Source organism: Muntiacus reevesi, chromosome 2, assembly GCF_963930625.1.
Source record: "Muntiacus reevesi chromosome 2, mMunRee1.1, whole genome shotgun sequence".
Lineage (NCBI taxonomy): Eukaryota > Metazoa > Chordata > Mammalia > Artiodactyla > Cervidae > Muntiacus > Muntiacus reevesi.
In genome coordinates this window covers 211,164,762-211,444,406 of record NC_089250.1, presented here as the reverse complement: position 1 = coordinate 211,444,406, position 279,645 = coordinate 211,164,762, and the positions used below count along the sequence as shown (strand labels likewise).

Below are 279,645 nucleotides of genomic sequence, written 5' to 3'. Positions count from 1 at the left end.
ATCTTCCCAACCCAGGGATCGAACCCAGGTCTCCCGCATCGCAGGCAGATTCTTTACCAGCTCTCACTTTAAAATGCCCTTAAGGAGTAGAATTAACTGATCCCTGGTCTGGAGTTGATTAGGGCAGGTGAATGGCGGCCCTGAGGATAAGAGCTCCATAGAGGGGGTGGTTGAGGTGTGAACTCTGGATTGGCTGGTTTATATGTGAAAGTCCCCCTCCCAGGCAAGTTGTTTACTATCTATAGGAATTAGCTTGCCTGGGAAGGATGGCCCCTCCAGAGTCAGCAAGCTCCAAAGATGGCAAAGCATCAAAAATACTAGACAAAAAGACGTGATTGAGTCAGGAAAATAACACCAGCTGCTGACTCATTTGGAGATGAAATGGGTTACTGTTGCTGAAGCTCCCAGCATGAGGCCTGACAGATGAGGGGAGCACAGTACCAGCTGAATCCAAAAGCCACATCCCTCCTCTGAGAAGCCTTCCTGGGTTGACCCTACCTGACACTTCTTTGCTTGACAGGCCCCTGGTCCCCTTTAGCAGCATCAGATTTATTTTTCCTGACCAGCGAACTCTACACACACATGGTTCTGGAGGGACCGGGGCGCTCACCAGTCTGGGCTGATGGAGGAAGAGTGGGCAGCTTAGTCGAACACTGCCGGGCAGGGAGTTCTCCTAGATTCTGCCAGTCTCCAGCCCTGCAAGACCTCAAAGTGCGTTCTGAAAAGAGTGGACGAGAACAGTCCCACACCTGTCTGGATAGTTGGCCCATCTGGTAACACCCCGTGACCAGGAAAGAGCCCTTGGAGAAGCCAGCCCAGGGGAGGGACCTTCTGTCCTCTAGGGGACATTTTGAAATGTCATGTCAGGAGATCCATACAGCTCCTGAAACCCACCCTTCAAACCCAGGCAAGAATCAGAACCAGAGGGACTGCTCTCAGGAAAGGGAGCAGTGAGCATGTTGAGGGTCAGGAAAGGGATCAGAGCATCAGGAGAGCCCTTGGGGGAGTCTTGGGGGCTTTGGGGCCAGACGGCAGGCGTAGCGACCCTGAGAACAATAGTGACCCAAGCTTGGGGGCCAAGACCTCAGTTCTTAGCAGCTTGGTGGGAGCCCAACCTGTGGCCAGGCGAGGGGTATCAGGAAGGCGTGTAGGACTGGGGGGGTCTCCCTCCCCCCATTCAGCTGTCCACCTGGACGTCACTCAGTCACATCACAGGTGCCTCTTCCCAACAGCCCCCACCCCCCGCGCAGAGCGTGAGACTCGTTTGTAAATGCTCATGGTCATGGTGTCTCTCGGACTCTCTGTGAAACATGCAGGAAAAAAATTCATCTTCATCTAGGCCTCTCAGGCAAACACATGAAAACCAGACAAAAGATTTAAGATACAAGGCTGGTTTGGTCACATGTATCTTGCATCCCTTCTCTCCTCTCCTTCTAAAATGCTGTTCCTGACCCACTAAGTCAATTTTATACCCCATCAATGGGTCACAGCCTGCAATGTGAAAAGTGCTGGTAGAGTCTGAAAGGCTGAGCAGGAGGGGTCAGCATCCTCCCAGGGTCAGTTACTGGTGGCCCGAAGCAGGGTGGGGACCCCTGGGATCTACGTTTTCGGAAGCTACCCCTCCCCCACAGGCAGGCAGGCAGGCAGCCCGTGGGTGGGCTAAAGGGGACAGGTCTCGGTCAGGGCTTTCAGCCTTCCTGCTTCTGCAGGTGCCGCCCAGAGCACATCTCCCTTTGAGAGAAGGGACCAGCATGCAGCTCTGGCGTCATCTCCTCCAGGAAGTCTTCCTGATTGCGCCTCATTCCAGGACTGCTGGTGCTAGTGTTCTGTGAGTCCCCCACTCCCAAGGCTCCATGCTCAGCCAAAGCAGGCAGCTCAGGAATGTGAAGGACAGAAAGAATTGACAGAGTAGATAACCCCGGCCCAGCAGGACCCCTGGCCCGAACTCGCCTGCCTCCCACCCTTCATCCTGGCAGCTGCCCTGCCCACCCCGTGGGACCCGCCTGGCGCCAGAGGGATCAGACCAGCTAAGGGTTCCAGGCATGGGTGGAGGGGTCTGCTCAGGGCAGGGAGTGGCCCCAAACGTGGTGTAGAGATGGAGACTGGCAGGATCCAGGCGAAGAGAGATCCCTGCCTGGCCGTGTTCGCGGGTGAGGCTCTTGGAAGGGCTCCTGGGCACCGTGGGCTGGTGGAGGCGAGGTGATAAGGGTGTGCAGGAGAGAGTACTGCTGAGAGCCGGGCAGAGGGAGCCCGGAGGAGGGCGGGGTGCACAGACTGCTCTGCCCACCTGAGCCCTGCGGGAACCCCTGAGGGCAGACAGCTCAGCCCCAGACCCTACTATGTGCCCCACCCAGGGAAGAGGAGGCCCTGCTCTCCAACTGCTGAGCATCAGCATCACTTGATCAGAGGACAGGGTGCCTGAGGGGGTGAAATACTGCAAAGGACTCAACTCCAGGCCACAATGCCTTGGGTTGACCTTGGGCCAGGTGTGTGCTTTCTCAGGACTCAGTTTCCTCATCTGGGAAGCGGAATCGTTTATTCGGTCGTGAATACCTGTAAGTGTCAGTCCTGAATCCCTCCCCTCCAGCAGCTTAGCAGGCTGCTGGCCAACGTGGACTGAAGTCATCCTCGCTTTGAGTCAGAATCCCAGAGGGGCAGGAGCCCCAAAGGGAAGAGGTCCTTCTCGGGGACCGAGAGAGTCCCCTGTGACTCCCAGGAGGGGATTGCACCATGAAGGCCTCCCCAGGCCCCGGCTCCCCAGCCTCAGCATAATGCAGGGTCCACAAAGGCACAGAGGCTCCCCCAAGGCGATCATTGAGCCAGAGCTGATTCTAGTCTCCAGGGCTTAGCGGAGACGCCTGGATTTTGGTTGGGGGTGGAGGGAGGAGGCAGAGAGGCCCAGTAACTGGGATGGAATTCGCTGCCCCCGCCCATGTGACAGGGGCTCAGAGTTAAAATTAAATAGATCTGCAGGAGATAGCAGTGCTTTCTGGCGGCCCAAGTTTGTAGACAGGGCTCCTAACCCCTGTGTTTATAAACTTGGTTAATAATATCTCCGATCGAAAACGGAGATGTGCTTTTGTAAACTGTCAAGTGTGAAAGCCGTGAGAGGCGTGTTCTGGACTCCTCCATCCCGGGCCCCTGGGGAGGGGTGCTCAGAGCACCCAGCTCACGATGTTCCCCCCAGACGGCAGCAGACAGCCCACGAGGTAAAGTGGGAACAGCACGGGGCAGAACGGCCCGTCCAGGACACCCACCCCCCGGCTTGCACGGGCCAAGGACCCAGACTGACAGATGACTCAGACACAAACACCCGGGCCTGGGCAGAGGTTGCTGGATCGGAGACGTGGGCCTCGGGAGCTGGGACACCCTGGGGCGGCATGTGGCGCTGGGGCCTAGGGCGGGGGGCGGTCCTCCTGGGCCTTCTCCTCCCCCAACCTCAAACGTCTGCTTCAGTGAACCCTGTCCCGCTCTTGAGTACTTGCTGTGTGTGTGTGTGTGTGTGTGTGTGTCTGTGTGTTAGTCACTCGGTTGTGTCTGACTCTTTGTGACCCCATGGACTGTAGCCTGTCAGGCTTCTCTGTCCATGGAATTCTCCAGGCAAGAATATTGGAGTGGGTTGCCATTCTCTTCTGCAGGGGATGTTCCCAACCCAGGGATTGAACCCGGTTCTCCTGCATTGCAGGCAGAATCTTAAACGTTTGAACCACCAAGGACTAGACTCTTAAAGCCACAAGTTTTCCCTCTTAAGGGCTTGTGGAGACCCCGTCCCGTCTCCATAAAAGGAAACAAGTGCGTCTGAGGGTTAATTACTCTTGATGTCACCTTCATCAGGTATTATTACAAGGTGATCTGCCACAGCTCACACACTGATCAGCGTTAATCCCTGTCACAGGGACGACCACTGGCCCCTCTGCACGCCTAGGCTGCTCCCGGCACTTCAGCCTGATGGGTTGTAGAAATGCTAGCCTGCCTCCCCAACTCCCAAACCACACTCTGAGCACAGACTGTACTTCCCTTGGATTCACCCGGGTTTGAGTTGATCCCATGTGATGAAGTGAGATTCCACAAGTGGCCCAGATCTGCAGCGCTCAGTCTTTTTTCAGCTGCAGATGCTTTACCCCCAGTGAAGTCCGCTGCGGGGGTCCCAGCCGCCTCTGGGGAGGCCGAGCTGCAGAAGGCCGCTCTCCTCTCCCGGCTGAAACGCTGCCTGGTGCCCCTTGGTAGGAGGCCGCCCTCTCGGGCTCGGTCACCAACGCGATGGCCTCTGCCCTGTGCTGTGTGCGCCTCGGGCCTCCCACTGCGGGGCCCCCAAGGACTTCCCTCTTTTCTCTGTCCCTCCTCTTCATGCCCTGTCCCACTGGTAACCTTTCAGTAGCAGGAACCACCCTCAGTGTTCCCTCCTTGCTGGTCCCAAGTCAGGCTCATCCTCACCAGACCCAGACCCCTCGTGGTCTCGCCCTAGACCATATAACCTGCAGCCACTGGCCACAGGAGGCTGCTGAGCACTTGAAATGTGACTGACCCAAATCAAAGTGATATTCAAAGTGTATCCTATACTCCGGCTTGGAGACTTAACACAAAAAAGAATGCAAAATATCTCATGAATGATTTTTGTATTCCATTACTTGCTCCAAATACAATCTTTTAGGTATATTGGGTTTAAGTATAGCTTATGATGCAAATTAATTTTGCTTGTGTTTTCCTTCATTTCATGTGGCTACTTGTTATTGTTCGGTTGCTAAGTCATGCCCAACTCTTTGCAACCCCATGGACTGCAGCACGCCAGGCCTCCCTGTCCTTCGCCATTTTCCAGAGCTTGCTAAAACTCATGTCCATTGAGTCAGTGATGCCATCCAACCATCTCGTCTTCTATCGCTCCCTGCTCCTCCTGCCCTCAATATTTCCCAGCACCAGGATCTTTTTCAATGAGTTGGTTCGTCGCATCAGGTGGCCAAATTATTGGAACTTCAGCTTCAGCATCAGTCCCTGCAATGAATATTCAGGGTTGATTTCCTTTAGGATGGTTTGATCTCCTTGCTTCCCAAGGGACTCTCAAAAGTCTGGTCCAGCACCACAGTTCAAAAGCATCAATTCCTCGGCGCTCAACCTTCTTTATGGTCCAACTGTCACATTCATACGTGACTACTGGAAAAACCATAGCTTTGACTACAAGGATCTTTGTTGGCAAAGTGATCTCTCTGCTTTTTAATATGCTGTCTGGGTTTGTCATAGCTTTCTTTCCAAGGCTACTAGAAAATTTAAAATCAGAAGAGGGGAAAGCTCAAATCTTAATGTCATTGGCATCTGGGTCTCACAGGTGAGAAGGGATGAGCCAGGACCACGTGTGTACGTCAGTCCTTCACTCTGCCTTCCTGCTGATTCTCTCTTAGAAGGTCTGCACTGGAACCCACACTACCCAACCAGCATGCAAGTCCTTTCCAAACCTCACTTAGGTTGAGAAATTCTTGTTTTCACTATTAGTGTAACCTGGCCCTTATTTCCCGTGGGACCACCTAGGGGGACGCTCACTCACATGGAGGTGTAAATGACTGACAACTGAGGCCCCCTCATTGGGAGGGAACTCCAGTAGGGGGTCCTAGGTCTGGGATGACACCAAGCTCTTCCCAGGCTAACTGGCAGCCCATGCTTACTCTCTCTGGTCCGAGGTCCCGTGCAAATAGATAGCACATCCTGCACTCAATGGACAAAAGGACCACGTGTAGATAAGGAAGAAAATAGAAACCACACCTCCCGGGTTTCTGGAGGTCTGTCCCTATCACCAGAACTCTGCCCCCATCTCCTGGAGTGACATCTGCATTTGTCATCTCATACTCTTCAACCACGAAGGAAGTAGAAATGAGTCCGTTCTCACACTGCCTTCAGTGACGGCCAGGCCAGTGGAGGATAAGAATGAAGTACCAAGTTCAAGTCAAGAACCCTCAGAGAGCTTCTGGGGGCAGGGATGTCGAGACCAGCATACTCTGGCAGCACAGGTCCAGCACCCAGCCCTCCAGGATAAGTCCAGGTGCTGGGGAGCTGCTCCATCAGTCAGAAGGGAGGAGAGAGGCTGAGCAGTGCAGCCCGGTCAGGGAAGGCCCTGAAGGGCGTGCTCAGAAATCTGGGCTTTATCTGAGCGGCTTTATCTGAGGGTTTCTGAGCACAGCCATGACTGAGGGCCAGGTGGAGGCTGGGGCTCTGTCCTTCCTAAAGGTCTGGAGAGGCTGGTGACCCATCAGTGCCTCACCTGGATGCTCTGAACCAAGTGGGTGGGTAACACTTGTCAGTGCTAACAGTGAAGCCAAGCCCCTGCAACATTTGGTGCCCCAGGCAGTTTGACATTTTCTTTTTTTTTTTACATTGCTTAATCTCTACAGCTATGCAGGCAGGTGGGCGGAGAGCAATTCAGGACTATTGTGTCTCTTGAATGAATGAATGTTGGTCTATCACTGTAACCCCCAGTTCTTACATTATGCCTTGAATGCATTGGACTAAGTGGCACTGGATAATCAGTCTACCGGGTTTGATTCCTTGGAGGTGTACAGAAACCTTGTGGCATGTGAGTTCATGGAGCTGCTGTGATGTAGGATGCTAAGGAGAAGGGGGGACTCAGGGATGCAGGTGGGGGACAGGACACGGGAGAGGCTGGGCCCGGCAGCCTCAAGTCATACCCTGCAGGCGCCCCCACACTTCTCCTGGACCCCACCACCACCCCCGCAGCAAGCCCTCTCCCGCTGGCTCCAGCCTCCCTCCCAGTCCTGGAATTAATAAAGACTCTGAGCAGACTGCGGTTTGCGAGTCTGAAAGCCGGTTCCTGCCCACGTCACTGCCCTGAGAGGAGTGGGGCCCAGTTTCTCCCCAGCACCCTCGTCCGTCCCCCTCCCTGGGAGGGGGCAGGCACTCAGATCCACTCTACCCCCTGGCCTCCCCTCCCTTCCCCCAGCAGGCACATCTCAGGCCCCGAGCCTCAGCCCCTAACCCTGAGCATCCCCTACCCTCAACAATAAGGGCTGCCTTGGGCTCATCATCTCATCAGCGCCCCCGCCAAAGGACCCCCAAATAACATGCACAGGAAGTAAGAGCTGGACACTTGCTCTGCACGCACTGCTTCTAGACAATTCTGCTAGCGTGCACACCCACCGCCTTCCAGACTCCTGGAGCAGCCACTGCCTGAGACCAGGGAGAGGAAGAGGATAGCCCAGAGTCCCAGGGTGACCCAGCAGAGAGCCAAGTCTAACAGTTACAAGGAGTGGGGCTTGCGGAACTAATGTTAACAGCAGCAGCACTGGAACTAAGAGTGGGGGACAGAGTATTGTGGAACTGCAGACACGGTACAGAAACATATGACCTCATCTCACGCATCTTTGCAATAACCTCCCAGGCAGGAATATTTATCACCATAAGACAGATGAGGAACCCTAAGTCCTTTGAAGAAGTTACCCTGATAGAAAGTGCTCGAGCCAGAATTTTAGTCCTAGGTCCCACCAAGCCCAATGCCTGGCCTCTGGCCCCTGCAGTTATGGTCTCCCCCGCTGGCCTTGCCAATTGCCTCGGTGCTCCTGGCTGGAGAAGGGGTCCTTTAACTTCTGTCCTCGGACTTGTGGCTGAGTTCTCCTCTTAGCCTCCATCTGGGTGCAGGGAAAAGCTCTGAGAACTCAGAGCCTTGACTTTTCCCCATCGTAAGCTGTGATGAAATCAGGTACCAGTTTCCTTCTCCTATCCTCTGGCCCCCAAATTTCTTCCCCACTTAGGTGGGGAGGTGTGACTCCTCGTTTCCCATCCCATCTCACCGCCTCAATCCCCAGGGTCCCCATCCCACAGTCAGGCGAGGACAACCCAAGTCCTTCTGGAAATCCTGGTCCCAGTTGTTTTAGCACAGGGCCTCCCCCTCCTGGCCACCAGAGGAACGTCAGTCCCAGGCATTCTCCTGGGGCCAGGAGAGACCTGGAAGGCTGAGGGCTACCAGACCTGGTGTGGGTTCTAGGGATGCTCAGCATTGGGACAGGTGGGGGCCAAGTGATAGAGGTGGGGATGTTGGGCCACTTATCAGTCTGAGTGGGCTCCCCCACCCCCCTGGTTCTCTGCAGGGCACCTGGGGATCCAGCCTGACCTTGACCAGACATCGTGGCCTGCATAAATTGCAGGGGGCTATAACTTCATCCATGACAGACGGAGCCCCTGTGATATATCAGAGTCTCCAGTGTGACCCCCTGATGCCCCAGGGTCTCAACCCCCAGTCCATTCTGCCCACAGCCACCTGGCCTCCGCAGACCTGGATCCTAGACCAACCCATCACCCCCTCCCCAGCCTCAGGCAGAAGGCTGGGACCTTAACCCACAGAGAATGGAGCCCTGCAGGGCGTCAGGGTCCCCTTCCCTGCCCCCAGATGCCCCATGGGGGCAGCAGCAACTTGCTCTCACCTTCCCAGCCATTCTGCCCACAGCCCCTTGACCTCTCCAGACCCTGGCCTGGATGGACCCGGGACCCCAGGTCTGACCAACACCCCCCTCCCCAGCTTCGGCCTGTCTCTGGCCAGGTCTGGGAGTGTTGAGGGAGTCTGGAGGGCCGGGGTGGGGGCGCAGAGGAGCAGGACAGCTGGCCTCTGTCCCCACACTGGGCCCGGGGCCCAGCCGGAGGGGCGGGGGCCTGGCCACTCGGGCCTTGGCTGGGGCCGGGTTTTTGGCCGGGCTGCAGGGCCCTCCCTCCTGCTTCCTCTCCCGAGGGCTGTCCTGGCAGAGGCCCCCTCGCACTTTCTGGCGGGAACAGGGCCAGCAGCGAAAGAACAGCCGCAGAGGGAAAGCGGGAGAGAGATGGGGGGACACTCTGTGTGTGTGTGTGTGTGTGTGTGTGTGTGTGTGTGTGTGTGTGCGCGCGCGTGTGTATGTGCGCGCGTGTGTTTTAAGGGAAAAAAAAAAAGAGCCCACAGTCCAGTCCAGTCAGACCCAGCCTGGGAGGCTTGCGAGCCGGCCTTTCGTAATTGCCCCCTCCCCGTGGCCCCCTCCCCGAGGCCTCCCCCTTCTCCCGCCCTCCCGCCCGCCCTCTCTCCCTCCCTCCTTCCCTCGCAGCCGACGAGGCAGCAATTACGCTTTGGGGATAAAACGAGGCGCAGAGAGCGGGCTGGGGCATTTCTCCCCGAGATGGCGGGTCTGACAGCTGCGGCTCGGCGGCCCGGAGTCCTCCTGATCCTGCTGTGCGTCCTCCACCCCTCGCAGCCCGGAGGTAGGCCTCACCCTGCTCCCCCGAAGGGCCCGCAGCCCTCGGGCCACCCGCTCAGGTGGCTGGACCGACTGACGAGAGGGCGCCCTGCACTCCCAGCACCCTCCAGGGGGCTCCCAGGCAGGAGCCCCTCGGCCACTGGATCCTCGGAACCGCCCCTGCTGGGAGCCAGCCGTGCGGAGCAGAAACCTGTCATATGTTCGCCCCGAGACTCAGAATGGTCCCAGATCAGCGCAGGCTTCTGCTGCCCCGACAGGGCGGATGAACCTTGCTCTGTCCTGGGGTGCTCTCCCAGGGTGGGGGTCCCGAGTACACTGGGGAAGGGCCGGCGAGGTCCTGTCGGGTCTGTGAGCACCGGCGGTTTGCACACCTGTGGACCCAGTGGCTGTGCACACGTGCCCCGGGGACAGGGGACCTGGGCTGGAGGCCAGCTCTGCGGCAGTGAGCTCTCTGACCTCAGCAGGTTCCTCGTCCCCTGGGGAGTCGGGACCCGCTCCGGGTGATGTCAGGGTTAAGTTGATTACAGGGTTGCGGGTTGGAAAGCTGCCTCTGTGGTCTGTCCCTGGTGAGAAAGGCTGGGACTTCTGAGCGTTTGTGTAAGTGTGTGAATGTGCGTGTGTGCACGAGTGTGTTACATGCTCTTGCCCAGGCGTGCATGGTCTGTATGTGTCCAATCGTGTCATCAGATAGAGGAGGAGGTCCTCAGATAGAGGACGAGGGGATGAATGTTCACAGGTTTATCCCTGGACAGGTGTGTGTGTGTGTGTGTGTGTGTGTGTGTGTGTGTGTTGGAAGGAGGAGTGTTATAGGATATATGAAAGTACCCATTAACATGTGCAAAAGTCTGAACACAGAGGCGATCTGGTGTCCAGGTGTGTCACTGGGTGTGGTTTGTCATTGTGCATATGCGTGTGTGTGAGAGTGTGTGTGTGTGTGTGTGTGTGTGTGTTGGAAGGAGGCATGTCATAGGATATATTCATAGGATATGTGAAAATGCCTGTTAGCATGTGCAAAAGTCTGCCACCCAACAGGCGTGTACACAGAGGCGATCTGGTGTCCAGGTGTGTCACTGGGTGTGGTTTGTCACTGAGTATGTGTGTGCATGTGAGTGTGTGCATGCGAGTGTGTGAGCTATGGAACACCAGCAAGGACAATGAAGCTGGGGAAGGTATCCGTCTCCTGGCAGAGGGAGAGCCCAGCGTGCACTCTTGGGCCACCTGGCATATTCCCAGCCATGGTCCCAGAGGACGCCCCCTCAGAGCTGCCACACCTTGGGGGGACTCTGGGAATGGTCCCCCAGCATCCCCGAAGGTGCTCCTGGCTGTGGGGAGAGAGAGGTGCAGGCAGCTCATGAACCTTTGGTGGGGTAGCCTGGGTGGGGTCTGGTTTCCAGGAGGGTCCTCTTTGCCATGAGAACCAGTGGGGGCCAGTGTTGGGATGGGGGGTGGGCTCCGGGTGGAGCAGGGCCAGGCCGGAGGGCAGGGGCAGCAGCTGTTTCCGTGAGATTGACCGGCGGGGCAGGACCGCTGGGAGCGGGGGCTTCCTGCGCAGAGGTCAGCTCCCGAGTCTGGACAAAGCCGAGGGATGCTGGTGCAGCATCAGGTGGGGCCCCGTGGGGCAGAGAGACCATCCCGGGGGAGCAGCTGTCCCCGGGCCTGAGATGGCAGCTCGGGTCCCGTCTGAACCTCCTCCCCGGAGTCTGGCCCCTGAACACCTTCCTTCCCAGAGATGGCTCCCCACTAGAGCACGACGCATAGCTCCCACAGGAACCCTGAGGTTAGAGAATTTTTATCTATGCCCCACAAACAGGGAGATTGAGGCTGAGACAGGCTAAGGCAGCACCAGGGGGTGAGTACCAGCCAGCTCATCCCTGGGCTAGAGGATGAGGGAGGCGGGGGCCAGGTTCCAAGTGGCATTTGGGAAGGGGCAGGCCTGGGGCTGAGTACTCTGGGGTGGGCCTGCCCTAAGAAGAATGCACCCTCAGTGACCGGGCTAAATGTTCCCTGGCCCTGTTCTTTTTTTGCAAACATAAATCTCAGCTCTGTCCCGGGTGGTAGAGTAGCCGGGTCCAAATAAGGGGTGTGTGAACTGATGAGGTCTTCTGAGGTTTGTGCCCAGAGCCTCCCAAAGGAGGGCCCCCCCCCCACACACACACACATGCTCACACAAGCACGCACACACTCACACCTGCCCGGCTATCCTGAGGGATGTCACCCTCATGAGTCCCCCAGTCCCAAAGAACCATGTTGCCAGTGGAAACAGAAAAGGGACAACCCAGGAAGGCTGTGCGATGGAAGGGTTGTCTGGACCCATTTAAGATGGGTCAAAAGTAGCTTTGAAGATCATTTGCCCCAGACTCCCTTGCCATTTAAAGAGAGAGAGAAATTAAATCAGTTATAATTGGGACCAGCTGCCCCAAATCCCCAGAAATTTTATCATTTTAGCTTTGGGTGGTTTCTCGGTTTTGTTTTTCTGATTTCGGAACTGAAGATGGTTTTGAAACAGGGATTTTTTTCAGCCCTGACTGCCTATTGGAATTACACGGGAAACTTGAAACCATTCTGACATGGGGTCTCACCCCCAAAATTCTGGCTTTACTCGGTCTGAGGAGGGACCCAAATGTGTAGGCCTTGTTAAAGCCGCCGCCCAGGTGACTCTGAGGGGCCTCCGGGGCCTCGGACCCCCAGTTTAGGGGTTGATGCTGCTCTCTGAGTCTGCTGGGGCTGAGGCAGGAAGGCAGGCGTGCCCAAGGGGAGGGAGGGGACAGACTCAGTCACTGGAGGGCGGATTGTTTTTGAAAAGCCCTTGGCAGCCTTTCTCCATGCAAACAACAAACAGCTTCGTGTGGTCTTATCTGCTCCCCAGGCCGGCCCCCATGGACTTGAAATTGGCAAAGTCCCCGGCCAAGGCCCGCTGGCCCTCTGCTTGCTCCCAAACAGCCGTCTCCCAGCTCTTTGAACCTGGAGCCCAGGGCCCAGGCAGAAGGCCCTGCGTGTAACTGGGGTCAGCTGTGGGTACCGGGCCAGGCACTTCATCTCTCTGGCTCATGGATGGTTTCCCTGACTGTAAAATAGGGAGAAACATCTTTGCCCAGCATACCTCATAGGGCCGGTGGGTGGATCCAGCAATGTCACATTGCAAATAATGCATCAAGGAAGAGGACTATGGGAATGTGAATTTTAAAAACCATATATTCTCTTATTGGGACTTTGCTAGTGTGAGCTAATATCAACCCTTATAATTCATACACATTTATAAGGTTTAATTTTTTCTCTTGCTACTCATGCCACGCTTTGTCTAATGGGGAGGCAGCCCATGTGTAAATAGAGATGCAGTAATGGAGAAAGCTGACAAGACTGGGAGATGGGGTGGCGTAGAGGAAACCCAGGAAGGCTTCATGGCAGAGGTGACGTTTGAGTTAAATCTTGAAGAAAATTAAATGTTTGAGGGGCTTCTGTGGATGGGAGGTGAGACTCAATCTTTGAGGTTCTGCAGGGCAGAACTGGAGAGACAGAGGAACAGATTCTATCTCAATAGGAGGGAGATCTCTCTGTCGGTAGAGCTGACAGCATCAGGAGGTGGTGATTTGCCTGTCACTTGGAGGTGTGCAAGCAGAAACACAAGATGTTCACAGAGATATTTCAACCCAGGCCAAAAGACTGTTATGATCCCTGAGAGTCTAGGACCATGATTCTAAGATGTAAGAGACAAGTTCCACCCTGGGCTAGCCGGTGAAACAAGCCAAACCCACATAAAACAAGACAAGTACGCTCCAGGCCAACTGCTTTGGGCCAGCTGAGCAGTGGGAACCTCAGGCTCAGAGACGGCAGGGGGGAGACACTGAGCCCAGTCTTGGTGGAAGGGTAGGACTTGGAGAGAGGAAAGGGCATTCCTGGCAGCAGGAACAGCTCAGGCCAAGGAGGGGAGGTGGAAGCAGGATGACCCTTTGCATGTGGGGCAGGAGAGGAGACTGCCGCCTTTTCAAAGGCCTTTGATCACCACCCATCTTATTCTGTTTCACGTCTCCTGCACTCAAAGAGGGGCCCGGCGGGGATCCTTTACGCCCACTAAGCCTTCTCCTTTCCTCAGTGCAAAACGGGGATCAAAACCTTTGGCTCCGCGGGCCGTCATGGTTCAGGCACGGAGTTTGGCAGACACTGCTGGGCTCTGAATCATGGAGGTGGAGAGTGGGGAGAAGAGAGAGCTGGGGAAGGATGGGTAGGCCCTGGGCAGAGTGAAAGCAGAGGAGCTGGTCGATCCTGGTTCTGGCCTGACCCATGTGCTGAGGGGAGAGCAGAACCCCAGGAGAGGAACTGGGGGTTCAGCCAGACCAGCTTGAGGTGGGGAGACCCGTAAGCCGGTTGGGGATGGAAGAGGTCAGACCAGACCTCCAGGCTACCGTCTTGCCTCCCCTCCACCTAATTCATCCATCCTTTATTGAGCACCTACTGTCTACCTGGCCCCAGGCCATGTACTGTGAAGTAGAAACAAAGTGTCAGTCATCAATTAATTTATTTATTTTGGAGCAATTACTGAGCGCAGGCCCAGGCAGGTCTCTGGAACTCTTTGACAACTTCGCAGCAACCTGGCAAGGCAGAAGTTATTAGCCCCACATTACTACAAAGGAAACTGAAGTTCAGAGAGGTTAAGTAACTTGCCGGAGGTCACACAGATGGTAAGAAGTTGGCACTGCTGGGACTAGAGACCAGATGGGTCTGTCCTGAGCCCTTTGCTCCCTCCGCCCACCACATTGTTCTTGCAGCACCCCACCACCCACTCTGGAGCCAGAGAGCGGAGGGGAGAGGCGAGAGGAGGGGGAAGGGAAGGGAGGGGAGGAGGGAGAGAGGCTGAGGCAGAGAAAGGCCTGGAGCTACGAAAGGTACACGCGAGACAGTGCTCAGAGCTGGAAGCCCGAGCCAGAGGAGGCATCAAAGGATCATGTGTGCACTTGGCAGTCGATGACAGGGCCCGAGTGCCCATGCCCAGCAGCCCAGCCTCCTGGGCCACCGCTCTGAGCCCCTCGAGGCTCTGAGCAGATTACTTAGACACTCCAGGCCTGGATTGCAGTGCTTGGGGTGGGTCGTGGGGGAGTGTGCGGGGGGCGGGCAGGGGGGCGGCTCAGGGGCTCAGGCCCGGGGTGGAGGCGCGGGCGGCGCCGGGGCTTTGGCACAGGGGGACCATGACAGCTTGGCATCCTCCACCCTGCTGGGCCGTGGCTGAGGCTGCCCGGGCCCTGGGGCCAGCAGGCCCAGCTGTGCAGCCTGGCCACAGAGGCCAGATGTCTGCTGGGCACCTGGGGAGCTGCCTGACACGCTCCCCCAACCCGGGCCGTTCAGCCCTGTTCAGCTGGGTGGTGCTGGGGCTCAGGCTGGGGCACCGGCAAGGCGGCTTGTCAAGGGGCCATTCAGTGGTGGTGGAGTCAGGGGCCTGGTCTGCACCAGGATTGTCTGTTGCCATGACTACACACAGGCCGGGTCTGGGGCCCGGCCTCCCAGTGTTCCCCTGTGAGAGCTTCATGGGTCCGTGGGGACTGAACTCGTGATCTGGGCTGGGCAGACGGCCCCTTTGGCCCAGCCAGTGAATTAGCTTTTCCTTAGGAAACTATTCACTTTGCTCATTCATGGTGTCCCCCTCTGGGCCCCGGCGCCTCCTTAGACAGTTCCGTGTCAGACAGCCAGAGCCCCACCCAAGCTCTGCTGCCCAGCGGCTAAGGACTCTGACCTCACGCTTTCCTATCAGTGTGGGAATGGCTGGGCCTCGGCTGGCAGCAGCCGCGTTTCCTTACCGCTTGCTGTCACAGCCCAGGCCTGCTCTCCCACGACGCTGGATCCTGCCCACACCGCTCAGGGCTGGAGAGACGTGGCTGCCCAGCCAAAGGTGCTCAGACCCAGTCCCCGGCCAGGCCCTCCCCAGGTAACATAGCGCGAGCCATTATGCTCAGAGGAGTGGCCTGGCTTTGAATCCAGGCTCCATCTATTTGCAGCTGTGTGACCCCCCAGCCCGTGTCTTAATGTCTCTGAGCCTGAATTCACATCTGTTAAACTGAAGTTAATAATCCCTGCCCTTCCACCCTCACTGGGCCATTTTGAGGAGCAGGAAAGAGAAAATGCTTTGGAAACATAATGTGCTTGGGCAACATTGGTTACTTGGTAGACACGGTATTATTGCCATCATCCCCCTCTTTTATCATTAGCACGCTTTTATTCATTCTGGTTCATGGGGGACTCTGCCTCCTTCCTTCCAGGGGTCCCGGGAGCTGTTCCTGGTGGAGTTCCTGGAGGCGTCTTCTTCCCAGGTAATGTACATGAAATTTGCACGTGCCCAGGTAAGACAGATGATGATTAAATTTGCAAGAGACACACATTTGGACACTGCAGAAGGAAAAAATATTGGTACGCCAGCTGCAGAGGACTGATCGGTCACTCCTGTATTAAAAAGCAGTTTACATGATGCTGTTCAACAACTACTGAGCATAAATTCTCTAAAAGAGGAAACTCAGTGCTTGCAAATCCGTAGGAAAGTGGCCGCCTCACCAGTCCTCTGCTGTTTACAGTCTTCGAACCATTAACCCCACTCTTGGAAATCCATTCAAAGGAAATCATTGACAAGAAGAGAAAAAAAAAGCCATCTGCCCCAAGTTTCATAGGAATGTTACTAGCAAAAATGCAAAACAAGAAACCCGCTTGACGGGAGGGTGTGATTAAGTAAACTAAGGTTATGCAACTACTAAAAAGTATGAATGTGCTCTCTGACGGTCAACTGATTTTCAAGTAAAAACAATATAAAAGCAAGAACTAGGTGCAGATGAAGATGAGCCCCGCCTCAAGAAAAAAAAGGGGGGGGGGGCAGAATGTTAGCTCATTGGCATGGCAGGGGGCTGGGGTGGTGGGGGGGAGGCAATCTCTTCCTTTAATTTTGAAAAATAGTATGATGTTTTAACATAGATTGAAAAATCACAAGTAATGTTTTCAATACTTAAAAAGTGTTTAAGGGACTTCCCTGGTGGTCCAGTGGTTAAGAAACCATGCTTTCACTACAGGGGGCATGGGTTCTCGGTCCAGGGGACTGAGACCCCTCACACCACACAGTACAGCCAAAAAAAACAAAGAATAAAAGGGTTTGAGCATTCAGAATTGATGTGGAAGTGAGAGAAGCCACCAGCACATTCCCAGGCACACACAGAGGCAGGAGACTTTTGCCAGATGAGACAGATGAGGAGACAGAGGCTCACAGAGCCCAAGGCTTGCCCAAGATCATGTGGCTAGGCAGTGATGGATTTGACCGTGGGTCAGAGGATGGCTTCTTGGCAGGGACCTTGATGGTTTTCCCTCTCTCTCTTTCCTGTCAACACAGGGGCTGGTCTCGGAGGCCTGGGAGGAGGAGGTGAGTTCAAACACCAAACTTGGCTCCTTGCTAATGGGGTCTGAGTCTCCGCCTAATCCACACACATCCTTAGACCTCAGACCTCAGAAAACCCAGGCATTAAGGAGTCCCTCGTTTCCCAGACTGAGCGTCTAGTGGGGAGGGGCTTTTCTAAAACCTAGATCCCATGGGCCCCCTAAGCCCTTGCCCCCAGCCTCTTTTCCCTGGGGGCCCCCGCCGCCTTTCATATTTCTTTTGATCCTTAGTAATATCCATGCAAATCCAGCTGAGCGGGAACCATCACCCCCTTCAGAGGCCTGATAAACAGTGCAAGAGAGGGAAACCCCAGGTCAGGACGGGAGCTGGGGCCCCCACCCAGGCATCTGGGCGCTGGGCTCCCAGCAGCTCCTTGTATGCAGGGGAGGACCATTGCTGACCCCACAGTGCCCTGTGGGGATTGTGGTGAGACAGGTGGGCTGGGACTCCCCTTTAACGACCATCTCTTCCCTTCCTAGCACTGGGCCCTGCAGCCAAACCAGCCAAGCCAGGTAAGCTCTGCAGCCTCTGAGCACTGAGCCAGGGCCAGGGGGCAGGGGAGGGAAGGGGCCACAGAGCCGTGAACTGGGTCTGTGGATGGGAGGAGGGAGTGAGGTGGTGGACGGACCCTCCACTCTAGTGAATGCCTCCCAGGACCAAGCTAGGACTGAGCTCCAGGGCTTCCAGGGTCAAGAGGCTGGAGGCAGCTTACAGTCCTTCCTGAAGATGGGGTGTCCGGCCCCAACTCTGCCCAGGCCTCTGTACCCCCCGAGAGTCCTCTCTGCACCAGATCCCAGAAAACAGCCCTGTTGCTGGGGTCAAAGGTCAGGATTGATGCTCCAGTGGCCACCAAGCCTGTGCATGTCACTCTGGGCTCAGACATAGATAATTGGACCCTGGCCTCTGTCTGAATGATCCCTGACCCCCAAATGAAGCCCTCTCTTACTCCAGGCCAAGATCTTGGCTATCCTTGACTCTGATGACCCATTCTGAGCCCTTATCCTGACCCCAGATCAAAGCCCTGCACCTAAACCTAGGCTGTACCCTGACCCTAACCCCAGATGAGCTTCCTTCCCAGACCCCTTTCAACTGTGCTCCGACTATGGAGTTTTCCAGTAAGATGTGGTTGGCTCTGTCTTGGCCCACAGGGCTCCAATCCACTGCTAGGTCCACTAAGCTCCAGAGAATACACCCCCCAGGAAAGAGGGAGGGCGGCTTCCTCCGGGAAGTCCTGGTGGATAAGGAGCAGGTGGAGGAAGGGGTGTCTCCCTGTGGATTTATGATCTGATCCACATGAGATGTAGCCTCCCCCCCCCCCCCCCCCCCCCCCGCCCCAAACCGCCCCCCACCGCTCTGTGTCTCCTTGGGCTTTGAAGCCCGAGACTCCAGGAGAGTTTGCATGTCCAACAGCTCTTACGAAATCCACCCCCCCAACAATGTTCGATGATTCAAGTGCAAATGAATCTACAAGACCCAGATTCCCCTTCCCTGCAAGCCCATCTGTGTTGTGAAACTCTAGGGCTGGGGCCAGGCAAGAGAGAGAGAGACACAGGAGGGCAGGAAGCCTGGGCAAGGGGTTTACTGGGGTCTGTAGGAGTCTGCAGGGCTGGGAGCCCTTTGGGGTTCATTGCTTATCCCACCAGAACCTGTTTCCTATCTTCTCAGAGGAGTGAGTGATCTTAAAAGGGTCTTTGATGGTGGAGAGAGAACAGAGGAAAGGCTAGATAAGCAAGGGTGTGGAATTAGGATTGCACTTATCTGGGAAGACCCAGATGGAGGCAGTCGTGACTGCGGAGCTAGAGGAGGGACTGGTTGATCCCCCTGGCAGCTGGGGACACACGGTAGGTTGTGATGAAACACCAGAGAGAAGGCTGAGAAAACCGCACACAGTTGCAGTTGGTGTGAAACTTTGAGTAATAAAAGGTTTAGCTTGACTTCCAAAAGGACTTCCAGCCTGGGGTAAAGATGTAGACCAAGAGGAAAGTCAGGACCTCCGCTGATGAAATGGGACTGGACTCCATGACCTCCCAGAGCTTCTTTTAGTCTGAGGACTCTGGGCTCCAAAGGCCTGGACAGGGCCACAGTGCCCCCCACACAGGGCAGCTCCCCACATCCGGGCATGCCCAGGCAAGTGTCTTGCCTGGGAACAACTAATCCCTTGACGAGTAGAGGGTGGGTGGCCTGGCAGCTGCTCCTCGTGGGCCTCGGTGGGCTGGCCCCTTCTGGGCTCTCACGGGGGGACCAGGCAGCTGGAAGCCAGCACCACCCACACCCCCAGCACCAGCTGAAGGCCAATCACCCACCAGAGAGCCCAGGAAGGAGCAGGGGGGAACATCCAGCGGTCACCCCAACAGGCTGCAGACCCGACATGCTCTCTGCTCACAGGCCCTGTGGTCCCAGGAAGGTTGGGGACATGCGGGCCCTTTTGTATATGGGGAAACTGAGTCTTGGAAAGGGGAAGTGACTTGCTATTTCATGCAAGGAGTAGCGTGGGGCAGCAAGATTTAAATCCAGAGCTCAGTGACTCTAGAGATGACTGGATAAGCCAGGCCTCTCGGGGCTCCCAACCTTGGGCATTCTCACCCCTCTCTCCTCCTCACCCCTCTCTCCTGCTTTCCAGGGGCTGGACTCCTGGGGGCATTTGGGCCAGAGGAGTCCATGGGAAGAAGGGCAGCAGGGTGGGATGCTGCTCAGGCTGCAGAGTGACCCTGGGAGGGGAGCCCGGGAAGAGGGCAGATGGCTGCAGAGGGCCCCCTGCCCCCACCCCACCCACCCAGCCTCTTCTCGCTTCCTGTCCGGTCCCCATCCTCTCCTCCCGGCCCCTCTGTGGTCAGGAAAGGCCAGAGGGTGTCTGCTGCCCTGCTGGACCTCAGGAAATAGGCCAGGCTGGAGAGAAACACCCCCGACAGAGCTGGGGCGAGGCAGGGCCGGCAGCGCTGGGAAGTGAACCCAGGCACACCCCGGGCCCGGCCAGACCACACCACACCTGCCCGGAAGGGAGACGGGCTGGAGGCAGAGGCCCATCTCACAGAGGGCCTGGCTGGCTTTCAGACAGGCCAGCTCACATAAGTAGGAAGTGAGGCCAGGGGACCACACCCAGAGAAAGGCAGGTGGGCTCTCCGGGGCTCAGCTGTCCGGCTTGTTTGGTGTCAGTCCCCAGAGAGGCCGCTTCTGAGCTTGGGACCCTGGTGGCCAGGACGGGCACTTGTGGGAGAGATTCTCACATAATTGGAAACAAAGCCGGCACGGTTGTGAACTCCAACCTGATTGCCCATCGGTCCTGGCCAAAGCCATGGAATGTCTCCTGGAGGGAGAAAAGCAGAGATCGAGCCCAGATGTGGGAAGGAGAGAGCCAGAGGGACCCATTTGGCTTTTTATAAACATTTTAGCATCTGTCTGCAGGCAAGGAGGCTCCCAGACTGCAGGGCAGGCTAGATGGATGACAAAAAAGGGCTCCAGATACAAAGGACAGGGCGTGGGCTGAGCCAGAGGACTCCAGCAAGGAAGCCGAAGCAAGGCCTGGGGTGGGGCTAACGTGGGAGCAGGGCAAGGCCTGGCCTGGCCTTGCTGGCAACTTCTGCTCAGCTCCAGCCCTGAGAGAAAGCCCTCCTGGGTCCCCTGTTAGCTGGCGGGACTTCCAAGGAAACTGAGGTTCTGGTTGGGAAGTTGGGATCAACACAGTGGCATCCACATGGCACAAAGCAGTTGGTTACTAAACAGTGGTGACTATCTTACCAGGATTGGCCGCCAAGTACTGAAAACTTGAGTCCAGCTTAGAGACCTGAGTGGCCACACACAGATCCCAGCATTGCTGGGTTCCACGAGACCCAGGATGGGAACATCCTGGGCCCAGGAACGATGACCCACACCAGCCTCCTCTCACCTGGCTCTGTCTTCTTCTCCCTACAGGTGTCGGAGGGCTCGCCGGCGCTGGCCTTGGGGCAGGTTAGTGTCAACATCCAGACAAGATGCCCCTCTGCTTGCCAGAGCCAAGCAGTCGGGGGTACAAGATGCAGACCAGGCCTGTCCTGGGCACTGGTGTAGGGGGTCATGCTAAGACCACCTGCCCGGGGCCCAGGGAGTGACAGCTGGGTCTTGGCACTATTATAATATAGTGTTGAGGTGGCGCTAGTGGTAAAGAACCCGCCTGCCAATGCAGGAGACATAATGAGAGGCAGGTTCGATTCCTGGGTCAGGAAGATTCCCCTGGAGAAGGGCATGGCAACCCACTCCAGGATTCTTGCCTGGAGAACCCCGTGGACAGAGGAGCTACAGCGGGCTACAGTCCATGGGGTCCCAAAGAGTCAGACATGACTGCAGCAATTTAGCAGGCAGCGTGCAAAAAGAGCTAGAAGGAAGCAGCCCCAGGAGCCCAAAGGAGTCACCCGACTCAGCGGGGCCTCAGGAAGGCTTCCTGGAGGAGGGAGGTATGGAAGTCTGACCCCAAAAGATCCCTGTAGCTTGTCAGGCTGAGCGGAGCAGCCTGGGCCATACTGCATCTCTGACATTGAACCCGGTCCTGGGAGCAGCAGTCATGTCTTTGCGCGGAGCAGGAGAGCCTCAGATGTATCTCCTGGACTGGGCAGGCCGGGGCTGGGCTGGGGGCAGGACCTCACCCATCCTCCTCTCTGCAGGGCTTGGGGCTTTTCCCGCAGGTGCCTTCCCAGGGGCTCTGGTGCCCGGTGGCCCGGCTGGCGCTGCTGCCGCCTATAAAGCTGCTGCCAAGGCTGGTGAGTATTACCCTTTGGAATGTGCCATAAGCCCTCTGGCCTTCGTGGGCTCTCCACCTTGTAAAGAACCTTTCCTGGGTTCGGGGGCAGGTGAATGGAATCCTCAGCTCTAGTCTGCTGGGGGTGATGGGAGGCAACCAGCTACGTCCGAGTCTCAAAGTGAGGCAGAGGCAGGCCAGACCTCAGTCCAGGGTCCTCGTGCCTTTCGCGGCTCCTGGTGTGACCCCCCTCCACCTCCACAGGTGCCGCTGGTCTCGGCGGGGTCGGCGGCATCGGTGGTGTTGGCGGCTTAGGAGTGTCTACAGGTATGGAGGCGAGACCTGGGTGGCCCGGGGGGAAGTCGTGGGAGCAGGGGAGCCCCGTCTGATGTGGCCCCTTCCCCTCCAGGTGCGGTGGTGCCTCCGCTCGGAGCCGGAGTCGGGGCTGCAGCGAAGCCTGGGAAAGTGCCAGGTCAGTGTGGACCGAGTCCCTGGGGCTGGGGGCAGAGGTCAGGGAGGGCAAGAGCCCCCAAGGGCCCCGGGGCAGGAAGGGCAGGGCCTGGCTGCAGCGGGGCAGGCGTCAAGGGGCAGAGATAGGCCCAGAGCATGATGCCAGGTCCCAAACAGGGGCGAGGGGCTCTGGCCGTCCTTCCAGGCCCTTCCTCCAGGACCTGGGAGCAGACCTGAGAGACAGGCTCTGTGGCAGGCATTCGGGTGACCGATGGGGACACTGAGGCACAGAGCAGGGATTCGGCAGCAGGACCCGCCCGGTCCCGGCAGGGCTGGGGTGAAGCCCCATCCGGTGCCCGTCCCTCCGCACCGAGCCCTCAAGGAAGTGACTTCAGGTTCAACCAAAGGCGGCCTGAGTCCGCACAGCGGGGAGGGAACATCTGGAAGCTGTTAGCCCCGAGGTGGGCTGGGCCAGCCGTGTAAACAGGCTCCAGGAGACGGGACAAATCCACGCACAGAGGGATTTGCAGATGACTTCCGGAACTCATATGGTGGGGGCCTGCAGCCACCACACACATGTCCCCGGCTCTTCCCCGGGGCGGGGGGTGAACCTGGGGGGCTAGCTTGGGAGCCCTGGGGCTACCGCAGAGGGAAGGGCCAGGAGAGACTCCTGGAGGCAAGGCTGCTGCTCACGCGTTTTTTTTCGGCCATAGGTGTGGGGCTTCCAGGTGTATATCCGGGCGGAGTGCTCCCAGGCGCAGGTGAGGGCAAAGAGGAAAAGGGGGACCCTAGAACGAGGAGAGCAGCCCCTGGCAGCCTCCCGGGGGGCCCCCCAGCTCCCCCAAACTGTGGCCACAGGAGTCCTGACGGGCACTGTCTCCCTAAGCATCAAAGCTCAGGCCACAGACCTAAGATAGCTCTGGTTGTCTTTCCCCCAAGAAGATCAGCAAACTCCCCCCGGTCCCCCCCAGAACCCCAAGCCGACGCCCAGACCCAGACCATCGTCACAGCCTGCGGTGGGTCTTCGGGGACAAACCAAGTCCCCAGGGTGGCCAGCTGTTTCCCAAACGCCATGAGTCACCAGGGGGGCCCGCCCAGCACATCCGCCCTGCAGGAGACCCTCAGAGTTGCCCTCTCAACCTCCTTTCCCCGCCAGGGCCTGGCCACCCCACCCAACATGTGACCTCCTGAATTCCCCAAAAACCCCAGGCTCGGGCTGGCTCGGAGGGATTAACTGGCAGAGGGTCCCCCCACCCACACACCCCCAGCCCCTCCCTGCCATGGTGGCCCAGCCCCCTGGGGGTGGGGGGAGGAAGGGGAGGTGGCAGCACAGAACGCTGGAGACCGCCTGGCCAGAGCAGATGATAGCTCTGTGTTTGGTCGTGAAGCGCATCCAGTGAGAGCCCCCCAAGGGCACAGGCCGCCCTGACCTACAGGCCTGCCTTCTCTGATGAGGCTGGGCAGGGCGATGGGAAATTAACTCCGGTTTCAGAGACAGAACAACAGAAGCGCGGGGCTAGGAAATAGGATTAAAACTTCTGACCTGGGGGCAGCTGGGGCAGAGAAGTGACCACCAGAGTGGCGCCCCCCCCCATGAGCCACGCCAGCAGCTGACATCGAAGAAGGAGGCCAGCTGTGTCCCCGAGGGTGGGTGCGGTGCCTGGCTGGCCCTTCCAGGTTAGACCTTCCTGCCCTCACCACCAGCCCCTCTTTGCCCTCTCAGGAGCTCGGTTCCCGGGCATAGGGGTCCTCCCCGGGGTTCCCACTGGAGCAGGAGTCAAGCCCAAGGCCCCAGGTATGTGGGAGTGTCGGATCACCCTCAGTCCCCTCTGTCCTGGGTTGAGGAGGTTGGGGAACCTGGGCTCAGCTGGCCCAGATGGGCGGTGAGAAATGCCCGATGTGTTTGTGATGAGCTGGGAGGTCTGGGCAGAACTGGCCACGGCTTGGGCCAACACGCCCTTCACTGGTGCTGGGGTGCCCTGGGCCTGCGGTGGCCAAGCCACAGTGATGGTTCCTTGTCATTGCAGCTGGGGGCGGAGCTTTTGCTGGAATCCCAGGTAAGGCAAGACTGGGTCCCTCCACTCCAGGGAGGGTGGGCAGGCCCATGGGGTGGCGAGCCAGGCAGGGACTCCTGCCCTGGGAGGAGCTGAGCACTCCCACTGCACCAGGTCTTGGACTGGCTTTGGCACAAAGTGGCGTCCGTCACAGGCCTGCTTCCCCTGCCCCAATCCCCTGTCTGGCAACCCAGAGGAGCCCAGAAAGCTAGAACCTGCTAGAACTAGAGCTAGAGCCTTCACACTGCAACTAAAAAGCCCCCAAATGGCGAGAGGGCTGCGGTCTCCAAGTGTAGCCCGAGCCCCAGCAAAGGGAGCATCCTACAGCTTCCTGGAGGAAGCAGCCCATCGCTGGGGATTGTTCAGCTGACCGATGACATAAGGAGGCAGGAAGGCCCTCTAGGCAGGATGCTGTCCGGATTCCGATGCCATGGGAGCTCATTCTAGTCTGAGCAGAAAGTGGAAGGGGAGGCTGGAGGCTTCGCAGGGGCTGCTGGCCCACGTGGCTGGGGCCTGATTGTTTTGCTCTCCTTGTTCCCACAGGAGTTGGACCCTTCGGAGGGCAGCAGCCTGGAGTCCCGCTGGGATACCCCATCAAGGCGCCCAAGCTGCCAGGTAAGGCAGGCAGAGGATTTGAGAAACACCATTCACATGGGGCCTCCCTGCTGGGAGGTCAGCTTGAGAGGGGACTTGTTTGCCCACCTGTATCTTGGGGTGGCTGGAGAGGGTAGTCAGGAAACCTGGGTAATTTTGCCCACTTCTGGTCACCAGCAAAAGAAAGCGGGGAGGAACTTCCCTGGTGGTCCAGTGGCTGAGACTCCACACTCCCAAACTAGGGTTCGAGCCCTGGCCAGGGAACTAGAGCCTGAACGCTGCAACTAAAAATCCCCCATGCCTCAACTGAGATGCTGCACAGCCAAATAAATAAAGAAATATTTTTTAAAAAAGAAAGAGCAGAGAGACCAACATCTTGCAGGTGCTGGCCTCCCATACACACACACGCACCCATGTGCACACACATACACACGCACAGAGACCCGTAGCCCCAGTGGGAAACCATGTGTGTTGATGATAAGAAACACCATTCACTGGAAAGAAACCTCTGATGTCAACCCACCCCAGCTGTCACGTTCACACGATGAGAAGCTATTTCCTGATGGGGAAGTGAGTGAGTAAGGAAGACCCTCAGACTTGGGGGCCATGGCAGGTAGAAGAATCACCATCCCTTTGTGCCCTGGAGCGGGGCATCCTCTCCCCCACCTCCTCCAAGGCCTTGGCTCTCCTGAGAGCCTCTGGAAGCAGCTCAGTACTCTGATGGACGGAAGGAGGCCTCAGGCCTCAGTACCTGTGGGGACTAGGTCTGTCTGCCCAGGTAGTGGGGGCCCAGTGAGGCGTGGGGCTGCCCTGGGGCAGCCACTGAACCCACGCTCCGTCTCCTCAGGTGGCTATGGACTGCCCTACACCACTGGGAAACTGCCCTATGGTAAGGCCCTCTTAGACTGGTGGGCTTCTGGCTCCTTCCAGCCACAGGATTCTGGCAAGGGAGCTATGGCCCCAGTCCAGGGCTAGGAGAACACCAACTGGGGGGTAGGGTGGGTGTGAAGTCTCAGAATGGGAGCCCCCTAAGGAGGGGGACATGGAAATGGGACATGGAACCTGGTTCTCAATCCTGGCCCTCACACTTATCCCCAGGCCTTGAGAAAACGGGTTTTCTTCTCGGAGCCTCAGTCTTTTCATCTGTAAAATGGGAATAACCATTCCACACATGTTTCCATTTAACTCTGGCTGGGGGTGACAGGTGGAGGCTCTGGGTGGCCTTGTCCTTGAAGGGCAGGGGAGGGGCAGCCACCGTGAGATCGCACGGATGCCCACTGAGCCTCTCCTCTCGCAGGCTATGGGCCTGGCGGAGTGGCTGGTGCTGCGGGCAAGGCTGGGTATCCAACAGGGACAGGTAAGGAGAGCCTCACCCCTCCGCCAGCCAAATAACTCAGGCTCCAGAAAGCCAGCCAGCCCATCCTATATCCAGACCCTGGTCTGAGTTTAAAGAAGGACCCTGGTGGGGCAAGGCAGGAAGCTGGGGGCAGCTCTCCCAGCCTCTGCTTGCTATATGCCCCACATCCACACCCAGATATGAACCAGTTGGTTTTCTTGGGCCTGGAAGAGATGGACTCCGGAGATGCCGGGGCACACTTTCCAGGCTCTCCCCTTCCTCTTCCCCCAGGGGTTGGCACACAGGCTGCAGCAGCAGCGGCTAAAGCAGCAGCGAAGCTTGGTAAGTACCCCTGGAGCCCCTGCCTGCTAGCTGCCAGCCCTCCAGCCTCACCATGCCTATTACCACTGAGAGCCTGCCTCACAGATAACTAACCAAGGTGGCCCCTCCTTGCCACACCCCCATTTATCCAACTGTTTCAACACTACTGTTCTTCCCTCCCTCCGTCCATTCATTCTTCCTTCCAGCTGTGCATCTGCTCCACCCTCCAATTCTCCATCCCTCTATCCATCCATCCACCCCTCCACCCATCCATTCACCTATCCCTCCCTCCTTCTGTCCCTTCCTCCCTCCCTCCATCCATTCATCCACCCCTCCCTCTGCCCATCTATCCGCCCATTCATCTCTCCATCCATCTATCTACCCATCCCTCCATTCATCCATCCCTCCATCCCTCCCTCCTCTGTCCGTCCCTCCCTCCTTTTCAGAAACCAGGGACAGATAAGGGCTCTGCTGAAGAATGTCAGCACTGTCGTGGGACTCAGGAAGAGGGAGACATTGCTTCTACCTGGGGATAATCAGGAAGGGTTCTCAGAGAAAATGATATTTGATTCATAGCCTTAAAATATAGGTAGAGAGTTTGCCAGGTGGTTAAAATAGGAAGGAGTGGGTAGAGCAGAGGTTAGAATGATCATTTTAGGTAGTACATGTATGAGCATTTAAACAGTTTAATAGTTGAGTATCAATTTAATATGGACTATAAAACTTTTAAGTAGCTCCTCAAGCCCACGATCCCTTGGCTAGTCAATGTGGCATGGCCTTCTCTCTGCCTATGCATGGGCCGAGTGGGCCCCTGGTGATTCCCCAGTTCAGAGTAGATCATGGGGGTAAAGTCTTCACCTTCAGCCCCAGTCCCAAGGGAGCCCCTTCTTGCAGCCATGATGGGATGGAAGAATCCTGCCCACTAGCCTAAGGGGGTGAGGATGTGGAGGGAAGTACTGAGTTGGAGGCCTGCCCCACAGAGGTCCTCCCTCCAGGCCCCCGAGGCTGGAGGGGATGGCTGGAATGTGGGAGCAAGAGAGAGGGACAGCGAGGGGCTGCGAGAGCCAGGCGGCCCGGCGCTTGGATTACAAACTTGGCCGCGTGTTCGGAACACAGAGAGAGGAAGTCTTGAACATTCTTGCAGGGGCCCCTCTGGCCTGGGGAGCGGTCACTTGTGGTTTCTCAGTATGTGGCAGTGATTAGAATGGGATTTGTCTGAAAACATACGAGTCCCTTAATGAGAGTGTTGAAATGGACACTTTAGGGGTGAGTCAAGGAACAGTGGGGTGGGGGCCTCTTCCCAAGCAGGCCCAGCCGGAGATGCCTGGGCCTCATTCCCAGAGGAGATTGCAGCGGTGAAAACACCAGCGTCCAAGCAGCCTTCCTGCCTGGCTCCAGGCGGGGCCCCTGGAAGCCACATCCTCACTGTCCCCACTCCAAACAGGTGCTGGAGCAGCTGGAGTTCTGCCTGGTGTTGGTGTTGGTGGTGCTGGCATTCCTGGTGTGCCTGGCGCAATTCCTGGCATCGGAGGCATCGCAGGTAGGGTCCATCCCAGACAGGCGGAGGGGGGTGTCCTTGAGAAGGTCACAGGAAAAGGGCCTCACCTTCTGCGGCTTTCTCTCCAGGGGTCGGGGCTCCAGATGCTGCTGCTGCCGCCGCCGCCGCTGCTAAGGCAGCCAAATTCGGTGAGTGTCCCCGAAACGGGCAGTGCCAGGACTCCAGCCAGCCCCAGCCTCAGCATGCACCTTGGAAGGCTCCAGGCCTATAAGGCTGGATGGACTGTTCCCCTCCAGTCCCCCCAAGCATCATGGTCATGCCTCCTTGCCTCTGTCAGCAGGCTCTGTCCCCTGCTCTCCACTGATTGGCCCAGCGGTGTGGGCAGGGACCCTGCGAAGTATCTGGCTTCTCCCACTTTACCCCCTGGGCCACTCACAGCTGCTGTGCCAACTGCCTGGGCCCAGTGGAGCATTCTGACTCTGCTTTAGACATAGAGCGTGCTCCTTCCAGCCCCAGATCCAAACCCCTAGAGCTCTGTCGGGGTTCCCTCAGTTCCCTCCCCTTCTCTCTGGAGACGTGGATCCACGCAGAGGCAATGCCCCCCCAGCTAGCATCCTGCACACAGGACCCGTGACTCCCGAAGCTCCCCAGAGTCATGCCCCCAAAGGCCCCCCTGAGGTTCCCACAGGGTCCAGGCCAGAACAGCAATCCTTTCATCCACAGGTGTCCCAGGAGTTGGAGTACCTGGTGTTGGGGTCCCTGGTGTTGGGGTTCCAGGTGTTGGGGTCCCTGGTGTTGGGGTTCCAGGTGTGGTTCCAGGTGTTGGAGTCCCAGGTGTTGGAGTCCCAGGTGTTGGAGTCCCTGGTGTTGGAGTCCCGGGTGTCGGAGTTCCAGGTATTGGGTGCTCAGGCATCATAGGTGGACCAGCTGAGCTTGGCTATGTGTGCGCATGTGTGTTTGTGTGTGCAAGAGAGAGATGTTAGAAATTATTGCCAAGACTTTCTGATTCTCCTTAACACATCACCCTTCTATCCTCTTCTCTCCACACCCTTGGTCATCTTCTCTTTCTTGGGCTATAATTAACTACTGCCAGCCTCTTATCTTCTTCAATTTACCTTCTGGTTGTCAGTACGCTCCTGGGGGTAGGAACCATGTCTTTTTCATCTCTGTGTTCCCAACCCTTCACAGAATATGTGTTCAGTAAACGGTGGATAGATGGCTGGGTAGGTAGATGAATGGATGGATGTCTAGAGAGATGGATGGATGGATCAATGGATGGATGGATGGATGGATGGATGGGCAAATGGGCAGCTGGGGAGGTAGGTGAATGGCCAGGTGGAATGAGTAGGCAAGTTGATGGATGAGAGAGTGAGTGATGGGTGGATTAGTGGACAGATACAAAGATGGGTGGTTACATGGATGGATAAATAAGATGGGTAAAAGGGTGGATGGCAAGATAAACGGGTAGATGAAAAGAGAGATGGATAGGCAGGTGGGGACAAAGTAAGTGGTTAGAATGATGGATGGATGGATGGATGGATGGATGGATAAGCACATGTTTGGATGAGCAGATGAATGGGTGGGTAGAAGGCAAATACAAAATGGATAGTTGGTTAGACATTTAGATGAAAGGACAGATAAGCAGGTGGGTGGATAAATGGATGGATAAATGCATGTGTGGGTGGCTGGAGAGATGAGTGGTTGCGTGGGTGGATTGAGATCGAAAGATAGACAAATGGACAGACATTTGGGAAGGTCAGCGGATGGATGAATGGGTGACTGGATAGACAGATGGACAAATGGGTAAGTGGAGATATGAGTGGGTAAATGGATGGACAACCCTGTGTTGGCTCAATAGATAGAAGACGGACTGAAAGACAGAGGGATATATATACGCATCCTGAGAGTCCACTCCATCCTCCCCTGAGCGTTTGTGTTTCTCTTGGTCTCTCCAGGGGCGGTGTCACCAGCCGCAGCTGCTAAAGCAGCGGCCAAAGCAGCCAAATTCGGTGAGTGCTGAGCGGATAGCTCCGCCCCGCCCCGTTCTGGCCTTTATTCGGACTCCAGCACCCTCATCTTCTACTTCCCATTGTACAGCCCAGAGAAGGGGAGTGACTTGCCCAGGGCCACACAGCAAGTCACTGGCAGAGCTGGGACCTGGACCTGTTGGGCCCCAGGACGATGTGTCCCCCAGGTGTCTCCCACCGTGAGGCCAAGGGACTCAGTAGAGTCCCAGTATGTCACTCCCAGTGGAGACAGTGTCCCTGACCTCCCTGCCCTGGCCAGGACCCTCTCAGAGGACAGCCCAGCCTGGCAGAGGATAAGACTGTGCGCAGTCTGCCCATCACCAACAAAGAGGCCCTTCCCCAACTGCTCAGAGAAGAGAAGGGCGGGGCACACGCTAGGGGGTGTCAGTAGGGAGGAAGCTGGTGGGGCTCAGGCATCTCATGGTTTCCTGTCCTTCATGGACCAGACCTGGGGGGAGGCTTGCGTCCTTTCCCCCATCCAGCATCCCCCAGAGCCCGCCCCAGCCTCTCCCACTAGATCCTTTATCCCTTGATTCTCTTCGCTCCGCAGGGGCCAGAGGCGGAGTGGGAGTTGGAGGCATTCCCACATTCGGGGCTGGCCCTGGGGGCTTTCCTGGCTACGGAGACGCAGGTATTCTGGGAGCTGGCCTTTCCCTTGAGCCTTAGCTCCATGAAGGCGGGTGGTGGGGGGTGGGGGGACACAGGGAAAGGGATGGAGGCTCATCTTCTGTGGGTCATGGGAGGCTGGGGAGGGTAGACTGAGCTCTGGGAACTCAGGGAGGACCTGGGGGAGAGCGCAGGACAGGCCTCCTGTGCCCTTGGGGCAGATGCACTGTTAGCACAGTCCAGCTGAGATCCAGCAAGGTTTCTGAATCTCTTTCTTTCTCGATTCCTGATTCCTCGTAGCAGCAGCTCAGGCAGCTGCAGCCGCCAAGGCAGCCAAGATCGGTAAGTGCCCCAGCCACGCTTCCCCTACCCCCTCCTCCTCCCCTCCTCCCCCTCCCTCCTAGGGCCAAGCCCTCCCCTCCTCCCCTCCACAGCCAGGCTCTCCTGTCAGGGGCGGAGGCTCAAAAATCAGAGCAACCTCACACTCTTGGCCTCTGGGGCTGCAAAGTCCTGGCGTTAAGGTCAGAAGCCCCTGGCCCCATTTTCCAAAGCCACAGTGAACATTTCTGCCCTTTTCAATTGCCCACTATTGGGGTCACTGGTATCTGGCTCATTATCCCCCATCCCACACCAGTGAGTTAAAGATGCCCAGCCGATACCCAGCCATGATGTAACCCCCACCTCCACCCTTGGCTCCCCCAAGAAGGTGTTGCTTCAAGGGCAAACCTGGATGCTCTTCATCCCTCCAGGTGCTGGGGCAGCAGGAGCCCTGGGAGGGCTGGTGCCAGGTGCCCCAGGAGCAATACCAGCCGTGCCAGGTGTTGGAGGGGTGCCAGGTGAGCTGTGTCCCAGCCCAGACATGGGTTTGGTTTATCTCATGGAAGGGGCCCTGGAGTTGATGTAGATCAAGGGTCGCATTTTACAGATGGCAAGACTGAGCCCAGAGAAAGGGATTTCCTATAGTTTGGAGGGAAGCATCCCCACAGGATTCCAGATCGCTGAGTGAACCCAGAAAGTCCCCTCCCTGCTTTCAGGGATGCTCAGGATGTCAGCCTGTAAGGCAGCAGAACTCTGCTTGGCTGGGGTTTGGGGAGACCTCATTCATCCCCGGGTCCCATGGGGCCTTTCTGCTTTCTGATCGGGTGGGAGGGCCTGTGTCAGTCTTTGTTTACCCAGCACTCTTTCTCCAAAGGGAGGAAATGAGATTAACTTACAATCCTCTTTGTTGGTTTGTGTTTTCTTTTTCCCACCAGAAGATTTCTCTTCTGCATTTCTTCTTCTTTCCGGGTGGGGCGGGGGGGTGGGGGGGGAATTCCCCATTTGCATTTCTCCCCCAAGAAATGAGTCGTTTCCTCCAATAGCCGCAGAGTCAGAGCTGCTGCTCAGGGAGAGGACATGTCCAGAGCGGCTGGCGGGCCATCACAGTGCGGGCCTGGGAGAGGGGCCAGTTCCCGAGATGCGGACTCTGCGAAGTCTTTCTACCATGGGGGATGGAAGAGAGAGGGGAGGGGTGCTGGGGACCGCTGCTGATCCTTAATCTTCGCCTTCCCAGGGGTCGGGACTCCAGCAGCTGCAGCCGCCAAAGCCGCCGCCAAAGCCGCCCAGTTTGGTAAGAGATGTTGTTGTTTCATGCCTCAGTCATGTCCAGCTCTTTGCGGACCCACGCCTGTGACCCGCCAGGCTCCTCTGTCATGGGATTTTTCCAGGCAAGAATACTGGAGTAGGTTGCCATTTCCTTCTCCAGGGGACCTTCCCAACTCAGGGATGGAACCCGCATCTCCTGCACTGGCAGATGGATTCTTTACTACTGAGCCACCTGGGAAGCCCCCTGCCGATTTTGCCTCCGAACCTGATCCCAGAGCACTGCTCTCTCATATCTCTGCTCTGGAGTCTGACAGCACCCCCACTCCAAGCCGTCACATTCTGGGCCTGGGCCTGGGACTTCCTCACAGGTCTTGGCCCATCCGAGCACTTTGAGGGATGGGAGTGAAGTTTCTGAGCAGGAAGGCAAAGAGAGAAGAGATGCCGGGAGAGCCCTCCAGCACCCACCCCCACCCTTCCCAAAGCCCTTGCTGCCTTCCAGAACCGTTTCTGGAACAAACGCTGGGCTCCTCTGAGCTCCCACCCACCCCGAGCGAGATGAGGTTCTCCATCTCCTGCTTCATCCGAAGGCCTCCCTGGCAGCCCCAGGCTCCCACACCTTTCTGAATTCGGCACAGCGAAAGAGTTCACTTTAGAGCCCAGCTGCTTGCCAGCTCCGGTGCTGGGGCGGGGGCAGGGTTTTTTTTTTTCTTCCTGCCAGAGAAATCTTAACTTCAGGTCTATTTAATCGCTGAGTCATGCCTGACTCTTTGTGACCCCATGGACTGTAGCCCACCAGGCTCCTCTGGCCATGGGATTTCCCAGGCAAGAATACTGGAGTGGATTGCCATTTCCTTCTCCAGGGCATCATCCCGACCCAGGGATCGAACCTATGTCTCCTACCTTGACAGGCAGCTTCTTTACCACTGAGCCACCAGTGATTCCTCAACTCAGACATGGCAACTCGTTTTTGTAAAACTACCATATGCTGAGGGCTTCCCCAGTGGCTCAGACAGTAAAGAATCTCACTGCAATGTGGGTTTCGTCTCTGGGTCAGGACTCTCCCTCCTGTTTTCTTGCCTGGGAAGTTCCACGGATAGAGGAGCCTGGTAGGCTATACAGTCAATGGGGTCACAAAGAATCAGGCATGACTGAGCTACCAATACTTTCACTTTCACCATATGCTGAGGTAATCCTTACATCAGCCTTATGAGATTGGTTCTGTTGCACCCATTTCGCAGTTGTGGAAACTGAGTCTCCCGGAGCTTAAGTAACTTGCCCACACTCACATAGCTAAACGGTGGCCGAGCTGAGCTTTGAAGCCAGGCCTGCCTGTCTTGCCTTTACTTGCCTTTACTACATGCTGTTAGTTGCTACATGAGTCTGCCTGTATCACCCTCAGAGTCTCAAAGGGGTCCCTGGAACTCCAAAAGTTGAGCTCCTGATCTTGCACAGACCTCTTATTAGGGATGAAGAAGCTGAGGCCCATCAAGAGAAAGTAACTTGCCCAAGGTCACCCAGCAAGTCTGTGCTCTGCTGGAACAAGGATCCAGGGTTCCTGACCCCCCAGCCAGCTGCTCTTTCCATCAGCTTCTGTCCTTCCCGTCAGGACTCGGTTAAGGATTGGCTCTGCTCACTTTCGCAGGATTAGCCCCTGGAGTCGGTGTGGCTCCCGGAGTTGTGGCTCCCGGAGTTGTGGCTCCCGGCATCGGTGTGGCTCCCGGCGTCGCTCCCGGCGTCGTGGCTCCCGGCATCGGTGTGGCCCCCGGCGTCGTGGCTCCCGGCATCGGCGTGGCTCCCGGCATTGGCCTTGGCCCCGGCGGTGTCATAGGTAAGCCATGTGAATAAGCGGGCCTGAGTGAGGGTCCTCTGAATCCTCCGTGGGTGCCATCCTTAAACCTCATCCTCTCCCCCGCAGGAGCAGGAGCCCCAGCTGCCGCCAAGTCCGCTGCTAAAGCCGCTGCCAAAGCCCAGTTGCGTGAGTGTCCTGCCTGCCTTCTCGGTCTGGTGTGACCCCAGTCTGAGCCAGGTCCCTGGACACACAACCTCTCAGACCCGCCCTACAGCCTCATGAGGCCCCCCAGGCAGCAGACATGGGCATCAGAAACAGATTTAGCATAAGGGAGACCCACGTTCGAGTCCTGGGCCCCACACTAGCAGAGTGACCTCTGAGTTTCCTGTCTTCTTGTGTGGGGCCGAGGGCACCCGCCAGGGAGGCTTGTTAGGAGAATCAAATTAAGTTCATCCAAGAGGGAGGGACAGGAGGTGAGGCTGAAAGGGGCAGTGATGTCCGGCACGTGCGGCCCCGGATGCCGGTCTGGGGAGGGGCTGGACTTGGTGGTCAGTGTGAGTTTTAGGAAAACCTGGCGGCAGCGTAGAGGGCAGATGAAGGGGACAGAGGCCCCGCATGAGACTGGGCCCCTTCTCTTGGGGTCTGACTCAGCTTCCTGGGCAGGACACCCCCAAAAGGGCCTGTCTCCTGCCTGCCGCCATCACCCCACTCCCTCATCTCCCACAGGGGCTGCCGCCGGGCTTCCCGCTGGCGTTCCTGGCCTTGGAGTGGGTGTTGGAGTTCCTGGCCTTGGAGTGGGTGCTGGTGTTCCTGGCCTTGGAGTTGGGGTTGGAGTTCCTGGACTTGGGGCAGCGGCAGGTAAGGGGCCTTCTGGGGGCTGAAGAGCAATGCCCCCCGAGCCCCAAGGAGGCAGGGCTCTCTCCCCAGCCCATCCTCCAGTACCCTTGCACCGAGGCGCGCGATAAATGCTCTGTTAGGTCCTCCTGAGCATTCTGAGACAACTGGGATAAGAGAAGGGGGGCAGGCCAGCTGAAGAGCTCCAAGCTAAAAAGAAGCCCACCGCCCAAGAACGGAGGCTGGGGGTCCCTGGGGTCAGTGGGAGGGCTTGGGCCCCCCAGCTCCTCTTCAGCAGTGTGCAGGGGCAAGGGGGTCTCTGAGAGCTCTAGTTCTTCATCTCCTAGTTACGCCAGCCTCAGGCAGACCGTGCTGGGCCTTGAGGAGCCAGCAGAGGATAGGATGGAAAGAGAAGGCACAGTTCAGCCCTCAAGCACCCCCAGACTAGACTGGTAGAGACACAGTTAGATACCGGAGCTCTGTCCCTGGCCTGGTGAGCGCCTAGTGCAGAGCCACGGCTTCAGGGCTTTGAGAGAAACAAAGAAAGCTGAGGAAGTCCAGGAGGGCTCCCTGGAGGAAGCCGAACTCCCAGCAGAGAGCTCAGCTACTGACCTCCCCCACTCTTCCTTTTGCCGTTTTCCCCAGTACCTGGAACCCTGGCCGCAGCTAAAGCAGCCAAGTTCGGTAAGACCCCTCAACACACCACCCCGGTGGGTGATCCCCTAGTTGCCCCACCATCCCTGATAGCACCCGGTCCCCCCGATTCCTCTTCCCCTGGGCCAGGCCCCAGTGCTTGGAGCCTACAGCAAAGGGCTGGGATGGTCAGCGTGGAAAAAGGCAGTTTCTAGGACACATTAATGACAGCTCCGCAGACTCCGGCTCCCGCCCACTAAATGCCTAGCGTGCCTACAGCCCCAGGACAACCCCAACTGCCCCTCCCATTTCCAGCCCCCCCCCCGGGGGGGGGCAGTTCCACCTTGGTGAGGACCATGGTCCCGAAGGCCCTGATAGTTTCATGGGGCCCAAGGCCAGCGAGGGGCCAGGGCTGATGTCCCAGCAAAGCCAGGACTCCTCATCTGGGCCCCCGCCTTGCGGTCAGCAGGACTGTGCCCGCCACGAGGACGTGGCAGACCTGCCCGCCCCCATCCCCCGACACTTGGCACCTAGGCAGCCCCAGCCTGGCCAGACCCATGCTGTCTGTGTCCCCCCACATTCTGGCCTCCTAGGATCTGGGCCGGGGCCTCCGCCAGGGAACTGCCAACCAGGTCTGGCCGGTCCTCTTGGGACCAGTTTCCACGTTGGAAAGTGTTCCACCCACAGCGGGCCTGGTAACCCACAGGCCTCTCTCCTGTTCCTTACTGGCGGCCCTGCTGGTCTGAGCTCGACAGCCATTGCCAGGGAAACAGAGCCGCTAAGGGCTCTGGCTCCAAAGTCATTTCCTGCCCTTGAAGCCTTGAGCACATTGCTTAGCCTCTACTGTGCCTCAGTTTTCTCATCTGTGAAATGGGGCTAATGGTACCTACCTTTCTTGCTGCCTGGAACAATAAGCCGGCTAACAAGCATGAACCACTGACCACGAGTGTCCCCCTAAAGGGCTAGCTGTAATTCCTGGCAGCTCTGTACTGACAGTGGTTCACACTCAGAGGACCTTCACACAGAGTGTGTCCTCTAGGCTTCAAACACCTGTAGGTGAACAGGGAAAGGATCGTCGCCCCCTTTAGGGTCACAGAGGTGACAGCTATGATGAGCAGAGAAACCAGAATTCAAACCCAGGGCTGTCAGGGCCTGAGACTGGTCCTCCACCCTTGGCAGCTCATGGCCACAGCCACCACTGGGACCACCTGCAGCTCCCAGTGCCAGCCTGGGAGGAAGGGGAGGAGGTGGGCAGGTCGGGGATCGGGGGCGGGGGTCTGCGCTTGTCCAGTGGGTCAGGGCAGAGCCAGGACTCAGACCCGCGTGTCTGGGAATGGACCTCTGTCCTCTGCTCCTTCCACTGGGTCACGTGGCCTTCGCCACCTGTCTACTTGCCTAGTGACCTTGGGGCGGGGAGGCCTGGTCCTTCAGAAAGGAGGAAGGACTGACTTTCCACCCTCTCTCCACAGCACCAGGAGGGGTCGGGGCCCTTGGAGGGATTGGAGATCTTGGTGTAGCCGGCATTCCAGGTGGTGTGGCAGGTGAGTTGAAACCCCATGAAGCCTTGAGCACATTGCTTAACCTCTGCTGTGCCTCAGTTTTCTCATCTGTGAAATGGGGCTAATGGTACCTACCTTAGTTGAAACCCCAGGATGGGTTGGGCATTGAGGGAGACTGACCCATGGAGACTCCCTCCCTGAGCTCCCTCTGTGTCCCCAGGACCTGCTGCTGCCGCCAAAGCTGCCGCCAAAGCCGCCCAATTTGGTGAGCATGGGTGTGAGGTGGGGGCTGCCCCGGGACTTGGGGGTGTGTGTCTGACTACATGCCATGGAGCATATATTCCCTGGCCTGCTCCCCAAGGCCTTTAGGGGTATTGTCTCCAGGGGGTCTAGCCCACCTCCTGGTCCCTGGCTGCCAGCCCTGGCAGCCCAGGCTCCACGTGGGGCCTCCGATGATAGCCCCACCCCTCCGCGGACAGAGCCAGCTGCTCTCACTTGCAGGGTCTAATACACAACTCTCTCCACAGGCCTGGGGGGAGTCGGTGGGCTCGGAGTCGGAGGACTGGGAGTTGGTGGGCTTGGAGCTGTCCCAGGGGCTGTGGGCCTTGGAGGTAAGTTTGTTCTAGAATCAGTGAATGAATGGCGTGTGATGTGTGTGTGTGTTTGCACACACATGCACATATGAATGAGAGAGAGACTGACTTTCTTTCCCATCTGGCCACACCTTGTTCAAGCGTCCCTGCCCACACTTCATCAGCAACTCAAGACTATACTGAGCCCTGCCCCCCTCTCTGGACTCCTGCAGCATTTGGAGGGGCCCCAATGGCTCAGCGGGTAAAGAGTCTGCCTGCAGTGCAGAAGACATGGGTTCGATCCCTGGGTCGAGAAGACCCCCTGGAGAAGAAAATGGCAACCCACTCCAGTATCCTTGCCCGGGAAATCCCACGGACAGAGGAGCCTGACGGGCTATAGCCCACGGGCTCGCAAAGAGTCAGACACGACTGAGTGAATAAGCACAGAGCAGGTTTAGTGAGGGTTGCTCCTTGCGGCTGGGTGTCCCAATCTCTCCCTCTCCTCTCTCTCTCAACTCGCCCAACCACCTCCAGTGGAGGTTCATTAGGATAGTGATGGTTATGCCCATTTTCCAGAGAAGGAAAGCAAAACCTGCAGGGAAATTCCTTTCCCGAAGTCTCTGCCATCATGGCAGACCTTGTGTCAACGTCTCTCTCTCGGGTCATCATTGTGTCTCTGTCCCAGCCTGAAGTTTCTTACCCCATGTGCTCCACAAGTCCGGCCACACCGTAGGAGCTTAATAAAGATTTCTGGAAAGATGGATGAATAGAGGAGGGGTGGAGGGATGGTGGAAGGATGAGTCAGTGGGCAGGTTGCAGATTGATGGCAGTGGTCAGGAGGACACGACTCTGGGAGGGAGGAGATATTCCTAAGCCCTCCTGCTCCCCATCTTTCCAGGTGTGTCTCCAGCTGCAGCTGCTAAAGCAGCCAAATTTGGTGAGTTGCTCCCACTGCCCCCCGCCGAGCCCAGGCCTGCAAGCTACTTATACCCCACCCCCACTGCCTTGTCCATGAACCAGCTCAGGCCTCAGTCCTGCTCACAATACCCGTGAAGGATCCTTCCTGGAAATCCCATCCCCAGACCCCGGAGAGGATGCTCAGGGCCCCTTACATTGTGCCTCATCCTGACCCCTACCTGCCCTTGTCTCAGGTGCCGCTGGCCTTGGAGGTGTCCTAGGAGCCGGCCGGCCATTCCCAGTTGGAGGTAGGGGCCACCTCTGCTGTGAGATCCGCAACTGAGCCTGGCTGGCTAGCAGTGGGGACGCCGGGCCTGCATCAGCACAGGGACCCGAGAGAGAGGGTGGAAGGGACAGTTAGGGGAAGGCCTCAGGGCTGGGGGGACATGTGGGCCTCCGACACCAGGCTGATGAGGCTTTGTTAAGAAAGCTGCTTTGCCAGTGGGGAAGGGGCAGTGGGAGGAGGTGATCTTAGGTGGAGAGGAGTAGGAGGCCAGGCAGAGGTGGGTTCCAGGGTCCCATCCCACCCCACCCCACCCCACCCCACGCCCCCACACCCCCACGCCCCCACACCCCCACGCCAACCCCAAACCCCTCCTGCAGGAGTTGCAGCAAGGCCTGGCTTCGGACTGTCTCCTATTTTCCCAGGTACGGCCAGGTGCCCCAGCCCTGGGCCCCAGCCCTCCTCTTCCCCTGCCCAGAAGGGCTGAGGCAGGCTACAGAGTAGGGGGGGGTCCCACATCCTTAGATTGCACAGAGCTGGGCCTCCTCTTCTCTTCCTCCTGTGCCACATCAGGGAGCATCGGATTTTACAAAACATCACGTTCAGATGAGACAAGCTGAGGTTCAGAGAGCACCCAGGGTAACACAGTCACTGGCAGGGCCCCCGACGCCCCAGCCCAGACCTGGGCCCCTCTCAGACGAGGCCCACGCTGCCGGGGAGGGCTTGGTGGGCTCCCTAGAGGCACACACCCTCACCACCCCTCTGCTTGCCTTACAGGTGGAGCCGGGGGCCTGGGAGTTGGTGGTGAGTCTACCAATCTCACAAGTCGGGGCCCCATTTCAAGCAGGGGCCTGAGCTCCTTTGCAGTGTGTGTGGGGGGGGGGTGGGGTGGGGGGAGCAGGTCCATCCTATTGAGGGAATGGCTAGTGCAGCCACAGCCCTGGGCTGGCCTTCTGGTAGGGGGGCTTGACGGAGCCCGCAGGAGAATTGCCAAAGCTGAAAAAGTCAGCCTTGGGGTGTGGGGACCCCAATTCCTAGAGCTCCCAGCCTGGCACTTGACGGCATCAGGAGTAAGATGGGGACCTGGGTCATCCCAGATCTTAGGGTCTAACCAGAGAGGTTGACAAGTTCCCATAGAAGAGGAAAGATACTGTTGGGTAAGAACAGTGGTCAAGCAGGTGGTCAAGGAGGCTGAGCCTGGAGTCCCTCAATGGTGGGGGGGTGAAGCTGTCCCTGGGAAATGTGGCCTGGGGTCTGACTGTGGTGGGAGGGGCTGCCGCAGAGCTGCTCAGACCTCCACATGCTGCAAGAACAAGGCTGGACGGGAGAGTCAGCCTGGGGGCAGAGAGGCCTTCCAAACCTGCTGCTGCAGGGTTGGAGGCGCATGGGTGGGGCAGGGGGTGGTCTGGTCGAGGTGGGGAAGCCTGGCCACCTCCCCAACCCCCTGCCTTCCCTCCACAGGCAAACCTCCCAAGGCCTTCGGAGGGGCCCTGGGAGCCCTGGGATTCCAAGGTGAGTAGACTCTGCCCCTGGAAGAGGGCAGTGGTGGGGGGACAGCCTGGAGGAGGGGGCGGCATGTCAGATGAGGCCCGGCGGGGAGGCCGGGGGGGGAGCTGGACCCCTTACCCACTGCCTCTGCAGTCTCCGAAACAGATCCTCAGAGCTGAGAGCGGGTCAGGGACCCTCCTGGCTCTCCCAGGCCAGGCCTGGCAAGCCCTCCCTGCCTGGTACCCACACCCGCACTCCTGCCAGGAGAAGCAGAGAGAAAGAAAAGGGAGGGGGAGGGGAGGGGCTGGGAGGGACACAGGAGAGAGAGGATGGAGGTGACATGGGAGCCCTGGTGTCAGGGAACTGGAGGGGTAGACCCCGCAGAGGTCCTGGAGCCACGCCCTTGTTCCAAGGGGCAGACGTGCCTCTGGCAGTGTCTGATCACCACCCTCAAGGCCTCTCCCAACGATGCCCGAAAGGGACTCAGAGAAGCCCCAGCTAGCTCCACCGTGGCAGTCGCTCAGGCTGTGAATTCCCTTCCACCCGCACCTGCTTCCCAACCACCCAGACGAGAGGGAGAGGCCAGGGAGAGCCCAGGGAGAGGCAGAGGCCAGAGCAGCCCGACCTCATTCAAGGCGCCCAGCTCTCAGTCGGGCACCGGCTGGTGCTTGTGGCCCGTGACCCTGCTTGCTTTCCCAACAAACACCGTGGATGAGCTCGGCAGAGAGAAGGCGTCTCTACCACTAGGCAGCTCGCTGCCACCAGGTGGCGGTAACGAGCCACACCGCGCTCCTGCAGCGGTAGGCGCTAGTCCAGGCCCCACTCACCCGACCCTGGGGGCTTGATGGTTTGAAACGAGGTTAACCAGTCAGATCCTCCCCAGGAGAGGGCAGGAGCCCTGCTACCATCCACTTGCCCAATGGGAGTTTGCCCAATGAAAGGGCGCGGAGTTTGGCCTGGGGTGGTGGCCAGGCTTCCCCCTGGCTTCCTGGAGCCTCTGTTTCCCATGCTGATGATGCGGATGTGAGAAAAGCTTGGGGCTGGGCAGAGCGGACAAGGGCTTGAGCCCAAGCGGCCAGGACTGACTGTGGGGTTTGCCTCCTCTGCACCTAGGTGGGGCCTGCCTGGGGAAATCCTGCGGCCGGAAGAGAAAGTGAGCCCCCCAGGACCCCTGACTCACGACCTCATCAACGTTGGTGCTACTGCTTTGTGGAGAATGTAAACCCTCTGTGACCCCACCCCCCTTCCCCACGCCCCCCCCAAGCTCCCACCCCGGGTGGGAACAGGGCAGGCCGGGCGGCCTTGGACATCCACAGGGCAAGGAGGCAAGAGAGTGGTGGCCAAGCGGGCCCCGGGAGGCCCCCCTCCTTCAGAGGCACGGGCTGGGTGGGCTTGGCCCCCTGCCCCCACGCCCTTCCCACCCAGGAACTCCCCCTTCACACGCTCTCCATCTCTAGGGGGACTTGGTGCTACACGCTGGTGCTTTCACTCTTCCTGCGGGGAGGGAGGAGGGAAGGGCAGCCCCTTAGGGAACCCCCTCCCTGGGGCTCCTCTGAAGATGGTGCAGACACTTCCTGGGCAGTCTCGCCTCCCCCTGCCCACCAGGACCCACTTCTGGCTGCGGTCCAGCTGGTACCCAAGCATCGAAACCCTCACGCTGGATTGGGTCACGCCATCTCTTGGCCTCCTTGGCCCCCCTTTCCCCGACCCATTGCTGTTCCCCATGTCCCCCCCACCCTGTATTGGGAACAGCCCTCTTGCTCTTGTGGAATTCATCCGCCCGTCTGTCCATCCGTCCGTCCATCCTCGTCCCAGTTTGGCCGCCCGGCACCCCTGGCTGGCTGGGCGCCCCCATCATCGACTCGGTTAACCTGTCGTGGCAGCCTGGGCCCAGCCTCCACCCCATCGCACACACCCCTATGAAGGGGCCCCGAGCCTCTGGGTGTGAGGAGCTGTACCAGCCGGGGCCACAGGAATCTCCCCTCCAACCTGGGTCTCCCCCCACGCAGTACTGTATCCCCGTCCCCTCCTCGAGCCACTGTACTTCAGAGCATTTCTCCCCTGCCCCGCCCATCTCTATGTGTCTCGCTGTGATAGATCAATAAATATTTTATTTTTTGTCCTGGACATTTGGGGGTTATTTTTGATTGTTGATGTTCTCCTTTCCTTTCACTTGTGTGGTTTATGGAAAAAACAAACAAACAAAAAAACTTTTTTTTTTCTGATATGGGGAGCTATATCTCCATTAGAAAATTCACTTTAATCACTTTGGTATAACTCTGGATGAAACACACATTTAAAAAAAAATAAGAGAATTAACTGCTTCAGAAGAGACTAATAAATGAAAACCTTTTAAAGGAAACTGTCTCTTGGCCTCCTTTGTAAGCTCTCATCTGCCTTCAGTTCCCGGTCCAGGTAGGGAACAGGGCCCGGCCTTGGGGAACCTTGGGTCTTCCCAGGTGGCGCTTAGTGATAAAGAATCTACCTGCCAATGCAGGAGATGCCAGAGACACACATTCGATCCCTGGGTCGGGAAGATCCCCTGGAGAAGGGAATGGCAACCCATTCCAGTATTCTTGCCTGGAGCATCCCAGGGACAGAGAAGCCGGGCGGGCTACAGACCATGGGGTCGCAAAGAGTCAGACACGACTGAGCGACTAACAGTTTCATTTTCACACTTTTACCAAAATCATCTGCCATTGACTTCTGGTGAAAGGATCCTTCTTCAAGTTCAGCCTGTCCTTTAAAAACAATAATCCCTTTTAGGGGAAGCAGGGCAGCCAGTCCGACACACTCATCCCTCCGAGGAGATGGGCTCACCCAGACACACATTCCCCAGCCCTCACCCCTCAGGCCCAGGTCCTTGGCCTCTGGATGCTGCAGCTGCAGCTGCAGCTGGATGGCCGGAGGAAACAAAAATGACCCTTCTGTCCAGACCAAACCTTGACCTCGGTGAACAGCCAAGAGAGAAGAAATGCTCCAACCGAAGAAAAACAGAAGCCTGTTTCCCTCTCTCCACATCCCCTCACTGTCACACCTGGCATAAGGCACCACTTTGCTTCTTGACAAAACGTAACAAATGACACCCTGCTGGCTCAACAGGAGACAGAGTACCATCCTTGACTGCACCCGCTCCCCAGGGCCGTCCCCCTCACCTCGTGGACACTCATCCATCCAGTACGAGGATGCCCCCCGTCCCGGAGCCCACCCCTCCCTTCTAGACCACTCTGGGTACCAGATTCCAAACTTCCCTCCCCAAACCACCAAGTCCACTTCCAGGGCCCATATGGCCTCGCATCCGTCCACTCCAGAGAGAACCCCAGGGGCAGTGGGCACCTGGGGAAGTCACAAGGGTGGCAGGGAGGAGCTATGTTGGGAGTACGGGTGGGGTCTGCCCGTGTAGACGCTAGTATCCACACATTTGAGCACAAGGGCCCTCCCGCTGCCAGGAGTCTGGCTGGAAAGACACGGGGGTGGGGCGATGCTCAGGGATCCAGTCCCGGAGGACAGCAGAGACAGGAAGCAATTTACCAGGCCCAGAATAGCGCGGAGAGTAGGGAGGGTCAGGCCTTTCAGGGAGGAAGAGCAGCCCTCTGAAGGCCCGCAGCGCCTGGCTGGAGCGAGCAGAGCCCAGGAAAAATGGAGGAGGGGTCAGAAGGGGGTAGGGGGTACGTTCGCAGAGACTACAAGGAGCTGCAGTGACCATCAGTGAGGAGGGACAACCTGCCCCAGAGCAGTGGCAAACGAGATCCATTCATCACTTATTTGTTCATCGAGAAGATCCCTTGCTCATTCTTCCACAAGCTTTCCAGACTGAAATTTGGCCGGCTCCAGCATTCAGCCCTGGGGCCCCCCTGCTTTGGTTTCTCATAATTTATGGCGTTAAATACCATATGTGCATTAGCAGTTCCCAAACTGATTCCTCCAGCAGAGACCTCTCCCCTGAACTCCGGACTTGCACGTTCACAGCCAGTTCCTATCATCCTCACCTGAAAGTCTCATAACCTGAGTAGCATGGGTTCCCCTCTCCCACCCCCCACCCTAACCTGCTCTCCCCTGCCCCTCCCCACCTTCCCCATCTCAGTTCCAGGGATTCAGGCAGCAGCTTAGGAATCCTCCTCTCCTCCCATTTCACACACCAGATTCACCAGCAAACCCCGGGGCACCACCTTCAGAGGGTGACCCAGCCACCCCTCCCAACCTCCAGGGTCCAGGTCCTCGTCCACAGTGACTCTTGCCTAGACGACTGACAAGGCTTCCAAACTGGGCTTCCCCATCCTGACCTGGCTCCTTTTCAGCCTTCTCTTCACACAGCAGCCAAAACAATCCTTTTAAAACAGAAAGTCAGTTCAGGTCATGCATCTGTTCAAAATCCTGCAGTGGCTGCCGTCTGCCCAAGCCAGAGGCCCTCCCATGGCTGAGGAGCCCTTTACCTGAATTGGACCAGCTGTTCTGATCTCGCGTCCTGTTACCTGGCCCCCTGCCGGCCACCCAATTACCCTGCCCTGTCCCCACTCCTCGCGGGCAGTGGCCACCCCCTCTCCGGCCACCAGTCTGCTGTCTCCCCTGCCCAGAACGTCCTTCCCTCCGCTATCAACGTGCTTGGCGTCCTCACCTCCTTCAGGTCTTGACTCAAATGTCACCTTCTCAGAAGGTGCTTCCCTGATCCTGTTTCTGAAATTGCAAACTCTAGGGAATTTCCTGGTGGTCCAGGGGCTTCCCTGGTAACTCGGCTGGTAAAGAATCCGCTTGCAGTGCGGGAGACCCCAGTTCAATTCCTGGGTCAGGAAGATCTGCTGAAGAAGGGATAGTATTCTTGGACTTCCCTGGTGACCCAGCTGGTAAAGAATCCGCCTGCAATGTGGGAGACCTGGGTTTGATCCCTGGGTTGGGAAGATCCCCTGGAGAAGGGAGTGGCTACCCACTCCAATATTCTGGCCTGGAGAATTCTATGGACTGTACAGGCCATGGGGTTGCAAAGAGTCAGACATGAATGAGCGACTTTCACTTTCTTTTCCAGTGGTTAGGGCTTCCCAGGTGGTGCCAGTGGTAAAGAATCCACCTGCCAAAGCAGGAGGCTTGAGCCCGCAGGACTGAAGTGACCGAAGTGGTTAGGACTCCTGACTTTCACTGCTGAGTGCAAAGGTTCAGTCCCTGATTGGGGAACTGAGATTCCACAAACTGCACAAAATACATTTATTAATTAATTAAATAAAATTGCAAACTATACCTTCCTCCAACACGAGCCCTGCCTTCTCTTTTCTCCAGGCACCCGTGACCAACGCCCACTGTCATGCCACGGTGTAACACAGTACACTTTGTTGTTGTTTAGTCATTAAGTCGTGTCTGACTCTTTGCGACTCCATGGACTGTAGCCCGCCAGGCTGCTCTGTCCATGGGATTTCTCAGGCAAGAATCCTGGAGTGGGTTGCCATTTCCTTCTGCAGGGGATCTTCCTGATCCAGGGATGGAATCCACGTCTCCTGCGTTGGCAGACCGATTCTTTACCACGGAGTCATCAGGGAAGCCCATGGTACACTTTGCTTCTTTGTTGATTGTCTGACTATCCACACCAGAATGCAACTCCCTGAGGATAAACCTTGTTGTAAGGACAAAAGAGATTAAACTCCCTGCTTTCACTAGTTATACATGTTGGGAGAGAGATGGTGATTTAGTTGCTAAGTTATAGCTGACTCGAGACCCCCATGGACTGTAGCCTGCCAGGCTCCTCTGTTCATGGGATTCTCCAGGCAAGAATACTGTGCCAGGCTGATAATAGTCTCAAAGAGACCTGGGTCCTAATCCCTGAAACCTTGTAAATATCACTGTTAGTAGTGTATTCAGGCTGCCATAGCAAAGTGCCACAGGCTGCAAAAATTTATTTTCTCACAGTTCTGGAGGCTGGAAGTCCAAGATCAAGGTGTCCGCCGGGCCAGTTTCTCCTAAGGCCTCTCTCCTCGGCATGCAGGTGGCCACCTTTTACCTGGGCCCTTGTATGGTCTTCCCTTTGTGCATATATATCTCCTAACCTCCTCTTCTTATAAGGACATCAGTCACAGTGGATTTGAGCCCATTCTGACAAACTATTTTTATTTTAATTCTTGTATTCTTTTCATTTTTTGTGTATTTTTTTCAGTATTGATTTATTTGGCTGCACCGGGTCTTAATTGCTGTGTGAGGGCTCTTAGTTGTGGCATGGGGGAATCTCAGTTCCCTGACCAGGAATCGAACCTGGGCCCCCTACATTGGGAGCGTGGAGTCTTAGCCACTGGGCTGCCAGGGAAGTCCCTGATGACCTCATTTTAAGCTAATCGCCTCTTTAAAGATTCTATCTCCAGACACAGTGACATTCCGAGATGCTGGGGGTTGGGACTTCGACATATGAATTTTAAGGGGACATGGATTTTAAGCCCGTGGCAGCTACCTTAAATGAAAAAAAGAGCTTTTGTAGATGTAATTAAGAATCTTGAGATGAGGATATTATCTTGATGGGCCCTAAATGCCATCACAAGTATCCTTAAAAGAAGCTGGGAGACTCGTATGCCAACAAATTGAATAAATTCCTAAAAACACACAATCTGCCAAGACTGAATGGTGAAAAAAATAGAAAATCTGAACAAACTAATGGCAAGAAAGAATGAATCAGTAATCAATCCTCCCAACAAAGAAAAGCTGGGACCAGATGGTTTCACTGGTGAATTCTACCAAATATTTAAAGAAGAATTTATGCCAATTCTCCTGAAACTCTTCCAAAAGACTGAAGAGGAGAAACAGATCCAAGTTCATTCTAAGAGGCCAGCATTACCCTGATACCATTTCGTTACTCTGAAAGCCAGACAAAGATACCACAAGAAGAGAAAACTACAGAGAAATGACATGAGCAAGGTGGCAGAATAGGTCTTCAGCCCACATACCCTCACAGAAACAAGCCTGAAATTCACCCAGAACCTCAAAAGACCCCAAACAGTCAAAACAGTCTTGAACAGGAAGAAGAAAGCTGGAAGCATCACTCTTCCTGACTTCAAAATATTACAAAGCTACAGTAATAGAGAGAAAGAGAGAGTCCAGTGGAACAGAATAGAGTCCAGAAATAAACCCATGCATTTATGATCGACTAATCAACAAGGGTACCAAAAACACACAACGCGGGGTAAGGATAGTCTCTTCAATAAATGGTGCTGGAAAAAACTGAATATCCAGATGAACAAGAAGGAGGGTGAACCCCCATCTTACACCGTACACAAAAATCAACTCCAAATGGATTAAAGACAGCTGTAAGGCCTGAAACCATAAAACATTAGAAGAAAATAAACATATAGAAGAAAAACATGTTAGAAGAAAACATAGAGGAAAAGCTTCTTGACACTGGTCTGGGCAACAATTTTTTTGGATAAGACCCCAGGAGCACAGATGACAAAAGCAGAAATGAACAAGTGGGATGGTATTAAACTAAAAAGCTTTCTCACAGAAGAGGAATCTATCAACAAAGTGAAGAGACCACCTACGAAATGGGAGAAAATATTTGTGGATCATACCTTTGATATAGGTGAATATCCAAAATGTATTTGAAACTTAAGGAGCTCAAAAATCTTTTTTTAAAAACCCAATTTTTTTAAAATAGGCAAAAAATCTGAGCAGACATTTCTCAGGAGAATGGATCTAAGTGACCATTCGGTAAATGAAAAGGTGCTCAGCATCACTAATCATCAGGTGATGCAAATACAAGTCAAAACCACAATGAGATATCAACCCTTTCCTGTTAGAATGGTTTATTATCAAAAAACAAAAGATAACAAGTGTGGGAGAGGATGTGGAGAAAAGGGAACCCTTGTATACTGCTAGTGGGAATGTAAGTTGGGACAGCCATAATGGAGAAAAGTATGGAGGTTCCTCGAAAAAATAAAAAATAAGGACTTCACCAGTGGTGCAATGGATAAGAATCCACTAGTGGGTCAAGCCCTAGCCTGGGAAGATTCCACATGCCTTGGAGCCTGTACTCTAAAGCCCAGGAGCCACAGCTACTGAAGTCCACGTGCTTAGAGCCTGTGCTCCGTGGCAAGAAAAGTCACTGCTAAGAGAAGCCTGTGCACCGCAACGAAGAGTAGCCCCTCTTGGCCTCAACTAGAGAAAGCCCTGGCACGGCAACGAAGACTCATCACAACCAAAAATAAATAAATAAATAAATAAATAAAAATAGAACTATCATATGACTCAGCAATTTCACTTATGTGCATATAAGCAAAGAAAATGAAATCACTGTCTTGAAGAGATATTTGCACTCCCATGTTTATAGCAACACTATCCACATTAGCCAAGATATGGAAACAACATTGTTGTTTCCAACAATGGATGAATAAAGAAAGAAAATGTGTCGTATGTCTACTGTGGAGTATTATTCAGCCTTAAAAAGGAAGGAAACCCTAAAAATAAATAAAGGAAGGAAATCCTGTCATGTGCTACCACATGGAGGAACCCAGATGACACCTTGCTGCATGAAAAGCCCGTCACAAGGGAAATTCTGTACCATCCTACTTGGATGAAGCCTCTAAAGTAGTCAAATTCATGGGAAAAGAGTGTAGAATGGTGGTCACCAGGGGCTGGGGGAGACGGGGGAAGAAGATGGACTGTTTCATGGGTTCAGAGCTTCAGATTTGCAAGATGGAAAAGTTTTGCGCTCTGTGATGATCTATATGGGAAAATAGTCTTGGAAAATTTTTGGCTATATGTGCATATATCACTGATTCATTTTACTGTACATCTGAAACCAACACAGTATTGTAAATCAACTATATTCCAAATAAGTAAAGAAATAAAGGCATTTTTTTTTCCAGTTTTGGGGAATTCCCTGAAGGTCTGGTGGTTAGGACTCTATGCTTCCACTGCAGGAGGCACAGGTTTGAGCCCTGGTCAAGGATCTAGAATCTGGCAAAAGGCACAGCCCCCGAAAAAATGAAAATTAAAGTTTTGGAGATCTGTTTCACAAGAGTGTGAATGTACGGAGTTTACCCTGGAACAACATCCATTTCAGCTGGGAGTGTCCATTTATATGCAGACTTTTTTTCAATAAATATAGTACCTGTATTTTCATTTTACAGGTCTTTAATGAAGTGTAGGGGAAAGTTTGTGTTCGAGTAGAGATTGCAATTTGCAGAATCAAAAGGACAGGGAGTTGAGACCTGATTCTTTCCAGTTTCGGCTTCCTGGCCTGGGTGAGTCATCATCTATCAACTCTTTTGGCTTTAAGGCAGAGATAGCAGCGTGCAGATTTTACGACTCTGTGTGCGTGTATCTCTGAAGGCAGCAGGAGTGGGCGAGAGGGGGTGTTGGTGGGCCTAACTCCCTGAATTGTTCAAGCATCAACTGTACTTAAACCACTGAAATGTACACTTAAAAATGGTCAAGATGATTAATTTATACTATGTGTGTTTTTTTTAAACACAATTTTAAAAGGAAAAGAAGCCGGAAAGGGAAAGGGATGGATCCTCCTCTAGAGACTCCGGAAGGAATGCAGCCCTTGATATTGGCCAGTGCAACTGAGTTGGGACTTCTGGCCTCTGGCACTGTGAGCACAGTAATTTGTGATAGCAACCACAGGAAATGAACACAGGGAACAGACGATTAATTCTAACATCAGGCGAATCAGTGCTACGGGGATCAAAAGCCAGGGAAGGAGATGGAGAGTGAGGAAGAATGTTAAGTCAGTTGGGATGGTTGGGGACACCTGATCTCAGGTGAGAAGCCTTCTGATGACCCCTTGCTTGGGAAGTTACAAGAGCAGAGAGGTGCACTGTGGTTATTGGAAAAAGAAACAGGACCAAAGAAGTAACCAGGGACTAGTTCCCCTAATGGCTGCAGTAAGAGTTTTGGGTTTGAGAGTAAGGAAATGTCACACTTTGACCCACGTGTGCAGAGGCTCTGGAGCAACATGGGGGAATAACTCGGGGGCAGTTGTACTGTACACCCAGATAGACCAGGGAGGAGGAGAGTTGGAGGGAGAAGCGGTAGAAGTTTGGATCTACAGGGAACCAACAAAATCTGCCAATAGGATTTGTTGATGGATCAGGTGCAGGTAAGCGTTAGTGGTAGAGAACCCACCTGCCAATGCAGGAGACGTAAGAGATGCAGGTTTCAATTCCTGTGTCGGGAAGATCCCCTGGAGGAGGAAGTGGCAACCCGCTCCAGTATTCTTGCCTGGAAAATCCCATGGACAGAGAAGCCTGGTGGGCTACAGTCCATGGTGTTGCAAAGATCTGGACATGACTGACTACACACACACATGGGCGCAAGAAAAGGAATAGGGAGAGTGAATTTGAGGATGACTTCGAATTTTGGCTGAGCCACTAAAGGACAGGGGTGTCATTTACTGAGATGAGAAACACTGAGGGAGGAACAGATCCGGGCAACAATTAAGATCTCTAATCTGGATGCATGAGGTTTGAGGTGCCCATTCATCATCCAAGAGATGCCACAAAGATATTTGGGTCTTTGTGTCCACAGTTCAAGGAGAGGTTAGGGGAGTGACCGATCCATGTGTCTGGGTGATGTCACACAGAGTAGGCAAGGAGGGGGTAGGCTGCATCTGACAGCAGGGGTCACGTGATGCCAGCTCTCTGTTCCTCCCTAGGCTAGGACAGCTCAGGCTCTGGCCCCTGTCCTGGGTCACAGTCTTGGGCTCATCTTGTCGGTGTTCCTATGGAGCCTTTTGGCACCAGCTTGTGTTCAGCCAGGCCACAATTTGGCAATTTGGACAAATCCTAATCATTGACCTGGAGTAAAAGTGAAAGTGTTACTTGTTCAGTTCAGTCGCTCAGTCATGTCAGACTCTTTGTGACACCCTATGGACTGCAGCACACCAGGCCTCCCTATCCATCACCATCTCCCAGAGCTTGCTCACACTCATGTCTATTGAGTCCGTGATGCCATCCAACTATCTCATCCTCTGTCATCCCCTTCTCCTTCAATGTTTCCCAGGATCAGGGTTTTTCCTATGAGTCAGTTCTTCGCATCAGGTGGCCAAAGTATTGGAGCTTCAGCTTCACCATCAGTCCTTCCAATGAATATTCAGGGTTAGTCGCTCAGTTGTGTCCAAATTTTTGCGACCCCATGGACTGTAGCCCACGAGGCTCCTCTGTCCATGGGATCCCCCAGGCAAGAATACTGGAGTGGGTTGCCATTCCCTTCTCCAGGGGGTGTTTCCCAACCCAGCAATCAAACCCAGGTCTCCTGCATTGCAGGCAAATTCTTTACCATCTGAGCCACCAGACCTGGAGTAAGTCTTTCCCAAAGGGCTCTGAACTCCTAATCCCAAAACTTGTATCACAAACATGATCAGTAAAATATTTTTGAGCAAACACTACATATATATTTGCCACTTGGATGGCAAATGGGTACCTAAAACTTAACACCTCCAAGCCAGAGATCTTACTTTGCACCCAAATTAATATTTGGGGAATTCTGTGGCAGTCCAGGGAATTTAGGACTCAGCACTTTTGCTGCTGGGGACCCAGGTTCAATCCTTGGTAGGGAAACTAAAAGCCCATAATCTGTGTGGTGCAGCAAAAAAAAAAAAAAAAAAAATTAATATTTGTTCCCAAACACACACATAGACATATTCACTTACAAATTACATACCTTCTTGATTGTATAAATTATTTTAAAAATGTTCATCACATAACAATGCAAAAACAGAATTTAAGAAGAATATTCTAGAGATGAAAGTGAAAAGTGGAAGTGTTAGTTACTTAGTCATGTCCAACTCTTTGTGACCCTATGGACTAGAGAAGCCACCCAGGCTCCTCTAGTCCATGGAATTCTCCAAGCAAGAATACTGGAGTGAGTAGCCATCCCCTTCTCCAGGGGAATCTTCCTGACCTGGGATTAATCTGGGTCTCCTGCATTGCAAGCAGATTCTTTACCACTTGAGCCAGCAGGGAAACCCCTGGTTCTAAAGATGAAGTGAACAATATGTGAATGCTTTTATTTATTAGAAGTAAAAAATTGCTTTGTTGCTTTCCATTAAAAACAGACTTAACTTGGATGAGCAATGTGACTGAATATGTCCGATCTGATGAGCTGGTCCTTGGTTTCACGGGAAAACGCGGCTGCCAAGGAACTCCAACAAGAGAGGGAAATGTCAGCTCCGTCTTCTCATTCATCTTACAGCATCAGCATCATCTTCAATCTCTGCTTTCTTTTCCAGAAACTTACACAGCCACAAGTCTATTCTGTAAGGGTTAGTGATTGAAAATAAATAAATTAATTAATTAAATAAAATAAAAATGAGTGATTGTCTTCCCGCTAACTGGGCCCATGGCCCCTCCACATCTCCCTTGGTAGCCCCCTGCACTGGGGGGGCCTCTCCCAAGCCCCTTCACCCAGGAGTACTAGCTGCTGCCACATTGAGGCTGTGCCTGTCTTCATGGATTTCCCTTAACTCTGCCCAGTCCACTGTCAAATCTCCTTTATTAAACTCCACAGTAATCCCTGCTGACTGCTCCCGTTTCCTGTATCAGCCTGGACCCTGCCTGAATCATACCCTGAAGGAAACCAACCAACAGGCAAAGACATTGCTGTCCAGCCTCTGAGGACCTACACGCCTCCTTAAGACACTTTACTATAAGTACTTTAGGGCCATCTGGCCAGCATAGAGTGAGGACAAGCATCAACCTTGCATGTTAAGAAAGGAGGGAGGAGGGAGAAAGGAGGAAGGAAAGGAGGCAGGGAAGGAACAAGGAAGGAAGGGAGAAAAAGAAAGAAAGAAAAAGGGAGGGAGGGAAGAGAGAAGGAAGAAAAATTATGCTTTGTTTCCTCCCCCAGGTAGTTGTTTTGCACCCAGAGGTGACTGCCCCTCACTTAGGCCACTGGACAAAGCCCTGGCCAGAGAAAATCTATACACGCTTAATGGCTGGAGATGGAGCGTGAACAGCTCTGCCCCTTGTTCACTGGATAAACTTGGGTATGTGGGTCAACCTCTCCCCATACAGGCTCCCAGACAGTGGGATGAAGTGGGAGGGTGGGCCTCGGAGAGACAGTTGTAGGCAGGGGGCTCCACACTTCCAGGGCTAGAAGGAGCACCTGCGCTGTGAAAGTGAAAGTGTTAGTCTCTCTCAGTCCTGTCTGACTCCCGGCGACCCCATGGACTGTATGTAGCCTGCCAGGCTCCTCTGTGGAATTCTCCAGGCAAGAATACTGGAGTGGGGAGACAGTGCCTTCTCTAGGGGATCTTCCTGACTCAGGAATCAAACCTGGATCTCCCACAATGCAGGCAGATTCTCTACATCTGAGCCACCGGCCACTTCTCTCAAAACCCCCCGTTTAGCAGTACCTCCTCCTGAACCCTGGGCAGGGTGGCGCCAGCTCCAGGGCTCTAACCCTGGGAGGAGCAAATCCCTGGGCTCAGGTGTCACCGTCTCCCCTGCGGCCTGAAACTTTAGTAGCCTGCCTAGCTGATGAGGGCCTCACCTCTCCTCCCCACCTAGCACCCCACCTGCCCCTGGTGGGGCCAGCCCTCACTGCAGGCCTCGGAGAGGGAAAGGACCTGGCCGAGGCCCCTCCCCCAGGCAACTACTATGGACCTCAGGGTCGGTGCTACGTCTCTTTCCTGTCGGGTCCGGTTCTCAGCCTCCAATGAGCAGGCCTGGATCAGACGGGCTCTGCGCAAGGAAACTGCGGGCTTCTGGTTTTTCCAGTAGTCATGTATGGATGTGAGAGTTGAACCATAAAGAAGGCTGAGCGCCGAAAAATTGATCCTTTTGAACTGTAGTGTTGGAGAAGACTCTTGAGAGCCTTGGACTGCAAGGAGATCAAACCAGTCAACCCTAAAAGAAATCAGTCCTGAATATTTATTGGAAGGACTGATGCTGAACCTGAGACTCCAGTACTTGGCCACCTGATGCGAAGAGCCGACTCATTAGAAAAGATCCCGATGCTGGGAAAGACTGAAGACAGGAGGAGAAGGGGACGACAGAGGACGAAATGGTTGGATGGCATCCCAGACTCAACGGACAGGAGTTCGAGCAAGCTCCGGGAGATGGTGAAGGACAAGGCAAGTCTGGCTGTGCTGCAGTCCATGGGGTCGCAAAGAGTCGGACACGACTGAGCGACTGAGCAACTGCGGCTTCTACACCCTCTAGGTTGCCGCATCAGAGCACACATCTCACCTAAGCCGCAGTTTTCGGATTCCCTGTCTTTGCCTAGGGACGCGGAAGAGTGTTGTCGCTCTGGGAAAGATGAATGAAAGGAGAAGCGGGGCGGGGCGGGGGCCAGGCGGGGAGGGGCGTGGCTGCGGGCGGGGCGTGGCCGCGGGCGGGGCGTGGCCGCGGGCGGGGCGTGGCCGCGGGCGGGGGCGTGGCCGCGCAGGGCCGTTCCGCCGCTCGCCTGCGCCCCGCCCCGCCCCCGTGCCGCAGCTCGCAGGCCCCGCCCCGGTCCGCCCCTCCGCTCGCTCTCCAGGCCGCCGCGGCACTGAGCGGTTGCCGGAGCCGGTATCCGAGACGCGGCGGCGGCGGCGGTGGCGGCGGCGGCGGCGGTGCCGCGAGCCCCGAGCCCACCCCGGCCCGGCCCGCGCTCTCCGCCCCCGCCTCCCTGGCCGGCGGCGGCGGCTGCGGGCGAGCGCGCGGGGCCCGGGCCGCCCCCAGCCCCAGCCCCGCCGGGCCCCGCCCCCCGCCGAGTGCATGAGGTTGACGCTACTTTGTTGTACCTGGAGGGAAGAACGTATGGGAGAGGAAGGTGCGCGGGATGCGGGCCGCGGGGGCGCCGACCTGGGGGCCGGGCGGGCGGGGACGCTGCGCTGGGGGGGGGATACGGAGAGGCAGGGGGGCCGGGCGCGGGGAGGGGGCCGGGCCTGCCCGCCGCGGAGGCCGGGTCTGCCGCGAGGCCGCGCCCCTGTGTCCGGGATGAGCTCGTCCTTCACAAGCCCGCAGGCCCCTCCCTGAAAAGCTCCCATCCCGTTTCCCCGTCTTCGGCCCGGGTGGGATGCTCCCCTCCAGCCCGGCTGGTGGAGGGCCCCCTCCTCCCTTTCATCCCCGCCTTCTTCCATCCTCCGACCGCCGACCACCCCGGAGGAAGCCCGGGCACAGCTCACCCAGCCCTGGCCGCCATCCGCGCGTGCTGTGTCCATCCCGGGCTCGCCCTGGGCCGCCCCGTATCGCGTCTCTAACCGGCCCTCGGAAGAAAGAGTCGCTGAGAAAGCCTCATCCCTGGGTCCGAGTCGCAGCCCCATGTCTGGGCCGGCTCTCTGACCTTGAGCCAGGCGCTACCTTCTGGGCCTCAGTTTCCCTGTTTGTTCAGTTGGCCCCCGCATAGTTGGCATGCCTGGCGCTGGTGGTTGGGAGTCTAGGGGCAGGATGGGCAGAGCAGAGATATGAGTCCGCCGAAGCTTGTTTTGGGCAGCGGCCCCCACCCCCCTCCCTGCACCAAACCCAGCGCCTGCTGTCCGTCTTGGCTAGGAGGATGATCAGTCTTTTTTCTGCCTCTTTCACCTACTGCGGCCCAAGGCTTGGGCTTGCAGGACAGTTATGGTATGAAGACCCCCACGATTCCCTCCCTAGCATCTCCTTTCCTGGGTTTCCTCCTCTGAGCCATCTCATAGACCCACCTGGTCCAACAAAGCTTCTACTCTGCCGGCTCCTCCAGCCCTGCCCTCCCCCCAGGTCCATGAAGGCCCACTTGGAGCCACCTTACCGTAGCTCCTAGGTCCCTGAGTCCTCTTGAAGGAGCAGGCTGTGGCCTTGGAGCCTGGTTGGTGACCTTGCAAGCCTTATCTTCTCCAGGGCTCAGTCTCCCCATCTGTGCAATGGGAAGGGGCAAGCTTGGAGATCTTGCAGGGCCCACCCTGCTCTGAGGGTGCCAGGCCCCAAGGATGACTAAGCATGCCTAGTGGCCCAGCTTGAAGAGGTGCCAGGCCTCCCTGGAAGCCCAGCCGTGAGGCCCTGGCGCCTTGTGAGGCCAGGGCATAGCCAAGCCTTGCAGGGGTCTTTAATACAGGATGCACCAACTTAGCGCTGTCCAGTCCCTGCCCTTTGAAAGAGCTCCTCTTCCTGGGCCGGCGGGAGAGGAGAAGGGGCTGTGACGAGAGTGTCACCCACTGCCTTCCTTCTCAATCATGCTGCTTTCTTCCCGTTTACACTGCTGGACCCTGAGCTGAGGATGCTCTTGCTGGGGGTGGACCTCTGCTACTCCCGCCTCAGTTTACAGAGAGAGAAGCCGAGGCCCAGAGGGGCTTGGAGACTGAGCCATGGTCTCAGCAAGGCTCTCCTTCTGCCTCCTTCTGCTCTGCATGGACACTGCTCAGCTTGGGCGCTGCATGTGTTCGGGGGGACTTGTGGAGGTGTGCGTGGGGGTCCAGGAGGGCAGGCTAGGCCTACAGCAAACGGCCCCTCCTGAGTATGGTTCCTAACGCCCTTTCCACCCCTGCAGGAAGCGAGTTGCCCGTGTGTGCGAGCTGCGGCCAGAGGATCTATGATGGCCAGTACCTCCAGGCCCTGAATGCTGACTGGCACGCAGACTGCTTCAGGTAGGGCCGGCTGGCGGGGCTGGGGTGCCCGAAAGAAGGCCTGCCAGAAGCAGGGAGATGGATCTCTCTTTGGTCCTGGGCCTCAGTTTTCCCATCTGTAAAATGAGACATCTGGCTTAGAAGCTCCCTGGAGGCCTCTCTTTTTTGTCACTCTAGACCTCTGAAGAGAGAAAAGCAGAGACCTGCATTTATGCTGATAATCTCAAGGCCTGATGGCACCTTGGCAGGCGGGGGAGTGGAGGGTAGTCCACCTTTACCTTCTGGATGCTGGTGCTCCAGGGAGAAGAGGGAGACCAAGCAGGCCTTGGGAGGAGATGAGCCCCCTTCATGGCCCCAGGCTGGTTGCAAAGATGTGTAACCAGTAAGACCCATCCCTTCCCTCCAGGACACGAACTCTCAAGTATAGCAGAGTAGGATCAGGGTTGTGGCCGTGTGCATGGGGACTCAGAGGTGGCCCAGCAACCTAGTAGCACCATGCTGAGAAACAGGGCCAGGGGAGAGCCTTAGGGAGCTCTGTGGGGCCAGATCTGGGGTCCAAAGGATTGGAGATTTCTCAGGTGGAGAAGTGTGGTAAGAAGCAATTCCAGACAGCCCAGCAGGTGCAGAGGGTAGAATGAATGGTGACAGGGCCTGGCCCAGTCAGTGGCCAGCAGAGTTCAGGCAAAAAAAGCACCAAAAAGGAGGGGAGATAAAGTTGAGGAGGTCCAGCTGGGGTCAGGGCAACTACCACCAGCTGAAAGAAGGAGTTAACTTTGGGTACTGGGAGCCTCCAACAAGAATTTTTTTTTCCTGTTTTAAAAATAATTTCTAATATTTTCTACAATTTAGCAAGGGCCGGACACTGGTTTAAGGACTCTGTATAATTGGATGTGTGTGGTCTCCATTAACTGGGACACAGAGTGGTTAATTCTCTTGACCAAAGACACATAGCCACAGGAGTGAAATGAACACTGGCTGGGGAGCCCAGAGGAGAGGTGGGTTCCTTGTCCTGGGGTTCCCAATCAGGTGTTCAGAAGGTGGCCTTCGAGGAGGAAGGGAGCTCTGAACAGGCAGAGAAAACCACATGCACGGAGACAGGGAGAGGGGACAGTGCCAGCAATTGAAGGACTGGGAACAGCTCATCTGGTTGGACAGAGTGAGTCGAGGGATGTGATGAGGAGGCAAAGTTAGGACTGATTTGTGAAGGGCCCTGAATGCCAAGATAAGGAGCTTCTGAAGGCAGTAGGGAGCCAGCAGAGAGTGTCAGGAAGCAGAGGAGGGTTGTAGGCGGAAGTGCTACTGAAAAGTGCCATTGCCATTCCAGTGGGCAGATGGTGGTCACGTGACAGGGAAGGGACTGTCACAATGGTTCAGGGATCTGTGCTCATAAGACCCGACCTGGGACAGTGACTCAGAGCAGAGAGAGTTTCAGATCTGGAAGGGACAATATTTGGATTAGTCATATTAGCCACTATTCATCAGGGACTCCTGTGATGTCATCCTCAAGCCTTCACCATAACTGTAGGCGGTACCATCATTTGCCCAATTTCCATGTTAGAAACGGAGGCTCGGAGAAATCAAGTAACTTGCTGAAAGTTGCAACAGCCGGAGCTGGGACTCAAACCTATATCTGTCTCACTCCAAGTCACTGCAGAGTTGAAGAAGTCAGGGACCATGGGGGAGGAGCTGGGGGCTGGTGAGTGGCCAGGGCACAGTCTAAGCCATTTGGTTTTGTACCCCTGGGTGCAGAGACCAGTGGTCCGTTGGGTCTGGTGGAGCTGGGGGCCAAGTTGGTCATAAGTCATGCCCTGTCCTCGTTGAGTTGGAGATGCAGTAGCTAACCAGAGTGGCCCTGCCCTGCCCAGAGCTGGCTGAGGTGATCTGAGACCAGTCCCAGGTGGAAAGATCAGAGAAATCAGCCCACTGAGGGCCGGCAGAGGGGATTGAGATGAGACTGCGAGAAAGAACTTTGGGGGAAGAACTTTGGGGGTCCCTGTGTGTGGGGTGGGGAGGGAGTTAGAGCCTTGGGAGACATGGGAGAGGGGCAAGAGTGCGCCTGCAGAAGCCGTAGAAGGGCAGAGTGGGGCCAGACGCATGGAGTCCAACTTGGGGGGTCCCTGCCCTGTTCACCAGCAGAGGAGGGGAGCCCCAGGTGGGGACAGTAGGGCGGGGGCACGTTGGGTTTGTCCCTGGTGCGGTGGGGCCACAGGGAAGGCTCCTGTGGGGAGGGGCCCACAGGCAGTTAGAGTCGTGGCTTCCCCCCGGTCCCATGACTTCCACTGCATCTCGGGCCCCAGGCTGTGTGGTTCTCCCAGCAGTCCCCAAGTCTGGTTAAGGCCACCAGTCCTCACGCCCATGACAGGAAAGCAGCTCATAAAGGAGGGACTGGTTGCTGGGCGTCCTGGAAGTGCCAGCCGCCGGGCTTCAAGGCCTCTCAGTGGGAGAGTTGCTGTGGGCCCACAGAATGCCTCTGGTGTTAGCACTACCAGCCTCCTGGAAGGTCGGGGCCAGGCCCAGGGTGGTCCAGGCTTCCTTTGGCCCAGCTGCTACCTCCGGGAGGTCCCCTCTCAGAACATCGTGCCGCAGGAGCCCGGGGCTGCTGTAACTCTGGTAACATCTCTCTGGAGGCTGGTGGGGCCCGGAGGGCGAGAGCTGAGTGCACAGCTGGCACTGGGGGCTGGAGCCCGGGCTGGGATGCCCCCCTCTTCAGGGGACTTTCAGGGAAGCAGGATGGACTGTGCATGGAAGTCAGCCTCTCTTCCCTTGGGGGCAGCACCAGAAGCAGCAGCTGCTCCCTGTCCCCAGAGCCTTTGTCAAAGCAGAGGCTGAGGGGGACTTCCCTGGCAGTCCAGTGGTTCAGATGCCACACTCCCAATGAGGGATTCTCAGGTGGAGCTAGTGGTAAAGAATCCGCTTGCCAAGGCAGGAGATGCAAGAGACAGGGGTTCAATCCCTGATTCGGGAAGATCCCCCTGGAGGAGGAAATGGCAACCCACTCCAGTATTCTTGCCTGAAAATTCCATGGACAGAGGCACTGGCAGGCAACAGTCCATGGGGTCACAAAAAGTCAGACATGACTGAACACACACACACACACACACATTTCCAATGCAGAGGGTGAAGGTTTGATCCCTGGCCAGGGAACTAAGATTCCACATGCTGTGCAGCGAGGCCAAAAAAAAAAGAGGCTGAGGGGCGTGGAGGGTGCCCTTCTCAGATGTGTAGGGCTGAGGGCAGAGTGGCGGCCAGGCCTCCCCGTCTGCACCAGAGCCCAGGCAGTAGGGCCTTCAGCTGCTTCCTGTTCTGAGCTAAGACCAGGTCCGCTAGCACCCACACCGCACATCCTCCTCCCCTGCCTCGTGGCCACGCTCGCCCCTCCCTCGGCAGCCTCCAATCCTGAGTGCCTGGAGTGGGACAGGGAAGCAGCTCTGTCGGCCCACCCCTGCGCTTCCCGCAGCCTCCGGGGGCCCCCGAGATAGGCAGCAACGAAGGATGCTGGCCTCCCCCCTGAGAAGACGGCGCTTCTTCCTCAGAGGGGCCAAGTAAGTGGAAAGCCCTTCTCCCGCCCGACCGTCCCAGGACTCAGGCAGGGCCTGCGGTGTGAGGGCTGGGGCCGGAGGCCGCGGTAGGACAGGCCCACCTGAGGCTGGGTTCTGGGGCAGGAGAAGTGAAACTCCTTGGTCACTGTTAGCTGCCTGTCCGGGGGGGGGGGGAAGCAGGCCGGGCTGCGGCCCCTGGCCCTTCTGGTACAGGCTGCCGTCAGGCTGGTCCCCCAGCTGCTCTTGTGCACCCTTGGTATCCTGGAATATGATTCTGGGTAGAGGGCACCCCTAGGAGGGATTGCCCTTTCCTTGAGGGGGTCACCCCTGTTTCCCAGCCTGGCCTGTTCAGCTCTCCCTGCCCCACCCGATCCCTTCTCTTCTACCCAAGGTTGGCTCTGCCTTCACCTGCTCTCGGGGAGGTACAGTATCCTGGGTATTCCTCTCTGGACACCATTTGTAGGGACATGACCTGCCCCACCTGCCTCTGGCTCCTGCCCAGATGGAGGGATGAGGGGATGCCCAGGGTCAGGGGCTCCTGTGTGCCTGCCATCAGCAGAGGTCCACCGGGGCCCCAGGGAGCCAGCTACCAAGCTGCTGTGTGACCCTAGGCTGGGTCCGTTCTCGGAGGTGGAGGTGCCCAGGCCGAGGTAGAAGCTCCTGGGAGCACTCCCGAGGATGCTGAGGGATGAGAACTGTTCCAGGCTGAGTGTGTCAGACAGGAAACCCTTGTGTTCCCCTCCGGGAGCAGCGTTTGTAGGTACCTGGCCTGGGACCTCAGGGAGCCGGCAGGTTATGACGGCAGAGGCTGAGGGGGATGCAGGCAGCGTGGCGGGGCATCGGAGCAGCCTGCGAGGAAGTGGTTATTGGGGCGCTCACTGCACTCTCAGCGCTTGAGTGCATCAACAGCCGCATCTTCCACGGCTGCTGCAGCGTTGACTGTGTGCGTGAGTGAAGGAGTTCGCCGGTCGGCTCTGCCGTCTCTGCCATGGAGGAAGGTGGCCGCCGCCGACCCGCCCACTGGGGCGGGGGAGGGGGGCTCCCTGCTGCCCCGGAGTCGGGGGAAACTCCCGCGGGGACACTCCTGTGACGGGATGGAAGGGCGCAGTGACTCCCGGATCTGGGTGCGCGGCGGGCGCGCCCCCGCCTCTGTGCGGAGCCCGCTCCCCGGTCGCGCGCCTTCCCTTCCCGCGGGGTTAGAGCCCCCCGGGGACTGCGCTAGGGACCTGCTCCCCCACCCCGGGCGTCCTCCCGCCCCCTGGCTCGGTGCCTTCCTTGCCCGTCGCCCACCCTGCGGTAAGACGTCCACCCACCACGGGGCCGCGAGTGTCGGGGCAGGAAGGGCCGCGGGGGCGCCCGATGACGTCATGGCTCTGGTCCAGTCGCTTCCGCTGCCGCCGCCTCCTCCCACATCCCAGCGCTGCCTCCGGGGGCTCTCCCTGCCCACCCCCAACCAACGAGGTTTCAAAAGCTGGGCGTTTTGTGCTCCTCTGCCACCCGCCCCCACCCAAAGCCCTGAGTTGTGGTCCCCAGTGCCTCCCCTCAGGCTCCCAGACAACAGGGGACCCGCTGGATCCTCTTAAAGGGACAGCGTCCCATCAGCACTCTGGTTGCTGTCCCCTCCCCACCGCTTCTCCTCGCCAGTTGCCTAGTTCAGGAGCAGTCAGGGAGCAGTCCATGAGCGCTGCCAGCCTGCAGGCTATAGTAGAGTGGAGGCCTCCCCGGCTGCCTGGGGGGGCTCTCTGACCCAGCCCCAGTCTCTCCTGCCCTCCTCTCTCCTAGATTGATCCCCCACTGAGCCACGAGCTCTGAGCCTGGTCCTTCTACCCCTGTGTGACTTTGGCACTTCATGCAGAGCACCCAGACAGCAGCACAGCTGGACAGATTCCCTAGCGGTTCTCTGCAGGGCATGTCCTCAGGCTCAGACATACCTGTGCACGCCAGGACCCCGGGTCAGGCTTGACAGAACCCAGCAGGGCTCATGCCTAGGGTGGAAGGGCTGTTGTCACTCAGAGTCCATTCTTAAATTTGCTCAGCCTGGCTTAGCTGGGTTGCTGGTCCCCACCCCACCAGGACCCTTGAGCGTAAAAAAGCCAGGTGAGTAGGTCTAGCTCCTTCCTGGCCTGTGGAGTTGTGCCTAGGAGGAAACCTGTACATCATTTCTCCCCATCTGCCCTTCAGGGGCTCCAGCAGCCAGGCCTCCCTGCTCCCCATGCCAAACCCTGCTCCTGTGACCGGCAGCACCCATGGGGCTGCCTGGAGTCTAGGAAGCCAGGAGACTTCCCTGTCTTAGCTGACTGACTGGTCTACACTGAGCTCAATTCCTGTCTCGTATCTTAGTGCAACTGGGAGCATCTCTGTGGGGCCTGCGCTCCCCACCTGTATGACCTTGGGTGGAATAGAGCCTCTCAAGTTCATCTGCCTCGACTCTAGAAATGGGGATAGCCATGCCTGTCTTGTAGTGGCCTGTGAGGACCAAGTAAATGTAAGCAAGAAAATGGGAAGGTGAGCCTGTCATACGGGGTGAAGTAAGTCAGAAAGAAAAAAAAATATCTTCTGTCAACACATATCTATGGAATCTGGAAAAATGGTACTGACGAACCTATTTGCAGGGCAGGAATAGAGACACAGATGTGGAGAACAGACTTGTGGACACAGCTGGGGAAGGGGGGGGATGAAACAAAAGAATAGCTTTGACACGTATACACTAGGATGTGTAAAACAGATAGCTAGCGGGAAGCTGCTGCCTAACACAGGGAGCTCAGCTGGATGCTCTGATGGGTGCGGGGTGGGATGGGGGGGCAGGAGGGAGGCTCCAGAAGGAGGGGATGTATGTATACTTACAGCTGATTCACATTGTACAGCAGAAACTAAGAGAACATTGTACAACAACTATACTCCAATTATTTTTTTTTTAAATGGGAAGACACGAACACTTAATAGGTCTTCACAGCTCCAAAGAGTCACCTCCATTTACATCAGCAGCCTCTCCATTGCTGGGAATGGGAGGAGAGGGAGGGAGAAGAAGGCTAGACTAGATGAGTGGGGCTCACAGTCTGTTCCAGTTCCCCCTGCAACCTGAGTCCTGGGCTCCCAGGTTCTTCCCTGGGCCTGAGAGTAAGTCTTCTGCCCACACTTGGCCCTCTTCCATGCACAAGGGATAGGGGCCTCAGATGAGGAGCACTTCTCACCCCAGGGCTCACAGGCAGAGCAGACACTCTGGGTGCAGAACTGCCATGGTGGGGGCGCAGTGGTTGTGATTTGAGGTTGCACACAGGACCAAGGCTTCTGGCCAAGGGACCATGGAGGAGGGAGTGGGGTGGTCACCAAATCCATCCCTGAGTCCACTCATCAAGCCCTGTGCCCCAGCGTAGGCTGCCTCCATCCAGAGGGCACACCTTTCTCTAACATTGCCTGTGGACTGGCAGGGTCAAGGTGTGGGGGGAAAGGGTGGGCCCCTCTGAGTCCCAGCTCCCCTTCCACCCAGGTGTTGCGAATGCAGTGCCTCCCTTTCGCACCAGTACTACGAGAAGGATGGGCAGCTCTTCTGCAAGAAGGACTATTGGGCCCGCTATGGCGAGTCTTGCCACGGATGCTCAGAGCACATCACCAAGGGGCTGGTCATGGTAAGTACCCCCCAACCTCACCTGATGGTGCGTGTGTGTGTTCACAGGTTACTCCCTGCCCTAGATCTCTCTCCCGTCATCTCTCTTGTCCTTCTTTTCACTGGTTCTCTGATTCCCCAGTGCCTCCTGAGTCTCTTTGTCCGTCTGTATCCCTCAGTCCCAATCTGTGGAACCAGCTCTGCCCCCACATTGGTTTGGGGCTGCCCTTCTGAGAGGAGGCAAAGGGGAGAAGCTACAGGGGCTGAAGGAGCCGCTGAGCTGGGTAGTGGTCCCCCTCCCCGCACCACCACCACCACACACACACACACACACACACACACACACACTTCCTTCCAGGTGGCCGGGGAGCTGAAATACCACCCCGAATGCTTCATCTGCCTCACATGCGGAACCTTCATCGGTGACGGGGACACCTACACTCTGGTGGAGCACTCCAAGCTGTACTGGTGAGCGCCAGCCCCTCCCTGCTTCTGGCGTGCCCCCAGGTCTCCCACGCCAGGGCCCTTCCCCTTTCTGTGCGGGGGCAGTCACAGTGACAGTGCAGAAACCACGGGAAGTAAGACAGAGCAGTCAGACGGAGGAGGCCTGAGACATCAGCTCTCTTCCCGACATCACTGCTGTGCAACTCTGGCACCAGCGTGAGCACTCACCCTGTAAGCTCAGGACTCATCCCCAGCAAAACCACCCAGACCCCAGACCCATGTGCAGGGGTCCCCAGGCCACTCGCACCTCTAACCCACTGATTGCAGTCTGAGGGATCCCCGCAGCCCCCTCAGATCTGATGCTTCACTCAGCGACTCACAGAGCTCAGAGAGCACCACAAGCACAGTTTTTACTAAAAGCTATACTACAAAGCTACAGTCATCAAAACAGCATGGTACTGGCACAAAAGTAGAAATATGGATCAACGGAACAGGATAAAAACCCAGAAATAAGCCTGTGCACCTGTGGTCCATTAATCTGTGACAAAGGAGGCAAGACTGAAAAGCTGTGAATCAGGACCAGCCAGGTGGAGACACACAAAAGGCGAGGTCCGGGAGGTCTGGCATGCAGAGCTTCCGTGCATTCCACTCATAGAAACAGGACATGTGATCCGTCCTCCCCAGCATCACCAGAGTTTTTATTGGGGTTTCGTTATGTAGTGTAATTGACTGAATCACTGGGCATGGGGTTGAACTTGGGCTCCTTGAGGTCAGACTGGACCAGAGCGGCAGCCTGTCATCACGTGGTCAGTCTTTCTGGTGCCCAGCCTACCCCCACCCCCCAACCCCTGCCTGAGTTGGCTCATTAACATTAAGTCAAAAAAAGACAAAAAATAAATAAAAATTTTGGTTCAATGCATGAGACAGGGTGCTCAGGGCTGGTGCACTGGGATGACCCTGAGGGATGGGATGGGGAGGGAGGTGGGAGGGAGGGTCAGGATGGGGAACACATGTACCATGGCCGATTCATGTGAATGTATGGCAAAAACCACCACAATATTGTAAAGTAATTAGCCTCCAATTAAAATAAATGGATAAAAATTTTGAAAAAGAAAGAAAAACAAACAGACAAAAGCAAACACAAAAGCATTAGCTCAAGTGTGGGTTGAGAGGCTCATGATAAATGAAGACACACTCCTGTTGCAAGGATTTAGAACCTCTTTCCCAGGAACCAGGGACAAAGATCAGAGAAATCCTTTAGTGTGGCAGCAACTGATAAAGCTGGATTTGGGGGCAGCATGGCTTTTGAAGCTCCCAGATGGACTTTTAATGACTTCCTCCTAAATGGGATTTATCCCCAGGCCTCGTCCTGGCCAGCTGACAGTGTAGACAACCCAGAATGACTGAGCCCCGAAGAGGGGCAGGGCCTGCCCACTTCCTGCTCCCAGTCCACCAAGCAGCCAAGACCCTCCTCCTCCCTTGGGGAGTGGGAAGGGGAGGGTGGAAGGAGAAAAGAGCCCGGGACTGAGGGATCGTGGGGGGTGATGCTGGTGACTGCCCTGACGCACTTCTCTTCCCGCTCTTTGGGTCCCCACCGCCGGCGGCTCTTGCAGCGGACACTGCTACTACCAGACCGTGGTGACCCCCGTCATCGAGCAGATCCTGCCCGACTCCCCTGGCTCTCACCTGCCCCACACGGTCACCCTGGTCTCCATCCCAGCCTCAGCTCATGGCAAACGCGGCCTTTCGGTCTCCATCGACCCCCCTCACAGCCTGCCGGGCTGCAGCGCAGAGCACTCCCACACCGTCCGTGTCCAGGGGTGAGTGGCTGGCCTGCCAAGGCTGCAGCTGGTGTGGCTGTGGGCACGGATGCCTTAGGTGGGCAGGCCGACTCTGGGGCGGGGGCTGAGAGCGGGTAAGCGTGTGAGCCCAGATGGAGCCCAGCTCCAACAACCTGGTATACCAGATGTCTGATCCAATCATTCCTCCAAGAGAAAAAATTTGTAACAATTGCCAGATAAAATATTTAAAATGTTCTCTTGGCTTACTGCATGACCGAACAAGAAAGAGAAGTAACCAGGTCAGGAACAGGTGAAGGAGGGAGCCCGAGGGTGTCAGCAGAGCTCGGAAGGCAGCCATACCTTAAGGGCAAATGTAAATCGGGGGAATTAAGTTTCAGTTTTGAAGTCTTCTGGCTGAGCCTCTCTCAAAGCCCAAGTGACTAGCTCTAGGAAAGTGAGTCTAATAGGAGAACACTTCTCCCTTCTCCATAAAGTTGGGACCCCACCCCCCCCACCCCCCGCCGCCAAAATGCTCTCAACGTGAGGAAGAGCAAGAAATAAACCATGCTTTCCACCAGCGATTTCCAGCCCCCCTTCCCCAGAACTGGAAAATAAGCAGATTTGAACCTGAACAGAAGGGGAGAGGGAATCTCCCCTGAGAATTCAAACACTTGAGTTTGCCAACCAAGTTGACAAGCCTGGGTGGTTCAGAAAGCTTCCAGGAGAAATTGTAAAAGCTTAAAGTACTTAACTGGGAATGTCCCCAGGCCCTGACAGAAACAAATGCGGTGGAGCCCACCTCTAGGCTTCAGAGAATTTCCCGAAACAAGTGTCCCAAGAAACAGGGGCCATTCAGTCAAAAACCACAGAGCCAACAGCAGCAACAGGTGGCAGAAGCAGACCTACAGAAACTGCAGATAGCAAGATTATCAGAAACAATGTAAAATAAGTACACTCACTGTATTTTCTTTTTCTATTTACTCCATATGTTTTAATAAGTAAGAGATGCCTGGGAAAAGTGAGGAAAGAGCAAATGAATTTGGAAAAGAATCAAAATTCCAAAGAACCGTATTTCTAGAAGTGAAATACGGGTTTAGCAATAGAGTCGGGTTTTAAACAGCTGATGTGAGAAGCAGAAATACAAAATGAAAGTAGAGAAAGAGAGGCTAAGATGTGCTAAGAAAGTAGTGAGGCAAAGAAAGCAGAGAAAGAGAGGACAAAGTGAGCCGATCTGATTAGCCATCTAGAATCCCAGAAGAGAGAATGGGAGAGAGGCAGTATTTAACAGCTGAGAACTTCCCAGAGGGGATAAAAGATGTCAATCCACAAACTCAAACCCAGTAAATCCCAAACAGAAAAATAAGAAATCTACCCATGGACCATCCCACCTAGTGAAACTACTACACAAAGGCCAAAAAAAAAGATCTTAAAAGTAGCCATAGGGAAGAAACAAATTTCCTTCCAAAAAAGACCAGACTGTAGTTTGGTGGTGAAGACTCCAAGCTTCCATTGCAGGGATTGGATTCGATCCCTGGTCAGGGAGCTAGAAATCCTGCATGCCACAGCTAAGACCTGGCGCAGCCAAATAATTTTAAAAAGACAAAACAGAATTCTATACTTGATGAAAATGTCCTTCCAGAATGAAGGTAAGGGGCTTCCCTGGTGGCTGAGTGGTAAAGAATCTGCCTGCCCATGCAGGAGACATGGGTTCAATCCCTGATCTGGGAAGATCCCACATGCTGCAGAGCAACTAAGTCTGTGCACCTTAACTGTTGAGCCTGTGCTCTGGAGCCTGGGAGCCACAACTACTGAGCCCAGGCGCCTGAAACCCGGGCTCCAAGATGAGAAACCCGCGCACTGCAACATGTAGCCCCTACGCACTGCAACTACAGAAAAGCCAGCACGGCAACAAAGACGTAGCATAGCTCCAAAAAATAGCAAACAGATAAATCAATTAAAAATTAAAAAGAAGGAATGAAAGTGAAATAAAGACATGTTAAAGCAGACAAAACAGCATTTGATACCAGCAGATCATCCCTAAAGAAAATTCCAAAGGATGTGGAAAAGGGTCTGAGATGCAAGAAGAAATGAAGGTTGAGGGGCCAAGCCAGTGGCTCATAGGCTGCGTGACACTGAGCCGCTCCCTTGCCCTCTCTGACCTTCGAAGTCTTTGTCTAAACCATGAGGGAGTCAGATACCTTGGAGCCTTCTAAGATTTCTCCTGGGCCTTCATGCACCCTTGAGAAATAGTTGTCTGAGTGTAGGACAACTACCCCCTTGGAATCAGTGAACCATTCCTTCCTTGGGAGTCAGTGAACAGTTCTCACACACCTGCTGGGTACCAGGCCAGTGCCTGGTGAAAAGTGAAGATGGCTGGGGTGGGAGGGGGAGGGAAGCAGGGGAGAGGAGGAGGCTGGACTTGATGCTGTGTTTCCAGCCCCATCTGGAGCATCAGCCAAGCCAGCAGCTGCACACAAGTGAGCAGACAGACTGGTGAGAGAGACAGGGAAACTCCCAGACCAGCTGGACCCTGACAGCCAGGCAGAATTTTAGGAACAGAGAGTCAATGACACCTCCTCCCTGCCTCCCTCCCTGGGCGAGCATTCTTTCCAGCCAACGTCTGCCTTCCCAGCAGTCTGCGAGGGGCCACACCCTTCTCAAAAGCAGCCCAGCTTGCCCAAAGGCTGCTGGCCAGATTGAACTGTTTGTTTGAAGAGTCTTAGCTGACCACTTTTTATTTTGTTTATGTGTATTTTGTTTATAGTAGCATTGAAAGGGAAGTTAAATTTATCTTTGCCCCAGCCTTCCCACTACTTGAGCAAGAGACTGAGGCAAGGGAGACGGAGAGTCAAAGGAATATATATACGCTTTCCTATTGGTTTTTTGGCCACGCCATGTGGCTTGCGCGTTCTGAGTTCCCCTATCAGGGACTGAACCCAGCCCCTTCGCAGTGGAAGCACAGTCCTAACCACTGGACCATCAGGGCAGTCCAGGAAATATATTTTTAAGGCCATGTCCTTGGAAGAAAAATTATGAGCAACCTAGACAGCGTATTAAAAAACAGAGACATTACTTTGCCAACAAAGGTCCGTCTAGTCAAAGCTATGGTTTTTCCAGTAGTCATGTATGGATATGAGAGTTGGACTATAAAGAAAGCTGAGCGCCAAAGAATTATTGCTTTTGAACTGTGATGTTGGAGAAAACTCTTGAGAGTCCCTTGAACTGCAAGGAGATCCAACCAGTTCATCTTAAAGGAAATCAGTCCTGAATATTCATTGGAAGGACTGATGCTAAAGCTGAAACTGCAATAGTTTGGCCACCTGATGCAAAGAACTACTCATTTGAAAAGACCCTGATGCTGGGAAAGATTGAAGGCGGGAGGAGAAGGGGCCAGCAGAGGATGAGATGGTTGGATGGCATTACCTACTCAGTGGACATAAGTCTGAGTAAACTCCGGGAGTTGGTGATGGACAGGGAGGGCTGGCATGCTGCAGTCCATGGGTTCGCAAAGAGTCAGGCACAACTGAGCGACTGAACTGAACGGAACTGATCCACAAGAAGTCTCTGTGCAAATATAGTCACTGTTTTTTAATTTTTTATCCTGAAAAACACCAAATTTACAGAAGAATTGCTGAAATAATAAGTGTATTGAATACCTGTATACCCTTTCAGGCTTCCCAGGTGGTGCTAGTGGTAAAGAACCCACCTGCCAATGCAGGCGACATAAGGAATATGGGTTCGATCACAGGGTCAGCAAGATCCCTGGGAGGAGAGCATGGCAACCCACTCCAGGATCCTTGCCTGGAGAGTCCCGTAGACAGGAGCCTGGGGGACCAGAGTCCACGGGGTCGCGAAGAGTCAGACACAACTAAAGTGACTGAGCGCATGCACACCCTTTACCTAAGTTCATGATTTTTAACTTTTGTCACATTTGAGATATGTGTGTCTCTTCGTCCACGTATATCTAGGTGTGGGTGTATGAACTATATATGTTTATTTGTATATGTTTATACACACATGTACACATATTGCTATTATTTACTGAATCATTTGAGAGTAAGCTGTAGGCACCAGTGACCCATCCTTTCCCCAAATACTTCAGACATTCTCCTAAAAATAAAAGCACTCTCTCTATGTAATTACCCGCTGTATCCTATAGTGCAGCTATGACAGTTAGGAAATTGAACGTTAATGTAATACTTTCATCCAGTATACAACCCCAAACTCGGGTTTTGCCAGTTGTCGCAATGCTGTCCTCAAGTCTCTTCAGTCTCTTTTAACCTGCGCCAGTTCCTCGGCTTTCCATTGTCCTTTATGCCCTTGACATCTGTGAAGAGTACAGGTCAGTCGTTTAGGAGGATGTCCCCCTCCCCCTCCACTTGGGTTCCTTTTCCCTAGATTTAGGTCATGTGTTTTGACCACGTAACTGATGCGCTCTCTTTCTCTGTGCATCTTAGTGGTAGACACAGGAGGTCAATAAAGTGCATCTTTTACTGGGGATGTCAACTTCGATTATTGGGTTAAAGTGCAGTCTACTGTCTCTGCTGTAAAGGATTTTTTCCCCCTTTGCAGTGTAGCCAGTGAGTCCTCTGTGAGATTTGAGTCTGTAAATATCCTGTCCCCAACAACCTTTCACTAAATGGTTCTCACCTTCACGATAAGTCTTCCCTGTAGCTGTTACTACTGTGATGGCTACAAAATGATGACTTTTCTAGCTCTGTTCTTCCTGCTTCATTTGCTACCCAACTTCCCTATATAGGGAGGCGCTTCTCCCCCATGTGAGAATATACTCTCAATAATTGAAAAATTGCTAGGACTCTGTTTTTCTTAAAGCTCTGTCTCCTTTCTCTCCTGCCCACCACCACAACCATATCCCCCTGCCCCAGCCCTTCCCCATCTCAAGGCAGAGACAAACATTCCTTGGAAAGCTTTAATGAGGGCAAAATGAAATCAGATCATTAACACTCAGGAGGAGTTAAAAGAAGCAAAGGAGTGTGGCAAGTTGGCCGTTCTGTGACTTAGCTCATGGCCAGCTAAAGGAGGCCACCAGCCCCACCTCCCCTGCACCTGTGGTTCAGGGAAGGCTGGTCACCCCTTCCTGCCCATCTCGGAGGAGTGGGAGCCTTAGTCCCGTCTTGCAGGGCATGTTTGGGGGTCAGGCAGGAAGCCAGTGTGTCCAGACCCTCTTTGGCCTCTTGGCATACCTCTGCCCCAAGCTTACCGGGCAGCTAGAAGGAGGGACAGGGACAATGCTCTGTTGAACAGGAGCCCCCGAGCATCTCGCTGTTGCTGCTGTTGTTCAGTCGCTAAGTGTCCAACTTTTTTTCGACCCCAAGAACTGTAGCCCACCAGGCTCCTCTGTTCTTGGGATTTTCCAGGCAGGAATACTGGAGTGGGTTGCCATTTCCTTCTCTAGGGGGTCTTCCTGACCCAGGGATCAAACCTGCATCTCCTGCATTGGCAGGCGGGCTCTTTACCATCTGAGACACCAGGGAAGCCCGAGCATCTCGTATAGCGGGCAGATACCTCGGGGCATGGCACTTTCCTCCGGTTTCACACCCATGGCAGGCGTTGTAATTAACATAGAACTCTTCCCACCAAGCCAGACTTCCGTGTTCTGGACCACTGCCATCCACCAGTCACGCAAGATAGCATGCTCTGCCCCCATACTCCTGACCTGATCCCCTTGGCCTTGGCTTCCTGGGGCAGGCAGGAGTCTGACCACCGCTCTGTGCCCACAGAGTGGACCCGGGCTGCATGAGCCCAGATGTGAAGAATTCCATCCATGTCGGGGACCGGATCCTGGAAATCAATGGCACGCCCATCCGGAACGTGCCTCTGGACGAGGTACGGGTCCCAGGTTTGGCAAGCGGGGTTGGAGGTGGTGCCTTCATGCCTGCTCCCCACCACCTGAGACTCACCTGTTCACACGCCTGCTCTCCCCAGATTGATCTGCTGATCCAGGAAACCAGCCGCCTGCTCCAGCTGACTCTGGAGCATGACCCCCATGACACCCTGGGCCATGGGCCGGGGTCTGAGCCCAGCCCCCTGGGCTCCCCAGCTCACACGCCCAGCGGGGAGGCGGGCAGCCCCGGCCGGCAGAAACCTGTACTGTAAGTCAGCCCTGCCCCGTGACGCTGTGTATCTTGTTACTTTCACTGACGCTGGGCCTCGGTGGGCACGGGGGTGGGGGGGGTGGCAGTCTCTGCCCTCCAGTTGCTCACAGTCTGATGGAGGAGTCAGCCCTGCAAAAAAAACAAGAGCACGTCAGCGAGGGGTGCAGGGAGCTGGGAAGAAGAGTGAATGAGAAGGAGGAATGAATGAGAAGGAGGACATGGGGAAGCGGCGCCCCAGCTGGGGATGACAGGGCTCCCAGGGTGGACCAGAGCCCTGGCTTCAAGGAGCCGCTGGCCTGACACTCAGACTGCTGTGGCCTCCAGTGTGTGTGGAGAGGTGGGTTCCGAGGTGGCTGCTGGTGGCCAGGGTCTCACAGCACAGTGATGTGTCCCACAGAGACCACTCTGGTCCCTTTTGTGAGAAGGTGCCCAGGACCAGAGACAGCTGGAGGGCTGCGATGTGGGCCAGGCTGGAAGGGCCGGGGCACCTCTTAAAAGGAGGTGAAGGGTGCACAGAAGAAGCCCGGAGACAGCCTGGTCCTCATGCCACTCATTCTGGGGCCTATTCAGGATTCCTGGTCAGGGGGACACCTGGGGTGACAGCCTTTACGCTAAGGAACAGTGACCTTGAAGGCCTGTTTCCTCCTCTCCCGCATCTGTCTGGAGCTCAGGTCACCCTGCAGGGCCACCTAGGGGCGTCCTGCGCAGGTCGTCTGCCTCTGCACCTCCGGGCCCAGGACTCAAATGCTGGGAGACAAAGCATCTGATCCAGGGTTGTCAAGCAGAGAAAGCCGAGGGCAAACATTCCTTCCTAAACAGGAAGTCCAAGCCAGACAGGGCACTGGATGCTGGCATCAGGGTGGGGCAGGGGTCTCATGATGGCCCCAGGAGAGCTGCCCCGTGCCAGCCTTCCTGACTGTATGGGTGATTTACATGGACTGGCATCAATGGGGCGTGGCAGGCTGGGGGAAGGGGCAGGGCCAAGGCCTGGCCTCCCCCTAGGGGCCCTCGGCCAGGGGCCCACCTGCCGCCAGTGGCAACGGGTGCTGGTGTGTCCCCCCAGGAGGAGCTGCAGCATCGACAGGTCCCCGGGCGCCGGCTCGCTGGGCTCCCCGGCCTCCCAGCGCAAGGACCTGGGTCGCTCCGAGTCCCTCCGTGTGGTCTGCCGGCCGCACCGCATCTTCCGGCCTTCGGATCTCATCCACGGGGAGGTGTTGGGCAAGGGCTGCTTCGGCCAGGCCATCAAGGTGCGGGGCACGCCAGGGAGGGAGGGGACCGTCTGGGGGTGACCTGCTGGCCCTCCACCCTCTTCCCACCAGTGTCCCCAGGAAGCCACACTGGAAGGGTGTCTGGCTTCCAGACTCCCTGGCCAGGGCCCGCCTCCCCCTGGGCCTTGTCGAGCTAGCTGGCGGAGGGGCCCTTCTGTATGTAGGCAGACTGTGTGAAGGAGGTCGTGGGACAGTGGCTTCTCAGAGTTGGGATGGGAGGGCAGCCCAGACTGACCCTGAAGGCTTCCTCCCCCAGGGCCCCCTTACTCGGCCTAATGTGGGCCACTCACCCTCTTCACACACTGGCGACCAGCCCTCTCCTGCCTCTGATGTCACCTGCCTGTGACCACCCTAGAAGGTTCAGGTTTATATAAGAGGCATCAGCCAGGTCACCATGTCCCACCAGCCAGGCCTCAGCCCCCAGCCCCATGCGTCCGTCTGCCTGGGGAGGGGCGGGCCTCCTGCGAGGCGGCCTGGAGCAGAGCCCGTGCCCCGCGTGTCCCCACGCAGGTGACGCACCGGGAGACGGGCGAGGTGATGGTGATGAAGGAGCTGATCCGCTTCGACGAGGAGACCCAGCGGACGTTCCTCAAGGAGGTGGGTGAGGGGCCTGCCCCACCCTTGCCCATCGAGAGGGGGTCTGTGGCAAAGGGCTCCGGGAGAAAGTGACACTCAAGCCCTCATCGAAAGAAGACAGACTCTGCCAGGAGGGCGAGAGGGGCAGGGACATCCCTGGAGGTGGAGGCAGCCGGAGCAAAGGGCAGGGCGGCGGCAGGAGTGGCAGGAACCCCCGGGGTGGGGGAGACTCCCCCACCTTCGGAACTGTCCATGGCGGCTTCTGGTGGGACAGCAGCGGGAGAAGATGGGGGCGCAGCCTGTTTGCACCCTCCCCCAGGTGAAGGTCATGCGATGCCTGGAGCACCCGAATGTGCTCAAGTTCATCGGGGTGCTCTATAAGGACAAGAGGCTCAACTTCATCACCGAGTACATTAAGGGCGGCACGCTCCGGGGCATCATCAAGAGCATGGTGAGTGCCGGGCAGAACCACACCCACCCCCTCAGCCCCTCCACCTGCATCCTATTCCAGCCGCTCCCGCCGAGGGACCCGGACGGAGCGGCTCCTCCCTGGGCCCCAGTCTCCTAGGCTCTTCACTGGGGATCAGCCTCTGATCTCAAAGCCGCTTTGTCAGGAAATTGTTTGGAATTGTTCACCCACGCCCCTTAGAGGGGACAGTTGTGGGTGTCGTGGGGGGGGGGTGGTCATCAGCCCCTGCAGGACACTCGCCCCCTCCTGTCTCTCCCACCCAGTGTCCCGTCCCTGTGGCCCTGTTGGCTCATCCTGGACATTCTCCCCCCTCACCCCCACCCCCAGGACAGCCAGTACCCCTGGAGTCAGAGGGTGAGCTTTGCCAAGGACATCGCTTCTGGGATGGTGAGTAGGCTCTGATTTTGGGGGTGGCATGGGGTAGGGGACTTCTCTGATGGTCCTGTGGTTATGAATCTATGCTTCCACTGCAGGGGACATGGGTTTGATTCCTGGTCAGGGAACCAAGATCCCGCCTGCCTTGCTGTGCAGTTCCCCCCACCCTGACCCCTGCCAAAAAAATTCTCTACCATTCTCCTAAGTTCCATAGGCAGCTTCAAGAGAGGACAAAGGGAATCCAGTGGGAGGGGGAAGATGGGAGCCTTGCGGGGGACAGTAAGGGCGGGGCTGGGGTCCCTCAGGGAGGCTGCCCCCGATACACATGCCCCTCCACCCGCAGGCCTACCTCCACTCCATGAACATCATCCACCGGGACCTCAACTCCCACAACTGCCTGGTTCGCGAGGTGAGCAGCCAGGGCTGCAGGAGGGGCCGGTGGGACCCCCGCCGACCGCACTCCTAGTGGGTGGGAGGGGGGTCTGCTGGGACGGTGACCATCGCAGGGAGCGGGCCACACCAGGCTGCACCAGCGGCTGTGGGCCCGGAGGAAGGCCTGGACATGGGGGCTGGGGCGATCAGGGGAGGTTTGCTGCTGTTTAATGAAAGAGATTTGGGGCGGGGAGATATACTTCAGCGGGAGGCAATGGGAGCCGGCAGCCCAGGGTCTAAGGGGCAGTGATGGAAAGACCACAGGCTGCCCCCAGAAGGCAGAGGAGGGAGTGGGCAGGGGGTGGCGGGAGCGTGTCTCAGCATGGCCCTGCTTCCCCTCACCCCAGAACAAGAATGTGGTGGTGGCTGACTTCGGGCTGGCGCGGCTCATGGTGGATGAGAAGACGCACCCCGAGGACCTGCGGAGCCTCAAGAAGCCAGACCGGAAAAAGCGGTACACGGTGGTGGGCAACCCCTACTGGATGGCACCCGAGATGATCAACGGTGAGTCGGGGCTCCTGCCGGGCACATCCCCGGGGCCCCGCGGTCCCAGGTGGAGCTGCAGGAGGCAGAGGTCCCAGTCTCCTCCTCCTCCTCCTGGAGTCCTGTCATTAGTTGCCTTTTGCTGCTGCAACAGATTATCACAACTTGGCTTAAAAAAAAAAAATCATTCTAGGGACTTCCCGGGCGGTCCAGTGGTTAGGACTCCATGCTTCCAGTGCAGGGGGCACAGGTTTGATCCCTGGTCAGGGAAGTATGACCCCACCAAAAGTGAAAAGTGAAAATGTTAGTCATTCAGTCATGTCTGACTCTTTGCCCAAGGACTAACTGTAGTCCTCTGTCGTGAAATTCTCCTCTGTCCATGGAATTCTCCAGGCAAGAATACTGGAGTGGGTAGCCATTTCCTCCTCCAGGCATCTTCCCAACCCAGGTAGCGAACCCGCGTCTCCCACATCGTATGCAGATTCTTTACCATCTGAACCACCAGGGAAGCCCTACATGCCCTGAGGTGCACCCAAAAAGTTTAAAACCGCACAGGCAAATTATCCTATAGTTCTGGAGGTCAGGAGTCCAGTATCAGGCTTGGTGAGCTAAAGTCCTGTGTCAGCAGGACTATGTTCCTTCTCAAGGTTCGAGTGGGAAGGATCTGTTTCCTTCCCTTTTCCAGTTTCCAGAGGCGGCCTCGCTCCTTGGCTCCTGGCCCCTCCTCCAGCAAGACCAGCAGTGCAGTCTCTTCTTTCTGACACCCGTGTCTGCCGTCACCTCTCCTACCCTGACCCTGACCCTCCACCCTCCCTCGTGAGGACCTTTGTGATCAGAGGGCTCAGCCAGCTAACCCGAGATCATCTCCCCATCGCGAGATCCTTAACTGAGTGACACCTGCGAAGTCCCGTAAAAGGCAGCACATTCGGGTCCGAGGGGCAGGCGGTCCCTGGACAGGGTCTAGGGCCTCTCCAGGACCATTATTAGGCCTCCCGCAGAGCCCGCTTCTCCCACTCCATTTCTTTCCTCAGGCCTGTCACACAGTGATCCCATGTGTGCCCGGACTGGGGGTGATAAAGTCCATCCACAGGCGAGGGACATGCAGACACACAGGGTCAGGACAGGCAGATTCGGGGTCATCTTAACACCAACTCTGATCAAAGTTAACATAATCCACCCCCTAATAACGTAAGTGGTGAAGTGAAAGAAAGTGAAAGTGTTAGCATTAGTTGCTCTGCCGTGTCCGAATCTTTGCGACCCCATGGACTGTAGCCCACCAGGCTCCTCTGTCTATGGAATTTCCCAGGAATACTGGAGTGGGTAGCCATTTCTTTCTCCAGGTTATCTTCCCGACCCAGGAATCGAACCCAGGTCTCCTGCACTGTGGGCAGATTCTTTACCGTCTGAGCCACCAGGGAAGCCCTTGTAAAGTGGGGTTAATAGTCCCCATCTTGAAGAAAAGAAAGAGAATAAAATAAAGAAAGAAACAAAAAGAGTCCCTATCTTTAAGGAGTAGTATGAACATTGGATAAGATTTGTAAACTAGTCAGGAGTCACTGAGAGTGGTTGTCCTGATTATCTTTAACATCATCAGGTAGACAGTATTGTTCCCATTTTACAGCTAAGGCAGGCTGAGGCTCAGAGAGTCTGTGTCAGTCCCTGAGGCTGCTGTGACCGATGAGCACAAACTGAGTGCTTACACCAGTAGTCTGAGATCCAGCAGAGCCTTGCTCCCTCCAGGGATTTCAAGGGAGAGTCCATTCCTTGTTCTGTCTAGGCTTTGACCCTGGCATTCCGGGCTTGTGGCCACATCGGCCCAATCTCTGCCTCTGTTTCCACGTGGCTGCCTCCTCCTATGCATCTTCTCCTTTTTGGTCTCTCTTATAAGGACAGTCAGGGTGGCATTTTGGGGCTTCCACGATGACTCAGTGGTAAAGAATCTGCCTGCAATACAAAAGATGCAAAAGACTTGGGTTCAGTCCCTGGGTCGGGCAGATCCCCTGGAGGAGGAAATGGCAACCCACTCCAGTATTCTTGCCTGGAGAATCCCATGGACAGAGGAGCCCCGAGGGCTTCCGTCCACAGGGTCACAAAAGTTGGACACGACTGAGTGAGTACACGTGCAGGATGGCACTTAGAAACTGCCCAGATAATCTAGGGTGGTCTCATCTCAGGATCTTGAATCATATCTTCAAATCGATTCTTTATCTTTCCAAAAACGGTAGCACGCACAGGTTCTGAAGTTCTGACAGTTATCTCTCGGGGTCACCACAGGGTCCATAACATGCCCGGAGTCACAGAGTTGGTTAGTGACCGAGCTGGGCCTAGAACCCCTTGCCTAGGGCTTTCACCCTGACTCCCCCGCTACCAGCCACCACCACCGCCCCCCCGGCAGGCTGGCTCAGCTTGGGTGGGCCCAGGTAGGGTCAGAGCCCAGGGCCTGATCCCGCGGAGGTTGCTCGCATCTGCCTCCTGGTTAGCACATCCCCCGGCGGGCGGTCCCCAGCCCGTCCCCCTCGCCGGCTGGCACCCCCGGCCTGGGCACCCGCTGACCGTGGTTTCTCCATCCAGGCCGCAGCTATGACGAGAAGGTGGATGTGTTCTCGTTTGGGATCGTCCTGTGCGAGGTAGGCCCAGGGGCGGGTGGCAGCCGGCTCCAGCCCTGTCCCCACGCGCTCCGGAGCTGCAGGCTGGAAGCCTGCCAGGGCCCCAGGCCAGGGAGGCTGTGGGGACCGGCTGCCCACCACTGCCTGCATCCCCGTGGTCAGACGGGTGCCAGGCCTGGTGTGACCCACCCTCAAACCCGCCCGGGTGGCACCCAGCCCCAGGGCCCTGCGGGTAACTGCCGGGCCTTGTCTGGACAGATCATCGGGCGAGTGAACGCTGACCCAGACTACCTGCCGCGCACCATGGATTTTGGCCTCAACGTGCGAGGCTTCCTGGACCGCTACTGCCCCCCAAACTGCCCCCCGAGCTTCTTCCCCATTACTGTGCGCTGCTGTGACCTGGACCCTGAGAAGAGGTGAGCGGGATGAGGGGCTTAGGGCAGGGTGGGGGGGCGGATTCCCCAGCAGAGCCAGAACCCACCATGCCCCCACCTGTCTCCCACCCCCACCCCCCACCCCAGGCCCTCCTTCGTGAAGCTGGAGCAGTGGCTGGAGACCCTCCGCATGCACTTGGCCGGCCACCTGCCGCTGGGCCCACAGCTGGAGCAGCTGGACAGGGGCTTCTGGGAGACCTACCGGCGTGGCGAGAGCGGACTGCCCGCCCACCCTGAGGTCCCTGACTGAGCCCAGCACCCCCGGCTGCCCCTGTCCGCCTCCGGAGAATCTGCCCGGCACCAGATTCCTCTACAGGAGGCGGCCCGGGTGTGGCGCCCTCACCGGGGCGGCGGGCGCCCAGACCCTCCCCCGCACCAGGCCCTGCCTTGCCCCATCTCTGCCCCCGGCCCCAGAGCTGGTCTGGCCACACACACACCATCACCTCACCCTGCCTTACCTGTCTTGGTGGGGCCGCCCCCTCCCGCCTCTGCTTGCATGAGCTGGAGGGCCCGTGTGAGCTGCGCCCCGTCCCGCACCTGCCCCCCCGGCCCACCCCCATGCACACTCCGCTGTCTGCAGCTCCTCCGAGGCTGGGCTGGAGGACAGGCCGCCCCCCGACCGTGACCCATCACATGTGTTCCCGGGAGCAGACAGGGAGTCTGGGGCCCGTCAACCCCCCAGGGGGTTGCCTCAGTAGCAGCAGGTATAGATAATTATCCAAACCCCCAAAGGGAGAGAGGTCTGCTCCCCTGGGGCGGAAGTCCCGGGGCCAGACAGCAGCCCTGACTCACTTTGGGTCTTTTCCTTTCTTTATTGAAGCCACTTCAGTGGGAAGCAGGTACCAGGCCTCAGGGTGAAGGGAGGGTCCCCGGAGGGGGAGGGGAGCCGTGGTCTGGGGGCCAGAGCTGCTGAGGGGTGCCGCAGAGGGGGGTTGGGCAGATCCCCAGCCTCCCAGCCCCCTGAAGTTCATCTCAGCGCCCCCTCCGGGCCTCTCCCCAGGCTCCTCGCCAGTGGCTGAAGCAGCCCCTGCCCCTCCCCACGCCCCTCTGTCCTCTGGGTTCTTTCTGTGTAATCTATTTTTTAAGAAGAGTTTGTATTATTTTTTCATAACGGCTGCAGCAGCAGCTGCCGGGGGCTTGGGGTTTTATTTTTTTTCGGCGGGCGGGGGTGGGGGGGCCATTTTGTCACTTTGCCTCAGTTGAGCATCTAGGAAGTATTAAAACTGTGAAGCCTTCTCAGTGCACTTTGAACCTGGAAAACAATTGAAAGCAGGCCCGTGGGACTATGACTCAGGGAGGTGACAAGAGTCACCTCCATCCAGGAATGGGGACATCTAAGGAACAAAACCCAGACTCAGAAAAATGAAATAAACTCCGTACTCCCCCCCCAGATCCCGCATTGTGACGTGTGTCTGGGGGCCCCAGAGAAACAGGAAGAGAGAGGGACCTTTTGATTTAGAAGCCTGGCCTAAGCAAGCCTGGTCTGGGAAGACAGGAATGGAGGTGTGGGTGGGGACAGATAAGAGGGTGGGGATGGAAGTGTTGGCCCAGCTTTTCCAAAGTTGAGTTTGAGGGTGAGGGGAGGAGTAGGGGAAGAGCCAGGGGAGACTTGGGAATGAATTGCTCTTATTTCATGCTTGCTATTTGCTTCTTCCTAAAGTGTAAAAGGTCCCATCAGGAAACCAGAAACCACCCTAGTTATTTCAAATGTAGGTCATTTAATCCAGGGAATCGTTTAGTCCAGTGGCAGGACAAAAAGTGGATACTGAGATAACCATTTGTGTTGACCTGTAGGAAGTAGCGGCCACCCCTTGGCTGGGGCACTTAAGGAAAGAAGTTAATTTAGTTATCTGGTGTCAAGGTTAACAATTCACCCCTTAAATTTGGTGGCTTGAAATAACAGCGGTCACTCGTGGCTCAGAACTTCTCTGTTAAGAACTGGGACCAGCTTGGTGAGTGGTTTTGGCCTGGGGTCTCTCCTGTGTCTGTGGTCAGATACTGCCCTGGGACTGCAGTGCTTTGAGGGCTTCACTGGGGCCAGAGGGTCCATTTCCAAGGACCTCCTGTACATGGCTCAGGCTCATGGCTGCAAACTGAGCTGGCTGTTGACTAGAGGCCTTGGTCCCTCTCAGAGGCCTCTCCACAGGGCCCCTTGAGTGTCCTCACAGCATCAAGGGCGTGAGCATCCCAAGACAGCAAAGCAGAGGCTCCACCGCCTTTTAGGACCTAATCTCAGAAGTCACACAGGCTCGCTTCCACCATATTCCACTGGTCACACAGACCAACCCCAATCCAGCGTGTGAGCTGTCTACACAAGGCCACAAATACAGTCCAGGAGAAATCACTGGAGTCACCTTGGAAGCTGGCTAGAGATGTGGAGGACGGAGCCCCAGAACAGTGCTTAGATTTTTGATGTGTGTTAGGGGGAAGGGTTGGCTTCCAGTTGGTGCTGGAACTTCTTACTAAGAAGATAGATGCGGGACTTCCCCAGTGGTTAAGAACCCACCTTCCAATGCAGGGGACACAGGTCCAATCCCTGATGAGTGTACTAAGGTTCTGCATGCCCTGGTGCAACTAAACTGTTCCCCACATGCTCTGGAGCCCACATGCCACGACTTAGACCGGATGCAGCCAAAAATAATTAAAAAAAAAAAAAGTGCTAGAGCTAAACATTGGCTCCTGCTGGACAAGGGCAGAAGAAAGCCTCTTCACCTGCTCCAGTCTCCCTCAGTTGGCCCCTGTGAGCAGACCCACCTCAACAGGAAGCCAGTTGCAAGGAAATCTGGGAAATGTCGTTTTCAGCAGTCCAGCAAGGGTATCCCAGAACAGGCCGTGGAGCGGGCTTGGGGCTGAGGCACCATAAGCAACCCGCACAATCCATCCTTTTGGCTCCTCATCACTAACACACACCTTTCTACCATATTTGATTTCCATACAACTCGTAACAACTTAATGCCTCCACATAACAAGACGCAAATATCTTTTGTACACAGATGGGTCATTCTCTTTCTAATGCCAGAAATCAGAAACAGAAGAGGAAAATTATGCATGATAGTCATTCTAGAAATAGCTAAAAAGAATAATATACTATGACCAAGGAGGATTTACCCCAGGAATGTAATAGTGGTTCAGTATTTCAAATGTAAATCCGTGGAAAACCACAGCGAGATACCACTGTGCACCCACAGGATGGCCATAATTTTTAAAAGAAAGGAAAAATATGTTGCTAAGGACATGGATAAATTAGAAACTTCATTCTCTGCTAATGGGAATATAAAATGGTGCCGCTGCTCTGCAGAACAGTTTGGCAATTCTTCAAAATGTTAAAACAGCGTTACGGGGCTTCCCTGGTGGTCCCGTAGTTAGAAATTGCCTGCTAATTTAGGGGACATGGGTTCAACCCCTGGTCCAGGAAGATCCCACATGCCAGAGGGCAGCTAAGGCTGTGTGCCACAACTACCGAGCTGACACCCCAGAGCCCACGAGTCACAACTATTGAGCCCGAGGGCTGCAGCTCCTGAAGCTGGCCTGTCCTAGAGCCTGTGCTCAGCAACAAGACACGCCACCACAATGAGAAGCCCCCTTACCGTAAGGAAAAGCAGCCCCTCCTCACCACAACTAGAGAAAGCCTGTGCGCAGGAACAAAGACCCAGAATGGCCAAAAATAAATTTTTTTTAAAAAAAAATGTTAAACAGAGTTATGACCCAGCAATTCCACTCTCAGGTTTACAAATGGAAGAAGTGGAAATGTACACAGAAAAACTTGTACATGAAGGTGCATAGCAACATTATTTGTCATAGTCAAAAAGTGGGAACAACCAAATGTCCGTTGCCTGCTAATGGACAAACAAAAAGTAGTATATCCATACAATGGAATATTATTCAGCTGTGAAAAGGAATGAAATAGTGATAGATGCTACAACGGGGATGAACCCAGAAAACATGCTGAGAAAAGGAAGCCAAACATACAAGGTCACATATTGATTCTGTGTACATGAAATGTCCAGAATAGGCAAATTCATATAGACAGAAAGTAGATTAGCTGTGGGGAGGGTGGACGGGATGTGTGTGTGTGTGTGTGTGTGTGTGTGCGCGCGCGCATGCGCTCAGTCATATCTGACTCTTTGCCACCCCATGGACTGTAGCCCACCAGGCTCCTCTGTCCATGGAATTTTCCAGGCAAGAGTACTGGAGAGGGTTGCTGTGCCCTCCTCCAGGGGATCTTCCCAACCCAGGGATTGAACCTGCATCCCTTACGTCTCCTGCGTTGGCAGGAGGGTTCTTTATTACTAGCACCTCCTGGGAAGCCACTCCTACTGTGTTCCATATGCTGTTAAATCCACCCCTTGAGGGCTTGATCGTGCTCTTTCAGTGACTACATTTTCAGTTTTTTAGTAACTTTATTTGGTTCTTTGTCAGATGGAGCGGTTGTTGTCTTAAAATTTGGGTTTATTATTTTGTCTTTAAGAGTCTTCAGCATACTGAATTTTATGTTCTCTTTCATGCTATTGTTGTATATTCTCAGGATTTAGGGGCTATAATTGTTGTAATGGTAACTTCGATTCTCACATGTAAAAATTTAAGGGCTTTGGTATTTCTTTAAAAAAATTTTTTTTATTTTTTTTTGGCTGTGGTGGGTTTTCATTGCTGCACAAGGCTTTCCTTAGTTGTGGTGAGTGAGGGCTACCGTTGGTCATGATGCACAGCTTCTCTTTGTGGTGGCTACTCTTGCTGCGAAGCACGGGCTCTAGGTGCGTGGGCTGCAGTAGTTGCAGCTCGTGGGCTCAGTAGTTGCAGCTCACAGGCTCTAGAGTTCTGGGTCAGTAGTTGTGGTGCACGGACTTAGTTGCTCTGCAGCATCTGGGATCTTCCCAGACTGGGGGTCAAACCAATGTCCCTTGCATTGCAAGGCATATTCTTAACCACTGCACCATGAGAGAAGCCCTCAACACTTCTTTTTTTTTAATTTATTTATTTTTTAATTGGAGGATAATTGCTGTACAGAATTTTGTAGTTTTCTGTCAAACCTCAATATGAATCAGCCATAGTATACATATATTTCTTATGTGTATACGACATTTCTTTTTTTTTTTTTTCCAGTGGGTTTTGTCATACATTGACATGAATCAGCCATAGAGTTACACGTATTCCCCATCCCGGTCCCCCATCCCACCTCCCTCTCCACCCGATTCCTCTGGGTCTTCCCAGCCCACCAGGCCCGAGCACTTGACTCATGCATCCCACCTGGGCTGGTGATCTGTTTCACCATAGATAATATACATGCTGTTCTTTCAAAACATCCCACCCTCACCTTCTCCCACAGAGTTCAAAAGTCTGTTCTGTACTTCTGTGTCTCTTTTTCTGTTTTGCATATAGGGTTATCGTTACCATCTTTCTAAATTCCATATATATGTGTTAGTATACGACATTTCTTAATAATAGGTACAATGGGTACAATAATGGGTACAATTTTCATTGTAGGTGAGTCCAACTGCCATACTTAGCCCAAAACTTTATGTTCCTAAATTAGTCTGCATTTTTTTTTTTCTTTTAAATCTCATCTCCTGTCACTGCTGGTTATAGACCCTCACTAACATCTAAGGGAAGACACATTATCGACTCATTGTCGGTCATGTGTGGTGTTTAGTCCCCTGTTTCTGGACTCCTGGGTTTTCTCTTTCTTCCCTGGGAGCTCAGCTGTGCATCTAAAACAACTTTAATTTGATCAAACATTTCAAAGAGTTTTACTTGTTGAGTTTTCTGGTTATCCTAGCTGCCAAATCAGAAGCACATGGGAAGGTTTCTCAGAACATGTTTCCTAGTCCTCCTTCCCCTGCCAAAATTCTGACATTGCCTCCTAGAGAGTCTGCCAAAATCTGGGTGCATCTGGAGCCAGAAATGGGGTGACAGTGGGGGTTCTTCCTCTGTAACTTGAGAAGTGGCGCTAGTGGTAAAGAACCTGCCTGCCAGTGCAGGAGACATAAGAGATGTGGGTTCGATCCCTGGGTCGAGAGATCTCCTGGAGGAGGGCATGGCAACCCACTCCAGGATTCTTGCCTGGAGAATCTCATGGACAGAGGAGCCTGGTGGGCTACCGTCCTTAGAGTCGCAAAGAGTCGGACACGATTGAAGTGACTGAGCATCCACGCACAATTTGGGAAACAAGACAACTCACTTCCCCAGTGTTCTGAATCAGTTCCTGGTGTCTTAGACTTCTGTTCCTAATGCACCCACAGAAGATGCTGAGTAAATGTACAATGAATACACGAATGCATGAAAGATGACTGGCTGACGCCTGTAGTCAGCATAATACCCACTGTGCAGGTCTGATGTATGATTAAACCAGAGAGTAACTGCTCAATAAAGATCATTTTCCCTTCCCCTAAAACAGGAAGGAGGAGCTTACCACCACCCCCACGGGCTTGGCAGGCCCAGGTCAGACTACCCTCGGGGTGGACAACCTGCATTCCAGCCTCTGTCCTGATCTCTGAGGACCTGGATTCGATGGAGGTCATGAGGGAAGTATGCAGGTTGGCCTGGATTCCATTCTGTGGATTTACGCCCACATGTGCTTGATGAGTGGGTCAGTCAGCCTGGAGGACAGGCCCTAGGGGTGTCTCAGAGGTCCGCATTAGGCCCCACCTATTTGTCCGTTCTGGGTGTGACACAGAGTGGAGAAGGATTGGCAGGAGAAGAAGGGGATGACAGAGGATGAGATAGTCGGATGGCATCACTGATTCAATGGACACGAGTTTGAACGAGCTCCAGGAGATGGTGAAGGACCAGAAAGCCTGGCGTGCTGCACTCTATGGGGCTGCAAAGGGTTGGATATGACTTACCGACTGAACAACAACAACAACAACAAAGGACACCTTAGGTGACCCTCAGGGCCCTGTAGGGCCCCCTTTAGCCCCTTAAAGCCTCAGCTTTCCTTCTCCATCCCTTCCCCACTCATCCTGTCCTCAACCCTTTCCTGACTCTCCACAGAGATCTCCACCTGCACCACAGCTGCCCACCCTAGGGCCTCCAACTCCTCTCTCCAGGTCTCCAGCTGGTTGCAGGAAGACCCAAAGACTCCTCAAAGCCCAAGTGCCCAGACACAGACTTCCATTTCCCCCAAGCATCCTGCCCTCCTTCTGGGATGCCCAACTCCAAAGTGTCATCCTTACCCATCCAACCCACGCAGACACCTGGGAGTCACCCTGGACTCCACCCTCCTCTTTCTGAAAGTCTCCAGGACGGAATCTACTTCTGGGCATCTCTGCAATCAGACCTCTGCCTCCCACCTTTCCTCTGCACCATCATCTGAGGTCAGCCACCAGCATGGCCCTCTGGGTCATCATACCTCCTAACTCACCTGCAACCTATAGTCTGTGGTGGGCCCCTACTCAGGGCCTCAGACTCGCTTTGTCTGCCTCCAATGGTGGTTTGCTTTTTATTTTTTCTTAATTTTAAAAATATTTATCTGGCTGTGCCAGGTCTTAGTTGTGGCATGTGAACTCTTTAGTCGCAGCACGCGGGATCTAGTTCCCTGACCAGGCATAGGATCCGGAACCCCCGATTTGGGAGCTCAGAGTCCTAGCCACGGGACCACCAGGGAAGTCCCTGCTTTTACTTTTAAATGAGCTAACACCATACACTAGATTTCACATACAAGGAAAAAGAACTCTGGCTGCTCTTGAGTAATTTATTGGGCCCACGTGCATGTTCTTCCCTTGGAAGAACTATCAGGTGTCCCCAAGTGTCAGCCATACCCTGATGATCACATACCCCCAAAGACAAGTCTGTCCTTCAGGGCGCTTGAGGTTAAAGCTCTTCCCCTGTCCATCACCACTCTCTCTGCTCCCAATTACAGCCCAGAGTTGACCCGTTCGGCAGTTGGTTCAAGTCCCTGCAGAGGAAACCAGCCTCTTTAACCTGACATTTGAGGCCCTTCCCGACCCAGGCCACCCTCCAGCCTCACCTTCTTCCATGGAGAAGCACAGCTTGCTGGCCTCACAATTCCCAGACAGAATCTCCATAGAGCTGAGCTTTTTGTCTGCTTAGTTTACATAAGCTGACTGTACAGAACCACATAGACGAAAATGGGCACACGGAATATAAAACATAATTTCAACTGCCTTTTTTTTTTTTTTTTTTTTTTGAGACATTATAGAGTTCTGCTTAAAATATTCTATTTGGCTGCATTGGGTCTTAGTGGCAGCATGGGAACTCATAATTTCGCATGTGGGATCGAGTTTTCTGACCAGGGATCAAACCTGGGCCCCCTGCATTGGGAGCGTTGGAGTCTTAGCCACTGGACCACGATGGAAGTCCCCACGATGGGCTGTCTTTAAGGAAAGGTGTTTCTGCAAACTTTTCATTATGAGGAATTTCAAACATTAAGAAAACTTGAAATAATAAGTTAATGAGTCCCTTACGCCCACCACCTACATCCACCAATTGTTAACATCTGCCAGTGTGTGTACAAGGTTAGTCGTTTGGTTGGTTTTGCTGAACTATTTGAAATCACTTTGCAAACATCATGATATTTCACTTCCTGAACATATTGAATACTTCGGCAGGCAGACGCCTCCTAAAAATACATTATCTTCAAAACCACAAAGCCATGATCAGACTCAAGAAAATTAGCAATAGGGACTTCTCTGGTGGTCCACTGGCTAAGACGCTGCACTCCCAGACGCAGGGGGCCCAGGTTCAATCCCTGGTCAGGGAATTAGATCCCTCATGTGGCAACTAAGACCCAGAACAGTCAAATAAATATTTTTAAAAAGGAAAGAAAATGAAAATGAACAATAATTTCCAGTATGACTACTATCTAGTCCAAAGCCAGTTTCCCCAGTTTTCTCAGCTAAGCATTTTATAGCTGAGTTGTTATTCTTTTGCTGGTCACATCAGCAGGACCCAGTCAAGGCTCAGGGCACCTTTGTCTGTCGTTCTCCTTCTTCCTGTGCCCCCACCAATCCTTTCATCCCTGGTATTTTTTTTTTTTTTTTTTTTTTGTCCCAGGTCAATTGTCTTGTACAAAGTTCCATCTTCTGGATCTGTCATTTTCCTTGAGGTGGCACTTCCCTCATTTCTCCATCCCCTTTATTTTCTGTAAATGGGAAGACAAGTTAAATATAGAGACTTGACAGGGCCCAGGTGGTCGTTTTGACAGAAACATCTCATGGCTGGAGTTCCCTCGTGGTCCAGTGGTTAAGACTGCGCTTCCAATGCAAGGGGGCCTGTATTCAATCCCTGGTCAGGGAAGTAGATCCCACATGCTGCATCTAAGAGTTTACATTCTGCAATTAGAGATCCTTCGTGATGCTGGGAAAGACTGAGGGCAGGAGGAGAAGGGGAGGACAGAGGATGCAATGGTTCGATGGCATCACCAACACAATGGACACGAGTCTGAGCAAACGCCAGGAGATAGCGAAGGACGGGAAGCTTGGCATGCTGCAGTCCATGGGACTGCAAAGAGTCAGTCATGACTTAATGACTAAAAAACAACAACAACTAGAAGTCCTGCGTGCCACAACAAGACCCAGCACAGTCAAGTAAATAAACAAATAAACTGAAAACTTAAAAAAAAAAAACATCTCAGGGGTGCTGTGCTGCGCTCAGTCGCTTCAGTCGTGTCTGACTCTTTGTGACCCCACGGAGGGTAGCCCACCAGGCTCCTCTGTCCATGGCATTCTCCAGGCACAAATACTGGAGTGGGTTGCCATGCCCTGCTCCAGGGGATCTTACCGACTCAGGGATCGAACCCAGATCTCTTAAGGCTCTTGCATTGCAGGCAGATTCCTTACTGCTGAGCCACCAGGGAAGCCCCCATCTCATGGGTGGTGTGATGTAAATAGGGGAAAGGAGTTTGACTTACTCTCCATGTTTTGACTGATACCTGGAACTAACTGGTGGACATTACTGGGGGAAAGGAAACTATGTGGAGACAAAGCTGCTGAATGTGGCGCGGGCTGCCTGGGGAGGTGGTGAGCTCGTCGTCACTGGGGGGGTATCCCAGAAAGTTTGTGGAGCATCAAGTACACTGGTGAAGAATCTCTTGCTTTGGTTAGAGTGCCACAGCCCCCTCTCGCCCACTGGATAATTTAAGGGGTGCTTTTGGTTGTCATGGTGATTGCAAATATTGTTGATACACGGTGGACGCTGAGATCCTTGCAACTTGGAAGACAGTCCCATAAAAAGAGCCACGTAGCCAACAGGCTACTGAGAACTTCTGGGCAAGCGTTTCATTAGAAAAGGGGCTTTTGGACTCTTTTTAGCAATGAAGTTATTTTTCAAACAATAGCTTCTTAGAACCAAGTACACAGAATAGATTCACAGTGCTTACAGCTGGGGTCACGGCCACGGGGGCCCTTCTCCAGGCTCCTAAGGCACCAAAGCACACCTGTGAAAGCCACAGAGCTGGGGAGCCTGAGATCCAGAAGCTTCTGAAATTCTCCATCACAGGAGTGGGGGGTTCATGCCAGGCCTCACTGCCACCATCGCCCACGCTGTGGGTACCTGTAGGCAGGTGCTGGTCCTCTCAGGCTCAGGTGAGGAGCAGGAAGCATGGTCCAGCCAGTGCCTGGCAGGGGCCCCGTAATGTTTCAGAAATACATTCACGTGGCAGAAGTTCAGGAGGCACATGCGGTTATACTGTGGCTTTCGAGCAGATAAGAGTTCCATGCTCTTCCAAGAAAACAACTTGTTTTTAAGGGGCGTGCACTCTCTTTCCATCTCAGCCTTAGAGATCCCTGATTGCAGTAAATGGGAAGGTTTCTCATTTCTTTTTTGTAACTTCTTTTTTTAAAGTGTAATATACACATATAAAAGTGTGTGTGTGTGTATATATATATATATATATATATATATATGAAAAGCTCAATGAATTTTCCCACACCCAATTGACCAGCATCCAGATGAAGTGGTGGGTTCTAGCCTCCCAATACCAGCGTGTGCTACCCCAAAAGTAACTGCTCTCCTGACTTTTAACACTGGAGTTGAGTTTTGCCTATTTTTTGGATGTTTATTATATAAATAGATCCAGTATGTTCTTTTCTATGTCAGGTTTTTTTTTTTTTTTTTTTTGGCTGCACCGTGAGACATGTGGGATCTTAGTTCCCCCACCAGGGATGGAACCCGCACCCCTGCAGTGGACATGCCGAGTCTTAACCACTGGACCGCCAGAGGAGTCCCTGTGTCTGGCTCCTTTCATTCCTCCACATTGTGTGTAGTTGGAGCTGATTCACTCTCACTTTGGTGAGCTACTCCGCTGAATGACATGACTACTTATTCATCTATTCTACCACTGATGGGCTTCCAGGTGTCTTCTAAGGTTTTGTTATACCCATGTGTGTGTGTGCTCACAGTCCTGTCTGCTTCTTTGCAACCCCTTGGACTGTAGCCCATCAGGCTCCTCTGTCCATGGAATTCTCCAGAGTACTGGAGTGGGTTGTCATTACCTCCTCCAGGGGATCTTCCTGACCCAGGGATCAAACCTGGGTCTCTTGCATCTCCTGCATTGCAGGCGGATTCTTTACCACTAGTACCACCTGGGAAGCTCCTTGTTCTGCCTAATAGAGTGGTTTATGGGTCAGGAACAAATCCCTCTCCCACGCTGGGGCCCTGGGGAAGCCAGTGGGTGCATTCCCCGGTTGCACTGTCTTTCATTCTTGTGGCAGGGGTCCATGAGTTTGAGCTTCGGTCCAGACCCCTCATTACAGCTGTATATCCCCTCTTACTAGCCCTGTCCTCAGGTTGCGGTGGCTTGCCCAAGCATCAAGCCCTTCCTTAGCTTTCAGAGCGCTGTTTTCCAGGCAGCTGCTGTGAAATCCACACGGCCCTTGAAGAAGGGTGTTCACAGCCTTGAGGCACAGCAGTTGTCTCTGAGCTGTGCTACTAAGCAGAGTGCAAACCCTCAGTGGGACTCTTTGCGACCCCAGGGACTGTAGCCCGCCAGGCACCTCTGTCAACGGGGATTCTCCGGGCAAGAATACTGGAGTGCGTAGCCATGCCCTCCTCCAGGGGATCTTCCCAACCCAGGGACGAACCCAGGTCTCCTGCATTGCAGGCGAATTCTTTACAGTCTGACCCACCAAGGAAGCAGTTGTCTTTGGGAAGAGGAATTGGGTGGCCTGGAACCCAGGGCGTGGGGGAAACAAAACAAACTTTTTACCTTACACCCCCTGGGTGGATTCTCAATCTTATGCTATAAAGCTTACTCTTAAAAACAAATGCTATCCATGTGTATATGTACACACGCCTGTGTATATACGTATTAGAATACGGATGTGTATTAGAATATTTGGGGAGTAGAGAAGTTGGGCTTTCTGGGGAGGTGACATTTGAGATGGGCTTTTAAAAAAAAAAAAAAAACCTTTTTATTTTGTATTGGGGTATAACCGATTAACGATGTTGTAATAGCTTCAGGTGAATAGTGAAGGGACTCAGCCATACATATACATGTATCTGTTCTCTCCCAAACTGCCCTCCCATCCAGACTGCCACATAACATTGAATAGACTTCCCCGGACTGTACAGTAGGTTCTTGTTGGTTTCATGCTACGTGCGTGCTAAGTCGCTTCAGTCCTGTCCGACTCTTTGCAACCCCATGGACTGTAGCCCACCTGGCTCCTCTGTCCATGGGATCTCCAGGCAAGAATACTGAGTGGGTTGCTATGCCCTCCTCCAGGGGATTTCCTGACCCAGGGAGCAAACCCATGCTTCTTATGTCTCCTGCACCGGCAGGTGGGTTCTTTACCACTAGCGCCACTTTAAACACAACAGTGTGTACATGTTCATCCCACACTCCCTAACTGTCCCTTCCCCCATCCATTCCTCCCCCCGCCCACTCCTGCTGGCAACCATAAGTTCATCATTATGGCCAAAGGCCTGCAGGCTTTGGAAAGTGGGACCAGTTTGGGGAACCCTGAGATGTATGAGGCTGTTATCGAAGCATCCAGGGGAGCTGGAGCCCCTGGAGGAATAACTTTCCAGGGAGAGTCTGGGGTCAGGAAAGGGATGAAGACAGAATAGAGGAGTGGGGAGTGGAGACAGAAGGAACACTGAGGCTTTAGAGGACAAAAGAGGTCACCCAGGCTCTTGACTATCACCTAAGTTGCCATGAAAGTGAAAGTCACTCAGTCATGTCCAACTCTTTGCAACCCTATGGACTATACAGTCCATGGAATTCTCCAGGTCAGGATACTGGAGTGGGTAGCCTTTCCCTTTGTTAGGTAGTTAGAATAGGGAAAAGGAGTCCAAAATGGCAGTGGCTAAAAGACAAGGAAGGGAAAAGCCCACGAAAATAGAACACAGAAATAGATCAGAGGAAGGTCAAAGGAAGGTCTCTCTCTCTCTCTCTCCACCCCCCTGCAAGATGGGGTGCTCTTTGTGTCTTTGGATCGACGTGCCCTCACACCTCGAAGATGGATTTTCCTGCTATCTTCTAAATAAAATAGAGCTGTAACACTGATTTCTCTAAGAGCTATAACATGGTCCATTCGAGACCTGAGAGCTATAACATGGTCTGTCCAAGACCTGAGAGCTGTGAGGCACTGAGGGGCCTTTAATGTCCGTCACTCCAAATCTTTGTTGTGACGAGACAAAGAACCGAGGAGCATACACTCTGCCTGACACCTTCTCCAGGGGATCTTCCAACCCAGGGATTGAACCCAGGTCTCCCACATTGCAGGTGGATTCTTTACCACCTTGAGAAGGTGTCCTGATCCTTCTAAACACTCCAAATAGACATAAATAGGTGGAGCCTAATACAGAAAATACAGACCCCTGAGGCACCGCCCAGGGCTTGTCCTCCAGGTGGACTGGCCCATTTCATCAAGCACACAGGGGTCCAAATTCACAGGATGGAATCCAGGCCAATACAGGCCTGGTGCTTCCCAGGTGACCTTTATCAAGGTCCTCAGAGACCAGCACGGAGGCTGGAATGCGGGTTATCCATGCCCTGGGGCTAGTCTGACTTAAGATCCTCCTTCCTTTCAAAGGTTGCACTGTCCAGAATGGGAGCCACCAGCCACAAGTGCTATTTAAACTTCAATGTTGTTTGGTTAAAATTAAACAGAATTTCAAAATGAGTTCCACAGTCCCATTAACTACCTTTCAAATGCTCAGTACCTCCTCAAGGTGGACAGAACAGAAATTATTTGAACTGCTCAGCTGAGGTCCCGAGAAAGAGAAATCCCAGATGCCAGAAACAAGAGGGGGCTGCCCTGCCCAACAAACAGAGGACAGCTTGCCCTGCTTCTGGGGTGAGGATGGGGGGAACAGCAGGGGCTTGTGCTCAAGTGCATGTGGGGATAGGAGACAGCCTTGGGAGCATGCCTAAGCTCAGGGCAGGTCCTGACAGCTCTGTCTAAAGCTGGACCTTTAAAAAAGGGTGAACTTGAGAAAAAAATGCCCATCTAGGGGGCTTCCCCGGTGGCTCGGTGGTAAAGAAATCTGCCTGCCAATGCAGGAGACATGGGTTCGATCCCTGGTCTGGGAAGATCCCACATGCCATGCAACAGCTAAGCTTATGCACCACAACTGCTAAACCTGTGCTTCAGAGCCCATGCTCAGCAACAGAGAGAAGCCACCACAGTAAGAAGCCCACACACCACAACTAGTAGCCTTCTGCTCGCCAAAAATCTGAGAAAAAGCCCATGCAGCCACGAAGACCCAGCACACCCCCAAAATAAATAAATGAATAAAATTATTTTAACAAATGCTCACCTACAAGGAGGTGACAAGCAAGCTTGTCTGCTGCAGCCTGAGAATCAGAACTCCTCCCAACCCAGCACTGCACTAACCAGACAGGAATGGTTCAGAAAACTTCCAACTCGAAACAAAGACGTAAGTACTGAACAAAGCCTGAGGATACTTCTGGGGGAAAAACGAAAAGGGGGGAAAGAAAGCTTGGAAGTTGTGTTCCCCAGATCCAGGCTGCAACAGATTCTATTGCAGGGAAAAAACAAGAAGCAGCCACTCTAAGGATGAGCTCACAGTGAGAAATGTCAAAACCCCCAGGGGCACGATTCACTGGGGTGGAAACTCAGAAGACACAACAAACGGAAGACCAGAGGCCCCAGGTCTCCAGAACACAAGACAACAATCTGAAGGAGAAGACAAAATAAGTCTGTTAAAGGTGATCACAGAGTGGCTGCCGGACTTCCCTGGGGGCCCAATGGTTAAGACTGCACTGCCACTGCTGGGGGGGGGGGGGCGGGGGGGCCGTGGGTTTGATCCCAGGTCAGAGAACTAAGATCCCGAGTGCCAAAAAAGGGGGTAAAAAACAAAGAGTGGTTGCCTTTAGGGGTAAGGAGTGGACATGAGGGAGGCTTCTAGGGGGTACTGGAATACTCTGTGTCCTGATGCAAGTGCTGGTTACCTGTTATTTGTTCAGTTTTTGAATATTTAGTGACATGCATATGTAGTATTTCTGTACTTTTTCAGATGTATAATTTGATGGAATCACTGACTCAATGGACATAAGTTTGAGCAAGCTAGGGGAGTTGGTGACGGACAGGGAAACCTGGCATGCTGCAGTCCATGGGGTCGGAAAGAGTCGGACACGACTGAGTGACTGAACTGAACTGATGTTATAATTCAATACAATAATTTAACAAATGATTAAAGGAAAAATATTAGGAATTAGAAAGCTAAAGAATAAGACATTATCGGGGTGGAAACAGAGGCAGGGTGGTTTTGTTTTGTTTTGTTTGGCTGCAGCTTGTGGCTTATGGGACCTTAGCTTCTCAAAAAGGGATTGAACCCATGTCCTCAGCAGTGAAAGCGTGGAGTCCTAACCACTGGGCCAAGGAGACAGGTTTTAAGAAGAATCAAACAGAGTTTTTAAAGATAAAAATGCACTCAACGAAACAAAATTTTAAAAGGGAAATTAGTAACATAACAAGTTAAATGAATCCGAAATGAAGATGACTGACCTGGGAGACATATCTGACGAATAGATTGTGCTCAGCACACACAGGAAGGTAAAACGGTGGAAAACATGAAGCAGACCTTGGGAGACAGAGAAGAAAGAATAACAAATTTGCACAAGTCTAAGAAGTTCTATAAGGAGAAACAAAAAATGGGGGAAAGACAATATTTAAAGAGAGAATGATCACTAATTTTCCAGAACTGGCAAAAGAGTCGATGTTAAAGATTCAAGCAGCAGAAACCCTACTCTTGCTCAAAAGAGTAAGTCCACATTTATTTACTTTTTAGCCACCTGTCCAGCATGTGGGTCTTAGTTCCCCGGCCAGGATCCATCCAAGGCCCTGGCAGCGAAAGCGCCGAGTCTTAATCACTGGACCGGCAGCGAATTTCCAAAATTAAAATTTTTTTGTGCTTCACACAGCACCATAAAGAAAGTGAAAAAAAGACCCATAAAACTATGAGATGGCTATAATCAAAAAGACAGTAAAAAAAAAAAAAAGATAACAAGTTCTAAGGAGGATGGGGAGACACTGGGACCCTTAAGTACTGCTGGTGGGAATGTGAAATGGTGCAGTCACTTTGGAAAACAGTCCAAAGAAAGCTCCTCAAATCGTGAAACATAGGTAACCACACCCAAGAGAAGGGAAAACATGTTTCTACACAAAAACTTGTACACAAATGTTCATGCGACCTTATTCATAATGGCCCGAAATGGAAAGAACCCAAATGTCCACCGGCTGATGAATGGATAAATAACACACAGCATGCCCACACGATGGAATTTTATTTCACAATAAAAGGGAATGAAGTACTGCGCATGGATGTACGACAATGGTACAGCATGGATGAAGCTTGAAAGTACTATGCTGAATGAAAGAAGCCAGTCACAAAGGACCAGATTTGATTTCATTTAAATGGAACGTCCAGGGGAGGGAGGCTCAAGAGGGAGGTGATACATGGATAATTATGGCTGACCTGCCTTGTTGTATGGCAGAAACCAACACAAGGCTGTAAAGCAATTCTCCTCCAATTAAAAGACAAATTTAAAAAAAAAAAAAAAAAACAGCAATAATAAGTGGAACTTCCAGAGTGGACAAATATATAGACAGCAGATTAGCTGGTCTCTGACTCTGGGGTAAGATATGGGGAGTTAAGGCTAAGGAGAGCGGTGTTTCTTCTGGGGGTTGCAAACGTTCTGAAATTGATTGTGTTGATGGTTGCACAATTCTGTGATTGTACTACAAACCACAAAATCACACAGCTTAAGTGGGTGAACGGCAAGGTATATAAACGATATCTCAATAAAATTTTTAAAATAATACTAATAAAGCACATGAATGGTGCCATTATTGAATTACAGGGTCTTTTTTGTCTACAGAGCACCAGCAATGGCTGCGGAAGCTCTCTACAAGGTTACCCCTGTGGAGGGATGGGAGGAAATGGGAGGATGAAGGGTCTTAGTCAAACTCCAAATAGTTTCATCCGATACTCAGTTTTCATAGAAGCAACCAGTAGTTATTGAACTTCCTCTGCGAGTCAGGCCCTGCTTTCAGGTGTTCTGCCAGCAAAACAAACTCCCCACCCTCAGGGAAGATGGACTTTAGATAAGAAAATGATAAACAGGTAAGAAGTCAGGTTTCTAGACAAGCAGGGAAAAAACTAGTAGGGCAGTAAAGAGATAACTGGTATTGGGTTGGCCAGAAAGTTGGTTCAAGCTTTTCTGTACCATCTTACGGGAAAACCCAAATGAATGTTTTGGCCAAGCCAATATTTTGCATACAAGAAGTTAGGAAGCCTCCTTTGAGCAGAGGCCTGAAGGAAGCAGTGGTGGGTGCTGTGTGGGTATCAGGGGGCAGGAAAAGCAAAGTCTTGAAGTGGGAAGGTGATCAGGGTTGTTAGAGGAACAAGAGAGAAAACAGGGTGGTTGGGTGGATGAGTGATGGGAAAGACAGGGAGGGGTTGGGAGGGTGAGAAGACAGAAAGGCCTCTGGCTCCTTCCCAGGAAGATGGAAGGGTCCAGAGTACCCGACTTAGGTTTTAGAAGAAACACTATGACCGCTTTGTGGAAAATGGACCAAAGGGTCAGAGTTGAAGCATCCTTCTTCTCCAAATAGTTCCACCTCTTATTCAACAGATTTGAGATCTTTCTAAACATTTTTTTTGTTTCTTTGCTGCAAAGTCTGCACATTTTTAGTGCCACTAAGCTATGGTTTTGGTTAAAAAGAAAACATATTCAGTATTTTTCATTTTCATCATGTATAGATGGTGGCATCATTTTTTCTCATATTCAGATTCACTTGTTTGGAAAGTCTTTGACCTAAGAGTAACACTGAGGCTTGTAACAGAAGCTTGGCAGTAGCTCAATCCAGCCGCTTATTGAGATTCACATGGGCAGATCTGCATAGATTTATACAGTATCAATATGTCTTTTCACATCAATTGGCTAAGTCATTGATCTAAGTCTCAACATAAAAATGATTCACATTTGAGATTATTTTAGATAAGTTAACAGCATTTCACCAAGAAAACACCAAAGTTTCAGAACTTAAAAATAACTGAATATTAAGACTATTGTTCTTTTACAGGCAAAGAATTGACAGATTAAAACCACTTCTGGAGCTCACATAGCTAGTAGTTTAAATGGTGTAGCCAGGATTTAAACACAGGCAGTTTAAAATGCAACCCACCTGCTGGGAATATTTATGCTTGTATTATTTTTACTTTTCTAATAACTGCTTTTAATAGTAATTCCTTTGATATTATACATTTAGAAATAACTATCCTTCCAGATGAAATAGAAACAGTTTTATAACATCTGTTTGCTTATTAAAAATACTGTGGCTTAAAAAAAAAAATAAAAAAAAATAAAATAAAATAAAATGCAACCCACAAGGGACTTCCCTGGTGGTCCAGGGGTTAAGACTCGAGCTTCCAGTGCAGGGAGCACGGTTCAATCCCTGGTCGGGAAACTACGACCCTACACACACTGTGCAGCCAAAAAATAAATTAGTAAAATGCAACCCATTAACTTCACCACTACACGACAGGCACCTCCCAGAAAGAGGCATCTGAGTTGGGCCTGCTAGCAGGTTGCACCTCCCCACTCCCAGGATTAAAGGGAACTGGCAAAGGCTGGGATATCCATTCTGGGGAAGGAGTTAGGGAACAAATGAGGATCCCAGCTCATGAGGACCTCAGGAGAGGCTCAGCATCTTGTTTTACCACGGAGGCAGTCAGTGCATTTACGGAAATTCCTAGGATTGGCCTCAATCCTCCGGATCCTGTGTGGGGTGGAAGCTGTGTGGCTGGAGATCAAGGGAGAGGAAATTGCCTAGAGACAGTAAGGTCTTGGAAAATAGTGAGGATCAGGAGTGTGGCTAATCAGGAGATTAGCAGTGGGTGTTGGCTAAGAAGAGGAAGGGCAATTAAGGGGAGTGGGTGGCCCATGGATGGTTCTGGTGGTGGGAAAGCCCCAGTCATAGGCCTTCCTAGAAGTCCTCCCTCCTTTTACTTCATTCATGATGAATCACACCCTTCTCCCTCACACAGGGCCCTGTGGGAGATGACAACTCTTTCAACAAAGGCTCCTGGCCTTTAGAATCTCACCTTGAGGTGGTTGTGGGTATAAAAAACTTTTCATTTAATCTTTCCAATCTGAGGAGGTGGCTGGTAAGATACCACTTTAGGATAAAAGGATGATAAAACTGAGACCTTAAAGAAGCTAAGTGACTTGCTTGAGATCACACAGCTAGTAAGAGGCAGAGCCCGGGTTACTTGCGTTAAAAGCTGCTCTGTCAGTGCTAGCACTGGGGAAAAGTAGCAGAAAATGCTTAAATATATCAATAACGGACATGGAAGTGTTAATTGCTCAGTCTTGTCCCCACTCTTTGGGACCCCTGGAGACTAGTCCGCCAGGTTCCTCTGTGCATGGAATTCTCCAGGCAAAAATTCTGGCGTAGGCAGCCATTCCCTTCTCCAGGGGATCGTCCCAGTTCAGGGATCCAACCCGGGTCTCCTGCATTGCAGGCAAATTCTTTACCATCAGAGCCCTCACTGCAAAAACTCTATGGTTTCCAACTTTTCCTAGACACGGAAGGGTTTAAGAGCATCCGCTATTACCACAATCTCAATCACAAACCTGAGAAATTACCAGCATAATGAATTTCCATTGCCTCTCCATTCTGTGGTATTGCTAGAGGGAATTCACTCAGAGTAGAATTCTTTTCCAAAAGCAAGATGCAACAACTCTCTGGTCCAAGGACAAGTTACACTTCAATCACAACCTTCCCCAAGACTGATACCTAGATGACAACTAGAGTCTCGGCGGCAGGACTCAAAAGGTCATCCCCATTGCCTCGCACGCTCAGATTCTGACCCCAATCTCCACCTTCCAGGCCCTTTGCCCCTGTGCGTTCTCAACGGAATGCTCAGTTCGGGGGGGGGTGGGGGGCGCTCCATCCTGGGGGAGGCAGCCCTTACTTTGGTGTTAGCGAGCGACACCCTGGCCGGGTAGATGTTGGAGTGGGGCCAAGAGGAGGAGAGCTCTGGGGTCCCTGCCAGGTCTGGAATTCGGAACGCTTAGACCACGGAGAGCACCGCCGGCCCGGCGCAGATTCCAAGGACAGCCCGGAGAGGAGCCCTCGCTGCGCGCCGCAGCAGCCACCGGAGAGGTTCGGGAGCTCAGGCCAGGCTCACGTCCACTGGCGGGGCGGGGCGGGGCGGGAGGCGGCCGCGGGTGAAGCCCCTGTGCGGGAGGATAGCACACAATGGGCCGGAGCGCACTGCCGGGCGCGCAGCCAAAGCGCCACCGCACCACGTGGGCCGCAAAGCGCGCCGGGGCCACCAGAGGCCCGTCGGCCCAGGCCGGGCGCGGCGCGGCGTACGTGCGCGCACGCGCGCGTGCGTGCGTGCGATTTGCGATCAGGCGGCGCGGCGGACAGCCCCGGCGACGGGGCGGGGGGAGTTATATTGCGGGGTCCTTCCTCGCTCACCCTGGTTCCTCTCGGAGCGGAGACGGCAAATGGCGGACTTCGATACCTACGACGATCGGGCCTACAGCAGCTTCGGCGGCGGCAGGGGGTAAGGCGGGCGTGCGCGGGCCCTTGCCGGGCGCGGGAGGCGGGCGGGAGTCGGAAGTGGCGGGGTGGAGGGGGTGGCCCCTGGGCGGCGGCCTTCCCGCGCTCACACCAGGGGCGGCGAGCCATAGGGGCCAGGTTGGGCCGGCGGAGGCCTCGTAGAGGCGCCTAGAGGACCGGGGCCTGGAAATGGCGCGCTCGGGGAGGGTGCGGCGGCGGTTAGGCTCCCAGGGACTTGCTCGCGGGACAGACTCCTCCTTGTGTGTCCGCAGCCGCCCGCGACGTGTCTTTCCTCTTACTCCGCCTCGGGGCAGGGCTGCCGCGGCGCTGAGGGCCCGGGACAACGGGCTCCCGCTTCCAGCCCCATCCCCCAGGACGGCAGAACCAGCGCGGGGCTCTGCTGCAGAGCGGGGGTGGGGGCCCACTGCCTGCCCGGCTCCAGCCCCGGTCCCGGCCGCGGCTTCCTGTTGTCAGCCCGCGCTGCAAGTGTGCTGGGCCCAATTGGCCATGAGACCAGCGGGTTGGGTCGGGTCGGAAGGCCCAGAGAGAGGTGATTCCCTTCCGTTTTCGGGTGAGGCTGGGATTTGGCAGCTGGAGCCTAAGAAGACCAACCAAAACAAACACACACACCGTAGCGTTTTCCTTTTATCCTTCCTTAGATCAGAGTTACTTACTGACAAGTGCTACGTGCTTACTGGCAGATAAATGCTATGACCTGGAGAAGGAATCGCATTTAGCTTCGTTCTGATTCTGGCCATACACAGACTCTATGTGCACCTTGTTTAAAAGAAAAATCCTTGTCTAGTGAATTAAAAGCTTCTGGTGTTCAATTGCACGAACCCGCTCTGCATTTTTTATTTTATTTTTTACACGAGTAACCTCATACAGAATTTAGAAGATAGGCTATGAACATCTTGCTATTTGTCAAGGGCACACTTTGCCTTTGTGTGATTTGCAGAAAGGATTGCTTTCCCAGGAAAACACCACAATAGTACCTACTGAGGTGTCCAGTCTCCTGAGCTTCAATCCCAAAAGTATCTTTGTTTGGTGAAGAATGACCTTTTAATACCTCGGTTTGGGAATGGCTGAAGTAAAAGCTTGTTTGGGTGCGTGAGTGCACCAGGTATCATTCATGACTGTAGAACATGGAAGTTGGGGGAGGTGGAGCCACCTGTTATTTCAAAGAATACTTTATTTGCTAATAAAAAAGAAATAGATGTTGGATTACATGTACAATTATTGCCTTTGGGGTAGGTTTCTAGACATCAAATTTGTAGTTAAGTCATCTTGAAATTTTAATAACCAGTATTTTTTTTCTCCTAGTTTCAAAAAAACATTTGGAAGTACCCGGGAAAACACTTAAACAGTAGTTCAGATTAAGACAGATCCAAGGAATTTTAGTTGGTTTGGGACTACAATGTTAGTCGTATTATACAAAACCTGGGGTTTGTTTGTTTTGTTTTTTTTTTTAATTCTCGATTTTGACAAATTTACCAGATGTTCTGGTGACTTGAGGTGTTTGAGTTAGTCTTCCTGTGTGTATCAAGTTTTGACATTTGGACTGCCTTGAATAACAAGTTGATCAAAAGTAAAATTCTCATTTAAGATGCTATTTATCAGAATATCAGAAAAGACAGAAGACAGTGTTAGCCATTTGCCCAGATGCACTCCAAAAACTGATATGAGAAAGTGGTAGTTGGCAGAATACATTTCTTAAGCTTTTTAACAGAAAGTCCTTTTGCTATTAAGCACCTTCTACAAATGACCTTGGAATTTTCCGCTTGACTTCATCTAAATATAAAAGGCATAGGAGATACTGATCAGGTAGCTAAGAAGTAGTTTTAAAAAAACCTGTTGGTGAATTTGCGTGTTCTCTTAGGCCGTGTCTGGAGTGGGTCCAGAAACTTCACAGAGGACCAGACATGTGGCGGTGTGATCTGTGCCAAAACTTTGTTGTTCCAAATGGTTAATGTTAATTTCATCAGGTTGGAAGTTGTCAGTTATTGGGATCTTTGACATTTAACAAAATGATAGGATCAGATGATCTTCAGTGATCGAGTTATGTTCACGTCAGTAGTTGTCTCAGGGCTTCCCAAGTGGCTCAGCGGTAAAGAATCCGCCTGCCAATGCAGGAGCCACAGGTTCCATCCCTAGGTTCAGAAGATCCCCTGGTGAAGAAAACCCACTCCGATATTCTTGCCTAGAAAATTCCATGGACAGAGGAGCCTGACAGGCTACAGTCCTTGGGGTCGCAAAGAGTCAGACACGAGTGAGCGTGCATGCACAGTACACACCTCGGTGCTGTTTACGTTGGGATACAGTGCTTAACCATTATAGATGATCACCACTGTGGAATGGTCCTGTGTTGTTTCATGCTTGTTTCTTTTGTTTTTTTTTTTAATGCTCCAGCTTTTTGTTGTTTTTTTTTTTTTGCTTCACCCTGTATCACATGGATCTTTGTGGTTCCTCTACCAGGCATCAAACCCATGCTCTCTGTGGTGGGAGCACAGTCCTAACCGCTGGACTGCCTGGGAAGTCTGTGTTTGGCACTTTTGTAAAGCACCTTGTCCCTAGTCTGGGGTTCCCTGATGGCTCAGTTGGTAAAGAATTTGCTTGCAATGCAGGAGACCCTGGTTCGATTCCTTGGTTGGAAAGATCCGCTGGAGAAGAGATAGGCTACCCACTCCAGGATTTTTGGACTTCCTTTAATGGCTCAGCTGGTAAAGAATCTGCCTGCAGTGTGGGAGACCTGGGTTTGATCCCTGGGTTGGGAGGATCCCCTGGAGAAGGAAAATGCTACCCACTTCAGTATTCTGGCCTAGAGAATTCCATGGACTGTATGGTCTGTGGAGTCACACAGAGTTGGACACAACTGAGCGACTTTCACTCACTCACTTCTCTCTCATCTAAAACACCTTAGATAGGATGTCTTAACTCTATAATCAACTTGGGTCACAGGTAGAAGGGATGGCAGGTTTGTCAAAATCTAAAAACTTGGGTTTTAATAATTACTATACATTCCCTGTAAGTTTATTTTGTAGTTGTGTGTAATAACCAGTACAGTTGTCAGGAAGCAATGTTGATCAACTATTTTATTTCCCCAGCCTCTAAAGGCATGTTCCCAGCAGCAGAGGGGAGAACCAGAGACTGCATTGTTGCTCAGAAATCGAGTCAAAACAAAATTCCAAATTATCAGTTGATTGTACCAGATCTTGAGTGTATTTTTGTTTTGCACTTTGCTAACTTATCTTTCTGAGATTCTGATTTTTCATTTGCCTTTGGCAATAAAGTGCCATTGACACTAATTTTACATTTCTTTTTTTTTCCCCCCAGTGGATTTTGTCATACATTGATATGAATCAGCCTATTTTTACATTTCTAACTACAAAAGGCCTTTTGAGTGCTGAACCTAAAAAGAGCATCGATCTTGAGAATTAGATTGGAACTTAGAATTAGCAAGAATTGATATTGCTGCTGGAATGGTACCTGCTAAAAATGAATTAAACTACAAAGTTAAATATTCTCTATTAAGTTCCAGTGGGGGGAGGTTAGAATTCTTATCTTTGAGTCTTATAGGACTTAAGCTTGGCGTCTGTGTCTAAATATCTAAGTTTATTTTAAGTCTTATAATGCAGAAGAAAGTGTATGAAAGCTAACTAGTTTCACTGACAACAGGATCTGTAAAGGTGTTGAAAGGCATATTGTAAAAACGTATCAAATGGCAAATTGTTCAGGTTTATTGTCATCCTTCTCTCCCCTCCTTAGTCTCCAAATGCTTGATTCCAAATCATTGTTCTCTTCAAATACTTGGTTTTACCAAGAGGTCTTTTTTTTTTTTTTTTAATGAATCATTATTTGGTCTTTATTACATGTGCAGACCAAGAGATCTTTGAGATGTCATAGATGTTCAGGCAGAAGCCATGGCACTAGAATGAGTCAGACAAGAGCTTAAGTGTTCTCTCAGCTGTGTATTTAGCTATGTGATCTAGACAAGTTCCTTAACCTCTCTAAGCCTCATTTTCCCCATATATAAGATAGAAACTCCTCTGTAGGGCTGTTGGAATATTAAGTGAGATGTTAAACTGTAGCACAATATCTGGAACATAAATGCTTGATAATCGGTAGCTGTTGATTTGTAATTTTTTAATTCTTAAAATATTTCCTTTGGAGTTAGTAAGAATGGGGAAATTTCTATTGAGAGTTAGCTGGAGTGAGTTATTGTTTTCCTGGGTATATTTCTAAAGCCAATTAAGGGAATGCTGTTCATTTTATAGACAAAACACTTATAATAAGCATATATAATAAGTATCATAAATTAGTATTAAGTAATTCGTTCTCGTACATTATTGGTTTGTAACAGTTCATGCTTGAACTATTAAAATGCTTCTGAGATTTCTAAAAAAAAAAAAATTATGTACTTTTAAAATTTATATTTCTATTTGAAATTACCCTTAGTGTTCTAGAAAGACTTCACACAGAATCAAGACATCTTCCCAGAAACTTGGAATGTACAAAGCAGAATGTTTGGCTGAGGGAGGCGGGGCATGGGGGAGTCAGCCCTGGATCAGACCCAGCTTCCCCTGGTAACAGAAGAGTGTTGGGCAGGGGACCATGCCCGCCTCTCTGCCTTCCCATCATTTGTACAGGTGCTTAGATTTGCACACTCAGGGCACAAGTGACCAGCTGATTTTGATTGCACTTAATAGCTGTAATGTCTAAGTTGTGTTTGTGAATCATTGAACATCCTTGGGTTTTTTAAGTTTGCCAACCATATCATAGTTTTTTTTTTTAATGTTCTTGAGAGGACCCTCTGGATGTGTTCAAGTATACTGATACTCTGTTGAAAACATGGCACCTCCGTTGACTCCAGCATAGGGTAGATGGAGCTGGTGATCCCCTTTGTTCCACACACTATTCTTATATAATTGAAACAGTCAGTTGCATTTTTGGAGTGAGCCCCATCATTTTTTTTGGCCATGCCCCAGAGCCTGTGGGATTGTAGTTCCCTGACCAGGAGTTGACCCTGGGCCCTCGGAAGTGAAGGCACAGAGTCATAACCAATGGGCCACCGGGGAATTCCCTGGAACCTTTTTAATATCTAGTTTAGGAGAAGGCAGCTGGTTTCTCATAGCTGTTTCTGTATTCACTCTTTTTTTTTTTTTTTTTTTCCCTGTATTCACTCTTAAGGTATGTTGCTTGACATTCATGAAGAAAGTCCAGCCTTAAACAGATAAACAGTTGGAAGTGGGAGGATTGTTTTAATGGCCTTTTTGGATAGTTGTGGGTACTCTTAATTTTTAACTACCAAAACTTGCCAGGTGCTAATTTCCATAAAGGTTAATTGTAACAATAAACATCTCTTACGTCAAAATCCATATAGATTTGTCTTATATTTTGAGTGTATCTTTTACCTGTGCATTTTTTTGGTAACATGATATATTGGTCCTTTGGGAAATACCAGTTCTCACTGAGTTATGCAGAGCTTCCAAAAGTTGACATATTTCACTATACAGTAACAAAAATCATGTTCATTAATGTCACCATCGGTTTCATTAGAGGAATTTCAGGAATTGGGAGACTGTCAAGTGTATATTGATAGATACAGGTTTTCTAAAATTCTGGGTTTTGCTTGGAAGCCTGCATTTTGTCATTGGCAGCAAATAGTGCTGTTGGTTTCCTGAAAGGGACAAGACTCGCTTCATTTACATGAAAGTGTCTGCCTGACACCCAAGTCTGGACCCCAGTTGGTTAGTTCTTTCAGGTAAAAGTGTTGTTCCATGAAATGAATAGCTGGTTCAGCTTGTAACTCACCCACAGGAGTGCTTTTCCTCAAGCTAACCACATACTTCTGTAAGCAGCAGTGCTTCATTCCCATTTGGTAACAGGATATTTTAAAAGTGGGCCAGTATTTAGTAAAGTTAATCATTTTGACCACTTTATCAAAAAACATTCTTTGCTAAAGATGGCTTTTTATTTTTTGTCTGCACCACTCCCTTGTGGGATCTTAACTTAGTTCTCCTGCCAGGGTTTGAACCCAGGCCCTTGGAAGTGAAAGCATGGAGTCCTAACCAACCATTGGACTGCCAGGGAATTCCTCCCTCCCCCCCCCGCTATTTTTTGATTTAAATATTAAAAAAAAACTTTTACAATACTGTGTTGGTTTCCGCCATACAACAGTGCAAATCAGTGCATTTACACATGCCCCTCCTCCCTTTCCCCTCCCCCATCCCCTTCCTACGTCTGACAGTGTGCGTACGTTGATGCTTCTCCATTCGTCCCACACCCTCCCTTCCCTGTGTCTGTGTCCACAAGTTCCATTCTCTACATCCGAGTCTCTATTCCTTCCCTGCAAATAGGTTGTGGTACACACATACAGTGGAATAGTGTTCACCGGTTAAAAGAGAGCACATTTGAGTCAGTTCTAGTGAAGTGGATGAACTTAGAGCCTGTTACACACAGTGAAGTCAAAAAGAGGAAAACAAATACAGTACATTAGTGCATATATATGGACTCTAGACAAACAGTATTTGATGAGCTGATTTCTTTTTTTAAATACTGCAAGTGCATGAGTAATGATGCAGTTTGGTGCCCCTGTCTTGATTTACGTGATGGCCAGTGGCAAGATCAGTGGAGGTCTCTGCACTCTGACTTAACAGGACTACTACAGCTGGTTAGCCCACAGAACTAAATGGAAGAAAGGTTTGCCTCTGGGGAGACAGAGCCAGAACCAAATAAAGGATGCTTTAATGTTCTAGAGGCCATCTGAAAATCTAAATGAGTACCCATCTTGGTGAAAGAGGTTACTTGCAATCCTAAAGTAGTTGGCAGGCTTGTGGCTTCATTCCTTCTACCCTGATAAGTAGCAGATACTGTTGCAGTTTTGGAGATAAAGCAGTGAACAAGAGTTCCTCCCTCAGAAGGTTGCATTGCTTTTTGTATCTTTCAGATGTGACTGAATTAGGAAGCTCCCATTCACAGCTGAGAGAGCTCCTTGAAATAGGACTTGTTGAAGAACTCACCCCAGACCCCCACTGCCCCCCACACCACCCCCAGTGTTCATCAGAAACTTGGAGAGGCTTTCATGCACATCCTGTACTAATGACAGTTGTCAGGCTAAACGAATTTAATTTTGAGTGCTAACTGAAGGCCTTGGGAAATCCATACACTTAGAGGATGATCTACTTGGGAGTACAGTGTCTTCACTTGGTCCATGGGCTTATTTTTTAAAACCTAAGCTAAAACTGAAATGTAATATGACATCTTGAATGGGATCCTGGGACGTGAAAATGACAGACAGTAGGTGAAAGCTAAGAAAACCTGAATAAACTGAACTTTAGTTAGTAATGTATTGATGTTGGTTCAGTGATTATAACCAGTGTGTCTTACTAATGTAAGACGTTAATAGGTAAGGGGGCTGGCAAGAAATTAATGAAATAAGGGTCTGACTTTTGACAGCCTTACCTTTTTCGCTTATTGTCTCAAAAAGAAGTAAATTACACATTTTGACCTTTCTTTGCACGCTCAGAGGATTTTGTCTTTGTTCCTTGCATTTTATTCTCAGAAAGGCAGTCTTACTGGGATTTTATATAGGATCAAGGAAGAGTGCCTCATGCCACGTGATAGATGGCTATTAAGTGTTTGTGGGTGGCACGTGAAAGACCAAAGCTGTTGCTCAGCCCTCCTGGGGCTAACTCAGTTATCACCTAGAAGTACTAGAGGCACAGAACGCCTGATGTTCCAGTTACCCAAGAGGTTAGTACGCCAGGCCATGGCACCTTGTTACTGGTCTTTAAAAAAATGACAGCAGCAATACCTAAATTCTCTGTAGTGTTTATTTTTGGCTGTGCTGGGTCTTCACTGCTGCTCCTAGACTTTCTCTCGTTGTGGCGAGTGGGGGCTACTCTCCAGTTGCAGTCGGTGAGCTTCTCGTTGCAGTGGCTTCTTGCGTTGCGGAGCTTGGGCTCTGGGACACGTGGACTCGGGGGTTGTGGCACATGGGCTTAGTTGCTCCCACGGCATATGGAATCTTTGCAGACCAGGGATCGGACCCGTGTCCCCTGCGTTGATTGACACACAGATTCCTGTCCATGCCCCACCAGGGAAGGTCCTGTATAGTTTCTGATTCACTTAGAAGTCTTTGTAAAATGCTTCCCCACAAATAACAGCATGTGTCCTTCATTATTTATTATCTTACATACTTTGGGAGCAAATCTTGAGTGCTTAGTTTTATTTCATCCACTTACTGATTGTAATCCCTGTCCTAATACTCTCTCCTCTTCTTTTTTCTTAGTCACCCTTCCTCCAGTCTCCTCTCACTCCTGTTTATCTTCGCTTATTCACATTATCATGTTGAGTTCAGTGTTTTGTCTGCTGTCTGGAAAAGAGTTCAAGTGCCTTTTGCTCCACCCTGCAGAGATGGTGCTCATTACTGTCTCCTGAATTTTCTGTCATCTTTTACTTGGGATGTGATTTCTTCTTTGTAGATACCTGGACCCACTTAGCTGATTTATCAGCTCCTTGCAAGTAGGAACTGAGTCTTAGGTTTGTGCCCTTAATATGGTGCTCTGTATTTAATAGACATTCAGATACTTTGTTGACTTGACTTGAGTAAAGAAATGTGATCGGTCTGTAGGATTTTGGTCACACCTTGAGTTGGAAGTTGGCTTTCTGAAATGACTGAGGATGTACTTATTACTTTAAAACCTACACACACACACACAAACACGCATTTTTATCCATAGGCTGTCCCTGTCACACACACACACACACACACACACATGCATCACACAAACACGCATTTTTATCCATAGGCTGTCCCTGTCACACACACACATGCATTTTTATCCATAGGCTGTCCCTGACACACACGCGCACACACACACACACACACACGCATTTTTATCCATAGGCTGTCCCTGACACACACGCGCACACACACACACACACACACACACACGCATTTTTATCCATAGGCTGTCCCTGTCGGCAGCAGGCATGAGTGGGCAGGACCCTTGCTCCGTGGGGGCGGGTGACGGGCCTGGGAGCGCAGCGCGGACCCTCAGCTCTGTCTGAGTCGCAGCTTCGCCTGTCGCCTGTTTACAGCCACGGCTGCTAGTCAGCCTGCTTCTGCACGAGCAGCGCACCCTGCAGGGTGTTCAGTCTACCCACAACACTTCAGAATTGTTACTCAGCTTTTGTAAAGCAATCAGTCTTGTGAAGTATTTTTATGGTCAGTCTCAAGCTCCTCTATAACATAGAAATTTGAATATTTATAAAATAGCAGAAGCAAAAACGAAGCTACAGAGGTGATTTGGAAGAGGTCCTTCACCACACTAAGGGGCCAGATGAATCTTCTGTGTTTTAACCTATTTTAGAAAGTGCTTTCGTGTACACAGCTTCTTTAGAATAATAGTCCCCTCTAAACTTAAAGTGTCTCGTAAGAATTTTAGCTCAAAGGCTTTCTGACATTTGACTTTTTATTTGATTGGTTGATGACAGCGTGTATCGTTTTATTACTTGCCTGCGTTTGCTCTGGGCTTTGTCTCAAGTGGCTGGCACGCTGTAGGCTGGTGGAGTGAGTACGCTGACTTCTGCCTGTGCGGCCCCAGCCCCATTGCGCCGTAGTGTCTTCACTGAACTACTCAGTGAGAAGCTGAGCCCACTCAAGGCCTGCAGAGCTGATGGCATCAGGTGGGGCAGTATTTAGGACTGCCTCTGTGATGTCTTGAAAAAATCTAGTGTTAAACCACTGGCAGTTGTGTGAGGCTAGGGTGAAACGAGAGAATTCATGGGTCTGGGTTAGCTCTTTGCACAGCTCCTGCTCTTAAAGTCCTGCTTGCCTGAAGTGGGGCTCTTCAGTCTTCATCTTCCCAAAGCCAGAACTGGCTTCTGATCATCCTACATTCTTGCTAGCGCCCCCCAACTTCTTAGCATTCGCCTGGACCCCAATCCTTATCAAGGCTCAGGTGGCTTTCTGCACTCAGTCAGACAGAGGTCAGTTCAGCCTGCCTTTTCAGTCCTCTATCCCGCACCCCACAGAAGTTCTCACATGCCCCTTAAGCAAGCCTTTCTCCCTCCTGTTTTCTTGGTTCATTAAATGTGCACCTGCCAAATTTACCATTCCTTTACCCTCACCTTCTCGTTGGTTTTTTTTGAAAAGATCATTTTAGCCCTTTGCCTTTTTTTATGTACCTATCTATATATATATACACAAGCATGTGTGTATGCATTTACAATTATTTTTGTTTTATTTGTGCTACTCAGACATAAGCTACTTGAGGGCAAGGGGCTGTTTTCCATCAGGTGTTATTTTAAGTGTTATAAATTATAGTTGGTTCCTGGTTTTGACAGTTTTCCGAGTGTTTGTACCGTTTTTATACATTCAGTATCCCGTCCCAAGGAGTATCTTTCTGAAAATATTTTAGGTTTTATGGTTATTGGAATGCAAAATAAGCAACATTCACTTGTAAGTCTATTTTTCTCTTAGTCTTAGGACAGAATGTAGGGTTTTCTATTAGGAGGTAGCAGTTCTGAGTTAATTAAAAATACAGCCATCTAAGAGTTATATTATAGCCTGGTTCTTCTGCTTTAAAAAAAAAAAAAATGTTGTCTTAAGGATATTATCAAACATTTGAGGTATCTGGAATTCATGTCAGGCAAGTTGTGGAATTTTTTTCATGATATTTCTAGCACTGAATTTTAAGAGTCAAGTTACTTTCCAAGACCTGGTATTAACAATATACCCTGCAGAAAGAAGGGAAGGTTGACTTTGGGCAGATCTTTGACTCATGTGAGGAGACTCATTTAAGTGTCTCTTAAAAGCAGCACCTCCCTCTTATAAATTTTTTTCCTCTAAACATTTTATTTTGAAATCTTTCAGGTCTCCAGTAAAGTTGAAAGAACATGATACAATTGACAGCAGTAGATTCACAAGTTTCACAATTGTTTTGTCTTTATATATTCATGCACACACAAATGACATTTGTGCCAAACCCTTTGAAAATAAACGGCTGTCCTGACACTTCATTCCTAAGTAATTTGTCTTCCTGAGAACAGAGGCATCCTGCTAACTGTAGTACCAATTATCACTCCTAAGAGATTTAATGCTGACAATAATACTTACACACAACAGTTTCAAATTTCTCCATCTGCTTTTTCTTTTATGGCTGTTTGTTCTAGGATCCAAAGATCACACGTAGCACTGGTTGTCATTCCATTAGTCTCCCTGCCTTAAGAAGGTCTTCCATAACTTTTATGCATTTGAAGAGTCTGTGCTCAAATAGAGGGCATGTCATTTAAATTTGTCCCATTACTGGAGATACTAAGTTCAGTTGCCTGTTCACGGTGGTAACTGAGCCTTGCCTGAATCAGTCACTGCTGTGTTGGTGTGGTTTTCTAATTACATGATTCTTCCTGCATTTTTTAGCTGACATCATTATTAATGTAAAGAAGAGCTCCCCACCGTTTCATTAATTTTCGTAGACTAGTGTAGATTCAGAGCAAAATTGAGCATATCCCCCCTGCCCTCACAGGGGCACAGCATCCCCCACTGTTAACATCTGCATCACAGTAGTACATTTGTTCTAGTCAGTGAGCCTGCACGGACAATGTCATCACCCGGTGTCCACAGTTTACATTAGGGTCCACTCCTGACATCGCGCGTGCCGTTCTGTGGGTTTTGGCAAGTGTATGCTGGCCCCATTTGTTTTTAAATTGCCTGTAAAGCATTGTGAGTCTCAGGTTGTAGATGGCCGTGATGGTGGTCATTGTTACTCTACACCTGTGCACTGTGTCAAGCAGTGTATGCAGCACCTGTGTAATTTCTCAGTAACTCAGTGTCTTTTTTAGTATTGATACAGTGTTCCAAATAAAGCTTAGAGAAATTGAGTAACTCCTCCAGGTTCTATGGTGGGGTAAATATTGGTAGAGCTGGGATTTAAACCACTACCTCTGCACATTAGCAATGATGTGATGGAGTCAGGGTCCTGCCACTTGTAAGCTCTGTGAAAGGGAAAGTCACTCCGTCGTGTCCAACTCTTTGCGACCCCATAGACTGTAGCCTGCCAGGCTCATCTGTCCATGAGATTTTGCAGGCCAGAATACTAGAGTGAGTAGTGGTTCCCTTCTCCAGGGGATCTTCCCAACCCAGGGATCAAACCCAGGTCTCCCACATTGCAGGCAGATTCTTTACCGACTGAGCCACCGTGGACAAGTAAACATCTCGTCTCAGCTGAGGAAATGGCATTGAGGCTTAATTGAATTAGTCATATGCACATATATTTGAGGACCCAGTGAGGTAGTGCATGGTGGAGTGGAGAGTATGTATGTACATAGTACTTGCTGTACAAAAATCTGTATGAGGGCATGTTATCCATCATCAGACAATAGCAAGAGAGAGTTTTTTGTGAATGAGTTAAACTTCAGCTTCAGGACAGTGAGTTGGGCAGTTCGTTTGTGTGTGCAGTATTGTTAGTGGGTGTGATGGAGGGCTCTGGCTTAGGGTCTGCTCTCCTATGCTTACTTAGGGAATAGGAGAACCCCTGTTTCTCCTGTCTCCTAGGAGGATGTTCTGTTTGGATTTGATTCTCTAGGGATATCTATGTTTACACATTCTGTATTTCTGGACATTTTTGTCATCCAAAAATAGGCATGTTTTCCATAATGAATTTTGGAATACTCTGTCATTTCAGGATGATGTAGATGGGTTTATTTCACCAAGTTGATGTGGCTGAGTGGGAGACATTTTCCTTGGCCCTCTGGGGCAAGAACGCACGGGCAGACTTGAATCCTGTCTTTTTTCCCCCTCCTAGGTCCCGTGGCAGTGCTGGTGGCCATGGTTCCCGCAGCCAGAAGGAGCTGCCCACAGAGCCCCCCTACACAGCATATGTAGGTAATCTACCTTTTAATACAGTTCAGGGCGACATAGACGCTATCTTTAAGGATCTCAGCATAAGGAGTGTACGGCTAGTCAGAGACAAAGACACAGACAAATTTAAAGGTGAGTTAAGGGGATTTTTACTGTGTTATTGTAAGGGGGAGAGGGTCTAACGCAGAGGGCTCTAGTTATGAAAGTGTTTGGAACATTTGCCTAGTCCAGGTAGTTGAAATAAACAGCCCTTTAACTCAGAGGCCTTCAGTTCTATGTGGCAGGGAGGGGAGGTATATATAATCTAGTTTGTAGAAAATGTGGCTTATGCCAAAGTAAATCTGGAGTGTGCCTAGCCTGTGTAGCAATTCTGTCTCTGCCAGAGGAGGAGTTCCCAGGAACGAAATGAACAAATAGAACTCAGGACTTCTTAGGTGTACATCACCTTGGCTGACTCATGCATTTGGGGGGTGGTTTTCCTGTGATCAAGTTTATTATGAAGTCCAGAAAGTAACCTAGTACTTGTCACTGTACATTTGTGACTTCAGCGCATGTGTTTGGGGAAATGGTGGGGTCAAATTTCAGAGAAAGTTAGTGTCTGTGGATCAGTCTCTTTAGGGCTCTTGAGCAGAGAAGGACTAAGAATGGGGAATCAAATGGTATTGGCGTCTAGCTGAGTGAAGGGAGGTGTGCCTGTATTTAAGCGCATGATGCAGGGTCCAAGGGCATGTGGTTTGCTCTATGGACCCAGAAGTGCATCCATGAGAGGCGCAGAGAGGCTCTGGGGGGCGGGGGCCATGCAAGGAGCAGCAGCGCTGCTCAGCAGGGCGCGTCTGTATTTCTGTCGTTGGGAAAGCTCTCGCCTAAGAGCCTGAACCGTTTTCATCATAAGTGATCAAATAGTGAAAAACTGTGTGTCCGTTAAGCTTGTAGAAGTAAGTCACGCTGCGAGGAAGCGTTAAGGATTCAAATTTAAGGTACAAACGTGGGTAAGTGGTCATTACCAAGGCATTTAGAATGCAGTTTCTCATCTGCTGTGGACATGACCATAAAACATGATTCCCACTAGGTTTTCTTTCTGCGACTTTGTTAGCATTCAGCCTATTTGGGAACATTTTATCTGAGGGGAATGCAAATGTGGGGGTGAAGCCAGCCTCAGGGCCGAGCCAGTGGCAGCGGGTTTTATGAGTTCGTCTCATGCAAGGGCATCTTCTGCAGCTCTAGCATGAGGCAAGTGTGAGCTCTATCTAGAGTGACCAGGTGGCTGTTGCCTGTTTGAGTTTGGAAGTGGTTTTCTCAGTTCCTCTAAACGTTGAATCCACTTGGGAACGGCATGGATACGGAGGTGTGGTCCAAGCTGGGGACGGGGGACTCCCCAGCCATTCTTTGTGTAAGCAGATGGTGAACAGAAGTTAGGACCCAGGCTTTAGAGACGCTTGCCGTCCTAGTGCGGTGTGAGGGTGGATTGTAATCAGGTGGGAGGGGAGGGGAGGGGAGGGTGGTACTGCAGGTGCAGTGTAAGCATAGGGGCAGTCAGGAGGGGTGGGTCTTAACCCAGATTTAACCTGGAGGCAAGGAGAGGGCATGGACCAGGCTAGGGCAAGTAGAAGAAGGGAAGGCTGATACAGGGGTTTAAGTGGGGGGAGAGGGCGTGTGGTTTCCTCTGCCGGGAGTGTCCCGTTTACAGGCCTGTGTCAGAATCTAGCATCAAGGACTCGGGTTGTCAATAAAGCACCTAGACTAGCTGTCTTTAATTAATTAGCCTCCTGAAGAGGATACGCTTGTTGCTGAGGGTGTGTTTTTTAGCTTTGTAAAACAGATTTTATACCAACTTATCTGAGCAGTAAGTAGGCACCTTCAGTGCAGTATTCCTCTGAAGTATGTTTAGTATCCAGTTTGAAATCTGTGTCTTAAAGCCCCCGTTAGATGTATTCAAGTCATTCAGAAGTCAGAACTAACAGCTCTTCAATGATCCAAGCAAGGTTTTAATATTATGGTTAAAAGGTAAAGCTTTATAAAAGTAGCTACTATTTCAATACCTATTTGGTTAGCATTTTCTGATAGAATATAATTAAGAAGAAGGACTTCCAGGCAAATTCTATTTATTAGAAAGTAAAATATGCGCTTTCAGGTTCTGCACGTCTGTGGCCATCTAGGCAACAAAAGTGGTAGTTGTGATGTAGGGAAGTGGTACAGACAGGATCCCGCTGTATCTCTAACCTAGAATTCCTGGAGGAAGTCAGGGTTTGTTTTCTCTTCCAGGATTCTGCTATGTAGAATTTGATGAAGTGGATTCCCTTAAGGAAGCCTTGACATACGATGGTGCAGTAAGTATATTCCGGTTTTTCTCTGTGGTGGTAGTCTGGATTTTTTTCTTGCCAGTACTTACCATATTTTCCCCTGTTAGCTCTTGGGTGACCGGTCACTCCGTGTGGACATTGCAGAAGGCAGAAAACAAGACAAAGGCGGCTTCGGATTCAGGAAAGGTGGACCAGACGACAGAGGTGATTGGCTCTTCTCCAGCCGAACGTAAAAGTCGCTCTGTGCCCCTGGTTGCAAGTCTCTCAGGTCATAGCAGACCGCTTACCTCGTGGGTCTGACTCGGTGTTTGTGAGCTTCTGAAAACGTGTCAAACCTTAGAAAGAGTGCATGATGCTTCTGCAAGCCTGGGTTTTTTTTCGTCTTCCTTTTGGCAGCAAAAACTGTTGTAAAATTTCATTGAGCTTCCCATCACGAGTTGTATTGAATGATCAACTTCAACTTTATGTTTTTTGTGTATTCTCAGGAATGAGTGGCTCTTGAGAATCTCGTGGTAGGTGGGATTCCTGGTATCAATTCCAGTATCAGTATTTAGAGTGTCACCACTTACTCTTCTTGGTGACCTTGCTGCTGTTGTATGGTTCTTGTGAGGGGCTGCTGCTTTAGGTCCTCTCACAAAAGAAGCTTTCCCGAAAGGCACCCAGGCACGCATTAAACTGTTAGAGCCTCAGTGTTTTGGAGTAGGACTTGAAAGCTGCTACGTCGAGGCCAGGTTGAACTGATCCACCTTGTTTTGTTACCATTTCTTCATCTGCTGCTCTTACACATGCCTGTATCTCACGCTGAGTCTTTCTGCTTGGGGTCGAGTGTGTATGGCAAGGAGAGTGATGTTATTTCTAGAAGTAGTGTGGAGGTTCTAGAAGCTTACAGAAAGCCTCATACTGATGGTTCCTGGTGGCTGCCTCCTAGATAGTAAGAAGTAGTCCTATTGACCTCTCTGTTTTTTAAAGGTGGACATAGTCCTCTTGATAATTGCTTTTCTTAACTCACCGAAGCAGACCTGTGGGTACCTCCTTGTGTCAGTTCAAGAGATCAGTTTGCATGCCAGGCTTTGAAGAGTTGATGTCCTAAACATTTTTCATCTCCCTCTCTCTCTTTTTTTTTTTTAATGATGAAAGTAGTTAATATGTGATCAAAATGTCCATTGTAACCATAAGGTGGAAAATGAAAAACAGGTCTGTTTTCTTTCCTATAAACTGGAGATTATCTCTGCACTGGCCACCTTATAAGAGGAGAGCATTAGTGCCTCCCCCCAACCCTATCATCCCCCCCAGAACAAAACTCGGTAGAAGGTGACTGGTAAGTGTGGGAAGAATTGGTCTTGGGAGTCGAAATTTTCTTAAAGAATTTATTTCCAGTACTGCTTTAGCTAAACAGATGGCTATTTATCTCTCTTATAAGTAATAATTTAATTACCCCAAGTCCTATAGCCAGTCAGAAATGAGCTTATTCATAAAAGTACAGTATAATCCAGTAAACCTGTAATTTTATGTATAAGCTAGTCTCTGGTTGAAAAATGCAGCAAACGTCATCTCAGAGCCACCTCACATGTAGTTAGTGACTTGGTGAGTGGTGGCCGCCCATCTGCCAGTTTTGCGTTCCCTGGTACTGAAGAGATGGCACAGTGAGCTCCTAGCTCTGGAGGTTACCAGAGGAACTGATACCTTTCTACTGCTCGCTGAGCTTGGGGTTTTGTAACTCTGAAGCAAGACATATAGTGAATATAGCCAGAGACAGCACCTTACCAACCAGTGTAGACGATACTGTATTTCGGTGACAGTCTAAACCCAGCAGTGCCCGTGTCGGTGAAGTACGTCCTGTGTAGGTTATTTGTATAGGTAGACCTCTTTTATTCTTTAAACTAATGATGTCTGTTTTTGACACATGCTCCTTGGTAAAAAGAAGAAAAAAATACAAGCAATACAAAAAATGTGAAGAAGAAAGCAAATAAGGTCCCTGTCAACCAGAAATAGGCAGTATGTTAAACTAAACTTTGTAAAGAAAACTCAGAAGTTTCTCATGGATACTGTGCCTCCTAGAAATCTGTCCTCAGACTTGATGAAAAGATGGTTGTTAATGTCAGACCATGCTTTTTATCTCCCATTGCTCATATCAGAAGAGGTTTTGAAACGAGGTTGTTGTCACTTAATGTGAACGTTCGCTGGGTTGTTTTCTTCCCCCTGCTGTACTTTGATAGCAGTCGTGGTTATGTGCCTCGTCAGTATGGGTGTGAGCTGATTTATTTTATGCTAAACCCTGAAGTAAAAATTAATCTCATTAAAGGGGAATTTACTTTCATACTTAGTGAGGAAAGGTACACTTCACAGTTTAGTTTGGGGAAAATCTCAATTGTTTGAGTACTGATTAAGCTTGTTTAATGAATGGTGAATGCTCTGGTTGTTAAAAAAGATTTCCTAAAAGAACCTTACACTTGATTATATGCCCAAATAGGTTTTCCCGAAGAGCAGTGCTCCTGCCGGTCTAAGTCTTTTTACAGTTGTTTTCATTACTTGTATTGTTAAAAATGGAATTGTTCAAACAAGTAGTCTCTGAATTGAGTTTCAGATAGCTTGATCAACTTACAGATTCCTTGCTACCTTTATTTTTTTTTTTTTTCCTTGCTACCTTTAAAGACCAAAAAAATAAAAACCTTACCTACTATTCAAGGTAGTTGATTCTCCATCTTCACAATGTTGGGTTCTTGCAAACAACCAATTAGCAGATCCTGAGCCATTGTTCCTAGGGGAAATACTCGCCACAGTGAGGCCCAGTCTTGTGAGCCTTTGGTCATATTCTTGTCAACCAGTCGATACATCACCTTGTTTAATACATATGTAGTTGGTTGGTTAACGGTGAGCTCACAGGCGCCAGCGCTGTAACTCCTGCCTGAGAAAGGTTTCTCTAACAACGCACACCAAGCCTTCTTGGTCTTCGGAGCACTAGACGGCACTTGGGTGCAGTGTTTAGGTGCCATTCTAAACAGCAGGATCACTCACAAAGAGCACAGAAGAGCAGAAAGCCCGGCATTAAATAGGTTGTGAAAAGGGCACTCGTTTGTTTGAGCAGTCAGGGCAGCGTGTGGTTGGCTGGTTGGTAATTCGATGGGGAATATGTGTGTCAGGTGACAAGTCTTTCCCTGCTGTGCATGTCAAAATGACAGCAGAAGGCCTCAAGTACTGATTTCAGGATTACAAATCAGTTTTAGTGAGTAGACAAATTTGCAAACATGAAATCTGTGAATTAGAGGGACTGACTAATGTATCAGAAGACTGTTTCTTTCTCAAGCTCAGGATCCTTCTTCAAGGATAAGTTCCTACAAAGCTTTGAGCAGTGACACCATCCTTGGAGTGAATAAAAGTAGTCACCTTCAGGAGCTTAAACAGAGAGGGCAAGCGCATTTGTTTAATTACCATCTGAAATTTTCGTTGAAAGCTAAAGATTGTACTGTTAAAAAGTTACTTAACAATTTGCGCCCCCTCAGTGACTTTACTACAAAACAAAGTAAGGCTTAACGTTCTTAAAAGTCCATTGAGAAAATGTTTCTCACACTGATGACAGTTGCAGCTTACTCTAATTTTAAATAAGATGCAGTTTACTTGTGTTAATTATTTTAGCGGATGCACAAAGGATTGGGGGGGAAGCCCTTTGCAGCTGGACGAGGTGTGGGTGGGATGTGCCTTTCCTGCTCTCTTTGGGGAGGGAGTGAGCCTGATGACAGCTTTTAGAGTGATCCACCTGAATGGCAGCAGAAACTGGAAAAAGGGGAGTGGTCACCTACAGGTGACTTCGTGTATTTATTTTGTCTTCACATTTAGCTTTGTGAGTGTGTGTGTGTGTGTGATTTTGCGTTCTAAATTGTAACTTCTAAATTTCAGGTTTATCCTTTGATTTTTTTTTTTAACAACTATAGATTATAATCAAAAACAATAAAATGTGCTTTGAGGAGTTTTGTTTTAAGCCTTTTTAGGATATAGTCTTACTGGCTTTTCCTGCAAACTTAAAAAGCGTGTTCCATTTTTCTCTCCTAAGATTCTTTTTTTTAATCTTCTAAGATTCAAAAAGTCTGTTAGTGTTGAAATTGCCCAGCAGATTTACGTTTGAATCTGTTTTGAGTGCACTTGATTTCGGAAGAATTTCTGATGCTGGACAAACTAAATTTAAAATGGAGCGCAAACAGTTCACACAGCTATATAACCAGCTTTGAGGCCGGAGTATAAAAAAGCCTTTGTGGTTCTCTTCCTTCCACAGGTTTCAGGGATGACTTCTTAGGAGGCCGGGGAGGGAGTCGCCCAGGTGACCGGCGAACAGGCCCCCCAATGGGAAGTCGTTTCAGAGATGGCCCTCCCCTTCGAGGGTCCAATATGGATTTCAGAGAGCCAACAGAAGGTATGAGGGTAAGGTGTAAACGGGCGGCAGGAGGGCGCCTTCTCACGACGCCTTTGTAAACCACGCTGCGCTTCCTTCCCCAGAGGAAAGAGCACAGAGACCGCGGCTCCAGCTTAAACCTCGAACAGTCGCAACGCCCCTCAATCAAGTAGCCAACCCCAACTCTGCCATCTTCGGGGGAGCCAGGCCCAGAGAGGAAGTCGTTCACAAGGAGCAAGAATGAGCTTGCAGTGGGGAGGGAATGGGGTGTGGGGGGCGCGCGAGCGAGACCACAGCCTGGCTAGCCCCCCGGACCGGCAGTCCTGCAGTTACCATTCCTGCGCCTGACCTTCGTCCTCCTCTCTTACAACGGAAACACAGAGCTTGTGAGTGCATGTCAGCCGTTAACAAGTGGTTTTTAGTACATTCTTGGCTTCGCTGCATCTCCCTGGTGCCTGTTCTGTGCTTTTTTTCCTGCCACTCCTCCCCTTCTCCTTCTGTCCCTTCCTTCTCGCCCCTCGTCTCCTTCCAGCACACGCGTTGCTCCAGAGGGACAGAGGCGGCCGCCGTGCGGGCGTCTCTGGGCTAAAGTGCTGCCTCATTTCTCTCCATTGCTTTCTCCTTTTACTTCCGCCAAACCGGCCTTTTCCTTTGCGTTTTCTCAGTGCTTCTCTTCTGACCTGCATGTTGAGTTCTGTATTGCTGTGGCTTCCAAGGAAGAAAGCAAGTCCCACGTTGGATAGCCCCTTGTTTTTAGTCAGCTGTGATCAACAGACAGCGTTTGGGACACCTTGCTTTCAAAACAAGGATAAAGTATCTGTTGATCTCTGCAGATTCCTTCCTATAACTATTTATAGGTAGTCCTGACTCCACTACCCGCTTCCCAGAGGGCTGTTCACGCAGAAGAGGCTCACATTTCAAACAGCAAAACCTGAGAGAAGGATGTGAACTGTCGGTGGGGAGTGCACGTAGGAGATAGGCTGAGCGCCCTGCTGCGCTCACGTGATTTTATCACTCTGCCAGCAGTGTGTCCAAGCTGGTCTCCTCGGGCACCAGCCGTGTTAGAGGCCCTCTGTGGCTGGATGCAGTGAACTGCTGTCTGGCTGCCTCTCCGCTGGGCACAGAGGTGCTTTGGGGACCTCAGTGGGTGGCGCTGTGCTGGGCTCGACTCTGTGGACGCGGCTTCTTCTCGGACCCCCAGTGTGTGTCCCGCCTCACCCTCTGTGCTTATCTGTCCCCCAGTGTTCAGTCACAGTGAGATCCTGTGCTTCCCACCGTCCCTTAATTTTGGAATGAAAATGGGCCTAGAATCTGGCACTTTACTCTCTCGCGTGATGAATTGAGGATTTGACTATGCAGAGCCGTCAGGTAACAGGGAGGTGGCCCAAGGCTGCCCGGCCTCAGCTTCAGGACGTTCATTCCCACATGGAGTGTTCAGCGCTCACCCTGGGCCGGGCAGCTAGGCAGGAGCTTCTGAGCTCAGACACCTATGTGTGAACACATTTTTCAGCACCCGAGTCCCAGTTCATTCCACCGGGAGCAGTTCGGGCTTGGCTAGAGCCCCGGAAGAGAGAGACCCTCACCAGAAAGACTGGAGGGCCGGGGCCGCCGGGCCTGGGCGGTGTGCTTAGGAAACTGCTCCTCATTAGCTGCCACCCTCGGCTTCTCTCTGTCCCCAGGTCTCAGCAATTCACAGAACTCTGCCTCCTGTCCTTCCTTCCACCTGTCATCTTTGCTTCTGAGATAAGAACCATTTGTGTAACACCAATACTTACCTAAAGAAAGACATGCATTATGTGGTTGTAATCAAACCTGATGCTTTCAGATGACCTACTTACATCTTCAATGTGGAAAAGATTAAGAACAAAAACAAATTCATCTAAACTTCTGGGCAATCTAGTTGACTTTTAAATGTAAGAATGGAATTCCAAACACTTAACACATTCAGCTATATGACAGAAAGTAAATCTATGGATATGGTATTTTGTGAATGATCTTTTAAATAAAAGAAAACCTTACGTAATATTTAATGGTTGTCTTTATTTTTTGAGTTGTTTTCTAGCTGCTCATAAAGTTAACAATTTTATACTTGGAAAGTCAAGTCCAAATCTAGTAGGATGTTCGTTCAGTGGGCAAAGCCTCTTGCTTTCAGAAGTTACAAGATTTGTGAGCTTATTTTAGAAGCTTGTAATGATTAGAAATGGGATGCTGATCTTTCTCTTTTTTCCCCATAAAAATAATTTTTCTAACAAATCTTGCGTGGTGTAGCCATAGGTTTTAGCTGGGTAATCCTAGGCGTGGCCCTCAGTGAGTGCTGGGTGCTGCTTCTCGGCAAGCAGACTGTATGTTGAGGAGCCGCCGCCGTGTAGTTTGGTGGTTTCTGTGACCCAGTGGGCAAGGTGCAGGGCTGCCGGCTGCGTTTGGGAGAGGCCCGACTGCGGGGGAAGGTGCCGAACTGGCCTGCCTTGCGGTTAGAGCCTGACTGCAACTTAATCTGGAGAAATGAGTGGGGAGGGTGGGTGTGTTCCAGCAAGTGCCTGAGCAACTGTTGACTTCAGCTGCTCCCCAGCAAGAGGACTTGATGTCAGCTGGTGTTTTCGTTCAGAGGGAAGCAGAAGCATCCCTGAGGCTGAAAACCCTCTGCCCAGAGTTAAGCAAGTGGGACTTGGTCTCCTGGAGGGGTTTCCTGGGACTGGTGGCCACAGGCTTGAAAACCAGCTCTCAGGATGAGAAGCCTTCCCAAGGATTCTGTCTTGGCGGGCCCGTGGACCTCGGAAGGGTCCTCTAGGTCTCCCAGTCGTTCAGAGCTTTCTTGTGATTGAAATGAGCCTGCAGCTGACTCTGCCTCCCCCAGATATGGCTGTAACTGCAGTAGTCGCTTCTCACAAGCACCATTTTTAGAGGCCCTGGGGAAGCATTTTAGCACCTGTGTCAAAGGTATGTCTTTCCCCAAAATAAGCACCTGAATAAGTAGGGTCAGTGTCACAAATATTTGTACCAATTGTGCATGTTCCACAGGTCGGTTTAGATGGATCGCTGACCTTTGGTTTCTCTCTACTATTCTTGAACTGGCTTCAGAGAAACTGATTTTAGTAGAGTGCCAAGTGAGGCCCTTTTAATAAGGGGTTCAGGTTTCTAAGAAGGGTCTTACCTCAGAGTCCATTTTGTCAAGTGGCCGAATTGTTTCTCCAGGTCCCAGGAGAGGACAAGTTTCCACAGCAGGCTTCCAGAAGCCCGAGTTTCCCATCCTGTCCCTAATGTTCCTTCAGGGAGGTCCCAGTGAGCTGGGAGCAGAAAGGGCAGTGGTCAGGAGGGCTGTATGTAGAAGGAAGGTGTTGAAGTTGTTACCTAGTGTTCCTTCTCAATCTGTGATTGCTGAGGATTAGCCTGGTTCTCTGCATGAAGGAAACTTTTTGGTAGAGATTAAGTCTAGAAGAAGAACTGATTTGCTTGAGTTTTGTAAAGCCACTTTGGCTTGAGACATGCTAGAAACAGCACTTCTTTGCTGTCAGGAGATGGTGCAATGCGACCTCTAGAGACTGTATGCCTGTTTTGTTTTGTTTATTTTTAAAACAACCCTACTGTAATTCATCTCTTTTCACAAGTTGCACTTTGAGTACACTTTTGCTTCTCTTCAGTCTTCAAATTCCAAATGGCTGTTGAGGTCATGCGGGGTCACTCACACCATGACAGCTTCACTGTGCAGAATGACCACCTCACTGGGACCTGACGGGGCCCAGTGCTGTTCGCGGGGCTGCGCCGGCCTCGGGAGGATGGAGTCCGCGAACTGCTTCCGGCTCAGCTGCCGCGTGCTGTCCGCAAAGTGGGACTCCTCACCAGCACTTCTGTGGGGCCGTCAGGGTGGGAGACCGACAGATCTCGTCCTGAGCTTTCTGATGGCACGGATGGCTCTCCTGGTTCTCCCCACCCTCCCTAAAGAGTTTGCTCAGCCCGTGGGGCAGTGGATCACCCTAAAAGGTTCCCCTGAGGGGAGGCTGGGCGGGCAGCGGGCCACTCTGGGCCCCTGGGCCTGGCCACTTCTGCCCTTACTGGTGAGGAGCTTTGCTCTGTCTTTTGCATTTTCTTGGCCAATCTTTAACACCATTGAGATGTTTGAGTTACTTTTTTATTTGAGCAAGGCTAACAGGCTTAGAAACACATCTAGCATCTAAGAGTTTTCCTTTTGCAGTTTTTGGTCATGAGAATGAGCCAGAATAATGAAGACTGTTTATTTTATTATAACCTACGACTAATCTCTTCCCACATCTGTAACCACACTCTAACTGTAAAATATTAAAAATAACAAACAAAAGCATGCTCCTTTGCAGTGGTGGGCTCTTTGGTTTTCAGTTCAGGAACTTAGAGAAAATGTTTCCTGTACCTGTTCACCATGGGACAGAAGGCAATAAAATCATTCATGGCCTGGAAACTTGTCTTTTCTAAGCGGGATAGGGAGGCAGGGAGATCAGAGATGTTTTCCAGGTCACCGAAGTGTTCTGTAAGTAGCACCAGGATTCCTTGGAATTGGTAGAAGTCTCTCATGTATTATACTCTTGAAATACAGAATATGGTCACCACATTTAAAGTAAAAGTATCAAAAATATAAATGATGTTACAAACTAAAAACACATGAGGTGTAAGAAGATTTGCTGCAAATTGGTAAGAGAAAAAGAACTCAATGGAAAACAGCAACAATGAACAGGCATTTCACAGAAGAGGAAATAAAAAGTACTCAGCCTCATTAGCAGTCAAGGACCTGCAAATCAGGACTACAAAGAAAGTACTATCTTATACCCATCCAAACAGCGAAGATGGAGACGCCTGACAGACCAGTTGCTGGAAAATTTGTGGGTCTTCACGTGTTAACAAATGAGAGTCAGTGAGGACAGCCACTGTGGAAATTAATTTGAAATGAGCATTAGCCTGAAAATTGAATGGTCCCACACTCTAGACCAGTGGTTCCTCCCCCAGAGATGCACCCAAGAGAAATAACAGCCACAGAGCTGTGATAATTTTATACATTAAAAAAAAAAAACCGCTTTACAAACACCTATATACAGAATGGAAAACAAAGTCTTAACTATATATAGCACAGGGAACTATATTTATCCTATGATGAACCATAATGGAAAAGGATTTTTTTTTTTTAAGAAATGTGTATGTAAAGCTGAATCACTTTGCTGTACAGCAGAAAAGTTATACAACATGAAGTCAACTATACTTCAATTTTTAAAAAGTACTTTGAAGGCTGAAAAAAATACAGATGACAAAAACATCACTTGGTTGGGGGGCAGGCAGAAGAATGAAGGAATATTCCTGGTTCTGCTGGGCAGTGAGCTCATGGCCGAAGATAAACGTCGTAAATGCCTGGGCGTGAGGGGGCAAGAGTGATTCTTGTTCGTATCATCAAGGTGGAGGGTGGCAGACAGCTTTATAGTCAGACTCCAGGGGCTTCTAGAATGTTCTATATGCTGCTCAGTGTGCATATATCTGAAGAAAATCCATCACTTCCCACCAGCCTTTAAAGGATGTATGACCCCAGAAGATTCTCAGCATTAAAACTGCTAAGTTCTTAGAACTTAGCTTGCTTCTGTAGCAAATGTGCACTCAGCTCTGAGTTGAAAACCCAGACAGTCCTGTCTGGAGTGATGAAAACTCTGAAAACAAGACAGTGGTGATGGTCATATGAAACTGTGAATAATGAATGTCTCTGAGTTTCTCACTTAGAAATGGTAAAAATGGTGAATTTCATGTTACATATATTTTGTCACAACTTAAAAATACCAGAAACCATTGAATTGAAAGAAAGGGGCAAGCACCTAGTATTTATACAATTGGACACGAAATGTCTCATGGTGAAGAGGGGTTGAAATGTCTAGTTTTTTAAAACTTATTTTCTAACACATCTGAATGATCTATAAATAAAATAGAACTTGGAGGAATTGGAGAATTGCCTAAAAGGGGGCAATGGATCCTCCCGGATTCAGGAGTGGATTCAGATTGAGTGGCTTCTCCTCCCACTCAATCTCAAAAAGGGCCTTTGGGTTGACAGACCCTTGTTTTTATAGACGGAAAATGAGCTCAGAGAGGATCCTGGGTGCTACTGTGGACAGACCCTAAGACTTTGCTGGCAGTCAGCAGTCGACTCCACATCCTCCATGAATGAGAAGGCCCTTGACAGAAGCCAGCATGTGGGTGGAACAGAGCTCCATTCCCACTGGACATGTTGGACCTTCTGTCCATCCCTGCAGATAGAGAAACCTGGGCAAGCACACAGCCCACGGTTGGATGGAAACCAACACAGACTTGTCCCAGCGGGTGAGGAGGGATCAGGCAGGCAGTCCCAGCGAGCCCCTGAACTCATGAGTGGTGAAAAGACAGCAGGCTTTGGGGTCTGAGTTGAAATCCAGTTTAGCCCCTCGGCCTCCAGTCAGCTTGCCTAAGAAAACGAAGTTCTTCCTGCAAGAGTCGCCAAGGGGACTTACACACAGCGCTGCCCCCACATGAAACGAGGGAGGCAGCCGCGGTTCTCAGCCGCAGGTTGGCGAGTCAGGCGAGGTTGGCTTTAGCCCTGCTTTACCCCAACTTGCAGGGGACTAAGGGCAACCGGGGCTCCAGGCCTACGAGGTCTCCCAAGGGCCAGGTCCCCGCGCCACGCTTCTCCCCCACAGGGTGGCAGCAGTGAGCACCCAGCCCTGGCGGTTCTGTTCTGCTTCCCACTGGGCCTCCCGGCAGCACTCCCAGCATCACCTGGCTGGGCCGGACTGGAATCGGAAGAGAAAGCCCGTCCCAACAGAGAGGGGCCCAGAGCTGGGGAGCTCAGGCTCTGAGATGCCAGACAGATTGGGGGGTTGAGGGGCGGCCCCCAGGGCTTCCCTGGGGTCCCTAGCAGGTGGGGTGAGAGTTCAGTGGCCTTGGGCAGGTGGTTTGATGACCACTAACAGGAGGTGCTGGGGGACCCGGCCACCTGTCCAGCACTTCCTCGCCTCTTTGGCCGGATGCTGGGGCAGCAGGTGGAGGGAGTGGCCAGCTCTGCACCTCTATGAGCCTCATCTGGAAAATGGGAGTACAAGGGCGCCCGGGCCTGGAGGAGTGGCCGTGCGTGTCCTTCCTTCTGCCCTTGCCCTGGGTCTCCCTTCGTCTGGTGTCGATGTCTGTCGGCTCCATCTGTCTTTGCCTCTGGCCGTCCTTATGTCTGCCGTGGCAGGCATCTGCCATGCGTCTCTGTGTGTCTGTATTTCTTTCTCCTTCTTTACCTGCATGTGTATCTCTTTCTCTCTGTGAGTGTGTCTCTCTGGTTTTCTTCGTGTGTGTGTGTATTTTAGTGTGGACGTGTACTTCTGTGTTTGTGCGTGTTCAGGGTGTCCGTGTCTTACTCTCTGGCCGCCTGTGTGTGTCTGTGCAAGCACCCCCACTTCATCCTTCATCCCCTCTCTCCCTGTCTCCCCGTGTGTCTCTTCCTCTCTGAGACGGGTTCACACGTGTGCGTTCAGCGTGCATGTTGCGTGCGTTTGTTTCCATGTCTCTCTGCCTCTCTGGCTGTCTCCCCGCCTCCGTCTATTGCAAGCGGGGCCTGTCCGGCAGAGCAGCGGATGTGTGAAGGCTGATTCAGTGGCTGACAGGAAACCCGCCGCCCTGCCGGCTGCCCGCCAGTGTCTCTGGCGTTGGCATCGGCTCGGGCAGGTGTGTGGGCTCAGGATGAGGTGGCCGCAGTGAGGATCCCCCCCGCTCTCAGGTAAGGCTTTCCCAGGGGTGCCTGGAGCCCAGGCCTGAGCCGGGGGTCCTGAGGCTGCCCTCCGACACCCGGAGGGGATGGGAGAGGCCCTGGTGGCCTGGCAGGAGCATCTGGTTGCCTCCTGGGTGGGTCGGGAAGAAACCAGGACGCCCCGCACCTCCTTCCTCGGCCCCAGCTCTGTTCTGGTGCCCCCCGGCTAGGGGCCCCTGGCCCAGCCCCTGCGGGACCCCGGGGGCGGCTGTTTCTGGGGCTCCGGCCCCTCTCCTGCCCTCGCCTTCCCCGGCCCAGCCTGCACAGCCCTGGGAAGCACCCAGGGCAGTCCCATCACTTCCAGAGACTGCTGAGGGGCCAGGACAGGGCTCCCAAGGCCTCATGAGCTTTGGTTTCTTCATCTGTAAAATGGGACTGTAACAGCCCTGCCACAGAGCTACAGGAGGATGGGAGAGGCGCTCCGGGCGAGCAGGCCGAGGTCCTGCCCCAGGCCCAGAAGAAGAGCTATCCCGGCCGCCCCCACCCAGCCCCCAGCCTGGCCACCAGGTCCCTGCTGGGGGGGGATGCGGGTTGAGAAACTACAGGCCCTGGGGTGCTCCCAGTGCCCTGCTCTGTCAACAGGAGGCCATGGCCTTCCCCATCACTCTCCTCTGCCCAGAACAGGAGCTTCCCTGGGCCCTGCACCAGCTGCCCGAGCATCAGGCACCTCACTTAGAGACCTCTGGTCAGTCTCATCTGAAGGCCAAGGTTCTTTGGGGAAACAGAGCAGAGACCAGCAGATAAAGCCTTCCCAGGGCTGGAGTGGGGGGCTCTGACTCTATCCCCACCCTGCAGCCTGCCCCTTGGCCCCGGCGGGCCTCAGTTTCCCCATCCACAGCAAGAGGGGGGCTGGGGGGCTGGGCAGGAGGGTCGCCAAGGGCCTTTGGGGGCGGGAGACTGGGTGCTGGGGCGGCTCAGCCCATCCCCGAGAGCTCTTCCGCCATGGGCTTGTTGCAAACCTTGTTCATCTGAAAACTGCCCACTTCCCTTTCTGCTATTTTGGCCTGCAGGCCTGGGGCTGCGGCGGCCTCTCCTCCCCTCCCCACTCCACCCAGCTCGGCCTGGCCCCTGGGGGCCCTCCTGGTGCTGCGGGGGCCCAGCCCCTCTCTTTCCCCCTGCCACTTGTTCTCAGACCTGGGTGGGAAAACAAGGACAGAGGACAAATTGAGTCAGTGTCGGTCTTGGGGAAGACGCAGTCCTAGTTTCTTCCTCAAATGAGTAATTTTTTTTTCTTTTCCAAATGAATCTTTTAAAAACCATATTGTGTGATTCTTTTAAAAAATGTAATTTAAGACAGGATTTATGAGAAGGAGTGTAGGCGTTAGAGTCTCCCTGCCCTGAGTACGGGCCTTGGCTCTGTGACTGCTGAGCTGTGTGACCTTGGGCCGAGTACTCACCTCTCTGGGCCGCCCTCTCCCTTGGAGAAGACAGGAGCTGACCTCTCCGAGGTGACGCTCTGTGGTTCTGTGACAACTGCGGGGCTGAGGGCAACAGCCACGCTCGCCTTCAGATCCCAGGGTCCCCCAGGGTCCCAGCACGATGTCCCGCCTGAGGCAGGCTCAGGCCTGCGTGTCTGGGGGAGCAGGCAGGGGGGGCTTCAGGCACGGTCGCCCCACACGGTCCAGGGCAGGTCATCCAGCCAGGATGCAGCTACCCCTTCCCATCCCGCGGGCACCGTGATGATGACAAGTAGCGGCGGTCACAGCCAACTGTGCCCCACGCCAGCCATCAGCAGCACCTTCCGGGTGTCGTCTCAGTGCTGGGCCTCCTATGACGAACCCGAGGGTTGAGTGTCAGTTTTTCCCCCCGTTTAACAGCGTGACCGGTGGCATCGGGACTCAGCCGCGGGGGCAGAATTTGTGTTCTCATGCCCTGCCCCCTTCCCTCACGCAGTGCCAGGCCAGGGGGAGACGGACCAGGGCTAGGGGCACGCCTGACTGTGCGGCTCATCCCAGAACAGCAGAGTTGGGAAGCAAGAGGGCTTTTGGGTGGTCGGGGTCCTCGCAGAGGGAGGGCAGCAGAGCTCAGAGCCCAGATCCTCCGGCCTCGAATGCCAAGTGGAGCGTGTGGACTTGCCCCTGGGCTCTCAAGCAGACGCCAGGGGTGGCCAGTGCCGGACCATTGTCCCACGGGAGTAACCCCCCGTGGGTCTACCCCGAAACCTCCTTGGGGGCAGAAAGAGCCTTTGTCTCGACCAAAAGATAAATGTGTCAGGGGCAGGCGCTCAAGGGAACTGTCCAAACCAGCCGGCCGGAAGTGCGACACTCAGCAAGTTTCCCTTCCTGAAACCCTGACTGTGGTCCAGGCTGGACGTGTGTGTCCTCCCCACAGCTGTTGGAGGAAGGCCCTGGTTGATCCCAGTTTTACAGATGAGAAAATTGAGGCCAAGAGACCCTGAGATACAGGTAGGGGTCCTCTGTGCCCAAAACCAGGGGCTTCCAACCTCACCAGCCCTGGATGGACTTGGGCCTTGGCTGGAGGGCCGAGAGGGAGGCGGCCCTGGACCAGAGGGAGGTCTGCGGAGGGTGGAGGGGATGTGGCCCAGGAAGACGGTGCCCCGGCTCCTAGAGGATCCTCTCCTCATGCAGAGGCCACTGGGTCCCAAGGTCTGGGAATGGTGGTATTCCCGCTGACTCACTTGGCATTTGCGGGAAGGAGAGATGACTTCTGCATGACAGGCCGCTGATGGAGGCTGGGCCCAAACACGCAGATTCCCTGTCATCTTTGAAACGGGGATTCAGGAAGCTCGGGGTGGTGAGCGGGGCCACGGGGTGTGGTGCAGGCCTCTGGGGGAGCGGGAAAGAGGAGGCAGGCCCGCACAAACCTTGGGTCTCCCTCAGCCTCGCCTCCCACAGCTGTGAAGTGGGGAGAAGCCTCCTCCCAGGCGGCTGAGGCCAGAGGCACAGGTGTTCACAGAGGAGATGCTCCGTAGTGTGGGCTCCATGTGCCCACCGTGGGGCATAGGCCCCGCAGGACCCCTGCTGCCCTCTGTCACTGGCCTTTGCGAGGGGGCTGAGTCTCTTTAGAGTTGCAACAAATCTCCCTGGAGGGCCCCTCAAGAGGGCTGAACTTGCACTCAGCAGGCTTTGCTAGGTGGCTGCCTGCGGCTTCGATGAGGCCCTGAGCCTGGGACCAGCCACTGACCACAGAGCGGCCTCTTGACCCCACCTCCCAGCACAGTTCCTCCACCGGCCGCCAAGGTCCCTCTCTGCCCAGGCATCCTTCTCCCCGTCCTGGTCTCAGGCCCACCTTCTCCAAGAAGCCTTCCTGACCTACTTCCTCCCAGTTCCCAGGACAGGAGGAGCCAGAGCATCTGGATAGACGGGCATTTTAGGAATGGAAATCGCACCCCCAGCTTCCCCGGGCGGCCTTGGGTGGGAGCAGAGAATCACCCTAGGGTGGACGGGGGCTCCAATGTAGAAGGGGTAGTGGACTCTGAGCTTGGGAAACAAAGCTGGGTTCGCAGGAGGTTTCGTCACAGTATGAAAGAGCAGAACCAGCATCAGCGTCTGGAGCGCGGGCATGCGTGCTAGGTCACTTCAGTCATATCCGACTCCTTGCGAAACTGTGTGGACTGCAGCCCGCCGGGCTCCTCTGTCCATGGGACTCTCCAGGCAAGAATCCTGGAGTGGGTTGCCATGCCCTCCTCCAGGGCATCTTCCCGACCCAGCAATTGAACCCATATCTCTTAAGCCTCCTGCATCGGCAGGCAGGTTCACTTTACCACTAACACCTCCTGGGAAGCCCCTAGGGTCTGGAGCCTGGCATTCAAATCCTGCCTTTCCCCTTTGCAGCTGTGGAATTTGGGACTTCTGTTTCTCTATTTGTGAAATGGCGTGAGCCTCTCCCTCGAGGGGTGACTGGGTAGACTAAGCGAAGGTGTGCATGGGAGTGTGTGCTTACAGGCAGGTTTCCAGAACCTTCTAGCACTTGATGATGGCCCTGGGGGGCATCCAAGGCACGGGTCTGGGGTCAGATGAGCGGACAGGGCTGGTTCTGTCCCCGTCTGGTCCCAGAGCAGAGAGGGTAGGGGACGCTAGGCTGTCAGGGGGCAATGAGGGGAGGGTTCCTGGGGTGGGGGGCGTCCCTGAGGCCCCCACCCTGGCTCACAGTGCCCTCTGTTGCAGCCCTGCAGGAAGAAGAGCAGCCCGGAGTGGACATGAGCGCGGACACAGAGCTGCTGTGGCCGGGGGCGGCTCTGCTGCTGCTGCTGGGGGCAGCGGCCGGCCTGTGCGTGCGCTGCTCCCGCCCAGGTAAAGCCTGGGGGTCGTGGGCCTGTGGGAGGAGTGGGCGGTGTCCCCAGAGAGCCGCTCAGGCCCAGACCCGCCTGCTCGGAAGGGGCAGTCAGATAAGCCTGGGGGCGCAGAAGGGAAACCCAGGGGCCTGGCCCCTGATCGTTCTCTGAAGACCACGGGTCTGACTCAATGGGAGTGTTGGTTCTCCGGGGTCAAAGGCATCTGTCTGCGCATGGATTGCGCCGGACAAGGGAGGGGAGAGGGGGCTGGACTGCCTGCAATGTCTGCCTTCACGTTCCGCTCTCCTAAATAAATGGTGAGCAAACCTCGCAGGGTCAGGTGGCTCCCCAGTCATGAGAGGCTCAGCCCCCACGTCCGGTCTGAGGCCTGCCCAGGGCAACAGGGGAGATGGTTGGGCCTCAGATCTCAGCTCCCACCTGGCCCCGGCCGGTGGGGGTGGGGGCAGGGGGCGGGAACTGGCTAATCTGGTCCTGCTCTTGCAGGTGCAAAGAAGTCTGAGAAAATCTATGAGCAGAGGAGTCTGTGAGTGTCTCCCCAGCCCGGTGATGTTGTGTGTCCTGCCTGGGTGGGGGCCGTCCCTGTGGGCATCCCCTCGGGCATCCCCGCCCCCAGCCCTCACCCCTTCACTCTCACCTCCTCCATGCCGGGCTCCAGTGGGTCCTCAGCACTTAGGAGAGGGTGAGGGGGTGCCCAAGGACCGCCCAAACCCTACCCCAGACTAGTCGGGGAGGGTGGGGAGCACGCTCCAGCGAGCCCAGGAGCATCTTCAGAAATCCCCGCCGTGACCCCAGCCCGTGGAGTCTAGGCTGTGCTGTTGGGGGTTGACAGAGGAATCCCACCCTCCCGTTGCAGGGACAGGGACCAGGGACCAGATGCTGGGTCCGAGACAGGATGTGGGCATGAAACTTGGGGGATCAGGGAAGGCCTCCTGGAGGAGGCGGGAAGAATCTGAAGAGAGACAGAAGGGGAAAGGGGGACATTCCAGAGAGAGAGGGAGCAGTGTGGGCAGTCACTGACTTAAGGCCGGGGTGGACACCATCTTGGGGTTGGTGCAGCCGGAGTGAACATGAGAGTAGTGAGCTGAATTTGGAGGAAGGAGAGTCTTGACTGTGGCCAGAGGCCTTGGCCTTTGTCCTAAGGGCCTGGGGGAGTCGCAGGAGAGCTGGAAGCAGGGCAATGGTCAGGGGATGAAACGCTGTCACTGACCCCAGAGTGTCAAGACCCCGGCAGGAGGGCTTTGGCCAGCGGTGTGTTGGTGGAGCACTCCGAGACCTGCGTGCACACACGTGCACTGGCCTGCACGCCCACGCACACCCACCGGCTCCCCCAGCACTCATTCATGCATGCACTTCTCACACACACACAGGGCCTGCTTGCACGCCTGGGCAGGCACTCACATACAAACTCGCTCACACACCCTCTTCTCATTTCCTTTTGCAACTGAAAAACCACAGTGAGATTTGAAAATAGAATTTTCCCATCCATGCCCGCTCCTGGGGCTGGGGCTGGACCTTTCCAGCCTTTTGGGGTACCTTGGTCCTCTGGCTCGCCAGCCCACACCCTCCACTGGGGGGGGTGGACTGGACTCCCCTGGTGCCCTCCCCACTGCCCATACCCCTGCCCCAAGGCAAGTTCCTCAATATCTCCCTTCTCCCCTCCTCCCTTAATCCCTGCCCACTCCAGGCCCCTGATTAATCTTAGAACTGAAGATCCTCAGAGGCACAAGTTAAACCTCCCCATGTGGGAGGTGGGGAAAGAGGCCTGAGTGGGAGGAGATCAGAGAGGAGACGGGCTCTCCCCACTACACTTGGGTTCAGTCCTACCAGCCTGTGCCAGGCCCAGCTCCTGCATCATTTCCTCTGGGAAGCCATGCCAGACTCTCTTCTGTGGATTTAGGTCCTTGCTCCTAAATCAGGTCACTTTCACCCCTCGGGAGCTCCTGGAAGACTGGACCAGGTCGCCATTCTGGCCCATGGAAGAAACTGAAAAGGCTTTTATAATTAGCTAATCTGCTCCACTCTCCTTAGTGGTGGCATTCATTCCCAAAGGCACTTCACAGGCCAAAATGGTAGCTAAAGCTCCAGCCCTCATCTCTGCATTCCATGCAGCAGTAAGAATGAAGAAGGAAGACAAAAAGGGTGCATTCCAGTTGGCAGTGCCTCCTTTAAGGCGCTTTCCTGAAAGCTTGCATTTCATTAACCAGAGTCTAATTACATGGTCACATTTAGGAGCAAGGGAGGCTGGGAAATAGTCTTTTTTTAAAAAAAACAATTGAAGTAACATTGGTTTAGAACATTATTTAGGTTTCACATGTAGAATATTTTATTTCTATTTCTGTATACCCTATGTCAAGCTTACCAACGAGCATTTAGTTTCCACCTGTCATCACACAGTTCATCCCCTTTACCCATTTTGCCTGCTCAATTTTGGTAAACACTACTCTTCTCTCTGTATCTACAAGTTAGTTTTTGTTTGGTTTGTTCATTTATTTTGTTTTTTGTTTGTTTTTTATATTTCACATATGAGTGAAATCATACGGAATTTTTCCTTCTCTAACTTTTTTCACTTAGCATGATACCCTCAAGGTTCAACCACATTGTCACAAAGATTTTATCTCTTTATGGGTAAATAGTATTCCATTGTGTATATATGCCACATCCTCTTTACTCATTCATCTATCTGTTGATGGACACTTAGGTTGTTTCCATGATACATGTTTACATGATGGCCATGTATTGGCTATCATAGATAGTGCTGTAACAAACATAGGGGCACATATTTTGTTTTTGTTGTTCAGTTGCTAAGTCGTGTCAGACTCTGCAACCCCATGGACTGCAGCATGCCAGGCTCCTCTGTCCTTCACAGAGTTTGCTCAAATTTAAGTCCATTGAGTCAGTGATGCCATCCAACCATCTCATCTTGTGCCTCCCCCTTCTCCTTTTGCCCTTAATCTTTCCCAGCATCAGGGGGTTTTCCAGTGAGTCAACTCTTTGCATCAGGTGGCCAGAGTATTGGTGCTTCAGCATAGTCCTTCCAATGAGTATTCAGGGTTGATTTCCTGTAGGATTGACTGGTTTGATCTCTTTGCTGTTCAAGGGACTCTCAAGAGTCTTCTGCAGCACTATATATAGCTTTTCAAATTAGTTATTTCATATTCTTTAGATAAATACCCAGAAGTGGAATTGCAGGATTATATGGTAGTTTTATCCTTAGTATTTTGGGGCATCTCCATATTGAATTTATAGTGACTACACTAATTTATATTCCCCCAATAGCACACAAGGGTTTCCTTTCCTCCACATTCTTACCAACACTTTTTATTTCTTGCCTTTTTGATAATATTGTTGTTCTAATAGGTCTAAGGTGAAACTTCACCATGGTTTTGATTTGCATTTATTTCCCTCATAATTAGTGATGTTGAACATCTTCTCATATCTATTGGCCATTTATAAGTTTTCTTTAGAAAATGTCTATTCAGTTCCTCTGCCCATTTTGTTAATCAGTTTGTTCTTTGGTTGTTGAGTTATGAGTTGTTTATATATTATATTATAAGTGACATTAACCCCTTATCAGATATATCATTTGCAAATAGCTTCTCCTGGTCAGTAGATGGTCTTTTGGTTTCGTCGATGACTTCCTTGGCTGAGCAGAAGGTTTTTAGTTTGATGTTATTCATTTATTGGGAAATAAGAGTCTTATAGATGGTCATGTGACTGTCTAAATACAAATCAGGTTCTGTTTGAAAGGAAGAAAGTGATAGTTAGATGCCTAGCTGTGTTTGCTAAGCCCTGAAGTTGCCTCATCAGTTACTGGGGAATAAATGGCATGTTTGAACATCTCCAGCAGGCCATGCTCTCAAAGGAATCTTAAACGTCCCTGGGGTGGTAGGTGGTGGGGGCAGCCTCTTTGCTGCTGCTGGTTGAAGTCACCACCAGGTCCCTGAGCAGCTATCCCAGCCCTGCCACAGGCCCTCCTGACCGTCTATGTGTCTGGCTGGCTCCAGCCCAGGCCTGTGTGAGAAGGGTGGGCACCCGGTGGGCAGACGGGGGAGCTGTGGTCTGTCCCTCCCTGTCCCTCTGTCCTCTCTGTCCCTGGGGCTGTGGGAGGCCAGGCCCTGATTCAGCGCAGTTCTGTGTTTCCAGGCAAGAGAATCAGCAGAGCTTTGCAGTGGCCCGGACCTACACCTGTGAGTCCCCTGGCAGACGGGTCCCAGGCTGGGCTCAGGGTTGGGGGTGTCAGCCTCAAAGTCCCTTTCGTCCTCACTGTTCTGAGGCTGTGGCCAGGCCTGATCAGGCGGGGTGATAGGGGGAAGGGACTACACCGACCAGCTGGTCTGGGTCCCAGCCAACACCCCCTCATCCTTTGCAGTGGTCAGGGAGGCCTGGCCCGGGGACACAGCCTCCAACATGGAGTTGACAAGGTAGGAATGAGCCCCCAAACCCAGACCCAAGGGAGGTGATGAGGAGGGCCCTGGGGGGTCCCCACCTGGAGGAGCCCAGGCCGAGATCCTGCTCCTTCCTCAGACCTCAGAGCCCCAGTTCTGATTCTGAGGGCCCCACCAGGGAAGGCTGTGGGCTCCAGACCCCCAGAAACGCCAGGGGCCTCCTCCCAGCCCCTTCTCAGCCCCACCCCCCTTCCCATGCAGGAAGGACAAGATGTTGCGGTTCTCCCCCAGCCTCGAGGGTGAGTGACCTGGGACCCAGGGGTGGGGGCTGGGGCAAGGTGGGATGGAGACAGGTGAATACCTGATGGGACAGGTAGTAAGCATGGGGCCTTCCCAGAGGAGGGACATGCAAGCTGGGCTGCTGGGAGGCCTGATGGCTGGTCCAGCGGGGCGAGGGGACAGAGCAGGTGTGAAGGTGTGAAGCCTGGGGAACACCTAAAGGGGCCTGGGGTGGGGAACCAGCATTGAGCCAATGGGCCTGGACTTTCTTCCAGATTCTTCATCCCCCAGGTACCAGTATTTCAGCAAAGGTAGGTGGGTTCTGGGCAGGAGGGGGCTGCGGTGCGGGCCCACAGCCCCTACCACGGCCTAATTCTCGCCCCCTCCCGCAGGAAGCAGACCCAGATCAGAGGAAGCCTACATGTGAGCGGCCTTCTGCGGGCCCTGGCCACCTCCGTCCCACCCCCGCCCGCCCCCGCCCGCCCCCCGCCCTCAGCTTCCTTCCGTGAGAACGGCCTCCTGCCCTGGAAACCCGCGGGCCTGGGCAGGCTCCCGCAGCACCGTGGCCCCTCAGAGGACCGTGGCTTCGTGGGGATGAGGCCGGGGCAGGGACGCAGCCCTGCTCGGGGGCGGGGCCGTCTGGGTGGGCGTGGCCGTCTGGGTGGGCGTGGCCGTCTGGGTGGGCGGGGCTCACCCTGCGTCTGCAGACCCTCGAGAGGAAGGGCACCCAGGACGTCTCCTCCTGGACTCCCTGTTGGGCAAGCTGAGGTTCCGGGGCTGGAGGCGACTTGCCTGAAGTCACCCGGCGCGGTGACTGGAGCCAGACCACCACGCTCTCAGCCCCAGGGTGACTCAGGGGTGAGACCCTGGCCGAGCCCCCCACGGGCTCTGGGGGTGTGACGACTGTTGGAGCAGCCATGGTCTCACCGCCCCCTACGTGAAGCCCCCACCCTGCACCACGGGCCTGCGCCGCAGCTGGTGCTGTGTCTATGTTTTCTTGTCAGAGACCCGACCTCCACGGACTATTACAATTACGATCCGTTCCAGAAGCCCGCGGAAGGTGAGGCAGAGGAGACAACGAGGGTGGATCAGCTTCAGAAGCCACACCCCTGGGGCGGGGCCAGAGAGGGTTGGGAGGACCACGGAGGACGAGGCTGGCGGGGGTGGGGGGGGGGGGCGGGCAGGGGAGGATGAGGAGGACCTGGAAGGATGGGGAGGACCGAGGGAGGACCGCGGAGGGCCAGGAGGACAGAGAGAACCTGGGAGGACCTAGTAGGACCGAGAAGGACTGGGGGAGGACCGAGGAGGATCTGGGAGGATCTGGGAGGACCCAGGATCTAGGAGGACCCCAGAGGATCGCGGAGGGCCGAGGAGGATGGGGAGGATCTAGGAGGACCTGGGAGGATGGGGAGGATCGGGGAAGGACCCGGGAGGACCAAGGAGGACTGGGGAGGACCTAGGAGGACCTGGGAGGATGGGGAGGATTTAGGAGGACCGAAGAGGCTGGCACTGCAGGCAGGAGCTGAGATGCAGAGGAGGGCAGGGATGGGAGGGAGCAGGAGTCTGGGAGCAGAAGGGGAACTGAGGGCAGGGACCAGGAGCAGGCTGGTCCCCTTGTCATTCAAGGCCCCCCCCTCAAGGCTGGGCATACATGGGTCCTTGGAGGAAGGCCCTGGAGGTGGCAGACTTGGTTGAAGGATGCCAAGCCCTGCCAGCCCTGAGGGTACTGGAACCCTGGGCTCTTAACACCTTGGCTTTACAGAACAAGAGGGTGGGCAGTGCCTGCTGAAGGGGGCACAGGCCTGGGCCCCCTGCCTAGGCCACGCTGGAGTAGGAGTGAGGATCTTCTTCTCCCCCCCCACCCTCCTGTATTGGGGGGAAAGCCCTCACTTCTCAGAACCTCTTCAACAAAGATGGAAGCTGGATAGGGTGGTGTTTACAGCTTAGCTTCCTCGTTGGGGAGTGGGGATGGGGTGCAAAGCCAGGGTACCAGGCTCTGATATGCCACACCCAGCCTAGGCCCCTCAGCAGAGGATCCTAAGCCTGCCCCCACTGCCTGAAGGGTTAGGCAGGTTCCTGTCTCCTGCGCCCCCAGTGGCTCTGCCTGCCCCTCTTTGCCCACATAGAGATGGGTCTCCCTTCTCTTAACTATCCAGGGTGGGCCTGCCCCTCCCCAGAGCATTTAGGGGTAGCTTTGAAAGATAGAAGGAGCCCAGGATGGAAGCCACTGGAGACAGGCCTCTGCCCATTAAGAAGCTTGTCCAGGAGAATGTTCAAGGCCCTGTGGGACCCAGAGAGGGCTTGATGAGACAGAGGGAGGGAGGAAGAGCCAGGCTTGTCGGGCAGGACCCACCAGCAGCCCCCACCCTCTCCCCTTTCCCTGGCAGATGACGATGACACCAATTCTTATGAGAACGTGCTCATCTGCAAGCCAAAGAGAATGGAGTCAGGTAAGGTTGCACTGCTGGTCTGGAGCCCCCGCTGCAGGGTTCACCAGTACTAGACCTTGCATCCTGGGAGGAGGCCCTGTCAGTCCCTGGATCTCCCTCCCTCCCTCGAGGGCCTGCCAAGCACGTGAAGGATGCAGGCTGCCTCCCTAGAGGGGCGGCCACGGCACCTTGCTGGCCTGAGGAATGGCCGTGATGGCTGCCCCTTCCCCAGCCCCTGTCCGGGATCTTTCCCTGCAGGGGACGAGGGGTCTGAGGATTATCAGAACTCAGCGTCCATCCAGCAGTGGCGGGAGTCCAAGAAAGTCGTGGGTATGTGGCCGGAGCCCAGGCAGTCCCAAATGGTCACCTTCAGCTGGCTTGCATTTGGCGGGGCGGGGCGGCGCCCTAGCCTGAGACACACAGTCAGGGGGAGTGGTAGAGACAGATGCTTAGGGGATCTGGGAGGACGAGGCCAGGTGGGCTCCCCCGAGGCCCGTCCAGCTGATCCCACAGCGAAGCTTCTGGTGCATCAGTGGCTGCAGCAGCTTGACCGTGGCAGGACCTCCTTCAGGAGCACCGTGGCCTCTGAGGTCGGGTCCTCCTGGCCCACTGCCCATCCAGCGGCTTGAATGGAATTGCACCTGCCCTGCTCCGGGCAGGACAGACCACTGGCATATCGCAGAGGGGAAGGGACGGACACACCACCCAGTGTGCCTTTCCCGTGGGCTGCGTGGTACCTCCTGCGGAGACAGGGCTGAGCTGAGCGTGTCCGTGTGAACCCTCTGACCATCTGCCCGTGGATCCGCAGAGTCAGCCCTGCGGGAAGCACCGCTTACCCTGACAGGAAGCCCAGATGAGGACGGGGAGCCCGATTATGTGAACGGGGACGTGGCAGCCACCGAAGCCTAGGGAAGACCCGGAGGAAGGTACAGTCCAGTCTGGTGGGCCGCACAGGGGTGGGGGGACCACATCCCCTGGGGAAAGCAGAGAGCCGGGGCTGGAGGAGCCACAGCGGGGGCCATGGACAGCACCAATGTGTGCTGAAACGGGGTGGCTTCTTGGGGCGCTGGACCTCCCGACAAGTCCCTGCCCACCCCCAACTCTTGTGGCTGGCATGGTGAGGTGACATATTTACAGCGGACACAAAGTCTCAGCCCCGGGGGTGTTAGGCAGGGCAGGCTAGTGAGTCTGGGTGGGCCTCTGCAACCTTGGAGGGTGATTTAACCTCCCGTGACCCATTTCCTCCCTTGCAACGTGGAGCTACTGGGGCCTGTGTCTTAGATGGGACACATAAGACCCCCACAGAAAGCAGGGCCAGGGACTTCCCAGGTGGTCTGGTGGTTAGGACTCCGTGCTTCCGCTGCAGAGAGCCTGGGTTTGATCCCTGGTCGAGGAACTAAGATCCTGCATGCCACGTGGTACAGCCACAAAAAAAAAAAAGCAGGACCAGGATGACTTGCCCATGTTGGACTCAGGGATGGGGCGGAATGGGGGGCCGGTGATGGTGCCAAGTGCTCACACACCATCCCTTGGCGCCGCCCCCCCCCCCCAAGGCCCTGAGAGGACAAGCCACCTGCCGAGGCCCCCACCTAGAGTGTGTGGAGGAGGGGATGGACACATAAGTCCGAGGATGTAGGAGCCCAGGCCCTGTCTCTGGGAGGGAGGGAATTGACCCGAGGGCCCTGGAAAGGCTGCCTGAAGTCCCGATCTGGGGGACACGGGCAAGCCTGTCACTGGGGGCACGCCTGGGCTGTTTGAGAAACCAGCAATAGGATCAGCCACAGGCGTTTAAGCCCGAAGGGCAGAGCCCACGGTTCATTCATTCACCCAGCACCTAGGGGGCACCTGGCCGGGGCAAGTCCTGCCTTAGGGGCAGGGGACACAGTGGTAAAGAGAAGATACACAAATCTCTGTCCACTTAGGATTTCCATCCTGGTGGGAGAGAGGAAACCAGAGAGCTAGCTGGAAGAGGAGAGGCGAGACAAGGGAAGGGAGGAGAGGGGCGGGGAGAAAGGAAATCGAGCAGTGGATGTTAGGGGTGGGGAGAGGCAGGAGGAACATGGGGAGGGGGGAGGGTGCCGTCATTTAAGCTGGGAAGCAGAGAAGTCTTTCAGAGCGCCCCTCCTCACCCTTCTGGGGGAGGGAAGGACCCCCGACCAGAACCTGAGTCCAACAACAGGAGGGGAACAGAACAGAGCGATGGGGGAGTGGCAGAGGTGGAGGACAGGGCCAGCAGCTGGTTTTTTCTGAGATGGGGGATGTGCTCGGCAGGGGAAGAGTGACTTAATATTTCTCAGGTATCACTGCCATGAATACAGGGGACAGGGGAGGCAGGGACGCCAGTGCGTTCGGGCAGGAAGCCGGGAGGCCGCGGTGGAGGCAGACCCTGTTTGTGGAGCTGGAGGGGCTCCCTGGTGTGCCACGTGTCCACGGCCAGGTGAAGCGAGGATTGAGGAGGCCTGGGGGGTTTTCCCGAGTCAAAGGAGAGGGCATCACTATCAGCAGCTGAGGTCAGGGAGGCGACAGGCAGCGCGGGTTTTGTGGGGAAGGCTGGTTTATGTCTGGGCTTGCTAAGTTGGAGGAGGTGTAGGAAAGTTGCAGGAGGTTGTACGAAGTGGGGAGTTAAGAGACCTGCGTCTGGATTCAGCGAGAGGGCAGGAGGAGAGAGGCTGTACAGGTTCCTAAGAGGGAAGAAATTAGAGTACATTGTCTGACAAATGATACGGGGAGCTTCAAGTTTGGAGTCGGGCTACGGCTGGCTGGAATTTACACCCTCCACCTCGCACACAAGGTCTGAACGCCACAAGCTGGTGTCCAGAGTGGCCCGACAAGGCTGGAGAGGCCTAACCCTGATGTTCAAGGTGGGAGGGCCGCCAGGCAAGGCTGGAGAGTGGAGTTAGGGCCTGGTACCCCTGGTCAAGTCCCTTCAGGAATTCAAACAGAAAGCAGGCACTTCCCGGTGGTCCAGTGGTTTGAACTCCGAGCTTCCATGGGGGTTTAATCCCTGACTGGGGAACTAAGATCCCCAGCCTTTCACCTAAAATAAGAGGTAGAAGCTCCTGGCTCCTGGTATAAGAAACATGCTCGTTTGATGGGCAGGTTCTCTGCTCACTGACCATCACTGTGTATCCTCCCGGGGCTGAGAAGACAAAGCATCAGGCCAGGCAAACCTTTCCCTCTTTAACAAATACCTTTGCTCTTCATTGAAGGAGCCAGGGAACCATTTATCGCCTCCCCAGGATCCCTTCTCCCGAGCCGCTCAACTTCTACACTCCCTACCGCTACTCCTGGGAGGGCCATCAACTGTCCTGAGGACCAGCCGGCTGGCCACGGGGCACCCAGCCCTGGAAAGGACAGTTATGTGGAGCCAACCTCTGAACGGCTCCCACGGGCAAGGCAGGAGGAGCCTGGGGTCGGGCGGCTCTGGCGGTGGTCCCGTGACCAGAACTGAGGGCAGCCGCATCCCCCCTACCCGCATTGAAAACATCATACTACATGGGTGTTCGTGTCTTTTTTTTTTTTTTTTTTTGCTTTAGATTTTGATCCCAAATTGCTTACTAACGTTGGTTGCTGGGATTTCCTGATGGATAAGCTTGTACAGTTAATTTATGCAGGTGGAGTCGTATTTAATATTTTGCGTTTCAGGGTAGAGGTTGTGTAATAACTTGTCTCCTGTAAGCATTACGTGTACTTCAACAGTTGGGGGTGCCCCGGCACTCCTTTCTCTGGGCCTCGGTTGACTGAAGCAGAGATGAAGCCGAAGCTAACTTCGCGAGCCTCTGGCGGGAGCATCCGCTGCGGGCAGACTTCGGAAGGGGCAGGCGGGGAGAAGTAGCCTGGGGCCCCGGTCAACGGGGCAGGGACAAGATCATCTCATGGGACAGACGGGAGCCTGTGGGACCCTCTGCCTCAGAAAAGTCAGAATCAGGGAGACAAAGCGCCTCCTCCGACCGAAACGTCTCAATAAACATTTCCAGTTTAAGAGCAGTGATTCTCCTGTCTGCTTTCCCCGCCTCACTAGAACCTTCTAAGGAGATGATAAGGCTTGTTTCATAGAACGGGACTTCCCTGGTGGTCCAGTGGCTAAGACTCTGTGCTCACAATTCAGGGAGCCTGGGTTCCATCCCTGCCATCAAAGATCCCCCGGGCTGCAACTAAGAGTTCACATGTCACAGCTAAAGATCCTGCATACTGTCACAACGAAGATGGATGATCCGGCATGCTGCAACCTGGGCAGCCAAATATTTAAAACAACCCCAAAACTCTGAGATCTGGAGAGGAGGCTGGGAACAAGAACCTCTTTCCAGATGTCTCATCAGTTCTTTCCATGAGAAGTTAATGCTCCAAGTTAGGAAATTAGAGGAAAAAAACATCTAGAACACAACTGTTGGCAGCCCCTTCATGCCCTGAAGCCCGGCCTCACCTGCGGGGAGGACAGCTTAGGCCTGAGCACAGGTGTGATGGGGCTGCGCTGAGGCTCCAGCGGGGGGTGGGAGTGTGGGAAGCTGGGGTGTCACTTAAAAAAATGGGCGCAGGCATCCCTTTGCTTCCCAAGGATCCCAAAGCTCCAGACAAAAAGACTGAGGAGGCAGGCAGTTCTCTCATGGTCAGCGTTTTCCCTGCAGGGGCCCGGGTTCGACCCTTGGTCAGGGAACTAAGATCCTGCAAGCCACGTGGTGCAGCCAAAAAATTCGTAATAATAAATAAGATTGAGAAGATGTGCAGAAGTATTTTGTAAAATTTGTGCTTGCAGTTTTTGAGGACCTTAATTTTTTTCCCCCCTCTTAATCAAAACCCTAACCCAAAGGGCCAGTGGGTGACCTTGGAGACTTTCCTGTGACGGTTCAGCAACGTGGTCTCGACACATGTCTAACCCCACCCAGGGATTTGCTTCAGAACAATCTGGGAGTGGGGTGGTAGGGTTGCTGGGCAGGAATACAGAAAGAACAAGATGGGAACGTGTTGGTAAAATTGTTAAGATGAGTTATATGAAAGTTCACCATATCATTCTCTGTATTATCTACAATGATTATTTTCCGTAATTTTTAAACATGGGGAAAAAAATAGTTTTTTGCAAATAAACAAACAGAAAAGCAATTCTACAAAATTCACTGGGAAATTCTAAAGCAACAGATACACCCAGCTACACAGAAAACATGACCTGGAGGGAGGTTCCTCTTCGTCTATCTGCAACTATCCTCCTCGGTGACTTTTTTTTAAAAAATTTATGTTTATTTATTTTTAAAAATTTTCTGGCTGCCCCTCAAAGCATGCTGGATCTTAGTTCCCCGATCAGGGATCGAACCTGTGCCCCTGCAGAAGTGCAAAGTCTCCACCACTGGACTGCCAGGGAAGCGTTCCTCGGTGATTCTTGCCAAGCCCTTTCTGAAGGACTCAGGGCCCTGGGCTGTTCTGAGAGGCTGGTAAATTACAGCAAACCCTGCCTCACCTTGTGGGATTGTCCTTATGGCTTCTAGAAAAACTGAGATTAGCCTGTCCAATCTATTATCAAAACCACCCCTCCACCTGCAGGACGCTAGGGGTGTACATGGGAGACAGGAAGCTGGTTTTCCTTGTGGCCTGGCACTGCCACCTTTCTGCCACAAAACTGTAAGCTTTTATTAGTAAAATACCAACACAAGCACAGACCGGGGGCCATGTCCTGGAGGGTCTCTTCCACCCTCTCATCCCATCGTGAGTCTGAGGCTGAGTGTGAACACTCCACGAGCAGGGGAGGTGTGCTGGAAGCAAGGTGAAGACCAGGAAGATGCACTCCAGGGTCGGTCCAGGGCATCACTTTTTCCAAACCAAAGGCTGTGACTCTCAGCAATAAGGACTTTCGTAACCCAGCAAGAGAGGCTTCTGCTCTAACTGGCCACTGGGGCCATTGTCTTCTGACACAGCCTGGCCAGGAGCCCTGCCATCTGCAGAAGGGAGTTCACACCTTCTGCTATTTTCATATGCGTGTATCCAATTTCCTGGGGGGGAGAAAAAAATCCAACTTAAATCTGGTTAATAAGTGAGGGAGGAGTTTTAATTTTTAAAACCTGAATATCTGAACCAAAAGTTTGCTCAAAATTGATGCAGGGAACTCAAACTCCAGCTGGAAAATGAGCTCTGAGAAGTTCATCTTGTTTCCTAAAAGAATACAGATAGTTCTTTAATGGGTGCATGCATGCTCAGTTGCTCAGTCATATCTGACTCTTTGTAACCCTATGGACTGTGGCCTGCCAGGCTCCTCTGTCCATGGGATTATCCAGGCAAGAGTACTGGAGTGGGTTGCCATTTACTGCTCCAGGAGATCCTCCCTACCGGGGATCAAATCTGTGTCTTCTGCATTGACAGACAGATTCCTTACTACTGAGCCACCTGGGAAGCTCTTTGATGGGTACCGCTAAAATGAAAAAAAAAAAAAAAAAAAAGCCAGACTGCATTTGTCAACAGAATGCACCCAAGAGGTTGAATTTTACTCTTATTTAAATTACATCTCAATTAATCTCACTTACATGACAAGTAAATAAATACCTCTCTCTTGAACACAGACATCCTAGGGAACATTAGGTCACTGCCTGGCAGGACTGCCATAAACAAGCCCCTAGCCCCCGGGACGACCTGCCATTGACTGAGCATCTTCCAGGCGCCTGGCCTGTGAGTGAAACAAAACCTCAGCGTGGCCCACATGCTTGGGGGGAGAGGCACTGCTCTGCTCTTACTGACCTTGATAAACTCCAGTTTCAAGTATTCTGCCATCTGGAAGGTTTTACACACTCGAAAAATGTTGCTGATGATGTCTTCTGGGGAATAGCCAAGATGCCACAGGTGAGCAAGGATCTAGACAAAAGAAACCACATGGAGGCCGTGTAACTGTGGACGACAAGGATACGTTGAGGGGGACGGGGTGCAGCTAAACCCAAACCAGGGTTCGCCCGTCACACGGCTGGGCGTGGACAGACCATCCGAGACAGCACAGGTGCTTCTGAGAATCAGCCCGAGGGGCCAACCCGGCCGGAGGTCCATGCCCTTTAGGTCTTGCGGCGGGGGTGGCGGGTGGGGAAGGTAATCCATGTTCCCAGCAGGCAAAGAGAATACTGCAAATGTTTTAAACCCTACTGCAAGACAGGTCCACCACCGTGCCCTGTAACGTCTTAATCCAAGGCTCTTTTATTTTTTCCTTTCCTTGTGTTACTGTTTTTTAAATTGGAGGACAATTGCTTTACAATGTTCTGTTGGTTTCTGCCATACAACAATGAGAATCAGCCATACGTATACATACGTCCCCTCCCTCCAAGGCTCTTAAAACGCCTTATTAATCATCCCAGCAAGCACCCTGGAGTGACTACTGTGCTGAGTTATCACTTGTGACACACACTCACAGCACAGTTAGGCCTGAACACATCCTGACCGGGGCAGAGATGACCTCAGAGGTCGCAGCCTCCTGCCTTCTCAGCCGCAGGCCCCAGTTCCAACCCCCACCCCACCCCACCCAGCTGCAGGGCCTGGAGTCAGTTGCCTTGGCTCCCTGGGGTGCATTCAGGGTGGGGGAAGCTCCATGTCTATAAATCTGACAGCTCTCTCCTGACTGTGTGCCTGGGGGTCTGCCTCAGTCTCCCAGCCTCATGCTCGTTTCACGAGAGGTCTTCGTGCGTGTGTGCTCAGTCAGTCGTGTCCAACTCTTTGTGACCCCATGGACTGTAGCCCGACAGGCTCCTCTGTCCATGGGGATTCTCCAGGCAAGAATGCTGGAGTGGGTTGCCATTTCCTCCTTCCAGGCCCAGGGATTGAACCCACGTCTCCTGCATTGGCAGGTGAATTTTTGACCACTGAGTTCTAGCTCTGCCCTAAATCCAGTCAATTTCTAGCTTAGTTTGGTGGCAGGAGGAAGAAGGAAACCGGCTGCAATCAGACCAGTGGCCTCAGATCACACCACTGCTCCCAGGTGGATTGGAGGGTCACCGGAACCTCAATGACGCCCCTGGAATCGGCTCACAGGACCAGGCTCTGGGTCCCTGGGTGTCTATTCCCAGGCTCTTCAAAAGATAGGGGGGCACAGCTCCCCTCCACAGAGAGGAAGTTGGCTTCTCTACAAAGCAAGGAGTTGGGGACTCCCCTGGTGGTCCAGTGGTAAGAATCCGCCTTGCAGTGCAGGGGATGCGGGTTCGACAGTTGGTCGGGGAACTATCCCACATACCTTGGAGCAACTAAGCCTGCATGTCACAACTAAGACCCAACACAGCCAAATAAATAAATATTAAAAAAAAAAAAAATAGGTGAGGAGTTAGGCTGTTCTTTCCTCATGTCCTTGGTGGACAAATTTCTCTTATAGACAATCTAATTAGAGTAGAAAGGCATGATGCTGAATTCCAGGTTGATTACTTTTAAGCTATGTGGTTTACAGTAAGGCGTCTAGCTTCTGAGCCAGTTTTCTCACCTGTAGAGGGTACCCAACTCTTAGTATCAGTTAGGATCAGTTAGAGGATACCCAACTCCTAGCATCAGCTAAGAATGAGATGGAGTAAAGTGCCCAGCCCAGGGAGCACCCCCTCTGCCCTTCTCAAGGAGCCAGAGGTTTCCCCCGAGTAAGGAAAGGGCGAGGAGACCCACCTTGTAGGCCCCGTCGATGTCGGCGCTCACACAATGCTGGATCATCTCTTTTACCAGCAAGGGGTGGGGCTCGTCACAGACCTGCCCAAACCAGAAAGAAAGGCCCGTCAGGGGCGGACAGGGCCCATCCAAGGGGGAGCGCTGGCAGACCCACATCTGGGCATCCTAGGTAACCAAGGTCTTCACGTGCTGTCTGCATTGTCTCCAGCAAGCAGAACCAGGTTTGGGACTGTCTCTCTCACCACCTAAGCGAAAGCTGGGCGGTTCCACCGGCCCGGCAGGTAAACGCTGCCCTGGTGACTGTGATGGCCACGCCAGCTCTTACCTTGAACACATTCTCACTGTTGATGAAGCCAAATCCCGAGTAAGTAGACTGCAGGTTGTTCAACGCCTGCCGAGGAACAGAAACACGGCCAGGGGGACTATTGAGTCTCTGCCTGCCCCCGCTCTCCTCTTGGGAGTGCACGTTTAACCCCTTCCTCGCAGGCCTGCTCCCCCGAGGCCCGAGGCCCCCCACCAGTGTGTCAGGTCAACATCCCCTGGTCTATTTTTTCCCCGTGCAGCAGTCACCTCCCTCTCCCCGAAAAACGAGGAGGCGGGAGCGGCAGCCGCACGCACCTGCCTCATGTCGCCCTGGGCGGTGAAGATGATGGCTTCCAGGCCGTCGTCCGTGTACTGCACCTCCTCCTTCTCGATGACGCTCAGGAGCCTGGCGAGAATCTGGGCGTCGGTCAGCTTCGTGTAGCGGAGGACGGCGCAGCGGGACTGGATGGGCTCTGGACCAGACGGGAAGGGAGTCAGGCTCCGGGGCCATGCACAGCGGGACCCTGACGGTCCTTTAGTTACTGGGAAGCAGCCGCACTATGCCCGTGGCCCAGCCGGGCGGACGGCACTCCCCCCACCCAGCAGGTGCTTAAGGGGAGCTCAGCAATCAGGGCTCAACTTCAAATATCAACCAAGAAAGGCCCCAGCCTGCACTGCCTGGGCTGACCCTTCCCGGAAGGGGAAAAGATCTTCGAGGAGAGAGACATGCACGCGCCACAGCCTGCAGGGGGGTCACTACCAGCCCAGCTGAGCTCCGGAACCACCCTGTACACTGTATGTGTGGGCCCTTCTGGGCAGGTCACCACCCAGCCAGTCGGGGGTGAGCACGGGGCACCTGCCCGGCTTCTTTAAGTTTCCCTGGGAGACTCGGACGCACATGAAGACTGCCAGGCGGACGAATGCGGAATTCTGGGAGCCATCCCTGAATGTTGGTTCAGACTGTGACAATGATCTCCAAGTCCCTGGTGGGCTTCTTTCTGATCCATCCTATTCTGCTGCCCTACTGGCTCTCCTCAAAATGTTCTGATCCATCGTCGCTGCCTGCCCAGGCAAACCCTTCAGCCACCCACTGAGGTCACAGTACACCTCTGACCCTTGTATGTAAACTTCAGCCGTCTCCACTCTCCAAATGCCTCCATCCGGTACCACGCCTTCTCTTCTGCTACTAAAGAGCCCACGTGAGCGCCACATGGACCCCGAGTCACGCAGAGCTGACGCTCACCTATGATTTTATCTGACGCGTTACAAGCTAGAGCAAAGCGGGTTGTCTTGGAGTAGATCTCCATGGTCCTCCTCAAGGCTTGCTGCGCTCCATCAGTCATGCTGAGAAGAAGAACACAGGGGCGGCCTGCAGCTGAGACCCAGACCCCCTCCAAGGGACCCTGGGAAGCCTACCCTCCCGACTGAGCATGCTCAGTCTCCCTCCGGGACCCCGTGCGGGTCTCACGCAGGCAGGCTGCAGATGGACAGAGCACAGGCTGCCTGGGATCGCCCGAAGCCCCTTCATCCACTTGTGTGGGACCTCTGGGCTCATTATCTGAGCCTCAGTGTCACCGCCCATGAGGAGACAATGCTACTGCCTGCTGCAGAGGGCTGGTATGACGAACAAGACGGTAACACACACAGAGTGTGCAGCAGAGAGCCTGGCGTGACGCGGGTAAGGACATCTAAGTGCTGGATAAATGCTACTGCTGCAAGGGTTACAGTGAAACAGCTAATGCTACGTGAAATGGCCATGATGCAGCCCCATGATGGAACAGGATATAGCGATTAAAAACTATGTTGACGACAAGATTATAACAACATGGAACTCTACTTTTGATAAGAAAAAATCAGGATATAAAAATTATACTATTATCATCCCAATTATGTAAAAATGCAGAGTGTAGAAAAACTGTAGATGAAATAAAGCAAGACTGTACTCATATTTTCTAAAATTTCTTCAAAGAACACGAACTACTGTTATTTTTCTAAATGCCACCTAACAGTTCTTCATTTATACCGGTAATGAGTGCACAACACCATGAACGGACTCAATGATCAATGTCACTGAAAGTGAAAGTTGCTCAGTTGTGTCAGACTCTTTACAACCCCATGGACTAGTCCATGGAATTCTCCAGGCCAGGATACTGGAGTGGGTAGCCTATCCCTTGTCCAGTGGATCTTCCTGACCCAGGAATTGAACCGGGGTCTCCTGCGTTGCAGGCGGATTCCTTAGCAACTGAGCCACAAGGGAAGCCTACTCAGTGTCACTAATGGTATACTTTATTTTTTATTTTTTTTAATGGTATACTTTAAAGTGACTGGAAATGCTAACTTTTCTGTTAGTTGTATTTCACAAAAAAAAAAAAAAAAATCATTTAAATTACGCATGTCAGTGATGCTGGCACAGACAAACTGTTTTAGATGGATGTTTGTAAGTTACTTAATTAAGATCAGGTTTAAGGCTCAGGCCCCTAAGGAATTGCTTTTCAAGATGTGATGAGTAAATTGACCACAGAAGCACAAAAGCGTGAGCTTTTCCTCCTGAGTTAGTAAATCCAGGCAGGAGACTTGGGGGTCACGGTGACGGGTTCTCGGCGAGGCCCCTACCTGTCTGCTTCATCCAGGATGATGATCTTGTGCCGTCCTTTGGGCAGGGTGACTTTCTGCTGGGCAAACATTTTGATTTTGTTCCTCACAACATCAATGCCCCTGGAATGATGAGCCACAAGGTTATTGTCACTGAGACCAATTCAGTCACCTCCACGGGGGAACTTAAAACCCTCAGGACACCACCATGGACCCAATTTTAGTTTTTAAGTCTCTTTTTTTGGGCAACTCTCACTATTTATAAGGACTGACATTTCATTACTCTTATTCCTTCTTGGAGGTTTTCTGAAGAACAAAGGGAAAAAAAATTTACTTCCTTTTGAAAAATGGAATGAAAACATATTTTTGCGTATTTTGCAATTGCATATTCTTGCAATTATCATATGGGTCCACTGAACCCTTTTACAATCTAAGATATATTTTGGGGGTCTCCGAAATCTTACATCTCCCATTCTGTACCTGGAAACATTTGCTATTTCATCATCCCAGTAATTGTTTCATCATTAATTACTCATCAATAATTCCCAACTATGCTACAAAAGACTAAAATAATAAGAAAATGAAATGCTGATGGAATTGCTTAGAATATTGCAATATTGAGTGGAAAAAATTGTTACTAACTATTGCTCCATCCCTCAGTTTCTGATTGTTTTGTGAGGTTCTACATTATCTTTAGAAGATGCAAAAGTAGTTCAGATACACCATCTGAATGCTATCTTTGACCATAGTGGAAAATTCAAAATTTTTCATTTTCTACCCATGTCAGAGAAATGGCAGAGGAAGATGTTTCATCATTATTAGACAAGTCAGAAAATGAAGCAGTGAGACAGGAGTCTATACTCTGATGATGATGGTGAAATTGATCACATAATTTCAGAGTTTAAGAGTCCTCGGATGCCAAAATCCTCCATGAATTTTCTCAAACTTAAGAATCGAGGAGTGGGACTTCCCTGGTGGTCCAGTGGCTAAGATGCCAGGCTGCCAGTGCAGGGGGCCTGGGTTCAGTCCCTCATCGGGGAACTGGATTCCACATGCCGTAACTAAAGACTTCGTGTGCCTCAACTGAGACCCGGTGCATCCAAATAAATTAATTAATTAAAAAAAAAAGAATCGGGGTGGGGAGGTGGGAGGGGGGATTGGGATGGGGAATACATGTAACTCTATGGCTGATTCATGTCAATGTATGACAAAACCCACTGGAATGTTGCGAAGTAATTAGCCTCCAACTAACAAAAATAATTGGAAAAAAAAAAAAAAGAATCAAGGAGTGAACATATTTCTAAGGACAAAACCTAAACATATTTTCATCCAGTTAGTCACTCAACAGGAAGGACTTAGCTCCCCAATGTCTTATAAAAAGAACACAGACCATCCCGCTTTGCTAAAAGAACATTTGACAGTGTTCATTCATCTTTGATGAGGTTTGAACACCCACATTTACATACAGTCTGTAAGCGATCAAAAGCTGAAGGCAGGTGTGTTTGACAAGATGACTGGAAGGAAATAGATGATACAGGAACAAGAAAAAGCCATGGTACTCATCACTCTAATAAATCTAAAATTACATATATTTGCAATTATGGGGCTACCCTCTCTTCAACAAAATTAAGAGCCACCAAAGTTTTCAAAACTAGTGAGTTTGATGATACATGGGTGAAAAGAAAAGAAGGTAATGGTAAGCTTGAACCAATTCCTATCTGCTACCTGGAACTGGCATTTACAAAAAGGTTCAACTGCAGGTGTGCTCCTGATAGCTGATGAGCTGCATTTAGAGACTGTTTCAGGTCTACATACATCATCCAAACCAGGAAAACATTGCAGAGTGAAGATCCACGTCCTCAAGGGAATAGCCAAAGGCAGACTTTGCAGACATTATTCAACAGGTCCTCACTTCTAATCCTCAACTATCCCGTATCTAAAAAGTAAACCGGGGAGACTTCCCTGGCGGTCTGGTGGCTAAGGCTCCAAGCTCCCAATGCAGAAGGCCTGGGTTTGATCCCTGGTCAGGGAAATACTGAAGACTGTGAAGGCAGGAGGAGAAGGGGATGACAGAGGATGAGATGGTTGGATGGCATCACCGACTCAAGGGACATGAGTCTGAGCAAGCTCCAGGAGATGGTAAAGGACAGGCGTGCAACCATGGGGTTGCAAAGAGTTGGACACGGCTGAGTGACTGAACAATAACAGGGAACTAGATCCCACAGGCTGCAACTAAAGTACCCTGCATGCCTCCACGAGGACCCAGCACAGCCAAATAAAGAAATATATTTTTAAAAAATGGTTAAGATGGTAAATTTTTTTTTAAGATGGCAAGTTTCATGTGATGTGCATTTCAGCAGAATTAAAAGCAATTTTTAAAATCTCCCTTAAAAAAAAAACTAAAGCAATAAGTCAAGTGCATATGATGCCACATCACCAAGCCAGCAATCCCGGTTCTCTTTTGTTGGAAAGATTAAAGGGAAACATAAAGCCAGTGATACAAGCTCTGTGTGCTACAGACATCTGAAAATCAGCTGTTTCGATGACAACTCAAAATGTACAACATGCGCTACCCTTCAGGCCTAACTTCCAAGGTGTACCTGTCGTTTGAGGCATTGAGCTCCAAAACCGCATCCTTGAGGGCCGGGCCCAGCAGGGCTCGTGCCAAACACAGGATGCTGGTGGTCTTGCCGGTTCCCGGGGGGCCCTAGGAATGAGGTCTCCAGTAAGTGCTTCGACAGAATGAAGGTAACCGGAACTCCCCCTTTACAGCTCACCACTGTACCCGCTCACCCCCGCCTAGAACTGTCCTGACCCCAATCCGCACACACACCCCATCTCTACAGCAACCAGCCCGCAGGTGGGAGGGAACTGTCTCCTGTGGTTGAGGGGAGTGGTCTGGGCTCTGATCATGAGTCTCCTTGAGGAGGAAGATCCGTGAACAAGAATGTATCTAAGAACGGGGTGAAACCCAGACTCCAGGACGTCCCACAGGGCCAGAACCCGGTACTCACAGCGATAATGATGTTGGGTACATTCCCTTCTCTTGCAAAGACCTGAGGGAAATAAAGTTCGTGAAAACTGGTTCACCTGCCAACTTGACCAGCCAGGGCTGGTTTTCACATTTTTAAAGACTTGTTTAAAAAATAAGGAATATTTGGACCTCCCTGGTGGTCCAGTGGTTAAGAATCTGGCTGCCAACATAGGGGACACAGGTTCGATCCCTGCTCCGGGAAGATCCCACATGCCACGGGGCAACTAGCCCGGTGAACCACAGCTGAAGCCCAAGCGCCCTAGAGCCCCCGCTCGCCGCAACTAGAGAAAAGGCCCAGCACAGCAACAAAGACCCAGCACGGCCAGAAAGAAAGAAAGAAAACATTTTTTAAAAAACTTAAAAAAAAACCACAACAGAATATTTGACAAAGACCTTATATGGTTTCAAAGCCTAAAATACCTATTCACTGGCCTTTACAGAAAGTTTGCCACTGATGCTTCTGAAGAATACAAAACAATCTGGTAAGTCCTCTCCAATGAGCCAGCCTTTCAAACATTTGAAGTCACCCACTCCAGCTTCTAGATTTCTCTCCAAACTGAATACCTCCCATTCCCTTAATTCTTCCAGATTTGTGGCTGTCTTCCTCCAAATACCTTGAGCTTATAAAAGCCACAACAGTGAGATGTTTAAGATCATCTTTCAGGGACTTCCTTGGTTAAGACTCCACGCTTCCAATGCAGGGGTTAGGAGTTCCATCCCTGGTTGGGGAGCTGAAATCTCACAGGCTGCATGGCATGGCCAAAAAATACAAATAAAAATCAATCACCTTAAAAACTCACTCACCTCCAGCCTGCTCACAGTGTCTTCATTCCCAACAATTTCATTCAACTTCACTGGTCTGTATTTTTCAACCCTGTTTTTAAGAAAATGCAGAAAGATGTTCACGAGGCTATTTTCATGCTACCCAAAAAGAGGCACAAAAGGGCGATGCTGGGAGCTTTGTCAGAAGACGATATACTTTCAGTAAATATATAGCAAATGGTTGCAGGTTGTAAGAGGTGTCCTAGTGCTGTTTGAAAAGTCAAGTGCATGTGAATCATGTACCAAAGGTTTCAAACCCGCTTCAAACCCGCCACAGCAGAGAAACACCTGTTGATGCTGGAGCAGGACCAGAGCTGGCCATCTGGAGCAACATGGCACTGTGTGGCATCACAGTCTTCCTGTCACAACAGAAGTCGGGGGCACGTGGCACTGACATCATTTGCTCTGACAGACACCGATGTAGCAGAGCCCCCTTCCCACCCCTCACCTGCCAGTGTCTGTAGACTCATGCCAGGGGCCCAGCAGGGCCGGCTAGACAGAAACCACAGGCCTCTCCTGTCATCCTTTCAGGCTGTGTGGACTGGACAGGCTGGTGGCCTTAGGACAACGCTTCTCTTTCTTAAAAAATTAATTTTCTTTTGACTACATCACATGGCTTGTGAGACCTCAGTTCCCTGATCAGGGATCAAACTTGCATCCCCTGCATTGGAAGCTCAAGAGTCTTTACCACTGGACTGCCAGGGAATTCCTAATACTTCTCTCTTTTAATTAACAAGCAAGCTACGTGATGAGAGAAAAGTGACTTTCTTCGGCTCTGAGAACACAAGTGGAAGCAGACTTGCAGTGATCTGACCATCAGGACTCCGTCTGCCCTTCACTTTACACCCTGATTCACTCTGAGCTGGTCCCCCTCCAGGTACCTGGTCTTGCCCCAAAAGCAGCTGGATGCAAAGAAGCTTGTTTGCCACGTACTGCAGAAAATAAAGGGACAGCTCTCCTCCAGGGTCAGCAGATGAGAGCATGCTTGGTCCTACTCATTTATTCTTCACATGCAGCCCCCCTTTACCAAGTGCCGTGGAAGGAATCAGAACTCTCAAGAGGAGAAAAGTAGAAGGTGTAGAGATGAACAAGACACGGTTCTTGCTATCAAGGGCTTTCCCACTAGAGGGGAGATAGAGCTTAGCAAATTCTATGACAAAGCTAAGCTGCTTATATAAACCACAGGTTGAGGAAGTCGGGGGAAGCAGGACTTGTCACCCGGGGTTGTTTGGAGCTGAAATTTGAGCTGGACTTTGAACAAGACAAACACACTCCTCCTCAAGGGACTTCTCAGCTGGTCCCCCTGCCTGAAAGCTCTCTCTCTGCATCGGCCACATGGCTTACTCCCTGAATTCAGGTCTTTACTCAAATATCAACTCATCACAGGCCTTCCCTTACCACCACAGCTATTTGCGCCACAGAGCCTGTCACCATCAAATACTGTTGTTGTTCAGTGTCTGAGTCAGGTCTGACTCTGCAACCCCAAGCACTGCAGCACGCCAGGCTTCCCTGTCCTTCACTATCTCCCTGAGTTTGCTCACACTCATGTCTGTTGAGTGGGTGATACCATCCAACCATCACATCCAGTCACCTCCTTCTCTTCTTGCCCTCAATCTTTCCCAGCATCAAATATACTATATGTCTACTTGTTGATTTTTCACTTTGTTGTCTTTCTCTATCAAATGTGAGCTCTGTGACAACACAGTTTGCTTTGCACACTGCTTATCTTTAAGCATCTAAAATAGGGTTGTGCCTGAAATTTACAAGGCAAACCACGTATGTCATTTGACACTTTCTCGTAGCCACTTTAAAAATGTAAAATTGGATGAGCTTAATTTTACTAACATAATTTAGAGAACCTAATAAATTCAGAGTATTATTATTTTCAACATGTAATCAAAATTACTAGTGAGATTAAAAAAATAAAAACTAAGTAAGTCCTTGAAATCCCGTGTATGCTATACACTTACAATCCATCTCAGTTCGGACTAGCATCATCTCCAGTGATCAACAGACGCATGTGGCTAGTGGCTGGGGGACTGCACAGCGCAGCGTATATATTCCAATAAATTATACTGCCCTTTATTTAGATATCTGTTCTCACCCAGGAGTGGGGTGGGCTGGAGGGATGGGAATACACAGCGGGGGCAGGGAGGAAACCATGACCACGCCCAGCGGAGAGAGTTGTGAGAGGTGCGCACAGGGAGCCGGACCCCAGCAGAGAGCCTGCCCTACACCTGCACCAGCGGCGGGTGACTCCCCAAGTCACCATTTCCTCCCAGCTCCCCAGGATGCTGCTATTTAAAGTGAGCAAGCCACGGAGAACAGGCCGGTGCCTTCTGCAACACCATCCCCGATTCCGAACCTGCGTCCGACACTTTCCGCCCAGCGATCATCAGAGTCCCAGCTGGCAGAGCGCCTGGTGCAAGAGTGGGTGGTGGCCGGGGGTGGCTGTTATCAGTTAGCAGTGTTGTGATCAAAACGCCGCTTCCAGAGTTCAGACTGGCCACTATGCACCCCAGGTGGGCTCAGCGACCCACAGCTCTTGCCGCCTTCAAATAATAACCTACTGGACACAACCCTGGGACCTCCTGCTCTGCTCAGGTGAATGAACTCCTGCCCCTGCGTCACCCTGGGACACACGGCCCGCCGCTCGCCCACCCGCACGTCCAGGGACCCCATCGTGGATGGCCTGGGTCCTCACCACGGCAGCTCGTAGTGGCCGGCGCTGCCGGGGGCCTTGCTAGGGCCTGGAGCAGCGTCCTGGGCCCCGCACTCGCCCGTGCCACCACCGCTCTCCTGCGCCTCCATTCTCGCGCCGCCTTTTCCCGCCACCGTAGACCCCGGCCCGTGACGTCATCACGCAGGCCCCACCCCTATTTCCGAAGGACGCAGGGCGCGAACGGAAGCCGTGGGGCCGCCCCTCTCGCGCCTGCGCAGAGGGCCCGCCCGGGCTGGTCGCCCGTTGCTATTGGCCGCAGTTGCTATGGGAGACCTGGCGTCCGGCCTCCGGAGTAAGAGGAAGGCGAGACCCGACTGCGCGGCTTTTCCGAGATCGCTGGTCGCTCCGGGAAGGGACGTAGGTTGGTTTTCGTCTTTGATTTGTCTGGGAAGCCCTCTCCGCGCGGCACGTCGGGAAGCGCTGTGCTGAGATGGGGCCGCGCGCCGGGCAGGCCTGGAGGGGTAGGAGCATCCTACCTGGTGCGGGTAGGAACCGGGGCACTTGGACCTTCCCGCCAAACTCAGGACCCGACAGAGAACACGCGCAGGGACTGACGTCCTGAGGCCTTGGAAGGGGGAAGGCCAGAGCTGGGACGTGCTCTTGCCCAGTTTTCCCGATTGCCCAGAACACCGGCTTCCATTGGGTGGCCCTGCACTCTGGAACTTGACGTTTACTATCAGGGAATTCTCACAATGCTACAACATGGGACGTAGTCTCATTTTGGTGGGAAGGAACTGTCCCTCGGTAAAATGTGACTCAATTGCATTCCAGAAAAATAGGTACTGCATATTCACAAGTGCTTTGAGCATTCTTTTGGGCTGATTTTCTACCTGTTGAACTAATCTTTCCTCCCATAGCCTAATTGTCAATATATGACAATAATAATGACAAATAATAAAAATAATGAGTAGTGACTATGTTTACTGTCCTCTATTAGGTACTAGTCCCAAAGTGGGTACTCATAGTATCCTCCTTTTACAAGGTGAAGAAACAGGCTTGAGAATGATTAATTTGTCTGGTATCATGGGGTTGTATGTGGTGTAGCCAACCCACCATGTTGCCAAAAGAGTTCGTTTAAAATTCTGTTTTATTGCACTTACCATATTGCATCATAGTTTCAAGATAAAATCTGACTTTAATGTCTGAACTGGAGAATTCCCTGGCAGTCCAGTCTGGTTAGGCTTCTGTGCTTTCAGTGCCGGCGGCCCAGGTTCAATCCCTGACTGGGGAGCTTAGATTCCTCAAGACTGCCACTCGGTCAAAATGATAAAAAGTCTGAATTGAAGAAAAGGATTGGAACTTCTTTATCTCTATCCCTGTTGTTTAGCACAAGTCTCTGTAAGTGTTCAGTATGAGTATCTTTAATGAACAGTAAGGATCCATGTTTCCGCAACAGCTTGGGTCAGCTGTGAGGAACAGGGTTGCTTTCTTCAGAGAGCTGAGTAAAGCCTCATGGCTGTTTTCTTTCATCATGAGTTAAAATCTATACATTACAGAGAGACGACCTTATCTTCTAGGCAGTTGATTGGTCATTCAAATAAATATGGGCTCCAGAATCTATGAAGGCTTCCCTGGTGGCTCAGACGGTAAAGCGTCTGCCAGCAATGTAGGAGACCTGGGTTTGATCCCTGGGACAGAAAGATCCCCTGGAGAAGGAAATGGCTACCCACTCCAGTTCTTGCCTGGAGAACCCCATGGACAGAGGAGCCTGGCAGACTGCCGTCCGTGGGGTCGCAAAGAGTCGGGTACGACTGAACGACTAACACATACCAGAATCTCTATTGCAAGTAATTGTTTTCTCCTTTTATCCTTTCAGTTTTCTTCCTCTCAAGAAACCCTGCCCATTATGGAAATTTATTGGGAAAGACAATACTGCTGTTCTATTCAGTTTTCCTGTGTGATTTCTGTGCTTCATCTTTCCAACCTGAGTGTCTCTTTAGCTCCTTTAGGACGTGGTACCTGCCCCTCGATTCCTAGTTTTTTCCTCTGTACGTAAATAGGGGCATGAAATTGATGTCTGCCAATTGCTTATTCCAGTTATGCAGCCAGGCTCGCAAGTTCAAGGCAGTGGGCACAATCTACCATTGTGTTGTACAGCTGGGAAGAAAACATGTGCTTCCTCATTCTTTTCAAGTCATTGCCAGCTGGGCAAGAACCTCAAATGACTCAGATTCTGAAGCAGTTTGTTCTAATGACGGTAATTACTCAAGTCTCCAGGTTCAAAAACTAACTCAGTGTTTTTCTCCCCTCCTTTTATGCAATTTCAGAAAAACTACTTGACGTTGGCTATATCTCTTCCATTCCCCTTGAAATTACTGGAGCCATCCTGTGTATTTTTAGAATCACTATTCACAGGTCCTTTATTTCTCTGCAGGAGAAAATACAAATTTTCTTGAAATCTAAACTTTTTTTGAAATGTCTCTTTGTGGTTTTTTCCCTTTGGGATTGTTCCTATGTGGTTTAATATTCGTATTTTCCTTAGAGTCAGCTATCATACACACATACACACACACACACACGTTTCACCACATATGCAGTTTAGAAACGAAACATTTTCAATAAATGTAGAAAATGGTGTATAAATCTTTCCCCTTTCCTGCTTCTCCAAAAAAGCCCTCCACTCTACAGAGGGCCTGTTTGTGCTCCCAGGACCCCAAGTCTACTGATGTGCTTGGAATACCAGAAGAATCAGAAGGAGGCGACCTTTGGGGGAACTATACCATCAGGACATTTTTTTCTTTTTTCTAAACTGAGCCTTCTGTGATTTGTTGGAATTGGGCCCAGACAGAGCTTAGATCTTAAAAACTCTGGCCACTATTTCAGGGCCACACAGCCGCCACATGGGGGGTGAGGACCAGGGAGTGATGGGGAAACCACAAGTTCTTGTGAAAGGACAAGGGCTCTCAGACTCTTATCACAAGAGGGCAATTAGAGAAAAGAGCAAAGATGTAGAAAGGAAATAAAACTGAAAACAAAATCCTTTACCTAAAGGCAGAGGTTTTCAATCCCATTTATCAAACAGGACAGGCAACAAACCTTGGTTAAAGTGGCAGCTTGACTTTGACAGGTGAAGTATCACTCACTTCCCCTGTGATACGGCAGGATCTGGGGTTGGAAATCTGGTGGCATCTCAAGCCCAGGACAGGCAGACTCTCCTGCTTCCCACCCAGTCGTAGTCTTCATTGGCCCAGAACGTTGAACGGACTTGCTGCTTTACTTTGTTTACATTGAATTTTTTTTGTTTTTTTTTAAATTTATTTTTGGCTGTGCTGGGTCTTCGTTCCTGCTTGGGCTTTCTCTAGTGTCGACAACTGGGGGCTGCTCTCTGGCTGCGGTGCTCGTGCTTTCCATGGCGGTGGCCTCTCCCTTTTCACAGCAGGGGCTCTAGGGCAGGCGGGCTCAGGAGTTGTGGCTCGAGGACTTAGTTGCCCTTTGGCATGTGGAATCTTTCTGGACAAGGGATCGAGCCCTCCTGCCCTGCATGGGCAGGCAGATTCTCAACCCTTAGACCACCAGGGAAATCCTGCACTGAAGTTTTACAAAATTGTTTGTATTTACAAAATACAAACAAAATTCATTTGTTGTTGTCCAGTGGATTTCCTTATGAATTTTAGCCATCTTTCTAATGGTGATACTGTCACTGAAATAATTGCCCTCAGACACTGCAGCCTTCCATCATCAGTACAGTCTTCCTAACATTCTCATTAGCGTGTTCCGTATTAAAAGGCTCATTATGTAGTGAAAAAGCATATATCCTAAACATAGCTCCAGTAGAAGGATTTGTCCTCAGGAAGTGCTCTGATTAGAGGTGTGGGATTCGGAAGCTGGCAGCCATTTAGCCTGACTCTCAGTTGCTGTCTAACAATATGAACTGGGAGCCTGCATCCACTGTTAAAAGCACTCGATGGGTGAGCAGGGCACGTTGGAGCTATAGGAGGGGAAAGAGACACCCAGCAGCCAATCGTGACTATGATGTGTTAGAAAAAGCACTGATAAGGGCTTTCCTGGTGGCTCAGTGGTAAAGAATCCATCTGCCAATGCGGGAGACACAGGTTCGATCCCTGATCCAGGAAGATCCCACATGGCGCAGAGCAGCCAAGCCCGTGTGCCACAACTATTGAGCCTGTGCTCTAGAGCCCGGGAGCTGCAGCTACTGAGCCCACAGGCTGCAGCTACTGAAGCCTGTGCACCCTGGAGCTGGTGCTCCGCAGCAAAAGAACAAAAGAAGCCTCTCGTTGCTGATCATCCCAGGTCGATCAGCCTCTGTCTCTGTCGGTGGCTCATCCCTTCAGGACAAGTGGAGTGTCCACTCTGGGCCAGCACTACAGGCAGCGGGGAGAAGGGGTGACCAGGACTGACAGAGCAGCTGTTCTTAACAAGCTGCATTCTAGGAGGGGAAAGAAACAATAAACAAGGCAATGAGAAGCCCTGGAGCCTCAGCTAGAGAAAAGCCCACCCAGCAGTGAAGACCCAGCACAGCTAAATATAAATAAATAAACCCCGTGGACTACACAGGCCATAGACTTCTCCAGGCCAGAATACTGGAGTGGGTAGCCTTTCCCTTCTGCAGGGGATCTTCCCAACTCAGGGATCGAACCCAGGTCTCCCTCATTGCAGGCAGATTCTTATACCAGCTGAGCCACAAGGGAAGCCCAAGAATCCTGGAGTGGGTAGCCTATCCCTTCTCCAGCAGATTCTCCCAACCCAGGAATCCAACCAGGGTCTCCTGCATTGCAGGCAGATTCTTTACCAACTGAGCTATCAGGGAAGTCGTAAATATAAATACATAAAATTATTAAGAAAAAGGAAACGCACTGGTAGGCTGTTAGGATATCAACCCTAGGGTACCACCCCACCTGGGAGGGAAGGAAGGGCTTTGCTGGGAGGAGGCATTTACCTGAGATTTGAACCCTGAGCCTGAGACCTGAACATCAGTTGATTTTGCCTGGCAAGCAAACACAACACCACACCTCCTAACACAGCACCCTCCTCCTCTCCCACTGGTGTCTTTCCTTCACCCTATTTTTTTTTCACCCTATTTATCTATACTGTACTTACCCACAATTATCTGGGTTGATTCCCTTGTTTGGGCTTGCCTGGTGGCTCAGACAGTAAAGAATCTGCCTGCAATGCGGGAGACCTGGGTTTGATCCCTAGATGGGAAAGATCCCCTGGAGAAGGGAATGGCAACCCACTCCGGTATTCTTTCTTGCCTGGAGAATTCCATGGACAGAGGAGCCCGGCGGGCAACAATCTGCAGGGTGGCAAAGAGTCAGACACGACTGGGTGACTAACACACAGCCTTGCCTTGTTTATTGTTGGTTTCCTCCTAGACTGATAGCTTGTTAAGAACAGATACTCTGCCCCGGTCACCCCTTCCCCCCATTGCCTGTACTGCTGGCCCAGAGTGGATGTTCCATTTGTCCTGAAGGGATAAATGACTGAAAGCAAAAGAGGCTGATCAGTCTGGGATGTGTGGGTGTCTGGGTAGGAGGGAGATGAGGCCTGCAGGGGTCAGACCGTGCAGGACAAGAGCAGGGAGCCCTTGGAGGAGGTTGGGTAAAAGTCACACGACCCGGTTAATGATTCGATCATTCTGGTTGCCGCGCGTCAAGGGGTCTGAGGGAGGCAAGGGTACGTGTGGAGGAAATGTGCGCAGAATTGTTTGCTGTGCTCTCTTAATTTCTGAATTGTAAACTGTAAAGCGTTTCAAATATACTGAAAATAATATCACCATTCATGGACTCACTTCTAAGACAGAAGTTAAAGCTTTGCCTCCTTTAAAAAGAAAAAACTTTTTAAAAGAAAGAAAGACAGTGTTATGGGGGGAGTTCCCTGGTGCTCGGCAGTTAGGTTAGTGTTCTGTGACCCGGGTTCTTTCCCTGGTTGGGGGAACTGAGATTCGGCAAGCCTCGAGGTATGTCCAAATTAAAAAAAAAATTAGCTACAGTGATGAAAATAAGATTTGTAAAATGAACTTGAAAGCTTGAGGAAGGAACAGGGGTTTTCAAACGTGGACATTTCACCAGTCAAAGAAATCTTAGTAATTTTGCAAGTAAACTTTCCAACGCACAAAAATTGTCTCCGGGCCCACCAGAAACCCCACACGTCCCCTGGGTGCTGGCGCTGTGTCCCGCAGCAGAGGAGGAGCACACGCCTACCGCAGTGTGCGTGCTGAGTTGCTTCAGTCCCGTCCATCTCTCTGTGGCCCTACGGACTGCAGCCTGCCCGGCTCCTCCGTCCTACCGCAGCACCAGGAGGCAATTTTTTTTTAAACTGCTCTTCAAAGCTCCAGTCCTGTTACTACTACAGATGAGAGAGCCGAGGGTCACTGAGATTCAGTCTGCATCTCTGAGGACACCGTGGCCTCTCCAGGACCTCCCTGAGAGCCTTGATGACCCGGGGTTAGGGTCAGTCTGGTCTCAGAGAAGGCGCGCCGGCCACCTGAAAGGCCCTCCCTCCATGCCTGTCTCGGCCCCACTTGGAGTCTCTCTCCCTGAATCTGGCGTCTCTGGGGATGTGGCCTGCTCCTGTCATTCCGGATGACGAGGTCACAGAGTGACCTCCCGTCGGCTCTCCCCCAGGAGTCCCAGAGAAGGCAGTCCGTTGACCAGGATATTCGCACGGTCAGTCCACGAAGGACCGGCCCTGTGTGAGCTCTCTGTTCCGACCACAGTGAGAGATACAAAACTAAGTCCCATGAGAAGCCTGTGATCCGAAGGTCCCCGCACCTAGAGAGCAAGGGGAGGGAAAGGTCATTGGTGGCAGGAGCGGCCCAGGCCCCATGGGGAGATGACCGGTGAGAAGTGCGAGTGTTAGTTGCTCTGTCGTGTCTGACCCTGGGACCCCGTGGACTGTAGCCCGCCAGGCTCCTTTGTCCATGGAATTCTCCAGGCAAGAATACTGGAGTGGGTTGCCATTCCTTTCTCCAGGGGAATCTTCCCAATCCAGGAATCAACGACCTTTGAGCTCAGCTGTCAAAGGAAGCCCAGCCTGGGACTTCCCTGGTGGTCCAGTGGTTAAGACTCCGAGCTTCCAATACGAGGAGCACGGGTTCAATCCCTGGTGGGGGGACTAAGATCGCGCATAGTGCATGGCCAAAAATAAACAAATAAAATTATCATGAAGACAAGTCATTTAAAAAAAGGAAGCACAGGTCAAGTTTAAATCAACATTCCCGAGCAAACATGTCCAGAGAATGCGTGATTTTTAAAAGTCTACACCCCTCAGTGGAAAACCTCAGGTTCCAGCCCCCAGACATTTCCGTTTAGAGGGGCGGGGGCAAGATGCCTACATAGGGCCTTGAGATGCACTTTCTAAAAGGCCTTCGTTTTTCCTCACAAGGTAGCATTTTAGAAGCGGGTGGGGCTGGGGATTTCAGAGCACCTGTCCTGAGTGGTAAGAAACCCACCTGCCAATGCAGGAGACTAAGAGACTCAGGTTCAGTCCCTGGGGAGAGAGGATCTCCGGGAGGAGGCATGGCAACCCACTCCAGTATTCCTGTCTGGAGAATTCCATGGTCAGGGGGAGCCTGGCAGGCTACAGTCCATGGGGTTGCACAGAGTCGGACACGACTGAAATGACTTAGCGACTTAACACACACACACACACACACATGCACCCCTGAGCAGCAATCCTTTAAGAACCCTCCCAGAGAACCAGCTAGTCTACACAAATGCAGTTTCAGTTCAGTGGCTTTTGCATGCAAAGTTTTTCGCTTGGGAAAATTTGAAAAACTGCTTTACGCACTTCTGGCCTTCTTAAACAGGGACAAAAGTTTCCCCATGCCTTAGGGTTTTCATGACAGGAGCTGCCTGACTTGTGCGCTGTGATGGGGTGGGAGGTGGCAACAGGGTGGGCTGCCAGCCCCAGGGCTGCCGAGTCTGCCAGACCATTTGCTCCCACATTTGAGAGCCCAGATCATCGGTCCGTTTGGATTTTTTTTGCTTCTCATTTTATTCTGTTTTGTTTATCCATCCAAGCTCTCCCCACTTCCTGCTCTCAATCAGCATGTCTGCCCTGGCCTCCGTGTGACAGCCTCTCAATCCACTCCCATCTCAATCTGGTCTGGATGCCACACTCGAGCTTGAAGTTTGTTCAGTTTCGTCCTGGCTGTCCCCGGCAGCTCAGACAGTAAAGGATCTGTCTGCAATGCAGGAGACAATGTTTGATCCCTGTGTCGGGACGATCCTCTGCAAGAATGCGTAGCAACCCAGTCCAGTATTCTTGCCTGGAGAATGCCATGGACAGAGGAGTCCATAGGGTCGCAAAGAGTCAGACATGACTGAAGCGACTTAGCACTCGCACATTTTGTCTAAAGTCTCACCACTTCAGGTGTGGTCCAGGGTCCAGCAGCATCAGTACCAGCCGGAAACAGGTTAGAAATGCAGCGTCCCAGGAATCGCTCCACTAATAATGAGACCGGCAGAACACATCTCAGTTCTCAGTAGAGTGTAGGGTCTTCTGTCCTGGCGTGGAAAGAATTCAGCGAGAGGCAGAGTGACAAGTAGGAACGGGGATTATTTGTACAGGACGCTTGTGAGAGGCACAAGCGGGCAGGTGAGAGCGTGCCGCCTCGGGAATTTAGTGGGCTACAGTTTTACAATCAAAGGAAAAGTGGGGAGGGGGAGACGACCACCTACCTCATTCTTTTATTTTAGATTTTATTTATTTGGCCGTTCTTGGTCTTTATTACCGCACAGGCTTTTCTCAGTTTTGGACCCAGGCTCTAGAATGTTCGGCTTCAGTAGTTGCAGCTGGTAGGCTCACCGCTCGTTGTTGTGGTGCTCAGGCATCTCATCGCGTGGCTCCTCTTGTTGCGGAGCACAGGCTCTAGGGACACAGGCTTCAGGAGTTGTGGCTTCCAGGCTCTAGAGCTTGGCCTCAGTCGTTATGGCGCATGGACTTAGTTGTTCAAAGGCATGTGGAATCTTCCCGGACCAGGGTTCAAACCCGAGTCTCCTGCATTGGCAGGCAGGCAGATTCACCGAGCCACCGGGGAAGCCCTCTTCCTCATTCTTGAGTAGACCTCAAGTTTCCATCAACAACCCCTCCTCCACGTCAGGTGGAGGAGCTTTCCTGTCCCTACGTGGCCAAGCCAAGACTGTCAGGGTGCAATGGCAAAGAGCAAAAGGGTGGCAGCATATACTGAAACTCGGTGAATCATCTCAGGTTTCAGGACGTCCCCTTTTCCTCACATTTTTGTTTTGCATGGGCACCGAGAGGCATGTCCTAGGGATCATTACCCTACTGAGCTCACTGGGCAGAATGTGGCTTCTGAGCCCATCACTGTTTTATTGTTTGGGGGCATGTCTCATGCTCCTGCTGTGTGATTTTGTTGCTAAGCAAGCCTGCTTGGTTGGTGGTTAAGCAAACCTGCTTTCTTAAGTGATCATTAACTGACAGCTTCTCTCATACTTTTTTCTTTACTTACAGTCTCCTAGTGGGATTAACTGTTTAAACACCTACTTTGTCCCATTACTCTGTCCCTATTAGTAAGGTTAAAATGACTGCATTTTAACGCTATGAGGATGATTGCTAAAAGAGCAGGTTTTTGCTTAAGCCTGGCTGCAGAGAATCACCTAGAGATTTTACATAAGTGCAGAGGCTCGAATCCACTCCAGAGGTTCTGATTTAATAGGTCTGGGAGCCTGGGCATGCAGCCAGGCTGAACCCCTGCTAAGGTGTCAATAAAAGCAGGGGCATCAGTGCAGGTCGGGGAGGGGGACAGTCCCAACAAGAACGTCAGAGCCAGAGGCAGGCTTGTTAGGCTGAGCTGTGGGTTTTGTCTGTTTCTTCCTTCCTGTTAGGTACTCTGGCATGGGGTATGTGGACTGTCAGATCAGGAAGCCCACTGTAAGAAGTCCTGGGAATCCTCTAGTGGTCCGGTGGTTAGGACTCTGTGCTTTCACTGCCCAGAGTGTGGGTTCAATCCCTGGTAAGGGAACTAAGATCCCACAAGCTGCATGGCCAAAGAAAGGGGGGGGGGGGGAAGGTTCTATACTGAAGAAAATTGTGTGTCCTCACAGGATCAATTAGGGGTTGATTAATTGCACTAAAAAAACCTCATTTAAGCAGTTTGACATTCCTTTCAAAGCAATTTCCCCAGGACATTATTTCTCAAGTCCACTCTTTCCATACCACCTCCTCTGCAAGTGATTCACCTGGGTCCAGTCTGGCCAGCTGCTGCCCCAGTTTGGGGAGGTATATTTGATGTCTGCCCTAACCCCAGACATGGCAAAGCATAGATCTCATCTGAAGAAGGCATGCTGAACATTTTAAACAAAGCTGAGTCCCAGCATGCCCACTCATGCTCACACCAGCATGCCACATTCCCTGGGAAGCCCCGAGGGTGTCATTTCCAAGAAGAATGTCTCACAGATGGAAATGTTTTCCTCCTACCTGAGGCAGCTGGGTGCCTCCTGCCGGGCCAGATTCCAGCAAGACCGGGCCAGATTCCAGCAAGACCGCAGCCTCTTACGCCCCAGGAAGTGTCCTGGGTGCAGAGATGTGTGGTACACAGGCGGAGGTGGGGAGGACGTGAGGAGACACGGCAAGTGTAAGGTCATAGTGTGTGTAAGGTCCTAAAAGAGTACGGTCTGATGACCATGGAGCAGATGTGTGTGTTCCATCTGAGGGTGGGAACAAGAAGAGATGGCCACAGACAAAATTGGTAATTAAGTCACATCTTCACCCATCCATCCATCCATCTATCCATCCATTCCCTCCATCCTTCCCTCCCTCCCTTCATCCCTTTCTCCACCATCCATCCATGTATCTAACCATCCATCCATCCATGCATCTGTCCATCCATCCATCTATCCATCCATCCATGCATCTATTCACCCATCCCTCCATCCCTCTCTCCATCCATCCATCCATGCATCTATCTATCCATCCACCCATTCATCTATTCACCCATCCCCCATCCCTCTCTCCTTCCCTCCATCCATCCATGTATCTATCCTGCCCCCATCCCTCCATCCACTCATTCTTCTATCCATCTGTCCATGCATCTATCCATCCATCTGTCTATCCATGGCTCCATCCCTTCAGCCATCCCTCCCTCCCTCCATCCATCCCTCCCCTCATCCATCCCTCCCCTCATCCATCTATACACCTCTCCCTCCATCCATTCATTTATTCAATAAGTATTTCTCTAGTGAACAGGGCCAGAGAGTCTAAGCCCTGTTGAAGTGTGGGATATGTATGAGGATGGGCTTCTGCTCAGCAGAAAGTGCACCAGTAAGGGAAAATCCCAAGTCTGGGATGCGGGGAGGGGGACTCTGAACCCAGATTTGGAGGAAGCATGAGGATGGTTCTTTGCAGGAAATGACACCCCGGCCAGATCCTGAGAGATGAGAGGGAGCTATTTCTCCTGGGCAAGTCTCCCTCGCCCCCGAGACCGGGCTGCCCTGGGCACCAGGAAAGGGTGTAGTCCTTGCGAACATCTGGGGTAGAGGGGCTCAGAGGACAGTTGAATTCCACAGAGGTGAGTTCACACCCGGTGGAGCAATTGGAAGAAGCAAAGGGACAGTGCCTTGAGAAGGTACAGTTTGGGGGAGTGACGGGCGAGGAAGAAGGGGCGTTAGGAGCGCTCTGTGTAGCGGAGACAAAGGATGCCGGCAACAGGAAGGGCAGGTGAGGGGCTGGAGAGCCGACCAGGCACTTCTGCGAGGGCCAGAAAGCCAATCGTCCCACACCGAGGAACGCGGATGAAGGGAGTCGACGACTGGGAGATCGGGATGCCCCGGAGGGTTAAGCGGCATCCGGTCTGACTTGGAGGGCACGGGAGTCCCAAACCCGGTCTCCAATCAGGAGGGAGAGCCTGCACATGCCCCCCAAACCCAACCTATAGAGGAGATGGAGGTGGGCGGGTCCCAAGCAAGCATTGTCCTGGCGGCCACCACTCTGGACAGTCCCCGATCAAACGCCACCTCTCCCCCACTAGCCGCAAATGTTTACATCCTGTTTAGGCCGAGGCCTCCTAGGGCCTCAGTTTTCATGAATAAAAGATGAGTTTCCAGGCCGAGCCAAGAAGGGGAAGAAACCCCCGCCAGCTGGTAGGGACCAGAGACAGTTTAGCGTTTCGGTTGCTGTCGCCGGCCGCGTGGTATTTGGAGGAAATTTGAATTGGCCGGGTCAAGGTGACCCGAGGCGGGAGATTTGTTTTTTTCTATACTATCTGAGGGTTCCTGGATGTAAACTACTTGCAGCGCACGTACCCTGAACTTTTTTCATAGGGCTGTTCCCTGAGAAACTTAACACTCTGGTTTATCCTTCAGAGATGTTAGTCAGAGCATCTTAGAGCTGGAGAGGGTGTTTAGAGAAAATCTAGCACAGTCTCCTATTTTAAAGAGAAAACAGGCTCAGACGGCAAGGGGCTTGCTCAGCTGATCAGTGAGAATCTATCTCACTTCCCTGTCACTTGTTTCTTTCCACTGCATCACACAAAAACTTAAAATGAATACTGTATTCTTCAGAACAGTTTTAGATTTACTGAAAATTAAGTAGATAATACACAGTTCCCCTATAACCCAATTCCTGGGGGCTGAGCATCCCTTATTGTTAACATCTTGCTTTAATATGGTGCCTTAATTATAATTAGTGAACCGACATTGATACCTTATTATGAACTAAAGCCTATAGTCTACATTGAGTTTCATTCTTTTTTTTTTTTTTTTTTTGCCACACAACGAGGCTTGTGGGATCTTAGTTCCCCAACCAGGGATTGAACCTGGGCCCTTGGCAGTGAAGGCACAGTTCTAACACTGGACCACCAGGGAATTCCCAAGTTTCACTCTTTATGTTCATCGGTTTATGGATTTTGACAAAGATGTGATGTCGTGGATGTATTCACAATGACAGTAGCAGACACAATAGTTTTGGTACCTAGAAATCACCTGTGCTCCACCTGTTCAATCCTCCTCCCTTCCAGTCCCAGGCAGTCACTCATCTTTTTGCTTTTGCCATGGTTTTGCCTTTTCCAGAATATCCTGTAATTGGAATCACACAGTATATGGCCTTTTCAGATCGGTTCTTTCATTTGGCCATAAGCGGTGTATATGGGCTTTCCAGGTGGCGTTAGTGGTAAAGAATCTGCCTGCTGATGCAGGAGACATAAGAGATGTGTGTTTGATCTCTGGGTCAGGAAGATCCCCTGGAGAAGGAAAGGGCAACCTGCTCCAGTATTCTTGCCTGGAGAATTCATGGACAGAGGAGCCGGATGGGCTATAATCCATAAGGTCGCAGAGTCAGACACGACTGAATCGACTTAGCACACAAGCACGAATGAGTGATAGAGATCTTATAGGCTGATTGAATATTTCACATCCTTTGCTCCTTTCAAAGATGTGGAAATTCCTGGAAAATGACACAAAGTTCTCCGTTAATTATAGAGATGAATTCAGGTTGGTGCCTGGACTTGCTTCTTTGAGTCTCAGCAATTTTTCTCTCTTGTCTTTCTGATGACTCCTCTTTAAAAAGAATTTCTTCACCAGCCTTTCTTGTCATGAATTTTCGCCTCTTACTTGGTCTTGTTCTCAGTTTCGACTTCTGTACAAAACCTTAGTTGGGAGAAGTTTTGTTTTTTTGGACATGGACTGTTTTTCCTACGCCAGGCTCAGTGCTGGAAGCTATTTCCTGCGACATTTTATTTAATCTCTACAAGTTTGTAGCAAAGAAATCCTTCTTCCTATTTTTGTACAGGAGAAAACCAAACAAGTTCTTGATACATTAACCCACAGCCAGGCAGCTAGCAAATGCCTGGAATGGGGGAGTGGGGGGTGGGCAGTGTTTGAATCCAGTTAGATTTAGGCTTTAAACTTTCACTGCCTCCATTGTTGTTTGTTGTTCACTCACTTAAGTCACGTCTGACTTTTTTGCGACCCCATGGACTGCAGCATGCCAGGCTTCTCTGTCCTCCACTATCTCCCAGAGCTTGTTCAAACTCCTGTCCACTGAGCCGGTGATGCCATTCAGCCATCTCATCCTCTGTCACCCCCTTCTCCTCCCGCCTTCAATCTTTCCCAGCATCAGAGTCTTTTCCAATGAATAGGCTCTTCGCATCAGGTGGCCAAAGGACTGGAGCTTCAGCTTCAGCATCAGTCCTTCTGATGCATATTAGGGTTGATTTCCTTTAGGATTGACTGCTTCGATCTCCTTGCAGTCCAAGTGTTGCAGGAAGGGGGACCCCTTCCAGGGCCTGAAACTGGGCTCTTGTCTAACACTCGGAAATGAATTGTCCGAGGAGACACATGTTGACAAAGCAAGAGATTTTATTGGGAAAGGGCACCCGGGTGGAGAGCAGGAGGGTAAGGGAACCCAGGAGAACTGCTCTGCCGCGTGGCTCGCAGTCTTGGGTTTTATGGTGATGGGATTCGTTTCCGGGTAGTCTTTGGCCAATCATTTTAGTTCAGAGTCTTTCCTGGTGGCGCACGCATCGCTCAGCCAAGGTGGATGCTAGCAAGAGGGATTCTGGGAAGTGGACGGACAGGTAGTGTCTCCTTTCAATCTTTCCTGAACTCTTCCGGCTGGTGGTGGCTTATTAGTTCCGTATTCCTTATCAGGATCTCCTGTCATAAAACAACTCATGCAAATGGTTACTATGGTGCCTGGCCAGGGTGGGCGGTTTCAGTCAGTGTGCTTCCCCTAACAACTCCCCCCTGAGAGACTTCACACTCAAGATGCTTCTTGGGAATTGGGGCGAAGGTCTCTTTCTTCTGTAACTTCTTCCTGCTGTGCCTGGGCGTAGGCCTGCCTAGTAGAGTGGAAGTCTCTCTCTACCTGATCTAAGTTGGGGTGTTTTATATCTGAAACCAGCTTTCACTCTTGTAATAACAGTGACTGAGTTTGAAACTGTCAGTGCCTCTCAGAGGTAAAATAGACAGGGGCCAAACAGGAGACCTAACAGGATGGTCATCACTGGTCCCCAGAAACAGGAGGCACCGCTGGGATGATTGGCGGGTGGTCAAGCAACAGAGCTGTGTTCTAAGAATCTTATGTTTAGTCTGAAGTTACCATCTTTCACCTGGGTGGGGGCTCTAGTTCTGTAGAAGAACTCAAAAGACATTGTTATGCATATATTTTTTTTGAGTCGGAACCAGGACCCGTCTCAAGGCTGTACCACCGTTTGATTGTTTCCCCTCTGTTTCTGTATTTTTTTTTTTTCTTCTCTGATTGGTAATTGTTTGAATCTACCCTTTGGAACTCAGGGAAGGTCAAGGAGGCTGAATAAAGCCTATATTTTACAGTTCAGTAGATCTGTACTCCAGAGTCGCCACCCCGCGGAGTCCTGTTTAGTTTTATTTAGGGAACAGGGCAACTATGACTGTGATAACTTTTTGTCAAAATGGGGCACAGGACCGCCTCAGCTTGGAGAAGAGACACTGAATTGGAAGTATTCCTGAGTTCCAAGTCCTAGATTTGAGCCTTGTATGATTAAAATCTCAATCCCTTGGTCTTCCATTTTGTTGTAACATACCCAGTTAGTAGTAGCTGGAGAAGGGATAACTGGAGTTTTAATAGACAAAGTAAATTTCTTTCTTTTAGGAGAATAGGCCTGAAATCCAGTCTGGACCTGGCACTTCAGGGAGACTTGTAGCCAGGTGGCCAGTTGCCTAGTTTTATAAAAAGTAAGGTAGAAGTTACTAGCTTCCAGCAGACACTTTTGAGAATGGTAGCATCTAAGCCTGACACGACTCAGAAAACTCCAGTGTTTAGCAATACAATGTCTAATCTGAAATTACACCCATAGTAACACCTGGTTATTTTTCAGGATGTCTGAACCATAGCTGAGTACTCTATTTTGACTTTTAATTTAAAAATTTTTTCTTTAATAGCCAAAGCAGATGGCACCATTAATGATGTCAGTGTTTCTCTAGGTATGAGAAGATGCAAGAATTGGGACTCATAAAATCTCTTGAAAAGATCTAACTATCTGAAGGCCTGTTCTGCCAGTTTTTCCCAGAGCACGGAGCGCCTCATTCCTGATCTTCACCCTGAACTCCTTTCAGGGCCGTTGAAAGTCAGCAGTTGCAGTGGCCATGATATAATCACTGTAGATGTAGATGGCAAGTGTCAATCTTCAGTTGGCAAAGCCCCTTTTTGCTCACAAACTTGACAATGACTTTGAGGGGGGCATTTCATGACCATTTTATCCCATGGTGCTCAGAATGTCCATTCTCAGGTTTGGCAAAGATTTTGTCGACCAGCCTCTCAATGTGCTGTTACTGGATTAGGCCATAAAACAGTATCTAAAATTCTCTGGACCACCTGTCTTACTAGCCTCTGGTCCAGGAAAACATTCCCTCTTGTTGCTTTTTCTCATATCTAGAGTTACACTGTCATCATCATCGATTTCATAAGGAACTATATATTATTTTATCAGAGGCCTCAGTCACACATTTGGCAGTGTAAGAAACAGCAATTTTGTAAAACAGGTGAAATACAAAGAACATAGCCAGCAGTATTAGTAAAGTCACGAGTAAGACTTAAGAGCTTCTATTAGATGTAGCCCAGTATATCCCAGGTCGTCTGACTTAGTCTACTCTGTACGAATCTTTATCTTTCAGGGAAATTATACATTGGCACCACCATCTATAAGGCACACAGCCCAGTTTTCTAGTGTTACTAGACTGGTTATCTTTAGTATGATTTAATTGTTTTTAACACAGAGACTTTAAACCTAAATTACCATAGCTTAGTGTTATCTACATAAATCTATCTCATAATTGTGGGAGACTTTTTTCTTTTGCTAAAACTTCTTGTGTTTCTCTGATTGAGCTTGAGGAGTAGAAAAAGGCTCAAATTTATGGCCAGAGTCAGAGTAGGCATTATTAATTGGCCCAGTGAAGGGATCCCGTCTGGTAGTATCATAGTAACCTGAATATGACTATAATTTTTTTAAGTAAATTTCCTCAGGGCCAATCAGTTAGAGTCTTGTAGTAGAGAAATTTATCAAGGTAACCCGGAGCTAGACACAGATAATTGGTCACAAACCCAACAATCGGATTGATTTTTAAAACTAGCATAGTATCAGGCCTGTGATAGAAAAGCATTTGATTTATATGCAAAAGTCTAAGAAGTCAAGAAAACATTATAAATGATCATATGAATCAGGTCCAGCATCTTGGACAAGCTGTCTACCTCTGATGTTGTTGTCTTCTCATCCTGGTGTACTGTAGTTTCTCTTGTTTGAACATCATTTTAAGGTGAGATCAGGTCAGCTGTCTTCTCTATAGATTAATCCAGTGTAGGGGCCTTTGGAAGTGGGAATTAATCTAAGAGTTAATTTTCTTCAGTTTCATTGTGCAAGAGTTAGTTAAGAGTACCTGATAAAAAGTCCTTCCATCCACGTTGGAGACAGTCCCTTAAATTATGTCTTTTTCCAGTCCTGGTTGCAGGTCATGAGGCATCCAATTTTCATCCAAAGATAGATTATTGAGGTAAGCTTCAGAAACAAACTTAGGGTGTTCTTTAAGAATTTAATTAAATTTTGCATTAATATCACATAACAGCAAAGGACTATCTAAGAAATGAGTCTTACTACATGCAGACCTCCATGAACAAACTGGGATTTAACATTTTTTGAAATATTTTTTTTTTCCAAAGTTACCCTCATTTTTATCAAATATAACCAAATTAAGGCTATTTTGTTTGCAAAATAGGTCTGTTCTCACTAATTTTGGTCTGATGATTTATATAACCATAATTGATTATAGACTTTTTATTTTGCTGAAACACCTATAGAATCTCAGACTGAACTTTTAATATAAAACAGGGCTGGGAAACTCACACCAAAGGCTTATCACAGATTTTGAATAACAAATCTAGGTGAACTCTTTTCTTTTTAAGGTCTCAAAAATTCCTTGAGATTTTTGTACCTGTTAGTGAGATAACCTTTTTAGCTCATTTGATAAACTTACTGGAAACTTAAGAGTTTCAAATTTCTGGAGGAGTCAGATAGAGAGAAAATATAATTGTTTTGTTTATAACGTAATTTTACCAAATTATTTTTATAATTAGTTTGAGAGGAATGTTTTCCTTACTCCCGGAAAACACAAGATTTAAACCTGTAATTTTTCAGATAGAAACCATAAAAATTATAAGCATATTCGCTGGTTCATTCAGTCCTTTGTTAACTTTTGTGAAGTCATCAGGTTTCTCATTAGAACACCAAGACATATCAAAATGTTAAGAACTCCATATAATTTTTAGGATATCTGTATTAGTAATTTTACCATACATTATAACATGAGCAGATTTTTTTGCTCATTCGATAATCTTTTTCATGTAATTTAACCAACCAAATAAACACAGTTTAATATCTCTCTTTGGGATGTTTCAGGGGCCCTCTGAAGCACCCCAAAGTTAGCTAGAGGTCAAAGGAACTTTAAAAGAATTCGATTTAGGAATTTTTATCGAAAAGATCAATTAAAAGCGTTTAGAACATTTGGTCAGATTTAGTCAATGTTGATGGCTGTATCATTTAACTTGTTGATATGTCACAATGGGCGTAAATACCAAGGCTCAAGGTCTAGTGAAAGTCAGCTCCGCCATCTTGGACCTAATTGGCTCTAAGCAGTTTTCTTACACCCATGTCATTCCTAACAAAATCTACTTATCTAACTAATTGTAATCCAATTTTAGAAAATCCTGATTATGCATAACTCTTTTTAGTATTTTTTTCATACTTTTTTACTGAAATCACTCTTCCTGCTTTCCTTTAGCAACCAAGAGCTAACTTTTATATTAGCATTTTATAGATTGATGAACATAAATACCAGTGATAAATTCTAAAACCCTTGCTTTCTTAAAACATTTTAGGATGGCATCAAACATTATTCATTTATGGTCCCAAATCTCTTTAGTTTTTCTGTAAAAGGAAGTCAGTGTTTAGTAGTAAATGTTTTAAAATCTTATTTCATTTGGAAATGACCTAATTATTTAATAGACTTCTAATACTTAGTTTAGCACAACCCTTAGAAATTTAAGTTACGCCAATCTGGGGAGACTATTGTAGACAGATATTCTTAAAGAATACAAACTCATATCTCATTTACATTTTTTAGAAGTTTCTTCACTCGAGGTAATTTCCTTGTTGACAAACTTGTAACAGATATAATATTTAACTTATATTAAACCTAGGTTTAATCTTTTTCTTGATGTTAATTACTCTAAGACATGTCTATATTAGATAGGTCAACAAACAAACATTAATATCAGATATTTAATACTGAATATTTCCCAGTTCACCTGAACCTGGAATTTATTGTTTAATTTAGAATTATTTGATTTGTAAGCGCTTACCTTCTTTTTTTTTTTAAGCCAATTAAATAGAGCTCATTTACAAATTAACCTAAAAAATATTACCCAGAGACAAAAACATACCAAGACATATTTAGACAGACACACTGCAAGATCTAGCTTCATTTTCTAAGTTTGGTCATGAATTAGATATTACAATATAAAATTTAAATAACATTTTAAAAGGCTTTTTCTTTTTTCTCTCAGTCTCAGGAGTTAGAGATGGTCTAGATAAGTGTTCCTGAGAGCCCTGGTCTCAAGGCACAGGGAAAGAAAATCAAGTTTTAACAAAATGGCGGCAGGTCTAAATGGTGGCTAGACAAAGCAAAACGGCCGTCACAAATCACGACACAGAACAGAGTTAAAACGCACACATATAAACCTGGCAGTCCTCATCAGACACTCCCTTAAATACAAGAATGCAGTCTCTCAGAAAACCTTCTATAGAGACACAGAACTTGAGATGTCTTTAAAGATTTCAAAAGGAGGAAAGGAAGCCAGGTTGAAAGAAGGAGGAGGAGGAGGCGGGAAAGGGGGGCAAAAGGGGTGGCCTTACAGACGTCTCCTGCCACCTGCAGACACCCAGGCGTTACGGGACTTTTCCCTGGGCTTCCAGAGAAGGGAGGACTGGAACTCGGCCCTACCAGAAACAAGACCAGAATTCGAGTTCTCTGCCAAGAGGAGGTGATCAGTCTCCAATCCACAGCTCAGGCTGAGGCCCTTCGACCAGATTCCTGCGTCCAGGACCGGGGGACTAGAAAAACGGGAAGGATAGGAAGGGCTAAGGAGAGGAAAGAGAGAGGGAAGGGGAGGGAGGTCAATAAAATCTCTTGTTCCTTACCGGTCGGGGCACTCTGGCCAGTTGTCCGCGTCAGGAGGAGACCAGGGACAAAAGGGTCCCAGTCGCGGCCGCTGGGTCTGGTCCATTGGCAGGCAAGCTGGCCCCTGAGTACCCCGAGTGGTCAGGATGTCAGTCTCAGCGAAGAAGATGTCCCTTCGTGGTCGCCATTTGTTGCAGGAAGGGGGACCCCTTCCAGGGCCTGAAACTGGGCTCTTGTCTAACACTCGGAAATGAATTGTCCGAGGAGACACATGTTGACAAAGCAAGAGATTTTATTGGGAAAGGGCACCCGGGTGGAGAGCAGGAGGGTAAGGGAACCCAGGAGAACTGCTCTGCCGCGTGGCTCGCAGTCTTGGGTTTTATGGTGATGGGATTCGTTTCCGGGTAGTCTTTGGCCAATCATTTTAGTTCAGAGTCTTTCCTGGTGGCGCACGCATCGCTCAGCCAAGGTGGATGCTAGCAAGAGGGATTCTGGGAAGTGGACGGACAGGTAGTGTCTCCTTTCAATCTTTCCTGAACTCTTCCGGCTGGTGGTGGCTTATTAGTTCCGTATTCCTTATCAGGATCTCCTGTCATAAAACAACTCATGCAAATGGTTACTATGGTGCCTGGCCAGGGTGGGCGGTTTCAGTCAGTGTGCTTCCCCTAACACAAGGGACTCTCAAGAGTCTTCCCACAGCACCACAATTCGAAAGAATTGATTCTTCTGTGCTCACTGCTTCCTTGGATGGCCTTAATTTTAATTTGAATCCAAATAAAAAGTCTCCCGAGTTTCCCCTGGTTTCGAGTGGGGCGACAGTGTTCGTAACCTGAGGAAATATTTCTTGTGGGAAAGAAAGTTCTGGTTTAGAACTGCTGACGGAAAACAAAACAGGAAGTCAAGCATTCCTGGCTTCAGTGACCATCTATGAATCTGCTAGAATCTGGCCCTGCCGTGGGCCAGGCTGCAAGCTTCACCCTGGGCCCAGAGGAGAGGGCCGAGGGGCTCCCGTCTGCAAAACAGCCCGGGCTGGATCTGCCTTCCCACGGGGGTCAGGAGTCAGGGAGGGGGTGGGCGACATCTGGACTGAAGCCCCAGGCTCGGGAGAGAGAAGCCGGAAAGGCAGGAACCCTGGCTGCCCCATCTGCATAAGGAATGGGGGAGGGGACCCGGGGAGGGTGGAGACAGGGCTGATGGGGTGATGAATCAACATTGGGGGGCGTTTGGAGAACCTACCTGCCTGCCTGGGGCCTGGTGGACCCTTGCAAGGCACTGGAGTCATTCTCTCCCACTGTGTCCTGGGCCCCTGATAAATTTGATGGTAAATTTGACTACGTGTGTGTGTGTGTGTGTGTGTGTGTGTGTGTGTGTGTGCGCGCGCGCGCGCATGCGGTTGGGCGCTAAGTCGCTTCAGTCCTGTAGGAATCTTTGCGACCCCGTGGACTGTAGCCCACCAGGCTCCTCTGTCCATGGGATTCTCTAGGCAAGCGTACTGGAGTGGGTTGCCATGCCCTCCTCCAGGGGCTCAAACCCCAGGTCTCCTTCATCTCCTGCATTGGCAGGAGGGTTCTTTCCCATTGGCAGGCCACCTGGAAACATATTTAAACCTTCTGTCCCTTCACAGACATGATAAACAGAGTTGAATAACAAGCCACAAACTAGGAGACAATTTGTCAATTCATGAATAATCTGATGCCTTCTCTTTAAAAACACTTTCTTCACCAGCCTTGTCAAGTGTGAATAATCCTGCAAATCATTATGAGAAAAGACAAACCACCCCATAGAACAGAAGCACGTGCATGGATAACTATTTCACTGTGGAGGAGACTCACATGGCCCACCAATTTCGGTTTTTGCTTTTTTGATTGTACCACAAGGCCTGCAGGATCTTAGTTCCTCCACCAGGGATTGAACCCCTGGTTCTCAGGCAGTGAAAGTGCAGGATCCTAACCACCCGCTGAACCACCAGGGAATTCCCAGGGGTCGTACAATTTAACTCAGTTCTGACACTCTCTACCTGGAGTTAGCACTGAACCCATAGATTAAGGGTTGAGTCCCTCAAGAGTGTTCCAAAACCCCCCTACACACCCCGCCACCGAGATGGTAGTCATAAGTCCAGGTTGTCATCTGTGCTTCTGATCAACTGACTGTAAATTGGCTGTTCCCACACATCCTCCCCACCTTGGGTTCAGTCATTTGCTAGAAGAGCTCACAGAACTCAGGGAAACACTTACATTTACTGGTTTATTATATAACAGAGGATGAGATGGTTGGCTGGCTTCACCAACTCGATGGACGTGAGTTTGAGGAAGTTCCGGGAGCTGGGGATGGACAGGGAAGCCTGGCGTGCTGCAGTCCATGGGGTCACAAAGAGTCAGACACGACTGAGTGACTGAACTGAACTAATAGAGGATATGATAAAGAATAAAGATGAATGGCCAGGGACTTCCCTGGTGGTCCAGTGGCTAAGACTCCGTGCTCCCAGTGTAGGGACCTCCTGATTCCTGGTCAGGGAACTAGATTCCACCACTGCAACTAAAGATCCTGCATGCTGCCATGAAGGTCAGAGATCCCACATGCTGCAACTAAGACCCAAATAAATAGCGCATCCAAATAAAGAAATAAATATTTTTTTAAAAGATGGATGGTCATATGAAGAAATACCTAGGGGAGGACCAGAGAGGTCCCGAGTACAGAGGCTTCCATCCTCATAGAGTTGGGGTGCATCACCCTCCTGGCACATGGATGAGTTCTCCCACCCAGAAGCACCCTGAACTCCATACTTTGCAGGTTTGTATGGAGCCTTCATCATGTAGGCACCACCAATCATTAATTCCATTTTCAACCACTCTCCCCTTCTTGGATGGTGGAGTTAAAAGTTCTAAGCCTTTATCATGGCTTGGTCTTTCTGGTGACCTGCTCCCATCCGGGAGCTCACCCAGAGTTGGTTCATTAGACTGGAAGACACTCCTGTCACCCAGGAAACTCCAAGGGTTTCAGGAGCCCTGTGTCAGGGACCAGGGATCAAAGACCAAGTATCGGAGCAAAATATGCTGCTGGTACTCTTCTCACTCAGGGAACTGTAAGAATTTTAGGAGTTCTGTGCTGGGGACTAGGGGCAGAGACCAATATATTCTTTATATTATTTTACACCCACCCATTAGCACCCTGATCTGGAGATTCCACTACCCCATCCCCACCCTTGTCTAGGGACCCTCCGCCCCACTCCTACCATGCTCTAGATACCACCCTCCACCTCACCCCCTCCTCTGGTCTACAGGCCTTGCTATGGCTCTGGTCCAGGTGTTTCCATGAGGTTCGAGGGAGGAGACCAGGGTCAGTGTGCTGACCGGAGGCCAAGGGACCAGAGGGCGAATCAGTCCCCGACCGGTGAACTGTCCCCAAGGCACCCGCGCTCATGGGGAGCTGGCAGGCACGACAGTGGGGAGGTGGCGTTGAAAAACACACAGGGCCTCAGGCAGTAACTCGGGGAGACTGAAGCTGAAGGCTGGGTGTGTGCAGGCACCCCATGATTTGAGAGATGGAGGCCCTTTGGTAGATGATGCTGGGTGACCTTCAGTAGATGATATTCTCTTTCTTTAATATTTATTTATTTGGCTATGAAAGTGAAAATGTTAAGTCGCTCAGGCATGTCTGACTCTTTGCAACCCCGTGAACTGTAGCCCAGCAGGCTCCTCTGTCCATGGGATTCTCCAGGCAAGAATCCTGGAGTGGGTAGCCATTCCCTCCTCCAGGGGATCTTCCCGACCCAGGGATTGAACCTGGTCTCCTGCACAGCAGGCAGACTCTTTACCTTCTGAGCCACCAGAGAAGCTAGGGAGGGGTGTGTGGGCTCTTTGTTGTGGCATGCAGGCTTCTTTAGTTGTGGTAGGCGGGCTCAGTTGCCCAACAGCATTTGGGATCCTAGCTCCCCGACCAGGGATCAAACCACGTCTCCTGCCTTGGAAGGCAGATTCTTAACCACTGGACCACCAGGAAGTCCCGATGACACCCTCTCTGACTTGCTTCTGGGGCCTCTGGACACTTCAGGGCATTGTCTGGGAGGATGGAGTTGCAGAGAGAAAAGAAGCACATGGATAGGGGTGGACTTCCGGACCTGGCTCCCCCCACCGCCCTGCCCCGCACCAGCACCAGCTCTGGGATGTTGTGGGGAGGACTGGGAGAGCTTAGCCAGGAGAAGAAGGAGCTTTTCTGTGTGTGACGGGGAAACTGAGTCAGGGAGCTCTTAGGTGTCTTGCTCGGAGCCCCGTGGAAGGTTTGTGCATAAGCTGCTTTCAGCTCCCCAGGCTGGGGGAGGAGGAGAGGAACCAGCTCGCTGATGACATTCACAGACACCCTCCCTCCTGCCAAAGACAAAAAAAGGTTCCTTCTCCTCCTCTCTTCCCTGCTAAATCTTGCTCAGAGCTGCCCACTCGGAGCCAGCATCGTGGCTTCTGCCTCTCCTTGTCTGGCCAACAGGAAAAGACGGGCGTGAAAATGCTTTAAGGCTGCAGCCCCACTGCCCTAAATCCCCGAGCACACGACCTGACTTCATAGCCCCACAGCTGAGATGTAGACGTGACCCCAAGCAGCCTGACCATGCCTCCATCAGAGCACTCAGGCTTTGAACCCTTTCTGTCTGTCCATCTGTCTGCGTAGGCACAGTCAGAGCCTGTCATTCCCATTTTGCAGATGAGGAGACTGAGGCTGCCCCTCCACCCTCACCTCAGTCCCAGTTCCCTGTGGCTCTGTGGGCGGAGCCCTTCAAAGTTCCTCTCACATCTCTTTTGAGTTGCTCCCCCTGCCTGGCACACACTTATCCTTCTAGACACTTCTGGGCTGTCTCCTTCTCTAGGAAGCTGCCCTTGGCTCCATTCACCAAGAATTCGATGTGACCCAAAGCTTTCTGCCCACAACTTCATCAGAGCTCTCATCAGCTTTATACCAAGGTATTTGTGCCTAGATCTTTTCAAAGCAATTTTGTAGACACACACTGGGCAGAAAAGTGACAAAGGTATTCAAAAGCAGTGAAAGGAGTTTTGTGGTTGGGACACTAGCAGTTTGAATGTGAGTTCTAACTGCTGTCTATTATGCACACATGGACCACATCTGTGGGATGAGGGACCAGTTTGTGAATGATGAAGCCACAGGGGCAAGCTTTAGAGAAAGGAGGCTGTTATTTGAAGAGGGCTCATGGTTTTCCTAATGATGTTTTGTCTAATTGTACTTCATCTTTCCTGCTGAAAAGAAACAGGGGTTGGACAAATGACCTCCTAGCTTCTCCCCAAACATCTGGCTCATAGACACTGGGGTAGAAGGACACTAAGGCTCAGAGGGCGCCAGAAGGTGGGAATGGGGAGGATGGAAGGGTGTGTGGGTGCATCTGAGAAAAGCCAGATCAGGCAGTGCAATTTGGTAAGGCAACCAGGGCAACTGAGAGTGCCAGGAGTGGGCGGGACCAGAAAAGTCACCACCCGGGCCCGGAGGCCAGAGTGAGCCTCCTTAGGACACTGGTTCCCAAACGTTCCAGGAACAGCTGCCAATCTGGACCTCTATCTGCCTCGAAGTGAACAAAACAAAAATTTTCCAGAAACCCAGATTTACTTCATTCAAAGGGCTGTCCTTTATTCCAAAATGATACTCTTACCTTTTTCTGGTGCTAAAATGTCCTTTCTTGCAGGAAATGATGGTGATAGCCCAGTTTTTTTTTTCCCCACTAGTGTCTTTTCACGGTAAAATCACAAACGGGTAACCTTCTGTCAGTTTCGAGTTTTGTGTTTCTGGTGGGGAGGGTGACTGTAATTGGTGTGACTTCTCAGAAGGACACAGGAGAGCAGAAGAGATGTGCCCTTCGGTGGGGACTGCAGAGAAGGTGCAGCCTGTGCGGGGCGGGTGTTACTGGAGGGAGCAGGGGCCCGCGGCCAGCGTCCTGGGCAGGAAGACACTGGCAGGCTCCCCGGGCAAGAGGCTCCCAGAAACGGAATAAACATGATTCCAGGGTGTGTCACCGCCTCGGCCGATGATGCAATGCACAGATGTGCAAACTTGGGGACGTGGAGAGAGGGATGAGGAATAGCAGCTGGGGAGGGGGACAGGCTTCAGGCTGGACAGCAGAGGGGCCCGGCGGACAGCCCCTTCCAGAGATCTCCCTGGGCCAGGGGGGGCTGGGTGCTTGTGGCCCAGCCGGAGATCCAGGGAGGAGGAAGCCCAGGGGGTGTGGCGGGCACAGGGGCCTAAGTCTTCTTCCCAGGGAGGCAGATTTCCAGCCCAGAGGAACGACACCACCAGGAACCACGGTGGCAGCAAAGTCCTTCGACACACTTCACCTGATGCTCAATGAGTGGGGGCGTTGTCCACCCACGGAGGGGCTGGTGTCTTCCCTCCATAGTCCCCCATTTCCAAGGAGCCCACTCAGGAGTCACCCCAGGAAAAGTGCCCCCCAGTCAGGCCTCAGGTGAGGATTTGAGGACCCCCCTTCCCTCCTCGCAGGTGCCCCCCTGCTGCGTTCTCACAGCCACCGCTTCCCCCGAGAGGCAGGACGTGTCGGGACTAAAGCATGGGCCCTGGGGACTTCCCTGTGGGCCCAGTGGTTAAGAATCCGCTTGCCAAAGCAGGGCACATGGGTTCGATCCCTGGTCCAGGAAGATCACCCCACATGCTGCGGGGCAACTAAGCCCGGGTCCCACAACGACTGAGCCCAAGCTCTGGAGCCCGTGCACCGCAACGAAGAGGAGGCCCTGCTCACTGCAGCTGGAGAAAGCCCCCACGCAGCAACGGAGCCCCAGCGCAGCCAAAAACAAAACTCAGAAAAGAACACAGACTCTGGCTCCAGGCGGCCTGGATCCCACGGGGCACTGCTCCCTACCTGCCTGTGAGCTTCAGACCCTCACCCGTAAATGGGGCAGTTACGACCCCTGCTCCTGGGGCGTCCTGAGGAGGGTGTGAGCTTACAGAATCTCAGGTGCTTAGACGGGTGCTGGCCTACAGCCACTAATCAATGCAGCATACAGTAGGCAGTCGACATGTGCATGTGGAACCGGCACTTTTACAAAAGCCCTGTGGGGGAGGCGAGCTTCCTGTGTCACCTGCCCAGGGTCACAAAGCTGGGGGCAAGCAGAGCTCGGATTGGAGTTGTCAGTTTTTTAAATAAAATTTTTTAAGTTGATGTGCTGTATTTTCATTTTTATTCAGTTCAGAAATTTTCTCTCTTTTTTTGGGGCTGTGCAGCATGGAGGACCTTAGTTCCCCAACCAGGGACTGAACCTGAGCCCCTTGCAGTGAAAGTGCAGTGTCTTAACCATTGGACCCCCAGGGAAGTTCCTCAGATTGGAGTTTAAGGTGGCATGGCTCTCCCTGCTCTCTCCTTACTGGCAGGAGGGAGCCCAGCTCTGAAGCCTGGTGTGCATGTGTGTGCATGCGTGTGCATGTGTGTGCATGCATGCTTAGTTGCTCAGCCATGTCTCTTCTGTGACCCCATGGACTGTGGCCCGCCAGGCTCCTCTGTCCATGGGATTCTCCAGGCAAGAATACTGGAGTGGGTTGCCATTCCCTTCTCCAGGGGATCTAGCCGACCCAGGGATCAGATTCTCTACTGCTGAGCCATCAGGGAAGCCCCCTGAAGTCAGGGAGCCTGGCTAATCTTGCCCTCACAAGCTGTGTGACCTTAACCTCTCTGTGACTTGATTTCCTTTATCCTAAAATGACCTCATAATTACAGCTGGCTTCTGAAGTTTTTGCTTCGACTTTCAGCTTAGGACCAACCCCACAGCCAAACAGGCCTGTCTCACCAATCACAGAGGCGATTTAGTTTACCTGGCCTCCAGCCTCTCTGGCCAGCAGCCTCCCATCAAGGCATACTTGAAGGGCTCCCCTGTTGGTCCAGCGGCTAAGACTCCGCACTCCCAATGCAGGAGGCCCGGGTTCGATCCCTGGTCAGGGAACTAGGCCTTGCATGCTGAAACTAAAAAACATAAAACATAAAAATTAAAAGATCACTGAAGATCTGACTACAATTAGACTCGGCAAAGTCAAAAAAAGAGACATCCCTGTGCCTTCCCTCAGGTCCTCTCTGAAGCACGCCCACTCCCTGGAGGCCCATGAGTCTCTGCCAAACCCAAGTGATGCTTCTGACGCCCCTGCTAAAGCAAGCGCTGGACAAGCAGCCTTTGCTGCTTCTCCTCCGGGTGGTCTTTGTGGGTTTCCACAGTCCATACAACTACGCTGTAATAAGGGCTTCTCTGGTGTCTCAGCTGGTGAAGAATCTGCCTGCAGTGCGGGAGACCTGGGTTCGATCCCTGGGTTGGGAAGATCCCCTGAAGAAGGGAATGGCTACCCACTCCAGTATTCTGGCCTGGAGAATTCCATGGACTGTATAGTCCATGGGGTCGCAAAGAGTCGGACACGACTGAGGGACTTTCACTTTCACCCTGTAATAATTCCTCAGAAATGCCAGCATTGGGTCACTCACTGAGCTCGGGTATGGGCTGTTATCAACCCTGTATCCAGCGGAGGGAGGGGGCACGGCTTCCTCTTGAGGAAGAACAGGGCTCAGGCAACGTCCTTGTGTTTGAAAGTAAGGGTGTGGCTTTCAGAGTGAGGCGGCCTCAGCTGACGTCTCCATGGTGATATCACTCCCAGTCCAAGGCCACGACAACATCCAAACAATCATTTTTTTGTGTTTTTAACAGACGCACAACATCTAAGCAGTGGTTTGAACAGAAACGGGATTGGGTTTACATTTCTTTCGTTGGAAAAGGCAGAAAAGGGAAAAGTCCCATTGGGTCTCCCCACCCAGAGGTCACCACGGTTACAAGTTCCCCTCTTGATGGGTTACCAGGTTGAGATTCAACTGGACCACAATTTCATGCTATGCTTTTTTCATTTGACAGAAATCCAGGCGTGTTTCTCAGGTCGTTTATTACAAATTCCTTGTGAACAGCAGTCCGGAGCTTACAAAATATGCTATCAGGTGAATGTCCGGTTGGTTCTAACAAATTAAACAATAACACGTGTCTCAGGAGAGGGACTGCGCCCCCTGCAAGGACCCCCCTCCCCAGAGAGCTTTGCCCTGACCAGCCAGTTACTCCCAACAGGCTCTTCCCATGAAACCCCCCACCTCTTGTGGGGCTGCCAGTCACTGCCCGTGTCAGCAAGAAAAATGGGCAAATCAGCACTTTCTGTGGAGACAAAAGGGCTGGGTGAGAGGTCTGCGGGGAGAGCCCCTCCCCCAGCCCCCCCAGCCCCCCTCCCCAGGTCTGATGCCCAGGGCATCGTGCCCGGCTCCACCCTCCACATGCGAGCTGCACCAAGGTAGAAGCAGGTCTCCTTGCTCATTGGGAACAAGCCTGGCTTGTTCACTCCCAGCTGAGTCGCCCCTTTGCAGCCCCGCCCACCGTTCAGGTGAGGAGAAGCTAGTACCCTGGGGTGTTTCTTGCTGTGCTGAATAACTGGGGGTGGGGCTGTCAGTGAGGAGGGGGCTGGTGGGGGCTGAGGTGGGAGGAGGCGGTGACAGAACCTGCAGGGCGGCACAGGTGAGCTCAGGTGTATCGTGGTGGCACCTGGGTAAACCCTTGCCTCTCTTTTTTATTTTTTGCCACGTGGCATCTTAATTCCCGGACTAGGAATCGAACCCATGCCTCTGGCATTGGGAGCACAGAGGCCTAAACGCTGGACCACCAGGGAAGTCCCCTTGCCTCTCTTTAAACCTTGGTTTCCCCACCTGTGCAAAGAGGGGCCAGGAATAAATGGTGGTTTCATTTCCAGCAAGGAAACTTGGACTTCTTAGTCTGTCCCTGATGGGCTGAGGTCCTGGGAACTTTGGCCAATTTTCTGGTTCCGGAAGCCTCGGATGTCACAGAAGGGAGAGGTGCCCCCTGGGCCCAGGTGTCATTTGATCTGGGTCACCCCCTTCCCCCCCATCCCCACCGCCCTAATTTGGACAAATCACATAGTTTGTTACATCCCACTGACCCCTGTCTGTTCTGAGCTCTTTCTACCACCCTAGAACCTGGGTGCACAGACCAGGTGGGCTTCCAGGGTCTGTGAATGTCCTGAACCTGCCTGCAAAACTCTGTGTGTGTGTGTGTGTGTGTGTGTGTGTGTGTGTGTGCATGTGTGAACACATGTAGGCGGGTAAGCGTATTGCAGGTTTCTGGGGAGAGTCTCCATGGCTTTCAGAGTTCCAAGGCATGTGTCTTTATACTCTAAAGAGGTATAAGAAGCCCTGATTTGGCCCCCTCCCTTTGTCTCCTGTGTTGTCCTCCTCCCCCGAAGCTTCCCAGCCCCCCAGCTCCAGCCTGGAGCCCCACAGCCTTCCAGCTGGTCTCTTAGGGCTTCAGTCTGCCCCCAAGAGCTGCCCGGAGAACTTTCAGAGTCGTTGCTGATTGAGTCCTACCTACTTTCCGTCATCCGGAGCCCCCTGGCCTCCGTGATCATCCTGGGCTCCCTTTCTGTTGTCGTTGTTGTGTTTAGTCACTAAGTCCTGTCCTACTCTTTGTAACCCGTTGAACTGTAGCCCTCCCGGCTCCTCTGTCCGTGGAATTCTCCAGGCAAGAATACTGGAGCAGGAAGACATTCTTCTCCAGGGGAATCTTCCCAACCCAGGGCTCCTGCGTTGCAGGCAGATTCTTTACCAGCTGAGCCAGCAGGGAAGCCCAGGTTTAAGGACTGCATCGACTATTGAGTAGCTGTGGGAGGGCAGTGCTCACAATATGCACTCAAGTCCTTTTCTAACCTCGCCCTTTGGGGAAAAAGGTCACATTTCATGAATGCAGGCGCTATTCATTCTTAGCACTTCACCTAGATTAATGTATTCAAGCTTGATAATGGCCGGCCCTCGCAGGCAAGTGCGTCACTAGACCATTTTACAGACGGAGGAAACCAAGGCCCAGAGAGGACGGCCCACTAGCCGGTAGGTGACGGAGCTGGATTCTCATCACTGCACTTTGCCGCTGGTCTTATTTCTTAGAAGCAAGACCGTCCATCCCAGCCACGGGGAACAATTCACTCCATGTTTCCTGAGCACGGCCCTCTCCACATCCTTGCCATCATGCCGAGACCTTCTCCAGAAGCCTGCAGTCCACCGGGCTCTCTGGGTACCCTCCTCCTGCCATGGTCTCCAGGTCTGGCTCCCCCAACCAGCCGAGGACCTTCTCAAGGCTGGTCCAATGCTCCAGCCTCCATCATCAATACCAGGACCGGTTTGCTGAGATGAAGGGAAACACTATCCCCAATTTATTATTGATCAATTTATGGGGAAACTGAGTTTAATAGGTTAAGAGGACTTCCTTGGTGGTCCAGTGGTAAAGACCCTACCGCAGGAGACACGGGTTCAATTCTTGATTGGGTAACTAAGATCCTGCATGCCATGTGGCACAGCTGAAAAAATTTTAAATATATATATATTTAAAGAAATTAACTCATTTCTCAAAGATTATGGATTCCAGTGGAGGGAAGTGTGTGTGTGTGTGTGCTCAGTCATATCCAACTCTTTGGGACCTCATGGACTGGAGCGAACCAGGCTCCTCTGTCCATGGAATTCTCCAGCCAAGAATTCTGAAATGGGTAGCCATTCCCTTCTCCATGGGATCTTCCTGACCCAGGGATCGAACCCGTGTCTCCTGCATTTTGGCAGACTCCTTACCATCTGAGCCACCGGGGATCAAACCTTCATCTCCAGCACCACAGGTGAATTCTTTACGGCTGAGCCATGGGGGAAGCCCAACTCCAGGATGTCATTATATGCTCTAAAGGCATGCTGGGCCAAGCTCTGCACTGGGTGCTTTAGGTCATATAAACAAGCCCGGGCCTGGTACCTGCCCTTCCCAGAGTCCTACTGTACTGGCCACACCTCCCCAAACACCCACATTCTCATACAGTAAGGGGGAGGTGAATTAAAGGTGGGCTTCAAGGGGATAGATGTCTTGTCAAACCGAGAAAATGGGAAGGAACCAGCAAGGGGCAAAGGCATTGAGGTTAGCGCCTTGAGGGGAAAAGAAAAGGAGAACAAAATGCAGAGACCAACCACAGCCAGGCACCTATGGGTGCTGGGACCCAGCTCCTTCTCACCCCTCGGCTGCCACTTAGCCTCTGCTTTTGACTTCCCCTCGGGGTGGAGGGGTAGGCGGGTAGCTGTATCAGCCGTCAGATATTCCGGGAGACAGCTCCTGCCTCGGGAGGATGGTGCAGGGTTCGATCTGTACCTGGGGACCACTGTTTCCAAACAAGCGTTGGAAGCAAATCACCAAGACTCCTGTGCCGTTTGTCCCCCTCCGTTTTGGCCTCAAGACCGTCCAGGAAGACCTGGAGTTTGCAGCTCCGCTACACTGTCACCTCCTCATCCTGTCCACTTGAAACGTCACCTCCCCAGTGAAGCCTTCCCGGAAACTCCAGGAACCTCCCCAGCCCTCTCCGCAGCTCTCCACCTCTCTCAGGGGTCTGGGACATCCTCGTGAGCCGAGCAAGGCTGAAAGACGCTCTCTTCCGTCACACACGATGGAAGCGCCGATGGGTGCCCGGCGCCGAGGTGCGGGGCTGGCAGGCCTCGGACGCCCAGCCACTGACCGCCTCTAGGAGTCGGTGGACGAGGTGCCGGGGCGTTTTCCGCCCGCCCGCCCCCTTGCGGCGCGGCGCCGCAGCCTGAGAAACGCGAGGCCGCGCGAGCGCCCTCCTGACCCCCGCCGCGCCAGGCCCCGCCCTCCCGCGCCCGCCCCAGCGCCGGCCCCTTTTGTTCCCTCCCGGAGCCGGGCCGCTCGCTCCGCTCCCGCTCAGCTCGGCTCGGGCTCCGCCGCCGGGAGCGCAGGCGGCGGCCAGGGCTGCCCGGCTCGGCGCCTCCCCGCTTCCCTGCCGCCGCCCAGCCGGCCGCACACGCGGCGCGCGAGGCCCGGACCCGGAGCGCGAACGCGGAACCCCGGCGCCGGGAGGGGCTGCAGGCGGTGGGCAGCGGCGCGCGGGGAGGGGGGCCGCAGCATCCTCTGCCCCCGCCGGTGCCCCGGCGCCGGGAGAGGACGGGGGTCGGGCGCCCCCGCCGCCCCGCCTGCTGCTGGAGGGGCGAAGGTAGGAACAGCCGGACGAACCCCGAGGGAGGGGGCTCGCCGGGCAACAAAGGACCGAGGGATTGCGGGAGGCGGCGGTAGCCCCGGGCCTGGCCGGAGCCGGGCGGCCGACCCGGAGGCATCGTCGGGGCGTGAGGGGAGGCCGAAGGGGTCGGGGCCCGGCGGGTGGGCGTGAGCGGGAGCTCGTTCTGGGTGCACCCCCCGCCCCAACTTCCCCGTCGCGTGCAAGCGAGGAGGGGGCGCTGCCGGCGTTGGGGAACCCTTTCCGAGCTGCGGTCCCCTCGGTGGAGGCATCCCCAGCGTCCTCGGTGTCCCTAACGGGGTTTCGGCACAGATGCTAGGGAGCCGCCAGTCGCTCCTTCCAAGGGCAGCGCTGGGCGGCTGGACGCGCCGCAGGGCTCTGGGCTCCCAGGCCCCGCGCGGGGGATGGGGAGAGCTGAGCCTGGTGGGCGCGGCCACACGGCCCTTCTCCTCCAGACCCTGGGTCTGGGAGGACACGGAGCCCCCGCCCCACGGACTGTGGTCGCTTGGCCAATGCCCTTTGCAAAACTTGGTTAAAGTGCATGGCGCAGGGGGAATAGAAGGATGAGGTGGGGCGTCTTCCCGCAGGGGTGCTCCCCCCCCTCCCCTCCCCAGGCTGGCGCTGGTGGCTGGTGAGGCAGCACATTTTCTGCCCTCCCTACGGGGAGGGGCCCTGGCCGCCCCGAGGATGCTACAGCTGGGCCTCCAGGGCCCGCCCGTTTGGGTCCTTTAGGCGGGGCCTGGGCGGGGCAGGGTGCCCACTGGTCACTGCCACGCAAGCCCCAGCCCCACCCTGGATAAGAGGGGGCACCTGGGGGGAGGTCACTCACCCAGCTGCGAATTCCCCAACCGCTGATTTGCCGCTTCTTCCCTTCTGGGTGAGAAGTGGGAGGTCCAGTTTTGCGCTGCCCTCGCTGCTGTGAGATGCCCAAGGGACGCCCATGGGGGATGGTGCTGGCCTAGGGATAGCAGGCCGAGGAGGAGGAGGGTGCTGGGAGGACCACGTGGGGGCAAGACTCCGCACCAGTTGTAACGTAAACAATGAGCCCTTCATTCATCCAGCTGCAGTCACCTGGGCAGCACTGCCCCCATGGAGCACAAACCAGCAGCTTTGGTGGAGCACGGTGATGGGGGAGCTGGGAGCACACCTGGAGGATGGGGTGGAGCAGGAAGCTTGGCAGAGCCCAGCATAGAAGTTTGCTGCCACGATCCCAAAGGCGGGGGCTCAAGGGAGAGGAAATGGCGTGGGCAAGGGGTGGGAGTCAGAAAAAGAGGCAAGAGACCTGATGGCTGGTGGGTCAGAAGAGCAGCAAAGGGTTTGGGTGACTGGAGCATGACGCCGTTCTCCATGAGCCCAGGATGCCTTGGCATCTGCAGTCCTGGCCTGGGAGGGATGGTGGGACTGGTGGAGGGGATGGGCTGGAGGGAAGTTTCAAAGGCAGAAGAGTCTGGCGGAGGAGACCTGGGGGGAGCCTTAGCAAGCAGGACTGTACACCTGTGGGTCCCCAGGTGCAGCCAGCGGGCTGGGAAGGAGGTGCCTGGAATTCTGTACCCAGAGCCTGAAGTCCCAAGTGAGGAACCCACTCGCAGAGGCAGCAATCCTTTTTCGGTATCTGCTCTCCCCTCTGGCAATTAAATTTGACTGCTGAAGCCTGACAGCCTGGGTTCAAAGCCCAGCCCTGCCACTTACTAGTTGTGTGACCTCAGACAAGTCGTGATACCTGTCTCTGCTTCAGTTTCCCCATCTGTAGCATGAGGATACTCAAGGTGTCTACCTTTTAGGGCTGTTGAGAGAATTGGATGGATAGATAAATGTGTGTGAAGCGTGTGTACTGCAGTGGAGAGAATGCCTGGTGTTTGCTGTCACTGCTGTCAGGGTGGCCCTTCAGCCTCCATCTACACCCACGAGTGGCCCGGCCCGTCCTCTCCCCAGCTGTTTGTCCACTGTCAGGCAGTCCTGCCAGTTAGCCTCACCCCAGGCCCTGCTGTTCTCTGCCTCAGCGCAGCCTCCTCCCTGGGCTGTTCTCTGTTATGGTCCAGCCTCCCTTGGTGATGCCATTCTTGCTCCCTCTGCTCCGGCCCACAAGGTGGGGGACGGTTTCCTCTTGACCCTTCTGTCCCTAGAGCTGCCACCCTAAAGATCGATCCTGCCTTCTTGGTGCCATCTCTCCCCACCTCTGCTTCAGCGCGCAGAGGAGAGAAGCTGTATTCTTGACGCTCCTGGTTCCCTGTTATCTTAGTCTGAGCGGTTCTAACAAACGACTGCAGACTAGGTGGCTTTAAACAGACCATTTACTTCTCACATCTCTGGAGGCTGGAAGGCTGAGATCCACGTGTCAGTATGGTTTGGGTGAGGACCCTTTTCCGAGTTGCACTTATTTTTGTGTTCTCAATCTGTAGAGGGGCTCGGAGCTTTGTGGGGTCTTTTACAAGGGCACTAATCCCATTCATGAGCGCTCCACCCTCCTGACCTAATCACCCCAAAGGCCCCACCTCCTAACACTGTCTCCCTAGGGGATAGGATTTCAACTTATGAAACTGGAGGAGGGAGGTCACCTTCAGACCAAAGCACCTGCCTAGTGGTCTTTGGGGAGAATGTCAGCCTTTGTTTAGGTTAAAAAACAGCAACAACAATGCATACTGAGTGCTTACTCTGCCAGGAACTGTTTTAAGCTCTTTGAATGTGTGTCTTAGTTTGTAGATATCTTGATAGCATTGCTTACATTTTATGGATGAGGAATTCAAGACAAGGAGAGGTTTCCCTGTTTGCCCTCCACGGATTAACATTTATTTATTTATTTTGCTGCTCCGGGTCTTAGTTTCAGCGTGCAAGCTCTTTAGTTCCCTGACCAGGGATCAAACCCGAACCCTCTGCATTGGCAGCTTGGAGTCTTAGCCACTGGACCACCAGGGAAGTCCCTCCGTGCATTTATTGAGCACCTGCGGTGTGCCTGGATGACATAACTTCCTTCCACCACCCCACCCGCCCACCTATCTGGTTCACTTCCTGAAAGCAAGGTTTTTGGCCATGACTTCCTCAGACACCTCCATCCCGAGGGCTCAAGTTCAAAGTCCAGACCCTCTTTGGCTCTCAGAGCCCGCTCCCAACTGGTGGGGCCCTACCTTTTATATACCCAGGGCCTCACCTTTTATAAACTGTCTAGTGACCTGGGCTTGATGGGCAGGCCTGGCCTTGAGCTGGTAGAAGGGGGAGGGCCCCGGACACCTCTCTTTGGATTATTCTGTCGCTGTGAACAGGGACCGCCTCCAATTAGGTTAAGTGAAAGGGGAGTTGAGAGGAGAGGAACTTTGCAGGAAACAATTGCAGGCGGCCTGGCTCCCCCAGGACCTGGGAAGCCGGCAGGCAGCCCCTCCTCCGGCCTTCCTCTCTCTGGATTTCATTTGATGTCTTCTCCTGGTGCCTCTGTCACGGCTCCTCTCTCTGAGTTGCTGGAGTTGCTGGCGTGGCTGCCCTGAATGGTGGCTTCAGCTGGAGGCCACAGGACCACCCAGGGGGCGCTCCCCTCAGTCTCTGGGTACGGAAGACCCAGGTGGGCCCATCTTGGGTGAGGGCGCCCACCCCATCTGCTGGGCTGCTGGAGGGCAGGCCGCGCCGTCTCTGGGTCTGCTGGTGGGGGGCAGGGCTGGGCACAGCTGGTATGGGGCTATGATGTGGGGTGTGTGGGCTGCAGGAGGATGGGGAGTGGGGGCTCGCCATCCCTGGGAGCCCACTGCAGGCCTCCCCACCCGGGCTTGGGGCCCAGGACCGGCTCCCCTTCAGCACCAGGGAACTGGGGTCGGGGCGGGGGGGGGGGGGGGGTGCCAGCAGGGGACCCACCCCATCCCACCTCTCCTTTCCTTGCCGGGCCTACAGAAACAGTAACACAGAGCTCCTGTTTTCAGAGGAAGTGCTTCAGAATGATAATGAAACATTTCCCCTCTGAATAGAAAGTAGAGCATAGCAGGTGGTTTTGATTAACAAGGCTTGAGTTTGGGGCCAGGTCCGTCCGCTTACTGGCTGCTGACTTCACGGAGTGCCCTGGCTTTGACCCTGGAACGTACCTCTGACTCCAGCCGCATCCCAGAGAGATGCTCGCCCCTCATTCACTTCCATCTTCGCCTTTTTGGTCTTTTCACCGGGGGAGGGGAAATTTGGGGCTCACGATGAGGGCCTGTTTTTCCAATCTCTTGTCCCTAAAGGAGGTGATGCAGGACTGATCTGCTCCTCCTTGCCCCCAGCCTGGCCTCAGCTCCCCTCCCGGGTGCCCCAGCCTCACTCTCCAGCATCCAGCGTGGTGGGTGGGAGTGGGTGATGGCTGAGCGGAAGCCAGCCCCTCAGCGTGGAGGGAGCAGAATGCACCTTAGTTTCAGAGCCCGCCTTCAAGAGGCGTTTGCCAAATCAGGAAGATGTAAGCCCGCTTCCTGAAAGTATAAATGACATTAGTACCTTTACGGAACATTTTTAAGGCCAGAGTAGAAGAGCCTCCATGCTCAATGGGGTCATTGCCCCCGAGAATGGTTCAAGTCCCCGAAGGTGACTCGGAGGCAGGGCACGGCGTGGGTGGGATGGCCGAGGGGGCTTTCTGGGGGAAACAGAACTGCACTGTGTCCTGAAGGATGGGCAGATTCGGGGTCGATAAGGAGCGCCTTCCTGAGGGGCACAGAGAGAGAAAAGTGAAGGAGAAGTTTGGGGGCAGAGGGTTATTGAGTATCCGGCCTGGGGGCTCAGTATGGAGCCCACCATTCCAGGCCCACTATGAGGTCGGGCATCTGGTTGTAGGACCCTTCCTGCGATGAAGGAGGAAATGACATTAGGTGTTTTCTGATTTTTTTTTTGCTACCTTGTATCCTGATTTTGGGGGCTTCCCAGGTGGAACTAGTGGTAAAGAACCCGCCTGCCAATGCAGGAGACATAAGAGATGCAGGTTCCATCCCTGGGTCGGGAAGATCTCCTGGAGGAGGGCATGACCACCCACTCCAGTATTCTTGCCTGGAGAGTCCCATGGACAGAGGAGCCTGGCGGGCTACAGCCCATAGGATCGCAAAGAGTAGGACTCGACTGAAGCGACTTGGCATACACACACATGCGTGGCAGATATCCTGATTTCGCTCCTGCTGTTCCTTCTTCTGCTATAGACTGTTCCCTGCCTAAGTTCATCTGCTTGTAGGTTCGCTTGCTCAGCCCGTATTCAGCTTCTCTCTGACCGAGGGCTGCACTGGGCCCTGGGAACACAGAGCGGAGGAGAGGAGATGCCCAGAAGGGTCTCCTGTGGTCTTTGTTCAATTCCAGAAAGGACTGGAGGTGATTGACAAAGATAAACGCAGTCTAACAAGATGGAAAAGACGTGAGACAATCGGGGCAGGGGGAGCCCGGGTTAGCAAACATCAGGTGAAGCTTTAGGGGCTGCGGCACCTTCTATTGGTAGTAATTTGACCCAGCTTTCTAGGAGCCAGATCCAGGGGCCATAAAGAGTTTGGAGTGGCTTTGCATTGTCACATTATCTTGTGTAAGCCCCTGCTATATATAACATGAAAGCCTGAGTGAGGGGCAGCAGGTCCTGGGAGGGGGTCCCTGGCAGAGGGAAGGGAGGACTGCAGCCACCTTGTGATCTTAATAACCCTCCTCCCGGAGGCTTCTGAGCAGCACTGCAGGGGAGCCGAGAGCTGGGGCTGATGCTCACAGCCAGTCCCCTCCACGAGGGCCTCATGGGCTCTAGGGGAAGGGGTGAGACCCCAGGAACCAGGAGCCCAACTGGCCCCTGCTGGAGAATCCTCATCCTGCGAGGATGCCAGGGAGTCTGTGATACAGGGGTGTGCAGAGAGCTCCGGACACACCTGCTGGGCCCCAGGACTTGGCTAAAGGATGGAAGAGGGGTGAAGGGCTTCCCAGGTGGCACTAGTGGTAAAGAGCTCACCTCCAGCGCAGGAGGCATAAGAGATGCGGGTTCAATCCCTGGGTTGGGAAGATCCTCTGGAGGAGGGAATGGCAACCCACTCCAGTATTCTTGCCTGGAGAATCCCACGGACAGAGGAGCCCGGCAGGCTATAGTCTATAGGGCCGCACAGAGTCGGACACGACTAAAGCGACTTAGCACGTGCACGGGAGAGGGGTGAGAACATTCCGGCATAGCAGGCAACTGACTGGGGTGTCTTCAGGAGCAGGGAGAAGCTCAGGGAAGCTGGAGCTCAGGGCGCTGGGTGGAAGGGGCCCAGGAAACAGGCCGGAAGCAGGAGGGAGCTGGCAGACACACTGTGGACTGTGGTCTCAGCACCCAGGGCCGTGGGGCGCCCTCCTGACCTCCTGCTTCAAACTGTGCCCTTGTTCTCCCAACCCAGTGCCTGGAGGAGCGTTGGTCTCAGTTCTGAGGAAGTAAAGAGCAGTGGTTAAGGGGGACTTCCCTGGTGGTCCAGTGGTTAAGACTCCATGCTTCCAGTGAAGGGGGCACAAGTTCGATCCCTGGTTGGGGAATGAAGATCCCACATGCTGTGCAGCATGGCCCCAAATAAATAAGTTTATAAAAAGAGCAGTGTTTAAGAGTGTGAACTCTACAGCCAGGGGACCTGAGTGGGAATCTCACCTGCCACTGCTCAGTTATATCATCCCCAGCAAACGACCTGTTGGCTCTTGGCTGCAGTTTCCCGGCTAGTAAGTGGAACTCATGACAGCATCTTCTGCACAGGCTTGCTCTGCACAGGTTGATATCTATAAAGGACTTAGACGTGCCTGTAGCAGAATGAATGTTACAGGTCTGTGATTCCTTGGACCAAAACAGCTTGGTGGGGGATAGAGCCCCAGCCCACCTGGACTCCTGCACCCAGCACACCACCCAGGTTCACAGTGCAGAGAACAGCTGCGGTGGCCCAGCCCTGGACTGGGGGAGATGCTCAGCAAGTTCTGGTTCATGTTGTTTTTGACAGTGATAATAGCCATGCCAGCTCACAAGAGCCTGTCAGGGCAGCAGAAACTGGTATTCTGAGAGTAGGCTTCAGTCTCTGCTTGATTACCCCCAGTGACAGGGGGCTCACTACCTGATTCTTTGCTTGTTGGACTCACTGGTGAGCAGTGGCTGTGTGCCAGGTGTGCTTGGCTCTGGGATTCTAGAAGAATGTGAGTTGGTCGGAATGTTGAGTTACTCCTCTCTCTGGAGATCACTCCAAGCTGGCCAGTGAGTGTGGCCATAGGGTGTAACAAGCTGCCATGGGCCTCCAACTCAACATGAGAAGGATGTTGGAGGCGTGCACGTGTGCATGCTAAGTCACTTCAGCCGTGTCCAACTCTTTGCAGCCCTATGGACCATAGCCCACCGGGCTCCTCTGTCCATGGGATTCTCCAGGCAAGAATACTGGAGTGGGTGGTCATGCCCTCCTCCAGGAGATCTTCCCGACCCAGGGATGGAACCTGCATCTCTTACGTCTCTTGCAGTGGCAGGTGGGTTCTTCACCACTAGTGCCACCTGGGAAGCTGATGGAGGCAGAGGAGGGCGTTTAATTCGTTCATGTATTCCTTAAACATCTTTTGAGCTCCCCTGTGGGTTGGGCGCTGTCCTAGGTACCAAGAGCCTACAACAAACAAGATATTCTAAGAACCTGCCCTTAAAGCTGTTCTCAGTGAGAGAGGCCAGGGATCTTGCCAGTGGATGAGAGGAAGGGATTCTAGCAGAAGGAACAGAGTGTGCAAAGGCCTGGAGATGTGACAGACTGTGCGTGGCTGTGCCTGGACGTTGGTGATATTCCGCCAGAATTTGGTGACTGGGGGGGCCTTGATGGGGAGGGCCTTCCTGGAAGCAATAAAAGAAAATACAGACTTTGAGGGCTTGTTAGTCACTGACCTCACCTCTGGGGCCACTAAATTCTGCCCCACCTCCCCCGTTCTTTGCACCGCCCCCCACCCCCCATCAGCAGGCCTGGCTGGCCCTTCAGAGGTGTAAGTAGTACCCATGGACCTCTGGCTGGTTCATCCCTTCTCCACGCCACCCACATCCTGGCCGTTCATCGTGGGCCCTGATTGGTGTCCCCTCCTCTCGTGTGGGTGAGGAGCCAGGCTCTGACAGCGGGCTCAGCCTCCCCCTACCCACTGCCTACAGGGGAAGGCCTGGGAGTGAGAGGATGCTGGGATGGGAGTCAGCGTGCCTTCTTTAGGGAAGAAAGCTGGTGCTGGAAGGCTGTTGAGCACAGAAACCCTCGGTGCCAGGTCCTGGGAGCTGGAGCCCCGTGGGGCCTGAGCCTGCCTCTCAGCAGTCCACAGGCCCTTGGGAGAGTCAGATGCGTCAGTGGGTCCAGATGGTTAGGTCCTGGCTGGGGTCATCCGTAGGGTGGGGGAGGCCCCAGAGCAGTAGGGACCACACCTGGTGTGATGATCTGGGCCTGCCCTGCCTCCTCCACTCCTGCTGCCACTCGCCCCAAGCCCAGGGAATTGAAGAAAACAACAAAAGCCTTTTTGTTGAAGTACAGCGTCCATACGGACAAGTGTGTGTATCATGAGTGTAGTATTTTGTTCAATTTCCTCAAACTGAAATACCTGTGTAGCACTCAAATCCAGAATCAGAACCTGCTAGCTCCCCCAGAGCCCCTCTTGTTTTTCCTTCCGGTCTACACCCCTGACCCAAGGGTGACCCCTTCCCCGATTTCTGGCACCATCAATACATTTTTGCCTGCCTTTGAACTTCTTTTTAAAAACTTTATTTATTTATTTTTGGCTACACTGGGTCTCCGTTTGCTGTGTGCGGGCTTTCTCTAGTTGTGGCGGCGAGCGGGGGCTACTCTCTAGTCGTGGCGCGTGGATTTCTCATTGCAGCGGCCTCTTTTGCAGAGCACGGGCCCTAGAGCATGCAGGCTTCCGTAGTTGCGGCTCACAAGCTCAGTTTCCATGCAGTATGTGGGATCTTCCCGGACCAGAGTTCGAACTGGTGCTTCCTGCATTGCAAGGGGGATTCTTAACCCCTGGACCAGCAGGGAAATCCCTGACCTTCCTTTTTTTTTTTCCTGACCTTCCTTATAAACGGAAGCATACAATCAAACTTTAAGCACTTCCACAGCTGCCCTCTTTCACTCGAGATTCACAAGGTTCACACATATTGTTGCATGTATTTGTAGTTCGCTCATTCTCATTGCTGTGCTTCATTCCGTTGTGTGAGTAAACAACCACTTATTTACTCACTCTGACGGTGATGTATATTTGGGTTATTTTCAGTTCGGGAATATTAGGAATAGTCCCTGTCTCCTGGTGCATGTACGTACACTTTTCTGTGGCGACGTACCTCGGAATGGGCTTCTCGGGTAGCTCTAGTGGTAAAGTGCCAACGCAGGACACATGAGAGATGCCGGTTCGATCCCTGGGTCGGGAAGATCCCTTAGTAGAGGGCGTGACAACCCACTCTAGTTTCTTGCCTGGAGAATTCCCATGGACAGAGGAGCCTGGCAGGCTACAGTCCTGGGGTTGCAAAGAGTCAGACATGACTTAAGTAACTGAGCACACATTCACACATAGCTAGGAGTGGGATTGCTGGGTCACGCTCAGCTGCGGTGTGTAACTCCAGACTGTTTTCCGCATTTTCTTAACACCAATTTCCACTTGTGCTAGCAGTGCATGAGCATTCTGGATATTCCACATCCTCACCAACACTTGGGGTCCATGCTTCCTTTTTATACATTCCAGTGGATGTAGTGTTGTCACGGCGACTAATGAAGGTGAACTTCTTTTCATCTGTTTATTGGTCATTCAAATACCCTTTTCTGGGGTGAAGTGCTTGGTCAAGTCTTGTTGAGTTTTTTCTCACTTGATTTGATGAATTTTTTCCATCTTTTGAATAGGAATCCTTTGCAGAATACAGGAATTACAAATTCATTCTGTCTCTCTCCTTCCCCCCAACGCCAGTGGTATCATTTGAGTCACAGAAGCATATTGTCCAGTTTGTCCATCTCTTCCCTTTCAGCACTTCCTGTGTAGAAATCTCTGCCTTACTCCAGCGGTAGGCAGATCCTCTTTCATGTCTTCTAAAAACTGTATTGTTTTACCTTTCACGTTCAGATCCTGCCCTCTGTCTGGAGCTGATTGTCGTGTATGATGTGAAGCAAGCATATTAGTTTCCTGTGGCTCTTATAACAAATGACCACAAACTCAGTGGTTTAAAACAACACAGATGTATTATCTTACACTTCTGGAGGTCAGAAGTCTGACATGGATCTCACCAGGCTGAAATCAGGATGTCAGCAGGGCTTCATTCCTTCTAGGAATTCTAAGGAAAAATCTGTTTCTGGAAACCTTTTCCAGCTTCTTAGAGGCCACTTGCATTCTTTGGCTGTCAGCCCCTGCCTACATCCTCAAAGGCAGCAATGTCGGACCAGGTCCTTTGCAGGCAGTCATCTCTCTGCCTCTGTCTCTCCTGCCTCCCCTTTCCACCTATAAGGACCCTCGTGATTACATTGAGTCTGCCTGGATCATTCAGAATAATCTTTTCCTCTCAGGTCAGCTGATTAGCAGCTTAGTTCTATCTGCAGCATTAATTCCCTTTTGCCACGTAAACTGAAATATTCACAAGGACCAGGGTGAAGCCATTATTCTGCCAGTCACAGAAAGGATCATGGGGTTTTTTGGTTGTTTTTTTTTTCCCTCTTGGCTATCCATTTGATCCAGCACCACTTACTGTAAAGACTCTCCTTTTGCTCAAGGGTCTTTTTGAGTTGCTTGTGCAAATCCCAACACCAGGGAGGAGGCCCAGCACGCTGGGTTGGGGAGGATAACCCAGGAGATGGATGGCTCTCCTGCAGCTGCCCTGGCCTGGACGGGTTAGATGGAGCTGCCATGGAAACCAGAAGGGAAGGAGGCAGGAGTGAAAGATGACTGGATCAGCATCCTGGCCGGGGAGGCAGGATACCAGAGCCCATTCCTTCCTGTTGCTCTGATGGCTGGGTGACCTCGGCAGCCCTGCCCTCCCCCATGACTCAATTCTGTCTTATCTCAAGGACCTTTTTGCCCAGCACAGCTCTTCTTCATTTGGGCAGTTGTCTGTTACTGTCCTGTTCACTTCACATTTCTGCCCTGGGCCTCAGTTTTCCCATCCCGTGAAATGGGAATAAAGGTGGGTCAGGGGGCAACTAGCCCTTCTCTTTGGGCCTGATGGGGGACCCCATCCAGCAGAGTCAGGCTAATGCCTGCCCAGTGTCCCAGACCAGTGGCGGGAGGATCCAAGCTGTCTGGTCACTGAGTCTGGGGGCGTGGCCACACAGCTAGGGTTGGGGTTCTGGGGCCATGGCTGTGCCCTGGTTCTGAGCTTGCCAGCTGCGGGTGTGTGTGTGTGTAATGCAGGGAAGTATATCCACATTCCTTCCCCTCACTGGACTGGCAGGGGAGGGAGGGGAAGCCCTGATCCCCTTTGCTGGGAGACAGGATCTGAACTCCAAGCCCAAGGGAAGATGGCCACACCCCAGTCTGTCCAGCTCAGAGAGGACTGACAGGCTGGCTGTTCCCAGAGCTCTGTAGTCGCCCTGGTAGTGGGCAGGACAAGGAAGATACTGACTTACAAATTAAGAATTGCAGCCCCAAGTTCAGGGGCTGTGAGGATGGCAGGATGGTAAGCAGGTGGGACCACATCCCGGCCTTCTAAACTCAGCCCCTGCTTGTGTCTCCCCCTGCAGGTACCAGGGAGACGGGGAGTCGACCAGGGCTCTTAGGTCCTGTGGGTGTGCCTGCCCTGTCATCTCCCCAGCTTCGTCCTCTCTCCCCACTCCTTGAAGCCTCATCAGCTGGTTTAGCCTGGGTTCCCACCCTAGCGCAGCTGTGAGGCTTGGGCCGGGTTCCTTCCGCACGTTTTGAATGGCTGCCAGGCATCCCCAGGGCGACTTGGACCCCAGACGGGGCCCACCACTGCCCCGTCCTTCCTGGAGTGTCCTGCCGTTGGCTGGCGGCCGTGTGAGTGTTGGGCTGTGGTCCCCGCCGACCGGGTGATGGGTGTGGGGTGGGGGGCACAGGCAGACAGCCTCCACCTCCCCGGCCCTCCCGGGCTTCAGGGGCGGCTGCTGTGAGCTGGCAGGACTCGCAGGGAGGGTGCCTCACTCTCCACTTGACCATGGGGATTCCAGCTTCACCACTGGCTGGAATTTCCCGAGCCTCAGTCACGTGCAAACAAATGGGCCTCCTTCCCCAGCTGGATGGGACGGGTACTGGCTGGGTGGAGGCTCATGGGGGTGGTGGTCACACTGGATTTGGGGGTTTGGTAGCACTGGGGTTCTAGTGCAGGTGTGTGTTGGAGTGTTGGGGCAGGGCTGGGGGCACTCATACCATGCTTGTATAAGGGCCCACCATTTGGAGCCTGGGGTTAGCACCTTGGGTTCACTCTGTTTGGGACCTGCCCCCCATTCCTCTTGGTGGGTGTGCATGAGGGGGTGGAAAGTGTTTTCTCTCCCTCTCTCCTTGTGTCTATCTTTAAAGAAAAATTTTTTTTTTTAATTTAAAAAGTATTTTGAGGGATTTCCCTAGCAGACCAGTGGTTAAGAATCCACACTTTTATTGCAGGGGCCACGGGTTTGATCCCGGGCTGGGGAACGAAATCCTGCATGCCTCACCAGGCAACCTAAATATAAATAAAAATAAATTTTTAATGTTTTGAAATATTTTTAGCACTCAAAAGAATAGACAGGGCACAGTGAACTCCCATGTACAGCATGCAGGACTGAAAGAAGCAAATCTTACAAATACTAATGAAGCAGGAATTGTGTGTGGTGGTCCAGTGGCTAAGACTCTGCACTCCCCAATGCAGGGAGGCCCAAGTTCGATCTCTGGTCAGGGAACTAGGTCCCACATGCCTCAGCTAAAAAGATCCCGCATGCCACAAGGAAAATTGAAGACTGAGAGTGCTGCATCAAAGACCCAGCTCAGCCAAATAAATAATGAAAAGTTAAAGTGTTACTTTCTCAGTCATGTCCGACTCTTTGCAACCCTACAGACTGTAGCCCACCAGGCTCCTCTGTTCATGGGGATTCTCCAGGCAAGAATACTGGAGTGGGTAGCCATTCCCTTCTCCAGGGGATCTTTTCAACCCAAGGATCGAACTCAGGCCTCCTGCATTAAAAAAAATAGATATGAAGCCCCAACTTGCCCCGCCCGAGTCCCATCCCTCAAGCCACATTTGCTGGGGGCGCTGTGGGTCCGCACCACGGAGGTGCCTCCTGGACGCTCGGCCAAGGTCCGTGATTGGATCTCCTCTGCACCCACACGGCTCCCTGCCCCCCCTCCGTCCCAGTGCCCACTGGTGAGCCCTACCCTGAGCCTTTCCAGTAACTTGGTATCACCTGGCTCTTTGACTTTGCGCCCATCTGATTGGGTGGGAAACAGGATCTCCTGGCAGCTTGGATTTGCATCTCCCTGCCGGACTGGGGAGGCCCCACATGTCTCCTCGAAAGCTGGCCTGCTCAACACCCTGCTGTCATCGGGTGCCCTCAGCTCAGTGCCCGGGGTCCCTTTCTTCCCCTCCAGCCCCTGACCCTGCACACCGGGTGCGTGCCCCAGACCCTCGTCACTTCACACCTAGCGAGCGTGTCCCCAAATGAGTGCCCCCCTCCTCACCCCAGCCCCTCCCTCCTCCCAGGTCCCTCCCGGCGTTGACTCTCCTGCCTCCCGCCATCCTTTCCTTAGCCCTCCCCACCCCACCTCCTCCCACCCCCCACCGCTGTTTGCCACCTGCTTAGCATCTGTCCCCTCTCTGTCCCCTCCAGCCCCTGCCTCTGTCTCAGTTCAGGCCTCCTGGAGTCCCTGTCTGTCACAGCAGCCCCCACCCCTCTCATCCTCATCAGCTCCTGGATGTTCCGTTAAAATGCTCATCTGGACACAGAGTGAAGTGCGTGAAGAAGAAAAATATATCGTATATTAACGCATATATATATGGAATCTAGAAAAATGGTACAGACGAACCTGTCTTTAGGGTAGGAATAGAAACGCAGACGTGGAGAATGGCCGTGTGGCCAAGGGGGGCAGGGGAGTCTGGGGCAGATTGGGGGAGTGGCATTGACATGTGTACACTGCCGAGTGTAAAACAGCTGGGGAAGGGGCTTCAGGATGGAGGGGACACATATACCTATGGTCAGTTCGTATTGATGGGTGGCAAAAACCATCACAATATTGTAAAGTCATGTCCTCCAATTAAAATCAATAAATAAAAATAAATTGCTAGTGGGAAGCTGCTGTATAGCCCAGGGAGCACAGCCCTTGTTCTATGCTGATCTAGAGGGTGGGATTGGCAGGGGGTGGGAGATTCAAGAGGGGAAGGATACATGTATCCTTTACTTTGTTGTACAACACAAACTAACACAACGTCCTAAAGCAGTTATACTCCAATAATACAGTTAAAAATATTCTTCAAAGGTGTAGAAAAATGAAACAGAGCAAAAAACTTTAAAGGATTTGATTAGAAATTCTCTGCATCGTATATACATACTTGACGTAATAAAACTGATTTCTTTGTGCCTTCCAAGGAAAAAAAAAAAAGCCCATGCAAACGGTTGGATTCTTTGCTTGATGTCTTCCCTGGCGCTTTATCCCCTCCCCGCCCGCATCCCAGTGTCCGGGTACCACTGGGAGACCCTCACCCCACCCCCACCCCCCGCCAGCCAAGTGTCCCTTTCAGTCTCTGGATACCCCTCACCCCCGCCCCACTTTAAGCACTCTAAATCCTCAGCTGCTTGGTCGGCCTGGCAGGGTGGGGTCTGTGCCCCGCAGTTTCCCCAGCCCCCACCGCGTGCTCCCGGTCACAGCACGCTTCCTCCCCTCCCCCACCCCACCCACGGCATGTTTGCGGTGAGTGGGCAGGGGGCCACACTGAGTCCATCTCTGGCTGCCACGTGGCTCAGAAGAGCAGGGGGAGCTTGGGCACCCCAGCCGCTGGGGGATCCGTGGGGTGGGGAGGAGGCGCAGCCCCCCTGCCCCACCAGCCACCTCTGTTGGGCGGAGGGGGAGGGTTGCCCTCCAGCAGGAGAGCCCAGGGTGCAGCTGATGGCTGAGCTGAGATCTGGTCCTGGGAGACCACTTCCTGGTGCCGCCTCCCGCGCCCTCTGGGCGACGCTGGCACGAGGGCATGGGCTTTCCCACTGTTCTATTTGGCACCTTTCCCCGATCTGCCGGGCCGCACCCTGGGCCTCCGATTGGCAGAAAGTTCTTGGGCCCCATTCCTCCTCCCCCGCAAACTGCAGCCGGCCACCCCCGGGGACCGCTGAAATGGAAACCCTGAAATGCAGCCCGGTTTGTCTTCGGTCAATGGCGATTGAAGCCGGCACAAAAGGGGCCTGTTGGTCTGAATGCCGCCCGCCCTCGCCCGCCTCTGCGATGCCCGCCCCGTCGTGGCCCCGGGTCCCAGGAGGCGGCGGTGTGTGCGTTCCGAGCCTGCGGAGAACATTACAGAGACCTGATGGTAGAGACGCCGCCCCTTCTGCACAGCCTGTGTGCCGGGCACAGAGGCACCCTCGTGGGGCTGCCTCCGCGGCCTCGCACGTCCGCGCTCCCCACGTGGCAGCCGTGTGCCCTCCCATTTTACAGGTGATGCCGCTGAGGCTCACACCGGCCAGGGCCCTACAGCTACTCGTGATGGGTCTGGAGTTTGGACTCAGTGACTGAAAGCAATACCTCCTCCCAGGCCTCACCCGTCGGCCACAGCGTGGTCAGAGGCCGGCGTGTCCCCACGTGCCAGCTTTTTCCAAGAAACCCCTCGCTTCCTGTATCCCACGAGCGGGGCTGAGTCATAAAGGGGCCGCCTCCCCCTCTTCCTGTTCCATTTCCCCCTCGCCGCGCCGGGGCGGGGGTGGGGCTGGGGGTGGGCCGCTGGCCTCTCCTCCCCTGACCCCAGCCCTCCGGGGACTGGGTTACACCCCCTGGGTTCTGCTCCTTTCCGACGGCTTCTCTGGTCTCCTTTGTCAGGGAGGCACGTGGGCGCTCTCCCCAGAGGCCAGGGGTCTCACAAATGTTATTCCAGGCCTGGTCCAGGCAGCGCCGGGAGGCGGGGCCAGACCTGGGTCTGACTCCCGCCCAGCTGCTGAGCTGTCTGTGGCTTTGGGTGCATCTTCGGACTTTGCTGCCCATCCGATGTTCACCTCTAGGATGCCCACTGCCTCACCAGGGCGTATAGTCTGGCACACAGTAGGTTCCTCATAGTGGATGCTCCCGGGTCATCAGGGCCTGGGAGTGCAGGAGGGCGACTATGGGAGCCTCCAGAAGCCTCCCCTGAGAGCAGTATCCCTGGAGATTTGTTGTCCTCTGAGCCACAGCAAATGTGCTGTCCTGTGGGGTTTCTGAATCATGAGCTCTCTGCCTGGCACTGTGCTAAGGCTAGGGTTTCCAGAGAGGAGACTGTGGCCCCACGGGGTGGCCCATGGGCTCTCGGGAGGCAGATGAAGATAAGAGAATAGTATCCTCTCTTCTTGGCTCAGTGTGTGATCCTGAAGTCTCTGTGGGTCAAAGGTCCTGGGGGACTTCCTGGAGGAGGCGGCATTGGGCCAAGTGTCTCATATGTGGTTGGAATATGTGAAGTGAAGCAGGTGGGAGAAAAAGGCACAGGCAGAGTCTGGGATGTGAGGGAGTGTCAGGTGAGAGGTGAGGAAATGCAGGGTCATCGTCAGCGAGGCTGGCTGGGGAGGCTGGAATGCCAGACACAGTTTTGATGCCTGGTCCCTGTCTCAGAGGGCAGGCAAGCTAGTGAGTGGACCAGCTCCCTGAAAAGCCACGGTGTCAGACGACCAGCTGGACTGATCATTACAAGCCACTCAATCCTGAAGGTTGGGCCCTGGGGAGGTGAGGGGAGCCTCCCGGGCCTTTCATCACTGATAAGCCAGTGTCATTAACCATTCAAGTGATTCACCAAGCACCAGGCCTACATCAGGACCAAGGATACCCCAGGAAACAAAACAGACTCAAGTCCTGTCCTCAGGCAGTAGAGAAATAGAAATCAGGAGAGGGGTGGGCAGGGGTTGTACTCTTCCAAGAGGACATGGAGCAGGTGCTTGAAGGAGATGAGCAGCACACTGGATGTCTCCAGGCAGAGGCAACAGCATGTGCAAAGGCCCTGAGGCCAGATCATGCTTAGCGTGAGCGAGTGTGGCTGGAGTGGAGTGGTTGAGGGAGGGCTATGGTGGGGTGCGAGGAGGGCCTGGAAGGCCATTTGCACTAACTTCTGTGGGGAGTCTTCAGGAATTTTATTTTTTGTGGATTTAAAAAAAATGTTGAGATCTAATATACCTACCATTAAATCTATCCATTTTAAGTGTACAGTTGGATGACTTTTAGGATAAACATATGGGTGGGCAGCCATCACCACAGTTCAATGTTAGAATATTTCTACCACCCAGAATGTTCTCTTGTGTCTGTTTGAAGTCAGTCCCTGCTCAACCCCTAGCAACTGGTGATCTTTCTGTGTCTGTAGTTTTCAGATTTCAAACAATATGTAGTCTTTTGTGTCTGGTTTCTTTCACTTGGCATAGTGTTTTTGGAGGCTCATTCAACATTGTTGCTTATATCTGTAGTCGGGGACTTCCCTGGTGTTCCAGTGGGGAAGACTCTGCCTTCCAATGCAGGGGGTGTGTGTTCAATCCCTGATTGGGAAAGTAAGGTTCCACGTGCCACATGAAGGTGAAAGTGTTAGTCACTCAGTCACGTCCAACTCTTTGCGACCCCATGGACTGTAGCTCGCCAGGCTCCTTTGTCCATGGAATTCTCCAGGCAAGAAGACTGGAATGGGTTGCCATTCCCTTCTCCAAGGGACCTTCTCAAACTTGGGTCTTCTGCATTGCAGGCAGATTTTTTACCATTTGAGCCACAGGGAAGCCCCAGTGGCCATGCCATAAGGCATGGCCAAAATAAAAAAGGATAGTTGGGTTCTGCATCTGCAGGTACGAAGGGCTGACTGCACAATATCATTTTATATGAGGGACTTGAGCATTGTCCCATTTGGGTATCTGCAGAGGGTCCTGAACCAATCCCCTGAGGATGCCAAGGGACCTCTGTGTACTATCGTATAAATGTGTTCACCAGTTGATGGACGTTTGGGGTGTTTCCGTGTTTTGTGAATAAGGTCACTATGAACAATTTTTTTTTTTAAACAAAAGTTTGTATGGATATATGTTTTTATTTCTCTTCGGTAGTTGGGTCATATAGTAGGTGTATATTAACTTTTCAAGAAACTGTCAAAAGCTGTTTTCCAGCGGGTTTGCACCGTTTTCCATTTCTCCCAACAATCTGTTCTGTTTATTCTATGTCGTCATCAGTACTTGATATTGTCAGGTTTTCCGATGTTAACCGCTCCAGTCGGTGCGAAGTGGGATCGCGTTGTGGTTTTGATACGTTTTACCCTCATGACTGATGATGTTGTTCATCTTTCCACTTGCTTGTTGCTGTTTGCACATCTTCATTGGTGAAGTGGGTATTCAGATCTTTTGTTCATTTTGTTTATTAGGTCTTATTAGTAAGTTGTCAAGTGTTCTCTTTTTAAAAACCATCCATTTATTATTTTTGGTCGCACTGGGTCTGTTGCTGTACATGGGGCTTTTCTCTAGTTGCGGTGTGAGGGCCTCTCATTGCGGTGGGTTCTCTTGTTGCAGAGCACGGGCTCTAGGGCACGCAGGCTTCACTAGTTGTGGGTGGAATCTTCTTGGACTAGGGATCGAACTGGTGTCCCCTGCATTGGCAGACGGATCCTCAACCACTAGATCACCAGGGAAGGCCAAGTGTTCTTTATACGTTGGTGATAGATGACATTTATTAGATACATGATTTGTAGCTTGACCCATGCCTAACAGCAAGTGACTCCCGGGCCCCAGAATTCCTGGGGTATTATGTAGTTGGTCAGGTGGTTAGGATGCTGGATTTGGTGGATTCTGGGGGCGGGGGTGTAGGTCAAGGCTGGCAGGTATGCCTCGCTCCCATCAGCTCACTTGGGCATGTAGGTGCCACCATTCTGTGACTTAGGGGAGTTCATTTTCCTCTGCTCTGATGTCTAGCCGCTCTGTGTGAGGAGCTGACTCTTCCCATGGGCGTGCCAGGATGGGCAATAATGTTGCTGGCTCATCTTGCTGGCCTGAGAGCCATTCTGGGGACACTTTTTGTATATTCCTGCTGGGAGCACTGTGGGTTGGTTTCTGTATTAGTCAGAACTTATTTGCTCGCGGGTGACGTGCATGCGTGCTCAGTCACTAAGTCGTATCTAACTCTTTTCGACCCCATGGACTGTAGCCTGCCAGGCTCCTCTGTCCACGCAGACAAGAATACTGGAGTGGGTTGCCATGCCCTCCTGCAGGAGATCTTCCAGACCCAGGGATCGAACCCACATCTCTTGCATTGGCAGGTAAATTCTTTACCACTGAGCCACCTGGGAATCGGTTGCAGGTGTCCCTCAAAGAGAATTAGGCAAAAAGATATAACAATGCCTGTGTGTGTGTGAGGATTTGTTGGCTGATGTGAATGAAGGGCTCAAGGGGCCACCTTCAGGTTCAGCTGGATCCAGGCCCTCTGAATCCTGGGACTCAGCTCTGCTTTCTCTGTGCTGATGCTGCTCCCTGGCAGGCTCTGCCGTGTGGCAACCCTGCAGCTCCTGGCTTTCATCCCACACCCAGGCAGCCCCGGAACAAGAAGGGCACCTCTTCCCAAAGCGTCCAGCCAGAGTCCGGGCCCTGATGCTCCTTGGGCCACACCACCTTCCTTCAGCTAACCATGGGGCTCTGGCCAGGCCTGGGTCGTGTGTCCTCGCTAGGTGTGGGGATTTGGGGTCAGCTCACGTAAGTCATGTGGGGCCTCCCAGGTGGCACTAGGGGTAAAGAACCTGCCAAGCAGGAGACATGAGAGATGCAGGTTCGATCCCTGGGTCAGGAAGATTCCCTGGAGGAGGGCATGGCAGCCCACTCCAGCATTCTTGTCTGGAGAATCCCATGGACAGAGGAGCCTGGCGGGCTGCAGTCCATAGGGTTGCACAGAGTCAGACACGACTGAAACGACTTAGCGTGCACACATAGATCATATGCATCAAGAATGGAGAGAAGGTGCTCTCCCTGGTGGCTCAGTGGTGAAGAATCCACCTGGCAATGCAGGGACATTGGTTTGATCCCTGGTCTGGGAAGATCCCACATGCTTTGGAGCAGCGAAGCCTGTGCGCCGCAACTACTGAGTCTGTGCCCTAGAGCCCGGGAGCCGCGACTGCTGAGCCTGTGTGCCCTAGAGCCTGTGCTCCACGACGAGAGAAGCCTGAACACTGCAACTGGAGAGAAGGCCCCCCTCGCCACAACTAGAGAAAAGCTCAAGTGCAGTAATGAAGACCCAGTGCAGCCAAAAATAAAAAATAAATAATAAAATTTTAAAATTGGGGGAAAAAAAAGAATGGAGAAAAGTGTTCTCTAAAAAGGAATAGTGTTCTATGACCGAGAGTGGGACGAGATACGGTGCCCCAGGGGTGGGGGGTGATGCTTTCTCCCCAGATCCTCTATCCATCTGTGGTGTTCTGTATCCCCTCTCCCCACAGGACAGTGGGCCCCCCAGGCGGAGGGCACATCCTGCCTGAGGCTCTGGGTGCAGGACAGGGCCCAGCGGGTGGTGAGTGCTCCACGGACACCCCGTACAAGAGAGGGTGTGCGCATAGGGAAGTGGGGATGGGGTAGGGGATGGTGGGCCTGTCCTTTCTGCTTCTCCCTAACCCCCCTGCAGCCAGGCCCGTCTTGCTGTCACCTGGTACCCTGGACTGATCACCATGGATACGGGGACTTCCCCTCTCAGGAGTCCCCTTTGTCAGACCCTAGTGCCCTGCATGCCGTGTGTATCGCATCCTTCTCTGCTTAGTCATAAAAGCAGGGAGCTGTAACGGTGGGAGGGCGGGCAGAAGGCATGCTGAGTCCATTCTGGTGTGAGTTTGGGGCAAGTATAAGCTTCTCTGTGTGGGTGTGTCCCTGCACTAGGGATGGGGTGGGCGGGTGCTGGACTCAATAGCTGGCGTGTGGCCTGCGTGGTGAAGCTGGTTGATTAAATTAGATGTTGCTTTGTCCGCCCACATCGAGAAGGATGTGAGCTGTTGGCTAGTCCTAGAGGGTCTGGGGTCCACTGGGGTAACCCGCTGGGTTACCCTGCATGTCAGAACCTGCCGGCCTGTGCTTTGGTGGTGAGACCGTATTAAGCTGTTGGTGGTCGTGATGACCCACGTGGTCCTGCTCTGGGGCGTCTGGGATTAATACAGCCAGTGCTGCAGACCCCCAAGACAGCTCACCCTTGATTCTCACCTCCTGAGCCCAGGACCTGGGCAGAGAGAGTGAGCCAAACCCAGAGTCCGGCAGACCAGGACACAAATCCTGACAACATCTGCTCATGCACAGCCCACACCTATGACCACTTCTCTGTACCTCAACTTCCCCATCTGGAAAATGGGGGCGACCATGGTCTCTGCTTCATGGGGCCAAGGGTGTGATGTCGTCTGGTGATATGACGTGGTTCCTCCTGTTGTCTGCCCACAGGTGAGTGACCATGGTGGAGAGCACGTGACCGGCACGGACCTTCCGTGCCCACCCAGTGGCACCGCCATGCAGAAGCCCAGCGGCCTGAAGCCCCCCGGCCGCGGGGGGAAGCACTCAAGCCCCATGGGTCGGACGTCCACAGGGTCAACGTCGGCCTCCACCACCGTGGCGGCCACCGGCTCTAAGGAAGGTGCGTGGGGCCAAGGGTGGAGGGCTGAGGGTCTGGAGGGGGGTGGTGGGTAGTGGTTCTTCTGGAAGAGCTGAAGGGACTTGAGCCACTTCCTGACCAGCCTGGAGGTCAGTGGCTCCCGGAAGTTCTTCTTGATGTCTGCCCACATCCCTCTGAAAATTAACTAGCGATGGGCAGGGACACGTGCTCTAGCTGCATTGTTCCTTTTGACACCTTTCCAGCTCCAGGAGGCAGGTACCGCTGTTGACTTCCCTCAGGGGTGAGGCAGTGGAGGCCCAGGGAAGCATGGCACCTTGCCCACATCACTCAGCCTGGAAAACACAGCCCCATTCACACTGCAGCCTCTGCCCACCTCCCTACCCCCACTCATTCCTCTTCTGGGGTCTGAGATGGTCTCCACCTTCCCATTTCCTTGTGTGCCATGCAGACCCATGCCCTTTGAGCTTTACTAATGTAACCTCCTGTGGGTGGGCACGGGGTACCCGCAGGGCAGAGGTCAAGCTGGGTGCTCTGGCTGGAGGCACCAGCTCTGAAGGCAAATGGGTTTGAGGACAGCTGTTAGCTGTTGGCTTTTTCTGGTGATAAAAGTAAGATAGTCCACTGTGTACTAGTTAAAGTTTGATGCAGGGGTAAAATTGCCAGTCATCCTCTCTAGAGGGAAGTGTTAGGTTGGCCGGAGAGTTCATTTGGGTTTTTCCATACGATATAACAGTAAAACCCAAAGAGATTTTTTGGCCGACCTGGTATTATTATTTTGGTTTTTATCTTTTCACTTTTTTCTTAGCTGTTTGCAATCATGTTGCATATACAACCTGAAAATCTGCTTTTTTCCTTTTAACATGATCTAGTGGGTCTTCTCATGTCACTAAAAATCTCCCATGTCCATCATTTATAAATGGTTGTGGAATATCCTGTTCATTCAACAAATGTAAATCAAGGGCCTGCTCTGTGGATGCAGTCCTAACCGCTGGAGCTCTCGTTTTGAGCAAAACTGGGGTCCCAGCCCTTAGGGGACTGCCGGCCTGGTGGGGGGCAGAGTGCTGAGTATCATGAGGTCGTCTAACTAGGGCCTGCCATGGTCCTGAAGGTCAGGAAAACCTTCCCTGACGAGGGCACGTGTGAGCTGTCTGAGGGTGATGGTTTACTAGATGAGGAGGGGAAGGCATTCCACGCAGAGGGAACAGCATGTGCAAAGGCCCAGGGGCAGAAGGGAGCATGGTGAGTATAAGGGAGGGGAAAAAAGTGAGTGTGGCTACAATATGACCAGTGGGAAGTGTGCCGGTGACATAGGGGTGGACTGGTTGCGGGGGACACGTTGGGGTTATACAGGGAGCTTCACTTCCATCCTAATGGTGGGAAGCTGCTGGGAAGTTTTCAATCAAAAGGAATATGATAGAAGGCATTGGGAAATGAGGAGTATGAGATGAGGTTGGGCAGGGCGGCAGAGGTAGGTGATGAAGGGCAGGGGGACTGGGTTTAAATGTGATGGAACCTGTTAGAAGATGTTATTATAGCAGAGAACATCTGGGTGTTGCTAAGCATCCTTCAGTCTTGGAGAGAGGGTGGCAGGGGTTAAGAACGGGATTGGGGAGATGGGTGAGGAGGCATGTGGTCAGCCAGGTGAGGATGCTTGCACTCACTGCCAGGGCTGTGAGAGGTCAAAGGACTGACCACCATGAGTGGGCTGCAGGGAAGACTTCCTGGAGGAAGTGTGAGTGAGCTCAGCCTGGAGGCTGGAGGAATGTAAATGTGAAGGCGAGTGACATGGGGTCTGGAGGAAGAGCTTGGGCAGAGGCATCAGGGGGGGCTGAGCTCAGTCTAGTGTGGGCAGGATTTGTGTAGCCCCTCTATTGGAGAGGGCTTCCCTGATGGCTCAGCGGGTAAAGAACCCGCCTGCCAGTGCAGGAGGCACAAGAGATGTGGGTTCAATCCCTGAGTCAGGAAAATCCTCTAGAGAAGGAAATGGCAGCCCACTCCAGTATTCTTGCCTGGAAAATTCCACGGATGGAGGAGCCTGGTGGATTGCAGGTCATGGGGTTGCAAAGAGTCGGACACAACTGAGTGTGCTTGCGCGTGCACACACACACACACACACTGATTGGAGAAGGGCTCAAGTGAGGCCCCTCACTGACCCTCTTCCCTCGTCACAAGAGTCCGTAGCACCTTCTAGATTCATTCTTCCTTGCCTCCACTCTGATCTAGACAGGCCTGAGTTCTGGCTGTGATCCAGCTCTCACGTCCCTCCTAGCTCTGCCCCTGCTGTGTGACCTTGGAAGAGTTACTTGACCTCTCAGAGTCGCAAATGGGATAATAACATTTCTCTCATGGAATCAACTGAGTTAATAAACGTGAAGTGCCTGCAGGCACAAGGCTCATTAGAGAGTAATTTCTTTTCCTTTCATCCATCCATAATCTCATTACGGAAAGATCTGTGTAATAAAAGAAGGAACTCCCATTACTCCTCCATTTAACCTAATCACACCCCCCCAACCCATCGTCCTCTATTTCCTTCTGGTCTTCTTTCCTATTGCACGTGTTGTTTCAGGCAGTTAAGGCATGGTCTGTACCCGAACCTGCATCTGACTGCTGGGCATCTCATTGCCTTCTGTGGCACGTGCCCCCTGCTCCGGCAGAGCCATCTTTGCCGTCGTCTTGAACGGCTCCATCATCATAGTCCCTGGAGGGAAGGGGATCGGGCCACACTGTGGGGCCTGCTGGTTGCCTCCTGGTCACCCTGGTCTGGGAGCCCCTGAGAGTCAGGGCTGGGTGGTCTGACTGCCTGGACCCCAACCCCGCAGGGGAGCTGTTCTTGGGAGAGGGGTACCACTCCATGCATGCCCGATCGATCAAGAGCCATGTCCCCCGGCAAGCGACACGCTGGCGGCCAAAGGGGGCGGCTGCGCTGGGTGCCGTCCTCCTTCCTGCTCTGGCACCTGCTGCCGTTGCAGGTCAGAGGGACACAGACCCCGGGCTGGGGGAGGGAGTAGTTGGCCAGGGCAAGGACCCTGTGAGAGGGGAAGGGAGTCGTTTTGGGCACAGCTCCAGGTCCCATAACAAGAGTCCCTCGCAGAGCCGGTATGGGGGGCAGCAGCAGGGGAGGACAGCGCCCGCCCCCCCAACTCCTGTTGGCCGCTGGGCTCCCTCACCCATACCATGGAAGGGCCATCGGCTCTCCCAGGTGCTGGAGGTGCCTGTCCCCAGAGGACGCTGGGACTCTGGGGGTGGGCACTGGGGCGCCGAGAGAGGGTCTGGCAGAAGCTGGAGCCTGGAGGTGGTTGGAGGGGGCAGTTGTTCTGGGAATCAGGGCAGTGGCAGCCTCCCAAAGTATGAGCTCAGCCTCCGGGCAGAGGGTCTGCCAAGGGCCGGGCCTGGACCGATGCCCCAGCCCACCCCAGCCTGCGTCGGTTCCCAGAGTGGTGACACAGGGAGAGGATGGCTGGGGTGGAGGGGGCCGTGGGAGGGGGTCTCCCGTACCAGGAGGTGGCCCAGAGGTGGTCAGGGCAGGAGCGCAGGATGGCAGTCTGGGACCCACCGGTGGACCAGGAGCCGAGTGGGGCCCGAGGTCAGGGAGGCCCAGCCAGATGGGATGGAACCCCAGCGGCTGCTTCAGATCAGGCAGGGGCGGGGGGATCCTTGCTCAGGAGGTGACACTGGTTGGGAAGATCTGAGTTGATGAGCAGGAAGCCGCCCAGCGGAGGTCAGGGGTAGGGCATCCCGGCAGAGATTCTGAGTCTTGAAGTCTCTGAGGACTAGAATGGACGGAGAGCTGCTCGAGGGGTCTTTGGAGGGTTGTGAGTGGGCCAGGGCAGGAGCGGGGCTGGAAGGGAGATGGGGCACCGAGACTCGGGCTTCCCCAGGGGTTGGGGCTCTATCCTGGGCCTGAGGAAGATGCGGGGGGATTTCAGGCCTCCAGGCCCCCAGATGCTGCTGGTGACGTTCCTTGCTGTGCCTCAGGAACAGCCCTCGGTGGTCCAATGCAGCTGGGTCATCCTGGGACAGATGGGACCACGATGGGCTTTCACAGGACCCTCCGGCCTTCTGGGTCCACTTCTGAGCCTCAGGTTGGGGGCAGGCCAGACCAGGCCGTGGGTGTCTCTCTGGAATAAAGACTGGCCGCGGGGACCTGGAAGAGACTCAAGGGCAGCTGAGTGAAGGGATAGACCACAAACCACTGTTGAGGTCCTTCTTCCCTTGCCCCCAACTGGGACTGGTGGGTCCTTAGAGGGTCTCTCCCCTCTCGCATCCCTCACACTGTGGTCCAGCCCCAGAGACATCACATCTAGGCGGGGATGGCGTTTGACACTTGCTTTGTTACAAGCCAGCCCAGCAGCAGGTGTCTTTTCACGTCTCTTTCTCGTTAACCAGCTAGTGAAAAGAACTGCTCTTCTGTCCATCTTAAAGATGACAAAACTGAGGCTTGGAGCTCTCAGCTGAGTTGCCCAGAGTTACAGGGCCAGAGAGTGGCAGGACTGGGGTTGTGAGATACGTCTAAAGCCATCCCAGGGGTCCTCCCTGGTGGTCTAGTGGTTGAGGGTCCATCTGCCAATACAGGGGACACAGGTTCGATCCCTGATCTGGGAAGATCCCACATGCTGTGGAGCGGCTAGACCCATGTGCCACAACTATTGAAACCCAAGCTGTCTAGAGCCTGTGCTCCGCAACAAGAGAAGCCACTGCGATGAGAAGCCTGTGCACTGCAACTAGAGAGTAGCCACTTGCCGCAACTAGAGAAAGCCTGAGCGCAGCAATGAGGATCCAGTGCAGCTACAAAAATATATAGAAAGAAATAAATGGAAAAAAAAAGCTGGTTCAGGCTGCCGGCACCCGCTGCCCCCCACCAGGGGTAAGGTGGCTGGGATGGTTGGAGTGCGGAGTCCAGTCCCACACTCTGCTCAGACCCAGGGCTGGTGGGCAGGGCGGGAGGAGCCATCTGTCTGCATTAGGATGAGATCTGTGTGACCTGTGGGCCTGTGACCTTTCCCACATTCGGAGTGTCGGGGACAGGAGACCAAGGATGGGCGTGCATGGGTGTTCCCTTCACAAGAGAAGTGCCCACTTGGGACGGGGTCTACCTCTTATTCTATGATCTCCCCCAAGGGACACAGAACTTTTCAGGTCTGGCTTATTGAGCTGGGGCCTGGATGCCCCCACATCCTGTGGGTGCTCCAGACAGCTCCAGAGAGCCAGCCTGACATGCCTGGGATGGGGCATTCATAGACCTTCACAGCTGGCCTCTGGTCCTAGACACCGACCCCCGCTCCGCTCCACCCTGGAGGTCTGTGTCTCAGCTTGGTCTCCATGCTCCTGAGAAGGGTGGGCGTGTGTGTGTGTGTGTGTGTGTGTGTGTGTGTGTGTGTATGTGTGCATGCGTGCATGCTCCTGAGAAGGGTGTGTGTGTATGTGCTCAGTCGCTTAGTCGTGTCCCACCCTGTGACCCCATGAACTGTAGCCCGCCAGGCTCCTCTGTCCACGGGATTCTCCCCGGAGAACACAGGCGTGGGTTGCCATGCCCTCCTCCAGGGGATCTTCCTGACCCAGGGATTGAACCCGAGTCTCCTGCATCTCCTCCATTGCAGGCAGATTCTTTATCACTAGTGCCACCTGAGAAGTCCCCCCTAGGAGGATAGGAGGCATCATGCCCATTTTAACTGACTTGTCCCAGATGCTTTGCAAGCCTGGGCGGAACCAGGAGCTTCCAGCCCTTGCTCATGCAGAGCCAGCGCTGCCCCGGGCGGCACGCACTCCCTTCAAGGTCAACGCTTCCACTCTCTTCCCCTAACCACATCCTAAACTTTTTTTATGCCCTCAGGATGGGGAAAGCCAAGCTGAGCTTTTCTGTGGCTGGACTGCGGACGGGCGGGGGGCAGGGCAGCCTCCTAATGCTCCTGCCGTCGCCCAGAATCGATCGGGAATGGTGGGGGAGGGGTGAGAGCGCTGTGGGGGGGCGGGCAGGGGCCCAGCTGCCACCGCCCGCCCGCCGTGGCTGGCATGGCCATAGCAGGGCTTCTCCATGGGGACCTGGCTCTGCTCTTTCCAGGGTAAGCCTCCCGTGTCTTTGTCTCCCTGGGGCCCCAGCCGAGTCTGCTGGGTGGGTGCTCTGTCTGCCTGGTTTGGGAGTAAGGGGAACGGAAAGGGACTTCTGAGTTCCCTTGGGCTCAGGAAGGATGCTGAGCGATCCCTAGGACTGGGACCCGCCCCTAGCGGGCTGGTAGAGGGTCCCTTCTTCAGGGGATGGATGGCTGGAGACAGCGTAGCAGGGGAGATGCCGGGCCTGTGGTGGCCGCAGGGGCTGGGCCCTGCCTTGGTCAGAGGGGTTGGGAGGGGTCTCTCCAGAGACATATGAGCGGGTGCTGTCAAGGAGCTGATGGGATGTGGAGTGGGCAAGGGGAAAGTTGGCCCCTTTGAGGAATGCTCTAGAGACCCCATCCCTTCCTTTCGACCTTTGTGTTGAGTACCTGCCGGGAGAGCAGGGGTCTTGGAGCAGAAAGCTGCTGTGGGGCTTGTGGGGCATTTATGTTTGTTGCTTCAGGGTCACCACGGAGGGGAGGTCAGGGTCTTGGCGAGGCTGTGTTTTGAGGCTCTGGGGCTGGAGAGGTGGTCTGTGTGGACCCTACCTCCCAGGACCTGTGTTCTGGGTGGGGCAGTGCAGACGTGTACCCTGGGATCTTGGGTGGCAGACGGTGCAAACCGAGGCAGAATGGAGCTCCGTGACAGTGCCCGTGAGCGGTGCTGGAGCTGGTCTGATGGGCAGGCAGGGTTTCCTTAAGTGACACAGAGAGGAAAAATGCTGTAATTTTAGGTCAGAGTGACCATGTACTGCCTGGGACAGCCCTGGTTTATGTTTGCAGTCTTGGCATGATACTGTAGGAATAGCACCGACTTTCTCTCCACAGTGTCTGACTTTGGATGATAAATCATGTAGTCACCTTATTCATTGCCCCTCCTAAGTCATCACACTGCTCATTCACACATTAAAGGCTCTGACAAGTCCTGCAGCAAAATCACCTCAGCTTTGCTTAAGTCCCTGCTTCTCGAGTTTGTTTGAATTTTGAGATTAAGGTTTTGTTTTCATGAGACCTATTAACACTCTGTAGAACTATGTTCTATGGGACATTTATGTGTGTGTTAATTTGCTTTAGTTGTGTCTGACTCTTTTCGACCCTGTGGACCATAGCCTGCCAGGCTCCTTTGTCCGTGGGTTTCTCCAGGCAAGAATACTGGAGTGGATTGCCATGCCTTCCTCCAGGGGGTTTTCCCAACCCAGGGATCGAACCTGTTTCCTTTCTATGTCTCCTGCATTGACAGGTGGGCTCTTTACAACTAGCACTACCTGGGAAGCCCCATGGGACATTTACAGATATGCTTTATCCCCTCTGGCCTTCAGGGGCAGAGGGCCGACTTCATCATACCCCTTGGTTCGTGTCGTATTGCCACTGTGGGTCCCTCCAAAGCCTGTCTTGATTTTTTTTAAGTTGATTCCTTTTTATCCTGTTCCCTGTTCCCATTTCCCCCACACCTAGATATTCATGCCCATGTACTTTGCCTTGGAATCCTCTTGAATCTGTTCTCACCAAATATCACATCAACACTTCCCCATGTCACTTGAAAGAAAAACATTTTTTTGAAAAAATTATTTTTAAAGAGTACTTAATAATCTGCAAGACTTGATCATAATTTATATAACTGCTTACTATTTTGGGAGTTTTGTTTTGTGAATGACAAGACACTGAGGCAGTTTTTTTCTTTATAGATGATTTCCTTGGGGAACGGGCCGCAGATGACATTCCCTAATTTATTCTTTTCTTTCTCAAATATTCTATTTTGTTTTTTATTGCTCATTATTCACTTTATTACACAAGTAATGTGGGCTTCTCATAAAAGCCAAAGGTTAACATAGAAAGTGATCCCCAAATCAAGAGTTAAGTGAATCAGGGGAAATGAGGATGTGGTGGGTTTGCCTTCAGGGACTGATGACTCTGGAAGAGGGCCTGAAGCTGGGGGCTGGAGACTGGAGGCTGGGAGACCCTTCTGGAAACTTCTTTGCTGGGCAAGGTGTGAAATCTCAAGGACTTGATCTCAGAAGGGGTCTCTGAGACCCTTGAGGGAGGTACGGATTTAGGAGTTATTTCTTCTGTGAAATTTCCAGGTCTTGATGAATAACTGAATTGGGAGTGGGGAGGTGGGGGGAAAGGGGAGAAGCAATGAGGGTTAGTGGCCTGAGAAAATGGGTGGGTGGGGGCACTCCTGAGATAGGGGGGACAGAGGTGGGGTCACTGTGGTTCAGAATGTGAAGTGTGAAGTCCTGGAGGACATCCAGGAGGAGGCAGCAGCTGGAAGGGCAAGTCTGGCGGCCAAGGAGGGGATCTGGACTGGGGAGAACAACTAAGGTCCAGCTTCATTCTCCATCTTTTTTTTTTTTTTTCCACTCTCCATCTTTTTGTGTCACTTGAATCTTTTTAAAAAAATTTATTTATTTTTAATTGGAAGACAATTGCTTTATAGGATTGTGTTGGCGTGCTGCAGGCCATGGGGTTGCAGAGTCGGACCCGACTGAGCGACTGAATGGAACTGATTGTGTTGGTTTCTGCCATACATTAACATGAATTAGCCATAGGTATACATTTGTTCCCTTCCTCTTGGATCTCCCTCCCACCTCCCACCCCATCCTCTAGGTTGTTGCAGAGCACCAGGTTTGAGCTCCCTGGGTCATGTAGCAAATTCCTATGGGCTATCTATTTTACACATGATGATGTGTATGTTTCATTGCGACTCTCTCAACTCCTCCCACCTCTCCTTCCCCCACTGTGCCCACATCACTTGGATCTTTTACAGGGAGAATTTATTAACGTCTTTTTTAAAAAGGCAGAAACATGGCAGCATATAAATAGGAGCTAACGGCGCAGGAGGGGGTTAGATTGAGAGGGTTAGATCACAGGGACACACAGTGTGGAGCAGGGTTCCCAGGTACTGACCACAGAAGAGGAATATTTTTCCTGCCTCTCACCTCCTGCCCACCCGCTCCCAGCGTTGGAGACAGGCCAGGGGTTTTGTCCTTCTCTGTCTCCTCTTCCTGTCTCTCATTCACAGGGTCTAGAGAATTTAGATGGGTCTCAGATGGGCCACTAGCCAGGGTGTGGGCTGGGACACGGCCAGTGGTGTGCTGGCGCTGGCCCAGGCTGGCTCATGAGAACCAATTGTGAAATTGTCAGGAATTTTGCAAGCCAGAGTCACAGCCCTTATTTAAACAATCAGATTGTGTGTGAACTTAAAATTAAGCACATTCTATTAAAAACAAAGGTAATAAATATTCCAACCTCATGACTTCTAGTAGTACTCCTAGCAGCATTTATACCCCTAATACTACTATTGTTTTATTGGTAAAATACTACTGTTTGCTACTAGTAAGATTTTTTAGCATCTAGGTCTTTGAGCTTGAATGCTTAGTCGCTTCAGTGAGTCTGACTCTTTGCCACCCCATGGACTGTAGCCCGCCAGCCTCCTCTGTCTATGATATTTTCCCAGCAAGAATAGTAGAGTGAGTTGCCAGCCCTCCTCCAGGGGATCTTCTTGACCCAGGGATCGAACTCACATTTTCTGCGTCTCCTGTATTGCAGGCAGATTCTTTACTGCTGAGCCACCAGGGAAGCCTGTTTTTGAGGTTATTTACCCTATATTGGAAGTACTATATATAATCTCTCCCCAACTCTGTGTTCAGTGGCATCATGCTGGCATCTTGAGATGGACCATGGTGGGAGAATTTACACTATGGGAATTGGCAAAGGCTAAAAATCAGGGTTATTATTATTATTATTGGGCAGGCCAAGAAGTTCATTTGGTTTTTTCTGTAGCATCTTACGGAAAAACCAGGATGAACTTTTTGGCCAACCCAATATTACTATTATTTTCTCTTGGAGAATCAGTTAAGCCTTTCCCAGCACACCACTGGCCAGAATATAGGTGGAAAGAGATAGATGGAGACCACCCCATTGGAGAGGACCACTGGAGTTGGACTGCAGTGGAGGAGGCAGAGGGGGCCCAGTCCTGTCATGGAGCAGGGAGCCTTGAGAGGGGCGTGGACAGCAGGGCCAGGCACCACAAGGCCGGGAAGGGTCTCCTGCAGTGAATGAGGAGGACTTGGCATCCTTCCAGAAGTTTCCAGAGCCAGGGGTGGAGGTGGGGGTCAGGAGCTGAGGGTCAGAGAGGGATGCGGAAGCAGAGTCCCGTCAGGGGAAGGAACCACTTCCTTCTAGATGCTGCTGGATGGAAAAACACCTGCTGCAAGAAGAGTAGAGGACTGTAGCCCACCAGCCTCCTCTGTCTATGAGTAGTAAAATATCTAACTACGTCCTGGCTGGTGTTTTGGACTTTTAAGTACTGTGTACACACACACACACACACACACACGTACATGCACAGGACAAAGCCTAGAAAAACAAAGCCCAGGATGATACCTGTGATTATGTTTATATGATGGAACTCTAGGTCCTTTTTTAAAAATCAGTAACTATTATATGTTTAAAATTTTTTCTGCAGTGTACCTGAGTGATCCATGTAATAAACATTTTAATAGAGAGAGAAAAGCTTGTTTTCTGGGAAGGAGAATGGGTGACAGCAGGAGCAGGGTGAGGTGAAGGAGGGTGTTTTGTAGGCCAGGAGGGTGTGCATGGGCTCTGTCCTCTGTCAGAGGGCTGGTGTGGGGAGAGGAGAGGGGTGGCGGGGAGACAGGCCCCAGGGAAGACCAAAGGGGGATGGAGGTCTGCTTCTAAAAGGAAAAGGAGGTTTTCAGCTTTCCTCTGAAAACACAGGGAAAATGGGAAGGACTCAGGGAGGTCCAACAGCAGGAGGGAGGCCAGGTGAGCCGGAAGCTGCCTGGAGTGAGCCTCAGATTCCCGGACTGACTCCCTGCAGCCCAGGAAGTGAATATTCCATGCACCCAGCACAGAGCTGGGTGGATCCCAGTTCCGTGCGGGCTGTGCAGAGTGGCTGGCGCTGAGGACCTGCTTACAGGATCCTGTCCTGGGTGCTAGAGAGGAAACACAGCACATTATGAGCTTCCATTTAAGTCTGGAAGACAGACATATGCTTTTTGAAGATGGGATAGATCTCTAGAAGAATGAAGCAGGTAAAGGGTGCTGCAGGTGGGTGGGCTTTTAGGTGAAGCAGTCACGGAAGGCTTCTTGGAGGAGGTGAGGGAATGAACAGGTGACTGTCGGGGCAGAGGTTCAGGGAGGTGCTTCCACCCCCATTCACAGTGAGCCTCTCTCCCCAACCCCAGGTCCCTATGTCCTTGGTGCCTTCTTGCCAGGTGGGAGGTCTGGCAGGCGCTGAGTGGCAGGCACTGAGTGGCAGGCGCTGAGTTGTAGCTGAGGTCCTGGTGTTCCCCACCCCTTTGGCTGAGCTGGCATTTGACTGGGTGCTCAGCGAATGGGGTACCTGGTGGCTGAGATACAACAGGTGTGAAAAATACCTGTGCCCATTGGACCATAAAGGCGGCTGAGGGCTGAAAAGTTGATGCTCTCGAACTGTGCTGCTGGAGAAGGCTCTTGAGAGTCCCTTGGACAGCTAGGAGATCCAACCAGTCCATCCTAAAGAAATCAACCCTGAATTCACTGGAAGGACTGATGCTGAAGCTGAAACTCCAATACTTTGGCCACCTGATGGGAAGAGCCGACTCATTGGAAAAGACCCTCGTGCTGGGAAAGATTGAGGGCAGAAGGAGAAGGGGGTGACAGAGGATGAGATGGTTGGATGGCATCATTGACTCAATGGACATGAGTTTGAGCAAGCTCTGGGAGATGGTGAAGGACAGGGAAGCCTGGTGCGCTGCAGTCCATGGGGTTGCAAAGAGTCAGACACGGCCGAGCGATTGGACAACAACAGCAATGGCTTCCCAGGGAGGGTGGGACCAAAGTCTTGGCTGAAAAAGGAGAGGAAGCACTCTCATCTGGGCAACCCCTCCCCTCCCATGTTGGACCAGACCACCAGCTGCTGTCTGTCCCTCCACATCACATCCTTTAGCCCTTTTCATCAAAGTTCTACTTTGAACTTGAAACCAGCAGTCACTTCCCTTGTGCCTGGAGTCTGGGGAAGGATCAGCTGCTGGTGTGAGGTTTAGGTCTGTCGCTGCTCTTTGCTTCCTTGGGGCTTTGCTGCTGGTCCCTGAGGGAATTAAGAGGGCAGGGAGTCCCAGGCCCTGCCTTCAAGGAGCTTCCAGAACCACCCCAGAGGCTCAGCCCATCAGCTAGCTCTGTGACGACACACCAGCTCCTCTGGGAGAAGAGGTGAGGCTTGTAGAATGTCTGTGCTTCCCAGAAGCCTAGCAATTTCTGACTTCACTCTTCATAGTCCCATGGGGAAACCAAGGCCCACACCTGAGAAAGGGCTTGGTCAGACCCAGCCAGCATGTGATTGATGGCTCCCTGGAGGGAAGGGGGTCCTGTGGGGTTGCCATGCCTTCCCCAGCTCAGGTGGCTGCCAGCTGCCCCGGGGTGAGTGGAGGATTTGATGAAGGTTTGTGCCTGACAGGCTGGGCCACCAAAGAGGAAAAACGCAGCGGAACACCCAAGTGCGGCTGCCCGGCTCCTGGCCTGGATTTTAGCAGCTGTTGAAACAACTGGTCCCTGGGCCTGTGACCCCTGGAAGGGGTGGGGTTGAGGAAGAATGGAGATTACCTGGGGGTCTGCGTGGGCCGGGACAGCTGGGAGGACAGCTGAGTAGGCAGGTTCTTGCCAAGAATAGCCACCCTGGGTCCCCCTCCACCAGCGGTCCCTGTTGTGTTCTCAGCATAGATGACAGGAAGCCTCTCACCTGGGCCATGGCTGTTCAGTTAAGCAGACATCACAGAGCCCCTCTGCTCCAGGAAGTGTTCTGGAAGCAGAGAAGGGAAAGGCACTGATACCTGGCGGGCCCCTGCGGGGCCTGCCTTCCCAGGAGGCTCTGAGCCGGACCAGCTGGGCCCGGCTCTGGCCTGGGTTGTTGTTCAATCACTCTGTCATGTCTGACTCTTTGCGACCCCGTGAACTGCAGCATGCCAGGCCTCCCTGTCTTTCACTGTCTCCGGGAGTCTGTTCAAACTCACATCCATTGAGTCGATGATGCCATCCAACCATCTCATCCTCTGTCGCCTCCTTCTCCTCTTGCTCTCAATCTTTCCCAGCATCAGGGTCTTTTCCAATGAGTCGGCTCTTCGCGTCAGGTGGCCAAAGTATTGGAGCTTCAGCAATATTCAGCAAAGTATTCAGCTTCAGCACCAGTCCTTCCAGTGAATTCAGGGTTGATTTCCTTTAGGATGGACTGGTTTAGCCTCCTTGCTGTCCAAGGGCCTCTCAAGGGTCTTCTCCAACACCACAGTTTGAAAGCATCAATTCTTCGGTGCTCAGCCTTCTTTACTGTGCAACTCTCACATCCATACATGACCACTGGAAAAACCATAGCTTTGACTAGGCAAACCTTTGTTGGCAAAGTGATGTCTCTGCTTTTTAACATGCCAGCCTGGGTAACTCTGGGCAAGTTTTGTAAACTCCATTTCCTAATCTGCAAGTTAAGAATATAATGTATAAAAAGCGCCCAGTCCATTGAGGGCGTGGGTTCAGCACTCCATGAATGGTAGCTGCTGTTTTAATGATGCTAACCTTGACCCCTCGTTAGCATGACCTATGGGCTACTTGGGCAGTGCTATGCGGGACCTGGGGTTGGAGCCGCATCTGATTTGTGGCTTCCTCCCGCTATGACTGCTTTTTGAGGCAGCTTTTTTTTTTAAGGAAGGGACCCACCTGACCTTGCAGGTTCCCAGTCCCCCAACGGGTGTGATCCCAGCAGAAGTTCCTGGTAACAGGATGGTCCTAGATGAGAACTGGGGCCCAGAGTTCACCCCAGGCATAGGGAACAGTAGGATGAAGTTGGCTGCTCCAGAGAGCGGGGTGAGGCAGAGCTATTGGTCCAAGGTCACCAGAATCTCCCTGGAAGCGCTTCTTCTGCCCCCTGGACCTTTTGTGACTTTAAATTTTTTCCAATCCTTTCTTTTGCGTATCAGTCATTCTTATCACAGTAAGAATGGTTGGCACTTGTTCACTCATGTGACCCAGGCACCCTTCTTAGGACTTTATGTGCATCATTGCTCAGCAGCCCCGTGATGGGAGCCAGGTGAGGAGACCGAGGTGGGGCTCCAGAGTCTGCTTCCTCAGCCACCATGGCCTCTACCTTTTGGGATCTCAGGGGTGGAAGAGAAGACCCTTGGGGACCCACCCACCCAGGGTCCCACAAGAAACAAGAGACATCCCTCTGCAGGAAGGAGTACAAGATGAGATTGTTCCCTATTCAAAGGGAACCATGGGGTTTGGCCAGAATCTCGGAAATGGGTCCATGCAGGGGAGTCCACGATTAGGGCGGTTGTAGTTTGGGGCTTGGCGTGGTGAATGTTTTGTACACATTTGTTGGATGAATGAAAGTGCCCTGCACCAAGAGCCAGAGGCCTTTGGTTGGAGCTTGGCTCTGCTGCCTCTTGCCTGGGTCCCTAGATAAAGCAGTTGATGTCTCTGAGCCTCAGTTTCCTCATCTATAAAATGGGATCACAAAAGCACTTCATAGTTAACCGTGAGGATCGTATGAGCTACTGTACGTCTGCCTCTTAGCATAGAGCATCAGTTCCTGGGTGTGATCACTGTGGTTGTTAATTAAGTTCAGTAGCAAAGCTCACAGATTTCCCGGGAGCCCAGCTCGCAGCTGAGAGGGAGGTCCTTGCCCCTCAGTTAAGACCCCCATTCTGACTGCCTAGGCCCTGGGCGGTCACGTGCTTTCCCACCGCTACTAGTACCCCAGAGGGGTACCTGCCTGCTTGGCCTCCTATGTGCGTCCTGCCTTGGAGTTTGTGACTTCCTCATCCTCTAGGAGCTCTGTCCTTCCAGCCTTGAGACAGCATGTAGCCAGGCCTATGGCCCTGGGCTCCTCAACCTTGGGTACTGGGAGGATGCTGGCAGAGCCGCTGCCCCTGTGACCCCTCTCCTGGCTGTCTGTGGAAAGAACCAGAAACACAAGCATCTCTGATAGGGGCATGGCAGTGTCTGCTTGCCTTCTGTCCCTGTCTGTGTTTGACAAGTGCGTCAGCCTCTGGAGTAGCGGAGAAAAAGGATGAGTCCTTCCCTGCCTGATACTTCGTCTGGCAGGAAGGAGAAGCAGCCTCCGAACCTTGAGGTTTAAAGGGTCAGGCTTTCCAAATACCCACTTGCACACGGGACCTTGCATGCGGCCCAGGAGCCAGACATGCACAAAGCATGGTGGGTTTGAGCTCTGCTCTGTCCGTTTGTGAGTGACCAAGCCTGCCAATGCAGGAGACATGAGATGCAGGTTCCATCCTTGGGTTGGGAAGATCCCCTGGAGGAGGGTATGGCAGCCCACTCCGGTATTCTTGCCTGGAGAATCCCATGGTCAGAGGAGCCTGGCAGGCTACAGTCCATAGGGTCACAAAGAGTCTGACACGACTGAAGCAACTTGGCACGCACGTGCACATATACAAGCAGGTTGTCCCCCTTTTATTCTTTTTCTGAGTTTACAGCACATCTGAGCCCAGGCCTGGGAGTCAGGCCCCCCAGTGAGGGTTTTTGTCCCCATTTCTGCTCTGTGGCTTTGGGCAAGGCCCATACCTGAGCCTCAGGGTCATTCTTTCTATAAAGAAGGGCAAAATCAGGGGACCCAGTTCAGGCCACAGAGCCTGGAGTTCAGTCCATGAATGAGGTTAAGTGCTTGCTTCCACCTCCCACACTCCTCACCCCCTCTTTTCCTGGTCTGTGCACCCTGAGGCTTGGGCTGCAGCTTGGGGATGGGGGAGGAGGGGAAGATAACAGGAATGGAGTAAAAGGGTTTACTGCCTTCTTCCTTGTCCTGACATGTCTGTGGCCAGCTGTCCAGGAATAGTTGGGAGCCCAGAACTGTCTGGGGAGGAAAGTGGGGGGCACAGAGATCCCCCCAACAAGATCTGAGTCCTACATGGGGCCATGGGTGGTCTCAGATTAACAGCTGAGGACCTGAGCCCACTGGGGTGAGGAAGTAGCCGCTTGTAACCCTCCATCATGGGTTCATTCTGCCCTCAGTTTTGAGTGACCCCGAGCAGTGGAAAGTCTTTTTTTTTCTTAATTTTCTAAAATTTTAAACTTTTGAAATATTTTTTATGTGGACCATTTTTAAAGTCTTTATTGAATTTGTTGCAGTATTGCTACTCTTGTATTTTATGTTTTGGTTTTTGAGCACAGGGCTTGTGGGATTTTAGGACTTCCCAGGTGGCGCTAGTGGTAAAAGAAAAAAACCTGCCTGCCAATGCAGGAGATGTGAGACGAGGGTTTGATCCCTGGGTCAGGTCGATCCCCTGGAGGAGGGCATGGCAACCCACTCCAGTATCCTTGCCTGGAGAAGCCCATAGACAGAGGAGCCTGGCGGGCTACAGTCCATGGGGTCACAAAGAGTTGGAAACAGCTGATGCGACTTAGCACACACGTGAGACCTGAGCTCTCTGACCAGAGATAGAACCCACACCTCCTGCATTGGAAGGCGAAGTCTTAACCACTGGGCCACCAGAGAAGTCCTCTGTAACTTTTATTTTGGGTGGGGGTGAGGGGGCGGGAAGGACCATACCTTGAGGCTTGCAGGATCTCAGTTTCCTCACCAGGGATTGAACCTGGGCCCTGTCAGTGAATGGCCATAATCTTAACCACTAGGACACAGGACACTCCCTATAACTCTATTTATTTACTTATTTATTTTGGGTGGAAAGCCTTCTGAGGAGACATTGTCCTGAGCTTTTCATCCCTAGAATCTTCCAGAGAGGTTGGCAGAATAGGGGAAACCCACACGGCCCAGGAGCCATGAGACCTGCCCCAAGCCCCACTCCCAGCCCCACCTGCCTCAGTTTCCCCATCCGTCAGCGGGCACCGGCCCCCTCCCAGCCAGGCCGCTCTCTGGGGGGCCGCCGAGGGTCCAGCTCCCCATTCCCCTCCCCGGACCTGAGCCCTAACCGCCACTTCTGTCCTCTCTCCACAGGCTCTCCCCTGCACAAGCAGGCTTCGGGCCCTCCGGCCGCGGCCCCCGCCGCCCCCGAGAAGCCCGGCGCCAAGGCTGCCGAGGTGGGCGACGAGTTCGCCGGGGACTTCGTGGTGGGCGAGCGCGTGTGGGTGAACGGCGTGAAGCCGGGCGTGGTGCAGTACCTGGGGGAGACGCAGTTCGCGCCCGGCCAGTGGGCGGGCGTGGTGCTGGACGAGCCGGTGGGCAAGAACGACGGCGCGGTGGGCGGCGTGCGCTACTTCGAGTGCCCGGCCCTGCAGGGCATCTTCACGCGGCCCTCCAAGCTCACGCGGCAGCCCGCGGCCGAGGGCTCGGGCAGCGACGCCCACTCGGTCGAGTCGCTGACCGCCCAGAACCTGTCGCTGCACTCGGGCACCGCCACGCCGCCGCTCACCAGCCGCGTCATCCCCCTGCGGGAGAGCGTCCTCAACAGCTCGGTCAAGACCGGCAACGAGTCAGGCTCCAACCTCTCGGACAGCGGCTCCGTGAAGCGCGGTGACAAGGACCTGCGCCTGGGAGACCGTGTGCTGGTGAGTCTGCCCCCGTCCCCACCCCACGTGGGCGGGCTGGATTCCCCACCCTGGGCGGGGCGGGGGGCCCACGGGGCTCGGGCGGGATTCAGGCTGGGGCACCCACACCTGGTCAGAACCACAGGGGGACCAGCGAGGCTCGTAAAGTGGGGGCCCTGGAGACTTGCTGTGTGCCCCTGGGGTAGTGTCTTAACCTTTCTGGGCCTGTATTTAGTTTTTTAAGCAGCCTCCATACTGTTCTCCGTAATGATGGTACAATTTACATTCTCTGGATTGTCTTTTCATTTTGTTTATGGTTTCCTTTGCTGTGCAAAACCTTGTAAGTTTAATTAGATCCATTTGTTTATTTTTGTTTTTATTTCTGTTATTCTAGAAGGTGGATCAGAAAAGATCTTGCTGTGATTTATGTCAAAAAGTGTTCTGCCTGTTTTCCTCTAAGAGTTTTATAGTGTCCAGCCTTACCTTAGTAATCCAATTTATCTTTGTGCATGGTGTGAGGGAGTGTTCTAATTTCATTCTCTTTCATGTAGCTGTTCAGTTTTCCCAGCACCACTTATGGAAGAGACTGTCCTCTCTCCATTGTCTATTCTTACTTCCTTTATCATAGATTAGATGATCATAGATGTGTGGGTTTATCTCTGGGCTTTCTATCTTGTTTTATTGATCTATATTTCTATTCTGTGCCTGTACCATATTGTTTAGATTAGTGTAACTTTGTCATAAGTCTGAAGTCGGGGAACCTGATTTCTCCAGCTTCATTTTTCTTTCTCAAGATTGCTTTGGCTATTCGAGGTCTTTGGGGAACACAGAGAATTTTTAGGGCAGTGAAACTATTCTGTATGATACTGTAATGATGGGTACATGTCATATATTTCTTGGGAATTCCCGGGCAGTCCTGTGATTGGGACTTCACTCTTCCACTGCCTAGGGCCCAGGTTTGATCCCTGGTTGGAGAACTAAGATCCTGCAAGCCCCCCCGCCCAAAAAAGTATATACAGATCATCCCATAATTATAAAGGGATCTGCCTCAGGGGCTTCTGAGAGAAACACTGATTGCTTTTCTGCTTTCCCTGCAGCTGCCTGTGGACTTGGTTGCCCTGGATTTCCAGCACTATGTCTACCATCTTTTCTCCTGTTCTCTTTGTCTTTGAGGGCTTAATACCTTTAAAAAAAAAAGAAAGAGTCCCTTCACTGTCTTTCTAGTGCAAATTCAAGAAAGGGTGAAAATAAATGTGTGTATTTATCTACCATGTTTGTGTTAGTTGCCCAGTTGTGTCTGGGTATTATGTGGCCCCATAGACTGTAGCCTCACCAGGCTCCTCTGTCCATGAAATTCTCCAGGCAAGAATACTGGAGTGGGTAGCCATTCCCTTCTCCAGGGGATCTTCTCAACCCAAGGATCAAACCCGGGACTTCCCACATTGCAGGCAGATTCTTTACTGTCTAAGCCACCAGGAAAGCCCCTACCATATTTATCTGAACCAAAATAGGACTTTCTAAAGGTTACCTTCTTTGACACTCCTAAGTATGCCTCAGGTGTGTGCCCCCAAAGGAACCAGCTCCCTGATTAAAACTCACTTCATTCCCACCATTTCTTAAGGACCGACTCTGCGCCAGACACATTGAAGATGTGAATACTAAACCTCGCAACTCAGGAGTTCTCTAGTGATCTAATGGTTAACATTTGGTGATGTCACTGCCTTGGCCCAGGTTCAGACACTGGTCAGGGAACTAAGATCCTGCAAACTGCACAGACAAAAAAGAAATTTTTTTTTCAGATAGGCAAAGGCTCAAATATTTTATTTCCTTGTGCACCTCGTCTTAGAAAGCAGTGGAAGGCTCTACCAAAGTAAGTGAATAAACCAAGAAAAAGAAGATATTGCATCCAAGAAATGGGAAATCCAGCCCAGGAGGGAAGAAGAGGGACTCCTCAGGGTGATGGAGTGGTGGCCTGGAGTGATGGCTACGCAGCAGAGGGACTCCCAGCTCCATGAGAGTCTTCTCCAGAAAGAATCTGATGGAATTCTCAATGCCTCTGCACATCTTGGCAGGAGATTCTAGAGGGCTGAGAGAGTTTGGGGTTAACCTAATGTGAAGGTGGTAAAACATAACAAACAATCATAGAAGACAGTTGTTATCTGTAGGGAAAATTGGTCGTGGGAAGGAAAAGTTTCTGTATCCACCCATCCGTGTCTGTGACTAGTGTTTACTTAAGTCCCAGCACCATCAGCCTGGAGTCTGATCAAAATTAAGCTGTTGATATGTGGAAAGAGTGGAGAGCCAGTCGGGGTGGGTTCAGCCTCCCCTTCCTTGACGAGAAGTCAATGGATGTCACTCCAAACTGAAAAATTGACAAGTAGCAATATAAGCGTGTCAATTAGAAATATGCAGTCAACACCAAAAACTTCATCGTAAGGAGTTAAAGTGCTTCTGGGGAGAGGTAGAGAAACTCTCAGGGCTTTTTAAGGTTTTGGAAGTATCTGACTCTTCATGTATACCTGTGTGTTAGTCGCTCAGTCATGTCCGACTCTGTGACCCCAGGAACCGTAGCCCACCAGGCTCCTCTGTCCATGGGCTTTCCCAGGCAAGAATACTGGGGTAGGTTGCCATTTCCTTCTCCAGGGGATCTTCCCCACCCAGGGATCGAACCCAGGTCTCTCGCATTGCTGGCAGATTCTTTACCATTTGAGCCACCAGGGAAGCCCCTTTCTGTATATATGTAAACTTAACTAAAAGTTTTTTAAACCATTTTTTTTTACAGTAATATTCCTGATTATTGGCCTGTTCGTTGAGTTCTTTTAACTGTGGTAAAATACACATACCAGGTGGGTGGGATGAACTGGGAGATTGGGGTTGACTTATACACTGTACACTGCTATGTATAAAATAGAAAACTAAGAACCTACTGAACAACACAGGAAACTACTCAGTGCTCTGTGGTGACCTAAACGGGAAGGAAATCCAAAGCAGAGGAGATATCTGTATGTGCAGAACTGATGCGCTTTGCGGCACAGAAAAAATTAACACCACATTGAAAAGCAGCTGTACTCCAATAAAAGTTAACTTTAAAAATTAAAAAAAATAAAATACATATAACATTTACCTTCTTAACCATTTCTGAGTACAATTCAGTGATGTTAAGTAATAGATTCATGTTGTGGTAGTACAACAGATCTCTTTTATCTTGTGAAACTGAAACTCATTCCTATTAAAACAATAACCCCATTTCCCCTCCCACCCAGCTCCTGGCAACCCCCATTCAAACCATTTTTAAGGATAACATTTATTGAGCTCTTGTATGTACCAGACACTGCACAAACAGTACTTAATCCTCACCAAAGCCCTTTTGACAGATGAAGCAGAGTTAAAGCTCAGAGAGGTTAGGTAACCGGCCCAAGCTCACACAGCTTGTAAACAGCAGCGTTTGAATACAAGTCTGTCTTTCTGACTCCAGAGCTGTCGCTCAGGACAGCCTTGGGAAGCATTGGTTATACCTGTATCCCTCCTAGCTGTCCTCGAGCTCCCTCCATCTCCCCTAAACCTTGCATACTGGAAGGGAGGGGTGGGATGAGCCTGGGCGCCTGGGTACCTGTACCATCTCTGCTCTTCTCACTGCATCCTCCGGACCTGAGTCTCTCTGTGTACCACCAGGTTGGCGGGACGAAGACTGGCGTGGTGAGGTACGTGGGGGAGACAGACTTTGCCAAGGGCGAGTGGTGTGGCGTGGAACTGGACGAGCCCCTTGGGAAGAACGATGGGGCGGTGGCGGGCACCAGGTATGGTGGGCTTCCCCTGGGCAGGAGGAATGAGGGGTCCTCTTCTGGGGTGGGTGCAGGGGACGGGGTTGGGGCATCTGGGGATGCCAGCGTGAAGCATCCGGTGGCTGTGCCTGATACAGGTATACGTGCTTCCATAGCAGCTCATGGAAGCAGGTGGTGGGACTGTCACTCCCACTTTACAGATTAGATAACCAGGGCCAGAGAGGTCATTTCTCAAGATGACGCAGAGAGTCACAAGCAAGTGCTAGGAGAGTCATCTGTCCCTGTGTTCCCTTCCCCATGCCACCTTGGCTGAGTGCAGTGGGGGTACCAGAAAAGGAGAGGCAGTGGTCCCTGCCTTCTGGGAGATGCCCTGGGTGACACAGGAAATAATCAGTGCTTGGTGCTCTACAGTCAAGGTTAGGTCACAGCTGGGTCGCAGGTTTCTCAGCAGCTCTCATTAAAGGAAGTTGACTGTCAGGAATTATGGATCGAGAGGATCTAGGACTGTTTCTGGGCCCATTGGGAATGGGAAGGGTGATGTGATGAGTGAAGAGTGTCAGGGGTGTGGGGCTAAGGAGAGGTGGCCTGCGAGCCTGTTTTTGTCCCTGGGCTGGATACTGGGCTCCAAGTGAGGCTGGGATAGCTCTGAGGAGGAAGGTCTGCTAGGTTGGGGGTCAGCCTGAACAAAGACCTGAATGCAGGAAGCGGCAGCATGGCATCGCAGTTTCATGGTGAGCCAGAAACTCTGCAGGACTAGTGCCCTGGTCCCGTGTGGAATCCCTGGCCAGAGAGCTTTTGAGAGAAGATGCTCCAGAGTTTCCATGACAACACTTGCCTTCCTGTTTTCAAGGCGAATGTTTCTTTCAACTTACTCTTGCTTTCAGAATTCAGAGGAAGGTTGGTCAGCATCACCCCTAAGGTGCTTCCTTCCTGTTTCTGCTTCTCCATGCAGGGAGCTCCGTGGACAGTGAACCTTGGCTCTGGGGGTCGTCCAGGGGCATCCAGGAGAGTGGGGTTGCAGATATGGCTGGGGGCCTCTAGTGTGTGAGCAGAGCCAAAGCATTGAGGGCTTTGGCGTCCACTGGGTCCAGTCTCAACTTTGCCATTTAATCAGCTGTGTGACTGTGGCAGGTTGCTTAACCTCTCTGAGCCTGCATCTCATTTGTGAAAAATGGATAACAATAGAGTGGTTGGGGGACTGACATGAGCATTTATGAAAGGGACTGGCAGAGAGCAGATGTTCATCAATTGTTATTCCCCCATTCCCCCAGAAATACGTCCAATGGCTGTGCAGAATAGCAGACCCTGCTCACCTCTGTTCCTTTTCTGGGAGTCCGGTCTATTGGTCTTAGGGTATGGGTGATGGGTCCCCAAGGAGGAACCCCTCTCTCTTTGCTGGGCTCTGAAAAGGTGGGGAAGGCAGGCCGGGGTCCAGGCTGTGGGGTGGTAACGGCAGCGTGGTCTCTCCTGCCCCTCCAGGTACTTCCAATGCCCACCCAAGTTTGGTCTCTTCGCACCCATCCACAAGGTGATCCGCATCGGCTTCCCGTCCACCAGCCCGGCCAAGGCCAAGAAGACCAAGCGTATGGCCATGGGCGTGTCGGCGCTGACCCACAGTCCCAGCAGCTCCTCCATCAGCTCTGTCAGCTCCGTGGCCTCCTCCGTGGGTGGCCGGCCCAGCCGCAGTGGGCTGGTGAGGATGGGGGACTGGGGGGGCTACCCTGGTATGGGTATGGGGGTATGGAGGGTGGGGCCGTAGAGATTCAGGTGTCTTCTGACTTACTGTGGCTCTAGGCATCTGTGTTTGGATTTTTTTTTTTCTTTAAATATTTAATAGAAGTTTCTATAAAAGAACATGGAAACTTGGTAACTTAGGCCCTTAAACTGAGATATACATTTCAGGTGCTAAGGTAGAAATTTGGAGTTTTTGAACAAAGATGAAAGTGTAAGGATTTCCCTGGTGGACCAGTGGTTAAGAATCTGCCTGCCAATGCAGGGGACATGGGTTCAACCCTTGGTCTAGAAACTAAGATCCCACCGGTCACAGGGCAATTAAATCCGTGAGCCACAACCACTCAGCCCACAGGCCACAACTAGAGAGTAGCCCCCACTCACCACAAGTAGAGAAAGCCCGCATGCAGCAACCAGCACCACCGACAAATAAATAATTTTAAAATAGAAAGTGTACACTTTTGTAACAGAGAAATTGATTCGTTTACATTTATTGTTATTTTTCTATGACTGATGTGTCAGTAGTCTCAACCCCTTTTCTAGGAATTAAAGAGGGTCATACAAATGCAGAGCAGGTAATACGGGTGGAGGGCAGGCAGTTTAGAAAGGCTGGTACCTCACCTGAGGTGAGGAGAGAAGGTGAGGTTGCTGTGCAGAGTTCTGTCTACACGGGGTTCCTCCTAGTCCAGGAGAGGGTTGGCCCCACCATGAGATGGAGTCCCGGGGCTCTAACTTTCCTGGGAACGGGGAGTTCCCTGGATCTCAAACGTCACGATTCCCTCCACGTAAGTAGGCAGAGTGTCTAGGGCCCTGGGAAGGGGGAGGAGCTGGACCCTAGGAGTCCAGGCACTTGGGCCCCGCGCCCCCCACCTGTGGGGTAACTGGGGGTTGTCTGGCTGGAACTACACACTCCTGAGTCCCGCCTGCTCCCGCGCCTCCCTGCAGCTCACCGAGACCTCCTCGCGCTACGCCCGCAAGATCTCGGGCACCACGGCCTTGCAGGAGGCGCTGAAGGAGAAGCAGCAGCACATAGAACAGCTGCTGGCTGAACGGGACCTGGAGCGCGCCGAGGTGGCCAAGGCCACGAGCCACATCTGCGAGGTGGAGAAGGAGATCGCCCTGCTCAAGGCACAGCACGAGCAGGTGGGTGGGCGGGTTGGGATGGTGGCGTCCCCAGCGGGGTACCGGCGGCCTCCTCGGGCCAGTCTTGTCCATCCCTCACGCTCAGAGAGGAGAACTCGGGGTGTTCTGAGATGCAGGTTACTAACCTCCCCCATCCTCCTGGTGATTTTCCTTCCAGTGGCAGGTCCACATTCCTCTAGAACCTTGATACAGATTTGCGTATCCTGCTTTTTCCTACTTCCTATAGTGTGAGCAGGGCTTCCCTGGTGGGTTAGATGGTAAAGAAATCCGCCTGCAATGTGGGAGACCGGGGATCAATCCCAGGCTCGGCAAGATCCCCTGGAGAAGGGAATGGCAACCCACTCCAGTATTCTTGCCTAGAGAACCCCAAGGCCAGAGGAGCCTGGCGGGCTACAGTCTGTGGAGTCGCAAAGAGTCAGACCCGACTGAAGCTATTGACACACATAGCCCGAGCTTGATTTCTAGGTCACGGAAAATTCTTCCCCGTTTGAACGGCTGCATTGCCATCTATCACAGGCTGTGTCCTTACCCACGTGGCCTATTCCCTGCTGGTGTTCACGTGGTTTTCCAGTTCCTCACTTTTTCTAAATAATTTCTAATACTAAAATTTTTTGAGGGTACAAATGTCCACATTTCAGATCACGTTTCTGAGCAGATTCTAGGCTGGGTTTCAGGGAAGGAAGGCATCCCCCATCACCTCGATTCTCCTGTTGTCACGTGTTCCTTCTTCCCTGGCGCTTGTCCCCCACCTGGGAGCTCCCTCCTGGGCCCCTGTCCTCATTTGGAGCCCAGCTCCCTCTTCCCTCGGGTTCTGGAATTATTAAGGCCAAGCTCACGTATGTGCTGTGACAGGGGCATTCACAAGACAGAAGGTCTCATAGGCCCTCAAGGGTGGAGGGAGGGAGCAGGCCCTGGGGGCAGGTGGACCTCACCCTCACTGGGTGAGGCTGGCCCTCTTCCCTCACACCTAGACCCACAGTTCCTGCCTGACTGGGCTGGAAGGGGCGTAGGGGTGGCTGGGATTCCAGGCCTGCCTGCTTGCATCTCCGCTGCCTCTCCCCATCCCTCCCCACCCTGGCTCCCAGTCCCCTGGAAGGAGGCCGACCCTGTCCGGGCCCTCGGCTCGGGGCCCAGTATGTTGCAGAGGCAGAAGAAAAGCTGCAGCGGGCCCGGCTCCTGGTGGAGAGCGTGCGGAAAGAGAAGGTGGACCTGTCCAACCAGCTGGAGGAGGAGAGGAGGTACGTGCCGCCCTGGGCCCTGTCCTGGGGGGACACTCCCAGAGCCTCATTGAGGATGGCTCAGGACCAACAGGCCCAAACCCCGCCTCCACCGCCTGTGTCACCTGGGCTGGTGACATGAGCCCTGCAGGCCTCAGTCCTCTCATCTGCAAAGTGGGGTGATGACCCCCATCTCTGCAGGCTGTTGGGAGGACTTGCAAGATAACCCCAGTGAAGCGCCTGGCAACAGCTCTGGGCACATGGGAGACAGCATGTCTGTTACTGCTTTCCTTCCTGACATGGGGTTCACCGTTCCCGCCCTGCCTGGCTTGTGCAGCATCATGATAACACCCAGGGAGGGCAGTGGGGGGAGACCTCTCACTAGGGAGACGTGTACCCCACGTGCACACGCCGTGACCCAGTTCAGCACAGGGGATACCTGCCTCTGCTCCAGGCAGGTCCTGCCAATGGAGTGTGCAGCCTGTGTCCTGAAGCTTCATTTCCATTTCCCGTGTCAGGAAACTGAGGCTCAGCAGCAGCAGGAAAAGGCCACTGGAAACACTGGGGGTCAGCCCCCAGGCTGGTGCTTTACCTGCCCCGTCTCTCTGTCTTACAGTGAACCCAGGAGGGAGGTATTGCCCCCAGCTCACAGATGAGAAAACTGAGGCTCAGTGCAGGGAAGAGACTCACCTGAGGTCACTAGTCTTATTAGTGGTGCCGCTGGCTCTTGGTGACCTGCCGGGGTGGGGATTGGGGTTTGTGTTCCCTCCGTGTGGGGTCTCTGGGCTGACTTGGTCCTGGAACACCTGGCCGGGCTCAGAGCCCACGAGGGCCAGGGTCTCCTCTGGCCCAGGAGCCTCTCTCTGTCTCCGAGCTGCTGATACACAGATTTCTGCAGCTTCTCCTGCTCCCCCGTGCAGCAGGCAGCCCCCAGCCCCAGCCCCCCACCTCCCCCAACTTGGGTCTGCTCTTGGGCTTTCAGCCCAGGCGTGTGCTCCAGGGGCTGTTGTTACTGTCTGACTCCGGGAGAGGAGGGCTTATTTATATCTGCCTGAGACCGTCAGCGGGGCCCACACAACTGGTTCCCATGGCAACACGCCTGATGCCAACAAAAACAGATCCCTGAGACATTGTGGGAGTTGCGTTCGGGAAGTCCTGGGTACAGGGGCCGGCATTGCCCGGCGCTTGCTGTGTGACCTTGGGCAGGTCACTCGCCCTCTCTGGGCCTCAGTTCCATCCTCTGCTGAGAGCCGTCACGAGGCCCCAGGAGCGGCCGCTTTGTGAGCTGTAACGGGCCTGTGTCTCTCCCCGGTGCTCTCTCGGGGATCGGGGGGTGGGGGGTGTCCTTGGGGTGGGCCCCACACCTGCAGCAGGGCGCTGGGGGCCCTCCACATCAGGGAGCAGCCCAAGCAGTGGGGGCTGGAACTCTGGGCCCTGATTCTGAGGGGAAGGAGGATGGAGTCAGTAGGGAAAGAAGCCCACCCTCCCTCTTTCCCCTTAGACTGTTTGATGCAGCCTATCTGCTCCCTGCTATGATGAAAGCAGAGCTGATTCTGCTTCATTTACTATCCATTCTATCATTTATTCCCACAACCACCCTAGAGGGGAAAGATGCTGCATTAAACACAGCTATTTTGCAGGAGAAGGAAGGATTTACTACTTGCAGCAAGTAAGAACACTGGGGACCTTTCCTTAACCAGTGTCTCCTGTACACTCCTATTTTAGAGAAGTCCATGTTCTCTGTGTAGAGCTTGGACCAGGAAGTTGGGAGAGCTGGGGATTTCCAGGAGGCTCCGCCCCCACCAGCCATGAGGCTCTGGGACGGTGCCTTCTGGGTACTCTTAATGTGGACTCGAGGCTTCTTGTGGCCTTGGCTCTCTCTGCCATTGCTGACTTGGCAAAGCCCACCCCTCTGGGTTGGGGTCCCTTATGGGATTCCCTGATGGCTCAGTGGGTAAAGAATCCACCTGCAATGCAGGAAACACAGGTTCAGTGCCTGAGTCGGGAAGATCCCCTGGAGAAGGAAATGACAACCCACTCCAGTATTCTTGCCTGGAGAATCCCATGGACAGAGGAGCCTGGTGGGCTACAGTCCAGGGGGTCACAAAGAGTCAGACACGCCTGAGCAGGAGCACGGACGGACCCCTCTGGGTGAAGCCTGCTCAGCCCCCTCTCTCCCCTGCAGGAAGGTGGAGGACCTGCAGTTCCGAGTGGAAGAGGAGTCCATCACCAAGGGCGACCTGGAGGTAAGGGTCAAAGGCCCCCAAACCTTCCCCTAGGCTTGCACCCCAGGCTCAGCCCTCAAAGGGAAAATCGTCATGAGGTCCAGGCAGCAACTCTGAGCCCTGTGGGAGGGGACCATGGGACGGTGAGGTAGACCAACTGGGGAAGAGTCAAAGGTCATACCCTGGGAGCGTGGGGAGGGGCCAGTCATGAGAGACTCATCAGAAGTGGGAATGGCTCAGCTCCAGGAGCCCCAAAGGGGCCACACTTCCCGGGTCAGCAGCTGGGTGGGATGGACCCAGGGCATCCACAGAGCTGGGCCTGAGGATATGGTGGTTGGGCTCCCTGTCCCTTCTTTCTTGGGCAGTATCCCTAAAGGTGTTCCCTGGGCCCTCCGTTCGTCTTAAATTCCAGCTAGACCTTTGGCGGGGAATAGTTTGTGGTTGAGTCACAGAATTTATAGATGAGAAAACAGCTCAGAAAGGCGAAAGGAACTCGCCCAGTCATGGTGCATGTCAGCAGCCAATGGGACCAGGACCCAGGACTCCTGACTCCCGAGTCTAACCCGTAAGGATGGCCAGTTACAGCACCTCCTCAGTCACAGCTCCTGGCCGAGGGGTCTGGGCCCCAGTGGGCCTTCCACTCTCACTCTCCCATCCCACTCACCCTTTCTGAGCCGAGGTGTGGAGGACACACATCAATCAGTAAGGCACCTATGGACCCCTGCCACCCAAGACAGTCACCAGCCTTCCTCACCAAACCATCCGGAGTCCGCAGGGCTCACTGGGCCTGCTCACAGTCGGGTGGGTTGGATTGCCTTTCTGCCATGACCCTCCCTGCTCCCTGGGAGGTGACAGAAAATGTGGACTCCCAGAGCCATCAGATGAGGCAGAGGGCAGTCAGCTCAGTCCCTCTGCACATTCCAGTCCTGACCCTGGTCTTGGGCAGTCATTTCCTCTCCCTGGACCTCCATTTGCTCCTCTGTTAAATGAGGAGGTTGAACCAGGTCAGTGATTTCCCAGCTTGAGAATTCGTCACCCAATAGGTGTGTTCAGACCCAGAACTCTGGACCCAAGTGGCTATACAGTAGATCTGGGTGGGACCCAAGGGTTTGCATTTCTAACGAGTTGCCAGGTGATGCTGACCTGGGGACCACACTTTGGGAATCACTGCCCTGGATCATTTCTGAGCTCCAATGGGAAACTATACAGTTTCTGATTTTGTGTTAAAACCCCTCTGACTTCCAGCATTCAGCAAAATTGTACAAATGGCTGTCCTATCCCTGAATGACCCTGGCTGGGGAGGGATATGTGTGATCTTGGGTCACTGACAGCTGCCCCTGTTGGGACGGGTTTTGCTGCCTGAGCTTTAAAGGATGGCTCCTGGGGCACAACCTGGTGTAGGAACCCCAGCCTGGCATCCAGTGTTCCAATGTAAATTTCTTGCTTAGCCAAGGGGCCGGTTATGTGGTTGACATTTAGCAAGCTCTTCCGTGGAGTGGCTGCCCTCCCGAAGGGATTGTGGGTGGAGGTCGCTCCCGGGAAAAGCACCTGTGATTGCAAAGACATCTGGTAACTGCTAACTCCAGTCATCACAGGGTCGGGGGCCGGTGGGCGGGTTCCTAAAAGGCTGCAGGGAAGTCTCACAGCACCAAGGGCAGGCAGTTCAGAGAACTGGAAGGAGGAGCAGCATCAGAAAGGGAGTCTCTTCCCCCCTCACTCGCCTCCCTCTTCTCATGACTCGTGGTCAGTCTGTCTGTCTCTCACTGTGTCTGCAGGTCTCTCGACCCATCTCCTCCCTTCTGCCCAGACATCCACTTGCCCGGCCCCTCCCAGGCTCAGCACTTACTGTCTCCCAGCTGTCCTCTTGAGAGAATCTGATTGGTCCGAGGCTAGCCAATGGGCTGTCTTGCTTTGGATCCGTGTCCACCCCAGATCCAATCAGCCCTGGCTGAGAGAGGAGGAGGGTGGGGCAAACGGTGACGGACAGCTAGTTCAGTCCAAGGGCAGTGGAGTCCCATTGCTGCTGTTTCTGTTGTGACCATATTCATGGCAACCGGAAGGCACATGGGCCCAAGTCCCTCTCATCCCCACCCCCATCTGAAAGTCAAAAATAAGCCCCCAGAACACCTTGAACTCCTCCTAGGACCCCTCCAGCTATGTGACCCCATTTCTCTGCTTGTCCTCCCTCTCCCAAATGTATGAGGTGTCCCATGACAACCTCTCACCGCCTTTCTGACCTTGACTGTTGGCCTGTGCAGGGGCTCAGTCTCACGCTTCACTCTTGCAGAGAGCGTCCAGTCTGTGGCACTAAATGCCCTGTATAAGCCCACGATTTCCTTGGTCCTCCCCCAAACTCCACACCAGCATACCCACAGGACATCTCCACCAGGAGAAGCAAATGACAGGCATTTGTAGCACCTTCTGGGGCTGCAGAAAGAAAAGCTATCACAGTTCAGCGGTGGCCCCAGCCAACACCCATTGATGCGCTCACAGTGCTGGAGGTCAGAAGTCTGAAATTGAGGTATGGGCAGGGTCAATTCCATGCCTCTCCCCCAGCTCTGGTAGGATTGCTGGCAGCCGCTGGTGTTCCTCGGCTTGTCGTGGCATCCCTGCCTCCGTGGTCACGTGACCTTCCTCTTTATGTGTCCCTGTGTCTCTTCACGTGACCTTAAAAGGAAGTCATCAGACCCACCTTAACCCAGGATGACTTCATCCTAACTGTTTACCTGTGCAAAGACACTATTCAAAACAAGGTCACATTCTGAGGTTCTGAAGTAGACAGGAAATTTGGGGGTTTATCATCCAGGGGGCATGTGTTATTGTTCTGTTGATTAAATAGCATCTCGCTGTTATTTTTCATTGGCTTGGGAACACCCACTGTAACAGGAAGAGACGGAACCCAGAATCAGCTGTTTGTTGGGAACTGGCTGTGCAGCTCGAGGCCTCAAGGGAGATGAAAAGAGGCGACGACCTTCAGGAGCCCCTTGTGCGGTTGGGGAAACGCCCTCCCAACCCCCCCGTTGATTGATAACACCAGCCCTCTGTTATCTGAGGGGCGTCCCAAGGCAGAGACTTTGTGCTTTGGAGTAGGGTAGACACTGTGCATGCAAGGAGAAGAGAAAAAATGGTAGGTCAAGGGCTCAGACCAGGCTTCACCGAGCTTCCAGGATTTGGACAGAGGTGGGGACACAGGGAGGCCCCACTGCTGGAGCCTCCATCACTGCTCCGTGGTGCTGCCAGAAGTCCATGTCTCCCCTCCGTGGAGCCAGGCTTGGTTTGGGGAAGGGCCCCGGTTCTGAAATCCAGACGTCTTGAGTTCTAGGCTTCACGCTGTCCCAGGTTGCTGGGTGATTCTGAGCCTGAGGGTGTCCCGCCAGCATGGCCTCTCTCTCCTGTGAGTTGGGGAGACAGCTGAGACACCGCCGGATGGGGTAGGTTCTAAAGTTGGTGTGTGAAACAAAAATTATGCCCATGCTTACACCGCCCTGCAGATAAGCGTGGTGGCTGCTGCTCCTCACGCCCTGGGCAGCGTCCTTGGAGCAGAATAAAAGCCAGATTGTTCATCTCATTAAAATCTAGCCTTTAGAGGCACTTTCCCTCCCCAGACTCCTAGGACTGAACTTAATTAAATTAAGCAAGCACCTCCCATGAGTTCCCCTGGGCCCACAGGGAGACCCCAACCCAGGGAACAGTAGGCTGAGGGTTCTGAAAGTGACAGAAGGGGGCTTCTGCGGTGGTTGGGGTACCAAATGAAGTTGACCTTGAAATTGTGAAGCTAGAAGCTTTTTCTTGCCCTGGGGACCACCAATATGGTATTTGTGATCAGGCTCTGTCTGGTGCCTGGGGTCGCAAAGAGTCAGACACGACTTAGCAACACTTGCACTTTTCAATTTAGTGGAATCCCAGGCAGGGTTGCCGTGCCCACCATCAGGGGGAGAGAATCAGGGGGGAACATGGCCCCTGCAAGGCTGGGGTTGAGTCACCATCTTTAGCCCTTAACTTTCCGAAAGAGATGGAGCACGGCTGTCTTGTACCACTGCGCCATGCTGCCCCCTTGGGGGAGAGAGACGCCTTTGTTCCTTTAGGAGAATTCACAGGAATGAGATTGGGAGGCGAAGGACATAAAGGTCTCTGTCGCTCTTGATGAATTGCATGCGTGTTTCTGAGACGATTCTATCAGTCTGCACTGTCACTGTCTGCCTTGCTTGTGCCAAGTGTGTATTCTTGGGTTTTACACAATAGCGCTGTGGTGCTCAGCCTGCCTCCCCAGAACTGCCGCTCGCTTCTTCTGTCACCTCTGTCTCTCCTTGGTGATGACGGGCTGAGCCGAAGGACGCAGCCAACCCTCAGGCTTCTCCCTGCTGAAAACTTGGGGTCCAGGCTCTTCTGGATGCCCTGAGCCTTGAGCCTCCTGGTGCCCCCGCAGATTTGTTGGGGTAAAATCGAAATGCCAGCCAGGATGCCCTGAGAATGTGGGGCTTTGTTAGCGTGTGAAGCGGGTGTTGTGAAGCTGGGACAAAAGTGCCCTTGTGCTTTTGGGAGACCAGGCATCCGCGGCAGGGGGCCCCGGGGAGTGGGCACCGCTGGGGCCAGGTTCCGGGCAGTGGATGGGAGACACAGCCCGGCCTCCATTTAGGAGGCCGGCTAGGGGAATCATGATGGTGTGGGTGTATTTGAAACCCTTCCTTCCAGTTGGTTCAACCTTCGAGACAGGCCCGGGGACCAAGAAACCTGGGGTCAGTTACTCATCCAGCCATCCTGGGGGTTTCCTGGGTGCAGGTATCTGTGTGGAAACGGGCTCTCGGCTCCCTGATGAGAGGTGGGGAGTAGGCGGGGCTCCTCCCCAGGAGCTGCGAGGGGAAGGGCCACGTGGCGGGGGCGGGGGGTGGGTGACAGAAGGGACCAGGGTGCCCCTTGTCGCCCCATCCAGGGGCCGGCTTGGGCAAGGTTGCTGCAGCCTGTCCTCTGCCCTTAAACAGATCCTGCTGGGGCTCAGCGAGGGGCGGGCGCCTCCCCAGACCTCCTCTCTTCCTTCCACTGCTCTCCTGTCTTGCGCACAGAAGATGACCTGCCTCTCTCTCTTTTTCTCTCTTCCTCCGGCTTCCTCTCGCCTGTGCTCCTCTCTCCTGTCCCCACCTCGCCACCCGCCCCGGGTGGACAGACCCAGACGCAGCTGGAGCACGCGCGCATCGGGGAGCTGGAGCAAAACCTGCTACTGGAGAAGGCGCAGGCCGAGCGGCTGCTCCGAGAACTAGCCGACAACCGGGTAATCGCCGCCGCCGCCGCCGCCGCCGCCGCCGCCGCCAGCGCCTTGGCCAGCCGGCGCCCCCGTCAGCTTCCCTGTTTTATTTTCTCTCTCTCTGGCTGCTCTCCTCCCAGTTTTGTTGGGTTTTTGTTTTTCCCTTTTGCATCCCTTCTAGGAGGACAGTGCCGGTTTAGGAACGTGCTTCTGTGCTCCTCCGCCATGTGATGCTGGTTGGAGGAGGGGGAGGTCTTGGTTCTCCGGGACTTTACGCCCCAACTCGTGGTCCCATTGGCTGGGGAAGGTCCCGTGAGAGCCTCTCCCGCCTCTCACCCATGCCTTGCCCAGACAATGCTCTGTCATGTTCAGAAATGTGGGGCTCTTGGGAACATTCCGCCCCTTGTGTGGACGACCCATCCACCCCTCCCTTCTCCCCAGGCTGGGGAAGGCAGTGGTCTGGGGACTGGGGATCCAAGGCCTTCAATAGGATGGCATGGAGCGGGGGGGTGAGGGGGTTGCAGCCTGAAGGACCTGGGGCTGAGGGAGTGGTGGGATTTTGGGGGAGTGGGGGGTCCCCAGGGTATATGATTCTCCATCAGCCCCAGGGTATGAGTGGTTCCTAGGTCAGGGAAAGCTCTGTGTGGGAGTGAGGTCCCCCTGGGTCCCAGGCACGATCTGAGACCAGTCTGTAGACCCTGCTGGCGCCTCCATGCCCACCATGCCCGTCTGGGGCTGGCCTCCTACGCAGGTCCACCTCCAAACAGCTGGCCAGCCCAGCTGCAGAGCCCCTGGTGATGGAGTTAAACAGCCAGCCGGCCGTGATTGACAAGAACCACTGCACACAGCGTGAGGGTGTGGGGCGGGTGACCACCGGCTCCTGCAGGTCGGCCTCCGCACACGAGTGAGTGTGCCTATGGGTGTCTGGAGACGCACACGGTCCCTGTCCACACGCTGGCCATTGCCAGGCGACTGCATGTGCAGTGCACGTGTGTACACGGCAGCTGCTTGCAGAAACCAAGTCACAGTTGACAGGCTGAAGCCCTCCACCCTGAGGCATCTTCCCCTGGGAAGGGTTCAACCCGACTTAAAAAGCCAAAAACACGTTTATTGAACTAAAGGTCACCTTCAGAAACAAATTCCCTAAGCTTATAAAAGATTTAAAACCCTCAAATATATTATTCTCAAATCTGTGACCACCGACTTGATCAAAGTGGGATTTGGGTAGGTGGAGCCTCTGATCTCAGAGTTTTCCATCAGAAGGTGGGTCTGGGGGCCTTTTTTTGTTGTTGTTCTGCATTAGACATAAAAATGGCAGACCCTTCTTTGGCTACCTGCTCCAAACAGCCTCTTGTGAATCCAGTCATTCTAATTGAGACTTTTCTAGAGCAGGATAGTGCAAAATCCCCTCTGTCATGTCCACCCTTTACGAATAACTTAAACTTGAAGAAAACCATAACCTCAGATAGATGGTTTCTTTTTTTTTTTTTTCCCTTCTTTGTTATTGTTCAGTCGCTCAGTCATGTCCAACTCTTTGCCACCCCATGGACTGCAGCACGCCAGGCTTCCCTGCCCTTCAGCATCTCCTGGAGTTTGCTCAGACTCAGGTCCAGTGAGTCGATGATGCCATCCAACCATTTTCTTCCTTGGCTGCTTTATTTATTTATTTTTGGCTGCACCACGCAGCACACAGGATCTTAGCTTCTCCATCAGGGACCGAACCTGCACCTCTGGCATTGGAGCATGGAGTCTTAACCTCTGGACCCACCAGGGAAGTCCACAGATGGTTTCTTTTAACCATGGATTTGTTACAAGCCGGCTAGGGCAGCGGGGAACCATTGAGTCCCCGAATCACTGGGGCCCAAGGCAGGGGGTGGCGCTCAGATGGGATGGGGCGTCATTCCCGTGACCTTCCCCTGTCGCATCCTCCTGCTCCCCCTGCCCCTGGGGGCCCACTGACTCCGGTCTCCCTCTCTCCCGGTAGCTGACCACGGTGGCCGAGAAGTCGCGGGTGCTGCAGCTGGAGGAGGAGCTGAGCCTGCGTCGCGAGGAGATTGAGGAGCTGCAGCAGTGCCTGCTCCACTCCGGCCCGCCGCCCGCCGACCACCCCGAGGCCGCCGAGACCCTGCGGCTGCGGGAGCGGCTGCTGTCGGCCAGCAAGGAGCACCAGCGGGAGAGCGGCCTGCTGAGGGACAAGTACGAGAAGGCGCTGAGGGCCTACCAGGCGGAGGTGGACAAGCTGCGGGCGGCCAACGAGAAGTATGCGCAGGAGGTGGTGGACCTGAAGGCCAAGGTCCAGCAGGCCACCAGTGAGAACATGGGCCTCATGGACAACTGGAAGTCCAAGCTGGACTCACTGGCCTCGGACCACCAGAAGTCCCTGGAGGATCTCAAGGCCACCCTGAACTCGGGCCCCGGCGCCCAGCAGAAGGAGATTGGGGAGCTGAAGGCCGTGATGGAGGGCATCAAGATGGAGCACCAGCTGGAGCTGGGCAACCTGAGGGCCAAGCACGACATCGAGACGGCCGTGCACGTGAAGGAGAAGGAGGGCCTGCGGCAGAAGCTGCAGGAGGCCCAGGAGGAGCTGGCCGCCCTGCAGCAACACTGGCGTGCCCAGCTGGAGGTGCAGGCCGGCCAGCACCGGCTGGAGCTGCAGGAGGCCCAGGACCAATGCCGCGATGCTGAGCTGCGCGTGCGCGAGCTGGAGAAGCTGGACGTGGAGTACCAGGGCCAGGCGCAGGCCATCGAGTTCCTCAAGGAGCAGATCTCCCTGGCCGAGAAGAAGATGCTGGACTATGAGCTGCTGCAGCGCTCCGAGGCCCAGAGCAAGCAGGAGGCCGAGAGGCTGCGGGAGAAGCTTCTGGTCACCGAAAACAGACTCCAGGCCGTCGAGTCCCTGTGTTCGGCCCAGCACACCCACGTAGGTGGCCGCCGCCCCTCCTGCCCACGGGGCGGCAAGCGGCCCTGGGCTCAAGGGCCTGGCTGGGGGAGGGTTCAGGCGTCTGTTGACCTTTTATTTGCAGCCCAGGGAAGCGTCCTCGTTGCCCACCCCACCCGGAGCATACCTGTCTGAGATCGGAGGGCACCTGGCTCAGAGGAGGAGCCCCTAGCCCCTCTCTTAGAAGGGCAGCAGGCCTGAGTGACCATGGGGCCCCCAAGCAGTCTGAGCAGACCTGGCTGGGTCCCCACAGGCCAGCCTGGAGAGGAGTGGCCCTGGGCACAGACAGCAGCCTTCTCCCCAGCTGGCAGGCACGTCCCACTGTGCAGGCTCCCAGGCCTTCCCAGGCCGTTGGTACTGGGAGCTCCAGCACTGGGCTGGCAGAGATGTGGAAGGCAAACCCTGTCCACCCCTGGGCAGGGGTAAGGGAGTCCCATTTCTGACCCGAGCACCGACCTCAGGGACCTGAGGGTGGCCTCCTATTTGCCAGTCCCAACAAGATGGAACAACAGTCTGGCAGTCACTTTCCCAAGTGGAGCAGTGGGGTGGGGGAGTGGTCCTGGGAGAGGGCTCTGCAAGGCCAGAGGGGTGTGACCCTGGGGAGACTGCTACCACCTGTATCAGCTTTGCTTCAAATCTAGAAGTCCCAGCTGAACACCCTGGGGAGGCCGGGACCCCAGGTGTCATGGTCGGGTGCTCCCGTGGGGCCAGGAAGGGCCTCATTAGTGGCTCTGGGCAGCACCCCTGGTGCAGGCCCTAGGATGCCCCATCTCACCTGGACTCCCTTGGGGTCCATATTGACTTCATTTCATAGATGAGCAAACAGATTCCAAAGCAGAGTAGCTTTCCTGGAGTTTCTTGCCCATCAGTGGCAGAGTTCCTGTTGAACCCCACTGCCTAAGGGCCAGAGAAGTACCAGAATGACAAAGTCTTAGATGAAGGGACAATTTGCAGCAATGTCATTGCCTCCTGCCACCCTCCCCCTGCCACCTTGAGGCTTGCAGAATCTTAGCTACCCAACCAGAGATCGAACTCTGGGCCCCTGCAGTAGAAACTTGGAGTCCTAACCACTGGACCACCAGGGAAATCCCAAGATGGTTGCCTTTTTATCAGCCCCCGTGGTTCTTGAGCTTCTGGTTCCCCTTGTACATTTAATCCAGAATGTAGCATTTGAGCAACCAGTGTTCAGGAGTTCTCCATACAGGAGGTACCTTTTTTGTAAAAGGAGATCTGTCCGTGTCATGCCTTGAGGCCCCACTGCACCAGCTATCTGCCCCCTTCTCCCAGGCGGGGGCTCCTCTTAGCAAGTGCCCTCCCAGGACGCTGGGCAGAGTTGAGAAGGAGAGCCGCAGTTAGCTGTGTGCACATGGCCTGGTTGGCTGCTCAGGGCGGGAGGGTCAGACCTGGGGCCCCAGGACCTGGACTCCCCCAGCAGGGAGGTTGGGGGTTGCTGTGGTTCCACAGGATGGTCTGCTGCCACTCTGCCACAGACCTCACACCAGGGAGTGGGTGGTGACCTTAGAAACGCCCATTGATTTCCACACACGTGGGACCTTGGTCTGGACCCACGTGCCCTCCAGATTCAAAGGTTTAAGTTCAAGGACAATTTGATTTTTGTTCTCATGTGTAAGTATGGGAATTAAAAAAAAAAAGTTTAATGTGTACCTCATTTTCCCTGCAATGTGTAAAAATAAAGACCTAGGGGGCTTTGTTAATCACACCAGACTGGCTGAAGCAGGGCTGGGGATGTATGAGCGGAGGTATGAGGGGCAGGCGGATGGAGGTGACTGCCTGCTCAACTCTGCGCCGCCCTGATACGCAGTGCTAGGGTCTGGCAAACTGCAGGCTCAGGGGACGGCCAGCTTCTCTTGTGCAGGAAGCCAGAAATTTCTGCCAAGAAGCAGCAAGGAGCCTGTTGATGTTTGCCACACAGATTTTTTTTTTCTTAGTTGATTTTTTGCTTCTTTGCTTCTGGGTGTGTTTTTTAAAGGAAGTGTTAGCTCCCCTGGAGGAGGGCATGGCAGCCCACTCCAGTATTCTTGCCTGGAGAATGCCACGGAGGGAGGAGCCTGGCGGGCTACAGTCCATAGAGTTGCCCAGAGTCAGACACAAGTGAAATGACTTAGCACACACGCATGCATGCACACAGAGAAAGAAGGTAGCATTTCCTGAAGTCCCTCTGGGAGCTGTCACTGGGTGTTCTCTGCATGCGCTGTCCCATGGCAGTCCATTCTTGTTTTGTGGACGGGAAACCGAGGCTGGGAGTCTTGCCTCTGGATAATGGTGGAAACAGGGTCCCAGAACCAATCTCTGTAGGCGTCCCCAGGAAGGAGACATCTAGTTAATATGATAGACATTTGCAAACAGGAAAGGACAGGAAGTGACCACATGGATGCTATGTAAGCAGCCTTGGGGGGTCCTGGGAGCAGAGCAGGGCTCCTCTTGTCAGGGAAGCCAGACCGAGAACACCTGTGCCCGCTTCTGCAGCAGGTCCATGAAGGTCTCCTTGTATTGGGGAGAGGTGGGCTGGCTGGGGCTGGGGGCCGAGACGGGGAGGTGAGCATCCACCTTACAGGGCTCTCCTTTCAGATGATTGAATCCAACGACATTTCAGGGGAGAAGATCAGGATGAAGGAGACTGTGGAGGGTGAGTGGCCACTGGGTCGGGCGGGATGTGGGGCTTTGGGGAAAGGCTGGTGGGTTTTGCCTCCAAGCTGGGTTTGACTTTGTTTTGCCTCATCTGGTGTTTGGTGAAAGCTGCCTGGGCTTCCCAGGTGGCACCAGTGGTGAAGAATCTACCATCCAGTGCAGGAGATGTAAGAGACATGGGTTCAATCCCCGGGTTGGGAAGATCCACTGGAGGAGGGGATGGCAACCCACTCCAGTATTCTTACCCGGACAATCCCATGGACCAAGGAACCTGGCGGGCTACAGTCATAGAATCACAAAGAGTTGGACACAACTGAAGTGACTTAGCACACACATGCAAGAGCCAAAGGGTGTTTATTGAGAACTGGACTGTGTGTTTAATTTTGTTCTTTTTCTTTTTTTCAAGATATTTTTTGATGTGGGCCATTTTAAAAGTTTTACAATATAGCTCCCCAACCAGGCATCGAACCCACGCACCCTGCATTGAAAGGCAAAGTCTTAACATTGGACCACCAGGAAAGTCCCTTGCCATGCAGATTTTTAAAAATCAATCTTTTGTTTTGGGGATCTTGGGTTTATTCTTTTTCTGTGTAAATCTGATTCACATAGAATTCTTACTCCAGGTGTGAGATAAGGATCCACTTTTATTTTTTTCCCCAAGAGTGCCCACTTATCCCAGCACCATTTTTGAAAACCTCTCATCTCCCTGTCTCCACTGATTTGAATGAACCAAAGTTACCATCTTTAAATTCCATCAGGTAATTGACTTTCTAAATATTTTATTCCTTTCCAATAACCTATCTGTCTGTTCATGCACCACTTTTACAGTGTTTTGAAGCTTCGTAAATATTTCAGTTACTGGCAAGGCTGGTCTTAGGCTTTTTTTTTTTTAAATTCTCTCAGCCGTTCTTTTTTATTTATTTGGCTTTGCTGGGTCTTCGTTGCAGCATATGGGATCTAATTCCCTGACCAGGGGTCAAACCCCGGGTATCCTGCATTGAGAGCATGGAGTCTTGGCCACCGGACAACTAGGAAAGTACCCCCTCCCACCTTTTATTTTTTTAATTGAGACAAAATTTAAATAAAATCAACCATTTTAAAGCAAACCATTCAGGGGCATTGATATATTCAGAGTGTTGTGCAATCATCTCTTCTGTCTAGTTCCAAAACTTTTTCATCACTCCAAGAGCAAGCCCCATATGCGTTATCAGTCATTCTCTTATTTTCCCCTCATCGCAGCTGCTGACAACTGCTAATCTGCTTTCTGTCTCTGTGGATTTGCCTCTTCTGGATATTTCATATAGATAGCATCATATAACACGTGGCCTTTTATGTCTGGCTTGTTTCACTCTGCATAATATATTCAAGGTTCACCCACGTTACAGCACGGGTCGGTGCTTCGTTCCCACGTGTGACCAATAGGCCATCGTATGCATGCGCCCGATTTTGTCATCCATTCACCTGTCAATGGACAGTTGGGTTGCTTCCACCTTTCAGCCATTGTGAATAATGCTGCTATAAGTGTGCACGTGGGGGTACTTGTTGAGTTCCTGTTTTCAGCTCTTTCAGGGTGTATACTCGGGAGGGGAATTGTTAAATTGTACAGTAATTGTAGGCTTCCCTGGTGGCGCAGTAGTAAAGAATCTGCCTGCTAATGCAGGAGACTCAGGTTCCTTGGATCAGGAAGATCCCCTGGAAAAGGGAATGGCAACCCGCTCCAGTATTCGTGCCTGGAAAATTGCATGGACAGAGGAGTCCGGTGGGCTACTGTCCATGGGGTCGCAAAGAGTCAAAGAGGACTCAGCAACTGAGCACGCATACCCATGATAATTGTGTGTTTAATTCTTTGAAGAAGTTTTTTGGGTTTTTTTTTGCTGCCAGATTTTCTTGGCTGATCTTGCTTATTTTTCCAAGTGACTTTGATTTTATTTAAAATTTTTTCCTTTTTTAAGTAAATTTTTATTTACTTATTTAAAAAAAAATTTTTTTCCAAGTGATTTTAGAATTAGCTTATCTGGTTCCACAAAAATTGCAATCTGGCTGGCATTTTTACTGGTATCGCATTGAATTTATAAATTCATGTACAGAAAGTTAATACAGTTCTAGAACCTCCGTGCATCTTTTTCATGACTGTCCTGGGCTATCCAGTATTAAATGCATGGGCCAAGTGACGTGAGCACCTTTATTAGCCCCATTTTTCACTTGAGGAAGTTGAGAGTCTGAGAGTTAAGTTGCTCAAGACCATACAACACTGGCACCTCTTCTTCAGGGTGGGTTACCCAGGCTTCCCTTGTGGCTCAGCTGGTAAAGAATCTGCCTGCAATGCGGGAGACCTGGGTTAGATCCCGGGGCTGGGAAGATCCCCTGGAGAAGGGAAAGGCTACGCATTCCAGTATTCTGGCCTGGAGAATTCCATGGGCTATATAGTCCATGGCGTCACAAAGAGTGGGACGCAACTTTCACTTCACCCAGAAGGTCGACTGGCTTGAGAAAGAACTTGGACTCTGGAGTGTGACGTCATTTTAGGGTTTGGCTGGGAGGGCCACCCCCTCATCCACTGGACTGCAGTGTTGGCTCTGGGATATTGATGGCCCCTCATCTCCCCCTTCTCCCCAGGCCTGCAGGACAAGCTGAACAAGAGGGACAAAGAGGTGACAGCCTTAACATCTCAGACCGAGATGCTCAGGGCCCAAGTAAGTGGTAAGTCTCCCTCCTTCAGGGCAGATGCGGGGGCTTTCACTGGGCCACGTGCTAGTCCAGCAGGGGAGTGGGAGATGACACTGGCCAGGGTGCCCTTCCCCACTCTGCCCCCAGGAGAAGTCAGCCTGGCCCAGGTGGCCTGCACTGGACTTCCATCTGGGCAGCAGTGTGGGGGGAGCGGTAGCCCACATTTCATCCGTAATATAAGTGGGGGCCCCAGGGATTTCCCTGGTGGTTCGATAGTTAGGACTCTGTGCTTCCAATACAGGGGTCAGTAGTTTGATCCATGGTGGGGGAACTAAGATCCCATAGGCCGAATGGCACAGCCACAAAAAACACCAGGGGACCCCAGCCACCTTCTCTCCCCAGAGCCAGGCCTCTGTTCCCTGTGTTCGGCAATTGCATCACGTCTTTTCTCTTTTTGGGCTTGAAGACCCCTGGGTTTCAATCTCTCTGCCTTTTGCTATAGTATTTGGGCACCAGCCCCTGGAAGAAATACCAGGATTTCAGATTTGGGAGGGGAAGGACTTTGGCCGCAGCAGAAGACAAGGCCCAGGGGAAATGGGGATGAAGCCAGAGGGTAGCCTGGTGGGGGCGGGGGGCGTGGTAGGGGGCCTGGAATCTGTGACTTGGTGACCAGCTGGCTCTGCTTCTTGTCCACCAGAATGTCAGTGGTGGTACCCATGAGTCGGCCCCCATCCTGGGAAACGGTTCTCACCCCCCTTCTCTCCACTCCCCATCACGTTCACGTGGCATAATGGGTCCCGACAAAGGTCAGTTGACCTCAGATTCCTCCGGGGCCAAGGTGAAGTTGTAGATTTCCCTTGTCCAGGCGACACTGTAAATGCCTCGGCCCTGTCTCTAGAAGGCTGGACTGCTTTCCTGACACCAGAGGGGCCGGCTGCTGTGTGGGGGCCATGGTCTGCTTTTCCTAAGTAGCTCTTCTCGGCCCCTCGCTGCCTGGCCCTACAGGACGAAAGAGGTCCGCTCAGTGAGCATGTCCCTGTTAACACCCCCGTTTCCCCGGGAAAGCCTGCTCCCCGCCCGGGCCTTGGCCCCCGGGTGGGACAGGTTCCCGTGGCGATCCCAACCCTCTCCCTCCTTGTCCTGCCGGCTGGCCTCAGCACTGGAGGGCAAGTGCAGGTCAGGGGAGAAGAAGGTGGACACCCTTCAGAAAGAGAAGCGGCGCTTGGAGTTGGAGCTGGAGGCCGTGTCTCGGAAGACCCATGATGCCTCGGGCCAGCTGGTCCTCATCAGCCAGGAGCTGCTCCGGAAGGAGCGGTGAGTCAGCCGTGGGTGGTGGTCAGACCAGCGTGACCCTCACTCCACCCAGCTAATAGCACCCAGTGTTTTTTGGAGGCGAGCCAGGGAATAGACCTGGTGGACAGATGACTGGCATCACCAGTGATCACCATACTGTCTGCTGCTAAGCTCCAACGAAGCCTCAGAATCCTTCTTAACACAGTTCTCCAAGCAGATCTCATAGGAAGGATTAGTGGTTCCCAAATATCTTGGTCTTGGGGACTCCTTGAAAGTCTTAAAAATTATTGAGGACTCCTACCTTCTCTTCCCTGAAGCCCTCTTTGGTTGATGTAGGTCACCATGAGCTGCTCCTTGCTTCTTTGGTACTTAGGATAGGAGTGGGAGATCAGCTAGAAATGTGTTGGCAGATTAAATGAGTAGAGATTTATTTTACTCACATAACAAGAAATCTGGAGGTAGCTACAGCTAGCATTTGGTTCAGTGGCTCAAGGTACCAATGCCAACACCTTTGTTCTCTTGAATTCTGTTAGACTCTTCCTCACAGACTTTTCCTCATGGTTGCAGGGTGGCTGCTGAAGCTCCAGCCATCAGGTGCCATCATTCAGAGTAGGAAGAAGGAAGAAAGGGAAGGGATCAGTGACAGCAAACTTCTACTTTATTCTTAACTACCCATGGCCCCCTAGAGAGGGAGTTTTCCCCTCCTCTAAAGTAGATTCTGTCTAGGGGAAGAGCTAAGAAGGGGTATGTCCTTTTTTCCCAGCCTCTGCCCATGGGAGACATTGCTAATTGATCACTGCACTCTTTTTCTGCAACGCCCAGATGTGGCCTCAGAATCAGTCTCACCACAGTATTCCAGGCAGCTACTGCCAGTTACTACCAGAGTTGATGTAGGAAATAAAAGTTATTTAATAGCAGGTATTTAAAATGTCTTGCCCTATGAGCTCTCTTGGATAAATACTTTATTTTTTATTTCATTTAATTTTATTATTACCTTAAAAATATATTTTATTGGGACTTATCTGGTGGTCCAGTGGTTAAGAATCTGCCTTGCCATGCAGGGGATACAGGTTTAATCCCTGGTTGGGGAACTAAGATCCCATAAACCACACAGCAGCTAAGCCTGTGTGCCTCAACTAAGACCTGATGCAGCCAAATAAATATATAAATATTTTTAAAAATAAGTAAATAAAAAGTAGTTTTTGGAAGTTACATTTATTTATAACATTATATAAGTTTGGTGTATACAATATTATGTTTCCACTTCTGTACTATTTTTAATTAAACAAACATTTTATTCTCTTTTTAAAAAAAAAAAAAAACTTCAAAAAAATTCTAAGAAAGGCTGAGTCCTCTTGACTGTCCGGTTCCCAAACCCGAGTCTCTCCCCAGCTGTGGTCGGATGGTTTCAAGCCTCACGCTTCCTCTCTGGCCCCTCCCGGCACAGATGCTGTGTGTTAGTAGCCAGTATCCCCCTGGGGTGGCCAGTACCGGCACCTGGCTAATTGTGGAGCATGAGAGATGAGGGACCCAGGCTGACTGCTGTTCTGTGCACCCCCCCCGCCCGGCTCCAGGAGTCTGAATGAACTGCGGGTATTGCTGCTGGAGGCCAATCGTCATTCCCCGGGGCCTGAGAGGGACCTGAGCCGTGAGGTCCACAAGGCCGAGTGGCGGATCAAGGAGCAGAAACTCAAGGATGACATCCGGGGCCTGCGGGAAAAGCTGACCGGGCTGGTATGTGGGGAAGGGGGCGCCCTGGGGATGGGGGACACCAGGGAGGGGCTGGGGTGACCTGCTGTCAGGCCATGGAGATTGGTGAGCTCCTGCAGCCACCCCAGGGACAGCCAAGTCACAGTGAGGGTTCTTAGAACCTAGAACCACTGGCAGGGTCAGCAGTGTGGCTGGTGGAAGGGCCACGGGAGGCCCCTTTTGTAGACATCATGGCTGGTTGTGTGGCTGTCTGTGTGATGCAATGCAAAGGAAGATTTCCTAAGAATCTGACCAGTCCAGAGGTGGGGTGGCCTACTGCCAGGTGGTGAGCTCCACATTCAGGGAAGTAATCAACCAGAAGCCAGCTCCTTGTTCAGGGTCCTGCAGTGGCGATTCATGCATCCATCTCAGGGACGAGAGGGGAACAGAGGCCTGACTGAGCGGAGTCCCCAGAAGTACAGGTGGGGAAGGCTGGTAGCGCAGGACAGAACCATCCCACTCCATCCCCCATTGGTCAGCATTCAAGACAAGCCTGTGGCTGGTTCCTGGGCCTGGTCAACTCCAGGGTGTGGACAGGTTAGGTCCAGGAGGACAGGCTTGCTGTCAGGGGAAGCTGCTCCAAAGCCCCTCACTGCCCACCCGCCCAGCCACAGGGGTTCAGCCACAGTGGAGGAGATGGAAGAAGAGGGGCCTCGCAGGCAGGAGGAGAGCCCAGGACCCGCCTGCTGCTGTGGGAGCAGCCCTAGACCTGTTCTGTCTGCACCGAGACTGTGGGCGTGGGGACCACCAGGCCTTTCGGTCCTGGCAGGTCTGCCCAGCAGAGAGTGGTTACAGACCCCTCTGTGGTCCTCAGGGTGCCGTGAGCCTGGGCGTAACTTGGAAACCAAGACCCCAGGGCTAGTAGGAACTTGGGAGTTACCATTCCAAGTCTTTGCCAGAGCTACATGGAGGGGGAGGAGCCACGCTGTCTCCATGAACCACAAGCTGCTTAAGTTTACACGTGACCAGCCTCTCCCCTGTCCCCCCTGTACCGTCCCCAGCACCACAGTGAACTAGGGATGGGCTTGGTGGTTAGAAACCTCCTGAAGTGAGGGAGGTTTGGATGGAGGAGGCTTGGGTAGAGGATTGGAGCAGAGCAGAAGGACCTAGAAGCACCCGCCCAAGGAGGGCAGTGCAGGGAGGGTTTGTGGTCTGCCTGTCTCCGGTACCGTGGTGGGTGGGGTCAGCTGCGGAGCATTTGGAAGGGAAGGGAAGGAATGTCCTATTGAGGCGGGCAGTGGGGGCGTTTTGAGGAGGGGTTCAGGGGACGAGGCTGTGGGTGGTCTAGGGGTGAAAAGGAAGGACCCACGGGGAAAGGATCCACGTGAAAAGGAAGGACAGTGTGGAGGGAGTCAGGGTCATGCAGGAAGGAAAGAAGGGAGGGAGGGGTCCTAGGTTTGGAGACTTGGGAAACGTGGAGCATCTGATAGAACCTGGGAATCCAGGGCAGGGAGCAGGAAAGATACTTCTGTGGGGACCCTCAGGTGAGGGAGGGAGGCTTGAGGGGCATCCTGGTGATGCCCAAGGCTGACCCAGAGATGACGTGGGACAGACAAGTTTCCTGCCCAGAGAAGAGGTCACACTCCTGCAGCACACACATACACGCGCACACACACAGACAACACACACACGCTCGTCCTCTCTCCTGCTGCTTCCAGGACAAAGAGAAGTCCCTGTCGGATCAGAGGCGCTACTCCCTCATCGACCCATCCTCATCCTCAGCACCGGAGCTCCTGCGGCTGCAGCACCAGCTGATAAGCACGGAGGACGCGCTGCGGGACGCGCTGGACCAGGCTCAGCAGGTGGAGAGGCTCGTGGAGGCCATGAGGAGCTGCCCCGATAAGTCCCAGGTGAGCTGGGTGCCCCCCAGATCTGGGGTGAGAGCCTCAGCCTTGCCCCCTGGAAGTCCCAGCCCGAAGGGTTCATGGCTTTATTCTGAGGAGCTCACACGAAAGGTGGAGATGCAGCCTTGCCCCGAGAGCCTAGATTTCCCCTTTTTAATGGGCTCTGCTCAGAGTTCCGGGCTTCCCAGGTGGCGCTGGTGGTTAAAAAACCCACCTGCAATGCAGGAGACACAGAGACACTGGTTTGATGCCTGGGTAGGGAAGATCCCCTAGAGGAGGGCATGGCAACCCACTTCAGTATTCTTGCCTGGGAAATCCCATGGACAGAGGAGCCTGGCGGGCTATGGTCCATAGGGTTGCACAGAGTCGGACACAACTAAAGTGACTTAGCACTCACGTACACACGCTCAGACTTCAGAGCCTGAGATGGTCCCATTGGGAAGACCTCGCCATCTAGTGGACGAACCAGGAAATGCTGGCTGGTGAACCTCGCTCAGCCTCTCGCCCTTGACTCTTTAACAGGCCATCGGCAATTCCGGTTCTGCAAACGGCGTCCACCAGCAAGATAAGGCCCACAAACAAGAGGTAAGGGGCACCCTGTCCTCGGGCGGGGGGAGTGGGGCTTGCTCCGTCACTCCCACGGCCCTCGCGTACAGGCTGATTTTTCTGGAGAGGAAACTTTGAAAAGGCACCACAGGTACAAAGACACATTTTGCAAGAGCCTTTGAATCACTCATAGAGGAGGGACCGTGGAGTCAAACTTGATTCAGTTCCCATCCTGCTCTTTTAACCTTCCTCTTTCCAAAAAAACCTTTAATTATAAAATAATATGTGCCTATTGGGAAACTTTTGGGAAAAACCTCAAAAATACATAAGGAAGAACACACTGGACATTCCCTGGTGGGCCAGTGGTTAGGACTCCACACGTCCACTGCAAGGGGCACAGGTTTGATCTCTGGTCAGGGGACTAAGGTCCCACAAGCTGTGCGGCGTGGCCAGAAAAAACACACTCACCAGTAGCTCTTCTACCCAGAGATGACCAAGGTTGACATTTTTAAGTGACACAGTTCCCGAACTTTGCTCATCATGCACGTGTGTGTATGTGTATGTATGTCCACATGTACAGCCAATCCAAACTGTTCCCTGTTTTCAGACTCACCTGCTTGGTAACATTTATCTGTAACCCCAAACTCCACACTGACAGCACTTCTGTGGTCATTCATGGACACGTGCAGAGCAGAGAAAAATGTAATCACCTGAGACATGGCATGTTCCCAGATGAGTTTGTACAAAGCAGTGTGCTTGTACTAACATTCTGCAAACAAGTGTCCTTTTCACGGTCTACTTAGTGACACGTTCCTCACATTTTCATGCTTTTTTTTCTTGGTGATTTCCACTGTTTAGAATGGCCCCCAAGCATCATGTTGTGTTCTAGAAGAGCCGTCTAGTGTTCCTAAGTGAAGGAAGGCTGCAATGTCCCTTCCAGAAAATACTTTAGAGAAGCTCCATTCAGGCATGAGTTATAGTGTTGCCGGCCTTGAGTCCATTATTAATGAGCCAACAAGATGAATTCAGTGAAATGCTTTAAACAGAAGCACGCATGAAACATGGTTACCTGTTGATCGATCGATGAAAATGTCAGATCAGAGATTTGCAGGAATCTTGTACTTCCATTGGGAGCAATGGTTCAGTTTTTGCTAGTTTCATGACAGTTTGATTCTGTAGAACAGAACTCTTGCAAATCATGAAGATTGTTATATGTCTGTAAATGTATGTACACATTAACTTAAAAAAAAAAATTGTATTCCTGGTGGCTCAGACGGTAAAGAATCTGCTTGCCAATGCAGGAGAGCTGGGTTCGATCCCAGGTCGGGAAGATTCCCTGGAGAAGGAAATGGCAACCCACTCCAGTACTCTTGCCTGGAAAATCCCATGGACAGGGGAGCCTGGCAGACTACAGTTCATGGGGCACAAAGAATCAGACATGACTGAGCGACTAATACATATAGTTGACATAATCATACTTTTTTTTATAATTGTATTTTTAAGATTTTTTTTAATGTGGATCATTTGTAAAGTCTTTATTGAATTTGTTACAGTATTGCTTCTGTTTTATGTTTTGGTTTTTTGGCCTGAGGCATGTGGAATCTTAGCTTCCTGACCAGGGATTGAACCTGTACCTCCTGCATTGGAAGGCAAAGTCTTAACCACTGGACCACCAGGAGAAGTCCCTATACATTCTTTTTATTTAGAAATAATTTTTAGTTGACAAAAAAGTTATAAGAATTAAAAAAAAGAACCTTGAGGGACTTTCCTGGTGGTCCAGTGGCAAAGACTCCGAGCTCCTAGTGCAGGGGGACCCAGTTCGATCCCTGGTTGGAGAACTAGATCCCACAGGCCACAGTTAGAAAACCCCACAGGCTGCAATGAAGACTGAAGATCCCTCGTGCTACACCTAAGACCTGGTGCAGCCAAATAAATAACTATGAAAGTGACAGTGTTAATTGCTCAGTTGTGTCTGGCTCTTTGTGACCCCATGGATTGCGGTCCCCCAGGCTCCTCTGTCCATGGAGTTCTCCAGGCAAGAATACTGGAGTGGGTTGCCATGCCCTCCTCCAGGGGATCTTCCTGACCCAGGAATCGAACCTTCGTCTCCTGCCTTGCCGGCGGATTCTTTACCACTGAGCCACCAGGGAAGCCCATAAATACCTATACACAGATACAAACTAAAACTAAATAGCACCTAGAGCATCAGCTCTCCTTCCCCACATAACACGTGGTTAAGATTTTGCCCCATTTGCTTTACTTTTCGTTCTCTATGTGTAGATGTGTGTTATATGCATGTAATATTTTTCTGAACCATTTGAGTATAATTGCATATTCAGTCCATATTCCCTGAGAAACAGGGCATGATTTTACATAAACATAGTACAGCTATCAGTCTCAGCAAATGTCATGCTGTTATGAGATTTGTTAATATAGCCAATCATACTCCCTACCTGTTTTCTTCATTTGACCCTGGCATGTCTTCACGGCTCTCTCCCTGTGGGTCCAGTCTAAGGTTAGTGAGGCTCATTGCATTTACTTGTTATGTCTTCTTTAGTCTCCTTACATCTGGAACATTTCCTCCATTTCACTTGGATTTTTATGGCATGGCATTTTTGAAACACAATCCCTCCCTCTTTGTTTAATAGAAGATTCCTCCTTTGGGGTTTGACTGTCCTTTGGGGGTGATTAGAGCCCGGTTCTGCAATTCAGGCTGAAATACTTGGTCAAGGTCGTGTTCTTCTCCAGGCATCACGACTGGGGCACGTGATGTCCATCTGCCCTTCATTCCAGGTGTGAATCTTAATCACCTGGTCAAGGTGTTGTCTGACCCCTACTGTATGGTTACTGGTTCTTTCTGAATGAACATTGAATGGAGACCCTGGAAGACCTTGTGAATTCTCTGTTCCTGACTCAAATGCCCCCTGGATTCATCATCGGTCTGTGAATCTTGCCTGAGCCGTCTTTATTGTGATGGTTGCAAAGTAGCACATAAATTATTTCATTTTAATTTTTTTGGCCATACCACACTGCTTGTGGGATCTTGGTTCTCCAACCAGGGATCTAACTTGGCCCCCTGCAGTGGAAGGGTGGAATCCTAACCTCTGGACTGCTAGGAAACTCCCTAAATTATGTAATGGAGTAGATGGCGTGCTCCAACTCAACGGATATGAATTTGAGCAAATTCCGGGAGATGGTGAAGGACAGGGAAGCTTGTTGCACTGCTGTCCATGGGGCCACAAAAGAGTCAGATGCAACTTAGCACTGAACAAGAACAAAGCATGAGATAATGTTCAATTTCACCTCCTGGTTTTTTTTGCAACTGAATATTTTAAATGTATCATCTTCTCTCTTTCTTAAGTAGTCTCTGTAAAGTCTACGTTTTATAAAATTGTGGGTGGAAAATTGGTTTCCCAGGGCTTTCATGGGCCTGACTCCCTTGCTGGGAATGTGTTTTGCTGGGTTCTGTATTAAGGGGGTGTCTGGTGGCCCACACCCCACAGTTAGCTGCTGCCATTCGCCTGCAGTGTTAGAGAGCCCACCTGGGGCCCAGGTGCCAGCCCAGTTAGGCTCTGTCTGTGGCTCCCTGTGTGACCTTGGGCCAGTGTGACCTTGGGCTGGAGGAAAGAACAGAGAGAACTCAGCACAGAGAGTGCTCCTGCCTCAGGGCCTTTGCACGTGCTGTTCTTCCCACTACCTGGCACTGGCCAGTTCTCCTCCCTCAGCCCTGCCCCACTCCCTCTGCCACTTGGCCCTGAGCCTCCTGAGACCCTTGCTTTCTCCAGGACAAGCACTGACCCTGAGAGACACCGTGGAGCGGCCCAGTCCAGACCAGAGCCCCTCCAGCCTGCCCCGGCGGCGCCCCCTCCAGGCAGGGGGCAGGACTGTCGCTTTGAAGACAAGAACAGTGTTTGTAACAATGACGTACCCGCCGCCGTGGACAATCCCCCACTCCCGACCCCCCTGCCGGACCAGGAGGCTTCTTCAAGCACGACCTTCCACGGAGAGCGGTACAGGCCTGGCCTGGCCCCTGGGACCTGCAGCCTGGGCGCCTTGGACACCCGGCAGTTTCTGGTGTTGGCTTGGGGAGGCCGGGGTGATCCGAACAGGCCCCTCTCCCCAGGAGGCACTGCCCTGAGGACCGTCTTGGCCCCTGGGCATGTCCCCATTCCCTTTCTTCCCTTCCTTCCCCTGCGGGTCCCTCTCAGACCCCCGAGAGCCATTGTCCTAGGAGGGGCCAGAGGAGGGCCCCAGCTTCCCCTTCAGGCGCCAAGGAGAGAAGCCCCGTCATTAGGAGGCAGGAGGCGACCCCCTTTCCTGCAGCCTCTTCCAGACTAAGGCAGTCCCCTGGGCTTCTTGTCCCCACACACGAATGAGCCTCTTTCAAACGGTGGTACAAGTTCCCCTCAGCCCATCTGCCCAGCAAGGCCCAAGGTTCAAGGTGCTGGGACGTGGGCCCTTCGTTCCAACCCCAGCGCACACGCAGCTCCAAGCGGCTGCTGTCCAGAGGGTGGTCCCCAAGGCCAGGAGCCACAGTATTAGGAAAGTCTGGAAGCCCCTTTCCTTCCCCAACCCATCCCCAGAGACCTGGCTTCTTGGAGCTGGGGCAGGGAGGCCCCAAACCAGTTCTTTGGGCGTGTTTTGACTGGTAGGTCATATGCGGTCCCCCAGGTTGACTTGATGTTCCGAAACTGGCCTCCCACTGGCACATTCACCCATGCAGACCCGGATGTATACACCTTCTGACCCTCGTCACAGGCACACTTAGAGGGGTCACGCATGCACACATGCCTTGTGGGTGGGACCTTTGCAGTCAGTCATGGTTGAACCACACGGACGCCCACCTTCGGGCTCCAGGATTAAGCCCCAGGCCTGGCAGGGCTGCGATTGCACACACCGCACATGTGCCTGCAGCCTCGTTGTGCACAGAATCAGCCAGGTACACGTGGGTGAGCCTTCAGGGAGGCGTGGCCGCACATGCGCATCTGAACACAGCCCAACAGCCCCCTTTCAGTGGTACAAGGCGTCTGCCTGGGGCATTTTAAGTCCTGTCTCCTGTAGCCAAGAAATGAACCCAAGGATTGACTGGGGAAGAAAAATCTCCCCACCTCCCCTCAAGGCTGCCAAGTTACTCCAGCCTCGTTTGTGATGGGAAAGCCAGCGTCTGCCCGAAGCCCCACCTCTAGAGCCAGGAGACCCACGGATGGTTGCCTTGCACTGCAGCATCTCTGTGGAGGCCTGCCCCACCTCCCCCAGCTTAGGGGCCTCTCCCCCTAGGGGTAGAGGGGGTGCCCGATGGTCCAGCAGAGTGTTCCCCAGTTGCACCAGGACAGGTATGCAGGTGGTGCCCAGGTTACCCGTGAGTGCTCCCAGGTACAGATGGGTGGTCTTCACGTCCTTGCCCAAAGCAGCCCACCCTGGGGGCGGCCAGTTAGTCCTATCGGCCCCTCTTTGCTCCCCGTTGGCTTTCGGTAGCTCTTGCATGCGGTTTCATTAACAACGGTCTAGAAGCAATGCTGTAGTGGCTTAACCGAGTCAAATACTACTCTTTCCAGCAAAATCAGGCAGCTGCCCTGCCCACTGGAGGCACTGATTAGTCTACTAACAGCCAAAAGCCCACTCTGAGAGGAGCTGAGCCCCCCAGGATGGGCTGGCAGGTGGCAAGCGCTTTCCCCATGAGCATCTGCGCCTGCCCAGTGTATGCTCAGCCGTGCCCCTCCCCAAGCCCTCCTGCACCCTCCCCTTCCCTTCCCCAAAGTGGAATTGTTGAACTGTGGCGAGTCTGTGCTTGAGACAATAAAGCTTGTGACTGAGGCCCAGGACCCCTGTGGTTTCCGCTTCTCTCTCTGTGAACCTCCTGGCCTCCCCCCAATGTCTCCTAGCTCATGAACACCCAGGTGCCAGGAGTCTGACTTGATCCTGTTTCTGGTGGACTGCTAGCTAATTCTTACTCAAATGCGAATGGCTGATAAGGGCCTCAGGGGGCCTGGTGTGGAACTGAGCTGCCTTGTCCAAGAAGTGGGGGCTCAACAAAAGTGGCAGAGAACCAGAGAAAGGGGGCACCCGTGGAAGCCAGGTGAGGCTGCCAGAGAGGCATGAGGGTTTGGATTTGAATCTGTTGAAGATGTAACTGGGCCCACAAGGAAAAATCGAAGTCTCCCCTGTACAAAATAGTGATGGATCAGCTAACAGATTGGATTTCAGTGAGAATGCTTAAGACAGCTAATGCTGTCTCCTGCAGTAAGATATCTTTAGATCATGTAGTCTCTGTTTTGCCAGCTTTATGGTCATTTTTCAGGCTGTGCAATTGAGGGTCCCTCCCACCCTCCACCCCTCACCCCTCTCCACCCCTCACCCCTCTCCACAGCGACCAAACAAGACTCTCGAGGTTAACAGCTGAATGGGTCCAGCTATGTGCCCTTTCTCGGGCACTGCATCAGCAGAGTCCTGGAGGAAGTAGTGAGGCTGTGCAGTGGGGGAATGAGAGTTTAAAAGGAGGGGCTGTGCGCTCAGGTGTGGACGGGGACCCACGAGGGACTCAACTGCAGCGAGAACTCCAGGGGGCAGCGTGGCCCGGTAGGGAAGGAGAAAAAAAAGAACGCGAAAGTCGTGTCCGACTCTGTGACCCCCATGAGCTATATATACAGTCCATGGAACTCTCCAGGCCAACACTGGAGTGGGTAGCCTTTCCCTTCTCCAGGGGATCTTCCCAACCAAGGGATAGAATCCAGGTCTCCCACATTGCAGGCGGATTCTTTACCAGTTGAGCCACAAGGGAAGCCCAAGAATACTGAGGGGGGTGGCCTACCCCATCGCCAGGGGATCATCCCGACCCAGGAATCGAACTACGGTCTCCTGCATCGCAGGTGGATTCTTTACCAACGGAGCTATCATGGAAGCCCTAGAACAGCAGCTGCCTCTCAACTCCCGCCCCTGCCTTCTGCCGACCCCTCCCATTGGCTGAACCTCTGCCGACCCCTCCCATTGGCTGAACCTCTGCCGGCCTCTCCCATTGGCTGAACCTTTGCCGGCCCCTCCCATTGGCTGAACCTCTGCCGTCTCCTCCCATTGGCTGAACCCAAGGCAAGGGAGCCTATTGGAGGCTGTGTAGGTCATTCCCTGGGGGCACAGCCAGGCTGGAGATGGGGAGGCAACATGGGGACTAACGCTGCGCAATGGACAATGTTCACCAAAGACCGATTGGGGGTGGGTTTTGTTGTCTTTGGGTTTTGTTTTTGTTTCTTTGCTGGTTTTTTTTGTTGTTTTGCCGTGCAGCAGCATGAGGTGTTTGGCGAAGGTAAAAAACCTGGTAAGTGACTGAAATTCAAAACCAGACCGTCCAATGCTTTTGGGGGATTTTTTTGTTTTCTTTGCTCTGACCATGCTTCTCAGCTTGTGGGATCTTAGTTCCCCTACCAGGGATCGAACCCTGGCCCTCGGCAGTGAAAGCACAGAGTCTTAAACACTGGACAGCCAGAGAATTCCCCAGACCGTCCAATTCTTAAACCTGTTCAGGTTCTTTGCATGTCCCTGGGATCCCTGACCAAGGATCGAACCCCAGCTCCCTGCAGTGGAGGCTCAGAGTCCTAACCACTGGACAACCTGGAAAGTCCTGAGGCTGGATTTAAACAGCACTCAATTCTTAGGCTTCCGCTGCCTCAAATATAAATGGTCTCTATTTTTCCAGAACTCATCATGCCAGTATTTTGGAATTCAGAGAGCTTCTGCAGAAAGATTCTTTCTTCTGAGCCCAAACACCACTGTTACTTATGTGTTTTTCCCCCATTTTACCCAAGGCACTGGGTTGGCCCTGTCCCCTGCCAGGTAATGACACTGAATGGGTCACTCTCCCCAGAGTAAAGCATTTCAGGGACTAGTTTAACCTTTGGTGGAAACGCTGGGGGCTCGTGGTCAAAGAAGAGTGAGATCCCTACCCGCTCATGGCTCCCAGGCCAGCAGTCAGCGGAACCCCAAAGCGGAACTGCTTTGAAGAAAGGATTGTGAGGGGTGGCAGGGAGGGACTGTCATGGGGAGGGTGAGCGGCCTGGTGTCTCTGGCCCTTACTGCCACCAGAGGGTGCATGGGACCTGAGGCAGGGTGGACAAGGGCTTGAATCTCACGAAAGGAGCTTCCTGAGTCCTTGTCTGCCCAGGGCTTGGCATCCAGAAGGTGGAGGATGGAAGGAGGGCACCTGAAGCAAGATGAGGGGGGCCCTCCACCAGGTGTGAAGCGGTGATGACAGTCTGCCTCACAGAGCTCTGCCCACAGGTTGCTCAGAGCCTGGGGGGGTGGGTAGGAAGCCCCAGGGCTGCAGCTGTGGGGGATGGGCAGCTTCAGAGAGGTGGCTACAAAGTCAAAGCCCAGGAGAGCAGCCTGGAACCCTTCAGCTGGTGGAGGGGGTGGGAGGAGTGGTCTCTGACCGCATCACCCTGGAAGAGATCAAGCACTGGGCACTCCTGGGGTTCAACCCAACCCCCCACCCTCTGACTGTGGGCCAGGCCCGTAGCTTCACTTCCGTAAGTCTGTTTCTTCATCTGTAAAATGGAGAACATAAAACCAATCTTGTGCACCGTGGAGTCTGAGTAAGTCCACAGAAACCCTTAGGTTAAAGGCTGCCCCCGGTGGTTTTCTTCACTCTCCCATCCAAGCAGGAAAGTTGCTCCTTCTCCATCTGCCTCGGAGCCCCCACCCCTGGCTTGCTGGGCCCCTGGACAGTCCAGTTTAGAGGGAGCAAGAGTGCTTCCGCCAGGGCCAGGTCTGGGGTATGGTGGGAGGGGGTGGGAGCCTACCACTCCAGACAGAGGGTGTCTCCACACCACCCCCTGGGTCGACTTTCCTAACTTTGAAGTGTTAAAATAAGGTCAGCCGTGCAGAAGAATTGAAGGTGGAATTCCCATATGCCCTTTACCAGCTTCCTCTCCTGTTAACTTCTTGCCCGATCATAGGACTGTGATCCAACCAGAACACTGACACTGGTAAGGTACTGTGAACCCAAGTACAGACTTTATTTGAATTTCACTAGTTTTTCCTCTAAATATCCCTGTTCTGTTCCGGAATTCCAACTAGGATCCCACAGGGCATGGATGCATCATCCATTCTGCGGTTTCTCAGACTTTCCTGGTCTTTCACGACCTTGACACATTAGAACACTCAACAGTTATCTTGCCCAGTGTCCCCCACTTTGGTGTTTTCTCAAAATTAGATGCAGCCCTGAGGTGATGTGCCTTGTTGGGGTGCCATATCAAGGGTACCTGATTGCATCTGTCTTATTACCAGTGAGGGTTAACTTGGATCACTTGGTTAAAGTGATGTGTGCTAGGATTCTCCACCATCAACCTACTCTTTTGTCCATTTATAATTCGTAACTGTTTTGGAGGAAATGCCTTGAGATGATGCAGATGCCCCCCTTTCTTCTTAAAGTTTCACCTCTGATTCTTTTCTTTCTATTTTTTGGCCATGCTGCACAGCTTGTGGCATCTTAGCTCCCTGACCAGGGATCAAACTCGCACCCTTGGCAGTGAAAGCTCGGAGTTGCAACCATTGGACCTCCAGGGAATTCCCTCACCACTGATTTTTGCTTCTGTCTGCAGAGCTTGCCTGCTGTAATTATTACTGTGATATTCTAGTAGTGGTTTTCTAGTTCTCCATTTATTCTGTCTTCATTTATTGACTAGAATTCTTCCTTAAGAAACAGTTGTTTCTCCTCCCCCACATATCTATTTATTTCGCTATGGACTCATAGGGCTTCCCTGAGAGCTCAGTTGGTAAAGAATCCACCTGCAATGCAAGAGACCCCAGTTCGATTCCTGGGTTGGGAAGATCTGCTGGAGAAGGGACAGGCTAAGCACTCCAGTATCCTTGGGCTTCCCTGTGGCTCAGCTGGTAAAGAATCCGCCTGCAATGTGGGAGACCTGGGTTCGATCCCTTGGTTGGGAAGATCCCCTGGAGAAGGGAAAGGCTACCCACTTCAGCATTCTGGCCTGGAGAATTCCACGGACTGTATAGTCCACGGGTCACAAAGAATCGGATACAACTGAGCGGCATTCACTTCACTTCGTGAACTCAGATAGTTATGCTGTCCTTTGTGTTATTATCCCATACAGTTGCTCTTTACTTTGTTGTTCACATTGTCCTGGCCCTGCCACTGGGCGTGCCTTTTGTTGGCCCCCCTAACTCGCCTGCAGCTCTGGGCAAGGCCTCAGCGTCCTCACTGTACATGGGGAGAACAGTCCTCAGGCGTGAGGAGTCAGGGTCACAAAGGAAATCCTGGGAATGGTGACTTGGGCAGGGATGGGGGGGTAGCATTTCTCTGGGTCCCTCCTCCTGGGGGCCTTTAATCTTTGGGAAGATTAAGACTTGGAGCAGCAGTGTCTGGGGTGTAGGACTGAGCTGCTGGGGACTGCAGAGAGGACCAGGGTGTTCCCACAACACCTCTACCCCGATATTCACAGCCCTGGCCCTTAGATAGTGGCTCCCAGGGATGTGCAAAGAACCTGAGCAGGCTTAAGAATTGGACAGCATGGGGAATTCTCTGGCGGTCCAGTGGCTAAGACTCTGTGCATTCACTACTGAGTTCACAGGTTCAGTCCCTGATCAGGGAATGAAGATCCCACAAGCTGCGATATGCATTAGTCGCTCAGTCATGTCTGACTGTTTGCAACCCCATGGACTGTAGCCCATCAGGCTTCTCTGTCTATGGGATTCTCCAGGCAAGAATACTGCGAAGCATGGCCAAAAAAATCCCCAAACAAACAAAAAGAATTGGATGGTCTGGTTTTGAATTTCAGTCACTTACCCACTTACCAGGTTTGTGACCTTCGCCAGACCCCTAAACCTCGCAGAGCCACGATTTTCCCTCTTTCTTTGGTAGGGACAGTGAAATACATCGCATGGGGTGGTTGTGACGATCGAATGTGACATCCTCTCCCCCCAACACAAATCTGTCTCCTGGAGGAAGCAGGTCTCAGGAACTGAGATTTCTCTTGACCCACTTCCTCTCTTTACTCTGCCTGCCCTGGGGAGACATCAGCCGGACCCTCGAGGTCGTTTGGGAGGCCTTGGCGTCTCCTCCAGAGGGAACTGGGGGTGAAACTGGCCTATGGATGAAACACACACCGCTGACTGCCTGGGGACCCATCCAACCGGCCAAGCCTGCGATGCTTCCTACTCACCACCAGGTGTTGCCCTCGGCCCTCTCACCGCCGCGTATCCATCCACTGACCGTGAACGGGGAGGAGACTGAGTCCCGGAAGGCACATGGCCACATTCACAAACCAGAATGAATGCGGGCCCAGACGTCCCGGCGTGTGTCCCTACAGCTCTGCCCCTGTGGCCTCCCGGTCTTACTTCCAGCCTCTATGCGAGTATCTGTGTGGGACCAAGGCCAGCTGGGGGTGGACATTCATTCCATCACCAGGACCCTGCAGCCCGGGACCTAACCCATCCCCGCCTGGCATCACCGTGGCCTCCCCACTCTGCAGCACCTAGGGTCTCAATGTGCCCCTCCTCACTCTAGGCCCTACCCCGCTCCGTGGAGCTGCCTCCTAGACCTAGAATCTCTGTCCTCAACCTTTTCATCCCGTCCCCCTGGCCAGCCCCAACTCGGGGTACTTTTTCTGTTCCTCCTCCTACTCCCCCAAAGGGGCTGGAAAATGTCTTAATTCAGAAGTTTGGGGCCCAGTGTAAATTTAGGAGGCAGTATGGCATGGAGTGAATAACAGGAGACTTAGTTCTCGAATCTTCTCTGGAACCTTGGGCAAAGCTTTCTGCTCTTTCCCTCGGCTGTCCCAGCAGAGGGAAGGACCCGCTGCCTCCAGGGCTTCCCCAGCACCCGTCTAGACACCCCTCACAGCCTCCCTCTCCCGGTCGCATCGATCACCCTGGCCTCTGACCTACACAGACAACTTGGCCTCCAATTTCCCAGAAGCCTCAAGCCTGAAACTTAGCAGGGGCATCTTCATCTTCCCCCTAACCGGGTGTGCATCCCTAGACATCATTAGGTTCATCCCTCCTTATCCTTTGTCCCTCAGTCCTGCGTGGACCTCGCCCAGGAACCCGTCACCCTCGTCAGTGCTCGGCCCTCAGATCCTAACTCAAACCCGACAGCCTTGGAGAAACCACACACACATGTTTTTCTCCTCCTGCACGCTCCCCGCCCCCTCATGGCAGAGACCACAGTCTGAACTTGTGTGTCACCTGCCTCTCCCAGAGGCAGGCACTATGTATTTATTGCTCATCCACATCCCTCACTTTTAGCCCAGTGCCTGTACATAGTAGATGCTCAGTAAACAATTGTCGGATGGCTCTATCCCCACCCTGAGACACACACCTAAATCTTTAATCTCTCCCTCCTCACGGTCATCTTCCTTGAGCTCCAAACATTCCCAGGTTTGCCCTCTGTTCTAAAAAAGGTAGTCCTTGGGACTTCCCCAGCGGGCAGTGGTTAAGAATCCACTTGCCAATGCAGGGGACATGGGTTCGATGCCTGGTCTAGCACGATCCCACCTGCTGCCAGGCAGCTAAGCCCACATGCTACAACTACTGAGCCCTCAGGTTCTCGAGCCCGTGCTCCGCAACAAGAGAAGCCCCTGCAATGAGGAGCCCTCGTACCGCAACGAAGAGAGCCCCCACTCTCCACAACTAGAGAAAGCCCACCTACAGCAATGACAATCCCGCTCAGGCAAATATAAATAATCAAGTAAAAATAAATGTACAACTGTGCATTGTTGTTCAGTTGCTAAGTCATGTCTGACTCTTTGCAACCCCATGGGGCTGTAGCCCGCCAGGCTCCTCCGTCCATGGGTTCTCCAAGCAAGAATACTGGAGTGGGTTGCCATTCCCTTCTCCAGACAATTGTGCATACTAGGTGTTTAAAAAAATTAAAAATGTAGCCACTTAAAAGTCTCTTATTTGTTCTCACTGACTTGTAATCTCAGTTTATTTGCTACATCTGTGATCTTCTCCAAGCTTTTTGATGTCGTTCCCTTTAAGAAGGTTTTTCTCCTAGTCCTCTTTTAAGGTTGCTTCTTGTTTAGAAGGTAAACAGCACTGTCTTCATTCTCAAAGTCACATCTTCATCCAGGGTCCCGGCCCCTTGAAAAATCTCTCTTCATCTCCTGGGTGGTCGTTTGCAACTTCTGTAACTCTTTACCTCTTTACCTTTCCCAAGTTTAATCTTTTAATCTCAGACTTTAGGCTTTGATCTTCGATCTTAAATCACATTCATTTTGTCACTTTATTTTATCATAATTTTAAACCTCTTAACTTTCATCTCTTGTTAAGGGTAACCTTTAAGCCCGATTTCCTGGTTGATTACAACTTTGTGTTATATATACACAATTTAAAGCTGTCATCTTCGTTTTCTTTCTCATTTCAAAAAATTCTCTACGTCTTCACTGGCTTTTGATTGTCTCAGTTTAAAGTCATGGTTTTCCTCAGGGATTATGTTTTCTTCATTTCTCAGCATTCGTCCTCATTAAACCCTATGCCACTGGTGTTCGAGGTTTGTCATCAACCCTGTTTGAAAGGTGAGCAGATGAGGTGCAAGGAGAATAAACAGTTGCTGGAGGTCATAGGAGTGACCTGAGCGGCCGGAGGGATGACCAACATGGGCCACATGGCCGAGTACAGGCTCTCACTGTCTGCTTCCCCCACTCCTGGCTCCAGCCTCTGCTTCACCCCAAGAGTCCACGTGGCCCTACTCGGAGATCCTGTCTCATTCCCCTGACTGTTCCGCAGGCCCCCTCAGGCAGCCCCGTGCATCTCCCTCCCCGTTCACTGCTGTTTTTTCCCAAAACCTCGTTCCAAGAAACTCGAGACTCCCCAGCCTCTTTGCAAATATCACCTTTACTGAAGCACGTGGTTGCCTCAAATCTCAAGCCAGGCCACCCAGGCTCTCATTAAGGACCTGCATGCTTTAGAATCCATGGTCTCTGACACCCACAGCATTGGAGTCAGAACAGATTCTGCCAGGAGAATGGCCGGACCTAGAGGCCTGCTGGGCGGGAGGTCCTACCCATGCTCCCTGGTCCTCAGTGGGGACTGATGCTGGGGTCCTCTAGCTGGTGATGGAGGGCAAGACTGTCTTCACCAAGAACATGGCCCAGCTTTACGCCAGGCTGCCCTGACACTCATTTCCCGGATGGTCCAGTCTTGTTCTCTGAAAGGCTGCTTGAAAGCCAAGCCACCGTGTTGCACAACTCCAGGGGGCACTATTCATGTATTGCCAGGCAGGGATGCTGTGTGAAGGTCCTCCCGGTGGGCCAAGGCTCAAGGAGCAGCTGGCTCTCTCAGAATTTATTGTGAACAGAGATCATCTTTGGGGTTCATGATTTAGGCCACCCCTAGATTACCTCCACATCCCCAGCCTTTTCCTGCCAGGACCAACACCAGTCACCAGGATCCCTTAGAATGTCCATTCCTTAGGCTTGTCTCACCTCCTTCCCACCCTTCACCCCCAGCAACAAAGAACAGAAGGGAAGTAGGCAGTTTTTAAAAAAAGGAATAGATCTGTTAAAAGGTGCCAGGCAAAACAGTGCATATTGTACAATCCCATTTGTATACAGAATAAAACCTGCAACAATAATCGATGCTGTTCGAAGTCAGGTGTGACTAGTAAGAGGTATGGGGGGATGTCTGGGAGCCTGGAAAATTCTATTTCTTCACCTGCGTGCTGGTTACATGCAAGTATTCAGTTTATGAAATCCGATATGTTGTACACGGTGTCGTGTGTACTGTTCTGTACGCAATACCTCAATAAAAATTTTAAAAAATTTGTAAAGCCTTTATTAAATTTGTCACAACATTGCTTCTTTTTTTAATGTTTTGGTTTTTTTGGTCAAGAATCATGTGGGATCTTAGCTTCCCAACCAGGGATCGAACCCGCACATCCTGCATTGGAAGGAGAAGTCTTAACCACTGAACCACGAGGGAAGTCCCTAAATTTTTTTTTAAAAAAGAAAGCAAAAAAGGAAGCATTCTCCTGCAGGCAAAGGATATAACTTTGCCGGGGCCTAGACCAGGTCTGGCCAGCCCGCTAATTATCGCAGTCAGAGGGCTCAGACCTACCATCCTAGGTCACGACTCTGGGAGATGCTCTAGGTTTTTAAAGACTTTTAGATAACAACCCATTTCTGCAAGTCACCCCGCTGAGTTTGGGGTCTTATTGAGAGCCTGGAAGCCTCAGGGTTCACACCCACACATGTATGACACCTTATTGTGTTTTTTTTTTGTTCTCTTTTTATTTTTTTAACAGCTTTCTTGAGATATATTTCATATACCATACAGCTCATCCATTTAAAGTGCTATGGTTTTTTCATATAGTTACAGAGTTGTGTGACTCATCACAACCAATTTTAGAACATTCTCATCACCCCCCGAAGAAACCCTGAGCCTGTCACCCCCTAAGTATCTCCACTGTTCCCAGGAACAACTGTGTTTACCTCATTAATGTTGTTGCTTAGTCAGTCAGTCGTGTCCAAATCTTTGCTACCCCATGGGCTGTAGTCCGCCAGGCTCTTCTGTCCATGGGATTCTCCCAGCAAGAATACCAGAGCCAGTTGCCATTTCCTCCTCCAGGGGATCTTCCAGAGACAAGCATTGAATCCACATCTCCTGCTTGGAAGTGGTCTGCTCTTACCTTTTGGATAAAAATAGATGTTTCCCTCCGTATATCAGATGCCAAAAATTTCATAGGGAAATTGTGGCCCGTCTCTGACAACTGCAAGAGCCACCACCACTGGTTTTTTCTTCTTTTCCTGCTCTTCTTTTCCCTAATTTCCTAACCTATTTTTGTTTATCTTTGCAAATATAACTGGAAAAACCTACATTAGGATTTGATTGGGGGTGGCATTGAATTTATAGATTAGTTGAAGGGAGAATTACCTTCCCATCCATGAATTATCCATCCATCTGTATGCATGGTGTATCTTTCCATTTATCTAAGTGTTTTTTGTCTGTTTGTTTTGACCAAGCTTCAAGGGCTTTGAGATCTTAGTTCCCTAATCAGGGATTGAACCCATGTCCCCTGCAGCACAAGTGCGGAGTCTTAATCCCTGGACCACCAGGGAAGCCCCTGTATTTAAGTGTTTTTTTTTATATTTGTGTCCCAAAGTTAATTTCACAATGCTATCTATGTGGGTCTTGAGTAACTTTTTACTAAATGTATTCCAAAACACCTTTTCCTTTGTTTTGAACTACTCAATAAATGATGCTGGGACAATTAGCTGTCCATATGGAAAAAGAATAAAATTAGATTCCCACCTCCCACATAAGCAAAAATCAACTGCGGACAAATTAAAGAAGTATGTGTGGAAAGTAAAGTTGTGAAACTTTTAAAAGAAAATGTAGGATAGGGAAATGTGTTCAACTTGAAAAACCCAAATCAATAGTGGCTTAAGTAAGCTCTCTCTTATTTAATATCATTTATATCTCAGGTATAATTACTCTAGATGTAGGCAGTGAAACAAAACTAAACAAAACCAGAAAAACTGTTATGACTGATTCACAGTGATACCAAGAATTAGGCTTCTAACTTTTACCCTGCTGTATTCAGTATGTTGCTTCCATTCTGAGGTTGCCTCAAAGTCCAAAATAACTTCTGGAGCTCCAGACATCACATCTACATTCCAAATGGCAGATTGAAGAAGGCAGGGACGGGAAATGTCCCAGAAGTCCCACAAAATGCATTCCCTCCATACCATCAGCCAGATATCAGTCTAATGGCCATACCTGACTGGGATAAGGACTGGAAATGTAGTCTCTAAGCTGAGTGGCAATATGTTCAGCTAAAAACTGGAATTCTGTTACTAAGGCAGAAGGGTAAAATTAATATTGGAGGCCACCAACACAATCAGTCATAGAGCATTTTTTCTGAAAAAAAAAAAATGCAAACAGTGCAAATGTTAAAGGAAAATGTTCACAACTATGACTAAAGATATAAAACTTCTACTAAATAAAATAATCAAATTATTTTAGTGAATAAATATTGAAAAGAAGTGAACATTAGCTCAATTTGGGGAAAGATTTGCAGTGCATATAGCTACACATTTTAAAATTTTACACAAAAGCATTGGGATCTATCATATATAAAGAATTCCTACAAGTCAGTAAGAAAAAGATTAAAACCCAGTACGTGAAACTTACCCTCATGTACCTAACAAAGACCAGAAAGGATGTGTTTTGTCTGAGCAGAGGGGTTCTAGGCAAACCAGCAAGGTTCACACTGAACCCCAGGGTACGCTGCTGGAGGGGGAAGTGATGCCTTAAGGGCCAAGCCATGGCAAAGGCACGATGTCATTTGATAAGGCACGGGGTGACCCCACTGACGTGAGTGCTATACACGTGTTGTTGAAAGTGGCCTTAAATCTTCTCTGAAACGAGGTACAGTTGAGATAACTGAATAAATGAAAGGGTGAAGATGCAACCGTTTACCACAGATGCTTACTTCTGGGGTGTCTCATCATTTCAGACATCCCTCTTCCCTGGGCCTTCTGTAGCCCCACCTTCCGGAGTGATGGTCGCTTAGTCATGTCCGACCCTTTTCGACCCCATGGACTGTAGCCCGCCAGGCTCCTCTATCCATGGGATTCTCCAGACAAGAATACTGGAGTGGGTTGCCATTTCCACCCTCCTCAGATGCTTCTTAAATAGGAGTCAATTTGAGAGAAATAGGAGATTCTGGCCATCTTTGCTCATGTTCCCCAAGGATTTGGGTACAAGTGATTGGGAGGTAACCCAGGATGACTGTGAAGGGGTGAAACAGGAAGAAAAGCCAGTCAAGAGTGTGTCAGTGAGCAGATGAGTTTGGGGGTAACTGGGGCTTAGAACATTCTGAGATCTGTGGCTGGCTTCATGCCTCAGGATCGTCCCATCAAGCAGCTTCCAACTGTTGCCTCTCCATGATTTACGGTCCCCCCTTCCAGGTAGTACCTGGAGCCAGACCCTACTTTCAGGTGGAGTCTCAGGATGCTGTTTGCAGTTGATGCCAGGTGGGTCAAGGGTACATGGAGAAGGACTTCCCTGGCAGCCAGTGGTTAAGCATCCACCTGCCAATGCAGAGGACACGGGTTCGATCCCTGGCCCGGGAAGATTCCACACGCTGTAGGACAACGAGCCCCGTGGCCACAACTACTGAGCTCGAGCGCCCTAGAGCCCATGATCTGCGACAAGAGAAGCCACAGCAACGAGAAGCCCGTGCACCACAACTAGAGAGAAGCCCCTGCTTGCTGCAACTAGAGCAAAGCCAGTATGCAGCAACGAACACCCAGAGCAGCCAAAAAACAAACAAACGTATATGGGGAGGACACCAACAGCAGAAGCGTCACAAACGGCATCGTGTCCTCCCAACATCAGGGCTGCGGTCCACCCCTGGCTCTTCCAAGTAAGCCTGCCACATCCTCTCTCCTCTCCCACATTTGGGTCAAGCTGGACCACTCACTACTTCTGATGCTTCCTCCACTGTCATTGCCTCCTGGATTGTCCTCGGGCGTTTCCTTCTGGTCTCTCCTCCCTCCTCTCCCATCATTTCAGTTCAGCTCAGAAGCTAGTGTGTGTCCCCAACCCCCTCCCTTGCTCTGTCTGTCATCCCCACGGCCTGTTAATTGCCCTCCTCAGAGCATCCATCCATCCAACTGCCCGGTATTTATTCCTGGATGTCCTGTCTCCCCAGCTAGCCTTGGGCTCTGAGAGGACAGGGATGTTCAGAGCCGTTTCCTCTGTGGGTCCCAGGGTCCGTCACTGGGCCCTGCACCTAGCAGATGCACCATGGAATGCTCGAGGACTCTCACTTTGCAGATGGAGACGTGGACCCGAGAAGCAAAGCAACTTAAATCCCAGAAGCCTTATGGATCACCAACAGCAAACTGAGCTGTGCGTGCGTGCTACGTCCCGCAGTTGAGTCGGACTCTTTGCGACGCTATGGACTGTAGCCCGCCATCCATGGGAATTCTCCAGGCAAAAGTACTGGAACGGGTTGCCACACCCTCCTCCAGGCGATCTTCCCAACCCAAGGATCCAACCTGTGTTGTGTCCCTTGTGTCTCCTACCTTGGCAGGTGGGTTCTCTACCCACTGAGCCATGGGAAGCCCATAAACTGAGCTGCATACATGGAAATCCTGGGGTAGGATTTGTTGATCAAAAAGAGGTGACCGCTTTGTCCCTGCCCTCCAGGAGTGTCCAGTCCGGCCATGAAAAGAGTGACCTATGTCAGTGCCTGAGGACTGGCACTCATTCAGGTGTCCAGGGCACAGGGGGCGTCCTGCCTTGTGTTGGGAATGCAGGCATTTGAGGATGACCAAATCAGGCTTCCTCAATGGCTCAGCAGCTAAAGAATCCACCTGCCAATGCAGGAGACTCGGATTCGATCCCTGGGCTGGGAAGACCCCCTGGAGAAGGAAATGGCTACACTCTGCAGTATTTCTGCCTGAAAAATCCCATAGATAGAGGAGCCTAGTGGACTACCATCCAAAGGGTTGCAAAGAGACAGACATGACTGAGCAAGCAAGCAAGCCCTGTCTGCTCAGCCACTCATGGGCTGTGATGCAGGAAGCCTGGAAACCTAGGGATACCTCCTTGCCCTCAGTGAAGACGTGGTCCATCAAGGAGATCAGGGCAGCTTGGGAGAAGAGGACCACCTGGAGGATCAGGTGTCAGAGGGCAACCTGGGCAGTCGAGGATGAAGTAGCTCAGAGAAGTGAGAGATCCAGGAAGACTTCTGGGAGGAGGTGAGTTGGGGCTGAGACATGGAGAACAAAAAGGAAGGGTTTCTGGCTGCTCCTTCCTTCAGGGACCATGGCCTTTTCTTGCCTCGGTTTTCCTTTCCTCATTTTTCTGTGAGGACCTGGTCTCCCCAGATTCCCTGGGGTCTCATAGAGCCTCCTCAGGAGGCCCTACAGCATGAGATGCAAGGATGTTGAAGCCCTGGGTGATGTTGGACAAATCCCTCCCTTTCTCTGGGTCTCATTGTTCTCATCTATTAAATGGGTTCATCACCCTCATCGCCCTTACAGGTTTGCTGGGAGGGAAAGAGACAATTTGTGGTTTCTGAGCCAGGAGAAGGCAAAACTCCTTAGAGGTCACGCCACCAGCCCCCTTATTTCACAAAGGGGAAACTGAGTCCCGGAGAGGCAGAGGGCCCTCGGTCAGGCTCAGTGAGACCCCATCTGGGCCTGAGCTTTCAGGATGATGGCAGTAAGCTCCTAACCAGCAAAATGGGGTCCCTCCCCAAGCCAGGGGGTCCCCAGTTGGGGGTGTGTGAGCTGTCTTCTTCTTTGGAACCTTAGAAATGTTCGTTGAGGGGCATTATGCAAAGGAGCTCAGCTCAGAGATGCTTATCTGAACCTCAACAAGGTTCTATATTAAAAATAGCAGGAGGATGAATTAGCTTTGGGATTGGAGGTGAGCAGTGGGCCCTGTGCCTTGGGGGGCTCCAGGCTCCTGGGTCCCAGGTAGGGCATCCAGGCTTCAGACCCTGGGCCCAGCTCTGACCGCCTGGGATCCCCACTGCAGTCGGGCTCCCACGAGTCTTTTTTTTTTTAATGGTTTGGCAGCACGGTGTAGCCTGTGGGATTCTTAGCTCCTGGACCAGGAATCAAACCTGCACCCCCTGCATTGGCAGCATGGAGTCCTAACCACTGGACCACCAGGGAAGTCCCCGCCCACAAGTCCCTTTCACACACTGGACACCCGAGCGACGATTCTAAATATTAGATCTGATCCCGTGGCTCTTCTGTCTGTTGCCCTGAGACTTACCCTCTGTCCTGCGCTCAAGTCCTGTCCTGTCTTCTCCCTCAGACTCTTCTCCCACCAAAGCCTCAGGGCTCCCTGGCGCTCCGGCCCAGGGACCATCCTTTCTGATCATCCCCTCTGCGAGCAAACTCCGGGAGACGGTGAAGGACAGGGGAGGCCTGGCGGGGCAGGCCACGGGGTCACAAAGAGTCGGACACGACTGAGCAATTGCACAGCAGCCACAACCTCTGCGCCCGCACTCAGAGCCTTTGTGCGGGCTCCTCCTGCTCCTGCGGGAGCCGCGTCTCCTCTTTCCCACCAGGAGAGCTACGTCATCCTTCACTTTAGCGGCTCAAAGGCACCTTCTCGGCGCCTCCAGGCCAGCCAGGCTGGCTGGCTGTCTGCTCTTCCAGAGACTTCTCCTCTAGCGCCTGCTCTTAGAATGGATGCGTCTGTGGGTCTAGCCACCCCGGGGCGCTACATGCTCCCCAAAGTTGGAGACCATGTCGGGGTGGGGGGCCTCCTCTGGACCTGGCCCCACGCAGAGGAAGCTCTTCTGCATAGAGCATTTTGGGGGGGGAGGGGTGTCAGGAATGACTGCACACCTCCCTCCAGAGCTGGCCAAACAGGCCCGGGATGACTCCGGGTCCCTCACCCTGGCCTGTCCTCAAGGACAGCAGCGGGAGGAGAGGGGAACGAGGAGAGAGGCTGGTTATTAATTAAAAAGCAAGTCATGTGTAGGTCCTGCCTTGTTCCAATAAAAAACCATCAAGGGTATTTAATTACCAGATCTAGTGATAGATGCGGGTGGGTTGACTCAGGCCAGGTGAGGATGCTGGGGTCAGAATGTCAATGAACGCTCAGCCTCCATGGCTCCGGCCTGGGCCGAGTCGGGGGGCTGGGAGCTGAGGGGCACCTTGGGGGGACGTCGGTGATGAAAATAACCCCCACTGCCAGTTCCCTCCTGCCGAGCGGTTCCCGAGTTCCAGGCGGGGCCCACGTGACCACTTTATGTGCTTTCTGTCATTTCACTCCCTCCAGCCTCGTGAGATTGGTCCTGTTTTTATCTCCCTTTTTCAGCTGGGGCCATTCGGGCACAGAGAGTTCTCATCACTTGACAAGGTCACACAGCTAGCAAGTGGCCGCATGAGGACCGCAGTCTGGACTCTTAAGCATGGGGACTCGAGGACCTAGCATGCCCCTGTGATGCTGGCTAGGGTCATCCAGAGGCCCCTCGTCGCACAGCTGGGGAAACTGAGGCAGGAGAGGGCATCACTTGCCAAAATCATACTGCACTTTGGTGGAATCGAAACCTTGGCCCTGGATGCTCCGTCCAGGAGTCTCTCACCTCCTC

General features: G+C 52.6%; 7 protein-coding genes, 1 long non-coding RNA gene and 1 other non-coding gene across 12 annotated transcripts; 6 read left to right on the top strand and 3 right to left on the bottom strand.

Annotated features, from left to right (window-relative positions):
• The first annotated feature begins 9,054 nt into the window (after positions 1–9,054).
• ELN (elastin) lies at positions 9,055–41,914 on the top strand. The gene is given in 30 exon segments (XM_065924814.1): positions 9,055–9,219; positions 15,461–15,511; positions 16,570–16,599; positions 17,094–17,126; positions 20,524–20,559; positions 21,249–21,344; positions 21,587–21,649; positions 21,732–21,794; positions 22,486–22,533; positions 23,496–23,567; positions 23,800–23,829; positions 24,370–24,441; positions 25,268–25,309; positions 25,718–25,777; positions 26,048–26,098; positions 27,522–27,617; positions 27,704–27,763; positions 28,299–28,469; positions 29,531–29,584; positions 30,153–30,233; positions 30,509–30,550; positions 30,958–31,044; positions 31,761–31,817; positions 33,435–33,620; positions 33,708–33,767; positions 34,308–34,439; positions 35,061–35,099; positions 36,518–36,589; positions 38,018–38,051; positions 41,404–41,914. Coding segments are annotated over 30 exon segments (2,478 nt in total). The 5' UTR covers positions 9,055–9,137; the 3' UTR covers positions 41,882–41,914.
• Positions 41,915–54,387: 12,473 nt separating this feature from the next.
• LIMK1 (LIM domain kinase 1) lies at positions 54,388–79,783 on the top strand. The gene is made up of 16 exons (XM_065920377.1): positions 54,388–54,511; positions 56,201–56,297; positions 63,303–63,441; positions 63,778–63,887; positions 65,477–65,683; positions 71,386–71,491; positions 71,591–71,757; positions 72,824–73,007; positions 73,539–73,625; positions 73,924–74,055; positions 74,401–74,460; positions 74,792–74,857; positions 75,228–75,384; positions 77,935–77,990; positions 78,228–78,385; positions 78,491–79,783. Exons 1-16 carry the CDS (start codon positions 54,457–54,459, stop codon positions 78,651–78,653), a joined length of 1,944 nt encoding a protein of 647 aa, XP_065776449.1. The 5' UTR covers positions 54,388–54,456; the 3' UTR covers positions 78,654–79,783.
• A 19,464-nt stretch (positions 79,784–99,247) lies between these two features.
• On the top strand, positions 99,248–120,973 carry EIF4H (eukaryotic translation initiation factor 4H). Its single transcript, XM_065924813.1, has 6 exons — positions 99,248–99,403; positions 112,209–112,396; positions 114,527–114,591; positions 114,672–114,768; positions 118,832–118,969; positions 119,053–120,973. Exons 1-6 carry the CDS (start codon positions 99,345–99,347, stop codon positions 119,190–119,192), a joined length of 687 nt encoding a protein of 228 aa, XP_065780885.1. The 5' UTR covers positions 99,248–99,344; the 3' UTR covers positions 119,193–120,973.
• Positions 113,259–113,381, top strand: LOC136162279 (small nucleolar RNA SNORA32). Its single transcript, XR_010662085.1, has one exon. It is a non-coding gene; the product is annotated as a small nucleolar RNA SNORA32 (small nucleolar RNA).
• Positions 120,974–126,516: 5,543 nt separating the features above from the next.
• Positions 126,517–142,031, top strand: LAT2 (linker for activation of T cells family member 2). Its single transcript, XM_065920376.1, has 13 exons — positions 126,517–126,683; positions 130,841–130,966; positions 131,452–131,491; positions 135,112–135,155; positions 135,338–135,389; positions 135,615–135,652; positions 135,908–135,943; positions 136,025–136,055; positions 136,637–136,692; positions 138,020–138,082; positions 138,320–138,391; positions 138,870–138,987; positions 141,271–142,031. Exons 2-12 carry the CDS (start codon positions 130,873–130,875, stop codon positions 138,968–138,970), a joined length of 627 nt encoding a protein of 208 aa, XP_065776448.1. The 5' UTR covers positions 126,517–126,683; positions 130,841–130,872; the 3' UTR covers positions 138,971–138,987; positions 141,271–142,031.
• A 1,521-nt stretch (positions 142,032–143,552) lies between these two features.
• Positions 143,553–156,284, bottom strand: RFC2 (replication factor C subunit 2). Its single transcript, XM_065924811.1, has 11 exons — positions 156,118–156,284; positions 153,396–153,465; positions 152,572–152,613; positions 152,158–152,264; positions 149,579–149,680; positions 148,209–148,309; positions 147,281–147,438; positions 146,988–147,053; positions 146,663–146,743; positions 144,779–144,892; positions 143,553–144,039 (listed from the first exon to the last, which is right to left on the bottom strand). The coding sequence occupies exons 1-11, from the start codon at positions 156,222–156,224 to the stop codon at positions 143,929–143,931; spliced, it is 1,059 nt and encodes a 352-aa protein (XP_065780883.1). The 5' UTR covers positions 156,225–156,284; the 3' UTR covers positions 143,553–143,928.
• A 99-nt stretch (positions 156,285–156,383) lies between these two features.
• CLIP2 (CAP-Gly domain containing linker protein 2) lies at positions 156,384–263,383 on the top strand. 3 transcript variants are annotated; one of them, XM_065924809.1, is made up of 17 exons: positions 156,384–156,496; positions 210,797–210,986; positions 228,015–228,565; positions 232,217–232,341; positions 233,806–234,019; positions 235,003–235,200; positions 236,335–236,438; positions 238,603–238,663; positions 243,804–243,908; positions 245,866–246,801; positions 249,409–249,466; positions 252,085–252,168; positions 253,293–253,449; positions 255,003–255,162; positions 256,836–257,027; positions 257,544–257,606; positions 261,353–263,383. In XM_065924809.1, the coding sequence occupies exons 2-17, from the start codon at positions 210,863–210,865 to the stop codon at positions 261,362–261,364; spliced, it is 3,144 nt and encodes a 1,047-aa protein (XP_065780881.1). In that variant the 5' UTR covers positions 156,384–156,496; positions 210,797–210,862; the 3' UTR covers positions 261,365–263,383. The 3 variants fall into 3 exon arrangements, with proteins under 3 accessions (XP_065780881.1, XP_065780880.1, XP_065780882.1); XM_065924808.1 differs by lacking the exon at positions 156,384–156,496 and adding an exon at positions 188,967–189,314; XM_065924810.1 differs by lacking the exons at positions 156,384–156,496; positions 243,804–243,908 and adding an exon at positions 188,972–189,314.
• On the bottom strand, positions 161,699–165,393 carry LOC136158565 (uncharacterized). Of its 2 annotated transcripts, none has more exons than XR_010661357.1 (3): positions 164,778–165,393; positions 164,462–164,603; positions 161,699–163,209 (listed from the first exon to the last, which is right to left on the bottom strand). It is a non-coding gene; the product is annotated as an uncharacterized lncRNA (long non-coding RNA). The 2 variants fall into 2 exon arrangements; XR_010661358.1 differs by having other exon boundaries at positions 161,699–162,866.
• Positions 188,689–193,448, bottom strand: LOC136157399 (basic salivary proline-rich protein 2-like). Its single transcript, XM_065919306.1, has 4 exons — positions 193,397–193,448; positions 190,407–190,558; positions 190,165–190,293; positions 188,689–189,627 (listed from the first exon to the last, which is right to left on the bottom strand). The coding sequence occupies exons 1-4, from the start codon at positions 193,446–193,448 to the stop codon at positions 188,689–188,691; spliced, it is 1,272 nt and encodes a 423-aa protein (XP_065775378.1).
• Positions 263,384–279,645: the final 16,262 nt, after the last annotated feature.

What these genes read in the sequence shown, in the direction of transcription:
- LAT2 (XM_065920376.1), top strand. Translation starts at nt 130,873, where the DNA reads ATGAGCGCGGACACAGAGCTGCTGTGGCCGGGGGCGGCTCTGCTGCTG. An exon ending in CGTGCGCTGCTCCCGCCCAG is followed by an intron (nt 130,967 to 131,451) that starts GTAAAGCCTGGG and finishes CTGCTCTTGCAG; the next exon opens with GTGCAAAGAAGTCTGAGAAA. An exon ending in GTACCAGTATTTCAGCAAAG is followed by an intron (nt 135,944 to 136,024) that starts GTAGGTGGGTTC and finishes CCCCTCCCGCAG; the next exon opens with GAAGCAGACCCAGATCAGAG.
- LOC136157399 (XM_065919306.1), bottom strand. Translation starts at nt 193,448, where the DNA reads ATGGAAGTGAATGAGGGGCGAGCATCTCTCTGGGATGCGGCTGGAGTC. An exon ending in ATGGGGGCAGTGCTGCCCAG is followed by an intron (nt 190,294 to 190,406) that starts GTGACTGCAGCT and finishes TGCTATCCCTAG; the next exon opens with GCCAGCACCATCCCCCATGG. An exon ending in GTTGGGGAATTCGCAGCTGG is followed by an intron (nt 189,628 to 190,164) that starts GTGAGTGACCTC and finishes AAACCCCGTTAG; the next exon opens with GGACACCGAGGACGCTGGGG.
- LIMK1 (XM_065920377.1), top strand. Translation starts at nt 54,457, where the DNA reads ATGAGGTTGACGCTACTTTGTTGTACCTGGAGGGAAGAACGTATGGGA. An exon ending in AGGACATCGCTTCTGGGATG is followed by an intron (nt 74,461 to 74,791) that starts GTGAGTAGGCTC and finishes CTCCACCCGCAG; the next exon opens with GCCTACCTCCACTCCATGAA. An exon ending in TTGGGATCGTCCTGTGCGAG is followed by an intron (nt 77,991 to 78,227) that starts GTAGGCCCAGGG and finishes TTGTCTGGACAG; the next exon opens with ATCATCGGGCGAGTGAACGC.
- EIF4H (XM_065924813.1), top strand. Translation starts at nt 99,345, where the DNA reads ATGGCGGACTTCGATACCTACGACGATCGGGCCTACAGCAGCTTCGGC. An exon ending in AGCTTCGGCGGCGGCAGGGG is followed by an intron (nt 99,404 to 112,208) that starts GTAAGGCGGGCG and finishes TCCCCCTCCTAG; the next exon opens with GTCCCGTGGCAGTGCTGGTG. An exon ending in AGACACAGACAAATTTAAAG is followed by an intron (nt 112,397 to 114,526) that starts GTGAGTTAAGGG and finishes TTTCTCTTCCAG; the next exon opens with GATTCTGCTATGTAGAATTT.
- CLIP2 (XM_065924809.1), top strand. Translation starts at nt 210,863, where the DNA reads ATGCAGAAGCCCAGCGGCCTGAAGCCCCCCGGCCGCGGGGGGAAGCAC. An exon ending in GGCCCAGCCGCAGTGGGCTG is followed by an intron (nt 234,020 to 235,002) that starts GTGAGGATGGGG and finishes GCCTCCCTGCAG; the next exon opens with CTCACCGAGACCTCCTCGCG. An exon ending in GCTGCCCCGATAAGTCCCAG is followed by an intron (nt 257,028 to 257,543) that starts GTGAGCTGGGTG and finishes ACTCTTTAACAG; the next exon opens with GCCATCGGCAATTCCGGTTC.
- RFC2 (XM_065924811.1), bottom strand. Translation starts at nt 156,224, where the DNA reads ATGGAGGCGCAGGAGAGCGGTGGTGGCACGGGCGAGTGCGGGGCCCAG. An exon ending in ACACTGTGAGCAGGCTGGAG is followed by an intron (nt 152,614 to 153,395) that starts GTGAGTGAGTTT and finishes TATTTCCCTCAG; the next exon opens with GTCTTTGCAAGAGAAGGGAA. An exon ending in TACCCAACATCATTATCGCT is followed by an intron (nt 152,265 to 152,571) that starts GTGAGTACCGGG and finishes CCTCATTCCTAG; the next exon opens with GGCCCCCCGGGAACCGGCAA.